The sequence below is a fragment of the Telopea speciosissima genome, chromosome 7, assembly GCF_018873765.1.
Source record: "Telopea speciosissima isolate NSW1024214 ecotype Mountain lineage chromosome 7, Tspe_v1, whole genome shotgun sequence".
NCBI lineage: Eukaryota > Viridiplantae > Streptophyta > Magnoliopsida > Proteales > Proteaceae > Telopea > Telopea speciosissima.
The window spans coordinates 21,088,170-21,368,301 of NC_057922.1; the positions used below are offsets into that span (position 1 = coordinate 21,088,170).

The window sequence follows — 280,132 nt, forward strand, 5'->3', positions numbered from 1 at the left end:
TTTGCAAAACTTTCATCTATTCAAACTTTTTTTTTAAGTATTCTTAAAGCTTTATTTAACCACATGATGAACTCTGCTTAACTGAAGTTCGACACATGATGTGGGTGGGGGTCGGGCTGGGGGTCGGGGTGGGGGGGGGGGGGGAAGGTTGTGTCATATCTACCCCCGAAATGTAAGGGTATGTTTGGTATGCATTTTCAAGATAAATTATGGGTTTAGAATGCATTCTATAATCTTATTTTTCTCAATTTTTTCGTTTTAGAATATGTTTTAAATCTAGAATCTATTCCTAGAATGCATACCAAACATAGCCTAAACTTCACCTGACCTTCCATGAGGCAAATAAATTAGGATAAACTGTAAAACAAGGCCTTATTAGGTGCCTCATGCCCCAAAACAAAACCAGCAAAAAGGAAAAAAATATAGTCTTCAATTTGGATTAGTGATACGGATCAATGGATTTCATAGATCCAGGATCCGAAAACCATTGTTATTTGCTAATGGCATGATTAAGGATGTTAAACAGTCCGGTTTCGGTTTAACGGTTTGGTTTGGTTCGATTTTGATTGTTTGAGGGTAGAAACCGTAACCAGACCATTAGCTAAACGGTTGCATATCCAAAACCGTAACCGTTTAGTAAACGGTTTCGGTTATATGGTTTCGGTTAAATGGTTATACACGGTTTTAAACGGTTTTACACGGTTTGGGTTAGCTGATTATGAATAACATCCCTAATTAACTAAATAGTTTAATAGTTTTAAAACCAAACCTCCTGCATTTTTTAATAGAAAATGGGATGTAGCCTATAGTGCCATTTCTTTTAATTAGTAAATACCTTCAATGGTCGATGGATCCCATGAAAATATTGTACCTTCAATCACTTTTTATCCATTTTTTCTTTTTCTTTTTCTTTTTTGGGTAGAAAACGGTTTACCTTCTATTTACTAATACTAATTAGTTATTAGTAATTAGTTATTAATTATGAAATTATTAGTGTTTCTTTTTTGAAAAAAGAAAATCATTTATTAAAGAAACGTGACTTAGTGAGTTAGTAGTGGTTAGTACTTCTACTTAATAGTTGCTATTGCTAAGTTTTGAATATTTTGATGTTTGATTTAAACGATTATAATTGATTGTAATTGGATTAAATGGCCTGAAACCGTTGGATTAATCGGTTAAAATTGGATCCAACCGTTTAGTTAAACGGTGGTATTTTTTAAATCATAACTAGACCATTTATTTAAACAATCTACCGATTCTAGTTTAAACGATTCGATTTGATTTTGATAAACGATTTCGATTTTGTTTTGATACGCTTAGGCACGATTCTCACATACTCTCAACAAGAGTCCATGGGAGTTGTAGGCTTCTATATGGTGGTCCGAATGGTCCAATCGCCCGAACCAACAGCCTCCTTTCAAAACACCGACTTGATCTTAATTGACTAGTTTGAATAAACAATGAGGGAGGGTCCTTCTTTCACACTCAAAAAACAAAAACAAAACAATGAGGGTAATTATGGAATTTCAAGTGGGCCCCGATTTATAAAAAATCCAAAATCGAAATTTTCGGGGGTAAAGTGAGTTTACCCGTCGTCGACGCTCATGACGCGGCGTGACCCCACCAGGGCCACCACCCTAATTTTGTAATTAACCATTAGGGAGGCCCTTAACGACAGCACAGCACAGCACAGCACAGAATCTATTACACTAGAGTAGATAGTAAAAGTACTTCTAACTTCGTAGTTTTTATTAGAGGCACTTTAAGTTTAACTACACTACCGAGTTCCCAATCCACACGAGTTAACCCGACATCGAAAAAATTACACGTGGCCCGAGGAACGCGGTTTCGTTCCACCGCCCTATTTATTGTCTTTCATCATCTAGCATAATGCTCATTACCTTCTCTTTCTCTCTCTCGCTCTCATTATCTCTTTCTTTCTCTACTGTATCATATTTGTCATCTTCTTCTTCTGCTTCTTCAAATCCTCATTTCTTTCTCTCATTGAGTTGCTCTGCTTACTTACAAATTGAACTCAACACATCTGATTTCAGTGAATTACTTGACAGTTTCAGCTTTTTTTGCTTTTCCTTTGAGGGTTTGTGTCTCTGGTTGATTAACCTTTGTAACTGGATTTGTTCATTCTGGTTTTGGGATTACTTTGGTTTTTCAGGTACTTTTAATTTTTTGTGTTTCTCGCGGATTTCAGGGTTGCTTTCCCCTGTTTTGGTTACTTCTTTGAACCACTCTTGGTGTGCTGCTTTGCTTCATTGCTTCGATCATTTGAATCGGTTCCCGCCATAATCATCATCTGATTAGCCCTTTTGTACTCTTGCGAGATCTTCGTCTTCCTCAGTTTCTGGCTTTTCTTGAAAAACATTCGAAAATGTTGTAAATCGTTTTCTCGTTCCCCATTCCATTCAAATCACGAGACAGAAGCAGAAAACCCGTGTGAAATAGAAGAGAAAAATGGCGTCTTCTGATAACCTAGCGAGTCTAGTAGAACCTTGGGTGTTCCGTCCGTCTTTCACAGACTCATGGATCTCCGATGCTTTTCTTCGCGATACTGAAACGTTAACCAAAGCCCTTCAGAAATCTCTGTCCAACGAGTCGAAAACCCTAACTTCCGATTCCAACAACAATAGCGCTTTACTCCAGCTGGTGAAGTCCGATCCATCACCAACACCGACATCGACTATATCGGGATCGGACCCTGAAACGGCACCGAAGCAGCAACGCCGGAACACGATCGGCACCACCGCCAGTGGAAAGATCTCGAAGCGCAAGTCACGTGCTTCAAAACGGTCACAGACGACTTTCATCACAGCCGATCCAGCTAACTTTCGACAGATGGTTCAACAAGTGACCGGTATTGGGTTCTGCAACCCACACCTGCCGGTCGACGCTACTGCAACTCCGGTGTTAAAACCAGAGCCCCAGCGCCTGGGGACCCGGCTCCAAAGCTGCTTGCCTACTCTCGACACGTCCGCATTCTTGTTGGAACATCACCATCATCAGCAGCAACAACAACAGATTATGGGTCCCACGTTGGCGACGGGTCATGTCTCATTTGCGCCGGTTGCGGATGGTGGCGCAGGTTTAGAGTTTGATTCCTTCCCGAGCTTCCCTACCTTGGAGTCATGGCGAGGAGTTGTGTAAGGAGGAGATTTTTTTTTATTTTTTTTTTTGTTTTTGTTTTTGTTTTTGTTTTTTATTTTGGGGGGTGTTATTTTATGGCCGGTAGTATTTTGTTCTTTCGTACTTCGTTCTGTACTGAATCATTTCCACTGGGAAGCTTTGTTCATATTTTTACTCCCAGTTAGGCTTCCCTACCCGGTTTCTTTGTGTCAGATCTTTAGTGGCATTATAGTAATATATAGTGAATTAATTGGCATTTTTGTCATTCTCTCTGTTCTTGCCTATTGTACATAGAATTGTAGTTGCAGTGGAAATGTGGGAATAGTGGTTTTTTAAGGTATGAACAGAATGGGGTGTTGTGTCTGCAACTTTGAAATCAGATCTGAAGAGTGGTCAGAACTCAGAGGTGACCAAGAACATGCTCTCTGCATTGTGAAATCATGCTAAATCATATAACGGCCCTGAAGATTTCTTTAGTACATATTCTGCTACTAAAGTCTGATAAATCTTTCTGTGTTTACTATTTTTGTCAGGAGTTGTTGCTTCGGGAGGTGGGGGGTGGGGGTACCCAGTTAAGCGATTAGACAGTGGATTGAATCCATTTTAGCTTTTGCATTTAAATTGGATTACTTTTTCTTTTCTTTTTTTTTTTTTTTTATTATTTATTTTTTATTGCGACTTTCTTTTTAGTTGTTTGATCTATTTAGGGTATACATTGGATCAAGTTGGTAGCAGAAATTAATTCTATAAATCAAAGCAAAACCCTAAACATGGATCCTGAAACTAGCTTGATAAACATAACCATGGAGGGGGTAATGGATATCTCACAAACTTTTTAAATTCGCCTTAAAGCCCAGTGGATATATGTAGGGCTGTAAACGGGTTGGATTTGGCTTGAATAATGCTATATCCGCATTTACATCCGCATTCGCATCCGATAGCTTATCGGGCAAATTTGGATAGTGCTAAATGGATACGGACATGGATATTTTATTCGTTTACATGTAAATATAGTTTTTTGGATATTTATAATCTATCCGTATCCACATCTGTATCCGTTTAGCTTTCGAACGGATTCGAATAATGCTAAACGAATACGAACAAGGAGATACGAAAACGGATTTTGGCTATTCATTTACACCCTTAGATATATGTGACCATCATGTGTGGTCCGTCGTAAATTTGGTTCTACTGCCACTTGTTAGAGATTTGGGGAGAATTCATTCTTAAAATTTAGTCCTTAAGAAAAAGATGTCCAAGTGAGTAAAATCCCAAGATAGTCCCCTTCGGGTAAATCCATTTGCTGGGTGTGAAAGATACCATTCCATGTGGATAGTAGTGTTGTGAACCCTTACCCATTTTTGTATAGCTTCAGTGTTATTTAACAATATCAAGCTTCTAGAACTTATTAAGGTTTGTGTGTTGCTTGGGGAGGACGAAAATAAGAGATATGGGAATATTAAAAAACCAAACGTTTACTAAGGTCAAGGGATTAAATTAATTGAAGAGGAATAATAGTTGAGGAATAAAGAAAGGAAAGATGTACTGTGTATTAGGTGACGGCAGGGAAGGCGGGGTTAGGTGTTTGATTCCATTAATTAAAGGATTAATTTAAACCTTTAATAAAATGGGTGTTTTCTTCTTTTTTTTTTTGTTTGGGATACAATGGCGGGACAGTAGGGAGTCTATAAAGGGAAGACCCTGGGGAGTGAATGTAGAGGTAGACCTCAAAATCTACACTGTTGGATGGGAAGAAAGTCAACTTTTACAGTCACCGTTGTAGGCATTAAAGCTGGGAAAGAGAATAGAGGCGGACTCCAAGGTGACGATAGTGAGCACCCAAGGGCAGGGCAGGACAGGAGGGGTGTAGAGTCAAATATGGGGGGCTGTTGACTGTACCTGTGGTTGTACGGCTCTCTCTGTTGACTGATCCATGCATTAGTTGCGGAGACACAATCGCCTGATGGGGGGGGGGGGGGGGGGGAGGGAGGAAGGGTACGTGTGTGGTTAGAAGAAGATAATGGCTTGGGGCTGATGCTGATGGTCGTCTACGATAGCGGCATGCATGATGCATGTGACTCCACAATTTACCCCACTACCCGAAGTTGGGGGTGTCATGGTGTAGGGGTACCAAAGTATCTCTCTACCCTACTTAAACCCCCCAAAATAATAAATTTGAGAAAAAAGGAAAATTAACGTTGTGTCCAGACCCAGACCAGGGTGCTACTGCAAATGGAGAATGAGAGGGAGCGGAGTAGCGGAGACATAATACATAAACCGTATCGGTTAAAAAAGGTTGATTCAGTTTCGAGTCAAAAGAAAATCGAAACCAAATTGAATCGTTTAAATTTGAACTTATAAACCGTTCATTCATTGGTCCAATGCTGATTTTAAAAGTTCTTTGTTTCTTAAATCACAATGTAGGCCTAGATGCCATGATTCAAGCCCAAAAGTAGGGTTGCAATAGGATCGGGTTGGGTTGAGTTTCTTAAAATCCCAACCCAGCCTTGAGTCTCTTTAGCTTGGCCCAGGCCTGGCACGATCTTGACTTAGGACCTGAAAAATCCAATCCTAATTCGCCCTCGGGATTGGTATGGGTTGACCTTGATTGGACCTAATCATGGAGTGGGGAAGGGAGAGATGCATGGACTAGCCAGAGTTGGGCTAGTTCAGGGGAGAAAATTATCAATTTTATATAAAATAATATTGTAATAAAATGTATTATCATTTATACATATCACACAACTTTAAATGTATAACTTAAAACAAGGTCAGATTGAACCGAACTGGGCTCAACCTGAAGCCTCAACCCTGGTCCAATCCGACCTTGGCTTAGGACTAGAAATTTCAACCCTAACTCACCCTCAGGGCTAGATATCTCAGTCTAGGATCAATTTGGGTTCAAAGTGAGTTTGAACCGATAGGACCAAACTTGCACCCCTACCCAAAAGCATCATATAATTTTTTTATTGAGTCTAAAAATAAGTTAATTTCATACTTTCACTTGGGTCCAGAACTATTAGTGAGAACCATTAACAAAACTGAAACTAAAATCAGCAAAAACTTCTTAATAGCTATATGTAAAATTATGGGACAAAGAACATTGTTTGAATAAATGCTCTCCTATGCCAATTGTTATCATCTCCAATTCCTGTCCATTCCAATTTCATCCAATTCCTCACATAGGAGCAGAAATGACCACCCTATTCTCTGTCCGAACACACTGCCCAAGGTGGGATAGGGTAGTCATTTCAACTCCTATATGAGGAATTGAAGGGAATTGAAGCGAACAACGAATTGAAGGTGATAAAAATTCCTCCAACCCCCAAATATAGAAGCACATGGTTTCTTTCATTGGAATCATGCGAGGATGATTACATGACTAACCAACGATCTCTTACCCATTTATTAATTAACCTCGATTTTGGATTAAGAAAACCTGATATATATCTAGATAAGTTTAAAACTAAAAAGAACATAACCTAAAATCCTCCTCAAATCCTCGATAAAGATTAAAGAAAGAAATATTTGAGCACTTGAGCAATCTTTAATCTTAATCTTATCCTTCCTCTCTAGTTGCTGCAGCGCATATATGTGGTGGCAGTCTTAGAAGGAGGACCGTTGACGGTAGCGTTGTGGGGATTTGTCAGAAGAGGATGAAAAGTCAACAGTCAGACATTGAGGCGTTTTGTCAGTGTCTAGGGACTGACGTGTACTCTGACTCACTGTTAGATCCTTTTTCACAACTTTTTATGGTGTTTTTTGTTTGTTTCCCAACGTTAACGTGGCTCCTTCATTTTGACTAAACGGTCCTCATCTTAAGTGTGACGTTTTCCTTACGCAGTCCTGACGTTGCTATAACTACAGGACGGGTCACTTGAGCGGGTTTATGTGGACCCGACTCATGTAGCAAAGTTCTAAAGAGAAGACCAACTTTTTGACTTTTTCTTCTTTTCCTTAACGCACTCGTCACGTTGCTACAGGCCAGAGGGCGTTGTCACTGGACTCACTACCCACTAGCATTACCCATCATGGATGGTATGAGGAATCGGGTTCCGATCCAAACCCGACGATTTGTATGGATTCAACAGGTGCCAATATCGATTCTGGCCTTCTGGAGTGATCCCATATCGAGTGATCAGTACAATCCAAGGGTAAAAATGTGATTTGAAAAAAAAGAAAAAGCAGGGTAAAGATTGGACCCGATTGAGGGCAATGCATATCGGGTAGAATGAAAATAGGGTCGGTGTTCCCTGTGAGGGAACGTGACCCCTACACAGGCATCTTGGAGGGTGGGATTTTCGAATGGATGTTTCTTCTAATTTCTCATATGGGGTGGAAATGATCACCCTACCCCCTGATTGAAAACATTGCCCAAGGTGGGGTTCACTCCCCCTTATTAGAGGAATTGGAGGTGCCCACGGATTGGAGGTGATAATTATTCGAGATTTCCATCTTCATAGGAGGTCAAACGATCACAATTCTCTTTTGTTCTCTTCATTTTGTTTACTTTCAATCATTTTCCTTACATTGTTTTGCAAAGATCCATGTAGGTGCCCACGAATTGGAGGTGATAATTATTCGAGATTTCCATCTTCATAGGAGGTCGAACGATCACAAACCTCTTTTTTTGTCTCTTCATTTCGTTTACTTTCAATCATTTTCCTTACATTGTTTTGCAAGGACCCATGTAGTCGACCACATTCAGTTGGGATAAGGCTGAGATTATCGTATCTTTAAGCCCACGATGGATAGATACAAAACAAACACACTTGATAATGAGTTTTGGAGTATTCTTTTTATCTTGGTTTGGGCTTGGGCTTGGGCTGGCCAGCACAAACCTGAGGTGGGTTGACACTACTAAATATTGGACTTGAAATATTCTCGATCCGTGGGGGTAGGGTCTTGGTTGGGTCAACAAATACTTGAGGTAGGGATTAGGTTAGTCAAAATTAAGCCTTGTGTTGTTGGGCCAGTGTCGGTATATACTATTCTATATTTCTTTGAATTTGGAAAACCATATTATGTTTCATTTTATATTTCTATCAAAATGATCCATTCATATTGCATTTTATGTATGAAATTTGCTTTAAATTGCAAGTAACTTTTATATTTGAATCATTTATTAAAATTTTCTTTCATGATAATAATTTTAGTTAATATTAATAAAACTTGATTTCATATTGCATATATGGTATGTAAAGCATAGTTAGAAAAAACAGGTTTTCAACTCGACTCACATTTTTCAAAACTTGATGGGTTAGGTGAGTCAAACCTGATCAGGATGAGTAATGTGTTTTGTCATCATTATTTTTTTTTTTTAATTTCTTCCTTCTGCTTTTCTAAGTGAGGACTGAGGCTATTGGAGCTCTTCTCAGTTAGAAGGAAAAAAAATAGGGGTTACTATTGAAGAAAGCAAACAAAATTTTTGAAGGTTTTGTTTAGTTGTATACCAAAAAAGGTTGTGTGTGCAATCATGCATGATGCACGACAATACACACAATCATCGGATGGAGTTGAGGGGATGCACAGTAGACCCTCATCCCCCATCCAATGGCTTTGTGCTTTATCGAGCACCAAAACCCTTCCCCTAACACAATTCTAGATAAAGTTTTCTTCCACTCAATGTGAAGAGAGAATCCCTTCATTCAAGGTGATCACCCTTGAAATAATAAATGCCATCATTAAATCTCGCCCCCTATTTTTCATGGTCGAAATATATTTTTTGTAAATCAATCACAAAATCACATTTTATGGGTTAAGAGGTTCTCTCTTCACCATGTATGAAAGGAAACCCAGTGCAATATATGTCATGCCATGTTATTTTTTTTTTTTCTTATGGCAAAGAGAATGTTACTTGGTTGCATGTTGCGTGCGCCCCCTACATTCAGACACAGGACCTTGCAAAACGATTGTTGCGCCCTCAGGGATTTTCACATTTACATGGGTGTGCGATGGTCATTTTGCATAACCTTGTGTCTAGGCGCAAGTGTCGCGCACCGCACATGACTAGGTAGCATTCTTTCTCCCTTTTTTGACTATAATTTTTTAAGGCAAGAAATAGCTACCTAGTCGCGTAGCCCATGTGGGGACCAATGAGAGCAAGCAGAGCAACATCAATATGGATGAAAATTTTTATTTCACGGGGGGTGGGTGGTAACTTTGCATGCTTTGGTGTTTGTGTCTGCACGCAAAAGCCAAGCAAATAAGCAACATTCTTTTTCTCAAATTTTTTATATTATTTTTGTTAATCTATCTATAACTTGGGGAAATTAACACTACTTGGCCGTATGGCCCACGTGGCTCCTACACCTAAACACACAAGTGCAAGAAAAATACCATGTTACTTCTATGGAAAGGTTAAATTCCATTTAACCCCAATGGCATCCTACTTCGGGTTATCACCAGTGCATAAGAAGCAGTTCAGCATTTTCACTTCAATGTCATAGACCGGTTCGGCTAATTAGATGGATATAGCCTAGTTTTCTTTTTTTGAAATTTAATGTCGATGGTGCCAGTAGAAGGAACCCAAGCATGGCGGGCATTGGTAGAGTTTGTCGCAACAGCTCTTCAATGTTTATCTGTGGCTTCTCCAAAGGTATTGGCTAGAATAACGCGCTGGTAGCTGAAGGTCTTGCAGCAAGGAAAGCAATGACCGGTAGCCCTTTTTATTAGAATTGAAGAATTTGATTATCGAAAGCGATAACCTCCTTTTGATCATGTTGCTGAGGGGTCACTCGGTGGCGGTCCCATGGAGGATATCTCTATACTAACTGATTGTCTTTCTCTTGTTCCCCTCTTTGAGAATATCCAGTTCTTGCATGTATTTAGGGAAGCTAATAGTGTTGCTGACTCTTTATCCTCTTTGGCAGTGGGTTCTCAGTATTCTGTAACTTGGCTCTCGTCTCCCCCTCTTGTTGTTTGCTAATGCTTTGGGAACAGTGTTTCCCTGTTAATAAAGGCCTTTTATCAAATAAAATAAAATAAAATTCTATGAAAAAGTGAAAATCCCACCCAATGAGATGCTTGCACTTGTACTCCCATTGACCAGTGTGCGAGACCGAGATGGCGATCTCTTGCCCTTATAATTTATAAGCCGATTCCGCCGATTTTAATCTGATTTGGATCCAGATTTCTAAACCATGTGGGTGTATAATGCTTGTGTTTCGTGGCTTCCAATCCAACGGTAACACTTTACTTTAAAAAAAAATAAAAAATCCAACGGTAACAAGCATCTTATTTGAATCTACAATATCCATTCTTATCGCCCGAAGAAGTTTCTCTCTATCTCCCTCTCTATCTGGCTGTCCCGGTCTCCCGGACCTCCTGGTGTCTCTCTCCCTCTTTTCGCATGGCGTCTCAAAACAGTAGGGGAGTTACTCTACCATGGACAAGCAAAAGCAGAGACGATGGAATCCTAGCTAGGGTTTCCAGCACTATATCTCAATCCCCAATCGTGTATCATGGAAAGCGAGTGGTCTCTGATGCAGCATTTGTGACAAAAAAGCTCCTCAAGAGCACCGGCAAAGCAGCTTGGATTGCAGGAACAACGTTTCTGATACTAGTGGTTCCTCTCATCATAGAGATGGATCGAGAGCAGCAGTTGAACGAGCTTGAAATGCAGCAAGCGAGTCTGCTCGGAACCCCCTCAATTTCTCATTCCTCTCCTCCCAAGTGATGATTATGATCCTCTCAGGTCAGGGAAGCTTGGTCCTCTATAGGGTTTCGTTGCATAATTCAGATATAATCTAGGGTTTAGTATAATTGTTTTCTGTATTGGGTTGATTAGGTTTTAGGGTTTTAGCGGTATTGTGGTGTATTCAATACAAAAAGCGGATTTTTCTAGGGTTTATCTGTTTTTCTTGTGACGGAATGGAATTTGTGATTTCTCTGGTTTATGGTTTGAAAATGTTTCAAAATATTAGAAGGTAATCCACATCTCTTTCTTCTCCATAGTTTTGGGTGACTTCGAAGATGAGGTTGCAAGTCGCACCCGGAATTGGATTAAGATCGCTATTGTTGTCTCGTTGTCATCATTCTCAAATTTAATCTTATTGAAATCATAGCGAACTCTTTTGCACTGCAGCTTCAATGTAGAAACTTTTTAAGAACTGGAAGGTCAACCCCGCTTGTAAGTTCCAATGAGCAATCTACATATATATCATATATTAATGAGTGTCCTTAAATACTAAGAGCTTCGGAAAAAGGAAATTTAGAAAGTTTCATTTCCTTAATCAAATGCCAGAGCCTCCACTGCTTCATTAGGATTAGTAGTCTAATCTATAACTGTTATTTGGGGGAGTTTATTGGATCTACTATATTAAGAGAAGTAGCGTTCTTACTTCATGTCACTCCCTTTCTACCTGCTTTATTGTAGCCAAAATATTCATGGTAGGTTATATATTAAAAAAAAAAGAGCTAAAAAAAGTTGGTTTTTTGAAGTAGAATAGAAAAGTAGTTAGGAAAAACTTGATAACTCACCGATTATTAGTAATCGGTTTCAATTAGGGAACTGGAAACCGATTAATGGTTGGTTTGATTTCGAAATCTGTCAATTACTACATGAACTGGATCGAACTGTTTAAATCGGAACCGAACCAATCAAACACCCTTACCTTTTTCGTCTCAATTCTCACACATTTCTCTATCACATTTTACTCTCTCCCTTCCTTTCATTTATTAGTAGCATGGATTCTAAACTACTTTATTAATGATTAAATAGTAAACCTATAATAATAGATAAATATATTGGCCGCTTAACCACCTCGAATTCATAGATGGAATTGTGACATTTATAAAAGCAACTCCAAATCTTGGATAATTCTGGGTGTCAGTTAGAAAACCAAGTCCATCTCTTGAGCAGGTCGAAGACACTAATCTGACAAGAGGAGGAAGAAGTGGCGAGACATCTCATCTCTTTTTGAATTCAGTTAATTCAATACGAAGAACATGAAGATGTCACACTTAGACCTAGACTCCTAGTTTCATTTATTTTTTTTCCCTCTACATTTCCTGGGCTTATCCTTTTCTAGTTTTCTTTCACTTTGTTTCCTATCCAAAAGGTACTAATGCTTTATATATCATGATACACTGGTTTAATGTTGTATTCTAAAATATTCATTACTAGTCCATTGAGTCTCATTCATGTGCACTTTAAGTAGGAAGGAACAACTGTGAACTCTGTAATATGGTTTCTTCATTTTGCGTTTCCATCATTGCCAGCAAGGGAATGGGTTGACCAGTGTCTATAAGCTACTCTGGTAATCAGTGGGTGAAACCTAGTACCAGAGTGAGGACGTCTTAGATTAATCTTGGTGTAGGAAAAATATGGAGGGAATATATGGAACTCTCTTCAGTTCCTCGTTTTCTAATTTCCCTTCTATTCTTCTTCTTATTCACATCGGCAGTAGTAGTTGCTTCATTGCCACAGGATTCATCGGCGATAATCTCAAGATTCCAACAGTATCTTCGATCTCTCTCTCTCTTTTCAGTTCCTCATTTTCTAATTTTCCTTCTATTCTTCTTCTTATTCACATCGACAGTAGTAGTTGTTTCCTTGCCAGAGGATTCATCAGCGTTACTCTCAAGATTCCAACAGTATCTTCGAATTAATCATCTCACCCTAACCCTGACTACTCTGCTGCTGCAGATTTCATCCTCTCTCAAGCCAAAACCATTGGCCCCAGAAGAGAAAAGACAGTCATTCACATACCCAACAATCCCAGATATAATCGAAGAAACGAAATCCCTTTTCAGGCTCTCCTTCCCCCTTGCTCTCACAGCTCTCCTTGTCTACTCACGCTCTATCCTTCACGTACCAGCCAACCTCCTCCTCGTCTCCCACCTCCGACTCGGCGTTGCTGCGGCTTAGGGTTCAAGTCGGTGAGTAACACCCCCCTCTTGTGAATCCGATCCGATTCTAAAACGATTGGGAGGTTGATTTCAAAGGCAAGTTACATTTACAAACTTTGTGTGATTCAAGAATTTTTTTTAGATAAATCCTTTCTATTTGCAGGTTAGGGCTGAGTTGAGAGGTTTTGGGAGGTAGAAGATGACGATGGGATTGGGATTGAATTAGCTATTCATTAAGGGCAATAGGGTAACTTCCTAAAGGGAAAAATAGATACTATGGTCAGGTTTCCTTCGTTTTCCAAATTTAGCCTTTAACTTAAAATACTAACGGACTGGGCCTAAGTGAATCCACGTTTGAAAAGTAGTGGAGGTTTAGTAATTGACAGAAACATAGGGGAGGTTCGCTGAATTGTCAGAAAGGTAAGGGGAAGTCAGAGTAATTTACTCTAAAAAGAAAGTTTCAACTTATAATTTTATAATATAGCTTGCATTTACATTAGGTACTGGGGTTTGGTTTTACCTGAAGAAATTATAGGATTATAACTAATAAAAGCAAGAAAAACATCAAATTCTGAAGCTATACCACAGAAATATTTGAAATCTAGAATCTACTTACTGGACTAAGTTTTTTTCCCTTGGAATATTCATGCTAGGTTTTAGATAGGGGGAACAGTTCCACCGATCCACCTGATTGCAATTGTTATCAGCAGAGACTTATGCACTATTGTGGGTTCTGTTCTGATGCGAGATATTGGGGATAATTCTGCCTTTAATCCATGGCATGGCCTCTCTTATCTTTCTATCCCTTTATTACCTGATGCTGCGTACCTCTGCAGGATTTGTTTTCTGCCCCTCGAAATGAATCCAAATCCACTATGTGCAACTGTGCATACAGACAGAATCACAGCCAGTGTAAGTCTCGATATGTATTGAATGTATCGGCCTGATACGTATCGCATTCAGGTTTGGAGGGAATACGGGTGATTATTGGAATATGCTAGGATTGTGTGAAGTTGAATGTGAATTATAATTACTGGAAAGAGTTCTGGTATGGTAGACAGAATATAAACTGTGGAAAGCAGTTCAATATTTATGGGTGTGATGGTAGATGAATGGGTGAAGGTGTGGGTCTATGTGAACAGCTGTAGCGGTGATTTGGTGGTGACTTAATGCAGGTTAGTGGAGAAAAGACTGGTTTAAAGGTTGCTGTAAAAAAAAACAGAAAATAGAAGAAGAACAAGAACTTGATGTAGTGGAGAAAAGGGCTGGTTTAAATGTTGAAGTAAGATGCTATATCAAAACCAGATAAGAGATCTCTGACATGATCAAAAGTATTGTATCTTCCTTGTTAGAGAAAGGTCCTCTAGACTGGTAGGTCGAGTGATTATCTCTAGAATGCACCTTTTGAGTGCCTTTTATTTGCCACATGGCTTTTATTTGGTCCTCAAATCTTGTTGACAGGTTGTCCACATTCCCTTTAGCTAGTTTTAAATTTTCATTGGGAAAATTTTCCCAAATTCTGCTTCATTGATTTGCTTTCCTTGATTTGTTGTATTCTTTTATGATAATTGAAATCTGGTTTTAATAACCAAAACTATAAACCATTGTGGGTGGAAATGGCATCTTGTTCAACCCTAGACATGTTGAGTAATCTGCTAGAAATATATTACAAATCATCTTCACTTTTGGGAATGAGAGAAGTAGTGAGGATTGAAGAACGATGACCTATCAACTAAGCAGACATGCAAATAGATCACGGTGCCGCTTCTCATATCCAGTGAGGAATGTATACTAGTTTCTGCTTCCCTAATTTGCAAGACCTTGAAATCGTGTTAAGTTACTTGTATCACCATCATTATATTTTTGGCCTTCATGTGGTTCTTTGTTCTCATTATCTTTTATAATACTCCACCTCCGGACTAATATCATCCAATATCAATTCCCAATTCATACATCATAATGCCCCAACTCTTGTTGAGCAATGTCGCTTGGCTATGGTGATGGTCATTCTTGTTAACACAGCCAACACACTCATGGAGTGATGCATATTCAGTTGGAGTTCGGAGGCATCGCATTAGAAACCTTTTTCAGTAGATGCATCCGTTTGTAGCTTAATTTTGGGGTTCGTGCATTGAGCATAAGTTAAAGGTGATATCGTGAGAAATGTAGCTTTCAAGTCAACCTTACATCAGTGAAAGAATCAGGTCGATCGGAGTTTGAGAGAGAGAGAGAGATGATCATTAAAGTGAATCTGTGCGGACAACAAACAACTCTGTATAAAAGGAGGTCAAAAAAAAATGGAAATGCATTTTATACACATTTAAAACGGAAAGAACGGCCGCTTTGCCATTTTTATCACACTTTTGAGAAACAAATGGGAATACGCATTGAAAGGGGTGTGTGGGTTTAAGTCCCACTTCGGGTGTGTGAGTGTGGTGTGAGTTGTGTATATCCACCATTCCACGGTCCTAAAAGTTGGTTAACCTTTTGGGATTGGTGTGTGGTTTGTGTGATTACACTTTCATCAAAACATAGAATGGGGTGTGTGTGTTTAGTCCCACATCTGATGTGTGAGTGTGGTTGCGTTGTGTATATACGCCATTCTACGATCCTAAAAGTTGGTTAACCTTTTGGGATTGGTGTGTGGTTTGTGTGATTACATTTTCATAAAAAAAAAAAATGGGAATACGCATTTAAAACTATAAAATACGACAATGCAGTTTTAAACATGTTTTTGCTAACTAGGGGCTGGACTCTAATGATCAATTGATAACACACTCGAAGTCATGCACTCTTCTCTAAGTCTTCCAAATCATGTTCTCCAATTCAACATAGGCACTTTTGGGGAAATGGATTCCAAACCCCAACACCATAGCAAAGCAATCAAAAACCTTTAACTGCCCGCTCATGAGTTGCTCAAAAAAAAAAAAAAAATGCACCATTGAGAATCCCTCAACTTGAATGAAGAGTGGTGATTGTGCAGAATCAAGGGATAAAAACAATCAAAATAAATGGGAGAGACCATAAGAAATATCATATTACACGAACACAAGATATATATGATGTTATTCCAAGTCTTACCAGGTGAAAATCTTCATCTACATAATAGATGTTTATTCAGTAAAATAAATAATCACAAACAAAACAAGCATTGACACAAAAGGTGGTGATAAATTTTGCGAATGCAAATAGTTGAGACATTAAAAACTCTTAGTTTGTTGAATATTTACTCTAATTGTTCCTTTGAATCTTGCGTATCCATCACAGGCGCATTCACAGATTCCCCTATTACGTCGGAGCCAGAGAGTGAAGAAAAGACAAAAGCTCCTACCAAAAACAGGATCAGAGAGATGGAGAAGATGCAGCATACACGCCTATCAAGTAAATAAAATTGAATGCATATATACTACAGAACACCATAAAAAAACACACAAAAAGGCATAGAAGAATAAAATTCAAAAATTCGAAAGTGGTGTGGGACTCCTTCAGAGCTGCTACTTTGCTTCCTCCAAACTCATTACTAATTTTATCAGCCTTTTCTTTACCGAGGAATGAAGAGAGTCTTCCTCAGTAGTCATCTCACACACCATAGTTTGTGGATGAGCAGGCTAATGGAGAGTGGGGTTTCAATGGGAAATCAGGTCTTGATAGAATTTACTATAGACTTCAAGCACAGCAAGGTTAGTTGAGTAATCACAAGATGGGAATTTCCTTTTACAAGACTTAGGCTTGGGGCCAGACTCAGGATAAGCAGGAACAGAGGATCTAGGCATGGAGGAATTGTTGGACTCAGAGCCAGACATCAAAGATTAGAATCAGGCTTGGGAAACCAAGGGTTGGCAAAGGAAGGATCAACACAAGGAGCAGCCGGGGTAGAGACAACATTAACCTAGGGGTGAAATGGGTCAACACTCCTAAACCCTACCTGATTATGATCAATAAGGTTGTGGTAGTAGTAGTAGTAGTTCTGTATGACAACAGATGAAGGGAAATAAAAGTAATAGCCAGGTAAGTTCTGATTTTGGAGTGATGGCTCAGAGCAAGAGAGGATGGGTTATTGAAACCCATACCCTGATCCTCACATCCATGCATATTACTATAAACATCTTCAGAAAAAGAAGAGTAGGTTGCCGACTGATTACGAGGAAAGGATGGAAAGCCCAGTTGAAGCAAATCACTTCTGCCATTGCCTGAACCCATGATAGCAAGATTGAAATTCAGGTCTCCTGAAACAGGGACTATCAAGTTCATGTTTCCCAAGGGAAAACTCATTGCTGATCAATGGAGGTTGAGTAGGAAATTCAGCATTTTGATCCCTCAAAAATCCCCAACGGGCTTTCACTACTTTGTGACTGATTTAAGTTTGGAACTTCTTTTGCACATTGGAGAGTAGGATTTAGTTCTTCATCCATAGAACAGGGTTGTCAAAATATGAGAATGTAGTCAATTTGTAAAAGAACTCTCATTGATGCCCAAAGGTGTTGTTAAGGAGAACCCCACTTTAGTCCGATTTGTATCTTTACGGTCACACAATAGTGTAATGGGTGATCATCTTGCATGAAAAACAAGCAAAAAAGCATTCAAATTTAACATAAGCAATAAAAGAACCTCCATTGTCTTGTAAAACAAGGACTGAGGCTGAGAGGAGTTGTTCAAGGGATACTTGCACCCTAGCAGACCAAGAAGGAAGACCTCAACATTCCCAGTCCAAAATAACCTGAAGCGGCTTTCCCTCCATTGCAGCTATAGCTTCAACAGTCCACTCAGAAAACAAGTTGCAGGAAAATGCAACAACTGGATCGATAGTAGCATTTCATTAAATTCCAAACCCTTAAGAGACACCTTTGGAGGCAGAAATTAGATGTAGAACCACCAAAGAGCTCCTCCGAGTACACGAGCTCTATCTTGAAAAGAGAAAAATTCGAAAGAAAATAAACCCCCTATGGTTGTAACAACCTAAAGAAGCCCCCAAATGGTGCTAAATGTAGCAAGGTGATCCTTTAGCTCAGAAGCCTGAGGGGGTACCCTACCTGAGAACATAGCCAAAAAGAACAGTCGGTCCCAGAAAAAGGAGACCGTTGTCATGCCCCAAACTTGACTGAGAAACCAAAGCATCAACATCAAACATTACTTTATCCTTTCTCCTACCAGGGCAAGATAAGGGGGGAACCAAAGAAGGCCCAGAACGTTTTTGAGAATAAAACAAAGAACAATTAAAAGAAAGTGTTTGAATTCTAAAAACACCAACGTCACTCTGACACTCCCTAACTTAATATATTCAATACAAAACTCTAAAAAACTATCAAACATTCTAATCTAAACAGAACACATAAGTACTAATCCTATAAGATAACTCTATCATCACTTTATAAGCTTATAAATTAGGCCCATTGCAATAAAACGGAAAAAATTTAATAATAATCATAATAACAAAAGGCCAAAATTATTACATAATTAACGACTGCCACCCCTCGTGGAACTTCTAGTCCATGCCTCCACATAGGATCAATGTCTAATACAACTGCATCAATTGGACCAAAAAAAAGGCTAAGGCAGCAGACAATACACTGTATTTATTTATTTATTTATTTTTTTGTTGATGAGAAGACACTGTACTGTGTTGAAGGTGCCTATAGAAAAACAACATTGGCGAGAGTTGGGAGGGGCAAGGGGCATGTCTACCATAATAGCTAAGATTATAGGTTCTACATGTATAGGTATTGTACATGCATTGATAACAAATTGAAAGCCTACTAATCCCCTCCCCTCAAAAAACATAAAATATGTAATAAGCCTTGAAGCAAAATCACGGTTTGATAACATCTAAGCTTGCTTTCCCATATGGCACAATAAAATTTTCAATGGGGGATCCATGAAAACCATTTTCAGAGAAGGCTCCTAAAAAGCAGCAAGAATGAATATCTCTGTTTCCAGTGCAGGTTAATTATGCATAAAAAGACAGCAGCAAGGCAGGTTTAAGATTCAGGACCGTGCTATTTTTGAGCTTTACAAGTAGCAACCTACCAACCCATGAAGCACTTTTGTAGCTGCTGAACTCCAATGTCTCTGGGTCGTAGACCATCATAGACCTATTACCTCTTGCTACACTAAAGAATGTACGAAGTATAGTCAATCATACATTGCTAGGATTATCCGATTATGCCATTATGCAAAAAGTGGAATGACCAATTAAGGCTGAGAACCTACAGTGCATATAAGGATAAAAACACTGTACTCTAAAGGCATGTACCATGACTCCCAGGATAAAAAATAACTATCAAGAAATGTCTCTAGGCAAAAGCATATTCCAAAGCACAATTAGTAAACTAAAAAAATGATACTAGAGAGATAGTATTGACAATAATATTTGTAAAGTTCAGAAAAAGAAAATGCTTGTTAGGGTTGAGGGAATCAATGTATCTTAGTCTCCTAGGGGTTATCAGCATAACAGTGTCATTTCATCCAAAATCCATTAGACTATAATGTCAAAAGATACTCTACTGTTTCCACAGATAACAATACCCACATTGATCCACTCTGAAATAAAGGGAAGAGGGGGGAAAAATGCAGGAATGACTAAAATTAATGTAGTACTGAATATCCCCCTTCCCAACCAACCACAACAACCCATTTGCAAAGGGAATAAGAGGAATCATAAATTTTATGCAGATACCCTATAATAATCAAATTAATCGATCAAATAATCCAAAACCATCGAGTTCAGATGTTCTGCATCAAGAGTGCGTAGTGATTCTACAATTATAACAAGCGCCTGCCAGTACTTATGCACTACATCCTCACACAGATGAATTGTACCAGCTAAAGAAGCACAGCCATCCATGGGTTGAAGACGAACCACAAACAAAGGACTTTTACGCATTGTATCATAAACCAAATACTCCGTGACCTTTCTATCAAGGTTGAGACCAGGTTAAAATGTTCACCAACAAATCTTCCCCATTAATGACTTGCCAGAAAGACTTTTAAGGAAGGTCAGACATTTGACACACAGGAGGCATGTTATTCCATGCACAAAACCCAAGGCCCAATCCTTGACCTTGTGAAGATGATCCAGTAGACAGCTCCTTGTAATCCCTGCAGAAATCCTCACCAAGAAGTGTTGTTATAGTATCAGTTGCAGCAGAATGGTCCTTACCCTGCTCAAACCAGTCTGAACCAAGTACAGCATCTGGCCTAGAAAAATCCAACCGAGTTGAAAGTTCTTTTGCTCCGCTTAAGTTTGGGACATGTTCAACCACATCGGGCTTCACATCAGATCCTGTGGAAACCACGCATCAAAAGCTGCATTTATAACATAAAACTAGTAAGTTTGCATCTTTGAAGGACTAGAAGGAGAAAAAGCAAGCTCACCAGGCATGGTCTCAGAGGGAAGGGTATCTTCCAATGAACTTCCACTGATAGGAGTACACTCACTGAAAACAGATGCAGCAGAACGACCCAATGGAGAAATAGGATCGCTGTATTCTTCCCATTCTGCCTCACATAGATTCAGGTTTGAGCTATCCATCATTTCACTGGGCATAACAACAGAAGAACTTGAGCTTTTCTCAGATGAATGATTCTTTGCAGTGCTTAGAGTCTGTGCTTCATGCAGTAACGCATCTAACAGGCCACTATTTCGTGGTGACAGACAATCTGATTGCACAGGCTCATTCAATGGAGGAGACTGGATAAAGGTATCAACAGACTCGAGTGAAGGTGGTGGGGCCGGAGATGTGCCCCAACTACTAAAATCACTTTCTGAATATTGGAGTGAAGGGAGCTCCAACTTCACAGCCCCAGAAATGGGCTTAGAAGCAGAGAAATTGCCATTTAAAAGGGCATGGCTACCAGGTATTACACCAAAGTGCTGAAGATTCTTGCTGCTAGGGTCAGGATCATATGGGAAAGACAACCCAAATGATCGATGGATCTTCTCGCAAGTATCATTCTGAAACTGGTCATATGTAGGCAGTGCAGGAGTGACACTGCCATTAAAACCAGGAAACAAGGTCTCTGATTCTCGGAGTCGCTTTGAACGATGGACCGTTGTGGGAATGAAGCTGTAATTATGAGCTGAACTCAGGCCTTGTGTCAGCATGTTACTAGCAGATAAATCAGGCAATGCTGATGCATAAGATAGAACACCTGGATTGGGCTTCAAATTGTCAAATACAACATCAGGAATCTCATAGTTTGATTGCAGAATATCACTATGCCGTGAATCCCCACAATTGAATTCACCAGAGTTCTGACACAGCTGACTCTCATTCAATGACTGTAAACAGACATCCGGAGGATAAAGTGGTAAACCAGCACGTTGTCGTCTCTTGATTCGAGTGTTCCAGTAGTTTTTTATCTCATTATCCGTGCGTCCAGGCAACTAACATAGAAAGAAGCCAAAATCTCAGGAAAAAAAAACAGTACAAACTATGAAGAGGGAGAATAAATAAATTAGCCAAAAGAACACGAAGCATGAAACACTCCATTCAAAATTCAACGTTCAACAATGAATTTTCAATGTTCAACATTGAGCTCACATTTCTCAATTACATAGATTCTGTAACTGTAAGTTTGCTGGTTGTTGCATAATACAGAATATGGATAAAAATGCAAGATCATATATAAGACATACTATCATGCATATAAACCTAAAAGTGATACTCTATCTTATGTGACTAGTATCAGGAAAAAGTTATCTTTGAACCCCCCCCCCCCCCCAAAAAAAAAGAAGATCATTCTCAAATTGAAACAAGGTTGATAGATGATAGGATTTTTGGTAATAAAAATATTGCAATCACAAGCAAATCTCTGCTTAAAAAACAATTGAACATAAAATAGTGTACCCAGTGCACGAGGCTCCCACCATTGCGGGGTGGCCACTAGGTTGCAATGAGCAACCTTACCGTTGTGCCGAGGTCCGCACTAGTTAAAAAAATATATAGAGTATCATATCTCCAACTGAGGACTATCTAATATATTACATGCATACATAAAACCAAGAACAAGATTGCTATAACATATCTCGCTCAGAAGCCAGCCATTGTCAAGCATCAAACATGTGACATCTAATCCCCTAGAATCTTGAAGGAAATGAAAGAAAGAAAAATGTACCAAATTTTAAGCATTGGTTGAGATCGCAGTGCATATGGTGTAACCACAATTTGCTTCCATGTATATATCATATTTTGGACGTAATAGACCAAATAGAACTTGATGCAAGAGCTTCTAAACAAGAGAGGGTGTCTTACAGTTTGCACTACAATACACAAATATCTCAGAAATTGCTACTAGACACATACATTTCAAAAATCAGAGAATGCTTTAACCTACAAACATAAAGAAGACTAGAACAGATAGACATACATGAGCAGCCATTCGAGCCCATTTGTTCCCCATCTTGCAATGGAGTTCAATGATTAGCCTTTCTTCTTCCTGAGTGAAAGCACCCTTTTTCAAGTTTGGTCTCAGGTGATTTGCCCATCTCAGACGACAGCTTTTACCACAGCGGAAGAGCCCTGAGAGCTTCTGAACAGCATTCCAGTTCCCCTCTCCATGCTTCTTGACATAATCGACCAAGATTGCATCTTCTGCCGATGTCCATGGCCCTTTCTTCAAAACAGACCCCCCACCCAAGCTTCCACCAGAACTACCTTCGTCAACCAATGGTGAATCTGCCTTGTCCTTGGACTGCATGCTATCGTCACTCTCATTATTTGTATGACCCATTACCTTCAATGTGACTCCCCACCAATCGCAGGTGACTAATCAAAACCATCCAAACAGAACTGTACCACCCTGAACAATAATGTGAGCAGCAAAAGAAAATCAATCACAGAAATAGAAGATAGATGCACATCTCAAATCTAGGGCAATCATTCCATGGAGGAAGACCTCAACAATGCCAGAAACAAAAACTAAGCAGTAGAAACCCAATTTGAAACCAGAATGTAAAAGAAACCCAAAAATTCATAGATTGATATTTCAATATCAATAGATCTAGAGTTCTGGAGACAGGACATAATTAACAAGGGAAATAAATATATAGCTAAAGCATAGATTACTTTTCGAAGATAAAGTATATAATTTTTCAGATTATAGAGGGGGGGGGGGGGGGGGACAAGGTAGCAAGGAGCAGAATTTACAAGGTACTAAAAGAAGAAACGATCAGACTGACAACGACACAGAGGAGTAAAAAACTTAATCAGGGGTCGAAAAGGAAACAGAGAATACAGCATCGAGACCAAAAAAACCTGTATTTGGAACTTATTTTAGTTGATGAAGTACCCCAAATTTTATGAAAATCACAGATTGCGAAAACCCAAAAGGAAAATAGAATAATTATTGCACTATAATCCTCAGGAAACCAGGGTTTAGCAGTTTCTCAGCGTTAGCAGAACCAACGAACAAAGACAAAGAAGCTCAATAAATTTCTCAACCGCATTAGCAGTGGAAAACGACAGACTAATACGAGAACTAAATGCAAAACTGGTTGATCACAGAAGAACAAAATTAGCAAGAAAGCAGAGAGAAATCAAAACCATCTTCTGGAAATCATCGAAGCTGCAATGTCAGAGAACCCCCAAAATCGGAAAAAAAAAATTGTAAATTAAGGAACTAAATCAGAAATTAAAAGCCCATCCCCATCTCTTTAGCTGCAATAAAATCAGCGGACTTTACCCATAAAAAGAGATTACCTGAATATAATCGAGCTGGTGAAGTCCAACCAATTCAGAATAGTGACAAGTATTTAAGATATACAGAGAATCGCATTCTAGCTCCAATTAGCAAGAATCCAGCTCACAGAAGTCGCCGAAGAAAAGCCGAGGAAACAAAATCACTAATTTAAAAAAAAAAAAAAAAACGAACGGAAAGAAAACAAATTCTCAGAATTCTATTGTACAATGTACTAATTCAATAAGCTCAGCAAGAACACAAATTACCCAAAAAGACAAACCCTAGTTTCCCTAAATCTAACTGAAAATCTCCCAATTGAAACATGGGTTCCACAATCAAAGCAAATGCAATACAAGGCCAGATCGAAGAAACTCCAAACCCTAACTCACGAATCCAAAAAAGAATCGAAATTCAATTGAAAGAAAAAAACACACAAAAAAAAAAAAAGGAACTAACAGAGAGAGAGAGAAATGGTATCGGGGTAATCGGTAAAAAGAGGTGAGATTCGATTTATTTGAGAATGCAGAAGAGAAAAAAGAGAGGGGTTTGTGAGGGAAAGGTGGGACGTCGAAACCCTAAAAAGAAAGGGTGCTTTGATTGATGAGAGAGAGTAGAAGAGATAAGAAATGGCGAGAGGAGCGCAAAAGTAGGAGAGAGAGTGGAGGAGAGAGTACCAGCTTAGACTTTATTCCTTCCTCGCTTGCTTCCTCTTTGCGACTTTGCCCCCATTGTCACACGCCCAGACTTTGTGTTTTGTGTTTTGTGTTTATGTTTGTGAGAGAGAGAGACACATAGAAGGGCAGAAAATATTGTAGATGTTATGATGATTTCTTTCCACGTAGAATGATTTTGGGAAAAATTTTCTTTTTTTAGGAGAGGGGGGGGGGGTGAGAGAGAGAGAATGAGTTGATCAAGACAAGACTTACCACTACCCTCACATCTTTCTCCCAATCAATCAAAAATGTATAAAATCCAAAAGGAGAAGGAACAAAAAATGTTGAATGCTCTCCTTAATTAGGGTTCTATAAATCTGTGATAAATATAAATATTATTAGAACAAAACAAAATGTAAGACAAAAAAAATAATATATATATATATATATAGATATAGATGGACTAATAGGGTATAAGGAGGGAAGAAAATCTAACTACCCTTAATAGAGAGTTATATTTATTAATCATGGTCAGATGCAATCATGTTAAAAACATACATTAATGATGACTGGTGTGCATTCCATGCATGCATGGTATGCATGATGGATGTTTTGATAATTCATGGCATGGATGAATAATGTGCACAATGCTAACGTGAACCGAATGATCAGCTGAGATGAATACCAGAAAGGATCAAGTTTGGAAAATTTTCAGGACTTGGACTGGACTAAGTTTGGGATTTCAAGGCCGAACTTCAGGCTGGGCTTCACCTAGCATCTAGGCTGAGGCCTCCAATCATGGTTTCTAATATCGGGATCGGTCAAGGTTGATACCGATCCGATATGATCTCGATTCAAAATCGGTCTGTATAGGTAAAAAATGATCAAAAATTGGATTTTGTTGGATCGGTTCCTGTATCGACTAGTATCAATTAGAAAATTTTCAAAGATTATACGGACTAAAAGTAAATTGGAAAATCATATTCGATACTGATTCAATCTAGGTGAATCGATCGATCCGATCCCGAGATTATGAACTATTTTAGAATTGTTATGCCTGATATTGATTGATCCTTACCCCAAAAAAAAAAAGAAAAGATATTGGTCGATCCAATCTCGAGATTCGGGCAATCTGACCAAGTTGACTGATCTAGGAGATGATCCACTATTATTGGGCAAGATCGGTCATTATTCCAGATCGGTTTAGGCCGATACCGATCCAATCTGAGATTATGAATCATGCCTCCAATTGGGTTCAGCCAGATTAGTATAAAAATTTGGGAGGTGGATCACTGCCAGGCTGCGTGGCTTTTACACCAGTGCGACTATCAATGAGAGAGCATGCATGGGCATCCAAGAGGGGGTCGGCCTTTTCATTTCATAATAGGTAGGAGGGCGGTTATTTCACCTTTTCATGTGTACGGGCACAGGTGTCACGCAACCTAACAATTTTCTTTTTTCCCTAAAAATATATGGGAAAGGGGATGGACCAATGGTCATCTAATCGAGCTCTACACGTTTAAGGATCAACACGTCTAAGCCCATTTATTTATTCTACCCCAATCATCCCATAAATTCCCTATTTTATCCCGAATATATCATTTCTTAATCTCCTTAATTAATTTAACATCCCCCATTACGTAAGCTATATATGAAGGACTATGGGCCGAGTAAAAACATAGAATTGATAATTGAATATTATTGCACTATTAAGTTGATGGACCAAAAATAAATGGAACACATAATCAAGGGCCATGTATACTTGTTGAAAGGTCATCATATGTAAGGGTATCAAAACTAAACCGAATCAAATCGATTCATTTAAACCAAAATCGGTAAACTGTTTAGTTAAATGGTCCGGTTATGGTTTTAAAAATGACACTGTTTATTTAATCGGTTTGGTTCGATTTAGGCCGATTAATCCAACGATTTCAAACCGTGTAATCCAATTAAAATCGATTATAACCAACCCGTCCAACCGTTTAAAAACTTAACAAAAAGTTTTTTTTTTTATAAACAAAAAGTCAAAACCTAGCAAGTAACAACTACTAAACAGCCATGTTTCTTCATTAATGATTTCCTTTTTTCAAAAAATATAGCTTATAACTTAGTAAGTAATAAGTTATAACTATTAACTAATAACTAGTATTAACAAATAGAGTAGAAAATGTGTTTAGAACCATCTAACCAAAACCGTGTAAAACCGTATAGAACCATTTAACCGAAATCGTTTAAAAACCATTTAACCGAAATCGTTTACCAAACGGTCACGGTTTTGATTATGAGACCGTTTAGTTAAACGGTCTAGTTACGATTTCTATCTTCAAACAGTCAAAATCAGACTGAACTGAACCGTTTAACCGAAACTGGACCGTTTAACACCCTTAATCATATGTATGTCCATTAAGATTGAGGCTCTTAGAACTCCAAATAAATATGAGATTTACTTATTTAGCCATTAACCTAGAGATGAACATTCTGTCAAGTAAGTTCTTGTTTCATTACAAAGAATTGAATCTCATTAGGAGCTATATGGATGAAACTTGGATGGTCTGACTGTAGTAATATGAGCCCGTTTAGTCCATTTATAGCATGTTTAGTATAAGCCCGATTATAAACCAGTATCTGACCGACTATTTATAAATAGGACCATGTCTAGCCTATGAGTGCTACCGTTTACTTAAACAGATCGTTCACGGTGCGAGATCTTAAAATAGGAGGGACCAATTAGGTCTAACCGAAACCGGTCCAAACTAACCAAAAGAAAATGACAAAAACAGGACCAAACTTGACCAACCCAAATCCGCCGGAGATTCATTCTGGTGTGAGATATCCTAAACCCAACCTCGGGCCAGACCATGCTTGGGCTATAGCTTGGGACCTTGGGCCGGGCCGTGTTCTAGACTTCTAGTTGCATGCCATGTGGTAAATCTGGCACTGAAAATTTAGATCCCAAAATCCTCTGCTCAAACTTAATTGAATTAGCCAAGTAGCAAAACAAAGTATAGGAAAATTTGAGGCTATTGTAAGGGTGTATGGAAACCGTCAGTTTGGACTGGTTTTGGTTCAATTTCATTAGTTTTAGTCTAAGAATGAGTGAGTCCAAAACTAATCCAATAAGAGTGCCCGCGATTTCAGTTTGGGTTTGGTTTCGTATTGGTTCGCTATCGATTAAGTATCAGTTTAGATTTGATGTATCATGTAAATATATCCATTAATATAGAATAAAATCATGCTTTTATTTTCTTTTTTTTTTATGAATTTCGGACTGGTATCAATTTCTTATCGGGTCATGATGAAGCTTCAAGGCTCGGAGATCCAATATTCCCTATCTGACCAGTTCTATATTCTGATGATCAAGATTATCCAACGCACCGTAGTGCCAATGGATCAGGTTGATTAAGGGTACTAACAGAAATTAAATAGCTTAATCCAAACACTCAAATGATTCATCAGTTTAGTGCACGAGGCTCCCACCATTGCGGGGTTTATAGAGGGTCATACTAGTGTGCGTTGCCTTACCCCCACTTTACGAAGAATCTGTTTTTATTAATGAGTCAACATGAATATCAAATAAAAATGAAGGAAAAGAACCTTCCCATCCATTACTAATACACAAGGATAAGGATAAGTTGTGAAATCTGACTTGTGACTAATCCAGTCATAGAACCTATCCATCCATTAGCCAAAGTTACCACATCATCTTGCCACATGGCTAAAACTTGGTGAACCAAGTTGGTAAGCTTATTAAGTTGATCCATCCTAACAAAGTTACAAAAAAACTAAAGGGGCAGGAATCTATACACTAATGTTGTTAATGGAATCTTACATGGTAGCAATTTATTGATTGTCAGATCTTCTCTCTGCATCTCAGTCATTCAATACATCCACTATTGCAACTTACTCTCTCTTCCGTCGTTGCGCTCATCATTGCAACCCAACCGTTGCATATCTCTCTCTCTCTCCCCCCCCCCCCCCCGCTGCTTGGCTATGTTTCTCTTTATGATCGAAGACTCAAGTGTTATGGAACAACTCTTTAGTTCTTCCACCCCCTCTCCTCGATTATCTCATGCAATTCCCTACCTAGTCCAGTTCCCTAGTGTATGTAATAAGAGGGGGTGGACCCTACCCGGGTAGAGTATTTGGATAGGGGTGGAATAGTCATCGCGTCCCCCCTTTGTTAGGGGCACTAGAGGAATTGGACCGGACAAAGAATTGCAGGGGATAAAGATCCCCCCCCTCCCCCATTCCCCGTTAAAAAAAAAAAACCTCTCCCTACAAGTCGCCAAGGGTTCTCCTCCTCCCCATTAGTTATTTTAGTATTGCCACTTCATAATTACATTACAAAGCATGACAAATACAATGCAGTTCTCACTTCATTTCTACATCTTAAGCCAACAACTTATGAAATTAAAACCACATGAATGACCCTGAAGTTAAAAACATATATCGCGAAACGTCTCAAACTCCAGTCGATATATATTGTTAGAATCAAATTCCTTTCACCATCTTGAAATTATATAAAAAAAGGTGTACCCAATGCATGAGGTTTCCGCCATTACGGGGTTTGGGGAGGGTCATAATGTAAGCAACTTTACCCCTACATCACTACATCACAGAGAGTGGATTTTTATCACCCCCAACGCATGATCCCCCATGCATGTCCAGTGCACCCCTGGGAAGATGACATGTGGACAGAGATAATTGAACAGTCCAATTTAATTGCAGCATTTCTCTCTTTTCTATTGTGCCTAGCTAGAACCATTTAGGAACCAAAAATGTCTCATTCTATTAATAATCGAGACTGAGACATAGGTTTGGTCCCGTTGACAAAACTTGAGAAGATTAGCGTCAAAACTATGTCTAGAGTCATAATCTATGTACTATGTTTAGATGTAAACCAAGATATTAAAAAAGATTAAACTCAAATTTGTGATATAATGATTGGTATTGCAACTTGAAGCATGTGAGAGGGAGATTGTATTAATGTGTGATTTGGCTTTAAACATATTATTCGGCCCCTCAAATACGGATCATGAGCTTACACAACAGAGTTTGGCAGAGGAAAAGGAAGGAAGGAGGAAGGAATACGTAAGGAGTGAGTGAGCAAAACTAGAGATTTAAAGAAGATTATGCATTGTGTGTGAATTAGTAGTTTGAAATTAACGTTAATGATTGAAGTTAACACCCACCAAATCAAACTCTTTAACATACGTTCTCACTAATTTTTCTTGAGTTGATTGTCAAAAGTCTCCTACAATGACAATGGATTAACTATTTGGTTACAGTTATAGATAAGTTTTGATTCTCTCTTGTATCATTATCATTTATTTTACGACAATTTGACATTGCCTGACACCTATCTCGAATTTGGACATGTGTACATAATATATATCCCTTCCTACGATAGGTGTATAGGAAAAAAATTTTCTGCTGGATAAATGTTATGCACTCCTCCATGTATGATTTCACATAAGGGAGATTAACAGCGTGACTGACTCCCTGGCCTGGAAAGCCACAACCCTTGCATGCATGAGAGTTTGGTATTTTTCCACTTCTTCATTGTGTGATCTTTGTAATTCAGATATCTTGCGTTGATCACACATAAATCAATAGATTTTCTTTCACAAAAATAAAATAAAATATATATATATATGGGCTAATGTTTTCTGTGCCGCAACGCAGCCTGCGCCAAGACACATGAGCCTACTATTCACGGGAGCAAGGTGATCATTTCGTACACCCCCATGTGTCTGGGTGCAGCCTAAGCCCCTGATACTGAGAACATTTGGCTGAGAAATGCTCCTCAAGCCCAAATTCGTTGACCCACCATAACTTCTAAATTTAAGACCCTTTGGTCCCACAAGAATCCTTTTTCTCCTCCTAATCCTGATAGTGGGTCCCATCACAATTTCCCCATAACTACTATGGGCTTGGGCTGGCGTGGTCTCATTTCTCTTACCTAACCAAGGCTTTCTATCTTTTCTTTTTCTTTTTTTGTTTTTTTCTGGGCTTAATTAAGGTCCACTTGGTCTCACATTCATATTACATCATCAAAACTTTCACAATCTGCATGCCAACAAAACAATGTATGTTTAATTTGCTCTTTCTATTTCTGTCTCTCCACCATTTGGATCCTAACCCTTCTTCGATCCAATTTGCCAATTTGGGTTATATATTGAGGTCACCCAAACCCCAAATCATGGCTTGCAAGGAAGCCTTGGACTTACTTTCATCTCTCTCTCTCTCTGAGATATTAAATGATAGTGTGACTGACACATACCAACAAGGATATCTTGCTGATCAAAATTTAAAATGATCAGATAATCTCAATCTTGCAATGATATATCTTCCATTAGCAAGGAGGGGAGAAACTAGGGAAAGAAATTATTTTTGGAAGGGCCAGTAGTCCTAATCCATCCCTAGATGGACTGGGTTTGGGATGACCCATCTCCAGCCCATTTAGTAACAGCGCAAGTTTTGATTGGGTGCATTTCGATCGTCGTTATCATCATCATCATCATCATCATCATCATCGTTTTTAAATGGATGGGGGTGGATTCCCTCTGACGCCCATGTGCAGTTTCGAGCAATAAACAGAAATATTATGGTAAACACGTAAATAGGGGGTATTTAAGACATTTTAAGGCATGCTACCGTAATCTGGGTGGGGAGAGGGGTGCTTGTATGCAGTTTCGGATTTCAGTTGACGTCGTGGGGATCTGATCTTTTCCCCTAAATGGATATATATTCACCTCTATATATTTTTCATAATTTTTTATTATAAAAAAATAAAAACCGTATCCAATGCACAAGACTTCCGCATTTAGTAAGGTCTGGAGAAGATCAAATGCATGCAGCCTTACCCCTATTTCCAGGACTTGAACCCGTAAAATGTAGTTGTTCATGGAAGAGCAGGGTGAGTGACTCTCTCTCTCTCTCTCTCATGAGATAGATGATGAGAAAAGGAATAAGAAAAGAGTACTACTCACTAATTACAAAGCAAAGTGTGTAGATGACACAAATAAAGCTAAGTAAACCCAATTTGTGAGACACTTATTACAAGCGAGCTTCGCGTGTGAAAACTCTCCATATATACGTTTCCTTCCTTTTATATATATCTTTCTTTTCTTCTTCCTGTCTCCCTTCTTGTGTGTAGCTATTCCCAAGTTGCAATCAAATGATGCAAGCAATACCACACTCCTTAATAAGTTGTGTCTTTGGTGTATCTAACAAGCTTAGCTATTATTTGTTGGATTGAAAGAAATGTATCGCTTTTATCAATTACGTCTACATTTGGTAATTGATTTTTTTGATTCATTGAATTCGTGGATTCAAGGAAAAAATTCTAGCAAGGGATCTCGACAAACCTAACCATGAAATCAAATAACAATAGAATGAAAGTCAATTATATTATTGGTGAAGCCTGATTTCAGTCCAGAAAGTGCAATTGGGATCTTCGGAGGGTCGTTTCGATCTCGAAACGACCTCAGATTATCAAAAAATGACGTACATCACTGCCAAAGGCGGTTTGATGTGTTGGGCTCGTCGAGATCTTCGAAATGGTATATTTTGGGATATATGTTATGTTTTGGTCCGATCCTGTCTAGTTTGACATTTTTGGGTCTAGGGGTATTTTTGTACTTTCTCGGGTTAGGATTTCTCTATATAATATTCTTATCTCTGGGAGGACTGTAAGAGAGGTTTTGTAATATTTCCAAAAGATAGTGAAATCTGTTCTATTGCTCGACCGTAAACGCAGCTTCTCATCTTGGGGGTGAACCACGTAAATCTTTGGTATTGTGTGTTGTGTGTTTTCTCTGTTTCTCGTTTTTCTTTCGCAAATCGTCATTCTAGACGTTGTTTTCTTAACAGACTACCTAGAATTCACTGATGAACAAACCTTTTTTATACCCTTGATTTAAATAATTTTAGTAATAATATAAGGTACATTCAAAAAAAGGTTTCAAGTTCTAAATATGTATATAAAAGTGTCATTCGAATAACCCCTTAATTGAATATCTTAGGCTATATAAGAAATAATTCATACAAATTTTAATTTTCCTATCTTATAACACGGGCCATCAAGATAATGTTGATGGTGCTTTATCAGAGAGAAAAGTGGTTGTTGTTGTGTTCATAAGCGATCGCCATGAAAATTTTACTCATGTAAAAATGGAAATAATTAGTATCTTATCGAAGCAATTGTTTTTTGAGCAACATTAAACATGGTTTCAGATTATAGAAGATCCCAAATCTAGGCGGAAAAAGGACTTAAAAGTGATTTTTCATCATATCATCAATTATGGTTGTCATTTGCTTTGGAGGGTTAAACATAATGTTTCATTGCATGGACAGAGTTTTCTTCAAGACATAATAAAGGAGGAACTTCTCCACCGATGGCCATCACTACACTTGAATGGGTGCCAAGAATAGTTTCTTGTTTTTTTTAACCGATGGTCATCGTTTCAGACCTCCAACGAATAGGTAGAGGAGTAATAATGACCCTAAATCTGAAAGTGAAAGTGAAATTTTTTTATTTTTTTATTTTTGGGAATTGGGAGCTTTTATATATATCTTACTATTTAGGGGGGGGGGCAAATTGAGAGGGGGGAAGGTACCAACCAGAAGACTCGAACTCGAGACCTCCTAGTGAGCATGGGCATGTGAAAGTGGATTTTGTTATAGATCTTTTGATGTTTTCACTCATACTCTACCAAAATGGAATGCTAGAAATTAAATTGTGAGATGGGGATTGCCAATGGAATTCCTACACCCCCTCCCCTTTTGTATCTTGAAAGGTATCTCTAAGGAGAGGCCTCGTTTGTTTGATGTATTTATAGATTATCAACGAGGTTTCTTTTTCTCAAAATCAAAAAACAAAAATCCTGCAATCATTGTAACATTCCCATGATATCATGCATATTTCTATACCCAAATATTCTTTTATTATTTCTTGCTTATTTTTCTATTGATTCCATTAAATTAAGAATTTCTAAAACATTATATCAATTTGGAAATATCAAAGGGCATTGTATGTATTCTACCACTGGCATTATTGTAATTTTCTGTCTTCTACGAAATATGAATTTTATTTTATTTTCCCTTCATGTTTTTTCCATCCATGTCTTCGTGATTTTATGGTTTTTATATTCTGGTCTTAGTTTTTTATACATTGCTTTAAATTTTAGAAGTATTTAGGGTTGTGGTATAATTTATTGTTAATGACATCATTGTACTTTTGAATGTCTTTTTCACCTTAATTTTTGTTTAGTTTTTCCTTGAGGATTTTCATCTTATATTCATCAATTTAGGGTTTTGGATAACATATCTTCACATCTTAGGGTTTTGTCATGGTAGAGGTATTTTAATAATACCATGTACAATATTAACCCCATAATTTTTTTTTAAGGATGAGATTCCTTGGTGTGTAGATTTTTGCTCATTATATAGTCTTGGTGGATGAATCAAAATTAGGAACAAATACTAATTAAGCTACAAGTATAGAGAGAGCTTGTGGAATCAAAATATTTTAAGTAAATAAAAAGTAGAATATATGAAGTGCAACTTAGGACAAAAATAGGGTGGTTAGAGTTTGATGATATGGAGATACCAGAAAATTGATGGTTTCAGAAATTTTTTATTAATCATAAATAAAGAAGAAATTGAAGGTGTTTTATATAGAACTAAAATGGAGTGGATGAAATGGAGGGTGTTTTTGAGTGTTGTGTGATTGATGTATTCAACTAACACAATTCAAAATTTTATAAGACAACTAGTAGGCCAAAAATGATTTATGTAGCTAGTGTTGACTAATAAAGAAATAACATATAAATTAAAGGAGAAAAGATTCCTACTTGGTGGCGCCCCCTAAATCCTCTCACACACCTTGAAATGACACCCTTGCCCCCTGTGTAGATACCCAAGCATGTTCCCCCATAGACCCCAAATGCTGGTTTAGGGACCATGCGACCAGATAGCAATCTCCCATCCTTAATTAAATTAGAAAAATTAGGATACTGATATGGATGAGTGGGAAAAATATAAAATACAAAATAAAGAATGAAATTAGAGGGTAAAATGATAATTGAATAACGTATGCATTCGGTTGATGAAAAGTGTGGCTCTAAATAGAGTTTGAATGGTGCAACATGAACCATGTAGGGACCCAATTTTGTTGAGATAAGGCATGGTTGAGTTAAGATAGGGTACTTTTGTAATTTTAGCATATGAGAATAAAATATGTGGACATGTAAGAGTTGATTTCACAACATAAATTGATGATGTAGTGTACGATTGGCATTCGATCTAGTTAGTTTTTTTTTTTTTTTTTTTTTTAAGATAATATGTATAAACTGAAACCAAATAATTTTCATAACATCAAATAGAAACAAACCAAATCAGTTATGGTTTTATTTGGTTTCTATATTTGATTTAATTCGGTTCATATTTGATCTTGGTAATTCAATTCAAATTCAATTTAAGTGAAAGAACATGCTGAAACAAATAATGTTGGGAAAGGAATTGAATTACAATCTCATGAAAATACAGTCCTACAATGTCAAATATGGTATCTTTTCAACTCTTTTTACACAACTCAACAAAGAAACCCATCGTAGATAATTTTATACATCTCAACACAGACACATGATTGTAGAATTTAGAATGCTTTAGGTTCGATTTGGTGAACCGAACCAAATGAAATTTCATTTTTCAAAACCAAAACCGAATTGAGATTTTCAGTTCAATTCGATTTAGTTTTAAACAATCAATTTCGGTCCTGGTTCTAAATTGACACCCTTAATTTAGTGTGTCTCATATATTTTGGTCATTTCAAGATATTATTTCATTTTAAAGTTTTGAATATTGTCTTTTGTTAATGTTCTCTATGGTTAAATTTTTTTTATGTACATTTTCTATGTTTTCATTAAATTAGGACTTAAGAAGTTATTCTGATTCCTACGCATATCCTTTAGGAAGTATTTAAACATGTGTTGCATGAGTAGAATTTTTATTTGTTTATCATTCTTGTTCTTAAAAGAAATAATTGTTATAAAAAATATTAAACAAAATATGAAAGAGCATGATGGTTGGATTCTTAATTCTTTCCCAAGTCCATTACCAATACTGAATCAAGTTTGCAATGACAATTAAGATTGGAATCAATTTTTTTCTTGTGGTTCTTAGACCCTAATCTACATGGTAACATGTTAGAGAACATATTAAGACTATTTCTAATATGAAAAATCATTTTTCTCAGACTACCTATAGTATTTACCATTGAATTAGGTTCCTCTCCCTTATGGGTAACCACCCCCACTCCATCTCACACCATTCATGGGTGTGATCCTCACACCCCAAGGACGGTGTGAGATAGAGTGAACCACGAGTCAAGATCATGTTCATGTATGTGAACAGCTCAAAACCGTTTAGATGGAATCCACTCTATGGGATCCACAAGGAGTGGATTCCATCTGAATGGTTGTGAGTCGTTCTCATACATTCACGTACGTGAACGAGTCCAACTCGTGAACCACACTCCATGAATAGTGTGAGATGGAGTGGAGTGGTTACCCACAGGGGAGGGGATCTATAATCTTTACCATTTGCATCTCCAAACACCTTATGTACTCTCTTCTTTTTATGGGGCCAAGCTACACCCTAATTTTGCATACACCATGATTGGCAAAAGATTACACTTAAAGCTTGTTATAAGTCTTGTCTAGTAAATGAATTTAGAATTATTGAACTTTGGTCATTAATAATTAACAAGTAATTAATAGGATATTTCAACCAATCCATGGCCCCATCAACTGTGTGCTATGCCATCAAGTGTTTGACCTTAAATTTGAAAGGTTATTATTGTTGGCTAAAATTAGAAAAATAAATAAAAGACATGATGCCAATTGCCCAAGTGATCAAGTTAGGTGAAAGTCAATGCTAGCTAAACTATTTTATTTAGTGAGAGAGAGCTGTCCTATGTTGTATTTTCTACTTAGAGAGACTAGTACCACTATCAACACGAAGAAGCTAACATAAAGTAGAGTTGCATTTTATTAAATGGGAAAATCTTGTTGTAATCAAGGTTTCTTACAATAAGATTGTAATCTTTCTATTTTTTGTTTCTTATCTTATCCTTGAAAGTCATTTAATGATGTATTTAATACAGTGGTAAAAAAGAGTTTTTAAATAGGATCTGCATTAAATAACTTTCAACTATTTGAAAATCTATTTTTACCCGTACATTAAATGAGCAAGAGATCCTTGCCGGATCGTGTGGAATCAACGAATTTTTTTATTTCAAAAGGGAACGGGCAGTAATTTCATGCTTTTTTGTGTCTGGGTGCTTGTTCCACGCACAACGTTCTTTTTCCCACATTATATATACTTTCCTACATTAATATGCATCAAAGAATTTTACAAATAAGACAAGAGGAAAAAAAAAAAAAAGGATTATAACTTGATAAGTTCACTTTTGGTGACAACAAGTTAATCCCTTATTAAATACCTATGTTTGGAAGGGTTGTTCATCTCTTGCCTAAGATTATTGAACTTGATAGATTTCTAACTCATTTCAAGTAACTTGTTTTTGTAGGATCATTTAGTTTCTAATTATGAATGACAATTAGAAAATTACAGGGTTATAAACCATAGTACTTTAAATGCAGATTCCCCCTAGTTCTTAAGTCTTCTAAATCAAGACCCAAATGGTGTCACCTCAAGACACATTTCTCTTTTTTTTTGTCTTTCTCCTTTTCAGTAAAAACATGTTAGAAATGTGGAGCAGACCCACCGGGTCAGATCCACCTGCTAGAATTTAATCAGTTTGGGTCAAATCAGGTAGCCCATGTGGTTCAACCCAAATTTTATTAATTTGTAATTATTAAATTTGAAATGATTTGAAGTTAGTTACACACAATCATGTTAATTAATGATTATAAAAATTCCTTTTTTTTTGTTTTTTAAATCAATTTAACTTCCCTTCCCCTCCCTTACTTTGCAATCAGATAGGAGCCTACTAGTAGATTTTTCAATCATTTGCACACTAAAACCTATCCCTACAAGAAATCAATTCACATAAAAAAAGGGGCAAAAGTAAAGAAATAGAGAATGCAACCACACACCACCACAAGGCCCTAGTCCCCACACCTCCACTTCCTCCTCCTCCCATCTTTGTTTTCTCTTGCTAATCCACTCCAATGACTAGAAAGGTGCCATGGCCTTCAGTGGTGAGCCATTTTTTCCCCTTTTCTTTTTAATAGAACTTAACCCCTAATTATTTTGGGGCAAACAGGCCCTTCAAGTGAAATTTCCAAGTCATTTCTTCATATAATTCCATGTTGATGCCTTTAAGTGGAAGTGATTGCCTATTTTACACTTCTTTGCTACTCTAGCTAAAAAATTTAGATAAAAGAGGAACCATGGTGTTGATCCATTATAATTCCGTAGGGATGTTTACGTAATTACCAACTTAGCCACTTAGAGAGAGAGAGAGAGGGGGGGGATCAAATTGAAAATATAAATTTATAAATAAAAGAAGTAAAATAGACATTCCCTTGAAGCTCCAAAATGGTATAATTATTAGAGATATTATCAAAAGGATTAAGTTTCCCTCCACCCATAGAGGGGTGTTTGATGATGGGTTTTCATATGTTCCAAAAATATCCTTTCGATACCCTTTTTCGGCCTCTCTGATTCTATTCACCACAAGTGGCGGGAAACACATTCCTTATTGAAATATATAAAACAGGGGAAAAGGATGGGGTCATTGCCCGCAATGCACGCCCCTTTACAATGATAACACTCTCATCAATGGACGTTTTCTTTTCTCATTAACCATGTGGGCCCTTCATATGCCTACTAAAAGACACTCCTTTTTTCTCATTGGTTTGACGTATAAAATGTCAATATATCCTCGCAGCGTGTCGATCACTTTTTCATAAAACATAAACAAAGATAGTTAAAGTAGGTGAATGACTGAATGAGTTCATTTTAAATTGCTAATGTGGAACAATATGATGATTTTTACCTCAAAAAAAAAAAAAAAAAAAAAACTATATAATGACAAGGAAGTTGAGATCTTATTTGGAAGACCACTCGATCCAAAACAAAATCTATTGGGGATTGGAAGGTTCAAAAATTTTGAAATTTTTTCATAGTCCATCCATTTGCCTAAAGAACAAAAACAAAAAAAAGCAAAAATACCCATTAAAGATTTTTGACATTGAAAAGCCTCCAATACAAGGACAAGTGAAGGTACCTTTTATTAAGGACAAACTTGGAAAAACGGTGGTCGAATTCAGATACTATTGTGGTAGCAACTTTTTTCCTTCACTCACCCATTAACATACCTTTCCCAAAGAAACCCTAGATAACATAAATCTAAAAATAAGTTAAAATTTTTTTATTGGTTGCCCTTTCTTTAGAAGGCATTAATCTCTGCAAGTTGAAAACATGGAAACTGGTAAATAAAACCCAGGCTTGCCCTAATTTTTAACTATATCTCAAATACAATGGCCGGCAAGTGGGGAATCAGTGCAGGATAATTCCATGGCAAAGATCATTATCATCAACATTAATAAAATGGAAGTACTATTTTGGACCTCTCAAATATTTAGTTAATCTACACCTGCATTATTAATCTTATTTATATCGTTCGTACAATAATTGTCAATATTTTAACTCAATAAAAAAAAATCATTTTGGGAAATGATCGCCTCTTTCACACATTTACATAAATAACTGTAGATACCTTTTTTCAACATTCGATTGATCAGTGTAAGTTGATCCAATGTAGATTGATCAATCTGCTAAACTAATAAATGGAGAATAGGGTTACAGTCGCTCGTCCTCACACCTCTCTTAGATTACATTATAGAAAAAGAATCCTCGCTACGAATTTATAAGGAACCCTCGAGGCCTACTGCCTCTTAAGGACCTTTCGAAATCAACCCACAAATCCAAACAAATGAAATACAAGATAATGATATCAAATGCAACCTTAATTTTCCACCCATGATCTTAAACATCTGGACTCACTATTTATTTGATGTATATTTATCATCTCATCTTCTCAAACTCGACATTTTGTGGTCCAGACACCCCACTCCCGAAAGATCTCAACTATAGCTTGTGTTTAGAGATAATGAACTATACAGCTATACTTTGAAAGTATTTGGAATCATATAATTAATAGACTCTTTGAAATCAAGACTGTGTTTGGCATGATTTCTTGGAATGCATTATTGACTCAGAATGCATACCCAAACACAGCATAAGACTTCTTACATTCTAAATGATTTATATGTAGTGTTGGACCCAGACATGCCCAAAACCTGATTAATCGTATTATCACACTCATCTTAATTTTAACTGTTTAATCCACGGATCCAGATCTCCTCCGGCCCAGCTGCCCGTAGCAGCTTGTGCGACGTGACAGGGCCACACGCGCAATGACCGCCTTACCCCCACTAGAGCAAGGCGTTGGGCAGGGGGCAAGACGATCATTGTGCGTGGGGCCCAGTCTGCACTGCACACGCTGCTACGGGCAGCTGGGCCATAGACGATCTGCATTGTTAATCCACCACATTGTCATCACTGAATGACGTAGGGTGGAGCAGCCGCCCTACGTCACTTAATCCCTATGCAATTAACAATTTAATTAGGTCTAATACCTATGAAATTAAATAATTAAGTAGCTTAGTAAATAATTAAAAGTCCTATAACATGCACACTTCTCGGTCAGTTGCTTCTTTCTCTTTGGTAAATTAAATATCATTAACTAACACAGACACACCTTAACTACAACCAATTAGGTGAATATATGATTAAAAAAAAAATTAGCAAACCAATGTAACATACTAAGTTTTACTTACTAAATTCAAAATTAGTTGTCTGCTCTCCCAATTGCTTCTTCTTGCCATAAAGATGCCCTAAAACAGTCTTCTCTGTCTTTACCATTTGTGTATTCAACTGGGAGATCTGGCTTCAAAAAATCTCCCCTATATGAAGAAAGTGATAAAAAGAAGTGAATAAAACTCATACTTTGTAATTCCTCTATGGATTCTTCTTCCTTTGAATTCTCCTCTGAATGTCTTGCATGGGAAAAGCTTGTTTTGGAGAGTACATCCCTTCCCTTCAATGAACATGACTCACAAGAGATGCTCCTCTTGGATGTTCTCAATAAAGCTGCTGATCAAGAAGAGTCTTTGGGTTCTGATCTCTCCACCAGATCTATCCATAAAGATACCAGTAGTAGTTCTAAGGAGAAGGAAAAACCAAAGCAAAAGGAGAAAAAGGCCTACATCGGTGTCCGAAGGCGGCCATGGGGAAAGTTTGCAGCTGAGATAAGGGATTCAACTAGAAATGGTACAAGAGTTTGGTTGGGAACTTTTGAGAATGCTGAAGATGCTGCCTTAGCTTATGATCAAGCAGCATTGTCAATGCGTGGATCACTAGCTGTTCTCAATTTCCCCGTTGAAAAGGTTGTTGATTCACTCCGAGAGATCAAGTACAGCTGCAATGAAGGGTGTTCACCAGTGATAACACTTAAAAGGAGACACTCCATGAGAAGGAAGTTCTTAAACAAGACAAGCAAAGGGAGTGAGGTGGGAATGGAAGATATAGGGGGAAATGACTTGGAAGAACCTGTTAGTTCTTGTGAGAGTTCTAGCCCTAGTTGAATAAAGATAACTTATGTGTATCATCCTCAAGCTTTCTTGTTTCATTTTATTTTTCTTCATTATTTTTCCTTCCTGGTGCCCTTCTTCTTGCTGTTCTTTTCTTTTTCCCTTAACCTAAAAGGAAACTAAATCATTCCCTTCTCTGATTTCCCCGTTGTCGCCTATACTCCCTTTCTTCTTGACGCCGTGCTTCTGCTTCCGCTTATCCCTCTCCCGGAGTAGTAGAGTTCCACTTACTCCATAGGGCCTCAGGAGAGATAGGATCTGGAGACAAGGAAGATGATGTAGAGGTAGTAGGTTGGCCAGCCTGATCCATCTCAGATGTCTTGCACTTTTTTTGCGCGTAGTGTAATGAAAATGGAAAATGATTCTCTACGCATTCAGGTACAGGAGATGAGTGAGGAGATGCCCCTGGAGCAAGGTGAGAATGGAAGATGTAACACATACTTGGAAGATATAGGGGTAAATGACTCAGGTGGAACCTGTAAGTTTTTTAATCAACTTTGCACCATCCAATTGTAATGCTCAAGAGACGTTGAAATCAGATCTAAGTGTGGACTTCGCTTTTTTTTCATTTTTTGTAGAGATGAAATTCATTAATCACTGAAAGAAAACTGCAAAAAGGCATACCCAGTGCACAAGGCTGCCGCCACTGTGGAGTCTGGGGAGGGTCATAATGTACGCAGCCTTACACCCTGCTTTAACAGAGAGGCTGTTTGTTTCCAGACTCAAACCCATGACCACTTGGTCACAATGGAGCAACCTTTACCATTTCACCAAGGGCCGCCAATCCAGGATCACCCCTACAGAGACTAGGAGTCCTCCAACCTTCTGTTAAGCTTCCTTCCTTTTACCTATCCAACACATTGATTTTATCAGGCAACCGCCTTGAAGGGCCTATTCCTCTATTTTCAGAGACTATTGGAAACTTCTTCTTTTTTTTTCTATCAAAAGGAATGGTTCTAAAATTACATGTCATTCTCAAGAAACAAATCACAGGTACAATATTGTATTCTTTCTGCCTGCAGGTAATGTTCAGTTGATGACTCTTAACCTTTCTTTCTAACAACATTCTATATGTCACAGTTCCATCCCAGTTTAGAAAAAATTGTAAATCACTCATTTCTCTCAACCTTGGTGGAAATAGCCTCTCCAGAAAATTCCCAAATGAACTTGAAATGACTAAAATTGATTCTACAGCTAGACAGCAATCAGTTTGGGGGCCCTTTTTCCAATTTCCCTGACCTCATGCTAAAATTCAACTACTTCAATGGTTCAATTCTAGAGAGGTGAGTCCCAAGTAGTATTGGCATATCACATATGAATGGCTTGGAGTCCTTGGATCTCAGTTTCAACAGTTTCATAGGAGATACAAGCCAAAATTCATTTTCATTGAACACTCTCTTACATGAATATCTTACAACAATTTGAATCAGAGGATTCCCACAGAAGGGTTGTCCAAGGAAGAAGAAGGTTTGGTGGTGGTACTGTTCATGTGGCACACTGCTCACAAGTAGTGTGGGCCCCTAAATGGACAACTTTAGTGGAGGATCTTGTTCAAAGATCTTTGTTTGCCACTATATTATGTGGAGTCTAAAATAGCAAGTTTCTATTTTGTTTAGTAGTTGTGTATTTCACCTTTGTTAGTAAGCGAAGTATGCTACTTAGTAGTTGTTATTTTGGGTCTTTCTATTTTGTGGAGAGTTCCTAGACTCTATTGTTTCTTAGTTATTTAGGACTTTTTATTTTAGGGAGTTACTAAAAATTTTCATTGTTGCTTAGTAGTAAAGGATCTCTCACTATATTAGAGAGTTCCCTATTTGGTTGTAATCATCACAACTTATAAATAAAGAAGTAAGGGCACACTAGCCTACAGATCAAGCTCTATGTAAGTGTGTGTAGCACTGTGGTGAATCAGTCACAACCCTTGTGAAGCAAGCGGCAACCCAAGGTGGTGAATCCTTGGTTTGGGACTGGTGGTGAAGCCTTTCCCACAGGCCATAGGTAGTGAAGCCTATGGTCATTTCCCCTTCTTTCCTTTTTCTTTTCTTCTTCCTTACTATTATGCAGGATTTCCAGCAACTATTCTCCCTCTACCGTGACCTCCTCTTTTGTGATTTCTAAACTTCTTTTGTGTTTTAACTACTCCTCTACGGTTGCTCTCCATAAGTTCCTATTATTTTCTATTATTTTTATATGTTGTTTCATGTCTGTGATGGGGTTATTTGACAACATCTGAGTCTGAAGTTTAGTCTGTGATTCTCTTAACCATCAACTTAGGCAAGATTTTGGATATGATGTTCCCCTCCCCTTCCACTCCATTCGACCCAAACTTGAGCATCATTGTACTCTCCTTGCTATTTTCTGGTTTTTTTTTAGTTTCTATTTTCTGTTCTTTTTAGTATCATGTCCTATCGACCTTTTGCTAGGTGTCCCCCGTAAGCGACGTGTTGCGGTGACAAGTAGGCAAGGATTCTTGTACTATAGACAAGTGCAAGTAAAGAAACTAGTCCAAAAGCGTAGGCTTAGATTAACATCTTGGAATATTGGATCCTTAACAGGTAAAAGTCTAGAGTTGATAGATGTTATGAGGAGAAGAAGGATTAATATTGCATGTATTCAAGAGACTAGATGGAAGGGTAAAAAAACTAAGGTGTTGGACAACTTTAATCTGTGATATATAGGAGATCAAAGTAATAGAAGTGGAGTGGGCATCATAGTGGACATAGATCTAAAGAATGATGTGGTGGATGTTAAAAGATTTGGAGATAAGATTATATCTATCAACCTTGTGTATGAGGAGGAGGTTATCAATATAATTAATGCTTATGCTCCCCAAGTAGGATTGGATAAAGTAGTAACTTACAATTTTGGGAACGCATGAATGGATTAATGCAAGGTTATAGTCAAGGACCAAAGATTATTATAAGGTGTGATCCGAATGGACATGTTCGGAGAGATCGTAGAGGTTGTAAAGGCATACATGGAAGCTATGGATTTGGAGAGAGGAATGAGGAGGACATCTCAATTTTAGACTTTGCGATAGCTTATGATATATCCATTGTGAACACTTCATTTGAAAAGAGAGAGGATCATTTAGTTACCCACAAAAGTGAGCATCATATTAATTAAATAGATTTCTTCCTAACAAGAAAATCTGACAGATTGTTGTGTAAGAACTGTATGGTTATACCTAAGGATAGCCTAACCACTCAATCATGTATTGGTGCTCTTGGATATGTACCTCAGTATGCAGAATTGTAAGATAAGAGTGCCTATTTATCCTAAGATAAGGTGGTGGAGCTTAAAAGGAGATTCATTTACTGATAAAGTGGTCAAACAAGGAAAGTGTGTCTTTGAGGGAGATACTAACAAGATGTGGAACTAAATGACGACTTGTATTATGAAGATCATTATAATAATCTGAACATAGAGGAAGGGAGAAAAACAATATATAAGATACCTAAACTGAGAAAAAAGAAGAGTAGAGATTTCAACCATGTTAGATGTTTTAAAAGTGATGATTGTAGAGATCAAACAACTGTTTAATACAACCAACTCGCCGGTGACAGGCCAATACTGTGGCAATGGTCTTAAAATGACTATCTTTCAACGGTCTAACAAGCAAGCGGTTGATTGATCAGTCGGTTGGATGAGCCGGTTTGGCAAAAAATTGACCGTTGGACACCTTTTTGTGCACAGCTTTTGGCCCTTCTTTCTTCTATAAATAGGGGAGATTTAGAGAAGTTTTTCCCAAATCTTTGGGCACTTATTGGAACACCCCTTGGGTGATATTTTGAAACACAAATGAGGGTCAAACTTGGAGGATCTCAAGACACCCATGAACCTATCTTGAAGAAATCATGCAAAGGAACTTGAGGAAAAGAACCAAGCCATGTGAGCTTCAATGGAAAATCCACCTTCAAGAGGTAAAATGTTTGTGCATTCATTTTGCATATCCACCTTAGCGAGGTATTTGATTTGTGCTTGAATTTGTTTATCACCCTAGTCAGCACACTAGATGCTCATATAACTCCCTAAAATAAGCATATGAGCATCTAGTGTGTACTTATCAAATAGCTCTCTAAGGTGGATATGCAAAATGAGATGCTCATATGCTTATTTTGGGAGGAAAAAAAATTTGCTTGTATGCTTATATTGATTGTGTTTGCATGCTTGAAAGGAGGACTTCGGGCATTTCTTCCGGCACACTATGACTTGGTTTGCATTTGTCATATAGTTGGAGGAAAATTGGTGTAGACACCATTGGTCCAAGACTGGGCTCGATCCTCCACGTCATAGTTCATGTTATTAGCCATTAGGATTGCCTAAGGGGGTCCACTTTGTACACATGTATCACCGTACAAAGGAGTATTCTTGGGTCTCTATGAGTCTATTTTACATGTACTTTGTATTATTTCATACTTAATCAATATTATGTTTCTTCATTCATGGTGTATGCTGATTTACTCGTTTTACTTTCCTTCTGTCTTCTAGTACAAAAACAATGCGTAGAATAGGCAATATTACACCAGGTATACAATGAAGTTCAGCATATACTGCCAACCAAGGATGCAAATCCAAACTCACCACTTTGTGTGAGGTTTCCTCGCAATATAAAGGTTTACATATGTTTATATAGGCTAAAATAATGTTTCCCTGAAGTATTGAAACTTAATATGGCTGTTTCCCCCCCCCCCCCACCCCAAATGGCCAACTAAAAGATACTGGCAAAAAATGTACTGTTTCAGCAAAAATTCGCTCATTTCGATAGATTTTGGTCATGCCGAAACGAGACCGAAATCTGAGTTTTTGAACCTTGATGCAGGGACAGTGGAGACCCTCTCTATAAGAGATGCCCACCACTATGGATGAAGAGAGAACACAAATTAGGTACTACTTCTCTCAGATGCATAAGGACCGGACTAAATCAACGGGAGAAGACAAACTGGCCATGACATATCTATGGTGTTCAATGAGATATATGAAATATGATATCCTCGTCTAAGTTATAAATAATTAAATTCAGAATTTTGAGCCACATTCCATAGTGAAATGGGGCATGAAAACCAACTTCATGGCTCAATATGCACTAAACTTGGAATGAAGAAAGCTCTCATCACACACCTACTGTAGAGAACAATACACACCCCACTGGGCCCTCTACTTCACCATATATCCTAAAAACTCCAGGTTGAAATCTATAACTTGTTGATCAACAATCAAAGGCCTTCCCTTGTTTTAATAGTGCAGATAGAAAAAAGTATTCTACAGTTTGAAATCAATATAATGATTATAATTTTACATTTCAAACCTTCTAGAAATTGAGAAATATGATGTGGAGCTTTTCCTTTTTTAATCTCAAGAAGGCAAGTCAATGGCCTTGTACAGTGAGAAGATACATGATACAAGGAAGAGGGTCAATACGCATGGGAGTAATATGATATGCAGGTTTTGAAACAGTTTGAGACCTGGCTTTGATGCCATGCAACCTCCTACCTATGCTAGAAAAAAGAAAGGGAAGAAGGAGAAGGAGAAGAAGAGAAATCATAGTTCACCATTACACAACCTAACTTTATTATTTACACAAAAGACTATCAATTACTAAAATATTCCAATAAGGGTCTCATCAGTTAATAACCGACGAACCAATAAATCATATTTCTCTCCACCACACTCCATCACTAACCTTTCAAATTATTCTTTCAAATTCCATTACCTATGACCCTAGTTTCTTAATTCCAAAATTTGAAACATTAATATATCCTGTTGGATCATGAGTGAACCCTCCATATCAGTCCTACATATCTAAGAAACAAATATAACCCTCAAAACACCCTGGTTGACAATGTGGGGCCACACGTCTTATATCACTGAGAGGACTTGATATCCATGATCAACTCCTTGTCATATTGTACTATTTCAACTTATACTAAACTTGGCATGCTTGGTTCAGTAGAGCATACAGAAATAAATATAGTTATATGAGCAATGCTGCACTTGAATTGTAACATTTCTTTGGGATCAATTGGTCAAATATGACAGCACTAAATTAAGACCTACCAGTAGATGCCATCAATGGAAAAGAAACATTATCTTTTTTAAAGGTCAAAACATTACATTCACTTAATGCTCAAACTTCCATCTACTTATAGCTATGATAAACTAAGAGATCAATGCTAGAATATTAAAAATCATTTGAAAAATTAATATTAAAATGTTTGCTATTTTGACCAACAGCAAAAATATTGCAAGATTACCCCATTCTCTATAAAATACTTACGAGAAACAGCCTACAGTAAAAGATTGAAAAAGAAAATGAGAAGCACAACAAGTAGCAAAGGGCTAAGACAATTACCTCCATAATAGAGGGAAAAATCCCAAGAGGTTAATTTTGAAAGTAGATGCTCAGGAGCATTCAAATGCATGATCCAGCACGAAGAAGATAAATCCAATTCTCATAAAATTATGCAATTATAACTCAAATCCAACTAATCTCGGTCAATAAATTTGAAATAAGATGCATTTTTGTCGGAGGAAAATGTGTTTCTGAACTGCAAGGTCAGCAACCATTCACACTCTGAAAGTAATCGATCATCATTGAAGGGGAAAAGTGAAACTACTGAAGGCAAGACCTTCATGAGGAGTAAAGGTTTGAAAAATCCAGAGACGGCAGAATTGACCAGTATCATAAGAACATACTAATTATTAATATTTCTCTGCATATAGCATCAGCCATTCCTTGAACAATGATATAATTATCTCAGTACGTAGATGCCTGTTCGGATATGTCTATGGTAAGTGAACAAGGAATATCTACGATATACCACAAAAGGATGATACTACATGAGCGGCTTTCAACCATCAATATTCCCATTTCCATGACACACTTGCCATAGATAAAAGCAAATATCCTTACCTGGACAAAGAGGAGGAAGCAGCGAACTATCCAGCCCATGCTTAAAACCAAGAATTCAAGATCCTTGTATCCAAACTCAATTATCCAACACCAAAATTTGCTTTCATTTTACCAGTGACCTGACTGATAATTAGTAATTTCCAGATAACAGAACCTCTGAAAGAGAAAAGCCTCCAGGTTCAGTTGAGAAGAAAGAGGCATATGAAAGTATGCATATTCAGTTTTCTAAGAGCAGAAAAGCCTAGAAAACAAGTAACTGTGACATCCCTGCACAGTATCAAGCAATGGAGATGTTTGACATGCATCCTCAACAGGACGATCCATCCATTTCTTCACAATATTTTCAGCAACATGAGCAATCTGATGCTGCAAAACAGCAGCACCCAATGGCCCAACCAGATTCAGCCTAGTGGCTGCAGAAATAATATCTCTCATTGTTATAAAAATGTAAGCTCTTTGAGAAGTCCCACTGTCAATACCAAGAGCTCCACATATAAGCCCAAAAACAGGAGCATGGTGGAAAGAAATGGTTCCAGTACCCAATAATGTATCTCGCATTCTTTTGAGAGAAGGAACCTCAGAAAATACAGCTGCTGCTATTCTCAGTAGAGCAGATCCTTGTGAAATAGATGCCTTTCTACTCACTTCATTTGTTAGTGTTGCATTCAAGACCTTATCAAGTTTTGAATAGGTCTCCATGTTAGGCAACATCGTTGCAGTATACACAAAAGGAAGAAGTAGGCTCCCAGTGTTCTCCAATACATGGATAACATAGGTTTCGAGATCTTTCTGCCCTGAAATAACACGAGCTTGAATAGCAGCCTCAAGACCAAAAGAATGAGCAAAGCCACCTGTTGGGAGAATGGAATCAAGCAGCTGCCATTGGCTCCACCGTAGAATATTTTCCGAAGATGCAAGGACCCCATTCCCCTTATTTAGTTCAATTTCAAACTCCATTGATGAATTGGCTACTCTGACATAAACAAAAAAAGAGCATCAGCCAATATTTTGAACAGAAATTTGAAGGCTGTGAAACAAATTGAATACTGTATCGAAATAAATTGGTAATTAAATCTATATCGTTGATAGAAGGCATACATGCAAATATGGTACACATGAGCTAGCCATTATACAAATTGACACAATTCATAGTTATCAAGGCGTCCAAGCTCCTTGGGCGCCTTGGTCCGCCTTGTTGGTGACACCTTGATTTTGGCCCCTCTCCAACACCTTGGTTGCCTTGCCGCCTTGATAACTATGGACACAAATCACTTGCATCAAAACTGAGGTTCTCACCTCAGCCGGCGCTACATGGCGGACCCACTACTCTTTGGGGCGCTGAGCAACTTCACACCTCAACCCGGCCATTCTCGAGAAGCAACAATGGTTGAGTCAATACTAGCTCCCCTACTTACTACTTAAAGACCGGAACAGGGGGGGATATACGTTACACCACGACTTTGAATCAAAAGAGAGATTTCAAGAAATGGCAGATCTATTCACTCTTTCAATAACCGAGCCGGATCTGGTGTATCATAAGGGGCACGTTGTTTGTAACCATCTGATAAATCACCCAAGCCCATTTTAAACATTACTTTGGAAAATTCCTAAATGAGCAAATGGTTCCAGAAAATAGAAAGGTTGCAAAAATTCTGATTGGGAGGTTGTGATCATCTGATAATATTTGTCTTCAACAACAAAACTCATAGGTTGGCCTCATCAAGTGATGTATATACTACTTGCGAGTCTGCGACGTCCATAACTTGCAATAATTAACATCATGAGATAAAGAATGATTCACCAAAAATGAATAAATAAAGAAGGGAAATTTATGAAACACCCCCTGAAAATGGGTCGAAACTTGGATCATCCCCTGAAATTTGAAAATACTCAGATCACCCCCTCTACACTAACGGTGTTAGTCTGCTGTTAGTTATTGGTGTAAAAAGACTATTTTACCCTTGTACTAAATCATTAGAATCAAATTTACAATACTACCCTTTCCTTCATCTTCAACCTAAAATACCCCAACCCTCTTTCTCACATAACCTGCAACACTAAAACCAAATCTAATGGGTTTTGGGTTATGGGAATAACAGAAATGAAGGTGGTTCGGTGAGCTTTGTTTGGGTTTTCGGTTAGTGGAAATGGAGAATGGGAGTAGGGAAGGGTATAGATTAAGGGGAAAAGTGAATGGAATTCTCGGCATGTCATTTCTGACCGGCCTGCAACTTCCTCAACGTCAACAATACTCTACAGATCTACAAAGTACAGATATCCCTTTCGTTTATTCCTCTGGAAAACGACACCTGGGAAGACACAATTGAAAGAAAGTCTAATAAGAGATTGTTCATCTTTTTCTTTGTCGGCTTTTATTGATCCATACCTCTCTCTTCTCTCCAATCCTTACGCCTCTTCTCCACACCTCTCTCTCTCTCTCCCTTACCTCTTCTTCCCTGTTCTAAAATAAAAGCCTCACTTGTAGTTTTAAAATTACTTTCCCATTAATTTTTTCCTTTTTGTTTTTAAATTTGTTCCAAATCTCCGATGTGCTCATGTGCCAGTTCCACCTCTCCACGTTTTCTCTTCTCTCACTTGAGTGAAAATGAGTGAAATGAGAGTGGAGATCTTCGTCGTTGGCCATGAGAGTTGAAAGGGGAGAAATTGATGAGGGGGAACTGCCGTATTGGTATGATGATGGTGCAATCCATCGTCCCACCTCCACTCCCAACCCCTGTTCTTCATCCCTTTCATCCCAATTCACCACCGGTTCCATGATTCGCAGCATAATCAATAGAGAAGTGTTGGGCGGTCCTTTTATCTCTCAATCAATCTCTAATAACAGGAAGCATCTGATCGGTTTAATTCCAGATTTAAGGCTTCATTGTATACTCTGTTTTCTGTTTTTTTTTTCAGCATAATAAACCTTCAACTAAACCCAGCCCTCTGATCTGTTTGCTGTGAAACTTTTGGAGCATAAAGCCCTACCTAGGGCCTCCACTCGACCTGCTTTTGGGGGCATTCTGATTTCTGGTTAGTGTGCTACTTGGATGAAGATCAGATTGAAATGGAGGAGAGAGGTGGAGGTCAAGGGGATAAAATAAAGGCTAAATTATCAAGCGAAACAGGAGATCAAGGGGAGAGTGGGGAAGATTCATAGGCCGGTGCCAGTGCCAGTGCCAGTGCCGGTGCCGGAGGAGAGAGAGGTGGAGTGGTCTGAGTGGAAGGTGTAGGAACGGGGTACAAACCCTAACTCCATTCGGTTTAGCCATTTGGGGAAGAAGAAGAGGGGATATTCCCTCTCCGATTCCTTATTTTAATTAAGAAAAAAAAAAGAAGTACATATTGGGTTTTTAGATCTAAGGGTAAAATAGAAATTATACTCTTCTAAGGGTAGTTTAGGGTTTTCAAAAATTTTAACCAGCTGACTTCATTAGTTGTCTGACGGTACGGTTGAATCTGAGTATTGGGCTCTATTCCAGGGGGTGATCTGAGTATTTTCAAATTTTGGGGGGTGATCCGAGTTTCGACCCATTTTCAGGGGGTGTTTCGTAAATTTCCCAATAAAGAATGATCCCACTTAAATTCCGTCAGTTCCTAGCCCTAAGGACAGAGTGACGCTCGGTAACTTGATGGCTTAAAGTCAAAGGTCAGAGTTCATGAACTGATGAACCATCACGAAATGAAGCTCTTATTATCATGCTACCAAAAATATGCTTAGCATCTGATCTTTTAAAAATGCATGATATCAAACCAGATTGCATATTACAGGGCTACAGATTTACAGGGTATCGTAAATCAGAATTGAAAGTATCAAATGCATGCATGCTGTAATAGTACACAACAAAGAATCAAATATAAATACTATAATATCAAATCAAATCAAATCCACGTGAGACTAATGTCTACAACCTTACTTTGAGTACACATCTTCATCCTAATCTCCAAAGACAGTGCTACTCCACCTTATAAGAAATGCATGAAATATTTCAAATAGGCTGTCCGCACTTGTAGAAATGACACTAGTAGTAGCCTTTCCGAAAATTGTGTGCAAGCGTGTGCACATACATGATTGAGAGGGAGAGAGGAATACATAGTTGTCAAGGCGCCGCCTTGGCATCCAGGTGGTTTTGTTGGGGTCAGCCGACTGTCGCCTTAGTACAAGGCACCTTGCACTGGTTCTATTGGTATTAAACTTGGTTGTCAATGTTTTAATATTTGTTGTTTCATTTACTTAGGATAATATTCATAAATAAGCAAATACCCCCTATTTGAATCCAATAAAAATAGTTAAAAAATAAAATTTCCAAAAGGATAAAAAGTCAACCCCTCAGTTCAAGAACAAAAATTGGATGTTCGACGGTAGGTGAAATTTTCAACTTTCAAATGCTAGAGTTTTTCTCAAATGTATAAATTCTATAAATCTTAATATGGTAAAACATTGCTAAAAACGAAAAGAGCGGTAAAATATTCATTTGTTTTGATATCTAAAATTTTTTTTTCATTCAGAGCGAACCAAATAAGGTTTGATCGGAACATAACTCCTTCAATATAAATCAGATTTAAGCAATCTTGGATTCGTTGGAAAGCTGGTTTTGTACTCTACCTAATACAAAAAGTCTCATGTAAAAATAAAATCATTTGACCAGTCAAACTTCTTGGAGAACAACAACATTTCTCTAAATCGAAAGCAATTTAATTATTTATAGATAAGATCATATTTTCTAAGAACAGTATAAACCAAATGTGAGACTAGACATACCAGGACAATGACCAAGTCCAAGAACACAAGGGCGTACCCAGTGCACGAAGCTTCCGCCACTGCGGGGTCTGGGGAGGGTCATAACGTACGCAACTTTACCCCTGCTTTCGCAAAGAGACTGTTTTCAGGCTCAAACCCATGACCACTTGGTCACAATGGAGCAACCTTAACCGTTGCACCAAGGCCCGCCCTCGACCAATTCCAAGAATAGTATAAACTAAATGTATGATTTGATTGTTTCAAACTTCCAATAGCTTGTTTTTTCAGTTCTGCTATCTTCTAGTTCTATGTTGATTTTTGATGACTTGATGTGGCTTAATATTGATTTTTGATGACTTGATGTGGCTTAATGTTGATTTTTGATGATATAAGGTATATATTGCAGCATACTAAATATGTTAGATAAGGGGGGAAATAAGAAAATAAAACTTGGGCACCTTGGTCACCTAGGTGACGCTTAGGCGGCTGCCTTGTCGCCTAAGCGCTTAGGCACCCCTCCACCACTTTGGGTCGCCTTGCTGCCTTGACAACTATGGAGGAATAAGTTCTCGAAAGATTAACCTGATATTAGTAAGTATTCTACATATCCAAGGGGCATCAAAGGAGGGGGCAACTGTCCAAAGAGAGTCCTTCCAAAGAAGAGTAGATTAGACCCAATCACCCCAAATACTGTCTTTCGTTGCCATAATTTTCCAAATCAGCTTGAGGATGCCAACAATATTTGCTTCTTTGATCCTTCTCAAGCCTCTTTGATCCTTCTCAAGCCAAGCCCCCTCCCCCCCCACCCCTTCTCATTCTTAGGGAGACTAACAATAGTCCAGCTAGTTGGATGAAGAAATCTAACTGATTCAGCCCCTTTCAAAAGAAAAGTACACATGACAGATTCCATTGCCTTGATAGTAGAATGAGGCAACCTAAATACACTGGACCAATAAATGTAAGATGATTGGAGCACTAATCTGATTAGTTCCAAATGACCCACATAAGATAGGAGCTTGATTTTCCAAAATTGTGAAGCCTTTTGCAAATAAGATCCAACATCGAAGTGCAATGGTGACCAGTCAATCTAGCAGTGATCAAAGCAGCCCCAGATAATTAACTGGGAGGCGGCCAAGAAAGAAACCAATCGAATCAAGAAGATGGGCTTTGCTTTCATTAAGGATCCCTGTCAAGAAAAGGTGGGACTTGAGGAGGTTGATGTGGAGACCCGACAAAGCTTCAAAGAGACGCAAGGAAGACATAATGGACTCAATGGAGAGAGGGTCAGATTTTGAGAAAATCATGAGATCATCTGCAAAGGCTAAGTGGGTTAACATGAGGGCCTTGCATTTGGGGATGGAGGAGATGAGGTGTTGGTCGTGTTGGATTGGATACTCCTAGAGAGGACTTTAAGGGCCAAAGAGAAAATGAAGGGGAGAATGTACAGCCTTGGCGAATACCCACAGAGGAGGCAAAATAGAAGGCCAAGCTGCCATTGACAAACACAAAGAAGCAAGGGGAGAGATACCGGAATGAATCTAGTCGGCGAAAACAGGGGGGAAGGACATCTTGAGCAAGACTTTGGAAATGAAGTCCCACTTGAGGGAGTCAAAGGTTTTGTGGATGTCAATCTTCATAAGGCAGCAAGAGAATGGGATTTCATGTCGAAACCTCTGACAATCTCATTACAAAGGAGGATGTTATCGCAATACTTTTACCAACAATGAAAGCAAATTGGTTGGCACTAACCAAAAGAGTTAACAACCAGCTAAAGACGGTTGGCAAGGACTTTGGCAATGAACTTGTACAGGAGGTTGCACAGAGATATGGGCCTAAAGTCAGACATCAAAGAAGCTCCTTCTTTCTTGGGAATGAGACAAAGAAAGGCATGATTGACCCCTTTAATCTGACTAGGGTTAAAGAAGAACCTTTTAATGGGCTTAATGAGATCAACCCTTATGATGTCCCAGCAAGAAACCCATACTAAAGCCATCACGGCTGGGGGCTCTGTTAACCTTGTGGGAGAGGACCATAGCCATCTCATCATCAGTTGGAATGGCTTGGAGAGAACCAATAAAGTGGTTAGGGATGAGATCCAAGTCTGGAGAGGTGTGGGGCTGGAAAATCTCGATGGAGTAGGCAACAACTTCAAACTTAATGGCTTCAACACTGTGGAGAGGAGAGCCATCTCTAGTAATAAACATGGAGGTGGAATTGGCATTGGACCTAGCCTTCATTGACTGTGGAAGTATGCAGCATTAGAGTCCCAAGCTCCAACCATTTGATTCTGGATTTTTGTCATAGGAAGCTCTCTTCTTGGGTAATCAAAGAGATGAGATATTGAGAAGTCACTTTTTCTTCTTTAGCTTAGTGATTGTTGTGAATATCCATTTGGAGCCTAGACTAGATGGCAGCCAACTTATCTCTACAAATAGTGACACGAGTGGTAATGTTCCCAAAGGTAGAAGAATTCAAACTTTTGAGGGCACATTTGACATTGCGAAGCTTAGTGGCAAAGGTAATAAGGGGGGGAAGAGAAGGAGTTAATAGGATTCTCTCAGGCAGCTTTAACAATGGGAAGGAAGACCTAGTGATGAGAACACATATCAAAGTATTTGAAGGGTTTGGGACCAAAGGGAATGTAAGGCTGGACAAGAAGGGAAATGGGACTGTGGTCGGAAATGTCAGGGTGGTCAAAGGAGGCATGGGAAGTTGGTAAAGAGGCAAACCAAGCTTCATTAACTAAAACTCCATTGAGTTTGCAAGCAATTCTATCAAAAACAATCCTTTGTTGTGTCAAGTAAGGTTAACACCGGACCATCTGAGATCATTCATGCCAATATCATCCAATCCAAATCACCCAATTGAAATCTCTGATCCAGACCCCTCATCGGACTCAAATGATTCTTCTATAGCGGAAAAGTTTTAACAAACTGACTATAGTCTACCAATGAGAATCTTCATATTGATGGACCCTGCAAAGACAATATATCTCAGACGAAGTCATTAAAGCCCAAAGAGATTTTCGTCTCTACAATGTTTTCAATTTCAAGCCAACAAACAGAGAACACAAAAAGACCATCAGGGTTTCAGAACAAGCTTCAACGACATCCCTAGCACAAAGTGAATCACTGGAAAGTGATCCCAGTCAAGGAAGAACAAGCAAGAACAAGACAATATTAATTGGGAAAATGGTAGAACAAAAGATATACATGGCATTTAATCCAAATAATAATCATAAACAAAATTGACATACACAATAGTACAAAATGTCATCAACAAAATTGTAGTTTACAAAACCCCAAACCACAACCGCAGCCGTTAAGAAATCATCCGTTCCCAATTTTGCTAGCCATAGAGTTTCAAACTCTAGGGATTTTAGACAGTATAAGAAATTAGAGGAAAGTAAGAAGTCGGATACATGTTAGGGACTGTGAACAGTAACCAAGAAGCTTAAATTCGAAGGTAAAGAAGAAAAGAAGAGTATCTGATATTCACAACTGAATAAGTATGATAACGGACAAATAACATATAATTTAATTTAAATTCTGATTGCAGTTACGACAAATGAAAATAAAAATAGATCAGTAAAGAAGAAGAAGGAAGCAGAAGATGTATTATAAGAGGGAGAATATGGATTAAGAAGGAGAAACGGACCTGTAAAACCTGTTATTTCTGACCTGAAAATGGCTGGAACAGTGGTCTGCTATGTAGTTTAGAGGAGAAAGAATGATGAATCAGCCCATGGCAGTAGGTAAGAATCAATATTACGTAGTTAAGAGGTCATGAGTTCAACTTCAATTATGAATCCATGGGGAAAACCATTATTTTCCCAAGTTCCTAATCATGCGCAATAAACAGGTCTTCTTCCTTCTTCCTACCAAACACAGATCGAAATAGCATTTAATTATGGTTGTGTTCCAATGGAATGGCCGATATGGAAAGTTTCTCATTCAGAGTTCACAGTTCAGACTAATGGATTTTTATTTTTATTTTTTGGAAAAAGTTATCTGGCCCTGGCCCCTCACAGGATTCGGTGCATGCTTAGGGATGTGTGCGGCACAGTTCAACGGCAGGATGCTCTGCGGGCGTATTGGACTCCCTGGAGAGGAGCTCAATCAATCCCTCTTTACCAAAAAAATAATTCAGCCCCTCACATGTATTATTTGATTATTTATTTTTTTTAAGAAATAGAAACAATATTTAACACCGTGGCTGATTCTTGCTAAGAAAGCCTTGTCTTTGTTGCGTGCGTGAGACAATTTGGCTACCTTCCACTCCGTGGCTGAACACACTTTAATAAATAAGCTTACTTCCCCCCCCCCCCCGCCCACCCCCGAGAAAAAAAAGCATCCTTCTTTACGGGACGTGATTGAACAATTGATTCCATTAGTGAAATGGATATGCCTTTTCACCCAAATATCGAAGAGATATTATGATGGATTGTTGTGCAAGTCACAACTATATCTATGACCAACAGCAATCAGACCAGAAGTTTGCAAAATTCAGAAGAGATGATCTCATTGTGGATGATTTTGATTCGAAACAAGAGGACCAATCACATGCAATGCATCCAAAGGCCGGACACCTCCAGTTCCAAAAAAATACTAGTTTTTTTTTCTTTTTTAGCTAAAGACTAGTTAACATCATAGAGGGAGTGAGATGAACATTATTAAGAATGGCATTGTAACCTAGCTAGCAAGATGTTATGGGTTTGATATTTGTCGATTTATTTGAACATTTTTTCTAATTGTATCAATTATATTTTATTTTCTTGGACTTAATGATCAACCATTGACTTTTTGGCTTGAACGGATATTATATCTTTAACCATCTGGTCTGATTACTTGCATGCTTAGTTTAAAGTCCTGTTTATTAAGCATGATAACTTGTAAAATATGACTAAACTAACCATGATAATGAAAATATGGGTTTGAACTGTGTGAAATAATGACTAAACTATCATTTTCGCAATCAACCATTGATGAACGAATATTTATCTTTACCCATCTTCGATTACTTGTGCTTAGTTTAGTACTGTTAAAGTCATGATAAAAATATCCTATTCTGTGTTAAATCAAAACATTTTCTGTTTTCATTCCCCTCAAAAAAGTGTCCCAATGCACAAAGCTCCCACTACTGAAAGAGGCAAATGTACACAGGCTTAACCCCTACTTTGCATAGAGACGTATTCCAATCATATCCATTACTTCAATCATGTCGATTGTCATTTCATTTCCATCATTCTCACATTCATGACCGCGTAAATTAATAATTTGGCAACATAACTTTTTAATGTAAATAAGCTAACTATTTGATAGACTACTAGAGAGGCCCTAATAACCTATCAAATTTTGTGACATATCTCAATAATATCTTCCACCATCTTATAACAAATTCTGATAACCTACCTCAGCTATATGGTCTCCATGAATATATTTTATCATTCGATTTTTCAATAGTTCTCATTAAGTTTTTCCACTCATTAGATTTTTCAAACTCATTTTAAGCATTACATAATGAGATTTCAAATTGGTTTGCAAGTTTCTCCATAGACAGAATATGATGTGGAGTATTGTGGAAATGTCCACCAAATTTGCAACCCATCCATGTCACTAAGCAGCAATCATGGGCATGGTGGAATAGGCAACGTTTCTAATTATGGAGAAGGTAAAGAAATTTCTGATGGAATGAATATCCACTTATCCTTCTTTTCTACCTCTTGACATTCTTACAAGTATTTTCAAAAACATCACACAAACAATTGAATCTATTGATGGCAAGAAATAAATCAAGTGATGACACTAAAGCCCAAAAGAAGAGTTGAGGGGTTTTTGAAGGCGGTAGAAGAGAGTACAATGCCCCCAGCATCCCTGGCTTTTACCAACTGAAAGCATGCAGGTTCCACTTAATCCTTCCCAAAGTCTGCATTGTAGTGAGAACTTGATTCGAGCTTCTTTGCTTCATTCAGCTTCCTCACAGCCTGACAATGGCAAAGAGGTTAATCAGTAAACAATCAGAAAATGCATTCAAGGATAATAAATACATGCAATTAAACTTCTTCTTTTTTTTTTGGGGGGGGGGGGGAGGGGTTGTTTGGAAAAAATCTGAAGCAACTCGTAGGGAGAATAAAAGAAGTAATTTAATACAAGGGACGGTGGCAGAGAGACGGTTAAATTCAGACAAAGCACAAAGTCATTAAAGCAGCACAAGTAGAGACCATTGGAGCTTAGAGCTGAATGGGCCAAACCTTTAAAAGGAAAATCAGAAATAAAGGAAGAACCAAGCATTTTGGGCCAATTAGGGGGCAAGTGGCTGGAAAGGAGCAGGGCAGAGATTCATGGAAGCAACAAATTAAGAGTCATACCCAACTGTCACATTGCATGAATAAGGTAGGAAAAATGTGGCCAACTGATTAGAGGTTTTGCTATGCGTGCTTTAGCATTTTCAAATTTTCAAAGAGACATTCATCTTTCCAGAACCATCCCAGACCCAGAGTACCTCGAACTATGCATATTTTAACTAATTAGAAGACAGGCAGGGAGGGAGGGAGGGAGGGAGGAAATAAGAAATCCCCGATGGTAATACTGCAATTTGAACTAGCATAAGGTAAACAGGAAGGCATGCAATATGGCCAACTACATGGAAGTCTTCAATGTATGCTTTAATAATTCACCATTTCCAAAAACAAATTATCGTCACCCTTTTAGAACTATCCAAACGAAAAGGAGTGTACACCCCTAGTGGTCATAGTGCATGGTGGTCAGCTAGCTTAAGCTTAGAAATATATATATAACCAAGTAGAAGTCTTTCACGTATGGTCATTCCAAAGACAGAGTCTTCATCCTTTTAGAACTATCCCAATAAATAGAAGTATGAAACCTTGCATATCCGCACACAATCAAATGGATCGACCTCCCTATCTTAGATGTTAAACAACAAAGAGCTTCCTTGATAAGCCGTGGCGCAAGCACACCATACCAACCAAAAAAACTTCACAATCATGGTGTCAAGTATTGATATGTATCGGCTGTATCAGTACATATCAAGATTTGCCTTGCCGATATGATATACAGTTAATACATAAAAAAAATCATGTATAAAACTCATATGGCCAAATATAGTACCGAAATGGGGCCGGTGTTGTATTGATACCGACTGATACAGTAATCATGCGGACCGATACACTTGACACAACCAAAACTCAAAAATCCTAGTTTTTGAAAGAAGCCTTCTTCTAACTCTGGTTTTTTTTTTTTTTTTTTTTTTTGTGGGGGGTGGGGGGAGGGGAAACCTAAGTGGGTCACATTCACATCTACACTCCAAAACAACCTAGGAGAAATTATTTAAAAAAGCAAAAAATATTTGCATTAAAACTCATCAAAATAGATATCAAACATCAAAGCTCTGGGTTGAATCACTTTTTCTTTTTTTGCTCGACTCTTGCTTTTTCTTGCTTGTTTTTTCCCAGTATCACATCTAAACTGGAAAACTAACCTAGATTTGGATTATCTTGAATGATTTGTGATCTATAATGTGTAATAATTATGTTTGTTACTAAATACAATAGTTACATACTACTTCAGGTTTGTTAAATATTTTGCTAGTAGTGTAGTACTATGGTTAATGTGTATATTAGTTATACTTAGAATTATATTCATACCCACATATTGCTTGCTTAGTTTGGACCTTTAGGGGTTACTTAAAGCTAGAACCTTAATAGAATTTTCTTTTCCAAATCTTCTTTCTTCTTTGTTTCTTATTACTTATTAGTGGGTTTGATATTGCACTTGCCAATAAAGATTTGAATCACATGGCTACCGTTAAGACAGAAATAACCTGACATTGATTGGATATCATTGTTTACTTCTTATTTATGGTGCACAATAATTAAAAACACCTGTTTTGCAAGTATCATAACATATCCATGCATATCTTTAGCGTATCTAGTCTCTTAACATCTCTCCAATTCGCTTCCGAGGCATCTCTTAAAACCAGCTTTCTAATACATTGCCCGATACTAGTACTTTATGGATAGAACCAAGTAAAGAAGCCCAGAAGTACTACAGAACCTGGATGGTTACTTGGTTAGGTCTGCTCATCTATGTTAAGATGTCTATCAGGTAATGAAAAATAAAACCATTGGGAAAGTAGCAAGGTGTCACATAGCCAAGTGTCCAATTTTCCAAGAATGTGCTCTACTGCTCTAAGTCCCATCAAAGTGCAAGTAACTTTTAAAGAGAGAACATACCTTCATAAAATCTTCATGGATAACGTAATCGCGTTCAGCACGAATTGCAGACATCCCTGCTTCGGTGCAGACATTCCGAAGATCTGCCCCATTGAAACCCTGCACAGTTGATGCAGAGGCATTAACTTTAAAAGAAAGAAAATGTGATGTATGCAGAATCATGCCCATGGACTTCACAGAAGTTGGAAGAGCATGACTTACCTCTGCAAGCTTTACTACAGCCTCATAGTCGATCTCACCATGTTTCGCAATTCCAGCAGCATGGATTTTTAAAATTTCCATTCTTGATTGTTCATTAGGTAATGGAATCTCAATTTTCCTGTCTAGACGTCCTGGGCGGAGAAGTGCAGGATCCAGGACATCAGGTCTGTTTGTTGCCATAATCATTTTAACCTGTCACCATTTATGCGATGGTGAAATTTTGCAATTGCTTTGGTACTCTTAAATATATATAAAGAAGTAATAGAAACAAGTTCATAAAATATCTGTAAGAAACTTTCAGCAAAACGTGCACATAATTATTCACCTAATGATACAGTCCTATAAAAGGCATTCTAATTTCTAATTATTATCAGAGCACCACACAGCCGTAGAACACATTTGTTGTTTGAAAGGTAGATAAAAAGAGTGACACACGATAAATTAGAGGCAGTTTACTAAAAACAAAAGGCAACTCAAGCAATAGTATAAAGAGAGTTTACCGAAGACAAAAGGAAACTCGAGTAATCGTACAAGGCGAATGTCTACAAGGAGATTTTGAAGACCTACATGCAATTCTGCATTGATTGGTGAATACGGAAGATGGTTTTGCTTGATATGTATTAAGACGGCTCTAATGTCTAAATAATATGTGCATCCAATTGTTAAACTAATACAAGCCCGGTCCAAAATTTGTCTTATTTTGCTAATACTTGGTTATGGGATTTTGTCTTAAAAGTGTTTTTATTGGTAATGGGGTCAATTATAAGGCCCAATTTTTAGGTTCATAGGGGGTATATGAGATTAGTGTAATAGCGTCTTAAGTGTTTGAGTTAGATTAGGATACTTATTAGCTAGATAGAGTTCTGTTTTGAGTCTCATTAATGTAAGTCTAATCAATTAGTGTTTAATTCCATTAAGTTGCTTAGTGGTTGGATCTAATAAAGCAGGGAGAACTAAGCTAAGAAATAAAGCATTGAAAGACGTTCACCGAGTCCTTCTATCATCACAGTTGACCCAGCCAAAACTAAAGCCATACTTGAAATGAAACCACCAACTAACCTCCGGGAACTCAAACAGCTACAAGGGTTTTTTATCCTACATCAGAAGATTCATCTCAAACCTATCAGGAAGTTCTATCAGAATTTGTTTGAAGTTACTCAAACACTACTTTTGAGTTTTTTATCTAAGGATGTAACGCCTCCCACCATAAAAATTTTAGTTTACACAATAGAATAGAGTTTTACTTGTGAAAGTGTGTAAACTGTGAGCTCTTCTCTTCTCCTCTTCTTTATTCTTTCTGTCCCCATCGCAGGCTGCTGAAATCAACCAGCAAGCCTTTTCAACCCTCGTTTATCAAGAAAATATTTCAGATCTGGGCCTATGAGGCAACCGATCTAATCTTTGATTCCTAATTAGGATCTAGGTTGTCAAGTGGCACCACGAACCTATAACAGAATGGTGTCTGGTTGTGGAGGTGTTATTTACTCTCAATCAGGTTCTGGAAATTTGGACAATCCTCATTTTTTCCTCAGTGACGGGTTGTTACAGGGTGGCTGCTGATCAGTGGAACTGCAAACATACTGCAACTGTCTCTAATACTAAAGTCCCATGTCAACATGGTAACGAGACACTAAGTATACCTTCCCAAGCTGATCAAACCCATCAAGCTGATTGAGAAGCTCCATCAGTGTCCTTTGTATCTCACGATCTGCACTTGTACCTTCACTAAATCGACGGCCACCAATGGCATCAATTTCATCCATAAAGATGATGCAAGGCTATACAAAAATAAACAAAAAACAAAAGGGGGTGAACATGTAGGACAATTCGTAGTAAACACCATATGAAAGGAGGTCCAAATAATTTCCATAACATAGATTGACAACAAACCACAGGACTTGAACTCTTACTTGGTGATCACGTGCATAGCCAAACATCTCCCTTATCAATCTTGCACTCTCGCCTATGTATTTATCAATTATAGCACTTGACACAACCTATGAGCAGACAGATCGGATTGTTCAATAATTTCAAATTTTCAATATTTATGAGCAGATCAAGTTGTTCATTCAATATTTAGATGAGCTCTCTAATAAATAAATAAATAACCCCACCTTAAGGAAATTGGCATCTATATTACTGGCAATGGCTCTGGCTAACAGTGTCTTGCCTGTTCCAGGAGGTCCATAGAGAAGAACACCCTGAAACCAGTGAATTTCACAAGGAATAACAATTGAATCTTTATAGCTACAAATTAAAAAAAGGGAAATGAAAAATTTGCAACAGATGATGCCACAGAAAATTCAACAGGGAGAGAGATGCTATAAAAATTATCATCAATGCCGAAATTACCTTGGGGGGTTTGATCCCTACTCTAAGGAAGAGTTCAGGATTCATAAGAGGGAGCTCAATAGACTCCCTGAGTTCCCGGATCTGATCAGACAATCCACCCACAGCAGAGTAACTAATATTACCAGGATCTTCATGAAGCATGTTATAAACAACTGGATCAACCTGCAACAAACATTAGCATCAGCGAATCAGAGAGCCCCAGAAACCATTTTCCCCTCATCCCTTTAAACAACAGTTAAAACCAAGGATACATCAGAGCAGGTCAAATGCAATATCTGCTTTGCCCCATCCATAATGGCTAGGATTTGATATGACACCAGTCAGAATAGAGTTAGCCTGGTGAGCCAAAATCCATACTGTAAAATCAGTGGATGGAGTAAAACCCTAATAACCTAGACACTTCATCTACTCATGGAATACCTATGTCCATGCAACACACCAAGGGTACTGGCATGATATTTGTGATATTTGTGTTCAACAAATACCTAGATGTCTGACACATGGCCATGTCTGTGAAGAAGAAGATTAACCAACCCTTCCCCCTTTTTTTAACACATAAACTACTTTTATATGACACAGTAACTCTTTGTACATTTTGGACAAGTCCCCATGCCCATACCCATTTTTGGACATATATCATGTATTCTACATGTTGGTGGTCAGGTGGCTCTAACTCTCTAAGACATACCTGTAGCTGATCTCCACAAACTCTTTGAGACATACCAGTACCTCATCCCCACACCAGAACCTGTGGACACAGGTTCACTGATAATTAATAGGGTAAGGCTTGCATAGGTAAAAGCCACCCCAAACCCACCCTCATTGCCATCACTACATAGAACAGATTAATTGACAAGTTAACACCCTCAGCATCAACCATCACTTCTCAATTTCTAATGATGTTCAAATGTCATATCATCACTTACTTCACGAGGAAGGGCCCGCATGATTGTGAGTGTTGTCATATCAAGAACTACTCTGGTCCCAGCAGTCAGCTTCTCCTTATCTACTTTACTGCGACACCCGACAACATATCTTGGACCACTACTTGCTTTAACTATCACTGGACAAGAAAGGAACACAATCAATGTGTTAAAATGTAACCAGCTCCTCAAAATTTCAGCGAACATTATAAGGGCTCAGCCTAGGTGTGCAGGGAGCTTAAGAGTGTTATACAAAACACCAATCTAAGCAAAGCCACGATAACGTAGTCACCAAGGGCTCTAGCCATGCAATTTGGTCACTTGGAGAAACACCAATATGTAGCAAACATATATTTTGTACCAACTATGATGCCCTTTCTGATAGATCTTGATGCTGATACATACATTTACATACAACGAGCCTTAGAATTGTTTTGCCAAAGAAATGGTTTTGAATACTACTGGTTTATGGCTACAATAACAGTCCATGTGATTTGCACATTATATTAAGTAACAACCATGACTTCCAAGCTATGCACCTTAAACAAATAAGAGAAACTGGAACTCTAAGGGCAAGGATTATATAAAATTGATGTTTTCATCACTACCTAGATGGAAGGAGAGGCAAGTGGAAGCTTTGTTTTTATCTATTGAACAAGGCTTCTGTTATTCTTCCAAATAGTTAAAGAAATTCTTTCTGTCAATACTGCCAAGTGGTCATTTTGCAACTGTTTGAGATCTTTCTGCATCCACAACAACATGCCACAGCAACTATGGGGGGTCCATGTGTGAGAGGAGGCCACACACCACACCAATCAAATTTCCTTTGAAAAACAAATAGAGGTTCTGAAGTGAGGGGTCAAAGTGATAGAAACACAAAAATGCCATTACATTCCATTACAATGAAATGGCGTTCTTGTAATTCATTAAAGTTCAAACTCACTTCTATACCACCTCCCATGCTTGTTTTCGACTGAAATTTCACCACTGACACAGGTAGGGGCATGGGGTACTCTATCACGTGGACTCACTCAAAAACCATGGAAATTTTCCATGTGGTAAGAACAGCATCACTGCATGACAAAATCACACATCAATATATAGGCAAAAGGTCCTTCGCACGGTCTAATCGGAAAGTCTTTGCATGACAGTCTACCTGGTTGTGCCACATGGAAACCGGCTGTGGACTTTACCATTGGATGATAGGGTACAGTTGGGAATTGGGACTAGCCACCTGTCAAATATCAGAGCCAAATTGAATCATATACTATCCCCTTATGTGTAGGCCTTTTTAGTAATTTCAGCCATCCATTTGTATCCAACCATCCTTCCAAGGTTTTAAGTTTTGGTGGATTTTCAAAGCTTTATTTTGCCTTGTGGCCAACTTGACTATGCTAAAACTTGATACCTGTGCACAGAATTTGAGCTCTGTATATGCGTGTGTGCTGTGTGATAAGGGGCTCTATTTTTATCCTTATCTTTCGTTTTCCCTTCAATTTTCTTTCATGCTCAAGCCTCAAGTTCTAAGATCAAGAGTTAAAAAGTGTTACAAAAATGCCATGTAATGTAGATCGAAGGAGGTGGAAGTCCGGAAGAGAAGAAGGACCAGCAGCATTGTTCAGCAGCCAGCCCTTAAACCCCATCGATACAACCAGTTCTTAGCCACATAACCCCAGCCTTCAGCCCAGTTTTAGCCATGAAGACCAGCATTAAAAGGCCCATCAAGTCCAGTTTTTAAAAGCCTGCTTATATTTTATGTTTGGCCCATTTAATGGACCAGTTCTTGGCCCATTAAGAGCTTTATTAAGTTGAGACTTGCATAGGAAGTTAGTGTTTTATTTTCCCTTCATAATAGTTTATATTTTAGCAGTTTCTATCCTTGTATTGTTGATTTATTATTTAATAAAGAGAAGGGGCTGAAGAAGGCTACGATTTAAGTTTTGGAAAAAGACAAAAAACTTTTGCTTTGTTGTTGTGCGATTCAGCCATGATGAGAGACCAAGGTCAGTGAAAGACTGACCAAGGCCATAGGTGGGGAGGCCTTGGTCATATCCCCCCCCCCCCTTTTCTTCTTCCATCAGTTTATCTTTCTATTTATGTATTCTCTGCAACTAGGTGATATTGAGCTGCATCAAAGCTTCTGAGATGATGTTTGCTTGCTGTTACATTAACCATGAATGCATATTATACCCTGTGGCACCTCTTCCTGTCATGGTATTTTATGCAGTAATTTCCATGGGGGTTCCCCTAACATCCAACCAGTAGAGTACTTCCAGGTTTTTGTACCTTAATCTCCTGGTCATAAACCACCTTCGGTTCTAATTTTGAGGTCATCCAATGGTGGTTTTCCCTGTGGTATATAGTTACTAAATCTCAAAGTTACTTCCAAACTTTGAGTTTCTTGTTTATCTCATGATCTAGCCAGTAATTTTGGCTGAGATTTTGAAGTGTTCATCCCACCAGGTGTGCTACCCTCAACTGGGAGTTTTCCCCATCAGAGGTGTCTAGTTACTAATGTTGGAACCACTTTGTTTTCTGGTTAATTTCGTATTCCCTGTCCTGCTGATAGACCAGAAACCTGCAATGTTTGTGGTTCCTGTGATTGGGTTCCATCCTTGGGTTGTGTTATCAGCCTGAGTGTTTTAAGTCCCATTAGACCTTAACATTGGACCACTGTTTGGATATCTTTCTATTTTCTGTTGCTGGAACTGGTATTAAAGCCTACGTCAGTGTCTGTGATCCTATTGTGTGTTAGATTTCTAATGGCCTGGCTCTACACTACCATGATATCAATGATCAATCTTCAAGTTCTGCCTAGAGATGAATCTTCTAGCTCAAGCACCGAGAGTTATTTGTGCTTACATCAGTTTGTTATTATGTGTGTCCTGTTCCACATTTTTTCCGTCCATAGGGCGTACCAGTGCATGAGGCTCCCGCCACTGCGGGGTCTGGGGAGGGTCATAATTTATGCAACCTTACCCCTGTTCCATATATTTTCCATCCAGATCAAACTATTATGAACTAACAGGGAGTCTGCCCTTGGCAGTTCACCAGGTAACCGCCAGAGTTGCATACGCATTTTAGAAAACATTGGCAGCAGCATCTCAAGTAACAGAGGAGATGCAAAAACCCATGACATAGAACTGCACAAGAGATATTAATTGCCGTTTCTAAGTATTCTTTTTTTACCAGTTGGTTCTTTAAAAAACTAAAGAAAAAGAAAGTGAAACGGACTAACAGGTAAAATTGACACCTGCACCACTGAATCTGCAATAATTCTAAATTTTCAAATGAGCCTGACATAGGCTTCAGAAAAACTTGCTCAAAGAAAATTAAGAACTTAAAAGAAAGCGGAAAACAAAATGCAGATTTGAGTTTCAAAATTACTCAATTCCCTCCAGGTACTAACAACAATAAGTACTTACAGCGCTCATTGTCAAGAGGCCTCAGAACTTCCCCTATTATCTGTCCGACACTTTGAAGAGACTTCAGATCATCTTCAGTTTTAGCAAACTCCTTCTTTGCATTTCGTAGATTCTCCCTCACTGCATATTTTCAGTTTCAATACATCTTACATTTCTGAGAATGTATATAAGAAAGCAAAGAGATGGTGCATAAAGTACACATCTACCATTTAATCCATTTAAATGTTTATAGCATCATAAAACATTTATTGGGAAATTACAGCAGGAGAAGGAGAAAAAGAATACGAATATTGACAGCACAGCATTCATGAAACAATTTATAGTATTTATTTTCTAGGTCTAGGTGCCAAATGCCTCTAGCATCAAGGAGTGTCTTGTTGCCAAAGTGACACCTTGACAATTATTATTGTAGGTAGATTAAGGCAACATTCAGACAATGTTCATGTAAGTCATATAAGGGAAAAAATAGGTTAATGCTAGCGTTTTTTTTTCCCCCTTCCTTTGGTGATCTTAACGAAAACAATCTTCACTATGAAAGAACATTAATGCAAACAAATGTTGCTCATAGCCCATAAGAACTCAGTTGGCTATCTCAAATTCTATCAGTTTTCCCCAATTATCATTTTTCCAATCCAATCTTGCAAGACTGAATATAAATACATTGCAATTTCAAGATAACTGAGCATTTTGTTTCCCCTTTATATGCCCCTATTATTCTAAAGCTAGAGGTGGTTTTCCTCCTATCATCACACCTCATGCAGAAAATCCTTTTCCTTTACAACATTAAAATTACTTCAGGATGCTTAAATTTTCCCTTTTATTCAACTTAAAATCCCTGTAGTTCAACAGAGAAACTGAGAAACATATCAAAACATACTTAACCTAACGAAATAAAATATAACAAATTTAATTAAAAAAAAAACATATGAGAAAAACAAAACTTAAGTGCCCATGGTACTCTGAGTCTCCAAACATCAATATTGAAACAAGCTAATAAACAAAAACAAAAACAAAAATATTGCAGGGGGGGTGGGGGAGGGGGCTTGGGTGGCCGCAAAACTCGACTACATTAATATGAACCACTGGATATAGTCATAGTTGAGATCATTACTTGACACCAGAAAAGGAGGGTACAATTACTGACTCTATCTTCGATTCGACTAGTCAAGTTAAATTAAAGATCATTTACTCCAATGTCAAAAATAAAACGGTTACACCATTAAACAAAATGATAAGGAATTCTACTGCGTACACATTATGAAACCCAATTCTCAAACAGTGCTGAAAGACATGAATAGCATATGGAAAGTCAAAATCAATACGGCATGGAAAAAATAGGGAGGAAAAAAAGATGAAGTCTTTCTGTTTCAAGCTTGCACAGACGTCCTCTAACTCTGGAATCAAGCTCCTTGTGCTGTAAAAGCTTTTTAAGGTGTTCAGCAATTGCAGCCTTGCGACGAGCGTCTTCTGCTTCCATCTTTTGAAGTTAAAGAATGCGACTATCTGGACAAATTCACACAAAAAAAAAAATAATAAATAACACATTAAAATAAACTGCAAGACCAATGTAGGGAGGCTATGCAACAATAAGGTCAGACTCTAAATTCATTTTCAGAAAAGGAAAAAAGAAATGGTGGTATGCATATACAACAACAACAACAACAAACTCAGCCTTATCCCAACTTAATGGGGTCGGCTACATGGATTCAAACAGAACAAATGGTGGTATGCATATATAACTTCTGTATTTATGTCATTCTTACTTCTGCCATCTAAAATCCCAGGACTTAAATTAATACATTAAACCATACAAAATATCCATTACTAACTGAAATTGTTAATATTTTAGCTAAAGCCACTAATTCCTTTGGTTCAATTTGTGAGATGAAAATGTCTTAACAAAAATCTCAAAATTCATTCAGTATCTATTATTACTAATAGTAATATTTATTAGTATTAACTTCTATAACAGAAAAAGTTCCACTTGCTAAAATAGATATGCCCTAATTTTCTTCTCACCAATTCTATATCAAGTTGTGTCTGATATTCTACTTCCATTACCAGATTACCTCTCCTTGATCTTAAATCCCTTGCTAGCTTAGCCACTCCCTGCTATTATTGAAATTCTCTTAAAAAAAGAAAGCAAAGCCAGAACAGAATCTGCACTAGCAGCACACATATGAGGGTCATCCGGTGAGTAAACGAAACAAAGTCTAAACTCCTGATGAGAAAATTGCTATTGCTTCCACAAACCCCCAAGTCACAAAATTAGACCAGTTGATCCATAATCCCTTTGAAACACCAATGTAGCCCAAATCCTCTGAGCTGAGGGTTGGTGTCAAAGAGGGAAAACCATAGAAGAATGTGCAGATGCAAGCCCGGTCCTAAAATTGTTCTTATTTTTATACTTCTTGGTTATGGATTTTGTTACAAGTATTTTATTTGTAATGGGCCCAATTATAAGACCCAAATTTTAGGTCCATAGGGGGTACAGGAATTTGGTTAGTCTTTTAATTTAGTATTCTAGCGTGGTGAGCCCTCTTAGTCATGGGGTTGAAGTAGTTCTAGTCTAGTAGTTTATTTAATAGTTTATTCTTGTTAGGTTGTTTATTTAAATAATTAGTTTCAGACAGGTTTAAGAGTTTTAAGTCAAGTAGAATCCTTATTTTCTGGTTTCATAAAAGAGATGTAACCCCCCATCAACTGTTCAGTTTGAATAAAACATTTTCTTTTTTCGAAAAAGTGTGTGAAGAGTTCTCTCTCTCCTCCCTCCCCTTACTTTTGCTCCTGGTTTCTCTCTATTTCTTCTTCCCATTGGTTACTTCTCTCCTTCTCCAATTTTTCCTCTCTTCTATCATCGCATGCCACTGGTTTGTCAAGTTTACAGCACTTACAGCTTCTGGTAAATGGGTCTTTCTTCTTTTCTGATTTCTACTACTATCCTCTTCTGTTCTCAGATCTCTTCTTCTATATCTTATACACTTTTTCTATCTCTTTTTCTTCTCAACTGTTACGCTCGATTACTGTTCACAGGTACCGTTCACAGGTACTGCTCACAGCCATGAAAAAGGAGCTTTCCCTTACACTTTCACTCTTTCTTATCTATTCCTTGAAATCCTAATTCATCCTACCTTTTTCCCAATACCATTCTATTGTAGTTCAGCCCTAGATTTTGATACACTAGGCTGTCCTACTCCTACAACAATGCATCTCCATCATGTCACAAAGCCCACCAAAGCAACCCAAGAAGTAAGAGAAAAGACCGTCATTAACCCACATATGGAGGCCAATAGCATTAGAAATGAACCCTAACTACTCAATATAGAGAATGGTAGGATGATAGGCCTTCATTTTAAGAAAGGAGGATTAGCGATATCTAGAGCTGATCACATTCTCATTCAATTTGGATCACTCAACACCTTCCAAAGATCTGATTCAACTGTCTGCTATTCCCGACGATGTTATGGATGTCCTTTTTTGCTGTTATCATTGTCCTGGTTTGGATTGTTTGAGGAAGCTGAGTTCAACAAGGAAAAGGCTGAGATGGTCCCAACCGCAAGCAACGAGGAACCTAGTGAACAAAACTTAATCATCAAAGCCCGTAGTTTCTTCAAATGAATGGAATTTAGAGACGAAAATCCATTATTTGTTTTGTAAAAGTAGTATGAGAGTGAAAAGTTTTGTTCTAGTTGGTGGTTTCCACAAAGAAAGTGTTCAAACTCTTAGGTTCATATCCTCATCAGTTGACCAACCTGAGAAGAACAAAAAAGAAATCGAGATTGGGTGGACGTGCTATACCACTAGAATATCCACAATGAGAATAAAATGCACTAGTTGTAGACTACATATAAATTAAAAACAAAAATTTAAATGACGAAGCCAATAAAGAAAATTACAAAAAAAAATAATAATAATAATAATAATCAAAACATCAAATTACACTCTCTTTTTTTTACTTAACAGTTTGCAATAGATCGGAAGAGAAGGGTTGAGCTATTGAAGAAATGAAACAAATTATAGGAATTCTGACATGACTAAGTCATGTATTCTCTGTTTACTTGGGGAATACGAAAAATCTTTGTACAAAAGGTTCCACCAAAGCTGTCTAGATCAAGTTCTTAGTTCTCTACTTAAGTCTTCCATCTCCGTGACTCCGGTCTAGATAGCTCTCGTAGATGCTCTCTCATGTTTTCCTCTAAAAAGAGATAATGGGATTGAAGGAAATCTTTGCTTATGCGCTTTGCATCCGTGAATTTTCAGAACAAGAGAACCTAAGATTGTTTCCCATGGGTAATCATGTTTTTCACATCAAATCTATAAACTCATGGCTCCTGTCAAACTCAATATAACCCTTTTCAGCTTTGACTTTGGTATTAAAAACCCAGTTCTTGAATATAGATTTCCTTGTATACTGAAAACAAGAGCGAGAGAGAGAGAAAGGACGATTACCAGTCGAGAATCTAGGAAACTCGTCAGACGATGAGGTAGCCCCGTTGAAACTAATCGTTGGTAGTTGGTACAAGGGACGATACCGGATGAAAGAAGTTAGGGCTTGAGGCACTGTGATTGAGTGATGGATTCCGCCACTGCTACTTGCGTTTTCTTTTCTTTTTCTTTGTTTTCCTTTTCCCTTGTAAAAAGCTATAAAATGCTTCCGTGTTTGTGGAGGCAAGTTATAAATTTTTTTTTTTTTTTTTTTGGGGGGGTAGACGGGGCAAGCTTTTTTTTTCTTTTTCTTTCTTTTTCTTTCTTTTTTTTTTTTAAAGAACAAGAAGTATCTGAACGACTAAATCTATGGATATAAATGAATAGCTGAAATTCGTTTTCATATCTGTGTCTGTATCCGTTTAGCACTATTTAAATCTGTCCGAAAGCTAAACAGATGCGGATAGACTATAGCTATTCGAAAAGCTATATTTACATGTAAACGGATAAAATATCTGATCCGTATCCGTTTAGCACTATCCGATTCCATTCGAAAGCTAATCGGATGTGGATGCGAATATAGCACTATCTGAGCCGAATCCGATATGTTTACATCCCTAACTAAATCCCCCAGGGGGCTTGTGTATGACCCCGCAACACCACGAACTGTGAGCTACTGGGCCCCCCATGTTCACCAGGGAGTTTCCTCTCAAGCGGGTAGCCCCAAGGAGGGAGGCGGAGAAGAAGAAGCAAGTTATAAAATGCTTCCGTGTAATCAACTCTCCCTACCGTTTTGATTTTTTTTTTTGGTAATTACCGTCTTGATTCTTGCATCCATGGTTTTAATGCATAGTATTGGAACCGGTATAGGTAAACTCGGAAACCAATATGATATCGGCACGGATCAACCATCTTGGAAAATAGGCATGAGAAATTTTCCTTTTTCTATTATATATCAAGAATGTGGTTAAAAAGCTCTCTACTATTAACGTTTTAATAGTAGAGAGAACACAACCAACATGGGTTCTAACCCATCCTGGGCTTGGATGAGCATTATGTAAGGACGCAAAGTTCTCGAGGCAGGTCTTCTATGGCACATTGGTAATGGAGAGAGGGCGAACGTATGGTCCGATAGATGGTCCCATCCCTACCCGACTTTAAGCTTCAACACGCCCTATTAACAATTGCCAACTTGTCACGGTTGCTGATCTCATTGATGAAGAAAACAAAAGTTGGAAATGTGACCTACTTGATTTGCACTTCCATCCGGCAAATAAGGATGCAATCCTACAAATCAACTTGGGCTTTTTTTTCTTCAGATGATCATCAACTATGGGGAGCATCGAGAACAAGTATTTTCTCTGTCAAAAGCGTTTATCACATTTTATGTAATCAATGGGTGGAGAAAGAACACAACCAATCATCATCTACCAGTTTGCCTCGATGGAGGGAAGTTCCTACCATAGTATGGAAATCAATTTGAAACAGCACCACACTACCAAAGATAAAGCACTTTCTATGGAAGGCATACGGTGATGGCATTGCTTCCGCTTCAGCATTGCACCACAGGAAGATTCCAGTTAATAAGCAATGTCTGAAATGTGGTGAAGGGGAGGAGACAAATGAGCATATTCTGAAAGAATAAATTCATGCGGAACATTCATGGAGATCAATGAGCATACAAAATAAATCCAGAGGTGTTCTTGGTGTACATGGATCCCTGGTTGTGGAAGCCGAACTCTTGACGAGCCCTATCGCACAAGGACTGTGTTGGTCTGGTATGCCCTCTTCCACTCAACTTTAGGTTTTCTCATTAGTGGTCACTTAATGGGTCAGTGACAACTATTTATAGTGGTGAGGGCAGGGACCAACCCTGCATAGAAACTAGGGTTTCCTTCCCATTAAGGAAACAACACTTTAGGTCCACACATAGTAACTGGACTCATACCATTAAGGCAGCTCTCATCAACACAATTAAACTGGTTTTATTAAAAGCAAAAGTGGGACTATGCCATCCCACCTTATGAAAATCTTACAATCTCCCACTTGGGCTGCCTATGTCACAAGTTTTGATTTTGAAAATATTTTAAAATGACTCTCCGATTTAGATAAACTGATTGTGGCCACAAAAAAAATAGTGTTGACTGGAGTACCCCTTAAATCTGATGCCTTGGTCCGAATGAAACTACAAATACCCAACAGTGCAGATCGTCACATCTAAAGAAACATGGGACCTAACACATCAAAGTGCTTATGGCCTCACCGACTTGGGCTGTACAATATGAGAGTGTGGTATGAAAAATATATGATACAATGATCAACATGCCAATTTTCAAATTGCTCCAGGCTTGGAAATCGAATGAGCCACATGAGACAAAAGCTGAAGGTCTCATTTACCATAAGCATCGCCCAAACACAAACACTTCACATAATGAAGTTCGTTGAGACTGGGTCCAAATGTCTCAACATACTAGTACACGTCCTCAAAACAGAATGAGGCTCTTCCAGTGAACAAAATGTGCGTGTATTTACTAGAGTTCTCAAAAAACCATAGGAGACAAATACACCGCATAGCCTCAAATAACTGAAGGAGCCAAATAATCAAGTATGCACAATAGAATCTGCATGCATTTACTTAACAACTGGATGTGCATGTATTGACTGAAACCTCGTATACCGAATGAGGTAAATACACCACATATGATCTCAATTAATTTTCTATGAGGCAATTAATCAAGTGTATACACATAAACAAATGTCCATAACAAAGATGCATGTATATTCTCGAGAATAAAATATCACAAAGGACAAGAATCTGAAATCAGTTGCAACTGTATACACAAGCAAAACTCTCACTAATAAAATGCATCAAAAGAACTAACAAGTTCCATATTACTGACACATTCCAAAAAAAAAACTTTTGGAGTCAAGTCCTTAGTGAGAAGATCAACAATCATACTATATGTAATAATGTACCCTACTGAGTTTTGTAACTCACATACTTTCTCTCTCTAACAAGGAAGCATAAGTATCAAATTCCCTGAGTTACATGATTCCTCAGCCATAAGGTCTAAACAGTGACATCATATAAGTCACAAAACCCTGCTTGCATAGAGAAAAACAGTCGGTGTCCGTAAAACACCCTCTTAACATATAGCACCATCTGTCATCCCAAACAGATATCCACATATGGTCTTTTAGGTCATCTTTGCAGTTACCTAATGTGCTACTCCAAGATAATAAAATAAGCAATATCAATCCATATGTATTCTTGAGTTTACATTAAACTACCAACATTAGATGCACAAAGAGTATTATTCATCTGAGTTCACTGAGTGTTGGTAAATTTGTTTTCTTTCATAAGAAGTCTTTTGAGACAAACAAAACATACACATAATTCTATTACGATGAATCTTAATGCTTAAACATAAGAGGCTTCACTAAGATTTTCTTATCAAAATGGTTATTACTGTTCTCTCTCAAGTAGAAGGGTAACATTATTACTTACAACAAAGAATATCATCATTATAAAATACAAAAAAAGATTATCTAACTCACACTGATCCTCAGATAAATGTTGTCAAGCTAAGACAAGAATAACTTAATAATATACCATACAAGAAAACCTATAAAATATCTTATTTCTATTTAACTCGACTTGTATGACATGATTTATAATATCTATTCACATAACACACTCACACTATTATAAGAACTGGGTGTAAGCAACACAAAACCCATGTAAGTGTTCTTTAAAGCTCATCATAAACAATGAATCTTCTGTTTATAGGTATTAATGAGTCTCTGTTCCTTAGCACTCTCAGTCAAAGTAATACTTTTCTTGATGGTCATGTCCATAATGTATATCATGACTATCAGACATAATTGATTTGACTCCTCTCACTATTCATAAAGACATTTATCTTCAATGGAACTGTTAGCCAAAGGCTGAGGAGGTTTGTCAACTTTAAAATGGTAAAATCCATTATCACTATAGCCATAGAAAACATTAAAGAATTCGTTATATTCCCTAAATTGGAACCATTCAAGATTTTGATGAAAGATAATTGAGAAGTTAAAACTGGTAAACATGATCATACAAAATTTTACCAAAACATACAATATGCAATAACTGAAGGCATATCAATATCCCAATAATATGAGTGAAACTGATTAATTAGGGCATATTAATCAGATTTATCCCAATTTTATTTTCAGTAACTGTAGAAAAACATAAACTAGAAAAATATCCGGCATCATTGGGGTTACACTTGTGGTGGCAAGATCGCCCAACACGCAGTGAAATCTATCACATGTAAGGCAAGACGCTTGCAACAACACCACTCTAGGGATTCCGTCACCTGTGGTAGCAATACAAGAACCTCCAAAGTAGCGAAGCCCAAAATATCACCCTCACACCATCAAGCGAAACTGACCAAATGATGACTCACTTGTGGTGGCAAGAGCACATCATTCGCCATATGATTTTCTTGACTGCAATCCATCCGAATAGTCAATGATGATCTCACAATCTAAGTAACTAGCCCATTGAGCGGAAGCGTAATCATTTAAATCATGAATCCCATAGATTTGGATTGCAACTGAATGCCCATTTTATTTCAATAATTTTCATTAATATTATTTTTATCATAAAATACACATAGTCAATATATTTACAGAAATGTCACTTAATTAACATTTTCATGACATTCAAAATGATCACAGGATGCCAACATCATGAATAGGCTACATACAATTCCATGTGACGAAAATCGAATGTCACAGACTGTATAACACCGATGAGTAAGTCAAAATACATTAAATTGGCTAAAAAATTCATGAAAAGCCAATGTAATGCATATAAATCAATGTGTGATGCATCCATCACTCATAGTAGGATAGAATTCTATCTTCCCATGGTGACACCATAAGAAGGCTTCATATAAGGTCTAAAACTTGTTCACTTTTGAATTAATCAACCTTGTTTGAATCTCTGTCTTAAACCAAAAGATCAAAATCAGTCAAAATCAAAAGACCATACTGACAACGAGTCTACTAGCCCAAAAATAAATCGACAGGCCAGATTATTGAGTTGACCCAACCAAACGGAATACAATGATAAAAAATAAAAAAAACGAATGCACAATAGTAGGTTTAACAAGTCAATAGATTCATAATTATGACATCGTAGAGGTTCCAAAATAATGAGTGTCAGTACAGAAAATAATTCACAAATGTTTACTGATAAGTAATTTTCAAGATCAGAAATGATATATAGAACCAATCAACAGAAGCGATTTCTTGAAATGAAGCTAAACATAATGATCATAAGATCATATATGAAATTCATAAATTATTTCAATAGATCAAACTTAAATCGTATGATTTTTTATTTACTCCCATAAATAGTTTATGGTCAATCCATTTAAAAGACTTTTTAAGTAGGTTTCATTAAAATCATGATGGAAGTATTTAATCCGTAACTTTATAAGCCCAAGCTTATTACTTTAATGATCCAAAACATCAATTATATGTGAGCATCATCATGTCTATCTTGTACGCAAGTTTCAACAAAAATAAAACTTTAATGCCTTCATATATTTATAAGATAACTTTATGGGATATGAAACGATAGAACATGTGACAACAATATGCCCTGAATGGCAAACTTGTAAATACTAGACATTAAAGATTGTATTTTCCTAAATGTCACAAATAACCAAAAGCGTACATCACTGATTATAATACCTCATGATAATACAAAATGTCATGAATTTCTTATGTATTATAATACACATGTGATTTTACTTATCGCCTTGTGATTTACTTAGATGTTACAACCTTAATGGCACTGAATCCACACATAGAATAGTCAAAAAATGTAATGTTGCAAAAAAATGTACATGTATGTGACATAGCATGAAGGAAAACAATGCATAAATGATTAACCAATTAAAACAACTAATATGCACCAAAGTTTTACTTTATGTATCCACACAACACCTTAAAAAGTTAAGGGATACAGAATGCAACCAAACAGACCCTTATATGGGAGTTTAATCTAATGTCTCTCAAATTGAGAGTATACTTTAACACGTTCCTGATACTGTATGGAACATTAAATTACCCTTGACTTAAATTTTATACTCCCACCGGTTCAAGGTATTCTTTAAATTCAAGATCAGAACGGTCCAAATATGGCTTTTAAAAAAAAAAATCTTAAAATAATTTAGAAAATCACTTTTACCAAAACTGTTTTCAAAATGGAATTGTTCCCTGAAATAGAAGTGCATAATGGTATTCTAAACCAAAAATATTTCTCTAAAACGTTTCCATGAATTATCTCAACAAAAAATTACTTCTGTAAATAGAATGAACCAAATCATTTTCTACAAATAATCCATAGTCTGAATTGTACCAAAACAGACAAACTTAGCCAAAAATTGAACAAAATTCATAATTACATTGTCTCACTGGTTGAACCATATAACTGACTCGGAATACATAATTCCATCATCCCACCGGTTCAACCAGTCAATATGACAATGTTCTGAACATGGCAAAAATAGCAATAAACCCTTGATAATACAAACTTGTATCCATGTTACACATTTTCAATTTAATGGACTTTCAAATAATAAGCCTAAAAAAAAAAACTGAATGGGCTCATTTTATTTATACTGGAAGTTCTCTTTAAGCATGTAACAAATACAATATAAACAAAATTCCAAGTGTTACCATACATACTAGTTCTCTATCGTGCCAATTTGAAACATAACGCGCTACAAATCAAACACATAAACGTGTTTCTATTGGAATACCACAATGTACAAGCATTGCCTCATGGTGACAATAACAATGAGTCAAGAGATATACATCACATATGTCCTATTATTACAATGTATATCATTAATGATTCGTACTGTATTATGGAACATAAGAGTATGAAACAATTAATATCTATATAATGTGTTCCATCATGCCATTACTAGATCCAACAAGTAAATAATTTTCTATCATAATGGCTTCACAAAATCACATTGTATGAAAATTGAAAACATATAAAAAATTTCTAAGTTTTAGAAGTTATATGTTCTCTATTGTGACATTTCAGAATAGCACAGAATATAAACAAAAACAAAAGGGTAAACCAGATTTTGTTTTTTGTTTTTTGTTTTTTTTTTTTGTTTCTGTTTCCAAATTTATTTTTTTCTGTTTCTGTTTCACCTGTTTTCTGTTTCTATTTTACCTGTTTTTTCTGTTTCTGTTCCACTTGTTTTTCCTTTTTTATTTTTTTATTTTTTATGATTCAGTTGTAATGAACTAGAACCGAACCAAATGAATTGAAATCAAGTCGGATAAATGGAAATGAATCGGGTAAACCATGAACCAGGCCAAAAGCAGGCCGAACCAATCCTGGTCAACGATCAACCCTTTGACTGGTCAACACCCAACCGGGTAGGGTCAACGGGTCAAAATCTGGGTCACCCATTCGGGTTACCGGGTCGACCCGACCCAGGTGCACGTTAGCGAACCCTTCCGACGCACGATAGCAAAACCCATTACCTTCCTTTTTATTTTCCTCTTTTTGCTTTTTGACCTTTGACTTTTGAATTTTATTTTTTTTAAATAGTTTAAATGGGGTGGGGAATCAGATAGGGAATATTCTCTATCTTCTTCCCCAAAATCGCAACCAGAGAACGTAAAAAACCTTTAGGGTTTTTTTTTAAAAAAAAGCACTCACCACCGCCATTAACAGCGGCTAAACCAGGGAGTCGGCTGCCAAGATGTCATCGACGAACAAGCCCTCCACCCCGACGACCATAACCTAGGCATTAATGCCTGAAAAAAACCAATGGCGACGGAGATTTTGCGAAGGAAAAATAGGGTTTTTAATAACAAAAATTTCAATTTACCGCGTGTTGCAGCGGCCAAACCTTGGGTGAACGGCATTAAAATTCCCAACGAAGGGACTCCTTTCACCAGCGACCAAAACCCCAACAACAGTGTCCGGTAAAACCACCAACAGCCACCCAAAAAAAAAACTGCCTCTACAAAAAACCCCCTCTGCAGGTAGGGTATTCCGGCAAGGCAAACCTACTCTACCTCCTCTTTTTTTTTTTTCTTCTTCTTCTTTCGGCTGGATCCAAAAACAAAAGAAACACAGCCGATTGCTAAAACAATGACAGGAGCGGGCAAAGCTGCGGCCATGGCCGATGCAATTTTTTTTTTTTTAATTCATCGGCTCGATCGATTCATTCATAATACTAAATCAATTAAAATTACAGCGCTATTGATCAACCACGATCAAGCTCTGATACCATTGAAAGAATAAATTCATGCAGAACATTCATGGAGATCAATGAGCATACAACATAAATCCAGAGGTATTCTTGGTGTACCTGGATCCATGGTTGTGGAAGCCGAACTCTTGACGATCCCTATCGCACACGAACTGTGTTGGTCTGGTCTGCCCTCTTCCACACAATTTTAGGTTTTCTCATTAGTGGTCACTTAATGGGTCAGTGACAACTATTTATAGTGGTGAGGGCAGGGACCAACCTTGCATAGAAACTAGGGTTTCCTTCCCATTAAGGAAACAACACTTTAGGTCCACACATAGTAACTGGACTCATACCATTAAGGCAGCTCTCATCAACACAATTAAACCGATTTTATTAAAAGCAAAAGTGGGACTATGCCAGCCCACCTTATGGAAATCTTACATATTCTTCTCCATTGTTCATTCGCTCGTGTTGTGTGGTTCAGCTGCAACCTCCCTCAACGCACTCCTGCCAATTTGCATCTCTCCCAATGAATTGTAGGATGGTCGTCATTTCTATCCTTGGGCAAGGCAAGGGGAAGAGACGCTATATCCTTATGTTCTTTTGTATGTTGGCATTTATGGTGTACTCGAAATGAGTTATTATTCGCAGAGAAGAGAAGTTTGCCTATGGAAGTTATAGCGGTAGCACATTGCTCTCATGTTGAGTATTTTTCTGCAACTACAATTCCTAAACATCCCCAGAAAGATCCTGTTGTCTCTCCTACTTCTTCGATTTGGACTCCTCCGAGGCCGGGCTCATTTAAACTCAACTGTGATGCCTCATTGGACTCCAGGAAGAGACGTAGTGGTGTGGGATTTGTTATTCGCAACCATTTGGGTGCCACTCACTTTGCGGTGTCTAACCCGCTCGAGTTCACGAATATCATTATAGGGGAGGCCATGGCTATAAGAGAAGGACTGCTTGAAGCAATATCTGAAGGCACCTATTCCATTGTAGTGGAAAGCGACAACCAGGAAGTTATCAACTGCTTATGTGAAGCCTCGAAGGAAGTGCCGCTGATTATTCGAGCAATAATCACTGATATTAAACACTTGGTCTCCTATCTTGACGATGTTTCTTTTCGTTTTATTTTAAGGGATGCCAACATTGTTGCAAATTCCCTTGCTAGGAGGGCCCTATCCTAACGGATATAATAGTTTGGCTCAACTCTGATCCCTGTGTCTCTATTGATTATATTTCAGAGACTAGGAGTGTAATCCGTTCCTTTCAATAGATTTGCTTCTACCAAAAAAAATAAAAATTTTAAAAACAAGAACATCATGTTATATCCTTAGTCCATAACTTAGGGTCTTTTTTATATCATTTATTCATTTTGTTTATGATATATTTAAAAAAAAATCATTAATAAAAAGGTTTTTATAAAAAAATGAATATTGTTTATAACTATTAGACATATAAGATAATAGAATGAGAAATCGTTTGAGAAAGTAATTATGTGTAAACAATTTTTAGTGGAGGTGAAGAAATTCCACTATCACTCATAATCTTTTCCAAATCTGAAACACATAGAGTAGGACTCTTGTCCCACACCCTTTGCAACCAACTCCACCCCACTCGTGAAACCCTTCTGCTTGATCTTCAAATCCCTCTCATTCCTGCAACTCCAATCCACGATCGGCGGCAACTCCCACAACTCCATTGACCGACTTCATTGGATAGGATTTATCTTAGTTTAGTTTTGTGAAATAATGACCAGATAGATAGTTTGTTTCCTTGATTCAAGTAGAATCCACTTTCCTAAACTTTCATGGATCGATGAATTTAAGTCCCTGTAATTACTATTCTGTCTATCCTTTGGAGCACGGATCATGTGCTTATACAAGTACCGTCCAATGCCCTCCAGGGCTAGTCACAAGGAGTCCACTTCTCATGTGGGTCCCACAGTGGATTCCATATGGCTGACCCTAGAGGGCATTGGACAATGGTTGTACAAGGACACGTTCCGGCCTCTATCCTTTGATCCAAAGAATAAAGAGGTTGTAAGGGATTCAACTAGGCGACGGGTAAAGAGGGCCTTAAAGCGTGAAGTTGCAGATAAAGCAGTTGTTGAAAAACATCAGCAACACTTAATAAGGTTTAGACGCAAGTGATGCAAACATTCTCACTAATGTTTAAATAATAGTTCATTGTACAAGATTTCCCTTACATTAGTTTTGTGAAATAATGACCAAATAGATAGTTTGTTTCCTTGATTCAAGTAGAATCCACTTTTCTAAACTTTGATGGATCAATAAATTTAAGTCTCTGTAGTTATTGTTCTATGTATAATCCTTTGATCCAAAGAATAAAGAGGTTCCAAGGGATTCAACTAGGCGACGGGTAAAGAGGGCCTTAAAGCGTGAAACTACAGATAAAGCAGTTGCTGAAAAACATCAGCAACACTTCATAAGGTTTGAACGCAAGTGATGCAAGCATTCTCACCAATGTTTAAACAATAGTCCGTTGTACAAAATTTCCCTTACATTAGTTTTGTGAAATAATAACCAAATAGATAGTTTGTTTACTTGATTCAAGTAGAATCCACTTTGATGGATCAATGAATTTAAGTCCCTGTAGTTACTGTTCTATTTATAATCCTTTGATCCAAATAATAAAGAGGTTGCAAGGGATTCAATTGGGCGACGGACAAAGAGAGCTTAAAGCATGAAATTGCAGATAAAGCAGCTGCTGAAAAATATCAGTAACACTTAATAAGGTTGGGACGCAAGTGATGCAAGCAATCTCACTAATGTTTAAGTCTCTATAGTTTGATGGATCGATGAATTGAAGTCTTTGTAGTTACTGTTATGTCTATTCTTTAATCCAAAGAATAAGGGCGACAGGCAAAGAGGGCTTTAAAGCGTGAAGCTGCATATAAAGCAGCTGTTGAAAAACGTCAGCAACATAATAAGGTTGGGATGCAACTGATGCAAGTAATCTCACTAATGTTTAATCAATAATTCGTTGTACAAGATTTCTTTTAGACTAGCTTTGTGAAATAAAGACCATGTAGATAGTTTATTTCCCTGATTCAAGTAGAATTCACTTTCCTAAACTTTGATGGATCGATGACTTTAAGTCCCTATAGTCACTATTCTGTCAATCCTTTAGATCCAAAGAATGAAGAGGTTGCAAGGGATTCAACTGAGCGACGGGCAAAGAGGGACTTAAAGCATGAAGCTCCAGATAAAACAGCTGTTGAAAAACATCAGCAACACTTAATAAGATTAGGACGCAAGTGATGCAAGCAGTCTCACTAATGTTTAAACAATAGTTCGTTGTACAAAATTTCCCTTAGATTAGCTTTGTGAAATAATGATCAGATAGACAGTTTTTTTCCTTGATTCAAGTAGAATTCATAATACTAAATTTTGATGGATCGATGAATTTAAGAATTCCAAGGGATGACTTGGTTGAAATTCCAATAGCAAATTATATAGTGGGATAATTTCATGGAAATTGGGTAATCAAGCTTATGATTTAGGATTTACCATGGAAGCATGACTTGTGGCTTTAGAAAATGCCATATTATGAATTGAGAAGGGTACGACTATAATTAACATCTCTTCTCACATGATGAGCCAATGAGCCCACAAAGACACTCTCATACAAAGCACCCATAAAATTTGGGAAAAAGATCTTGTCAAGTTGCGCCCAAGCATAGGACTGCACAAAATGACCGCCATGCCCCAGTGAAATGAAAAAATTCCACCCCATTGATGCCCATGCGTGCTCTCATGTGTAGGATTACACATCGTGGCAGCGATCTTCCACCCATAAATTTTTGGAAAAAAAAAGCTAACCAGTCATGTGGTTTTTGCGCCTAGACACCGGGCCATGCAAAATTACCGTACAACCCCCACTGAACTAAAACAATCTCATTCAATCCAAAGATTCTTTTTTTTTTGGACAAACGACAAAAATTTATTTATGAAAGTACTTGGGAGAAACTCCAGGCAGAGACCAAAGATGGATTTACAATGAAGGGGGGGGGGCTTGAAGGGATCATTATCACCTACAATTCTGACACCCTCCAATTCCCTACAATCCCTCACATGGGAGTGAAATGACCACTTATCCATTGCCTTGGGAAGTGTGTACAGGCAGTGGGTAAGTGGTCATTTCAGCTCCCATGTGAGGGATTGTAGGAGAATTGGAGGGTGTTAGAATTGTAGGAGATAAAAACCTTGGAGAGTTTGAGGTTAGAGGCACCTCGAGCTAAGAAGTTTGCTAAAGACTTTTGTATGCGTTCTTATTGGTCCCGCGCTAGTACTTGTGAAAAAGAACACTAACCAATCGTGTGTTTAGCATTGTTCCTGTGCCTAGACACAATCCAATGCCTTTGTGTACGAAAAGACTATTCAGTCTCTAGTGAAATCGAGCCAAATGAATGCTTTTATGCCCACTTTCATTGGCTAACGCAATAGTGCAGGGACTACAAGACCGGCTAGGGTTTGATTGTTTTGGGTTCCGGTCCACAATTGACATTATTGCCACAATGGCACCTACGTAGACGAGCCTGACTTCTTCCTCTCTTAGAGCAAATCGGTCAAACAACAAATTAACCGAATTGCTATAAACTACAGTTAAGTTGGGTCTTGGCGGAGCGAGAATCTCCGCCAAATTAGAGGAGGAGAAATATTGGAACCGAGAAGCTCTTCTGACTCTTCTCGTTTTACCTTTTTGGGTCCCGAAAATAGCGGCTTGAGAGGACGAAGCCAGGAAAATTTTTTTTTTCCTCATTTCTTTTTGTTTTTTTAATTTCCCCCTTTTTCTCTCTCTGGTAAACTCGAACGGAAGGATTGGAGCTTTCCGATTTTCAGTTTAGAATCGATCTTATCAGTAAATATATTCGGATCTGAATAGGGTTTCTAGGTTATAAGGAGAGTAAAGGAGTGGATTGATTGTGAGCTTAGGAGGTTTATCCTTTCGGGGTTTTGTTTTTGGTTGTTCTATGGCCGAAATCTGAAGCCATGAGGAAGAAGCTTGATACCCGTTTCCCTGCTGTAAGTTATCATTATGTTTCTCTATTTTTTTTGTTTGGTTCATCTCCATTTAATTTTATTTTTCCTGTTTATTTGTGGGTGTATGCTTTTTTTGTGTGTGGCTATTATGGGGTGATTCTGTTGATTTCTGTGTGGATTTGGGTTCTGGGTTTTGTTCTGTTTAGGTTTTTTATTTTTTGTTGATTTCGTTTGATAATTTGGAGTAGGGTTTGCGTTTTTTTTTTTGTCGGGGTAAAAGGAAAGGTTGGTTGCTTCATTGTAACTCCTTGTAGTTTAATTCCTGATGTTGATTTGGGTATTTGCAGTTGGGTCCTAACTTGTTGAATGGTTCAATAATTGATTTTTCTCTGTCTGGCTAGATTTTTTAGGGTTTTCAGTGGTCTGGTTAGCTGCTGAGAAATTTGGGTACTTTGGGTTGAAATCCAATTTTGTTGGCTTACTTTTAGGGATGGACATCTGTATTTGATATTCCTGCACTATTATTACTGTCACTGTGAAAGTTCTAAAGTAGTTATTTTTGAGAATAGTGAAGGGAGACATGGTATTTAATTTAAATCTATAATTTTCTTAGTAACTAGTTAATAGTTTTCAAGGATTTTCTTCTTCATCAATATTTGCTTAGGTGGACACGTTGTAGAGTGGGAGTTGTTGCTTTGTTTTGACAGGATAATTGAAGTCCTGTCCTTTTTTTATGTTTGTGTTTTAGTTCTATATATGAGGCTTGATTTTGTATGACGTGATGTTTCTTAATGTTTTCTGTTGGTCTGTACTTTGCTGGACCCAAAATGGCTTAATAAAGGAGATTTAAGTGGTATCAAACATTGATATTTTCAACAGTACTAGATACTTCTAAATGTGTTAAGAAAAGTATTATCACATGGAAAAGATGTGTTTCTGTTCTTAAAATTGGTTATTTCAGTGTCTGATTTTTTTTTGTTGCTGATGGTAATGGTTCTGGTGTATCTTTTGAATGCTTCGTTGATGCCACAGTATTTTTTCGCTTAGAATTCCATTTCTCTGTATTTATGTGGTTCATCTTTTCATTGGTTTTACGCTGTCATTTTTGTATTGCGGTTATCAATTGTCATCTTTATTTTGCATCTGTAAAATATTGATGCTATTGTTGAGTCAGTCTGTTTTTTTTTTTTTGAGCTTTTCCACAAGTGCCCAGTATTGGTAATTGGAAAAATATGTTTTTGTTTTGTGCTTGGTCAAAATCAGAGTTACCCGATACGTGGATATACCTGCATTGTATGTACAGTGCATTGGTAACTGAGAAAGTACATACGCTTTTATTAAGAAATGTACATTCACATTTTGTTGTTGCTGATAGGGATGGGGGGGGGGGAAAGAGTTAATTTGCAATATCTCATTAGTTTCACAAGCACATGGTGGCCTTTCTGTAATGGTCCAGAAGGTTATCTAATACCCTATGAACAACAAGAAGAGATTTTCACCTTTGCTTTTTTGTTCTTTTTCAAGTTGCAAATTGGCTGGCAAAAACTGTTTTAGATTGTGTGAGGTTCATGGCACTGTCCAACACCCAGCATAGCATGTTATTCAATTAGTAATTTAGTTTCATGAAGGAAGCAATATCAAGCTACTGGGAGGATCTTTGTATGGAAGTCCAATATTCTCTTTCTTTACAAATGGTTTGGCCAAATCGTAATACTTCTAGTGACATGATGAAAGGTTTATCTAAGAGAACCTTAAGGGATTCTGGTGTCTTCACTTCCTAAAGTCTTATAATCACTCCCCCACAAGCATGTCTAGCGTTTCCTCATGAGCTCCCTCAACTTGAGCTTTAAAAATGTTGGAGATGAATCCTCCTCATATCTAATTATATTGATAACTGCAGATATTACATTTCTTCACATATCAATCACTTGTTTGGTCCTGTACCTAGTTTGTGTGACCAGGCGGCCAGAGGTTGATTAGGCAAAAGCCGCAAAACTAGCATAGGTTAGCTATGAATAGGTGGTTTCTTAACTTCTAGCAGTGTGCATAGGCTATAAGCAGTTGGCAGCATGGGCATTAAGGAACTAGGCTTGGTTTCGGCTAACATCTTGGGCTCGGCTGATAACGGTTTTTTAAGAAAAATGCTGTTGAATGTAGTACTGGATGCCATCCATGTAGTTGTAGTGCAACTATAGCTAATTCTGTTAAATTCTGCATCTAAAACAAATCTTGGTTGGAACTTGAAGTTTCGACCGAGATTTCTTGGTTTCGCAGGAGGATCTTGTCTAGGGAGTTTAATACATACCAGGTTTTGACAATATTTCGGAAATTTTGACCAAAAAATACCAAGTTTCGACCAATTTTAACCAATTTCAACCAACCCAGTGTCGGTAGTTTTGACCAGTTTTGAACAGCCTATTACATGTTGAATTTTACCCAAAAAATACCAGGTTTTTACCAAATTTTGGTTTCTAGCTGGTCGAAACCTGGGTCGGTACCGAAATCTTTATCCTTGATTGTAATGAAATACATATTATTTGTAGCCCATTGCCCTGGAGCCAATTTATAGATCTGGACTATCATGTCTTTATGTATGGTGGCATGCCTTATCAAACCAGCTACAATAATGTCATTGTATAGGCCCATGGTCTATCTTAGAATTCATCATTGTCCATAACTGCAACGCACAGTTACATGCTTAATTTGTCTCTGCCAAAATAGGTGTTTTTCGTTCAAGTTTTCCAAATTTGATATTCACATAGATTGTCCATTGTCTTTCAAAAGAAGAAAATTTGATCCTCAATTTCTTCAGTATTGGAAGATATCCAGCGTTTTCTTGAAAGAAGAATTCTGGTGGCTTATGAAACAGATTTAGTCTTAAAGCTGGTCTATCTTAGCATTCATCATTGTCCATAACTACAATGCATAATTACATGCTTAATTTGTCTCTGCCAAAATTGGAGTTTTTCTTTCAAGTTTTTCAAACTTGGTATTCATATAGATTGTCCATTGTCTCTCAAAAGAAGAAAATTTGATCCTCAATTTCTTCAGTATGGGGAGATATCCAGCGTTTTCTCGAAAAAAGAATTCTGGTGCCTTATGAAACAGATTTAGTCTTAAAGTTGGTCTATCTTAGCATTCATCATTGTCCATAACTGCAATGCATAGTTACATGCTTACTTTGTCTCTGCCAAAACTGGGGTTTTTCTTTCAAGTTTTTTCAAACTTGGTATTCATATGGATTGTCCATTGTCTCTCAAAAGAAGAAAAGTTGATCCTCAATTTCTTCAGTATGGGGAGATATCCAATGTTTTCTCGAAAGAAGAATTCTGGTGCCTTATGAAACAGATTTAGTCTTAAAGCTGGTCTATCTTAGCATTCATCATTGTCCATAACTGCAATGCATAGTTACATGCTTACTTTTTCTCTGCCAAAATTGGAGTTTTTCTTTCAAGTTTTTTCAAACTTGGTATTCATATAGATTGTCCATTGTCTCTCAAAAGAAGAAAATTTGATCCTCTATTTCTTTAGTATGGGGAGATATCCAGCGTTTTCTCGAAAGAAGAATTCTGGTGCCTTATGAAACATATTTAATCTTAAAGCTGTTTGGCATCTTGTTCTTGCAGAATGAATTTAATAGTAGATCTTTATCGAATCTCTCTTTTCGCTCTTACTTGGTGATCTCATCTGTTGGGGGAATTCTCATGTAGTGTGCTTCTGTGTTGGACATTGTTTGCTTGATACCTTCAATAGTGCCATCTGTATGTCCTCAATCTGTCTTCGTGGCCCATTGTTGAATGCATTAAATGTTCTGTTTCTATTTTTTTTTGTGGGCCAAGTATTATCATTTATGTGTAAAATCTTATCTATAATTGAAATTTTCGTATTCTTTGTTTCTCTATTGCTCTGTCTGGTTGGATATAAAATGTTGTGAAAGTTAAAAAGAAAACCTGTAAAAAAAAAGGAAAGAAACTGGTAGATTTTGTTTTTTCAAAAAGGAAAAAAATTTATAAAAGTTCATGAGCATAAGATTTCCTTTTTAATATTTTTCCATGAAAATCTTAGGCTCTGTTTGATAACTGTTTTCCTGTTTTAAAAACGGGAAAAGGTTTTTGTCACAAAAGATAATGCCTCTGTTTTGAAAAAACTGTTCGGAAATTTTTGTTTCTGTAAACAAGGGATTCTATTTTTAGAACATAAAAAAATAGGTTGCGCTAAAGCTTTAAGTGATGCAATTGTGCACATGGAAAAATAGAAATATAGTTATACCATCGTACTTTATTATTTAAAATAATCCAACTTCAGATCTCCCTCTGTCGCCAATTCTTTCATGCGAAACCCCTTTCTTTCCACCTGCATCTCCCCTACTCTCTCTCTCTCTCTCATATATATATATATATATCTTAGGATTTGGGCCAGCCTGGGCCTGTGTTAAGCCCGGATGGTCAAGGTTGTGCTTTGAGAATAAAGCCTTAGGTTGCACCATCATAGAGTCTTGAACTGAGGTTGAATAATCCTTATGTTTGGCTGAGCTGAATTTTCAAAGAATTAATGGACAATTTAAATGGTTATCAAATATTTTGATTAACAACAAACAGAAAAACAAAAACAACCGGAAACAGTTTTCTGTTTTTTCAGTGGAAACAGGAAAAAAAGTTATTGAACAGCCGCTTGGTAATCTTGTCGAAAATTTTAGTTACTTCAATTCCTAGCAATCTTGATGAAAAATTTAGTTACTTTATATCAAGTATTCTAGTTGTTTACACACTTACTAGTTCAATTTTTGTTTTAGTTTTAACTTCAAATTTCACACCATCTTACAACATATAAATCACCTTGCATTGTGTTTATTCTACATTCTCTTCTCAACCTACATGAAGTTTGACTCAGAATTTTCCCTTTTTGTGTGCTGTAGCAGCATTACTTCTGTTGTGGTTGAAGGATTCATATTTTGATTAACCTACCATATAGCTTTCTCATCACTTTTTTCTTTAACCGTCTTCCTTCGCTTCTTACTTTCTGAATCCTCCCAACCATTGGTGTACTTCACTAAGTTGAGGACATGTAAAGACATAGAATGTTAAATGTTTCTAGATAGTTTTATTAGTTTTATACTTTATATTGCATGCTTTACCATGAATAGAGACTATTCATTTCTTATGTTGTATGTCTTAGTAGTAGCTACTGTGTAAATCAATTTGGCATGGATATCAGTTTGGGATGGCTTGTATGTTCAATTTGCTTCATGAGTTAAATGAAGGGCTATCTTTGAACTCCTTTGCAGCTTAATATTGTAAACTAAGTACTGAACGAGGAAATATGAGCTTCTTGCTTTCTAATTTGAATTCTAACTATTAGGGAACCATCTGAAATGGAACTAAACCTCCATGTAGTATGTTTCTAATGACAGTTGGGTAGTTTGAAAATGTTGACTATGTTTGATCTGCCTAGTTGTCCTAGGAAATGTGGCAGGCTCTGCTGGGTGGTTGCCTCCTATTTTTCTCAGGCAATGGTGTTGTTCAACTCTTGTTCCACTTTTTTCTTTGTCATTACCTTCCACTCTCCTCCTCTTTCTCTGTTTTCATACTAGATTGTTTTTGTGTGATGCAATAAGGGGGGTCAGAAATTATTAATCATTTCTGTTCTGTGCAGTTCATTTTGAGATTTTTAGCACTCCACTGATGAAATGATGTAGAATATTCTAAAATTTAGCCATGTTATCTAATAAGTGTGTTATTTTTGTTAGTCTCGGATTAAAAAGATAATGCAAGCAGATGAAGATGTGGGAAAGATTGCAATGGCTGTGCCCCTTTTAGTTTGTGAGTATCATATACTACGCACTCAGAATCCTCTCTCTATAGAATATGTTGGAAGTCCTTCCTTTTGGAGATATTTGTTCAAATTTATCATATTTTTGTTGCATAGATTCTATTCCCTCCCTCCTTTTTTTTATTTTATTAGAATGTCTTTTTCCTTCTTTTCTGTACCTGAGACTTGCACTCAGGTTCAAGCCCAATTTATGTGATGCAACATGTCCTGCATCCAAGCCATAAGGTCATATGTTTGTGCTCACTTTGTCCACCCTAAAGAATAAAATAATTTAAATAACTTCAAGTGATGTACTGTTGATTTATTAAGTCTAATCCTCTCCTTGGATATGTTGCAGCTAAAGCATTGGAACTCTTTCTGCAAGATCTCTGTGATCGGACATATGACATTACACTTCAAAGGGGAGCAAAGACCATGAGTGCTTTGCATTTGTAAGTAAAGCTTCTTAATGTTTTTTTATTATTGTACTTTGTTGAGGCAAAAGACTGAACCTCTTGGCTTTGTATATATACCCTTATCCTGTGGAAAATAGAAGATTTTGTCTGAAGTTCTCAGTGTTCAGTAATTCTCACTTTTTCGAGTAATATGTTCTATTACCTTTTTTAACAAAATAGGCAAAAACTTTGAAGAGACAATTCTTCAATTTTTATTTTGATGCCTGTCTTTATTGTAACCCATAGGGCAAAATGTTTCTTGCATGCTTGGACTAGGAATGCTTTCTTGCCCTGCCACTTTTTAGTCACGTGGACAGATAATTTGGCAGGCTAACCAATGGGGTTTCCGGAAGCGTATGGTTATTAGGTTTCAGAAATCCAGAATTATCCAGAGCTTCAATGAAATTAAAGGTCCAGATTTAATAGAAATTTAATAACTAACAAGCAGCAAAACAGAGGATCCTAAAATTTTGGTGTAATATTACTTTAATAGGCATGAATAACTCCTCAAAATCTGACTGAAATCTGATGGTCAGATCTGGATTTATAGGATTATCCTATTGACAGTTGGATTCTTGAATTAGGGTTCCAGCACAACAGTGAAATCATAACTTAAAAGGTCCAATCCAGTAGTCATTCAAAGATCATAATAACAATCAGATCAGTATTAAGAAGAGAATATCAACCTGAAACATTAAACAGAATTTGATCTTCAAAATAAGACGGAGCTAAAATCCAACCTGAAGTAGGATTCTAGACTTCTAGTACAATTCTAGAAAACAGTAGCAGGATCATATTTTGATTATTGGAATGGAACAATGGTCTGATCTGGTTGTCAATTCTGAAAACAGATTTTAAATCCCATATTCTATTGATCAGAAAATCAGATATTCTATTTTCTGTAGGATTCTCAGAAACAGCACAAGAGATTGGAACTTAAGATCAAAACAGTAAAAGGAATGCAGGCAGAAACTTGATATAAAAGATAATTAATGGGTCTCAGATTTTAACAAACAGAATCAAGGAATAAAGCAAACATATGAAGATCAGAAACTGCTGTACTAACCTGAACGAATAGGGAGGAAGAAGAACAGAAGAAGGATATGGACCAACATTCTCACCTGGACTTGAATTGAAATCCATCAAATTGCCTTAGTATTTCACCAAGCGTTCTCAGTTCTCACTGAATCTAACAGGAAGGTATTCTGAATCTCTCACAGAACAATGAAAGCAAAAGGACAACTTTTATTCATCAAATTCGTGCGCCTTAATGCCTGGTTACATATTTTTTATATATATACACACACATACTAGAAATTAAACTACCTATGTAATTGACCAATAAAAGATTTAAAACTACTCCAAAACTGATTCAAAAACACCCTACAGAGATCCTACAGCGATCCATTAACTGCATAACCAACAAGTCGCAGAAGTGGGTCACTCAATTGACCATCAGGCGCTATGTACTTAGAATGTAATATGGACTCAAATATCTAATAATTCTAGCACTCGACTTAATAAAGAAAACCTCAACCCAAATTAGACTCGACTATATCTAATAATTCTAGCACTCGACTTAATAAAGAAAACCTCAATCCAAATTAGACTCAACTTGTAGAATCCTAATCCAACCTGAACTAGGACAAATAAACATAGTCAAAATACGAAAGAACCTAAAAACAAAACTCTACTTAAATAGAACTCCATAGTAGACTAGGAATAGGATTCCCAGTGAGACTAGTAACCACAAGCTATTCTTCTCCTGATATTGCTACTGGTGTCTTGATACTGCATCACTATCTGATAGAGCTACCTGTAAGATGTGGTGGCCTATCTTAACCATATTGCTTACCATTTAAAGTTAATCACATAGCTTCCCATGAAATGGTATGTCCTCCCATGAATCCCCTATGTAATGACATATGGGGGTTTCAGATAGCTCTGAAATCTTAAATATATATAAATGATGATGCGGACAAGTTATCCATAAAATTTGGGCCTCCCACCCCAAACTGCCATGTGGCCAAATCAAAGAGCTTGCAGGAACTCTTTCTCTAATTTATCCTGCATATTTTTTTCTTATTTATTTATTTGTTCCTTCCTCCCTCGCACATAATTTTATTGTTTTGGATTTTTTTTTAAATTTAATAACAGGGCTTCTGAAAGTTGATTTTCTTGTAGAGAAAGGGTGTTACTTTTGCTTTGTTGTGGATGAAATTGGATGCTATGGTGAATGGTTTTCCTTTGAAATTAGAGAATTACATTTTTTCCCTAATGCAGGCCTGCCCAAAAATTGGTGGTCCTATTTTGATATCTATTGAGTACAGGCTTTTAATTCTTTTGGTTTTATTTGTAATGGGCTGGATTATAAAATCCCGATAACTGAGGGTCTAGAGGGGTGTATGAAGTTCATATTTAATTAGTGATGATATCCATTAGGTAGTAGTTGGCTTTAGTTTAGTCGTTAAAGATTCATCTTTTGGTTAGTTGTGTGGGGCCCAAGTTATCTAGAAGATATAGGCTTCAACAAGTTTAATCACTTGAGTATCGGAGTCCTTGGTACTTTGGTAGTTAAGTTAGTCTAGCATCCTAAGAGTTTTAGATTTAGAAGACTTTCTTTTATTTTTCTATAAATATGTACCAATCCTCCCAACAATGAAATAGAATAAATTAAAGTTGTTCGATTTGACAATTGCCTTGGTGGCCATTTTTCTCTCTTTTTCGGTCTCTCCCCATCGGCTGTAACACTTCCCTCTTTTCTCTCCATTGACCACCCATTCTTCTCCATCCATTTCTATCTCCTTTCCTACTGTCACCCCATACTTTCTTCCCATTGCAGGCTGCTGATGTCAGAAAACCACCATGCCTTTTCACCCCTTGATTTGGATGAAAACCTCCTTGAACTTAGGTGTGTTCTTGGCCAATCAATTCCTTGATTTCTTGTTTGAGATCTAAGTTGGCTGGCTGCATCAACTCAATATCATAGCCATATCTGACCATGTATATTGATTTTTTCATTACTCTCGTTTGCTTGCCCAATAGAAAAACTACTGTTTATAAAAGGGTGAAGTGAGAATTTTGTCTTACGTCAGTGGTGGAGATGTTGTCTAAGACAAGTGAAATCGTCATTGAATCTGAAAGTGATATCTTCATTGATTTTTTAATCTCTCAATACTTTGATATTGCTTGTTTTGAGATGTTTCATTCGTTCAAACTCATCATTATAGTTGATCGATACTAGTTGGAAGTGCAAAATGGTGTGGTTGACCACAGACCACATTTGAAATTTGTGTACCATTAAAGCCTTTTCATATACAATAAACGTAAGTTTTTCAAGGTTTGGTTGAGGAAGAACCCATAAGAAACAGTCTTTACAGAAGAGCTGGCTGTCCAGAACGAAATGCCCAAGCTTTACCGAGGAAGAAAATCAAGAAAGATGTAGAGGATGGTGCTAGTTCCATTGAAGCTTCAGTGCCTATTGTAGAAGGCCAACCCCTTCAAGCCAAAAGCAGGCTTGTGGTTCAAGTAACGACCGACACTACTGAAGTGAAAGCCATCATTTCACATCGTGAGTTCATTATCATTCACAAGTTTCTAGACAAAGATGCAACATTGAAACTTCATATTCTGGATTTTGTTCGATTTGAAGATAAGGACCTGCATACACCCATCCAAGTGTGCCTGTTCCTTCTTTTCTACAAAACTTGAGGATGAGTTTTTTGAACTCGTGTGGAATAATGTAGTTCTGGTCCAAAAATTGGTCGTATTTTGATATATATTTGGAATGGACTTGTAGTTCTTTCAGTTTTATTTGTAATGGACTGAATTATAAGGCCCAAAAATGGGGTCTAAGGGGTGTACAGAATTCATTTTTAAATAATAATGGGGTCCATTAGGTAGTGTAATTGGCTCTATTTAGTCATCAAAGAGTCATCGTTTGGGTAGTTGAGTGGGGTCCAAGTTATTTGGAAGTTATCTAGAAGATTTAAGCTTCAACTGTTCTAATTAGTTTAATATTTTAGAGTCCTTGTTAGTTTAGTTAGCCTAGTTGTCTAAGATTCTTAGATTTAGAAGACCTTTTTGTTCCACTTTTTTGTATTTTGGTTGTTTTTTTTTGTTATTGGGGGGGGGGGGGGGGAAGGAGTTGTAGGAAGGCTTCTTAGGGAATTTACTTTTATGTGACATGGAACTCTCCCTTTTCGTATTGCTTTGGATTTGGAAGTTGGATTCTCTAATGAACTTTATGCCACTTTTTAATTTTAAAAATTGAGTTCTAACTAACTTGGTTTTCCACCCTTTTTTCAGAAAACAGTGTGTGCAAAGCTTTACTGTATTTGATTTCCTAAGGGAAATTGTCGGCAAGGTTCCAGATTTGGGTGGATCTGAAGCTGGTGGTGAGGATAGATCTGTTCCCAAGAGAAGGTTAGTGAATTTTGGTTCTTGTTACAGTTCTCAGGGTAGAGGTTAAGGTAAGAGCCTTGATTAAAATTTTTCACATTCCTTTTTTTGTCCCCCTCCTTCCAGGAAAGCTGTGGATGATGATAATGACAGTGATGTAGAGTCAAAGAGGAGCAGGATAGTAAGCTTTTGTATCCATAATTTCAACTTAAGTGCCGTTTAGTAAAAAGTTGCTTCATATTAAAGATCTTAAAAAGATGGAATGTCTATTGCAGCATGAAATGGGTCATAGCAGCAGTGGCAGAGGGAGAGGACGGGGTCGTGGAAGAGGCCGTGGTCGAGGCAGGGTGGCAGTAGAGAGGGAGAGCGCTCATTTGGATAAGTGTGAAGATGATCCTGATATTTCTCCGCAACACAATGACAAGCAGAATGTTAACCTTGAACTACCAGAAAATGGGACTGAGGTTAAGGAATCAAAGGATACTGTCATGATTGGTTGTAGTGCCGATTCAGTGGTACGAAACTTTGATCTTAATGTAGACTTGGCTGAGAATGGGGACACGGCAGCTATGACAGCTGCAGCCCCTGCCTCATCAAGAGAGCCTCCTGAGGAGGTGAAGCATGAGGAATATCCAGGCTGGTCCTTATCAGAAATGGACAAGATGGCCATTGACCCTCTTCAGTTGGCTCAACTCAACAGAAGGTTAGATGAGGATGAAGAAGATTATGATGAAGAAGAATGACTAGTGGTGAATCCTCTTCCTGTGGATATGCCATCTCAGAGGTTAGCAGTAACCCAGTCTGATATATAGAAAAATGGTAATATACTCTTTTTAAGATAGATTGTTAGGAGCTTAGCGAAACAAAGAAGACACATTTGCATCATCCATCCTCTGGGGATGAAATGTGCCCACTGTAGAAAAGGCCAAAAGTTGTTTTCGGCCTCTAGGATTTGTATTATATGTTGCTATATCATCCACTAACGAGAACAGTTTTCAGACATTGATTTCCTTGAGTTTTTAGAATCCACAGATTGTGTGCTATGATCATCAATGGACTTCTCGGGAAAATATTATCATGCCCCTCAAGAATTACGAGTTCATTGTTAAAGGTGAACTTTTTTTTTCCATACCATTTTGTTCGTATTTAGATATATGCTATTGCTTGGTGAAATGATCATGCTTGAGACAGCATTTGGTGGGAGCTGTGATGCATTAATTTGCCTCATTAGTCATTTCCTCCCTTTGATTAGTGGATTGTGTTTTTGCTATGTTTTTTTTTTTTTTTTTTTTGCATTCATTAACACTCCTACAGATATTTCTTGGAAGTTAAATTATTACAGATGGAAAAGAATATTTTTGGGCCAAAGGGGGATGGGAATGGGTTCCAAATTGATGTGCAACAAAGGGGGATTTCATGGATGGCATTAGTATTGTTTGATCCCATGTTATTATATGCCACTCCTGTTGAGGCTACCACATTATCATGGAATTGTAATATGTTATCGTTTGATCTGTATTTTGGGTCTGGTTCTATTCTGCATTGTGCCAATGGGTCTTGGGTTATATTTTGCCAAAAAAAAAGGGTCTTGGGTTAGTCAATTGTCACATGTGTTTTGGGTCAAAGGCATAATGTAGAGTTTTTTGCTTATGACATATGTGATGCATTGCATGTATATGCTCTCAGTGCATTGCTGAGTTGCGTCGCCCATCTCCAGCAATGCACATGTCAAGGACAAGGATAGTCAACATCTGCACCAGGATTTCGCTTCGCACTTTCTTAACTGTGATTCTCTGAAGCCTTCGTGGATGCTGAATATGTATATATCGATAGTAAATGTAAGGGCTACTTGTCTTCAGGATTCTACCAATTATCTCAATTGGAATGCAATCACCTAGTGATTCACCATTATATATAGCTCATGCATGGTCTGTCTGGCCAAAGAGGAGTGTTTTTGGGTCAAGAGGCACACAGAACAATCATATGATGAAAACGCCAAAAAAGGTTTGTAATTTCTTCTAAGAAGGAATCCAAGGCTACTTTTACTGCCTTTTTACCTTTAGTAGCTATGTGATCATGTTCCTCACATTCTGATTCAGTCACTAAGTTGGTCTACTACCATCAGGCTCAATCCAGTTGGAATGTTTGTTCTTCAGCATTGCCAGTTGGGTGTATTGCTAAGTTTCCAAAATGCAGAGCAAAAGTGAGAGCAGTGTGGAAGCTATGTTAAAATTAAATATAAATATAATCTAGCAGCTTTAGTGAACGTGCATATGCATGACAGCATGAGGTTTAAAGCTTCAATTAATTTAAAATTGAAGAGTTTTTTAGGTTTAGAATTGTTCAAATCTGAAACTCTTTTAACAGGAATGGTGCATTCAAACAATTGAATTTAAGGACTCAAAAGTGTTTTCACTTTGAGATGTACACCACCCGTTACTAGAAGGAATACAGTTTGGGTTTGGGACATTTAGCTCAAGTGTACCAGGAAAAAGTTGTATGGGCCCGTCTGTGTATCTGAATTAGGACTCTCCATTGTTATAGCCTCTACTACTTGTAACAACCATTCCTGCTCTGTTACTGTTATGCTTAGAAACAATTGGTGGGTAATATTACAATTGCCAATTCATATGTTTCGTAAAACTGCAATAAAATGAAAATGCAAATGAGATTTCTCGGTCTCATTCAAATTGGGCACACACGATTATCCAGATGTTATCTATATCCTTGAAAGGTACTAAAGAAAGAAGGCCGTACCCAGTGCACAAGGCTCCCGTGTTTAGTAGGGTTTGGGGAAGGTCAAATGTATATAGTCTTACCCTTGTTTTTAGAGAGGTTGTTTCCAGGACTTGAATTCGTGACTAAGCGTTTAGCAAATGAGCATTTGACCAATGCGTCAAGCACGACTTTCTGGAATGCTTGGAATGACTCATCAAACCAATATAGCGATGATTCATACAAGCTAAGTCTTCTAATCTGATAAGAAATGGGGAATGAAGGCTAAGACATAGGGAATGAAGGGTGGGAAAGAAACAATTTGAAGAGGGTCCTCGGCATAGGGGAGTGCACCAATGAGATAAGGTATGACGTAATAGTTCATCATGCTACCATACCCTCCCTGACTACTCAAAGAACCTTTCCCACTTAAAAAACGGAAAATGCAGTGGCTACTCAAAGAACCTTTTCCCATTTGAAAAAGGGAAAATGCTCTTGGGGGATGCATGCCACGCCCAAACATAGTGGGGGCAAAATGACCATCTTGCCCCCCCATGAAAGACGAAAATCCTTCTCCTAAAATGCCAATGCACGTGGTTCCTGCGCTCCCCCATGCAGAATTGCTCCCCCTTAAAAAATTACATGTATCTTTCCTCTATGCCTCCTCTATGCCACATGAGCATAGACCCTCAACTAAGGTTGTCAAATTAAACCAAAAGTCGTTTACATTGAAACCTTGAAACCATTTATTATATGATTCAGTTTTGGTTTTAAAATTAAGATAACTAGCTTAAATCGATGGTAAAACATTTAAACAAAAGAAAAATATTAGTACTATGCAATGACAATAATTAACCATTAGTTGTAACAATAAATAATTAGTAAATATGCAATGGTACAAATAAATAATTATTTAAAGAAAAATTGTATATATAAATTTAATTAATGCATCGATTTCAATAAAAAATTAGGAGCGATATTCTCTGCTGGGCCTCGACACATGAGGTGGGATGAGCGTGTCATTTTTGTCATTCATGGGCGGGCTGGTCATTTTGCCCACCCCCATGTGTCTAGGCGCCCTCCTATGACCCCAATGCAGAGAACATTTTCCCAAAAAATTAAAAGACATGTAATGGAAGTAGGCGTTTGAATTAAAAAAAACCCTTACAAATCCGTTTACATGTGTAACCGTTTATTAAATAGTTTCGTTTGAGTTTTACCTAAAAAAACTTGCATTGGATTGAACCGAACTATTTACACCAACACTGAACTATTTAACATCCTTACCGCATCAACCTTCTAGCAATGTTGGCAGTCGTAATGAATGACAATTTCATTATTAAAAAAAGGATAAATTACACATCACTCCTGGTTTTCAAACGAAAGTCAAATCACCCCGTATTTTTGACCCCAATAATGACAAATTAGTCCCTACTGTTAGTTTTATGCTATTATGTGATGATATCAGCCAGTTAGATAAATTTAAATCCCTAAACTACCCTTGATCAATGTTGAAGATGAAGGAAGGGTAGTATTGTACATTTAATTTAATGTTTTAGTACAAGGGTAAAATAGTCCATTCACACCAATAACTAACAGTAGATTAACACTGTTATTGTAGAGGGGGTGATTTGAGTTTTTTCAAAAACCAAGGGGTGATCTGAGTTTCGTTTGAAAACCAGGAGATGATGTGTAATTTTCCCTAAAAAATATACATATTTTAGATTTAAAAAAAAGACCAAAAACAAGTCGTTGAACCAATCGTTTTCTATCTTTCCTTCCAGCTTCTAACTTGACAATAGTGTTTTGTAAATAATATTAAAATATTCTCTTTTACGTAGTTATGTCATCAAAATGAATTTTTGATAAATATACAAAATAATCATAGGTTTTTCTCATCGACCAATCGTTGACCTTCAAAATGGAATCCTTTTCTATGAGAGTCTAATTGACACATAGTTAGTGTCATTGGAGTCTCCATGCCCTAAATAGGTAGTTTTGACCTTTTTCTCCCAATTCTCGGTTGATTCCGTCGGCCATTTTGGACTCTCGAAACAAAATCTTTTTCCGTGGGAATCCAATTGCCACCCAATCAGTGTCAATGCCACAAGAAGATGTTTGAATTTGCTCGTTACTAAAGGGAGCAGAAGTGGACGCGTGACAGGTTCAAAGCAAAGAGGCTTCGCCACAGGAACGAAGGAGAATTTTCGAAGCCTTTGTGGACTACCTTTTCAAATCGAGAAAAAGGCGGGCAAAGAGATGGCGATGGAGGTGTTGGTCCCCTCGATCACCCTTCCCTTGAACCTGTACTGGTCGAGAGAGATGAACCCGCACAACATTTTTGAACCTTAGAACCGAAACCTAAACAACTCAGTGGAGAGCTCCGTGACCGGTTCAAGGGAAGGTCCATCAATCAATGATTGATAGGCCATTTAGGCCAAAAAGAGTAAGGGAAATTGAGACTGTTAAATAGTCTTGTATTCCATTCTTATCTTATTTTATGTATTTTCTATCTTCAGAAGATTGGAAAGTTCGCATAGTCTAACTACTAGAAATCTTGTTTATAAGATCGATAATCGGAATCGATGCCATTTCCCCCCCCTCCCCCCCTTAAGCTAATTTATTCTTATTTATGAATGTATTGAGCAATATAATAGTGAAGTGAAGATTGTGAATACCGGCACCGCTTCGAGTAGGCGATGATATTGCTTGTATTCATGTTCTTGATGAAGTAATGGCAGATGAATTAGTAGAATTTCAAGAGGGTACAATTTGTGGTTAAGATTCTCAATTTTATACTCCCTGCAACTGGATAAAAAAAAACCTCTTTTTCCAGTCATCAACAGTTCCACGTGTGAGTTTGATGATTCTTTTTCAGAAGAAGACCTCACTTCCACATCGACCTTGAACCCAACTCGTCGAATTCACACTCTACCAGATTTGAATCTCTTTTTTTTCCTGGTATGCTGCTCCGCGAGCAAGAAGACAAGTAGGTTGTGGTGATGCCAAAATTTGCACTTCTTTGTATCCATTTAGTGATCAGTCAGTTCACTAGCTTATTTGATCCACTCGATGTTTATTTTCCATTTGCTTCCAATAGTTTTGAAGTGAATCGGGTAGTGCCCATGAAGGAATGATTATGATCTCACTTGCTTTTATTTGCTTTCCTTGCGTTATTGTCTCATTTCGTTTGTATGATTTATGGCTTTTATCTCCACCCACAACCTACTTTAGTGTTTCAAATTTTTAGCCGGAATCAATACTTGAAAATCAAGCCAAGTGTCGTCAAGCTCGCCAAGGTCCGAGCTGGCTAGGTCCCCTTGCTTGATGCCCCAACGTTCCTCTCGGTATTCAAGAGCATATAAATTTTTGGACTGAGAAGCCTTAATCTATGACGACCCTCGTACGCCCGCACAAAATCATGCACTTCGTTTGCCAAGAATAAATATTCAAGACCACCAAATCATCTTTTTGTCCTATACTATTTTTGACTTGATCCTTATTGAGGGCATGCAAGCAGCCTGATTAAGTTCTGTTCAAGTTCGGTCCACTTATATAAGATTTCTTTATTTTCATTTATTCAGTTAATTTACATGCTTTTTGGCTTTAGCATGATGATTAATATGTATCATGTTTAGCATTCTTTTTGTGCTTTATCATATGCTTTTACAATTTTACTACTTCTCTACCTAGCTACCTAGAGTTGGGTTAGTTTAAATTCAATTTTATCCCAACTTAATGGAATCGACTACATGGATTCAGACAAAACAAAATAGAAAAACAAAGTTGCACTGAAAAAAAAAAGAATGAAGAAAAGATGGGAGAATTGGGATGGGCAAAGAGATGAGAAATGACAAAAGGAAAAACACAAATGGACGATGAGAAATAAATAAAAAGATGAAAAATATATAATAAGAGGAAAGAGGTACAACCCAACACATTAGGATAATATCAGCTAAATGGGGCCTGCGATATGGATCATTGCCCTCCAGTAGGTTCTGTCTGAGGTCGTACTTAAGACTAGACCTAGACTATACATGTCCTTCTTCACCACTTATCCTATAGTCATTTTAGGTTTACCCTTAGCTCTTTTAGCTCCTTCAATTGGAATCATATCACTCCTCCTTACTGGGGCGTCCCTAGGAGAAATTTATTTTCATTGCTTTTACTATATATGCTAGTATACATAACTTAAGCTTAGGAATGTTTTAAATAGAAGGAGACTAGCCTTTGATCGGACTGATTGGGTGCCTAATAACTTTCCAATCCGTAATCATGAACATACGTAGAGATTTGAATTGTCTGAAGCCTTATCCATTGAAGTTTATTCTCTCCCCAAAAAGGGAGAATAGTTTTGGGTTTTACACCCTTATCTAAGTGATGCGTTCTAAGAAAACATTTCCCTTTTTTTTTCTAGACCGTGGTCTAGGTAGGATATTCATGATCATATTTTCCTTTACACCTACAAGTATCAAGTTGGTATTTAAGATCAAGTGCATTACAAGTGGAGTACTACCATCTCATCATTGAATTCTTTATTGTTTAATAGTATCTTTTCGTTTTACTAGTTTCTCAAATCACACGTTGGCTATACGTTCCAAAGAGAACCTTATGTACGTTCCCTTGGAACTCCTCTCTGCCGCCTACTCAAGAACCTCTCCCTTAAAAATACAAAAAGGGATTTAATTCTCTGTCTGCCGCCTACTCAATAACCCTCTCCCTTAAAAATACAAAAAGGGATTTAATTCTCTGTCAGACTGTATAATGTACGTTAACATAAGGGTGTCAAAATGAAATCAAAACTGACCGTTTACGATCAAACCACATCACACCGTTGAAAAATGATTCGATTTTGATTTCATAGGTTTTCTTCCTGGTTTGGTTTTGATTTGCACCGCAAAATCGTCGGTTCTAAACTGAATAGAAACTAAAGAAACAGAATAAAAACCAATAACTCTCACTCGAACACTAGCCCATGTATCAATTAAGTTAAATATTAAATTGATGATTATTTAATAAACAATAATTGTTGCATGATGTTTGTTTTTTTGAGATAGAATTACTCCATCATATTTGAAACATAAAATCAATAAAATATCTTTGGATTAACTATAGAATATATATGTTCAAGTATAGATTAAAATGATGATTCATGTTAAAAGAAATTAATAAAACCCTAAATGTTAAAGGAAGAAAAAATATATATTTTTTTCAATCAAGTGAGAGTTGAGAAGAAAAAAATGGAAAAACTAAGAACAAAAGAAAGAAAGGAAATGACGGGTAAAGATATGATTTTTTTTATCTTTTAATATCAAATAAACATGGGAAATAAGATGAGGGAGGGATATTGAAAGAGAATGGAGAAATACAAAAATATATAGAGTTTGAAAAACTAAAGTTGTCTTTTATTACAATTTTTCCAAAATCGACTCTATTAACCGCAAATAAATCGATTGTAAATTGTATATAAAACGATTTTGATTGATTATTGTCTGATTCGATTTAGATTTTATCTTATCAAAATATAAATTACATCAAATAACGATTGACATGAGCATAATTGACAGTCGTTCAGATGGAATCCACTCCATGTGAGAGAGAGGAGAGAGATGGTAAACTCGGAGACCTCTCCTTTTCCTATTATGATTTCAGAAAAGAACCAGTGAGAGTTTCCCACGCAAAATGGGGAAGGAATCTCTTATAATCTTACATCCATCTAGAAAAACTGCGAAAGGGGCGAAAGCACTCCACAGTTTCCGTGTGGGAACTGAGAACTTTCTTCTCGAGAGAAATTAAAAATAAGAATAAAAGGTTTTGTGAAAATGACCGTGCATGATATATAATAGGCGTATCAAACCATTGGATGAGGATAATAGTCTCAACGAAGGGACTAAAATCAACCGTTAATTAAGAATCGTAGATGGGGCCCTACCCTCCTCCGTTCACGAGGATAACTCCGTTAGTTAGACACCAAACCTTAACCGCTATTTAATCGGTGAACTGACCACCGCTCACGGGTCAAATCTTTACCCACAGCCAACGACTCCTCTCCAAAAGAAATTCCGTTCTTCCCTTCTTGGCGTGTTGTGAAAAAGCAAGCCAGGTCATGCCGCACACGTTTCCATCTCTAATTGGGTTTCTCTATTGGCGGTCTTCAATTACTCTTCCTTTCTCTTATCTATAAATACGACCTTCTCTTATTGTGTTTTCTCATTCTATTCACAAAAAATTTCTTCTCTCCTTTGTTATTCAAGCTCTTCAAATCCTCCAAGGTGTGATGTCTTTTCTCTTCTATTTTTTTGTGTTTTTTTCAAGTTATGACGACGTTTGAAGTTGTAGATCTTCGATTTCTGAGCATTTGATTGTTTTGTTTGATCTGATGTTCTCTCTGTTGATGTCTACTAATAGATCTAATTTCTGATGTCGTCTGTATTTTAATCTTTTGGTGGGATTTTTTTGTTAACTCGAAGGCGGTTATAGATCTTTAAGCTTTTCTCTTGTTTTGATACTTTAGGTTTAATGGTTACGTGTTTTCCACCTCGTTTAAAGTTCAGATCTCCTATTTTATTTGCTAATTTATTTCCGTAATTGTTTTTAGAGTTTTCCTCCTGTTTTGGCTACCGATCTTGTTACTGTTTCGTAGATAGGGGTTTTAGGTTGTGGTTCTTTGGATCTGCTTCTTCTAAGTTCCGATTCATGTGAGCTCCTTCTGTAAATTTTTGTGGGGAACATATGCTGATGTTTTTCTCTTCGATTATGTGAAAGAAAAAAATCTCGTTTTATAATTTTTTTTACGGATAATGTATTTGATTTTACATTTTTGATTGTGGAAACAATTTTCATGATTTTGTTCTTGCTGTGTTTAGCCCTGTATTATGCTTGTTTTGATTCTTTGTATATGCGGTTTGGATTTCTCGCGTGGTAATAGTTTTTTGATGGACTTTCATCCACGGTGTTCATCTCTTTGAAACTTTCTTGGTTTGGTTCTTCGCTTTGCAGATGCAGATCTTTGTGAAGACCCTCACCGGAAAGACTATCACCCTTGAGGTGGAAAGCTCAGACACCATCGACAACGTTAAGGCTAAGATCCAAGACAAGGAAGGAATCCCCCCGGACCAGCAACGTCTGATCTTCGCTGGGAAGCAACTCGAGGACGGCAGAACCCTAGCTGACTACAACATCCAGAAGGAATCCACCCTTCACCTTGTTCTCCGTCTCAGGGGAGGCATGCAGATCTTCGTCAAAACCTTGACGGGCAAAACCATCACCCTTGAGGTTGAGAGTTCAGACACCATTGACAACGTCAAGGCCAAGATCCAGGACAAGGAAGGTATTCCCCCAGACCAGCAGAGGCTGATTTTCGCCGGAAAGCAGCTCGAGGACGGCCGAACCCTCGCCGACTACAACATCCAGAAGGAATCCACCCTTCACCTTGTGCTCCGTCTCAGGGGAGGCATGCAGATCTTCGTTAAAACCTTGACGGGCAAAACCATTACTCTTGAGGTTGAGAGTTCAGACACCATTGACAACGTCAAGGCCAAGATCCAGGACAAGGAGGGTATCCCCCCAGACCAGCAGAGGCTCATCTTCGCCGGAAAGCAGCTCGAGGACGGCCGAACCCTCGCAGACTACAACATCCAGAAGGAATCCACCCTTCACTTGGTTCTTCGATTGAGGGGAGGCATGCAGATCTTTGTCAAGACTCTCACTGGTAAAACCATTACCCTTGAAGTCGAAAGCTCAGACACCATTGACAACGTCAAGGCCAAGATTCAAGATAAGGAGGGTATTCCCCCAGACCAGCAGAGACTCATCTTCGCTGGTAAGCAGCTCGAGGATGGCCGCACTTTAGCTGATTACAACATCCAGAAGGAATCAACCCTTCACTTGGTGCTGCGTCTTAGGGGTGGTATGCAGATCTTCGTGAAGACCTTGACAGGGAAAACCATCACCTTGGAGGTGGAGAGCTCCGACACGATTGACAACGTGAAGGCTAAGATTCAAGACAAGGAGGGCATTCCTCCTGACCAGCAGAGGTTGATCTTCGCTGGTAAACAGCTTGAAGATGGGAGGACTCTGGCGGATTACAATATCCAGAAGGAGTCGACCCTACACCTTGTGCTGCGTCTGAGGGGTGGTATGCAGATTTTTGTGAAGACCTTGACTGGGAAAACGATTACCCTTGAAGTGGAGAGCTCCGACACTATTGATAATGTGAAGGCGAAGATCCAGGATAAGGAGGGTATCCCTCCTGACCAGCAGAGACTCATCTTCGCTGGTAAGCAGCTTGAGGATGGCCGCACACTTGCTGATTATAACATCCAGAAGGAGTCTACTCTCCACCTTGTGCTTCGTCTCCGTGGTGGGTTCTGAATTCAATTCGTACGAGGTGTTTGATGGATGGTGATGGATGTTTGCTATTTGAATAAAGAAGTCGTCTTCTGATGTTTTCTTCATAAGTACATCTGGTTTCCTCAAGGTTTTTTTAAGTATGTTTGCTTGTTCTAATATTGGTGTTATTGTCTGAACTCTAAAGAGTCTACTACATATGGGTTTTTTTTAAATTTTTGTGTATGTCTTATCTGGTCTTATATAATATGAATGATATGATATATATATATATATATATATATATAATTAAGGGGTTGTATAATTGATGTTTTTTTTCTTTTTCTGCAACTATATTAAGCTTTTGCCTTCTTTATAGAACAAGAAGGCTTCAAAATGAAGTCCTAAATCCTAATTTGATTAAGAAGCTGATGTAGCCTAGGTGAAATAACTTCCACTTAGGACTAGGTTCTGTCCAAGGGCTGGCCGAATGGGCAGATTAGGGTTATTAAGGCAAAATTGAGGGTTAGGACTAAGTAATGACAATGGGGTTTATAGGGTTTTAAAAGGCAGGTTTAAGAGGCTCTAGTGATATAAAGATATTAGGGTTTGAAGGAGTTTTGAAATTCTGCAAGTTTGGGCAGAATCGGGTCACAAACTTTAGGGTTTAATGGGGTGAAGAGATGAAGGGGTTAGAGTGGGAATTATAGTGATGTAGGGAAGGTGGGTTGAGACTAGGGTTTGAAGGTGATGGCTAGATCTGGAATTATAAGGGCGTCCTAGTTGTGAAGTAGGAGTTGTAGGTTTAATGGGGTTGAGGGTTGAATGGATAAGTTGTAGGAGTTGTAGGTTTAATGGGGTTGAGGGTTGAGGGTTGAGGGTTGAATGGATAAGTTATAGGGTTAATGTGCAGGAGCAGCAACAGAGATTGAAGAAGACCTCCTGACATTCACAGTGCAAGGAGTCACAGGAGAACCCACCTTTCACCACCTTGAGTCCATAAGGATGCAAGCTCGCAGAGGAGCAGAGGTAGCAGCTCGATGGCAGCAATCTCAGATCTGAAAATCAATGTTTTTTAATGCAATAAGAAGTGGGGGGGCCTGCCCACGATCTGTCTATTTATAATAAGGGTGGGGGGCAAAGGCCTTACAATAAAACAAATTAGAAGCAATCCTAGTCAGATTAGGAGTGGGAAATCCTAATTTGAATCCTAATTACCAACATAACACATCATAGACTTATACTCTAACTAGGAGTAGGAGTATAAGTTTAAACAAATAAAATAAATAAACACCTATCCCTCTAAAATCGTGGAGGGAGACCTTAAGAATAAAATGAATAAAAGATTGTTTTAACCTTCCTAATTAAAACAAAAAAGGAACTAAAAGGCTCCAACGAAAATCAGCTTAATCAAGGCTGCTCTTCTTCTTTTGAGTATTTGGATCTGCATCAGCTCTCCTCGGCTTAGAAAACATTCGTCTTCGATGAATGGGTGAAGGCCATGTAGCGATCATATAACTCCGGATCGAGCCTGCTGAAATCATCAGTATGTATCGACGTGCTGTCCTCACGTGGGTGACCTTTCCACTTGACAAGGAAAGAGTCGTAACCGGCACCTTGACGAGTTGTCCTGTGCATATCATCTAGAACTTCTTCAATCACATCTTCCGGAGGTGGTTTCAGTTGGGGCAGTCGCAACATGTGCTCTGAATCGCCATCATCTGAATGATGCCCCGTGTACAAGTATAAATCAGCCACATTGAAAACATTGCTTATGCCCAGATCATCAGGCAACTCTAGAACATAAGCATTAGGTCCAATACGTTTCAGCACCTTGTATGGACCCATCTTCTTCGGATGGAGCTTACTGTTGACACCCGGTTGGTGTCTCTCTGGATTCACTCGTACCATGACCATGTCGCCTGGCTTGAACTCAACGAACTAGCGATGCTTGTCGGCAGTGGATTTGTAGTGATCATAACTGAGTGCAATCTTGCGTCGAACATTTGCATGCACTTCGGTGATATGGCGGAGGAACTCATCGGCTTCAACACTTACCCAAACTTGAGGGGGTAAGGGAATGAGATCAATCGGGCGGCGGGGTTGTATCCCAAGAAGAATCTCGAAGGGAGTACAACCGGTGGTCCTATTCACGGAACTGTTGTATGCAAACTCAACAATGTCAAGGATAGAGGGCCATGTCTTCTCATAATCGCGGACCAAACATTGCAGCAAATTACCAAGGCTTCTGTTGACTACCTCTGTCAATCCGTCGGTCCATCAGTCTGGGGATGGAGTGCAGTAGAGAACAAGAGCTTGGTGTTTGTCTTCAGCTATAGAGTCTTCCAGAAATAACTCATAAACTTCACATCACGATCGGATACAATGGTACTGGGTAACCCATGAATGCGAACAATCTCCTTGAAGAATAGCTTAGCAATGTGGGAAGCATCAAGGTTTCTTCGACAAGGAATGAAATGTGCCATCTTGGTGAATCTGTCAACAACCACCATGATGGAGTCAAATCGCTCTCTGGTAGGGGGTAGACCAAGTACGAAATCCATACTGAGATCAACCCATGGCTGGTGAGGAATTGGTAATGGTGAATAGAGACCTGTGTTTTGCTTGGTACCTTTAGCTAGCTGGCAAACTCGGCACTGCTTGATAACATGCTCTACATCCTTGGCCAAGTGAGGCCAGTAGTACCGATCAGTCACCTATAAGATGGTTTTATCCTTCCCGAAGTGTCCCCCTAAACCTCCTCCATGTAACTCCCTGATAATGTGGTGTCATAAGGACGAGTTGGGAATGCATAGACGAGTTCCTAAGAACAAATAACCATCATGTAATAAATATATAGGACTTGGAAGTCCTTGTCACTAGCATACTCGTCTCTGATCTGCTCGATGCTTAGTGCATGGGCTGAGAAGGTGTTCAAGGTCAGGACTTTTCTACTCAGGGCATCGGCCACTGTATTTTCCTTTCCTGACTTGTATTTGAGGGCAAAGTTGAAACCTTGCAAGTATGCAACCCATTTAGCATGTCGGGTGCTAATGGACTTCTGGGAATGGAGGTGCTTGAATGCCTCATGATCAGTGTACAGGACGAATTCTTTGCCAATTAGGTAGTGTCTCCAATGTCGCAAAACCTGAACAACAGCATAAAGCTCTATATCATAAGTGGAGTACCGAGTCTTGGCATCATTGAGTTTCTCGTTGTAGAATGCAATAGGATGTCCGTTTTGCATAAGAACTCCGCCTAAACCAATATGGGAAGCATCTGTAGGAACTTCGAATATATGGTCAAAGTTGGGTAGGCGTAGTACTGGAGCTTCGGTCATCTTCTTTTTGATCAGTTGGAAGGCTTTGTGAGCAGCTGCTGTCCATTCGAACTTACCCTTGTTCTGCTTGGTGCATTCAGTGATGGGTGCTATGATGGCACTGAAATTGCGAATGAATCACCTGTAGAAGGAGGCCAAACCATGGAAACTCCGTGCTTCAGTGAATGTCATCGGAACAAGCCATTCTACAACACTTCGAACCTTTTCCGGATCAACTTCAACACCTTTGGATGAGATTATAAAACCAAGGAAAATAACCTTGGGCAGCATGAAGGAACACTTCTGTAAATTGATAAACAGCTTCTCTTGCCGGAGTACTCTGAGAACTTGTTTCAGGTGGTCGATGTGCTCATCTGGGTCTTTGCTATACACCAAAATATCATCAAAATAAACAAGAAGAAATTTACCGATGAAGGGACGAAGTACCTGGGTCATGACTCTCATGAAGGTGCTAGGTGCATTTGTCAGGCCAAAGGGCATGACCTTCCACTCGTACAATCTATCTTTGGTCTTGAAGGCTGTCTTCCATTCATCTCCAGGCCGGATACGGATTTGATGGTATCCACTGCGAAGATCAATTTTGGAGAAGATCTTAGAGCCGGACAGCATGTCTAACATGTCATCAAGTCTAGGGATTGGGAACCTATACTTTATGGTGATCTTGTTGATAGCGCGGCTGTTCACACACATGCGCCACAAACCATCTTTCTTTGGTGTCAACAAGGCTAGAACACCACAAGGGCTTATGATTTCTTCAATAAATCCCTTCTTGAGAAGCTCTCCAACTTGCTTATTCAACTCTTCATGCTCAGAGGGGCTCATCCTGTAGGCGGGCAGATTTGGTAATATAGCACCAGGTACCAGATCGATGGCATATTGAATATCTTTGAGTGGTGGCAACTCATTGGGCAGTTCTTCGGGTACTACATCTGAAAAATCCTGCAATAGATCCTTGATGGGCTGTGCAAAGTTCTGTTCGGTTGGGGCAGCACCTTCTTGAGTCACCAAGGCAAGAACAAGACCTGTATCATGGCTGGTTTGTTAAAATTCCCTTTGTGGAACAACGAGCAATCTATTTTCAGATTCTGTCCCCTTTTGAGTGGTACGCATGACACGACGTTTTCTTATTTCTGCCAGCAAATTAAGGGGGTATCACTTGATCTCCTCTCCCTTATGTTGAAATACACACATATTTTTTCTTCCTAAGAGGGCAACATCATTGTCATGAAGCCATGGTCTCCCTAGTAGAACATCAGTCATTCTAATTGGAATGATATCACACCAAATTTTCTCTAAATATTTTTGGGCTTGTAAGGGAACATAGCATCGCTTGTTCACATCAAGCTTATGCCCATTCAATAAGGAAACTTTGTAGGGCATCGGGTGCTTCTCAAATTTAAGATTCGCCTTCTTCACAAGATCTTCAGACACAACATTAACACAGCTACCACTATCAACAATTATCTGAGCAGTGCGCTCACCTGCTCGCAAGCGGGTATAGAAGATGCAACTACGTCGCCAATCTTCACCTTTAGCTTCAGCACTCAATATACGTGCTACTACGTGTACGCCTCGGGTATCTTCAAATTCCTCGGGTATCTTCAAATTCATCAGGGCTTTCTTCTTCCTTTTCAGCTACATGAATCTGCCGCTGTCGTTGTGGGCAGTCCTTAGCATAGTGTCCCTTTTCATTGCAGCGATAACAAGTGTTGGGCTCACTGGTAGTCATTGGGGCTTTACCCTTGTCCACACGTGAAGAGCTGCCAGTGTAAGGGGTTGTCCGTGTCGAACCAGCAGTGGTGTTATTACCTCTATTGTAACCATTAGTTGGTTTGGATGCTGGAAAAGATTTTCTGGTGTCGACAGCAGTGGAACCAAGCCTTCTAGTAGTGTTCAATAGGTCTTCTACCTTCAATGCCTTCTCAAAGCAATCCTTGACGTCCAGAACATCCACAATGCCAATAGCTCTGAGGATGTCAGATCTCAATCCCAATCGGAATCGGGACAACATTTGAGTAGCACTTTCTATTGTGTCGGTGCGAGATGAGAGAGAATCAAACTTCTGCATGTACTCGGATACAGTCATGTTTCCTTGACGAAGGGAGTTGAATTGGTCTTGCATCTGAGCTGTATAGTGTCTTGGTAAATACTTCTCTTTCAAATCATACTTCATATCCTCCCAGTTGGTAGGTGCTTTACCTTCACGTTCCATATCCCTCTCTGTCTTGCGCCGCCAGTCTCGAGCAGCACCAATTAATTTAGTGTGTGCCAATCTCATCTTTCGATCTTCAGGCAAATCATACTAGTCAAAGTAGTCATCTAGGGCAGCAAGCCAGTTATAGAATTTCTGTGGATCACCAGTCCCATCATACTCTTTCAGTTCTAGCTTGACCTTCTGTGTATCAAATCTTCTGTTCTGGGCTTCATCTCCAATGAAGTAGGATCTCAAATACTCCTCAAAATTAGGTCTTTGAGGTACTTTAGTAGTTCTGTCCCTATCTTCTTTGTAGTCATCCTTGTCATATCTTCTTCGATCCCTATAGCCTCGGTCATGTCTAGACTGATCTCTGTGGTCCCTGTGACGTCTAGGATGATCTCTGTGATTTTCATCCCTTCCCAGAGTTCCATGAACTTCAGAATGTACTTGTAATCGATCTTCCTCTGCGTATAGAGGGTTGTTTACAATAGGCACAACTTGCCTTTGCTCAACAATCTGTAACTGATCATTGATCTTATGGAGCATATCTAGAATTCCAGCCATTGGATCAGGTGGGGGTGGCCTGTTGGATCAACAACAGGGTTGCTTTGTCCTTCCATAGCTCTGATACCAATTTGATGTAGCCTAGGTGAAATAACTTCCACTTAGGACCAGGTTCTGTCCAAGGGCTGGCCGAATGGGCAGATTAGGGTTATTAGGGCAAAATTGAGGGTTAGGGCTAAGTAATGACTATGGGGTTTATAGGGTTTTAAAAGGCAGGTTTAAGAGGCTCTAGTGGTATAAAGATATTAGGGTTTGAAGGAGTTTTGAAATTCTGCAAGTTTGGGTAGAATCAGGTCACAGACTTTAGGGTTTAATGGGGTGAAGAGATGAAGGGGTTAGAGTGGGAATTATAGGCTAGGGCTGAGGTCGAGTGTGGGGAATGATGTAGGGAAGGTGGGCTGAGACTAGGGTTTGAAGGTGATGGCTAGATCTGGAATTATAAGGGAGTCCTAGTTGAAGTAGGAGTTGCAGGTTTAATGGGGTTGAGGGTTGAATGGATAAGTTGCAGGGTTAATGTGCAGGAGCAGCAACAGCAACAGCTTGAAGATTGAAGAAGACCTCCTGACCTTCACAGTGCAAGGAGTCGCAAGAGAACCCACGTTTCACCACCTTGAGTCCACAAGGATGCAAGCTCACAGAGGAGCAGAGGCAACAGCTCAATGGCAGCAATCTCAGATCTGAAAATCAGTGTTTTTTAATGCAATAAGAAGTGGGGGAGCTTGCCCACGATCTGTCTATTTATAATAAAAGGGGGGGGGGGGGTGGCCAAAAGCCTTAACCTAAAACAAATTAGAAGCAATCCTAATCAGATTAGGGGTGGGAATTCCTAATCTGAATCCTAATTACCAACATAACACATCATAGACTTATACTCTAACTAGGAGTATAAGTTTAAACAAATAAAATAAATAAACACCTATCCCTCTAAAATCGTGGAGAGAGAACTTAAGAATAAAATGAATAAAAGACTGTTTTAACCTTCCTAATTAAAACAAAAAAGGAACTAAAAGGCTCCAATGAAAATCAGCCTAATCAAGGCTGCTCTTCTTCTTCTTTCGAGTACTTGGATCTGCATCAGAAGCCGATTGGCAACCACGTGAAAGATGAATCCTCTATTTGTTTTTGGGAGTTTTTGAGCACTTGGACATATGGGTTATCAATTGGTAAGCAGATTTGATGAAGGGGGGCAGATTGATAATCTAATGGAAGATAAAACCAAGTATTTGGACAAATGGGTCATTAACTGATAGATTCTTTGAGCCCTCTTTGCATTACAAACCCATCCATTGTATAATAATTTGGAAACAAATTTTATGTATTTCCAAAATTCAAATGGGAATTAAGACAACCCCAACCACATTAACATATTCAAGACCCCCCAAAAAACAGCTCATCAAATAGAAAGAAAACTCACGAAGAAAAAGAATAAATACAGACAGGTTTTGAAACCCAATCCGATTTCGTGAAATCTCTATTTTCATGAAATCTTAAACAAAAAAATTTATTAGTCCAAAGCATATATATTAACCTCAGGGTTTTCGGCCAACAGTTTCGTTAGGGTTTTCAGTCGGAGAAGAAAACAAAACAAATCCACCATCGGAGAAGATACAAGGTGGTTATTGAAAACCTCGGATACAAAGGCAAGATTCGTATAATTGTCAAAAAGGTAAGGGGAGTTCAGTGTAATTTTTATAACAAGATGTATGTAGAATTTATTTTAAAAATAAATCAGGAAATGATCATTGTTCATATCCTGAACATCAAAGCTTGCAACTGAGTAGAGATTCAAGGACACAATTGATGAAGGAAGTATTCACTTCTCATGCCATTGATATCTTGACTTTAGCTTATTAAAACTTTTAAGGAGATAAAAAGATGGAAAAGACTCAAAACCTTTGCCACTTCAGTGTCGTATTGGTTGGATGTGGAGCATGGGTTGTCATCATTATCATTTCATTAACACTTCAAGTTTGATTACTTCTAGATTAATTTTTAATCATGTGAAAAGTTTAACACCTTGCTTGGGTAGTACCTTGATGTTGATTTCCAATCAGTAAAAGAGAGGGAGTGCAAGTTGTCTTTCCCATTTAGAGAAATAGAAAGAATTTCCCCAATGAAAAATACATATTCTTTTGGGAAAACTAGGAATGTATGTCATATACAAGAAATATATATAAGCAATTAAGATGTTGATCCCGTAAAAACACTAGTTAGATGTCTTGAAGGAGAAGAGAAGAAAGGCTTGGGAGGAATTGGCAACGATTCAAGGTTTCTTTCTAGCATACCCACCACTTTGCTGATTGATGGTCGATTTAATGGATCCATTTGTATACACCATAAACCAACTAAAATCATCTTTTTGACTCTTTCTTCTTCCTCTTCTGTCATAACCATGTCTAATTGTAAATGCTCACTTTGTCCAATATGCTCATAGGTCCAATCCGGAAAATAAATTTCACTACTGTGATCAACTCCATTATCAAAGATCTTTCGTCCTCCAACCATTTCTAGTACCATCATTCCATAGCTATAAACGTCTGATTTGTGTGAAACTCCTCCAAAGTTTCGAGAGAACACTTCAGGTGCAATATATCCTATGATCCCTCTAGTATCTGCCATTGATATGATACTATCTTTTGTAGGACATAGTTTAGCAAGACCAAAATCAGATATCTTTGGACAAAAATCTTCGTCTAAAAGAATATTATGAGGTTTTATGTCCAAGTGTAGAATGCGAGTATTACAACCAACATGTAAATATTCTAATCCCTTGGCAATGCCAACTGCAATTTGATGTAGTTTAGCCCAACAGAGGTGATGATCAGGGCATGCTTTCACTGATTTCTTGTTATAGATGAACTTCTCAAGAGATCCGTTGGACATGAACTCATAAATAAGTGCTCTTTTGGAGTCATTAAAACAGAAACCCAGGAAAGTGACAATATGAACATGAGAAGTACTACTAATGCTTGCAACTTCATTTATAAACTCTGCTCCATTACCTTTAGAGGCATTTAAGACTTTCACTGCAACCAAACGACCATCGGGTAGCTTCCCTTTGAATACACCACCGTAGCCACCTTGGCCCAATTTTTCTTTAAAGGAATTCGTCATTTTCTTGATGTCTGAATAACTATATCTTTTGGGTGCCTGTGATCCATAATTCCTTAGAAATGCTTCAACATTCTGATTGTTTCTTGTTCTTTTCTTCCAAAATGATATCAACCTATTTGATGATAAGTTCGTTCTCAAGTAATATGCAAGAATTGCCATTAATATAGTTGCAACGATAGAGAGTGATCCTGTAAGTCCAAAAAGAAGAAAAAGAAAAGAAGAGAGAGAGAGAGAGAGAGAGAGAGAGAGAGAGAGAGAGAGAGAGAGAGAATCAAAGTCATAAACAGTAGGAATGATGATAATATATACATCACAATAGTTTATTAGGGCATCCTATAAGTTTTCAATCTATGTTGAAAAATATCATGGAAAATAAGTTTTATCATATAGTGTATCCAAGTATACTTTATTGTTTGGAATAATCCATTTTTCTTTTGTAAATACAAATAACAAATTCAACTGTTAAATTCAAAAATAGAAAATATAGAACAAGTATTACCTATTGCAACCTTCATTCCCAACTTTAGATTGTTCACTGCTTCAAAATCATGAGAAGCAATAGCTTGTTAATTCAAATAGTAAATATTGTAGCAATTTAACTCTGAATGCAATCTTCTCTCCAACAATTTCAATCTCATTAGTGGTCAAAAAACAAAAGAAAAAAAAGTTAAAAAAAAAAATTGAGAACAGCCTATTCAATAAATTTTAGGAAAAAATTCTTGTAACATTAGTACATGTGCGAATGTTATGTCATCCCATGATTTGAAAAAACTACAACCGCACCCTCTGGAAGTAACGGTGTTAACTTAAAACTTAAAAATAAAGGGACCATTTTAACCCTCTTAATTATACCTTTACATGTAACCTATCCCATAAGTTTAAGATCAAAGACCTGCTTGAATGGGCCAGATTGCACTCAGATCACAGTTTCAAAAATTTGGAATTAGAGCGGTTAATCGACTGATTTGGATTAGAATCGGTTGTGCAGCCGTGACCGATTCAATTCCCGATTCTGTTTTTTAAAACCTCGAATCAGATTGTCTATGTTCAGGGTTCAATACCTTGTTCTTTATCATCTTTTGTCTAGTTGTAATATATTTTATTTTCTCATTAAAAATAAAATTTAAAAAAAAAAAAAAAACCTTTTCTGTATCTGAGAAAGAGAAAGGAGGGTCACACATGGAATTTTGAAACATGCGACAATAATCAGAAATTTGATTCTGGACCATGAGACTGCTTGTTTGATGATAATGATGATAATCGATCAGAGAACTTTATGGAAAATAGATCGAAGAGGAACAATTCTTGAGACTGCTTGTTTGATGATAATGATGATAATCGATCAGAGAACTTTATAGAAAATAGATCGAAGAGGAACAATTCTTTGAGAGAAGAAATTAAGAGAAAAGAAAACAGAGATTTTGAACTTACAAGTACCGCATCTGACTAAGTGTGGGCGATCGGGGCATAGACAGACGAAGTTGTAAGTGGTCCAATTAAACCCACAGTGCCCACCGCTTCCTTTGCATTTGCTGCAGTCAGTAGCACTCCATATCAAATCAAACCCCTCCTTCAACAGCTCTGTCGTGTAATATGATGATTTCCCCCCCATTCACATCAGCGACTCCGGTACTGTTCCTGTCAACTGGTGCGACTACCGTTGGATTACAGTACCCCAAAGCCTTCGCTTTATCCAACAAGGGATCGTCTTCGAGTAACGCCATAGAAGAGACGGAACTACAATTGATCCCGTGAACTGAATATTCAGAAGGGAGGGATTGGTTGCAATTGAGGAAGAGGAAGAGATCTGCGTGGTTTGGACCACAACGGAAGCGTGTGCTATCCAGGGTGAGGTTTTGAATTTGAGATGAACACCCGCCTTCTGTTTGAATCTTGGCATCAATGAGTCGAAGTGTTTGGTTTTGGTAGGAGATATCACGGATGACATAGTCAGAAGTAGATAAATTGATGGTGGGCTGCCGTTTCTTGCAGGTCAGCTGAAAGCCCGGGATGCCACAGATGAATTCTTGTTTACCATCAATCCAAAAAGGGTAACTAATGTTGGGTCCTTCACCGCAACTGACACTTCTACTACAAGCTTCAAATCTCCAGTCTGCGCATAGAGCTGTTTCCAGTACTGATAATAGTAATAGGAAAACCAAGAAGATCCAAGGCAAGGATGCATGTTCCCATTTTAGATTTTAGAGAGAGAGAGACCAAGAAATCAAGAGTGTATAGTATAGGGGGAATGTTCATGAGGAGTGGTTTTGTATGATGACTGACTCACAGGGATTGGGTAGTGAGTCTTTTTATCTTCTCCAGGGTGAGTCCGGATCCTCTACTTCTGCCTGCCCAGTACTACCGTTTGCCTCACACACAGCAAGGCAGTCTTTTCATCACCCTGTTGTGTCTGGGGTGTACACGGCAGTACGTGTAGGGCAAAAATAGAGGATCTCGATTATCTCAAGGTGTTGGATGGACGGTTGGATTCTTAAGTGTGGTGTACTGGGCAATGTACCACACTTGAGAAGATAAAAATCCAACTCACAACCTCTCTTTCACCAAGAAAAAAAGGGGCAATTATTATCACTACCCTACACTTAACTTATATTTACTAAAATTACCTTACCTTAAACTTCTTTTCTGAAACTACCCTGCTTTGAAACTTTTACATCTCTTTCTACCCTCATGTTTTTAAATACCCAGATTGCCCTTCCTTTTCACCTAGTAACTTGCTAATCTATTTAACCTACCTTTCTTCTTCTATTTTTTACTATTTTTGTCATTAAAATAGTAAAAAATGAGAGCTCCCACCCACTTCTTCTCTTTCCTATTTTTTACTCCATTCAATTTTTTTTCTTCAAAATTTTTTATTCAACATTTCATCCTCATCGTTCTTCTTCGAACAGATCGACTTGATCCTCACTGTGATCTAGTTCTTCTCCTTCGTCTCCGTTATAGGTGTGTTTCCTTCTCTGAAACCAATCCATCTTTCATGGATTCTCAACTGAAATTGCCAAGAGGGCAGAGAAAATCCGATGATTAATCTTGTGCCGTTCTATCCCATGGCTGCGATGTTGAGGAGAGATGAAGATGGTTGTGTAGAGATCAATTGTAATGGAGAGGGAGGGTTGCCTTCTGCTTATGCGAATATGAAGAGTGACGACTAGAGAATCACGTTGTAGGTTAATAAAAAATAAAAAATACGAAAAGGCAAGTTGAATAAAAAGAGGAAGGGAGAGAAGAAGTGGGGTGCTTTGAAGAGACTCGATCTGTTCCATGGTTTTAGTTCACGGTATCGAAACGGGTATCAGTAACCTGCAAAACCGATAGGATACCGATATGATATCGGCCTGGATCGGTTGTATTAGACAAAAATACTCTTGAGTCTCCTTAAAAAATGAGTTTTTCGACCACTTTACGCCTTGTCTGTACCATGCTACCGATATGGTATTGACACAGTATCGATGACTAGCAAAATCAATACCTAGAACCATGATCTGTTTGAAGAAGAATGATGAGAATGAAATGTTGAATAAAAAAATTGAAGAAAAAAAAAACGAATGGTGTAAAAAACGGGAGAGAGAAGCGGGTGGATGCTTTCATTTTTTACTATTTTACTGACAAAAAATAGTAAAAAACAGGAGAAGAATGGTAGGTTAAATAGATTAGCGGAGGTTACTAGGTGAAAAGGAAGGGCAATCTGGGTATTTAAAAACATGAGGATAGAAGAAGATGTAAAAGTTTAAAGAGGGTAGTTTCAAAAAAAAAGTTAAAAGGTAAGGTAATTTTAGTACATATAGGTTAAGTGTAGGATAGTGATAGTAATTACCCCATAAAAAAAAGCTAGATCTAGATTGTCTTCAATGAGACACGTGTCTAATGAACATCCAACGGTTGGACCTGATCCTCCCCCGTAGTCTTAAAATTTGTTTTTTTTTTGGTCTATCCTACTCAAGGGCCCAAAAGCCAACTACAAGCTAAGGGGAAGACTAAGACAAGCCCACAATCTACAACTAAGGGGGGAGGCGGGGAGGGGGAGAAAGGTGCCTTTTTTTTTTGGCACCATATGCAATCCAGGAGAGTCAAACCCTTGACCTCTTGGGGGGCATGCACCAACTTGCAATTCCTCCAGCCAACCGAGCTAGCAGTTGTTTGCCGCAGTCTTAAATTGACTCACTGGTGAGTGGTGACTGGTGATGATAGGAACCCGCTGCAAGTGAGACTTACATGGCTCCTAATGGACCCCAATAGACTTACTATTCTATCTCGGATTGGCTTCGTTCTACCAGATCGAGAAGGTTACGTCTTTTGACACTTTGACTTTCAACTATCCAGGCTCAAACGTCTGATCCGAGGCATTATTTCCTCTGATCTTCTCAGAAATTGACCTCTTGGGGGGCATGCACCAACTTGCAATTCCTCCAGCCAACCGAGCTAGCGGTTGTTTGTCGCAGTCTTAAATTGACTCACTGGTGAGTGGTGAGTGGTGACTGGTGATGATAGGAACCCGCTGCAAGTGAGACTTACATGGCTCCTAATGGACCCCAATAGACTTACTATTCTATCTCGGATTGGCTTCGTTCTACCAGATCGAGAAGGTTACGTCTTTTGACACTTTGACTTTCAACTATCCAGGCTCAAACGTCTAATCCGAGGCATTATTTCCTCTGATCTTCTCAGAAATTGACCTCTTGGGGGGCATGCACCAACTTGCAATTCCTCCAACCAACCGAGCTAGCGGTTATTTGTCGCAGTCTTAAATTGACTCAATGTTGAGTGGGGACTGGTGATGATAGGAACCCGCTGCAAGTGAGACTTACATGGCTCCTAATGGACCCCAATAGACTTACTATTCTATCTCGGATTGGCTTCGTTCTACCAGATCGAGAAGGTTACGTCTTTTGACACTTTGACTTTCAACTATCCAGGCTCAAACGTCTGATCCGAGGCATTATTTCCTCTGATCTTCTCAGAAATTGACCTCTTGGGGGGCATGCACCAACTTGCAATTCCTCCAGCCAACCGAGCTAGCGGTTGTTTGTCGCAGTCTTAAATTGACTCACTGGTGAGTGGTGACTGGTGATGATAGGAACCCGCTGCAAGTGAGACTTACATGGCTCCTAATGGACCCCAATAGACTTACTATTCTATCTCGGATTGGCTTCGTTCTACCAGATCGAGAAGGTTACGTCTTTTGACACTTTGACTTTCAACTATCCAGGCTCAAACGTCTAATCCGAGGCATTATTTCCTCCGATCTTCTCGAGAAATTGACCTCTTGGGGGCATGCACCAACTTGCAATTCCTCCAACCAACCAAGCTAGCGGTTATTTGTCGCATCTTAAATTGACTCAATGTTGAGTGGGGATCTGGTGATGATAGGAACCCTGCAAGTGAGACTTACATGGCTCCTAATGGACCCCAATAGACTTACTATTCTATCTCGGATTGGCTTCGTTCTACCGGATCGAGAAGGTTACGTCTTTTGACACTTTGACTTTCAACTATCCAGGCTCAAACGCCCGATCCGAGGCATTATTTCCTCCGATCTTCTCGAAATTGACCTCTTGGGGGCATGCACCAACTTGCAATTCCTCCAGCCAACCGAGCTAGCGGTTGTTTGTCGCAGATCTTAAATTGACTCTGGTGAGTGGTGATGTGATGATAGGAACCCGCTGCAAGTGAGACTTACATGGCTCCTAATGGACCCCAATAGACTTACTATTCTATCTCGGATTGGCTTCGTTCTACCGGATCGAGAAGGTTACGTCTTTTGACACTTTGACTTTCAACTATCCAGGCTCAAACGTCTAATCCGAGGCATTATTTCCTCTGATCTTCTCAGAAATTGACCTCTTGGGGGGCATGCACCAACTTGCAATTCCTCCAACCAACCGAGCTAGCGGTTATTTGTCGCAGTCTTAAATTGACTCAATGTTGAGTGGGGACTGGTGATGATAGGAACCCGCTGCAAGTGAGACTTACATGGCTCCTAATGGACCCCAATAGACTTACTATTCTATCTCGGATTGGCTTCGTTCTACCAGATCGAGAAGGTTACGTCTTTTGACACTTTGACTTTCAACTATCCAGGCTCAAACGTCTGATCCGAGGCATTATTTCCTCTGATCTTCTCAGAAATTGACCTCTTGGGGGGGCATGCACCAACTTGCAATTCCTCCAGCCAACCGAGCTAGCGGTTGTTTGTCGCAGTCTTAAATTGACTCACTGGTGAGTGGTGACTGGTGATGATAGGAACCCGCTGCAAGTGAGACTTACATGGCTCCTAATGGACCCCAATAGACTTACTATTCTATCTCGGATTGGCTTCGTTCTACCAGATCGAGAAGGTTACGTCTTTTGACACTTTGACTTTCAACTATCCAGGCTCAAACGTCTAATCCGAGGCATTATTTCCTCTGATCTTCTCAGAAATTGACCTCTTGGGGGGCATGCACCAACTTGCAATTCCTCCAACCAACCAAGCTAGCGGTTATTTGTCGCAGTCTTAAATTGACTCAATGTTGAGTGGGGACTGGTGATGATAGGAACCCGCTGCAAGTGAGACTTACATGGCTCCTAATGGACCCCAATAGACTTACTATTCTATCTCGGATTGGCTTCGTTCTACCGGATCGAGAAGGTTACGTCTTTTGACACTTTGACTTTCAACTATCCAGGCTCAAACGTCTGATCCGAGGCATTATTCAGAAATTGAGGCAGCAAGAGCAACCAGACATGAGACATTGGCGGCCATGGTTTATTTTCAATCAATAAATTAAGTACACCCCAAAAGTCAGATACCTTCCCTCCAAGTCCTCTTGGGTCTTATACCTACCTCCCTCGATGTAGGAAAATATAGTAGGAATTAATTTAAAATAAGAGAAAATGTATTATGCATTGGGGCGCAGGATGTCCCCAAAGACATTGGGGGTGGGCGAAATGACTGCCCTATCCTGCCCCGCTCTTATGCCACCCCATCTCATGTGTCTGGACGCATCTTGTGTCCCAATATGTTGCAGTGCACAAAGCATCGCCCCTTAAAATAAATTAGTAATGGTCGTTAAAACAAACGCCACAAAATACGAATAGAAATGAAAATAGAGCAAATAAAGATGACACACGAATTTAACGTGGTTCACACACCAATGTACATGTGTTATGTCTACGGGCGAAGCTGAAGATGATTCACCCAAGAACACCTAAAACGCCACAATAACTTTAGCTCAAAAATTCTAGTTCCAAATCTCACTTTTACTTCTTGTTACAATAATATGGGTAAAACATACAAAGAGAAAATTTCCCTACCCACGCCCCGACATAGTTGGGGGGTGGGGGAAATGTGGGAATGATCGCCAACCCCCCATGAATTACAAAAATTCAACCCCCAATGTGTCACAGCGCACGTTTTCATTGGCTGCCACACACATGTGGTTCCTGCGCTCCCATGAAGAGAACGGTCCCCCAACATATGAACACTCCCTTCAAGAGCCAATATATATATATATATCCCCCGGGGGTTTGGTGTTAGCGCTTGGACTTAGAACATCTCAATCCAATATCGATATTACCAATACAGATGGATTTATTATTTTATTAACCATTTTACACAAGTCTATATTGTACCATCGATCCAATATCAATATTACCAATACAGATAGGCAAGCCAATACCTATCCTAAAACCCTGATACACTGTGTTCCATCACTACTCAATATGATATTCTCACCTCACACAGTGAAGAAGAAGTAATAATATTTGCATCGTCTTTAACTAAAATCTGATTCGGTTTTCAAGATTTAGGAAAGTGGGAATTCTTTAACTTTAAAGACAATAGTTTCTTTTATGGGTTGGACAGTTGTATTGTCAATATTTACAAAAAAAAAAAAAAAACGTTTGAAGTGTTTTCGTAAGGATGTTTAAGAGTTTTAGAAAAAGTGTTAGTTTAAAAATCAAGATTTAGGAAAGTGGGAATTCTTTAACTTTAAAGAGAGTAGTTTCCTTTATGGGTTGGATAGTTGTATTGTCAATATTTACTTTAAAAAAAAAACGTTTTAAGTGTTTTCTAAGGATGTTTATTTATTTTTTTGGTAAATAGAGGATTTATTGAGATAAACTGTGTGAACAAGCAGTGGCATCAGGCCTTAACGAGTCCTGAAGCCACGAGGTGGATAGTGGCCACTCTGTCAAACACACACATGACAGGGCCTTCCAGGCCAAGGTGTCTGCAACATGGTTGACAATCCTTGGAACATAAAGAAAGGAAACCAACATGAAAGATCTAGCTAAAATGAGAATATCTTCCAAGATCATTGTGACCTCCAGGTGTGGAATCCTCGCAGGCTTTGATAACAAGTTGATAATCTCCAGACATTCCGACTCAACTTGAAGGTCTGTGATGCCTGCTTGTAGAGTAGTGGAGAGAGCCAACCTGATGGCAAGGCCTTCCCCTTGGCGTATCGAGAAGAAAGGTTGGGGGAGTGAGATGGCCTTATTCGCTCTGCCTAGCGAGTCTCTGAAGATCACTCCCAATCCACCCTTGCTATTATCGTGTGGTGCTGCTGCATCACAGTTCGCCGTCCAATATCTTGCAGGGGGTGGCTTCCACACCGTCACTGGTGGTTGTGCTACAGTTGGTTCCCGGTTGGTTGGCTCAACCATCTGTACTGCTGCAAATTCTCTGTAAGCTTTCTCCGCAACTTGAATAACTTCATGCACAGTCCATTGCTTCTTTTGAAAAACCCCATCGTTTCTAGCTCTCCAGAGGTACCAGTAGATGAAGGAGGCTTGGGAGAGTGACTGTCTTGCCGTCTTCTTATCTTGTCTGTGAAGGATGTCCCAACTACTTAACCAATCCGCAACTCTTGACTCCCTATCTACTGGCGGCAAGTAAGAGAGTGAGCTGCCAAACCATACTGCCCTAGCAAACGGGCAGTCAAAGAGGAGATGATCCACCGATTCACTTGCAGCTCCACATCTCACGCAAGAGGGGTCAGTTTGAATTTGTCTTGAAGAGAGTCCTTCCCCAGTCGCCACTGCTTGGTTACATGCTCGCCAGATGAAGGTTGTAATTTTTGGGAGAGTTCTAATAGCCCAAACTTGATTCCAAACTCCTTCTGGAATAAGATCCCACTCATGAACATGTGAACTTGATGAAGCTGTTGCCTCTCTCTCTTCTCTCAATTTTGAAAGTAAGCAATATGCAGATTTTACACTGAATCGGCCATCTTTTGATGCCCCCCAAACACGTGAATCTGGAGAGGGGAAGAGGCTGAGTGGGATTTTGATGATAGCTTGTATATCTGCATGTTGGAAGTGTTGTCGTAGCACATCCATTTTCCAAGTTCTTGAAATTGGGTTGATGAGATCTGCTACCCATGTTAGTGAGCACCTATTCGGCCTTGGATGCTGGGTTTTCCCATTTGGTGTGGATGGAATCCACTTATCACTCCAAATATCCACCTGAGTACCGTCCCCAATGCGCCAAATTAAACCTTCAAGAAGAGTGTTCCTGCCTTCCAGCAGGCTATGCCACCCCCAGGACGGTTTATTGCCCAATCTGGCATTAAGAAAATCTCCATTGGGAAAGTAGATTGACTTGATGAATCTTGCCCAATGTGTTTCAGGGGAAGACCAAATCCTCCACGTAGCTTTTGCCAATAGAGCTTGATTTTGAATTCTGGAATCTTTAGAACCCAAACCACCACGGCATTTGGGCCGGCAGAGCCTGGACCAGGAGATCCAATGCAATTTTCTTCCTTTTTCTGAATCCCCCCAAAAGAAAACTGCAGCTGCTTTCCTAATGTTCTCATGGTGTGAGATGGGGAGTTTGAAATGTGTTCCTGCATAATTTGACATAGGAGAGATGGCAGATTTGAGGAGAACCTCCTTGCCAGCATGTGAGAGAAATTTACTTTTCCACCCCTTCAATTTGCTTAAAGTTTTGTCCTGCACTTCTTAGAATAAGAGCTTCTTAGAAGAGCCAAATTCCGTTGGGAGGCCTAAATATTTTGATGGGCCCTCGCCGTATGATACTTTTAGCACCCTTGAGAACCGTCTCTTAAAGTTTTTATGCGTATTAGGGCTGAATGTAAGTGTAGACTTGTGGAGATTGATTGCTTGCCCTGATGCCTTTCAGTAAAGATCTAAGCAAGATTTAAGAGAGGTAATCTGCTGCAATTTACCTGAGAAAAGAGAAGGCAGTCATCAGCGAATAGAAGGTGTGTCACAGGCTGACCTCTATGTCTTACCTTGATCCCCTTGAACTCCCCTTGCTCCTCCGCTTTTTGAATCACTGCAGATAAGGCTTGTGAACATAGAATGAAAATAGCTGGAGAAATTGGGTCACCTTGCCTGATTCCCCTTGTTGGTTGAATCGAGCCTTTTACTGCCCCATTGACCAGAAGATTGTACGAAACTGTACGTATACAAGCCATTACCCTAACCACCCAAAAATCATTGAAACCCATTCTCCTAAGCATAGCCTCAATAAAATCCCACTCCAATCTGTCGTAGGCTTTGCGCATATCCAACTTTAAGGCAAGAAACATACTCTTTCCCTTCTTTTGCTTTTTTATGTAGTGGAACATCTCATGTGCTACAAGTATATTGTCTGAAATAAGCCGAGAAGGGATAAATGCCAATTGTGTTGGAGATATGAGTTGATGGAGAGCACCGTGTAGTCTATCCGCCATTAGTTTTGTAATGACTTTGAAGACAACAGTACACAGACTAATTGGGCGGAATTGATCAGTCGTTTCTGGTACCTTGACCTTTGGAATTAAACATACTAGGGTCTGGTTCAGCTCGGCAGGTATTATACCAGTGCTAAAAAATTCTGTTGAGAACTTTAATTTAAGGATCTTATTCTGGCTACGCCTCTGCAGAGTGGTAAGGTGGAAGAAGGCTGTATTTTGATCCCCGCTTTGAAGCCATTCTATTCTGGATTTTTGGCGCCAATGTTCCTCTTCTTTCTGCAATTCCTCCTCTAGTAGCCGTTGAACTTCTGTTTCCTTCTCTTGTGAGAAAAGAGAGGAAGGCAAGCCTTGAATATGAGCCAATTCAGCCTTAAGATTATTAATATTGAGATAGATATTCCCAAAGGTCTCCCGATTCCACTTTTGAAAAATCCTGCGACAATTCTGAATCTTCCTTAGATGCTTTTGAACTGCCGAACCTGCAGGAGAAATCGACCAGCCTCTATTGGCCACATTTTTGCAGTCTGCATGTTTCAACCACATTGCCTCAAACCTAAATCATTTGTTTAGAACTATTTTGGGGCTGTGTTCTTGTTCCCAAAATAGTTCTGGAACACTTTTCTTGTTCCAGCTTGTTTTTCTTGTTCTGGAATGCTGGTTTTTATTCGGATTCTGTTCTGGAATATCTTTTTTTCTTTTATCAGATTCTGTCCTGGGATGGCCCGTTTTGTTCATATTTTCAAAATCTATATTTTGGGGTATCCTATTTGAATAATTTTGATGATTATGGAACCCGTTTTGAACGATTATGCAACTTTGAAGATATTTGGACTATTTTGGGTTGACCACTACCACTTTTGACGATGATTGTATATGTCACAACACATTATGGACCTTTTAATGTGTTTATTTTCACTTATATTGCTGCAAATCAAGTTGAAGAATTATGAGGGGATAAAATGATGATCCACCAAAGTGGCCTAGTGAATTCTTTTATGGTTTTGTCAAAACAGTGGAATAGATAACATTAATCCAAAGGCAGTGTTGTCAAAGATTGACGATGTGATATGCATATAGATTAGAAAGGATAGTAGTCTAAGAGTTCCAGATGCCCAAAGGTGCTGGGATTTCAAAAAATTACTGATCTTTTCATAAAAATGTAGTATGTCCATCTAAAGATAATATAATCAAAGTATTTGGGATGCGTGGCGTTGGGGTTTTCTTATCACCCAAAGGTGGAGCAAAAATTCCTGAAAGTCATCGACATCTCGCGGTATTTGCAGTGCGATAAAATTATTATTTGAGGTGCATAACCTAGGAGTTTTCTTATCACCCAAGGGTAGAGGGAAATTTTCAAAAATTGTGTTATCTCGCGATATTTGCAGTACGATAAAGACATGTGCATTTGACCCGAAAGGACAAGAATGCAATGTGATGATGATCATTATTTGTGTTTATTAGTAGTTTGTATGGGTTGTTTGCACTTGCTAGCTGATTTAATATGATTTAAAACCAATAAAAGACTCACCGTCAAAGAGCCAAAGACAATCCACGCCCACCTCCTTGACATCAATGTTGAATCCGTACCTGCATATGGTGGAGGATCTTTATCGCCCCTAGTACTGGGGGTGCTGTTGTGCGCATCGGCGGCCATGTGCGCACGGTGGGACCCGTTGTGCACACATGGCCGCTGCTGCGCCGCATGATGCGCACAGCAACACCCCCAGTACTAAAGGCAATAATTTTCCGATAGTTGAGCTGGAGTAAAAAAGAAGATTAAGGCAATAAGTAAGAAAGCTGGTAGAAAAAACTCAATAAAACTGGGTGAAGCCGAAGCTAAAAACCCTCTTTTATCGACTGGCCACAAATCCATAATTACAGCCAAGTCCTATCAAACACCACCGACACAGCCAAGTCCTAAGTTGTATTGTTTTTCTCACCACCATAGTTGTTAAAGAACATATGGCGCACATGGGAAAAAGAGTTGGGTGGAGTTAAATTCTAGAGATCCAACTATCGTCTTCAAACTCTTTGAGTATCATATCATCCAACATTAATTATGAGTACGAATGATTTTTCTTTTCTTTTTAAGTGAAGGAAAAATGAAGAATTAATAAAAAGATTTAAATCATGATTGAAATGATTTGACGATTTTATGGATCTATTTAACACTAAACGTACAAGAAAAAAATCTCCTATATGGTTCTAGGGGGAATATCCGAATGAACCATTTATCAAATCGTTGCAATGGATGTTCAAACTTGAAGAGGCACAAGAGATTATCAGAAATTCGATTTTTATGATTTGAATCAAACTTATTTTAAATGTACAACTTATTCTATATTTACTCTGTTTGATGGGTATAGTTTGCTCTACCTATCAGTTTGATAGGGTCGAGTTGATTTCCTCCATTTTTTTGTCTTCTTATTTGGGTCTTAAATTGCTTGGAAAGAGAGGAAAAGATTAGGGGAAGATCAGGATTAGGGCTGAGACGGGTGTTATTACATATGGGACTAAGTCTTTTAAACACGGGTTGTCAATAAGAAATTCTCTTTCTTATAAATTGGTTGGATGACATTGCAAAACTCATGGATTGTTGGCCATCCAGCCACAGTCTCACGTGTAATCCAAGAGTGGTACCTTTTTCAACTATTCAATTAGGAGGGTTTTCCACTCCATCAGTGTGGGAGGAATCTCCTATACCACAAAAATCATGATTAAGAAAATGGTTTTATTAACAAGCTGGTTTACATGGTGAGGGAGGAGAGAGAAAGAGAGTATCAATGTGACTCCTAATGGTCAGGATGTGAGAAGGCACACCAATGTAGTCTAGGTCTCGAGAGAGAGTCGATGCATAAAAAATTTCTCATTTTTTTCTCTCCTTAAAAATGAATAAATCAATGTCTCTTAGGGACAGAGTATATATATGATGTTGGTTCATAGAACCCTTGCCCTAAGACATACTGCCTACATACCCCCCACCAACTAAGAGCGCATTAAATGGTTCCTCAAATAGGTGGTGGGGAGAACAGGGAGATAATGAGGTAGGGGAGGGGTAGAGAGAGATTGTGAGAGGGTTGTACACCGTGGCAACATGAACAATCTTTTCCCTAATCATTATTAAGGAGAAAGAACATTATTTGGGTGCGTGCAGTGAGCTGCCCCTGCAACCAGACATAGGATAAGCAAAATGACCATCGTGCCCCCAACAAATTTTGCCTTTCCCATAGGTGCGACGATCATTTTGTCGGTCCTGTGTCTGGGCGCAGGAGCAACGCAGCGCACTGCATGCACCCAGACCTAGGTAATGTTGTCTATCCCTAATTATTATTAGGAAAAATGTTTTGAGAGGATGAAATGACTAACCGCCCCCTATCCCCATGAAAGGTGGAAATTTTGCTCCCGAGATGTGTGCATGTGGTCCCTGCGCTCCCCCACAAAGAATGTTCTCCCTTATTATTATTATTATTATGATTAATCAAAACTTGTTAAAAGTCCACATAAAGGTTTGTTATTTCAATAGGTTGGGAGAGGTAGAAAGGAAAGATAAAACCAGGATGTTCTCGTTCTATAATAGAAATATACATCATGACTTGACGTTTGAATAAGAATCTTCCCTTCCCCCAAAAAATCTTCCAACCTAGGCAAAGAATCACTACAAATCACATTATATAGTTCAATATAGCAATCTAATCTTCAATTACACCAGAGATTCGTTTGAGGTTGGGGGTCTACAATGAAACCCGTTGCGTATGCAACCCCTCTTCTATAGTTATAACTTCCCAAACAAAGGAAAGCTCTGATAATAGAATCATGGGGAAACTGACAGTTGTGTTTCCATTTGCTTCGCATGAAAATTACCATCCACAGGGGCAGCGTGATAGAAAAGTAATCCTTCACTTGAAGAGGTTGTTAAGATTTCATGGGACACAACCTTTAGTTTTCCTACTCCTTTCCATGTGATATCTGGCTCATTTTCGACACCTTGTAAAAATTTGAAGCAGAAATACGTTTGGCAAATAATTTTTTATAAAAGATATTCGGATTCTAGGTATACTTTAAGGAGATTTATGATCACTATGTGGAAGACATTCTTATTTTGTTACACTATCCTTTTAAGATCTTACTGAACAGTTTAATCTTTTGCTCTTACTTGCCTAAAATGGAGGGCAGATAACACAGAATAAAGTCAATACCTGGATAGCTTGGTGAGTAGGAAATGAGTTTCAGATTACCCAATATATAAATATTTCAATACCAACTCCTAGAATCCTAGTTCGATGGCTGATCTGGAAGTAAAATTTCATTTCTACACTGTAGCTAGGGGATCTTAACTGCATAGATAATAAATAATCATTGATTCTCAAATGTAGAACCAAATTTTGGCCAACCATCTTCCAATCTTAGAACTCACTGATTTGAAAAAATAGGCCTAAATGGAAAGAGAACCTTTCAAGAACCAAACTGATCAAGCACAGGTTATATTGTGGATCTTAACTTCAAGAATCAAACAGATCAAGTAAAGGAATGTTTGCAAGCATGGTTCAAGGAATTGGTATTTGATCAGCAGAACCACCCATATCGGATCAGTATTGGACGAGACCAATCCTGATTCTTGGCCGATTCGTTACCAATATCCACTGATACGACTAAAAGGTTATAAAAACCGACAATTCCGTCAGATTACTAAAACCTGCCACATTGCAAGAAATGAAAGCAGACCAAGGAAGAATTAAATGGTCTGCCAAACCAGAGAACCCTTACCTTTACCTATATATATATATATATAACGTCTATGAATTTCTGTTTTAACAACACATGGATATTTCAACATAGTAGAGAAGGCACACGATCAACACAAGTATTTATAGCTCTCGAAGATTATTTCAACACAAGATTCTGAAAGGTTTTCAAGAGTCGGAAATTAGACAAACAGTATTTAATGAGTCCACACTGCTTTTAGCATTAATTCAGGAGGAATCTTGTTCCATGCTATTCAAATGGAAGCTACCCTCAACAGTCTTATGTACTTCAACATTGTACTTCTCTTCCTTGCTCCCCCTCTTCACCTTGAGAAGCAAATTGAGTTTGGCGACTTCATCAATCACCTGCACAGAACCCACATGGCATAACTTCAATATCCATCATCAATTAGAACTACATAAACAGCCTGTTTATAGCCCTATATATTGTTATTTCTATATTGATGCTAAGAAAACGAGCACTCTATCTATGCAAATGATTAGAAAAGAGGTGTCACATGATATAGATAAATAAAACAACAGAGCAGAAGATGAACCTCAGCCTTTGCAACGAGAACCTCGAGCAGTTCATAAGGGGCCAGAGAGTTGGACCTCTGCTGGATGGTCTTCACAGCATGATTTGCTGCATCTTGGACTATTGGATCATGTGCAGGAACTGCTCGCATTCCTGGCTCGTGGCCTGATTGACACGACCGGCTAATAATAATTACTAGGATAGTCCCTCAAACATGGTGAAATATGGCCAAATCTTATGTACGTTATATATATATATGCATGGGCATTAAAACTGTTTATCAAGGGCTTTAGACTCGCAAAAGTACTATACTGCCACATTTATAAATCTGAGTCCAATCAAACAAAGTCGCTAGAAGCATATGGATGCCCTCTTCATCTTTCAGAAGTATGTTTTGTATGCATGAAAAATGATAGAAGTTCATATTTAAAGGCATATATGTGAACTGATATGTCCGTATCTTTTTTCCTTCCATTAGACAGAAGTACTAGCAACATCATATTCATACTACATGCACTTATAAATAGCAGGAATCAATTCCCGTCATAAGAGTGAAGGAAATCATGCAAAACCAGCATCTCAATAACTTCATAAGCTTACCACATTCCTATGCAGTGCACATTCAGTCAACCAATCTGTAATTCTGTAATCAGCTTATGTAAAAAGAACACAACATTATTATGACCATTTGTTGTTTGGCCCTAGCTACAGTATAGACTCAACCGTGCCATGGGGGTTTTCCAATGACCCATTACTCTTCTAATGATCTCATACAGGATTTACATTAACCAGACTCAACCGTGCCATGGGGGTTTTCCAAGGAACAGTACACCAGATGCTCTAGCATCGACCAGAGTATGAAATATCATGTGTAATCCAATAGACAGTGTCTCTAAACTCCATAAAACAGATGACTTCTTTTGCTTCTAAATGAGGTACAAAGAAAGCATTAACATCCAGAGGTATTTGACTGAATTTAGCAAAATCTACTAACACCAAAATCTTCTTCAAAAGAGAAAGGAAGATTTATGAAATAGAGAAAAGCAATAAGGAACATCATAACATAGGGTAGAACTGAGGGCTCAATGTAGAACAAGTTATCTACAACAAATCATCGATGCTATCTTCTACATTAATACAGCCTTGAGAGACTCAAACTTAATCAGCAACAGAGCTATTCCCCTGAAATACCGATTGATGTGCCTACCTAAACCAAAACACTTAAATTGCTCACATATAACAGAAGTCAGGTCTCACAATCGAATCAAACAGCAAATAGTGCATTTCTGTTTCACAACAATTGGAAGGTCACCGGCATGTTGATGCTATGTTCTGGTCCAGAAGACCAGCCATCAAGTTCCATCCACAAGAACTATGATCCGACATCATTTAGGATCATTGTCACCGTCTTATTGTATCAGATAGTGAATCAAAAACATTCTTTAACTACTATAACTCCTTTGGCATGAGATGCATTGTTACAAATAGTTAATAAACAGGACCTTAAATTATTGTCGTCTATAACGTATCACTACCAAATTCTTGAGACTGTTTAACATAAACTGACAGAATTAGCGTTTCAATTTATAGAATAGAGTCACCTTGCTTAGCACCAAGATCGGATGAAGTTAACGAAGCCGAAGCACTAGCGGGCTTGAAGTCCTGCAACTCCTTGAAGTTCATCCATGGTTTTACCCAGACTTTGGCTTCATAGATCACTTTCTTACCAGCCTCAACCACCTCCAGAGTGAGATAGTGGAGAGTACCAGCAACCACCTGTTCCTTCGCCTTCACCACCCCAGAAAACTCAAGAATCTTATTCTGCGCAGAAGATCAAAAATCAAGGATGAATTCAACTTTTAACCCTAGACAAATACCTCAAAAACAAAAAAAAAAAAATACCAAGTCCAAAACCAAAACAGGAGGAATAAATAAAAATTGGGGTATTTAAGAAGAACCAAAAATGAGTAAATGGGGAGATCCGAGTTCAAAGGAATTAACAAAGAGGGTAATTTATTTATAAGAAATTTAACCGGAAAATGTTATGAATCCAAGACAAGAGAAGAATCAAACGAAAACAGGAACGGGCTGAATTAGGGCTAAAAAGATGAGGATTTTCTACATGAGTAAACAAACCCAGAAATCAAGAACAAAATTAACAACAATCCAGAAAATCCAAATGATCAAAGAATGAGAGAGCATGAAAAGATTTTTGAGGGAAAATGAAAATACTTCTTTCTTGTTGTGTTCATCAACAGCGAAACGGCCGAGTTCATCGATCTCCAAACTGTTCTGAAACCCCTCAACTTCACGAACCCCACCCAAGGTCGTCATTTTGATCAGATTATCGTCACTGCAAGACCCTAATTCACAAAACGCAAAGAAGAAAACCACAATAGATAGCAGAAGAAGAACGGACGAAGAACGATAATTGAAGCGATTGAGTTTCATTTGTAGCGCTTTTATTGCTTATCTTTCTTTCTCTCTCTCTTACTTACTCCGAATTTGCAGCTCTGCTTTCTTACGGGTTTCGATTGGATTTCTTAACCTTTTTTTTCTTCTCTCTCCCTACGTCGTTGATTTTTTCTCAGAGGAAGATAAGTTAAAGGATTCGCCATATATGTGTGACACGTGTTGAAATCTTGAGAGTTGTGGATAATGTCTTAGCTTCGTGATTAAGTATCCGTTTGACCCACCGGCATTGGGAGAAGTTAGGACGAAGGAAGGAATGGTGTCAAGTGGACAATTGGAGATGGACTGTGGTGATGACACATGGTCATAACCTTCTTGCCATGTGGTGGAGGAATTGGAGTTTCCCTTAAATCAAGGTGGTCGGTAACTTTGATCACTAAAGCCCTACTTAGAACTGGTTTGGTTTAGATCTACTTGGCCAGAGTTAAGCCCTACCTCTTATAAAAGCCTACTTGGAAGTCCTAAGAATTTAGGGCCACATGCCCTGCTGCCCTGGGTCCGGTATTTTATCGTAGAAGAAAAATTCCAAGGGCCAATCTTTAGTTAAAGGACTTGAGCTTTGAAAAAAGGGTTTTTTTCATGTACCCCTGAGGTTTGACGTAATTATGAAAAAAATTCTTTAATTTTGAAAAATTCTGCATACCCCCTGAGGTTCTTAACAATTAACAGATACATCTATTATGTTAGTCTAGGTCTAACAATGTTAAAATCAAAGGGTGAACTGACAAAAATACCCTTATAAGAAAAATAATAAAAAACCTGCAACTCATCTTCCCTAAACGATTTGGGATGATGAGTTGCAAGTATAAACACCATTGGGTTCTTGAGGTTTTGAGCCTGGATTTCAACAATTTTGCAAGAAAAAAAACCCAATTTTGTAATAAAAGCCTGATCTGATCCGGCGCTGCTCTCAAAATCCGGTATTAAGCAACTTCTGGCGCAGGGGGAAGATTGAGGCGTGCTTCACTACAAAACCAACACCTCCTTTGGCTTCATCGCTCTTTCTTTTGTTTTGGACTTCTCATTCATTCATTCATTCCTTCCTGCCTTCCTTCCTTAGAACCTAGCCTTATAGCCTTAGGTTTCATTCTTAATTCTCAATTTCCCGATTTCCTGGTATCTTGATTTCTTGATTCTTCAATTTTGAAAACCCTAACTATCGATTATTTTTGTTGATCATTGATTCTCGACCTTCTAATTAGCTAGCCTTTCACAACTTAATTCAACCGTTCCATCTCTGATTCACTGATTTTTCCCGTCTTAATGGCCACTCTTTAATTCCTGGCGTCCGTTGTTAGATTTTTTATCACCAAAACCACTTTGTACCTAATCTTTCTTAGGTTACTCAAGTTTGCAGATATGGCGATTAGAATGACTGTCACCTACTCCGGTTATCTGGCTCAAAGCCTTACTTCATCCGCCAGAGTTAGGGTAGGAAATTGTTGGCTATTCCATGAGTGCTGTGGAAGGTCACGTTTCTTATTCCCCAGTTAGAAGTCAGAAGTAGATTTCGCCTCTGCTGCGAGGAATTACTAGGCCGATTTCATTAGACCTAAGTCGAGATGCTGGTCTAAGTCGTCGGTGTCGAAGTATAATACGCTTGCCGGTGATCTTCCAAAATTGAAGAATGGAAGAGCCTCTTTTTTCTTGCAAAATTGTTGGAATCCAGGCCCAAAACCTCAAGAACCCAATGGTGTTCATACCTGCAACTCATCTTCCCCAGTTTTTTTTTTTCTTGTAAGGGCAATTTTGTCAGTTCACCCCTTGATTTTAACACTGTTAGACCTAGACTAACGAAATGGGAGTATTTGTTAACTGTTAAGAACCTCAGGGGGGGCACGTAGAATTTTTCAAAACTAAAGGATTTTTCCATAATTACATCAAACCTCAGGGGGGTAAATGAAAAAAATCCTTAAAAAAAAGAGTGAGAATTATTGGACTAGAGGGTGGATCTTGGTGCGACCGTAAGGTTGTTCCATGTGACCAAGTAGTCACGGTTTTTCTTTTGGTGCCAAGTGGGGTCACCACTATGGTGGCCCAGAGAGGGAGTGGGCGCCTAGTGGGCTCAAGGGGTCAGGGTAGCTAGATAGTGGTGCATGGCAAGTAGGGGTGAAACAGGGCCGAGTTGGGCCACATTTTTTAAAACTCTAGCCCAACCCTGAGTCCTCTTAGCTCAATCCATCCCTATGTCGGGTTGAGATATCTCAACCCAGGCCCAACCCAGCCCGACCCTGGTTGACCCTGATTAGGCCGGGGTGGGTCGGGTTGGCTCTGATTGACCTTGATTTTTGCTAGGACTTGGTTGGCCTTGACTTGCCTTGCTTTTTTGCCATTTACGTCATCTTATATGCATTAAAAAAATGACACACATGTGATTGGGTATTAGTTTGTTTTTTACTCAAGTGACTATTAGACTTATATTTGAGTAAAAAACATAGTCCAATCTTCAAATTGTAAATATTTTCATTCAACCCGAACCTGCCCTCAGGGTTGAAAAATCCAGCCCAGGCCCTGTTCGGACTGACAGGGCCAAATTTACACCCCTAATGGCAAGCACCGGTGCACTTGTGAGGACACACACCAATGAAGTGTGACAAAATTGTACATAAAAAGGCATCAAGGTCATTTTCTTTAAGAAAGATAGACAAAAGTACTAACATATCTTGTCCTTTGTCCCAACGGTTTAGAGAACCTATTCCCTCCCCCCCCCCCCCAAAAAAAAAAATAATAATAAAAAAGTAGTTTTTGGTTGACATGATGTATTTAAAATGGTTAAAAATTCAAATAATAGGAGAAAGAACGCTACCTAGTCGCATGTGGCACATGACTCCTGTGCCTAGACACAGAGCCATGCAACATGACCATCACACCCCCATGGAAAGGCGAAAATCCCCCAAGGCGTGGCGATCATTTTGTACAACCCTATGTCTAGGCGCAAGAGTCACGCACCTCAAGTGACCAGGTAGCGTTCTCTTTCCCATAATATATTAGGAAAAAGAATGTTGTCCAATAGTGCCTCTATACCCTCTCACATGGGGTAGTGAAAATGATCACCCCGGCCCTCCCCTTCAATGCCCTTGCGCATGCTCCTATTGGCCCCCACAGTGGCATAGGGGCAACACAACCTGGCAACAAACCCTTTCCCAATATTAAATTATTTTTTAAGAATCAACATTAAATTTTTGGAAGTGGATTCCCCATAATGCTAGTGTTGAGAGAAATCTACATGTCACACTAATAGTGATGCGTGCAAAGAAAGATATCATCTATATTTTTTTTGGTAAATATGAATCTATTGATTAACTCATGAGAAACTCGTGGTAGGTGAGATACAGGCATCTCTCAATGTGAGATCATCCACATGAGACCCACATGATTAGAGTAAGAGGGAAAATCATATCATACTATCATACTATTATATAAAAGCACGTTGTGGCAAATCTTTCAGTTACCTATTCTACCCTTTATTCTTATCTAAAATTTCATTCTTCAATTCTTAATCTTTATGTCATGCTTTCTTATAATTTCATAATCATAGGTACCCTTAGTATTAATTATTATTGTTTTTAATAGTGGCAAATCTTTCATTTACCTATTATACCCTTCAGTCTTGTCTAAAATTTCATTCTTCAAATCTTAATCTTTATGTCATTCTTTTTTATAAATTCTTAATCTTAGATACCCATAGTATTAATTACTGTTTGTAATTAAAATTAATTATATTTATTATTATTTAAAGCAAATCTCTCCAATTCTCTCTACAAAATTAGATTTACCAAAAGTAATTCAGTTAACAATTATGGAGAGAAAATCTCTCCAATTCTCTCTCCTAAAATTAAGGCAATAAAAAAAAACCCTTTGATTAAATAAGGTAGATATTCATTTTCTCTCTATCTCTTTTGCTTGCTGTTTTTTTTTCTTTTAAAAAATACTTCTTTATTCTCAACGATATCTCCCCTCTCTCTCTCTATTTGAATACACAAAATCTCAAAATGTTTCTTGCTGTTTTTTTTTTTTTAATATCTTTTTTTATTCTCAATGATCTCGCTCTCTCTCTCTCTTCAATTCCTTAGCAAATACCGACATCGATTCCTGACCGATCCCGTATCAGTGGGCTAGTACTGACAAGGGTAAAAATGTAAAAAAAAAATCTAATTTTTGAACAAAAAAAAAGGGTAAACCTAACTGATAGATCGATTTAGGACCAATACCGATTCCTAGTCGATCTTGTATCGGTGGGTCAATATAGACAAAGGTAAAAATATATTTAAAAAAAAAACTAATTTTTTAGAAGAAAATAGGGTAACCTAACCGATGTAGTCCAATAAATACGATTCCCAATCGGTATCGGTGGAGATGGAGATCGATACCAACTCCTGGTCGATCCCGTATCGGTGGATCGATACGGACAATGAAAAAAATGTATATATATATTTTTTAAAGAAAACAGGGGTAAACCTAACCAATCCCGACCAACACGGATCGGTCTGCATCGGTTAGATTACCCTACTTTCTTTCCAAAAAAATTATTATTTTTTTAATATTTTTACCCTTGTCCGTACTAATCCATCAATATGGGATTGGCCAGGAATCGGTATCGGTCTCAGTAGATACCGATCCGTGCCAGTCGGGATCGGTTAGGTTTATCCCAGTTTTCTTTTTTTTTTTTAAATTACATTTTTACCCTTGTTCGTACCGATCTACCGATACAGGATCGGCCAGGAATCGATACCGATCTCCATCTCCACCGATACCGGTCTGGAACGATATGTATCGGATTGCATTGGTTAGGTTACCCTATTTTCCTTAAAAAAAAATATTTTTTTAAATATATTTATACCCTTATTTGTACTAACCCACCGATACGAAATCGGTTAGGAATTGGTATTGGTCTCAGTCGATATCGATCCAAATCGATTTGTCGGTTAGGTATACATTTTTTTGTTCAAAAATTAGATTTTTTTTGTATATTTTTATTAGATCGATTTAGATTGGTATCGACTGAGATCAATACCGATTCCTGGTCGATCTTGTATCGATGAGTCAGTATAGACAAAGGTAAAAAATATATTTAAAAAAAAACTAAATTTTTGGAAGAAAATAGGGTAACCTAACTGATGCAGTCCAATAAATATGGTCTTCGATCGGTATCGATGGAGATGGAGATCGATACCGATTCCTGGCCGATCCCGTATCGGTGGATCGATACGGACAATGAAAAAAATGTAGAAAAAAAACCTAATTTTTTTAAAAAGAAAACAGGAGTAAACCAAACTGATCCCGACCAACACAGATCGGTCTGCATCGGTTAAATTACCCTATTTTCTTCCCAAAAAATTATTATTTTTAAAATATTTTTACCCTTGTCCATACTAATCCATCGATATGTGATCGACCAGCAATCGGTATCGATCTCAGTAGATATCAATCCATGCCGGTCGGGATCGGTTAGGTTTACCACTGTTTTCTTTTTCAAAAAAATTACATTTTTACCCTTGTCCGTACCGATCCACCGATACAGGATCGGCTAGGAATCGATATCGATCTCTATCTCCACCGATACCGGTCCGGAACGATTTGTTTCACTAAATTAATATATTATAACTTAGATTAGTAAAATATAAAATATAACAACTGTTTTCAATTTTGCTTTAAGGATTCTAACATATATTAATTTGCAGAATAAGTTTAATTATATGAAATGAATAATCTCAAAAGTTGAAACTGAAGAACCATGGTATAACGCGTGCACAAATATAACAAAAAGGTACACCTCAAAAGAGCAAAAGTAACATGCGAAAAATGTGCAAATGATGATACAGAGTATATACAAAAAAAAGATTCTAATTTACCAATAAATCAAGACAACAAATATTTATTTTAATAGTATTTTAAATTAACAATTATTTCACATTCACAGGTATTTGGTAAAATTCAAGATCTTAGATGACACAGAAACAATAATTGTGACAATATTTAATGATATTGAAACAATTATTGGATTATCAGCAGTTGAATATGCAAAATCAACAGAAAACGTAAACAAATTATATTAATTTTTTAAAATAAATTTACTGAAGTAAATAAATAAATTACTACACTTAAATATATATTTAATGTTTATTTTCTATTTTGTAGCACAAAAAGTTTTTAAAGTCTTGCGTATCCCAAATATACTGTTTCTATTTGAAAATTGATAACAGGAACAATTCAAGTAGAACATCCAAAAGAATCGTTACAGATACACTCAAGAAAAGAAATGCGAAAAAGAAGGAAGTCATTGAATTAGAAGACAATGAAGATAAAAAAAAAAAAAGAAGATAAAAACTGAGAATGAATAGATTTGAAAAACTAAAAGGCATAGCTACAAAGAATGTATTTAGAAGTTATTTAAGGATTGATGATACTGAACAATATAAATATTAACGATAGTAGCGTTTTAAATTTATTAATCTTAAATTTTACTTCAATTTCTTTTTTAAGGGAATGATTTTAACTTCAAAATAAAGCTAACAATAGAATCACAATAACAAAAGATCAAGAGTTTTATTATTTTTCTATTTCATTTTAAGCATTTTTCTTTGAAAACAACATCTAGAATTTAAATATGAATATTAATTAACTAAACTATAATAAAACGTGACATTATACAAATTACTACAAAATAAAACAGGATACAACAACCACTACATCAACAACACAATTATATTTTCATTTAAAAATCAACGGTAGTGTAAAGAAAAGTATATCATGATTCTGTAGGAAAATTATCACGTCAAGTACTTGACGCGGTCAAGTGTGCATCGTGCGGCTGGACACCGCCCATGTGTGTACGATTTTGTAAGTTAGACTCACTAATATATCTACTTAGAATCCACGTATGGTCACACGTGCATTTGCACGTGCACCTTTACTAGTAATAAAAGAAACAACTCTGCAAAAGCAGTGAAAAGACTGCATACATTATGACCCTCCCCAGACCCCACAATAGCGGGAGCTTTGTGCACTAGGTACGCCTTTTTTTAAAAATAATAAAAAAATCTTAGGTGAAAGAAATAATATCCTGACATTATGGGAAACTTTTTCCCATAAGAAAAAAAAATCATTTTTTAACTCCAAAAAACTTTTTTTTGGTTATTTTTTTGTTTTTAGAAAAATAAATTATGTCTTGATCCAATTCTCAAAAGCAGACCTAATATCTTCCATGAGAGTGATGTGTTACTTCTAACCATTAGTTATTTATCGAAATGTAGAGTCTCCATGTGTTAAAATTTAAGGCATAAATTCAATATTCCTAATACTCCCACAGATGTTCATGCACCAATTTGGTAGTCTGCAATTTATTTTTTAGACAACTTGACATATTCAAATTTGATTGAAACTTGACCTGGGTGCACGATAAAGACTGCTGAACTGCAAGCATGCCCATATATCCCCACGCCTCCACTAACTTTTTTAATTTATAAAATAAACCATGTAGTTACAATCAAACACGGTTCGAACTGATCCATAATTGGGTGAGGCCTAGCACCAAGCCGTTTACTAATCGATGTCGGGCTTTAACCGATCATAGACCACTAACATTTGACACCCCTTCCTTTAATTATGAGAAAGGGTTCTCTAAGCAAGCGACATAAGATGCACCAATGTTCTCGATATTTATCTTTCTCCTCCTGACAATCTCTCTCCTCTCCATCCTTGTATACGAACCATCACGCCCCTCTCCTACGTATCCTATTCTGCTTGCAAAAACAGCTCTCTTGAAACACACATGCCATGTTTCATAAGCAAATCATAACTTCAATTCCAACCACAATATCAGATTGATCTTATTTATGAATGATCAAAAAGCTAACTCAGGATCTACCTTTCCCAAGTTTTGAGCTTCCACGAATTTCAAATGAAGGACAAATCAAAAAATTTGTGAAATTATTGGCACAACACAAAACTTGCATTCTTCAAAATTTCTCGTTTTCCATGTATCTTGTGTTTTTCTTCACAGAGGCCTCTCCTTTGCAACAAACCATCCTTCACCTTCGACAACACCCTCTCAAGTCTCAATTCATGATGATGCCAACATCTCCATAGCTTCCCTGGTCATCTAGCTAGCAAACCATATGCCATATCATTATCATATTTTTTTCAACCAAGCTCAACCATATTAACCCATACAATTTCGAGTTGTCATTTCCATTTAGAATTATATATTCTATTAAATTATTAGGAAAGAGTTCTTTGGAGAACGTGGCCCCTACATGCACGTGAGGACCAATGGAAGCGTGTGCTAAAGCATCAGACGAGCAGTCATTTCTACCTTTCATGGGAAAGAGTACGCCCCTCTATGTCTAGGTGTGGGCTTTACACTCCCCCACAGAAAACATTTTTTTCTTCTAAATTATTAATAAAAATCAGTATGGCTTTTGTGGTTTCTTGAGGTTTCGCTTTTAAGGGTTTTTAGAATCAAAACAGGAGGGAGGCTGAGAAAACATATGAGGAATTGAGAGAGAGAGAGAGAGAGTTTCAGGTGAAGATTCGAGGTAGAACATACATAATGTAGCAGCGACTGAAGAATGGGGTTGAGGGCTGAGGCTCTGAGTCTTTTGACTTTTTATTCATTTGTTTGGTTTTCATTGCTAATTAATATACATTTTATTGTTATATAATAATAGGGTAAGAGATCTCTACTTGATCGCATACTCTCTACACAAACGTCTACGCCAATGGATGAGCATGTCTGGGTATCTACTGCCAAAGGCATCATCTCATGGTGCCTAGTGAGAGGGCGTAGCTGTGTAGGAAACACCACCAAGTAAAGATATTTTTTCCATAATAATATAACATAAGGAAAAGGAACACTAACCAGTTTTGCAGCTCTGCGTGCCTGCGTGTATTTGTACCAGCTGCATGCTAAATGATTGACACCCCTAGTCCTGTTCAACTTTTTAGGAGGCGCATTGGTTATTTAGCGCACTGCTATGCTTGGAGTAGGTACACACCGCGTTGCAACACTGGTTAGTGCTCTTTCTCTTTATAATAAATGAAAGAGTAAATTACTCCCCCCTCCCCTCGATTATGCTCTAATGACAAACCCCTCCCCTGGGTATTGAATATAACTCTCCCTTCCCCTGCATTAACAAGATTCTATCAATCGTACCCATTCCGTTAAAAATGGTTGTTAAGTGATGGGAAAAGACTATATTACCCTTTTATAGTTTGTCTGAAAATATTCTAACTTCTCTCTCCTTACTCTATTGTCTCCAACCTTTAGACAAGAGCGAGTGAAGATGAGGAGTTGAAACAGCCCCTGTTCCTTCTTCTTGAATATCCCATGCCCTTCCTCCTTCCTCCTCCAAATCTTAAATATCATAAACCCACCAACCCCAATAAAGATCACAACCGAAGCAACCAACAGAGCTAGACGTCACCTTCCCCAAAACCTGCAAACCCAAAATGAAATACTTCCAAAATTAAATAAAAGAAGAAGAGATAAAGTGAACAAATTCTGATGGAATCAGCTACCTCTTAGAGAACTTGTGTTGTGAGGCTATTTCCATGTTCTTTGATGGATTCAAAGAAGAACAATCCCACTCAACTTCAAGCATTTGCGCACCATAAGCTACTTCAAACGAATCAAACCCCATTGTTGAAATCGTCCACAATAGCTGAAAACCCAAGAAGGTTTTCATCAGATAGAGGCAAAGTGTCCAGAATGTAAAGGAAAAACTCTTATAACGGAAGCAGAGACATTAACCAAAAAATGAAACCACATTCATAAACACAGAGTACTGACCCAGTTTGGCTGTTGAAAACATGAAGAAGAGCACCCAAACCTGGCAGTCCACTAGACAGATGGGTTTTGAGACAATCTCAATTAGACTCAAAATCCCATCTGTCCAATTGCACAGCAGCAACTCAGATCCCAGCGGAGATGAAGGAACCAGAGGGAGAAATGACAAAAAAAATTACAATTTTTTGAGATTCAAAAGGAGGGAATCATGGCTTTAACCTCTATCAACAGAGGAATCCCAAGTCAAAACATGCAAGAGGTTATTGAATCCAAATTCCTCTTCACCGAATTGGGTTTGAAACCCTAAGAAGGGAAGAAATTACAAAAAAAATAGGAGGAATGAGCAGTGATTGTGGTTCTGAGAAGGGTTCATAACCCATTCATCTCTTCCTCCAACATTGATTGTAGTTTTGAGAAGGGTACAATGAGGATATGGGAGAAATCTTGAATCGCAAATCCCAAATCCTCTGAGTTTTTGGATCTCTTATGTTCTCACTGTTTCGTTTTCTTTCTTCTTCAAACGAAGTAGAAACCTGTTGTCTGAAAACCCTTTTTGTTTTTTGGGCAAAGTCTGAAAACCTTTCTTGCTTTTGAAAATCAGAGAAACCGATCTCAAACCCCTTTGTATCCATCTCTCTTTCTTTCTCTCCCTCCCTCTCTCTGTGTTTTTTGGAAGAAAACTGAACGAAGAAGACAATGGAAGAAGAATCAAGAAATGGGGAAGATGATGGTGTTGTGAGCCTGTCCTCTCGCTCAGGGGTATTATTGTAATATCACAAATACAAGGGCAGTTTGGGGTTTAAATGAATATATTTAAGGTGATGTCATCACTTAACAGCCATTTTTAACGGAATAGGTATGATTGATAGAATCTTGTTAATGCAGGGGAGGGGAGAGTTATTACTCAATACCCAGGGGAGGGGTTTGACATTAGAGCATAATCATGTGGAGGGGGGAGTAATTTACTCTAAATGAAAATTGTTAGGTATTTTGTTTGTGTGGGATCAAATTTTAATTCGAAATGACTATTGCGCCCTAGAAAATTCGGCCTTTCCATTGGATGAGGCGGTCATTTTACATACCCTGTGTCTTGGGCGCAGGGGCATGGCACAGCACGCGCCCAGTAGCGATCTTTCTCCCAAAAAAATATGTTTTAAATTAATCCATTAACCCATTTACGGTAGTTATTCCTCTTCAAAACAGGAAGGCAGAGAAGCGGTGTCCGGTGGCTGCAGCGGGATCCTCCTACAAAGCGGTGTCGGTGGCGGGGGGGCGGTGGCGGTTGCGGCGGGACTGGGAGCGTTGGTTGCAGCGGGACTGGTAAGTATTTATTCTTATTTTCTTTGGATCCTTATGTTCCAACTATGGATCCAAAGAGTATAAACTTGACAATTATTAAAAAATAAAGGATGTAAACTTTACAGAAGCAATTGGAGGGAAGTAACCCCTGACTTGTATGAGACCGAACTAGAGATCCAAGTCGGGGGACTTAAAATTCATTTTTGTTGAAGACCTGAGTTAGGTTAATGACCAATTTCGAAGACTAGAGACTCAGAAAGTTTACAGCATCAAAGACAAGATTCCTGCATTGTTTGAGATTGCAGACTGGAGATCCTTATGTTGGAAGAAAAAATATCCAGTAAAAATGTTGTGTTACCTAAGTTATGTTATTCAACTTAGAAGACCAGAGAATCAGAAACTGGTTTAGAACTAGAAGGTCTTAGAGATAAAGGTGAATTGAAAACTGGTTTTAGAAGCAGAAGGTCCTAGACCAAAAGAAAAAGGTTGTCTTTTTCAGCTTGGGGTCCTTGTACAATTTTGGGGTTGATTGCTTCACATTCATGCTAATTCTATTATTGTATTGATTGCTTTGCACTTGCAACATAGTTGGGTTTCTGTTAAACCTGTTTTCTAGGGTTGATCTATTGTTGTTCTGCTTTATACTCGAATTCCTGGTTGAATTTCAATTGGACAAGGTTTATATCAGGCGTTCTGAAAAGTGGAGGTTCATCATCTCTTTCAGACCGTGCAAATCAATTGAGGGAAAGAAATTGAGTGCAAACTTGGTTAAATCCTTTGTGCAAACGTTCTTATAGGTTATGACTATCATCAAGGGAGCTAGTTTTTTCATACATCTTTGATTTGGCTCAAATTTGCTTGTTTTTTAGATTTTCTAAATTTCTTTGATTAATTTCCACAATTCCAACTTGTTAACCGATATACTTCCGTCATTGGCATCCTCCAATTTCTGCCTGTTTGCTTAAAATGGAGGTGGGTTTTCTACACAGTTGGTCTAGCAAGCCTTTCATACACAGGTAGCTTATCTGCCATGTAGCAGTATTTCTTGATGCCCACTTGGTGTTGACAACTTGACATGTTACCTGCATCATCATCTAACATGCAATAGTTTTCAGATTAATCTAACTTCTCCATATGTTAATATAGTGCTTCAAAATTTTTTTAAAATAAAGTAATTTCTTTTTGAATTGTTTGATGAATGGGGACTGTTGAAAACACAAGGGAATAAAAGCCATAACATAACATCATATGATTCAGATGGGCCACCAAATGATACCATATGTTCAGGGATTTCTATGGCATGAGGTGATTGCTTCTATCTACGGTGTGTTGAGCAAAGATGGGATTGGGATATAAATGATGCAGAAACCAACTATTAGGGCACCATGGAAAAACCTTAGAAGGGTGTTGTCATTGATGACCCCTTACCTTCTCTCAAAAATGTTGCCATTGATGAGTCCTTGGATGAGATTTGATGCAGACAATGGGGAAAGTGTGAGGTCTTGGGAAGATCTATGGTAGTGGGAGACTAGCAGTCCCCCTTCGAAAGATGTCTTTCTTAGGATGTGCCCCATGTCAGATATGTTGGATAGAGTGGTAAGTTAGTTTGCGGTTTTTGAGTTTGGGGTGAGTGAGAATTTAGGTTTTAGAAGGGGGTTTAGACTTTAGAGAAGGTGAAATTCAAAGTGCTCAAAACCTTTTAGATTGTATGGAGGATGTGTTATTGTGTCTGGACCAACAAGACTAGAGGGTTTGGACTCTGAACTTGAATGGAGAATTCACTTCAATTTCTAAATCTTTTTCCATTGTTGTACATAACTTGTTTTTCTTTGAGGACTCGGTTAATGTTTGGGTAAGCTTTTGGGAGCGACTTCTAGCTCCTGGGCATTATGAGTTCAAAAGCACACATCCAATGAAATTATTTCACTTGGAATCTTTACTCTAGAAGCCTAAGAAGTTCGTGTATTATACATGTATTAAATGCGTATCCGAACATTTAAATCAAAAAAACGTATTATAACATATATTTCCGTATTTTTACTAAAAAACACGTTTTTTATGTACTAGAGTATTAATCGCGTATAAAACTATAAATACGAATTAAATGGATTTAATACTTTTTAAACCTAATAAAAAAACCAAAACTAAAGTCTAAAGCAAGAAAAAACGCAAAAGTGAAAAAATGCATTCTCTTCGTTTCCCATTCTCTTCGAACCCTAGCAGTTGTTGCCCCCAATCTCCAATCATCTTCTCCATCTCCGTTTAACAGCCACTGGAGAATCCTCCTACAAGGCTCAAATCCTCAACGGTGATGGCGACGGCTTCTCTTCTCAATCTTCAAGGCCGACGGCTGTGTTCTTCCTCTTCTTCTCCGTCTCCGTTCGGTTGCAGCGGCGTTTGCAGGTCTCAAATCTCAACCTTTATGTTATGATTGTTATCTTAATTATCAGATTTGGTAAAACTAATCTTGAGCATGAAGATCCATGCACTGGGAATCATGGTTTTGATTTATAAGCTGACTACCCAGAAGACATGTTCTGGTAATCTACAAAGATTTAGGTTTTCTGTTCTTATCTTGTTTCATCATTTGGTTTTTACTCTCTCTTTCTCTCCGTTTAGTCAGATTTTGGTGGGTTCTGTCCTGATTAATTGACAATTTTGAATTACTACCAGACGGAGAAGAGAGAAAATATTTATTTTTTTTCCCCTGTTTCCCTTCCTTTCTTGGGCATTGCGCTCTATTTATCTGTATTACTTCTGATAACCAATCTGGGTTTTGTGTTGCATTTATTGATTGTTGATATGAAGGAACGAATATTCTGAATTGATCTGAGCTTCTGCCCCTCTTTCTGAAATGGGTGGTTTCAGGGTTTGATCATTCAAGAACAGAGAGTAACTTTGCCTGCTTCCATAGAGTCAATTATTCTTTTAATTAGTCAATTATAGCCTAATAGAATTTAGTCTGGAAAATAGAAAAGCTCTGTTTCTGACATTAACACAGCTAAGCAATTCTTTGATTTGTTTTTGCTCTGTTCCAAACCCCAGCCATCCTTTCCCCTTTATTTTTCTCTTGATGGCCATATTCTATAACATTATTTCGTCTCTATTTCTCCTCTTCTTCTGCTGAAATCCTTTTTTCTCCACCTGGTTCAATGGAAAAATATGAAACGAATTGTAAAATATTTTAAAAAGAAAGGAACAATAGCATAACAGAAAATAGCATATCACTACCCAACTAAAAGAAATAAATGTATTTCTTCTTTACTTGCCCAAATGATAAAAATAAATGTATTTCTTTTGGGCCCTCAAAAATAAATTCATTGTGTATATGCTATTATTTTGTTTATTAGGTGGTGAATATCTATTACATAGTGAATATATGCCCCTATTTTTGCTTATAGAATGGCCGTATTAAACACGTATCGTATTATTTCCGTATGCATTTTATTATGCCAGATTTTTGAAAATTATTATTGCCATCTAATCCGTTTAATTGCCGTACGTATCCGTTCCAGTTCAATTGCCGTTCCCGAACTTACTAACTAAGGCTACGCCTCTCTGACAACTAGGCTGATTGCGCTTCAGGCTGTAAAAATTCCAAACTTGTAAATCTCAATAGTTGGCTTCTGGGTTTTCAGAAATAGAAGCCCTAGAAGCTTACCCAAACTTGCACCTAGAAGATCCTTGTGGCCCTTTTCCTGATAAGGTATTCCATGCAATTTTGAAAAGCAAGGCTTTGGGTTGGAATTGTGCATAGAAAGTTATTGTAGCCTACGTTACTCTGTGTGTTTGATTTTCATTCTTTTTAGGCATTGGCCTTCATTAATAAATGACCTCATCCAAGGGAATTTTTTCTTTATCATACCAGTAGCCATGTGTACTTGAGCTTTGAAAATACTTGGTGTTAGTGATCTCAATCTCTCATGTTTTATGTGTCCAATAGTATTTTTATTTTTCAACTTTGACTGAAAATAACATCATGACAATTTACTTAATTTTGTATTTAGGCAAGGAATGCTGTAAGTATTGCAATGGAACTGGCAGACAGGGCAGTGGGGCTTCTATTATCATTAACCAGTTTATCAATATTCACTTATTATACATTTTGGGTTGTCATCCTGGTTAGTTTCCTTTCACTTTTGATTTCCTTTGATTCCACATTTATATTACTCACCTTTGAATTTCATAAACTTTTTTCTGAGTTATATTTCCATTCTTTTGCAGCCATTTGTGGACACAGATCACTTTATCCACAAGTACTTCCTCCCTCAGGAGTTTGCTATACTGATACCCGTTTTTGCTGGTGTGACACTTTTGTGTTTCTTATGTGTCTTTATTGGGCTTGTGATGCTGAAGTCCAAAAAGAAGGCGGCTTGAAGTATGTGTTCTAATTCTAGGACTGAAATTGTACTTTGTTTTTCTTTCTACTGGTTCAGCTCATTTTTGAGAGCTAACTGAACATAGCAATTTTTAAATGAGAAAATTCGTGAGATTCTCTTTTTGTTATTCAGTTTAATTTGGTGATTTTTTTGTTTTTAATTTTTTGTCATTATGTGTAAAGCAGTCTCATTATGGCTACCTACTATTTGTGTTCTTTGAGCTATTTCATTCTGAGTGTGATTTAGACTAAGCTCTTAATGCTTGAGAGCACACCGCTTTTGTGCTTTACAAATTGTTATGAAATGGCTATGACTTCAATGAGGTCAATGTTTACATCGGTCTTTTTCTCTTTGCACGTTGATTTTTCGAGTTTGCACTTTGCATATGAAGAGGGACAACTGCCAAAATGCTTTGTTTTTTATTGTAATGTAACCTTACATGTAACTTTCTGCATCCCCCCTTCCCCCATTTACCTCATTTTGTTGATCTGTTTATATGCTGTTGATAGGAATTGATTGGTATGTAAAGCTTTAATAGTACATTTGCAGATCTAGGATTTCAGTGTGCAAATATGATGCTGATATGTAGTTTACATTGCCAATTTGAATAGAAAATGAAGTCTAAATTTGCTTTATTTGAATTTGAAGCTTAAATGAGTGTTCTGACTTGAGTTGCAGTCATTGTAGTTGTTGCTACTGAAATTCAACGTGAAATTAATTTCTATAATGACGTCTGTTCATTGTTTCATAATTTGTGAACCCTCTGTCTCAGTTTCTATTAATCTGTAATTTTTTTTAATTTCTATGCATACATCATTCACTCAATTAGATTATCAAGTTGAGTCTCTTGTCTTTTTGTGATATATGCCTTTTAACTAGCAGGAGCTCAACTGCTAAAGCACCCTTGCACCATGTCCACACAAGTGCTGAAGTTTTGGCAACAAAGGCAATTTCCAAAGATTGTGCCAAAAAGGATCTTCAGAATATACATAGCTTCTAGGAGGCTGGTTATGAGATTTTGACATCGCGAAATAATAAACAGTTTTGACAGAGAAAATTCCATCTTTAGAGAGATCCAAGAGCCAAGATGGCATGAAGTGCTAAGAGATGCAAAAAATTGCTTAGGCATCCATACAAGAAAAGCTAGCAGGTAGGAGCACATTCCATCGGTGAGATTCATGATTAATTAAAGGAGCGATGTTCTCTGCCCGGGAGTTAACGGGGGCACAGGCTGTGCCCAGACATATGTGGCAGGACAGGGTGGTCATTTTGCCCACCCCCATGTGTCTGGCGCATCCTGCACCCCCTGTGCAGAGAATATTTTCCCTTAATTAAATAAGAAACTTTAGATACACTCATCCCCACTCAAGGAGTTGATACCCTACCGGTTGGAAGAGTCAATCCAAGCATCTGCATAAATTTCAATTCTCACTCTCTCTCTCCCACCCTCTTATGAACGCCGTTAAGAATGGGGTCTTTACCCTTAAGAATGGTATGCCAATCTCGGGAGCAAATCTTTTTAGTAGGGGGGCTTCAAAAAAAATTTGAATTGAGAAGGCATTTCCCTTTAAAGACTTTAACCCACAATGCATCCGGGTTACCTAAACTCCTCCAACATTGCACAACCAAGAGAGAGATTAAAACGTTTAAAATCTCAAAATCCCAAGCCTCCACCCCAAAAATAAGCTACCCTTCCACCCCAAAAGTTTATTATGAACTCGCTCTACAATACTGGAAAATAGTATTCTTTTTGTCCTACCAAAATACCATAATTAACCACCTAAGACTTCACCAAAATTGCTACAAACCTAATCCTTAACAAAACTCACCATAGATGCAAATGGTGAATCCAATCAAAATTTGATCCCCACAAGAACCCATTCTAATTGGGAAATCAACCTTCACACATTCTCATATGAGGTCCCACCTTATTGAATCACATTCTTTGGGTTGGACACATTAACATTATTTTTCAGGCAAGAGGTCTGCCTTTTAATCGTTCAATTGGAATCTATTTGACAACCTATCTTACTTTGCATTGTCTCGATTCTCATTTGACACCAATCTTATATGGGGAAACAAGTACTACTCTAATCTCTTTCTTGGACAAACAAACCCATCCAATGAGGAAGCTTAATTTAAAAAAATAATAATAATAATAATCATCTAAAGCATTATCACTTTGACAAATTTATTTAATTCTTTGCTCTTCCTCTCATGCTCTAAACATGTTAGAGTCGAAAAAATTTTCTCCCCCTTAACCTTCATCTTGGGATTCATGATTTATTTATAATAATTGTTGAATGGTTACAAGAGGTTACATGAGGCAAACAGTTATGCCAGCTGAAAATAATTAAACAAACAGGGACTCACACTAGGTGATATCCTTAACATCCCCCCGCAAAGTTAAGATTCCGGAACGAAGATTGAGTTTGGAGCGCAGCTGTGCAAATCGGGCAGAGGACAGACCTTTTGTCAAAATATCCGCCAACTGATCAGTCGTAGATACGTAACGAACCCGTAGAGCCCCTTTGCTACCAAATCACAGACATAATGAAAATCAATCTCAATGTGTTTCGTGCGAGCATGGAATACTGGGTTGGCGGTGAAGAAAGTAGCCCCCACATTGTTGCACCAGAGAACCGGCGCAGAGGACAAAGAGACTTGGAGTTCACCAAGCAAAGATTGAATCCAAGTGAGTTCAGTAGTGGCAAGGGCCAAAGCCCGATATTCACTCTCCGTGCCAGACCGAGCCACGGTAGTTTGTTTCTGAGACTACCAAGATATAAGATTGGGCCCAAGATAAACTAAGTAACCCCCAGTGGACTTCCTGTCATCAAGACCACTGGCCCAATCAGCATCTGTATAGGCCGTAAGTGCCAAAGAAGGGGAGCGAAAGAGCTACAGCCCATGAAGAATAGTCCCTTTAAAATAGCGTAAAACCCGTTTAGCAGCCAACCAATGGTCCTCAGTTGGGGTGGCTAGAAATTGACATAGCTTATTCACCGGGAAGGAAATGTCCGGCCTGGTCAATGTTGCATATTGTAGGGCACCTACGATGCTACGATATTCTGTAGGATCCGATAGGAGAGTCCCAGAGCCCCTGGAAAGCAAACTAGAGGACACCATTGGAGAAGAGATGGGCTTGGCACCAAGCATATTGGCCCGTTGAAGTCTTGAAGAAGACCAAAAATATATTTTTGCTGGGAAAGCAATAGCCCATCAGCATTGGGAATCAGTTCGATACCCAAGCAATAACGGGTTGTGCCAAGATCCTTGATGGCAAACTCCGATGCCAAATCGGTTAAGAGACTTTGAATGTCAGCACTCGACAGCCCAGTTACTATTATATCGTCGACATAGATGAGAATATAGATTGGGCCCATAGCAGAATGTTGAATAAACAATGAGGTATCAGTTTTGGACCCAATAAAGCCCATCCGTAACAGATACGAACTCAATCGCTGAAACCAGGCCCATGGGGCCTGTTTAATACCATATAAGGAGCGTCGTAGCTTACACACATAGTCAGGAAAGCGTGAATCCTTGTAGCCAGGGGGTTGGTCCATATAAATGTCCTTCGTCGAATGCCCGTGAAGAAATGCATTGGTGACATCAAGCTGACGCACAGGCCAATTGTAGGAGACAACCAAAGCCAAAACAATGCGGATGGTCGTGGTTTTTACCACCGAACTAAACGTCTCCTAGTAATCTAGACCATGCTCTTGGGTGTAATCCTTAGCCACTAATCGGGCTTTATAACGCTCGAGAGTACCATCAGACTTATATTTTATCCGAAAGATCCATTTGCAACCAATGATGCAACGATGGGGTGGGGCCGGTGCAAGAGTCCATGTACCATTAGAGATTAAGGCATTAAACTCGGTGTCCATCGCCTGTCTCCACTCGACAGACTTAAAGGCCGGAGTATAGCTGGTCGACTCCGAAATGGTCAAAACAGAGGATAACAAAGCCAAGGGTAGCGGGTGCCTAGTGGCAAAAAAACTCTGTGGAACCTTAGGAATCCGAGTTCCATCTTGAGAGCGAGTGATCATAGAGTGCGTTCGACTAGAAACCATAGGTAAAACAGTAGAACCCGAGGCAGGGTGCAGTGGGCCTGGAGAAGCCAATAAAGAAGGCAAAGGGGCATGTGAAGGCCTAGATGGTGAAGGGACCTATGGAGAAGAATCAGTTGGAGATTGGGCCTGATGTGAGGAATCAAAAGTGGAGTGGGCTTGTAGGGAAGAGGTTGGAGAACGGACTTGATGTAATGAATCAGAGGCTGGAGATTGGGCCTGTGAAGAACTATTCATAGAATGAGCCTGTGAGGTTGACCGTGGACTGGCCTATGATGGATTAACAAGGTGAAGAGAAACAGAAGGAGAAGATCCAGAAGGGAGAGAAGGGAGAGAAGGACCCGAAGGAGCAATAGGAGATTGAACAATGTGGGGAGGAAACGCAGGCCAAGAAGGTAGAGATGGGGCAACAGATGGAGAGCATGAATAGGATGGGAACTCGCACTCATCAAATACAACATGACGCGAAATGATTTTCTTGTTTGTGCGAAGATGAAGACACTTATAACCTTTTTTATTGGGACTGTAACCAAGAAACAAACACTTAGCAGATCTATACTCCATCTTGTGGCGGTTATAAGGCCAAAGCAAAGGATAACAAGTACAGCCAAAAGCCTTAAGAAAGGTATAGTCGGGATGATAGCCAAACACCCTATATAATGGCGAACAAAATCCAAGAACCACAGTAGGGAGGCGATTAATGAGGTACATGGCAGTACTAAAAACATGGCCCCAAAATTGAAAGGGTAATCCATAATGTGCTAAAAGAGATAAACCCATGTCAACTATATGTCTATGATTCCTCTCCACTGTGCCATTCTATTCAGATGTGTGTGGACAAGACAGACGATGTGCAATACCACACTTGGTTAAAAACTGGGAGAAACTACGATATTCTCCACCCAGTCTGATTGAAATGATTTAATGGAACAACTAAATTGATTCTCAACCAAGGCCTTAAAAGTTTGAAAAGCAGAGAGTGCATTAGATTTAGTTGCTAGCAGATACAACCATGAAAAATGAGTAAAGTCATCCACAAACACCACATAATATCTATGGCCTTCCATAGACAACACAGGGGCTGGTCCCCATAGATCAGAATGAACCAACTGTAAAGGGCCAGTAGTGGTTCAAGCAGAAAGTGTAAATGGAAGTTTGTGGGCTTTACCAAGTTGGCACAAGCTGCAAACAGAGGACTGCCGAGAAGCTACAGAAGGTAGTTTGTGATCTGAAAGAACCCGAGGCACAATTTTACTGAAGGCATGCCCAAGCCGAATGTGCCAAAGAGCTTCAGAGGACCAAACAATAGAGTAACCGGCTGGAGATGAACTATTAGCAAAGCAACGAGAAGTAGGCGTAGACGGCACAGATAGATCCAGCTGATACAGGCCATCTCTAAGAGGTCCGGCCAACAGGGTACTCCCCGAGCAGCGATCCTTGATGCAAAAATAATTTGGGCTAAATTCAAAATAGCAACAATTACCCTGAATAGACTATTGCACAGAAAGGAGATTGTGCTTCATGGAAGGAACATGTAGAATATTTTTAAGATGTAAAGTCGTAGCACCAGAAGAAAAAATAGAGTGGCCAAGATGTTTGATAGGCAGACCTGTGCCATTACCGATATGAACAGTGTCACTGCCAGTATAATCAGAAGAAGACTGAACTGCGCTCATGTCTGGAGTGATGTGGTGGGTGGCCCTTGTGTTTGGAAACTATGACTGATTGTTAGCCGGAAAACCAGTAAAGTAGGCCTGCGGAGGATCAGTGGTGAAACGTTAATAACAAAACTTGGCAGAATGGCCAATCCGATTGCAAATCTGACAGATAGAAGGAGCACGACCAGAATAAGTGGAATTATCGTGAGCTCCCTTATCGAATCGACCACCACCACCACCATGATAGCCGCGACCATGATCACGAGAACCACCACCGCGATAGCCACGACCATATTGACCAGAAGAAGAATCACCATGCCTCGACGCTGGAGATCGATCTTTGGCCACAATAGGTGTTTGAGCAGAGATATCAGCGCCAGCGGAAGTGGTAGCAACATGAGCAGAGGAATTCGTCAAATCTTGAAGAATAGAAATACTCTGAATTTCTTCACTAAGAAGCAAGCCATGAAGATCCTTCATCTTCACCAGCGATTCACGAGTCATCATAGAAGTGACAAAAGAAGCGAAATCAGAACCGATACCACCAAGAGTGAATAACACCAGATCCTCATAAAAAACTGGCTTGGAAACAAGTGCAAGCTCATCGGCAATGCGTTTGATCCGCAAGAGATACTCAGCCATGGAGTCAGATCCCTTCTTAATATTGTGTAAATTCATGCGCAACTGCATTACTCGAGCCTGCGAGTGAGAGGCATAAGTCGATGCAAGAGTAGTATCTAGCTTAATAAAGATGACAGTATCCAGCTTAATAAAAGTTGATCTTACTTTTGCCAAGAAACAAAGGCTGGATTAAGAACTAGAGAGGAAGATGTGGAAGAAACCACAAACTCTGACGGACAAGGGAGGGTACATCAATAAACCCAAGCAACCCTGAACAGGGAAGGAGAGGCAGAAATTGAGAGCCCCAAACAACATAATTGGATGGGAGAGCTTAATCGACAAAAAATGGTGGATATTTGAGAAAGAAAGTGACGTTACAGTGGGAGGAGAGACAAGATTGGAGGTTGAAGACGAAGACGCCATGAATGAAAAATCAAGAACTCAAGAAAAAGCAGAGGAAAAAGCGTGAAAGAAAAAAGAAGGTCAGAGGACCGACTTGCTCTGAGATACCATGTTAGAGTTGAAAAGATCTTCTCCCCTTAACCTTCGTCTTGGGATTCATGATTTATTTATAATAAACTATTGAACGGTTGCAAGAGGTTACAGGAGGCAATAGCCCATGTGCACCCATGTGCTTACATAAGAACAGTTATGCCAGCTGGCAATAATTAAACAAACAGGGACTCACACTAGGTGATATCCTTAACAAAACACACACATTGTTGGACTCTTTTTGAAGAAGAGCTCAAAATTATTACAAGAAGCTAGAGAGTCAAGGCCTAATATAATAGAGATTTAGATTTCAAAAACCAAAATTTTACCAGATTACATATCCGCAGCCACACGTTTGTACAGTTGTGTTGGCAACCTTGGCATAGGGACAGCTTGTAAGGGGGCCCTCATGTAGGTGACTATACCCGGGTTCTCCGACATATCGATATCATCTGGCTTAACCCCATCGAGAGGAGCCCAATAGAAATGGTGCAACAAGTGACCCAACATAGATGTCACTAGGTTGATGCCCAATTGTGCCGCGGGACATACCCGTCGACCTGCCCCAAATGGTAGTAGCCGGAAATCATGACCCTTCATGTCGACATCCTCCTCAAGGAATCGCTCTGGCCAGAATTGCGATGGTTCCTTCCATACGGCCGGGTCTCGAGCAACAACCCAAACATTAACATGAATGTTGGTTCCCTTAGGAATATCATAGCCACCAAGCTTGACATTGGCATTGGCTTTATGGGGAAGCATTAGTGGAGTTGGAGGATGCAATCTTAGAGCCTCCTTAGCCACACATTGGAGGTAAGGGAGGCTGGAGAAGTCGGCCTCCGTCAACACCCTTTTGATTCCGATAACCCAATCAAGTTCCTCTTGGGCCTTCTCTTGGACCCTTGGGTTCTTTATCAGCTCTGCCATAGCCCATTCAACTGAGATTGCAGTTGTGTCCATTCCTGCAGTTATCATATCCTACATACATACATTGCAAGAAGATACCAAAAAAAAATTAAGGGTAACTTTGACATAGTTGGACTAGATTTTTAGGCCCAGAACACAAACAAACATTTTACTTGCCCAAGCCCATATCAAGGCTTGACTGGTTCTACATACCCAAAGAAGACCAATGATGGTGTCTTCACTGAGATCATATTTGTGTTGAAGAGTGAGGAGTGCATCAACAAAATGTTCCCTCGCGTGGCCACTCTTATTATGGGCAGCCGTGTGCTCTTCCATGATAGCTCTAGTAAGTCGATCTCTTCGAGCCGCATGCTTAGCAAATGCTTCTTCTTCTAGTGGGAAAAGAAATCGGAGCCATGGGATGTGTTCTGCCATGGCAAGTGATGCTCCATTCTTCACTCCGTTAGCTACTATTCCCTTGAACTCTAAACCTTGCTCATCCATTATACCTTCTCTATTCACAAAACGCTTTCCAAAAGCAAGCCTTGTTATGTTGTTAAATGCTACTGCTCCCAAGTACTTCTTCACAACCAAACCCTTCCCAATCTTATCTGCATTGCCAAAATTTATATTATGAAAATGAATGAATGAAAGAAACCAGAAGAAGAAGAAGAAGAGAGATATAATTAAATACCAGGAGAGGTGCAGTCTTTGAAGATGGATTCAACCATGGCAGTAACTTCATCTTCTCTAATGGGTCTAAGAGCTTCAAGTCTCTTAGGAGTAAAAAGCTCAAGAGTACAAACCTTCCTGACTTTAACATAGTGGGGTCCATAATCAGCCCAAATAAGATCTTGTCCATCTCTGCTAAACTTAGCTGCAGATCTACTCCTGTGTCGATCTGCTAATTGTTGATCTTTCTCCTTCAGAACTTCTTTAGCCAATTCTGTATTGGATACTATCACATTTAAGGTCGAACCAAACCAAACCGATATGATTGGTCCATAAATCTCTGCCCAATCGGCGAAACATCGGAATCTCACCGGTTTTATGTCGTAAAGGTTTCCGACGATTGGCCATGGTCTTGGCCCTGGTGGAACCTTAAATCTTAAACGTTGATAGAGCTTGTAAGAGAGGAAGAAGAAAATAATGGCTATAGGGATAAGAGGAGAGATCTGGGTTAAAGCCATGGGTGGAGGGGATTGAAGGTAGGAAGGTTTTGATCGATGGAAGTGGATAGAGAGAGACAGAAAGAGATATGGTGGATATAATAAGATGACGATGGGAGTTAGTGAGGTGTGAGCTTAGTTAGTAAGTTCGGGAACGGCAATTGAACGGGAACGGATACGTACGGCAATTAAACGGACTAGACGGTAATAATACTTTTTAAAAATTCGGCTTCATAAAACGCATACGGTAATAATACGATACGCGTTTAATACGTGTATAATACGGCATAGACGGCAATAATACTTTTAAAAAAACGGGCATATATTCATTATATAACATGCATTCACCACCTAATAAACAAAATAATATCATGATTTTATAAACTAAAATAAACACAATAATATAATATCTTATATTACATCTCTAAGATTAGCACTTAAAATATCAAAATATCAATAAAGTAGTCTCTAAACGATAAAATATCAATATAATAGTCTATTACATCTCATCAAACATAAAAAAAAGTAAGACATAATGTATTCTGGAACCATGAAAACCCCATAAAATAGTCTCTAATAGGAACAAGTCCCATAAAATAGTCTCTAACAATAACAAATCCTTCATGTCATAAAGAAGGAAACCATCAATCATTGATATCTAATGGTTCTTGTGTCTCAGAAGTTGAACCATGTGTGAAAGGAGTCTGTGAGAGATTGCGCAGCTGACTTAGAGTGCCACCATATGTTGGAGTTTGAATACTATCACTGTCTCGTGCATATTCTCCAATCCCAAGTTCTCTATGAAGCCAATCTGCATCATCTTCCATTCTTTCATACGAAATAGAGAAAGGGATACTAACCACAGTGGAAGAAGTTCTTCCGAAGAACAACAAGTGGAAGAAGAAATAAACAAGGAGAAACGCCGCCGCTGCGCTGCGCCCTGCGCCGCCGCGCCGCTCGCCTCTGCCGCTGCCGCTGCCGCCGCCGCCGCCGCTCCGCCGCCGCCGCTGCCGCGTGCCGCTATGCGCTTGCCGTCGAAGCTTTGACAATAGCGGTGTTGAACGGAGATGGAGGGGCTGCCTGCTCTTGAGTCTTGCCTTCTAGGGTTGGACTTTGGAGTGAAAACGCAAATCACAAAAGAAGGGAAAGTGAAATCGTGAAAAAATTCTAATCTTTGGGGGTTTTTTTTTTTTTTTTTTTTTTTTTTTTTAAAACATTAGAGTAAAACTTAAAAAGTATAAAACATATAATACCCGAATTATATGAGTATAATACGCGATCGGTTAAAAAACGCGTTTTTTTATAAAAATACGGGAAAGTGCGGGGACGGGAGTATTATTCGTTCAAAAATTCGGGTACGCGTATAATACGCGTATTATACGCGTACTTACTAACTAAGGGTGTGAGAGGCTTGGAATTAGTGACACATTTTAAAGATGTCCGGATCCTCTACTTCCAAAGCCTGTATTACCATGATCTCTCACTGCATCACATGTTCTAACAACCATTCAACGGCTGAGATTAAAAAAATTCAATTTTTTTTTGAAACCCTAATGACATCCTGTTTGAATCACCTTAGACACAAAAACAAATCAACCTATCGATCCAAACTCATGCAAACCAAACCCATCGACACTCAAACCAAACCTTTCTATCTATGACGTGTAGGATAGTTTGGCATATTTTCAATCCGTGAATTTTAGATGAGTGTAATATCTGACATCCATGAGGGACTCACGCCCATCAAAATAAATTGGTTTTCGAACAAACAAAAAATAAAATTCGAGTCTCACTCTATTAACATGGTTTTTTTTTTTTTTTTTTTTGGGTTCTAACACACAACATTGTGATGTTAAAGGTTTATATATTGTCATATGAAAATTGTAATTGACTACTAATAGTATTAATCTTTGAAATTAACTCTAGAAATTAGAAAAAGGAAATTTTAATGAACTTCAACAAAGTGACAATTTAGTTAAGGGTGATTATAATTGGGGAGACTTGATTGCAATTTATCATTTAACCCTTGGTTCAAAAGCACACATCCAATGAAATTATTTCGCATGGAAAAAAAGATTTCTTTACATTACATTACAAACCTTGGATATTTAGTCTAAAAGGAGACGCCAACCAAACCTTTCTACCAAATCGTTTAGGTTTCTAAAAATCCCCAAATCTGAGAGGAGAAAGATAACTACATCTCTGTTGTAGCCCAAAACAGTAAAGGATTGAAAGGTCTTCAAGGAGGACTTTGGATCCTTTCTGCTCCTAATATTCAAGTTTCAGTGTTGTATAAGCATAACTCCTTCATTTCTCTAAACATTTCTGAAACTACTGGGTTAATATGGACAGCAATTTGTGTGTATGCTCCTCCACATGTTTTTGAAAGAAGGATTTTTTGGACTGAGTTACAAACCTACCTTTCAACCATCCCCCCTAATTTTGTTCTTATAGGAGACTTTAATGAACTACTCTCCCAACATGATAAACTGGTAGGACAACCTTTCAAACACCCCCCCCCCCATCTTTCACCCCAACACTCAACTCAATCATCAATGAGTTCTCCCTGGAAATCATTCAACTGTCTGGTTCCCTTTTCACCTGGACCAACAAACAATAACCCCCAAGGCTCACTTCATTACCAAATTCAAAATGCAAAATTCAAAATTTTGAAATTTCAAATCAAGGCGATATCATTGCTACGTTGACATTACTGTCACTAACGAATCATGACCGTTGATCTCCAATCCACCCCACGCTACGGCATCAAAGCCGAGCATTACCTACCAGGCACTCAATCGTTCGGCATATTTCCCTTGGTAATGCCACATCATCGAAGCCAAGCATTACCTGTAAGGCCCTCAACCGTTTGGCATATTTCCCTCGGTAATGCCATGTCATCGAAGCCGAGCATTACCTGTTAGGCACTCAAACGCTTGCCACATTTCGCTCAGTAATGCCACGACATCGAAGCTGAGCATTACCTACCGGGCACTCAAACGCTCGGTACATTTCGCTCGGTAATGCCACGGCACCGAAGCCGAGCATTACCTGCCGAGCACTTAAATGTTCGACACATTTTGCTTGGTAATACCATGGCATCGAAGCCGAGCATTACCTGTCGGGCACTTAAACGTTCGACACATTTCGCTCGGTAATACCATGGCATTGAAGCCGAGCATTACCTACAGGGCATTCAAACGCTTGGCACATTTCGCTCGGTAATGCCACGACATCGAAGCCGAGCATTACCTGTCGGGCATTCAAATGCTCGGCATATTTTCCTCGGTAATGCCACGGCATCGAAGCCGAGCATTACCTGTCGGATAATCAAACGCTCGACATATTTCCCTCAATAATGCCACGGCTTCGAAGCCGAGCATTACCTGCCGGGCACCCAAATGCTCGGGAGACTTTGCTTGGTAATGCTACGGCCTCAAAGCCGAGCATTACCTACCGCGCACCCAAACGCTCGACTGTCTACCCCATTTACAATATATATATATATATATATATATATATTTTAAATCCCTTCATCTTTACTTAAATAATTTATTCTCCCTTCTGTCATCTCTTATATCTTTTTACTCCATACTCCCTTACCCTTATTTAATAAGTCTAGGGAGTGGGGGGCATCTGAAACATACGAAAATACACTTATACAGGTGTCAACATATCTGTAAGGCTCTTCTGACAATACACGAACATGTGTGCCACTCTTCATTAATGCATCCATGATATTACATCATCCAATCCCTTCTCAAGACAACTCAGAATGACCGACCTTATACAAGTCGGCTATGACAGCTAACTATCCACCCAGCCGGATACAAACCGACCCGAACTATATAAGGAATAGTGTATGACAAAGGTAGGTATTCACATTTATTACTTTTTACCGTTCCTCACTCATATTGATAGTTGCCCAGTTCTAACTTAATCATCGGAGTTACCTCGGATTAACCCCAAGCCAATCCGAATATTCTCCTTTTGTCTTGCAGGTCATCCACCTCAGCTCGGACAGAAAACAACGGCAATAATACGCATAGATATGAATTGTCTCTCCCTTTCCCAACCTCAACGGACGCCCTTAAGAATGAGGTCTCTACCCTTAAAAGAATGCTATGCCAATCCTAGGAGCAAAACTTTTAGGAAGGGGTATTCAAGAAAATTTTAAATTGGGAAAGTATTTAGGCCTATAAACGAATCGGATTCGGCTCGTATACGTCTACGAATCGGGTGTGATCGAATCCAGATATTCCCTGGCTGAATACGGATACCTCTAAACAGATTTGGATGAATTCGGATGCGGATCGAATTCAGATTTTTGACCATCCGTTTACATCTCTGTCTTGTGTAACCTGGACCTTCCTCCCCCTAGTGGATACAATTCACTCCCAATCCATATCTCTTAGATCATGATTCTCTTTTCCTCATATTCTAGAACCTGTTGAATCTTCAAAAACCCTCAAGATCATTATTTACTTAATTTTTTATTATTAAGTATTCAGATTTTTATCGGAGTATTCGGATTTTTTTCCGAATATCTCTAAACGAATATGGATGTCCCTATATTGATACGGATGCGAATTGAATTCAAATTTTCGATTATCCATTTGGAGCCCTAAAAGTATTTTCCCTTAAAGACAACCCACAATGCATTTGGGTTACCCAAAATCCTCCAACATTAGCCAAGAGAGATAATTAAACACTTAAAATCTTAAAATCCTAAGCCTCCACCCCTCTCATTAATGCATAAATGTTCCCATTTTAGCCCATGAAACTCCTTTATTAGAGTTGTCTTTCCACTAAAACTTACTAAAATCATTACAAATGGAAATATGAAAAAATTATATGAAATAAATCTCATTTGTTAAAATCAAGTACTTTATCCACAAATACTTCCTCCCCAACTGGGGAGACCAAGCTACCCTTCCACCCCAAGAGTTTATTATGAATTCGTTCCACATTAATGGAAATAGTTTTTTTTTTTTGGTCCTACCAAAATTGATGGGAATCCCAAATATTTGCCATGATTAACAGATTATCCACTTAAGGCAAACCAAAATTGCTACAAATCTAACCCTTAACACAACTCACCATAGATGCAATTGGTGAATCGAATCAAAATTTGATCTCCCAAAAAAATCCATTCTAATTGGGAAATCCACTTTAACACATCCTCATATGAGGTCCCACCTTATTGAATCACATTCTTTGGGTTGGACACAACAACAATATCCTCAGGTATGAGGGGATCTTGTTAATCGCTCAATTGGAATCTGTTTGAGAACCTAACCTATCTTACTTTGCATTGTCTCGATTCTCATTTGACATCAATCGTATATGGGGAAAGAATAGTTGATTCTGCATTTCAGGTCGATTCTGCATTCTTGAATGATAAAAATAGTTGTTTTTATTGTTCAAGAATGTGAAATCAACCTAGAATGCATACCAAACACAGCCTTAATCTCTTTCTTGGACATACAACACTCATCCAATGAGGAAGCTCAATTAAAAAAAGGGAAATTATCAGTGCCACCCCCTGATGTTTGCCTATATTTTAATGCACACCCACTAACTATCATAATATCAACCATTATCCATTTTTTAACTGTGTTAATCTCTGAAATTCTTTTGACCAAAATACCCTTTACATTAAAACATAAAAAACCTAGATTGATCCAATGACTGAGAGAGAAATATTACTCAATCAGATTGTTCCAACGACCAAAATTCTCCCAATTTTTAAATTAAAATTGATTAAAAAAATGCAACATCCACAAGTTACCTAGGGCGCATGTTAGTGGACATCACCATAAACACAAACATTGCAGCAAAGCTCATCAAACCATTTCCCACAAAGAAAACTGAAGGGTTTGTTTAAGATCGATATCGAAAAATTAGAATAAGAGAAGGAAAAAATCTGTGTCTGGGAAGGGGTGCAATACTGCAATGGATGATTGCTGAGATGGGCTATGGAACCTGGGGAGATTCTAACCGTTATCCGAAATCTGATCCTTCTCTCTCTCTCTCACAGCCCTCTTCGACCATACAGAGCAGACCTTCCACATCCAACCCCATACCTCATCAATGCCGTTGGCGTGCTCAACCTCAAATCACCCACCACCGTAGCCAATGCCGCCATGGCCCATTGAAGACTTCGGAACCTGCAAAAGAACAAAAGGGAAAATATCTCTGCCAGTAGAATAGATAGTATGTTTGAAATTCTTTATGGATTCTTAGATTTTGGTAGTTTGAGACTTCAACTTTCAACCATTACTTTCTTATAATTTAATGAATAATTGCAATGAATATGAATAATTTTAAATTTGATTTTTGGGCGGTGGGGGAAATTTAACTTTTCTCCCGTTTCATCATTAATTGGAGGAAATAGAAATGAGACAATGATCATGGGTGACGTACAACCTATCTATCACCTTTGTTATTGCAAGAGGAGGAGGAAGAAGAGACGGATGGTGTTGCAGAAAGAAGAAGTAGAAACAGAAGGGTTTCGGTTCCTTTACTAACCTGAAACACAGAACATCGTTGGAAAAGAAAAACAGAAAACCCATTTCGGTGGTGAAACAAGCAATAAGCAAAGAAGGGCAGATTTGGTCACCGGAGTATGTCTCTTTTCAGAAGATGGTAGGTTGTAGTGGATGTTCTCCATGGTGTCATGGGTGACGTACGACCTATCTATCACCTCTGTTATTGCAAGAGGAGGAGGAAGGAGAGACGGATGGTGTTGCAGAAAGAAGAAGAAGTAGAAGCAGAAGGGTTTCGGTTCCTTTACTAACTTGAAACACAGAACATTGTTGAAAAAGAAAAACAGAAAACCCATTTCAGTGGTGAAACAAGCAATAAGCAAAGAAGGGCAGATTTGGTCACCGGAGTAGGTCTCTTTTCAGAAGATGGTAGGTTGTAGTGGATGTTCTCCATGGTTGTCGGCTGAGTGTGAGGAAGAAGAAGGGTTTGTGGGTGTTCTAATTGAAAGGGTAGATTAGGTATTTCACCATTAACAAGGGTAGAATTATCTTTTAAATTGCTGACATCACCACTTAACAACTCTTAACTAACGGCAGGGGGCCTGTGTGGAGTTAGTTTGGTAAAGCAGGGGGTGGCACTAATATTATAGTAATTAGTGGGTGTACTTTAAAATATAGGCAAACGTCATGGGGTGGCGTTGATAATTTCCCTTAAAAAAAATCATCTAAAAGCATTATCACTTTGACAAATTTATTTAGTTCTTTGCTCTTCTCCCCATGCTCTAAACACATACATTGTTGGACTCTTTTTGAAGAAGAGCTCAAAATTCCTACGAGAAGAGTCAAGGCCTAATAGAGTTTTAGATTTCAAAAACCAAAATTTTACAAGATTACATATCCGCAGCCACACGTTTGTACAGTTGTGTTGGCAACCTTGGCATAGGGACAGCTTGTAAGGGGGTCCTCATGTAGGTGACCAAACCCGGGTTCTCCGACATGTCAACATCATCTGGCTTAACCCCGTCAGGAGGAGCCCAATAGAAATGGTGCAACAAGTGACCCAACATAGATGTCACTAGGTTGATACCCAATTGTGCACCGGGACATACCCGTCGACCTGCCCCAAATGGTAGTAGCCGAAAATCATGACCCTTCATGTCGATATCCTCTTCAAGGAATCGCTCCGGCCGGAACTGCGATGGTTCCTTCCATACGGCCGGGTCTCTAGCAACAGCCCAAACATTAACATGAATGTTTGTTCCCTTAGGGATATCATAGCCACCAAGCTTCACATTGGCATTGGCTTTGTGGGGAAGCATTAGTGGAGTTGGAGGATGCATTCTTAGAGCCTCCTTAGCCACACATTGGAGGTAAGGGAGGCTAGAGAAGTCGGCCTCCGTCAACACCGTCTCGATCCCGATAACCCGATCAAGCTCCTCTTGGGCCTTCTCTTGGACTCTTGGGTTCTTTATCAGCTCTGCCATAGCCCATTCAACTGAGATTGCAGTGGTGTCCATTCCTGCAGTTATCATATCCTACAGACATAGCAAGAAGATACAAAAAATTTTAAGGGTAACTTTGACATAGTTGGACTGGATTTTTAGGCCCAGAACAAGAACAAGGCCAAGGCCTAGCCCAAACAAACATTTTACTTGCCCAAGCCCATATCAAGGCTTGACTGGTATTTTGGGCCAACTTAACTAGATTAGCTGAAAGCCTGAAACTGAACTTTCTCACTGAGCTATTAAAATGGAAAGGTGGTTGGTTCTACATAACATACCCAAAGAAGACCGATGATGGTGTCTTCACTGAGATCATATTTGTCTTGAAGAGTGAGGAGTGCATCAACAAAATGTTGCTTCTCGTCGCCGCTCTTATTACGGGCAGCCGTGTGCTCTTCCATGATAGCTCTAGTAAGTCGATCTCTTCGAGCTCCATGCTTAGCAAATGCTCCTTCTTCTAGTGGGAAAAGAAATCGGAGCCATGGGATGTGTTCTGCCATGGCAAGTGATGCTCCAAGCTTCAATCCATTGGCTACTACTGCCTTGAACTCTAAACCTTGCTCATCCATAATACCTTCTGAATTCACAAAACGCTTTCCAAAAGCAAGCCTTGTTATGTTGTTAAATGCTACTGCACTTAAGTACTTCTTCACAAGCAAACTCTTCCCAATGTTATCTGCATTGTCAAATCTTATATTACATACATTTACAAATCCAACATTTACTATATTATATGGCAGATCATTTGGGGTCCAAATTTTATGAATACGTCTTATACGTCTCTACTCACATGTCAAGTATTTTAATGTGCCCTGAAATCATTGGTTGGAGGCATGTCTAACATCGGGATTTGGGACAATGGTTACCACTATTTTTTTTTTTTTTTTAGTAACGTGGAACCCCCTAACCTGTTCGATTTTACAGTTCAGACCAGGGGTAAACCCTGGTTACACGGACTCACCCCCATAGACTCATGTAACAGGAGATAGCGGAGGCTCGTTCTGAGGACCTTATGACATTGCACTACATCCTTTACCACCCGAGCTAGACTTCAGAGGGTTTACCACTCATATTTTACCAAAAAGACCAAAAAAATAAAAATTGTTACTACTCATTTGATCTTAGATTGTGGGGTTACTACATGATAATCATTATAATATTATGGAAAAATATTTTTTTGTCTAAAAGCATGGCCAATGCCAGTGCTCGCATGTGTCTATCTCTCTCCTCTCCTTATTAAATAACATCTCTACCCCCATTGGAGGAGGAGAGAGCTACACCCACCCAGGGAGCATTGGCATAGGCCACGCTTCCGGATAGAAAACTCTTCCTTTAATATTATATATGGGGATAAGAAACATTTAGTTGGTTTTTCAAGAGTAAAGGGTAGTCCATAAATTGAAAAGAAGAAAACACAGTAAATATATAATTTTATTGTCTTTTGACCCATAAATATATAATTTGGGAAAAAGGTTCCTAGAAGGATAGTGTAAGAAGGAACCTACACGCTACAACCAATGAAGGGTTAAAAAATAATACCATCCATATGGGACCCCCATGGTCAGAATAGAAAAGAAAAATGTTAATATGAATCTCACTGTTTATTATGTAAGGATATAAAGGAATTTTTACAAGGATATGTAGCAATATTTCTCCCATATAATTTACCATATTTTAAAATGCCAAAAACACAGAATACCGTATAAAACGGATCGAGGCTGATACGATTCCGATTCTTAAAATCACGGGAATTTAATTATACTTTTTTTCTATAGTTTAAAATTGAAAGCTTTGATTTATGCGATTTTAACGTGAAGACATGGGTGGGTGGCTTACTCATTACTTATGAACCGGCATGAAATCCATGTGATTCACTTTACCAGTAAGAAGTATTAATCTATTCCACACAGGTTTCGAACCGAAATGTAAAAAATCGGATCAAAACCGAAATAACCCGATAAAAAACATATAGCAACCTAAAATTCATATAAAAAGCATATTTTTCCCCTTATTAATATATTTACATGACAAACTGAAACCAAACCAATAATAAACTGCTAAGAAACTGATACGGTGTACCCATATTGGATCATGATTTGGACTTGCTCGTGGTCCAAACCGACCCATTGACAGCCCCTATAATCCCATCCATGTATTCTTAATTTACATGGGAGGATGGAAATTCCAACTTCCTTTGGTCACAGTGTAATTAAGACTGATCGCACACCTTGTGTGGCTCCCACGCCTAGATAGAGAAGTCGTTTTGTCCACTACAAATGACCGCCTTACCCCCAAGAAAGAGGCAGAAAGCCCATCAGGGCATGATGGTCATTTTTTAAGTCACAGGGTGCTTTTTGTAATTAGGTATGAAACCCACGCTAGCGGATCACCGGTTAACGTTCCTTCTCCCTTTTATTTTTATAAATACCATATGAAGAATAGTCAAAAACGGAAGAAAACAGATTCTGAGTCCGTTAACATATCCAAGAGATTTCAAATCTAGCTACCAAAATTGAATGGTTCAAGATATGGAATATATTATTCTACCAAAAAAAAAGATATGGAATATATTCCTTACTTAAAATTAAAAAACACCCAAAAAAAAAACATGAAATTATGAATGAATGAAACCAGAAGAAGAAGAAGAGAGATAATTAAATACCAGGAGAGGTGCAGTCTTTGAAGATGGATTCAACCATGGCAGTAACTTCATCTTCTCTAATGGGTCTAAGAGCTTCAAGTCTCTTAGGAGTAAAAAGCTCAAGAGTACAAACCTTCCTGACTTTAACATAGTGGGGTCCATAATCAGCCCAAATAAGATCTTGTCCATCTCTGCTAAACTTAGCTGCAGATCTACTCCTGTGTCGATCTGCTAATTGTTGATCTTTCTCCTTCAAAACTTCTTTAGCCAATTCTGTATTCGATACTATCACATTTAAAGTCGAACCAAACCAAACCGATATGATTGGTCCATAAACCTCTGCCCAATCGGCGAAACACCGGAATCGCACCGGTTTTATGTCGTAAAGGTTTCCGACGATCGGCCATGGTCTTGGCCCTGGTGGAGCCTTAAATCTTAAACGTTGATAGAGCTTGTAAGAGAGGAAGAAGAAAATAATGGCTATAGGGATAAGAGGAGATATCTGGGTTAAAGCCATGGGTGGAGGGTATTGAAGGTAGGAAGGTTTTGATCGAAAGAAGTGGAGAAATGGTGGATATAAGAAGAAGAAGAATAGGGTAGGAGTTGGTGAGAGGCTTGGAATTACTGATTTATTTTGGGTGCCTTTTATTTACGTCTCAACAAAACTTAAAACGGTTTTATATAATCTGTATTTCGGGTTGGGGGGTTTTTGGTTCTTCTACGGTTGGTGAAGGGTCAATAGTAACTCTTATTGACACTTGTTTGAAAGATGAGACTTTTAATTATGATCGAGGAATCTCATACGTTGGAGGTCCTGGTGGGCCCATGGTTTTAAAAGCCGATATCGATTTGGATCCGTATATTGTAAAACCATGGAAAGTCTCACATCGTCTATGGATGTATCATGGAATGCGCATATATGTTATGATTTCCTTATTTGATATGACACATTTTAAAGCAGTGAGGCCATCTAGTTAAAATGAACAATATCGTATCATCGATGGAACAGGGATCAATGAGTGCAAATATCGATCATTCGATTTGGATCGATCAATACAGTAAATGCGAATCAAACACCTAAAACCATGGATGGGTCATATTTGTTTCAAAGCCCACTGATTTTTCCTCACTATGTGCATGTTTGGTTTAATAATGAGTGAGCTATGGCCAACCCAAAATAATGTATCTCAAATTGGGGTCCATCTGATTTCCTGACAACGAGGGTTTTGTCTATGACGTATAGGATAGTTTGGCCTATTTTCGATCGGTGGATTTTAGATGAATGTAATCTGTCATCCATGAGGGGCTCACGTCCATCAGAAAAAATTCGTTTCTACCCTCACATTCCTCAATTGATAGTCTAAACAAGGAAGTCTAATAAGTATTTGACCTAGTGGGTATTTTTGTCTTTTCCATTTTTTTGGTATAACTTTTCCCCTTTTCTTGATGTAGTGATGGGAAGATGCTGAGGTGGGGATAAGAATATGAATTCTACCAAACCAAAAAAAGGATATGGAGAAAATGGAGAGATGGGCCCACATGGGGTTGGTGAGGTTGGTGAGATAAAGATAGGTGTCCCTTCCAACCACTTTGACGATGAAAAGAAGCAATAAATAAAAACGAAAAAAGAAAGACCTAACTCTTACCACTCCACGAGAACTTATGATTTATTCTCATTATTTCTTGTGGGGGTGACGACAAGCTTACCAACCAATACCCAACTTGGCCCGGTTGGCAATTATCCAGGTCTGGTACGGATTGAGCTCTCTAACCCACCCAAACCTTCTTAAATAAATAAATAGATTCTTCTTGTTATTTCTTGGATAATTCGGTAAAGAGAGTGTCTGAATAACACCTCTATAAGTGTTTTTGAAACTTGATACTTTCTTTTAATTGTTCTTTATCTTATTCTCCTTGTCTTACCTTATGGATGTCAGTAGGAAAATATCTCAATTTAATAAAATGTGTGAAAATTAATGGAATAGATAGACATAATGAAAGAGAGATAGATACTTATTTTAAAAAGGTATACTTTTAACTTACAATACACCCTCAATTTAAGGTTCTCCTCCTTTGGAACCTTTTCAATGATGGCCTTCACACTAATAGTAAACTACTAAACTCAGGGTCTTCCTCCCCCCATCAATGATGTATGTAATTTTTGTGGTCTTGAAAGAGAAACCTAATGGAATCTTATTTTTGCTTGTCCTTTTTCAAAACGAATTTGGGCAGTAGATCTTTTGGAATGAGGATGGGGTACCTCCAAGGTTCACCCAAATTTAAAATTGTTTTTTTCATCCTCCTCACATATCTAGAATTGATCTTTCTTTTTTTGCAATCTTCTCAATTACTTGTTATTTCATATGGCACTTCAAAATTCCACTCCAACCTTGTTTGTTTAACTTGGGGTGTGAGAAATTACAAAAGATCAGGCAACACCATTAAATGTTGTCTGTTGACATGACACTTGAAATCCCACCCCTATGCTATCTCTATTTCCTAACCCACTACACTGTGGAACTCACTCCCACAACATTCTCATCCCATTCTCCTCGTCAAACAAACAGGGCCTTAGTAACATATATTTTGAAGAAACAGGATAGATTATATATTCCTATAGCACATAAATTAGTGGTAGAGGCTCAATGTAGTAGGAAACAATCTCTTTTAGACTGATTATGTACCTAATTTTCTTTTCTATTAGTGCTTGTCTTCTTTCTCATAAATTAGAAAAAGGCATACTTCAATTGGTTCATACTTTCGGTTTCGAGTATCTATCAGATCAGGTGGCACAAGTTCAACCAATACAGACCAGTGCAAGTTAATGAAAACATGCATGGATATACATGGGAACACATACCCAGAGGGTATTTGATTGAATTAGGATCCGAAATGTCACACATGCAACTGAACAATAAACTCTCTATCCAACAATTAGAATTACCACATCATCTCTCTAATGTCGAACGAATTGGAAAGAATCAATTGTTATTTAAAAAAATTGAGAATAAATCCGGGTATCTTAAAAACACTTGTTCAGTGGGATTGCATACGTTCACGTAAAATTGTCTTAAAATGAAGGGGGAATTTGGTAATTTTCAAACTTTTTTTTTTTAACATCACTATTGATCGTAGACCACCGTTCCACGTTAGTGATCTACTACCAACATTTTCTTGTTGCTGGTCTAAGACCACCCCTGATTTACAACCAAACGAGAGCTATGAGCTAATAGAAAACCTTTCAGTAATATTAATACTATCACATTGATCGTAAATGCATGAATATGATGTACCAAAAAATCTGTAGTTCCTAATGGAATAGGTAACAAAGCGACTTTGCCGCCTATTGCTACTAAAACTGTTGGATTATTCTAACACTTGGGTGTAAAATAAGACCTATAAGGCTCGAAATAGGGCAATTTGGTAATTTCAAATCACATACTACTTAGCTTTCTCATACATTGAAAGCTACAAATTAAAGCACTTAAATGCACCAAGTCAACCATTGGAAAAATATTGCAGGAGAAATCAAAATAAATGACAAGAAATGAATAAATCACATGCTTGACTTGTACCTTACATTCATCCTTCTCAATCATGTAGTCCTCATACATAAATTTTGGGGTTGAGATAATGTCCTAAAAGTAAGCAAGTATTAATCCTTAAATGTTATGTTAGAACCTAAAATTAGGTAATGTGAATGTATTAATAATACACATCACTTGCCTATAAAAATTTCTTAATCACCTGCATTAGTTGGATAATGGAGTTATGAAGCCTAGTGAACCTCAACAACTCTCAAATGTCTCTCCTAGTTAATCTCACACAAATTAAATATGGCGTAAATCAAACTGATTCAGATCGACAAATTTAAAAGCTACCATTGGATCGATAGCATGCTCTTTGGATTGTCATGTGTCAATTCTAGTCACTTGTGCACACCAATATGCATTGCACTTTACTTTTTGCCAATACAAGCAGCAATTCAGCTAAGGTTTGTCCTGGACAGTTGCTGAGTCACACAAACACACACATAAAAAAAGAGGCTTATGATATCATTAAGCCATTTTGGTCAATCAGCTCAGGGTTTGTCCTGGACAGTCGTTCCGCGCGTAAACAAAATTCAACCTAGGAAATAGAATTGGAACATAATTTCTACTATTGAAGCAACAGAAAGTATTTTGTTAATGTAAAATACTTGTGTTTTCATTATTTATATGAAATCACAAAATTACATAAACTCCCAAAGGAGAAAAAAACATACAAAATACAACACAAACAACATACCTTCCAAAAAGAAAGAAGGGGGAAAAAACCCATAAAGACAGCTCCTCTGTAATAACAGCTCCCAAATGTGTCAAAAGTATTGCAATTCTAATAGTAAACCACACAGGAGCCAATAAAAACAGGAAGGAAAAACACAATTATTAAACACAGAGATAAGAGATCCTCACTCTTTGGGCACTAAAACGAAAGAGAAGGAAATACCTCTCCGATCCATATCCTGGCACTATAACCAGTAAAAAACCAAAATCCAAGTAATAACTCTGTATCCATACAAGTCCTTGGTCTTCACTTTTCAGTCATTCCTTCTTACAAAGATAATCTTAGGACTTGGAAGAGGCTGAAGAACACAGTTTTTCATCGTTGGCTTTGGATCATTCTCTGAACCTGGATGAAGTTTTATCTGCAATTCGGATGTGGATACAACAATTAGAGAAGAATTTTTTGTTACAGTAGTAGGTGAACTAGCTACACATGCAGTATCAAATTTCTACAATAAGCATAGTTTTCTTCCCATCATTCAATATAACTTGCCATCATAAATTATTTAATCATCACAAATAAAAAGGAAGTTAACAAAGTACTATCAGCATCTCTGTAAGCGGGAAGAAAAGTCATGCTGATTCAAAAAAGAAACTGCAAAGAAGGTATGATTTCTTCCAGGACCCACATAACACTCCTAGAGAGTCAAAAGTTTGTATGGGTTACCAGTTTTCTACTAAATCTGGGCATAGGGGTGTTATTCATTTCCTGGGCTTAATAATAGGAATAGATTTGAATCTAATAAGCTAATATTATCTTGGGTTTATTCTGCTTTTCCACATTTTATTAATTTTTATAATCTGTATTATTTATTTGTTAAATTTTTTAAGCCTCTATCGATTATCGGGCTATTACTACTCACTTTTTAGACCAATTGTGAGGATCAAAATACTTCAATTTTCATGATTTGGGTGTCATTTGAAATGGTTATTTTCTTTCCCAACAATACCAATAACAGAATAACAAGTTGATTAGAGAAATTCTACGATGATATTTTGTTTTAAGTCTTTATTAGTAGGAGTATATATGTAATCAATGTACTTCAACTCACAATGATGAATGGAATGTTTTCCCATTTCTTTGGAGAATGCTTCTCCATTTGTGTGATTGCTCATGAAACCTATGTGATTGTACTTCGATTTTTTTCTGTTCCCTATGCCCAATTTTTAGTCAATTGTTTTAGACAGTTACTGTTGTTGACAGGCCTTCATCACACCAAAAAATAATAATAATAACAAATTGCAGGCCTTCTTCTTTATAGATCCCTACTCCTATTCAACTGTTTTCACAAGTTGCACTTATAACAGGCTTTTTTCTCTCAACTCCATACTCTAATCATTGTTTCTGCAAGTTACTGTTACTAACAGGCACGCCTAAGGCATTGCCTTGTGGCATGAACATGAGGTGCATCCGTTGCACCTCTGCACTACTCCACTAAGACGTATTTGTGTGCCTCTATAGTTCTATCTCTTTGTTTGACCATTGAATCCCTAGGAGTTTGCTCTGGTTGGTAAATAGAGACTACTCTGGGAATTGCACATTAGCCATATGTTATAGAACCTAAACTTTATTCTCTGACCCATTGTTTGTATCCTGTTTCTGACTGCTAGTAATTTGGTATAATAATGCAAAGTTATGATCATATCATGTTTAAGTGTATCATATGTCCATACGTTATATACACCTCAAAGAAATTGCATCTAGTCCACGTCCCACCTTGCACCTCAGTTGCTAGGTGGCTAATGAGCCTAATGTGCAACAATCTCAATAGCACTTGTCAAGAATAAAATCCTCAAGAGAAGTAGAACAGCAAGGGTGTTCGTGTCTTGTTTGTCATATAACAAGTTCAAAATTAAATCATCAAGAGAAGTAGAACTGCAAGGGGTGTTCGTGTCCTGTTTGTCTTATAATAAGGGCTTCTGTGTAACATAATTGATGCATGACATTAATGTTCAAATCACAGCTATAAAACTGAGTGGTGCCTATAATTACTTACTATGGGAACAAGCTGTGAAAGTTTACATTAATGCAAAGGGAAACTGAAGTAATTAAGTTCATTACCCCCACCTATAGATACTGAACATTATGATGATTAGATGTGTGAAAATGATACACTAGTAGTTTGGTCATGGAACAGTGTGGAATCCTCTATTGCTGCTAATGTTACATTTTATATTACAGAGAAAGAAGTTTGGGATGATATTAAGAAAAGCTTTTTTCATGACAAAAACATGTCATGAGTATATGATTTGTATGAGAAGATTTTTAGTTTTATAGGTGACAAGTCTGTGGGTGATTACTACAGTGCACTCGAAGGCTTGTGGGAGGAACTGAATGTTTATCATATCACTACTGATTTGGAACTGCTAAACATTCAACGGGATGAATTTCAAATGGATTAAGTTTTTAACTGGTTTAAAATTTGACTTGCAGCCTATAAAAAGTCAAATTCTTGCTGGAGAAAAGGTTCTTATATGAATGAAGGTATTTTATCGCATTCAGCGTATTGTGTCTCCCTCCCTCACAAAATATGAATCACACATTTTTTTAAAGGAAAGTACTGCTTTGGTGGCTGGAAGTAGTGGTCAAGGCCATGGTTCTGGATTTCTTGGAAGGGGTTGTGGTTCAGGGGGGAGATCGAGGACGTGGTACTGGTGGTGGTCATGGGGGCCAGCAATCGAATCAAATTTTGTCAGTGTATCCACTGTGATACAAATAATCATACAGTTGTCAAGAATTGGTTTAGTACAGTAAGCCTCAATAGGCGATGCAATGGGCCAATACATCCATGGATGATGGTAATTCTGAAATGGAGACGTCTACCGATACTAATCCTGTTTCTGCATCTGGTTCAAGTAAATCAGTTACCATGTCTCATGATTATTATCACAAGCTGTTGAAACGAGTCCAGCAACTTGAGACTCGATCTTTCACATCCTCATCCACTACTATTATAGCCCATACATGTAAAGCTGGATCCTAGCCTCTTCGTCTCTTTTTGCTTGGGTTATTGATTCAGGTGCATCTTCTCATATGATTGGTAAGCCAGATATGTTCACTTTTTTTCAGAAGTCTTGTCATCCATCTAAAATCATTCTTGTTGATGGCTCTCCTACTCAAGTTTATGTCATGGTGTAGTCTCTCCCAATTCTTCTCTATCTTTTTTTCCTATACTTCATGTACCACAATTACCATTGAATCTTCTCTCTATTAGTCAATAAACCAAATAACTAAACTGTTTTGTTATCTTTTAACCCTCTCATTGTGTTTTTCAGGATCTCCAGGGAAGGAGGATAATTGGAGTGTGCAATGAAAATGGTTTATACTATATTGATGGGGCTTCCATTTCTATAGTTGCATACTTGCATCTATTGCTTCCAATAGTTCTTCCCCTCTTCAATGGTATTTTCGGTTGGATCACTTGTCTCTCTCCAAGCTTCAGCAAATGGTTCCCAGTTGCAAGTTTGTTTCACATACTGAATGTGAAACTTATGAACTAGGCACATATCATCGTTCTTCTTTTCCTCGTGGTTTTTCTAGGAGTCTGTCCATATTATCTTCAGTTCATTCAGATATTTGGGGTTCTTGTAGAGTTCAATATTGGTATGATTGTTATTATTTTATTACTTTTGTGGATGATCATTCTCGCTTGACTTTGTTGTATTTGTGATTTTTTTTCAGTCTTTAAACAATCATATAATGAAATAACAACTCAATTTGGTATATGTTTAAAAGTCTTTCATTCTGATAATGCTTTTGAATATACTCGAAATCACATTTCTTTACTTTGTTCCGAGCATGGTATTATTCATCAAACAAGTTCATATTCCCCTCAACAGAATGGGATTGCAAAAAGGAAAATTCGTCATTCATTAGAAATTGCTAGATCATTATTATTTCACATGAATGTTCCTAAGACATTTTGGGGGTATGCTATTCTTACTATGTGTTACCTGAGGTAGATCGAAGCACAAAGAAGAAAAGAACCAAAATAGAATTCAAGAGACTCTTTCTTATTTTGGGTGGAAAATGGCTATGGATGTCGAGATGGATGCTCTTCTTAGTCGTCAGACATGAGATCTTATTGATTTGCCTCCAGGTAAGGAACTTGTGAAGTGTTGTTAGGTGCACACCATTAAGCGTCTTAAAGCTAAGCCTAGTTGCCAAAGGCTACATTTCAGACATAGTGTTAATTATTTTGAGACATTTTCTCCTGTAGTCATTCTTAACTCTGTGCATGCTCTTATTTCTTTGGCCATCAACCTTGACTAGCCCTTATATTAGTTTGACATTAAAATGTCTTTTTCTATGCTGAAATTGTGATTTAAATGAGGAAGTTTATATTGAGAAACCCTCCTGGGTATGTTGCTGAGGAGAGTGCACAGAAAGTGTGTAAACTTCACAAGGTTGTTTATGGTCTTAAGCAATCCCCCAAAGCCTGGTTTGACAAGTTCAGCAAGGTTGTTGTTGGTAATGATTTTACACAGTGCTACTCTGACCATTCAATTTTTGTTCGTCACCATGGTTCCAAGGTGATTGTGTTAATTGTTTATGTTGATGACATTATCATCTTTGGTAAAGATCTAGCAGGCATTGAACAGATCAAGGATTATTCGAAGCAGCAGTTTTAAACAAAAGATTTGGGAGCTCTTAGGTACTTTCTAGGTATTGAAGTTGTTTGAAGCAGGAAGGGTATTCGTCTATCTCAAAGAAAATATGTGCTAGACCTTCTTGCTGAGACCACTATGTTAAGCTCTAAGCTTTTTGATACCCCCATCCCCATGGATCCTCATCTGAAACTCGGGTCCAGTGGTAAGTAAGGATTTTGTGGACAAACACCAATACAGAAGGTTGGTTGGTAAACTCATTTACCTTACTATCACTCAACTTGACATATCTTTTATAGTTGTGTTATTAATCAATTCATGGAAAGTCCTAAGAAAATTCACTGGAACCAGTGTGTCGTATCTTGAGATATCTCAAAGGTGCTCCAAAAAAAGTCTTATTTATAAACGTTATAATTACATGGATATTGTTGGTTATTTTAATGCTGACTGGGCTGGAGATAATGTGATAGGTCTCCAACTGCTTATTATACCTTTATTGGTGGTAATCTGGACACTTGGAGGAGTAAGAAACAAACTACAATCGCTATGTCTAGTGCAGAAGCTGAGTATAGACTATAGAGCCATAACACATACTGCAACATGGCTGAAATCTCTTGTTCAGGAGCTTGGATTTCCAGTCAACAAACCTATTGATATGTCCTGTGACAATCAAGTTGCAGCATGAGACCCCTAACTTTCGCTCGAGAGTGGCTCTGGCTGGTCATGACTTACCCTGGCTGCTCTATCTGCGACACTATTGGAAAGCTTGTGTTTGGTGCAGCTCTTTACCACATTTGGATGGAGAGGAACCTTAGGAGATGGACCTCCAACTCTCGTTCCTTTGACTTGATTAGGAAAGCCATCTTTTTGGATGTCTCCATTAAGCTTAGTTTTTTGCCTCATAAGACTTTTTTGGATTCCCCAAGGAACAGGCATATTGTTGTATCCTGGGGTTTAGATAGTGCTCTTTTACGACCCCATACCCCCCTAGTTGGGTCTGGGGTCTGTTTCTTCCCCCTCTCTCTCTCTCTCTCTCTCTCTCTCTCTCTCTCTCCTTTGTATATTCCCCCCCCCCTCTTTCCCTCCTGCCCCCTCAGGCTTTGGTAATAGATTATTTATTCACCCAAAAAAAGGTTGCTATTTATATTGCTAGTAATCCTATTTTCCACGAGTAGACCAAGCATGTAGAGGTTGATTGTCATTTTGTTCCAGATGTTGTGATGCAGAAACAGATTTCCACTCTTGTTAATTCTGCTAATCAACTTGGTGATATGGTTACTAAAGCTTTGTTTTGGAATACCTTTCCTCAAGGTTGTTCCAAACTGAGCACGGGTGATATTTATGCTATAGCTTGAGGGGAGTGTTAAAAACTAAATCCTCAAGAGAAGTAGAATTGCAAGGAGTGTTTGTGTCATGTTTGTCTTATTACAAGGGCTTATGTGTAAATACACATAAACAGGAAACCAGAACAAAGATGGCCAGCATGAGTCCTTGTATTTGGGTTATCATTGGCTGTCCTATGTCACATGATTTATCTATAAATCAACATGACAGACACCAGCAAAAGAGAAAGGATGCTACATAAAAATTTGGCTGTCAACAATCTATTAACAACTTAACAATTCTGTACTTACATAAAACTTATCATATTGTCTTCAAATATTAATCTATTACTTGTATAGCAGTCATACACTATCCATATCACCCAATTTCAGCTTCAAAATTCACAAACTGGGATTCAGTGTCAAGCCCATATCACATTCATTGTTGTCAAGGCGTCATCTAGGTGTCCAGGTGCCTTCAGGGTGTCAAGGCGATGCCTCGCCTTACTGGATGTAGGTAAGGTGACCGCCTTCGCCACCTGGGCATCACCTTGGACGCCTTGGTCCATCTAGGTGGCAGGGCGGGCGCTTTTGTTTTTGTTGTATCATATAAATTGTTTTCCTAACCTTTTTATTTTGGCAGTGTACAAGATTATAACGCCTGCGATACTGTTGTATCTGGCTATACCGTTATAGTTTATTGCTAATTATCTACTTGAATCAATTTTGATCCAATCTAACATATCAAATATAATTGAACTGAATTATTGAAATATCTTCTTTGTTCAATTTATATTTAACTTCTGGTTTTTACTCCTAGTTTGTTGTGAACAATCGGTCAATTTTACAATAGAAGGTAATTTCTATGTAACTGCTGGTTTCTTCAATTGGCTGTTAATATACTTATGAGTTATGATGTTTATGATGTGTCTATACTAGATATAAGGGATAAGGGGGAAAACCACTAGCACACCTTGTCAACTATGATCACATTATATTGGCCATTAGACAATATGTCTACGTGTATGCATGGTCTCCAGATGCATGTTTGCCACAGAGAGACTATGGGATGCAATTGTGGTGAAAATACAACAGTTTTGTAGCTCACCATAGACAATAAGGCAATTCAGGTAATGAACAGAATAAGAACAAACAAGTGTGTAGGACAAACCTCATACTGTTTAAGCAAAGATGCGAATAATGTCGTAATTCCTAGTATTGCAATTTTCTGTCCAACACAGGCTCGTGTCCCAGAACCAAAAGGAAGAAATGCTGCATTTGCATTTGGGTCATTTAATACAAATGGCACATCTGCTGCATTAAGTTTCTCTCCAACACCTGGGAATAGAAAATACCAAGAATGTTTATGCAGGGATCATTGATGTAGTCACTATGCGAGAATAACAGAAAAAACAAGTAGAACTACTATCTAAAGAATTGAATCAAACAAAATAGTAACCAAAAACTCAGACTCTAGAGAATTGTAGGGTAGAAAAGCAAATCGGTGGCTAATATATTAAAATGAAGAATGTCATATACAGTTTTCTACAACTTTACATAGTCCACGGTAAGGCCTAAAACCCTACTAATCAACTTGAACAAAAACTCCTATGAATTAGTGGCAAAACAATAATTTCAAAAATGAATAAAACTGGGCCTAAAATTAAAATACAATTAAGATTAAAACATATCTTATGGAAGACATATCAGACCATGATTTGGCTTAGCATACACCCCAGACTCTCTCCCCGTCTATGAACTGAGTTCTAATGGCCACTACTGTCTAAAATTATCCAAACTAGCTGATTTAGGCCAATCAATTTGATCTATTCAGTCTTGTATTTCATCTTTGTTCTCAGCTGCCTCCTATGCTTTATTATATTTAAAAAAAGAGTACATATCTGATTTTGATCAATATGTTACCCTTTAAAAATGTGTTTCTACTCAAATTTAATAGGATACTTTTCTACCCTCAAATAAAATCAATGCTAGGTTCTCAAATTAACAACCTACAAATTCTTCAATTCAAAAACACTCAATCTAGGTCATTATAGTAATAATGATAACAACTGCACAAATAGAAAAAGATGCGAGGAATTCCCTTTTATTTTTGGGTGAACAAAAATTCATTACCAAATACCCCGCAAAGAGGAGAAGAAGAAATACAAGAGAAGAGAGAAGAAAAAAAAAAAAAGACGAAGCCACGCCCAACCATCAAGAGAGAGAGACGGAGGGCTGCAGCAAGGACAAGGACAAACCCCAAGAGACGATAATAAGCATGTTCCTTGGGGAGTCAGAAACATTAAGATGGGAGAACATATGGAGCTTAGAGCCAACATCAAAGTAGATGGCTTTCCAAATCTTGTCAAAGGAACAAGAGTTGAAGGTCCATCTGTGAAGATTGTGCTCCATCAAAATATGAGATAAAGTAGCACCAAAGGCGAGCTTGCCGATAACATAACAGAAACATTTCCCGGCAAAATTCATATCCACCCAAATCCACTCCCTTGCAAGGGGCCGAAAATTCTCCTGTTACATGGCCAACAATAGCTCAAAACCCTCTGCCAAACAGTGGAGGCGAAAGGGCAAGAGAATAGGTGGTCGACATCTTCCACACCATTCCAACATAAGGCACAAGAAGGGGAGACAAGCAACAGACGAAGATAAAAGATGTGTCGGAAGACAATTAGAAAAGGCTCTCCATACAGTGAAACTATGGCGGGGGATGTGACCTTTAAACCACACAATCTTACAGCAAGGAGCAATAGGGCCACGAACTCTCAAAGTAGTCCCAAGATGAGAAGGAGCTAAAGAGGCCAAAAGAATAAGGGATCCAAACAACTGTATCACCCGAAGATCTCGACCCCAAGGGGAGGGGGGGCAAGGCATTCTAGATAGCCAATAATGCAAGGGGGGAGGGAGAGGGATAGCCCAGTTACCATGGAAATGATAGTTACCATCAAGGTTTGCTTGCAGACACCCGAGGAGTAGATGGCTCTACCACCCACAACTGAAAAAAGAACTCCCATAGGATGCCAATTATTATATAGCCAGAGAGACATAAAGACCCCATCAACAATCTTAGAAGAGATAGCCCCAAGAGCAATAGGCCTGAACTGCAGAATCTTATGCCAGACCCAGGAAGAATCAGAGGAAGGGGAAACTATCCAAAGTGAGTCATTTTGAAGACAAAACAAGCTTGTTGACTCATATTGTCCTTAGACAGAATTTTCCATATAAATTTGAGAATGCCTGCAGTATTAGCCTCTTTGATCCTTCATAAACCAAAACCTCTCTCTTCCATAGGGAGACAAGAAGCAACCAAGCTAATAGGATGGAGAAAACTGAATGTTTCAGCTCCTTTCCAAAGAAATGCACACATTAGAGATTCCATTGCCTTGATAGTATAGATTGCGGCAACCCGAAGACACCACTCCAATATATGTAGGAGGATTGGAGAATTGGTCGGATCAACTCAAGCCGCCCTGCATATGACAGGAGTTTACCTTCCCACAATTGAAACCTTTTACAGATAGGATCAAGCATTAGAGTGCAGTGATGAGCAGTTAACCTAGCTGGAATCAAAGAAGCCCCATATATTTGACTGGAAGGCAGCCAAGAGAGAAACCCGTCATCTAAAGGAAGGTAGCCTTATCAGCATCAGAAACCCCAGCTAAGAATAAGTGGGATTTTTTAAGATTGATGCAAAGACCAGACAAACCCTCAAAATGGTGCGAGGACATGATGGGGCTTCCTTATTCCCCATTATAGGGAGTAAACAAAAATTAGTAAAAAACACAACTGAGACAACTATTTTCCAACCATATTGAACAATGAAAAGGCAATTTTTCAGTGATCATAAAGGTACTTTAAATAAAAGTTCCAACAAGAAGCCAGGTGAGTGAAGAGTATTTAAGTAATATGGACAAGAAGTATCTTCAGTGATCATTTGATAATCATTAATAGACAGGTAAGGAAATAGGTAGTTTAGTAAACAGAAATTAGTAAAAAACACAACTGAGACAACTATTTGCCAACCATATTGAACAATGAAAAGGCAATTTTTCAGTGATCATAAAGGTACTTTAAATAAAAGTTCCTACAACAAGCCAGGTGAGTGAAGAGTATATAAGTAATATGGACAAGAAGTATCTTCAGTGATCATTTGGTAATCATTAATAGACAGGTAAGGAAATAGGTTTACATGTGCCCTTTAAGCAATCAACCACAGAATAACTGAATAAGCAATAGTTTCAAGCATGTATAAGCAGGTGACAGTTGAAGAGTATTTAAGTAATATGGACAGGAAGGATAACCATGAAAACCTGAAGTTGAACAAAATTCAAGTGTATTAACACATTAAAAGCTACATTTATGACGAGTAGAACAGACAACATTGGTGATAAAACAAGGGTCGACCTGCAAATGGAGAAAGAGGAGAAAGAGGCACTGAATCAGATCCCTGTTCAGCCTTTGATAAGAACCGATATGGATTGAACTGGTTTGCATCACTCCCCCAATGGGATCCATCCATCTGCACCAACTGTACGGGGACCACCATAATTGCTCCAGCTGGTACAGTAATGCCTTCTTGAAGATTCAAGTCTTCAGAATAGCAATCAGAGAATCAATAACCATACAAGGCACAAAAATAAGGTAAAATTACATACTGACCCATCCACTGCCGATTTCCCCCATCCCGAGCCAAAAGAAAAAGAAATTCACAGTTATCACAAAAATAAATATTAAACAAACTATGGCAATAACCAACTAGAGTTATTAGATTAGACAAAAAACATTGATAAAATGTTCAAGATAATACTATTTGGAAGAAAAAAAATGAGAGGGGTCTTGTTCAGATCTAGACACAGCATGTACATCACTAAATCCTATCTTTAAAAATTTAAGTGTCACTAGGAAGTTCATTTTATCCTTCCCTAGGATGAATTGGAATAAGCCATCAGCACCGCTCATTTGTAAAATTACTGGCAGTTGGCTTTTATAGACTGACTCCCTTTATACTGTAGTTTGAAACCACACATTAACATGAGCAAAGAAAGGAAGAGTTGTTATCTAATTAGTTAACTTATTTGAATATTTGGAGATGTGACATTTTAAAGAACATTGAATTTTGTTGAAAAAATTATGCAGCCAGTAGGAAGAGGAAGGGGAAATCCCAAATTTCAACCCCTGTCTTAGCCTCTTTCCAGCAGCTAGCAATCTTCTAGAAGAGTTCCGGTAAAGGCAACCTAGATTTCCTATTTTTGGATTTGTAGTTGTCTCTATTTCTATTATAAGGTTCTACAAGTTCGATCGCAGATCTATTAGAATAAATTCTAAGTTTCTAACTTTCGCTTCATTAGTCAGTTTTGGAAAGTTTTATGGTTGGGACTCAAGCAACTGGGCTGATCACTGCTCTATAAATAGAGATCAAATGCCTGTTGTAATGCATAGTTTCATCAATAAAAATACTGATTAGCTGCGAATCTCTGTGGATTCACAGTGCGGATTTGAGTGGATACTCTTCAAGTCTGAGGGTATATTCCCCTGGTTATTCAGGGGGATTTTGGTCTCCACAATTGCTGCTGGTTAAAACACTGCTACTCAATCTTAGTTCCTGAGAATCAGTCACTCAGAACCCCATCAATCAGTCACACCCTGTGGATACCCTGTTTTTGTACCACTTTCCGGCAAATTGCAACGGGCCATATCTTCAGACATTCAACTCTGTTTTCCCTCTAACCTCACCCTTCATCCTTGTTCACCTGTTCCTCATAAACCCAGCCATTAAACCCTAGCTCCAACCCTAACTTCAAATCCATCTTTTGCCCTTCCCTAGTTAGGGCCGTAAGCCATAACAGATTTTTTTTCTAATTTTAAATTTATTTATTATATAGAGTAATTTATATTATAAAAATTATAGAAATTAGAATATATGCTTGAAACTGAGTGGGGGGAGGGCAGAAGAATAGCCCAGTCACCATGAAACTGAGCTATCCCTCTGCCCTCCCCCTTTGCAATAGTTTCAAGCACGTATCAGCAGGTGACAGTTAAAGAGTATTTAAGTAATATGGACAGCATGGATCCAAACAAAACAAAGTAGGGAAATCTGAGTTCTAACAAAAAAATGGAAACAGGAGAAATCACAGATTTATAGCAATCACATATTTATAGCAACAGCAGATCAACCCTAAGGAACGGATAAGAATATAAGATAAGTAATCAAAATTAAGGATAAGGATGCAATCCAAATCATAATGAGGCTCCTTCGATTTTATTCAGAAATGTAGAAAAAATATAATTGATCGTTTGAGCATTCCAAAGAGGGCAGGCCTCGACGCAACAGTAAGGTTGCTCCATTGTGACCTAATGGTCGTGGGTTCAAGTCAGAAACAGCCTCTCAGCGAAGTGGGGGTAAGGCTGCGTACACTATGACACCTCCCCAGACCCTGCAGTGGTGGGAGCCTCTTGCACTGGGTACGCCCTTTGATCTTTCAAATATTCCAAACAGCTCAGAAAAATGGGACGAAGAAAGGCTTGGATATTTTATATAGTATATATCTATCTATATTGAATTGAAGATAGATCAATAATAGAATTATTTCTGATTGGACCAATAATATCCCTCCGATAGAGATGAAAGAAGATAGGCGAGAAATTAAATAGGAAGAGACACCTTTTCGATATAGAGGAATTCAGCGATTGTAGCATAAATGAAAAAACAAAGAGGGGGATCGCATCACAATAAGTTCCTACCCATCTAAGACTGCCACTCAGCTGAATTTCAACCCAATCCACGCCCCAGATAAAAAGATATTTTTCTCCCAACCGAGCCCTATTTCTGTCAATTCAATTTCCTTGTTTCTGTCTTATCTCATTCTACAAGTTCATTTCCATTGGTCAACTTCAGTTCCAGATTTCATACCCAAACCTAAACCCTAACTGCCCATTTTAGCTCTATAGCTGACTAAAAGAACATAACAGAAAGTAGACCAGAGCCTCAGAAGGGAAACACCGACAATTAACGGCCACCAATAACAAAGTAACAAAATTATGCAAGTAACTCTAGAGCATAGTTGTCAAGGCGTCAGTGTCCAGGCGCCTTGGGCGCATTGGTCGCCTTGATTTTTTACCCTCTCTAACGCCTTGGGTCGCCTAGACACCTCGACAACTATGCTCTAGAGATATACTAGGTAACCTTGCATAGTACAATTTTTGCCAATTCTATCTCCAATGTAGTTGGCTAACCTCGCATCCACCTTAATATGATGATTATGATCTTTCTTTTTTTTCCCTCTTCAAGGTGGGGAGGGGGCAGATATGAATTGGTGAATTTACTAAGGAGAAAGAATTTGCAACACCACCAAAGGATCACCACAAGAAAATCAAATGAGCATGACGGATAAGATATCGGACTTTAAGGTGGGACATAGTAATAGTTGTAAAGGCAACCCCTAGGTATCCAGGCGCCTTGGTTGCCTCGGACATTTTGGTGACCTTGTTGATTTTGCCTTGCTTCCAGGCCTCCGCCAGTGCCTTGGAAGTTGGATCGCCTAGACACCATGAAAACTATGGGACATACCACCAGTCCACCACAACATGCACTGAGTTACATTACAAAAAAGAAATCTTAACTCGCAAACATTTAAGAGGACTAGATCCACCAGTAGATGGGACCCATCAAACAAATCAACTAGACAAAAAGCAATACAGATAGATATTTCAAACAAATATTTTCTGCATTCACTTCAATAGTGAAACAAATTCTCAAAGTCGTGAAAAACTTAAAACCAAATATAAAAAATTTTATATCTATAATAAATACTAAAGCTTTAATGAAGAAAATTTTCCAAAGGTCCAAGAGCAGACCCAAACTTTCAAAAACCTCATTAAGGGTTGTGCTTTAAATGGATGTGTGGTAAAGGGGGCTACATGCCCTCCACCCTTAAGTTTTTCAATTTTTATGTCTATGGGGCCCTGGTAACCTTACATTTCATATATTTTAGCATAAAAAAATAAAAGAATTATAATTTAAGCATCATAAAAAAAAAAATTAGAGGGAGTTAAGTGTCACAAGGGTTCTATGAGTATTCTCTTGCATCACAATTTGCCACATTATAAACATGGATGGGTCCATATTATTGAAGACCCCACACCAATCCCATTGGTTGAGAATTAGCTTAAAACTCGTAGAGGAAATGCCTTGAACGTTAGTTCAAATTACTAAATTTCAAAAATGCAACTAGATTCCATTACACTTGAATAATATTTTATAATTTCACAAAAATTTAAACCCATTTTTTAACCACTTCCTGTGCTTCTTTTAGAAACTTGACTAGTGAAATTGGTACACAGTCACTCCTGACTTCCCTATCATATGTATCCACCTTTGTCCATCCGCCAAGTGACAATGGAGCATCACATTGTAATGAAGACAAAGTCCAGAATTCTTTTTATTTATTTTTTTCTCATATAATTTTAGCATATGAAAGGATAATATTCGATAAGATTGATCTTGTTAGATTTAGTATAATAGTAGCTTAATTTGAGGCATATAGAGGTTTGATATGCTAAATTAAACGATTAGAGATAGAGAGGGTACCTTTTGGATTGATCAAATGGAAAATTTCATTGCCCATCTCAATCATATGACCAACCATATATTAGGCTTTTATTCTTGTATTTTCATTGCTTTCCAAGGCACCAAAATTTCGATGTTAAATTTCACAATTTATGTTTGGAATGGAGCTATGTACACAAAGGTTGGTATATTTGTTTCTCATGTTTAGGTTCTACTTGAGCAGCCAAGTGATAGATGAATACCACATATCATTGCCCAGAAGCCTGAGTCCGATTGCTCAGCAACATTCTTCCTGTCACTTCCATTTCTAGTTGTGATTGCCCAGAAACTTGTTTGTGATTGGTTAATTCTTCTTCTTCTTCATTTATTTTCTACTATTGCTAGAAGCACCTTTCTCCTACATACACCTATTCCGTCTGCCAACCAGATTTTATTCCCACACCCCAACCTGCAAACAGTTCAAAGTTCAAACCCTTACTGTTTTCTCCACAACCCCGCCATGAACATCAAATTTTTGCCTCTAAACGCCAAGCCACAGTCTTTTTCCTACACTAACTATCCTAGACCGTGGTTTCTCACTTTTAGACCTGAAACTATCTGCATTAACATTCATCACATATTACGTAATCAGATAAAATAAAAGGGATATAAAAAAATATTAGTTAATTTCATTACACAATTTCCTAATAAATCTACAGTTTCTTATTAAATTATTCAATCCACAAATTATTGCTTGGTTTTAAGATCCAATCTTTGTGGGTAATGGGCCAAAGGGAATATTGGTAAATAGGTAACTGGGAATTCAATCATACCCTTTTCTTTTTCTTCTTTTTTTTTTTTTTTTTTTTTGGGTGGGGGGCGGGGGAGGGGAGAGGGGGTTAAGAACCAGCATACCAGTCATGGTACAAACAGAATGTGGAAGTAGCACCAAATATATGGGATGCCAAGTCCTTAAATTTTCATTTAAAAGGGAATTCCCATGGACAACAGCATAATAATAGAGGAAAAAAGAGAGTAAGAAACTGCAACTCAATGACATAAAAATTGCAATCCATCATACTGAAAAGTAATGCTTTATTAATAGATAAGCAATTTAGTACCATGCTTCAGAGAACACCGTTGAAGCAAAGGCCCTGGTAGAAGACGAGCAGATTCATAGACAGTTGCCAACAAAAATTGCATCTTATAAATATCCTCTAGCTCCAACTTAGACGATCTTTTCCACACCTTAACAATCTCCGAGTAAATCTGTGGCAATAAGCTCAAAGTAAACACACAAACAACCATATATATGATTAAGGTGCTCTTAAACTTGTCCATTCTTTCAGATCTGCGCATCATGAATGAGACAAATCCTATTGTACAAGAGGGGACAGCAAAAGCAACTTTAGGACAAATCATGACACTCATTAAATCAAACAAATCTTCAATGATAGAAAAGGTAAGAACCTGACGTACAATAAGGGGAGTGCTTTTACCAAAACAATTTTGCAGATATGCTTAGTCACAAAAAGAAACCTAACACACGAGAGAATCCTAGATCTGACTACTTTACCATGGCTATTTTGATCGAGCAAACATGACTCATTGATTGGAAACAAGAAATAGGGATTGCTCAAAACAGAAGTTCCAAAAGAAGAAAAAGAATAATGTACAGTTAATCCTGACAGTAGAAGAGAGAAACTACTAAAGGGGGATTACAGAGGTCTATGAGAACAACTAAGGAAAAAGAAGAAAGAAGCTGGTCAAGAAAAGAGGGATAAGGACAGATGGCTCCACCTAGGCTTTAGGATTTTAACAAAAGTTGACCAACATTAAAACAATTTTATTTATAATTCAATCAAGAACAATTCTCAATAATAAGAACCCCTTTGATGTAAAAATCCTAAAACCCCTTCCATTAATAACATATATCCAACAATAGATTGATCCTAGATTTCTTAGTTTCTGGAGTTTAGTACATTAGCTTTATAAAACACCAGGGTATTGTCTACAAAATTGCAGATGTGACACTGACAAATTAGGATTCGGATCATGAAACCCCTTCTCAGTTCTCAGTCCCCCCCCCCACCAAAAAAGATAAAAAATAAAAAAAGAAACAGAGAAAAAATCCATCCCAAGATCTTCAGCACTCAAGAAAAGTTCAACTAGTGGTTCCACACTTAGACACAGACATTGAATAGGGGAGGAGACAAAGATCTCTGTAGTATAAACCCTCCTACCAGGACAAATAGTCGGTCAGAAACCCATATATCATAATTGAAAAGAGTCAGTAAAACAGCAGATCTTCATCCATTACCTCCAGCAGACAATGAAATGCATTCTTGACACTACAAAGTCCAGAAACATCTAACAAACATGGTCATAAGCCTTGAGCCATATGAACTTTGAAGAACACCCAAATATTTGCCACCCTCAGAGAACATTGTGAACACATTAACAGCTAAAGTCCAAAGAGAACTTATCAAACAGGTAAGAACCTTGAGTCCCATTGCTACTATCAGCATATAAGCAGTCAAGCAAATAATAGCTCATGGATAATGCCAACAGAACTGATGCATGGCTGCATGTTTCAGTGATTCCTTTCAGAAATTACATGGCCCCCGTTGATGATTTCTCTGAAAATGTAACTTTATGAATGCAAAAAAAGCCTCTTCTTAATCACAATGCCTCATAATCCTAGGCTTGCTAGATCCAGAAATCATTGGATTAGTTCCTCAGTGAAGTCATATCAATATCCAAACCCAGCCATTGTCCTCAGTGAAGTCGTATCAATATCCAAACCCAGCCATTGCCATAGCAATAACCAAGTTGACCGACCAAATGTACTAGGGGCCACATCAATAATCCAATTTAGTACGCCAAGTGATCCCGTTAGACTTAATTTGCATGCTCCAAAATACTCCTTTACACTTTCCAATTTTTACTCTACATGCTTGACCTAAGGTTTCGAAGACCGGTATCGGATCGCCTGGATTGCTGAATCTGGATTGGTATCATTCCAAAAAGATCCGATCTCGGATGGGAATGTAATGAAGGTGAATCCTGAACCAGAAAAAAAAAACCAGGAAGAGACTAGTACAGAGGATCGCAGAAACAAAGAATATAAACCAGAAATAGGAGAAAATTATAACTCAGGACTGAGATATCAGAACAAGCTAGAAATCGGGTCAAGAAATCAATTCTAGTAACAAAACCATCCTCCAAAACTTGGTGGAATTCTGATAACAGATCAAGGTGTTACGGAGAAGTCCTAGTGCTCCAAGGGAAACTAACATAAATTGGAGAAAAATTATAACTCAGGACTGAGATATCAGAACAAGCTAGAAATCTGGTCAAGAAGTCTACTCTAGTAACAAAACTGTCCTCCAAAAGTTGGTGGAATTCTGATAACAGATCAAGGAGTTATGGAGAAGTCCTAGTGCTACTAGGGAAACTATTAGCAAAACTAGAACACCAATATCATTATTGAGAAGCAATAGCAGAACCTCAGAGAATAAAAAATCAAAAACTCATTAAAGCTGATTCAAACAGAATTCAGAATTTCACTTGTGAACAGAAGAAATAACCAAGCAGAATTTGGAGTCTGAAGTGCAGAGTAAAAGAGAGGAGAGAAGAAACAAGAGAATAAGGAAGAAAGAAATGAAGAATAAGAAGAGTATGATGAACAGAAATAGAGAGATATCACCTGGTTGTAGAAAGAACACAAGGATATCAGTTGAGCAGATCTGGAACACTCCAGTCCCGTACGAACAGTAGCACAGCAGCACTTCAAAATTTCAACATTATATTACTCAAAACATGACCAACTGATGGGGGGTTGTTTACATATATATAACCTTTTAATTTTCATAAAGACAGACTCATAAAAGGATTTCTAGTTCTCTTATACTGAATTGACTTAATAGACTCAAAACAGCACTCTATCTAGCTAATAAGTATCCTAATCTAACTAAAACACCTAACTTTAATGACTTATCTCGTGTACTAAATACACCCCACTTAATGGGCTTTAAATTAAGTCCCAATACAATAAATAACCTATAAACAAGTGTCTCAAGGCCTATAGAACTTATACATAGCCCAAAATCTGGACTCTTAAGCCCAATCAGGCACTCCTGATTCCATTATTATTTTGACATCTTGTCTGCATCATCTGATCCAGTGGTCTTGGACGACCGATCTGGATTGGTATCGCCCAAAAACAATCCAAACTATGATGCCAATCTTTAAAGCTTTGGCTTGACCCAACAACCTCACACCAAGACATACCCAAGCAACTCTTTTCTATTCCTCATGTATTCCGATTTCTGTAGAGAATGCAAAACCTCTACCAATGACCGAGAGTAACTAAGAAATTGGACAGATACTGCTTATGCTCGCCAACACTCCCAAGTGCCTCAAGTTCCAAAAGAATCTACTGATCGGCAGAAGTCCTCCAAATCATAGTGTGAAAACTCGTTTCGGTAGGCCATTTCAGTCTGACCGAAATGAGCGAAATACCAAAATTTTGCCAAAACAGTGTATTTTTTGGCAAACTATTTCGGTTGGCCATTTTGGTGGGCAAACAGCCATATTAAGCTCCGATACTTCAGAAAAAACTTGTTTTAGCCTATATAAACATATGTAAGCCTTCATATTGCAAGAAAAGTCACACAAAGCAGTGTTCTGGATTTGCACCCTAAATTGGCAAGAAACGTCGAACCCTATTGTATACCATATGTAATAGTGCCAATTCTACACATTGTAAAGTAAGGACCGCGCCAGCACACCTGGAAAACGCGCTTAACAGGGGAAGGTATAGGATCACTTATTAGCACAGAGTGTTATCCTCGCTGAGCGATGTGGGACTTTAGGCTCGTTACACACGAGACAGTACCATCACACCCCCAACGGCGCGGCTCGATACCAAGTAAGGACCGCGCGGCCACACGGAAGGCAGCAACGGGGAAGGTATAGGATCACTTATTAGCACGAGTGCTATCCTCATTGGCGATGTGGGACTTTAGGCTCTCGTTACGCACGAAACAGTACCCGGGGGTGTGATGGTACTGTCTCGTGCGTAACGAGAGCCTAAAGTCCCACATCGCTCAGCGAGGATAGCACTCTGTGCTAATAAGTGATCCTATACCTTCCCCTGTTAAGCGCGTTTTCCAGGTGTGCTGGTGCGGTCCTTACTATTCGAGGAGGGAGCGACCAATATGTGGCTGGAGCTAGAATTGTCCTTTGGATATAGTAACACTGAGAAAGTCAATAGTGTCGACTGCAACTTCCATCTTTATAGGTGAGAGCATTATACCATGGGCTATGGTGATGTCCAAGAACTGCTGTAGTAGAAGAGCATGATCTTCCTCTGTATCGGAGAAGAGGAGTATGTCGTCTATATAGATCAAAGCATGTTCTTGTATGGGAGCATAGACCTGTAGCATAGCTTGTTGAAAAAGGGAAGGAGCCACTTTGAGACCAAAGGGGAGAACTGTCCACTGGAAGTGTCCACCGGGAATGCAGAATCCGGTTTTGGACCTGTCGTCTGGATGAATTCCTAGCTGCCAAAATCCTGCTTTGAGATCAAACTTGCTGAATATCTTCGCCTTGGAAAGTTGGAGTAGAAGGGCAGGCCTAGTAGGTAATGGGAATTTGTCATCAGCCAAAAATGCATTGAGGGGCTAATAGTTGATTACAAGTCTGAGTTTTCCACGCTTCTGTTCAGCTCTTTTGTTCACATAGAAGGCTTCACAAGCCCAAGGGGAAGATGTCTTCTCTATGAGGCCTTGAGCTTCCAAGAGGGCAACTTCTTGGCGTGCACTGGTAAGGTGTTCAGGCTTCATGCCAGAGTGGCTGGCTTTAGTGGGATTTGCATCCTCATTCTTCTTGAAAGGGAGACGGATGAAGAACTTCGGGTTCTGCCAGAGGTGATGATCACACTTGGTGAGAAAGTCTGCATGATTTTCAGCACTGCAACGGAGGAGCAATTGGTCTTTAATATCTGCAATAGGAGTGATTAGTAGCAAATTAGGAACAGTTGTCCAAGGGATGAATTGCTTTTTGTAGCTGAGGCCATGTATACTCCATCTGAGGTGGGGTAACTGGCAAAGGATGTCAAAACCAATAAGGGCATCACGACCGGGAAGAGAGGATCCTAGAACTGTATGACACAAGGTAAGAGAGGGGAATAATTGGAAACGGACAGGGTTCTTGGAGATGTGGTTGATCGAGAAGGTTTGACCATCGGCGGCAGTGAAGAATTGCTTGTGAGCTTTCCAACAGTCAGAAGGAAGGACATGGGGAGCTAATATGGTTGTGGAGCAACCTGTGTCAAAGTAGCCAATGATTCTGATAGGGCGGTCCCATGTGGTAGGAGAGATGGAGAGATGAGCTTGAGGAAGTGGGGTCTTGGTGATAGCAAAAGCTGGTGACTTAGGAGGGTTAGGAGAGGACAAAGGAGAGGCCATCGGGTAGATGGGGTCAAATCCATCGGACTCAGATTCGGGTGAAGAGGTATCCAAGTCTTCTTCGTCCCAATTTTCAAGGACAAACAGTAAGTCCGGGGAGAAATCATCATCAACAGAGTAAAGGGATTCAACATCTGCATCTGGATCATCAGTGATGGAAAAGGGGGCGAGCATATGCATCAATTTAGCTTGCTTGGCCTTGTCAAGGTAATTGCGAGCAAAATGGCCGATTTTTCCACACGCATAGCATTTAGTAGAGGTCTTCTGCCGAAATTTCTTTCGTTTGAAGAACTTATAGGGCTGCTGCTGAGACCTATGTGGATGCTTACGGTTGAACCGATGAAATCTGTGATTACCATTTTTCTTGTGATTCTTCTCTGGACGGGAACTGATCTTGGAGAAGTGGGATTTCTTCTTAGAGGGACAAGAACAGTCTTTGTCTTTGCACTTGATCTTAAGATGGGATGTGTCACAAGCATCTGTGAGCTTATGAGTGGTCTTTTCCCATTGCTTGAAGAATAATTGCTGATCACATAACTTCTGCAGAGCACCAAGGATCTCTTGGTAGAGACGACCGATAGGAGCTTGATCAATTCGGAGGCCAAAATGTTGCAAGGATTTTACGGCCTCTTTTCCCAAAAGTTCTGGGAAAGAATTGAGGAACACTTGTTTCATATTTGGGTCATCCAATCCACCAAGGATGTAAAATCGGTCTAACATCCGTGTATAGTGCTTAGCAAGATCAGCCTTCTGAAAGGAGCAACACTTCATCTGGAAGTACTCCTCTCGGGCCTTGATTCTGTTGTTCTCAATGGGTCCAATCATCTCATTGTACAATTGTGCGATGAAGACATCAATCGGAATCTGAGTCCACTGGAGTTGCCGATAACCACCAAGGGCCATGAACCATTCTCTGAGGGTTCCATGGGTACGGGCCAAAAACTTAGTAATGACAGTGCCGTCAGTGGCTCCAGCAACTAACATTTCTGCAGTAAGCCAGGCATGAAACTCCGAAATCCGCTCAGGCCATTTATGAAATGGGAGGCCATCAAAAGTGAATAGCTGTTTAGGGTCCTGGTTGGTAAAAGGACTGGGATTAGATGCCTGAGGGGGAATATGAGGAGGTGCAGGGGCTGCTCTGGGTTGTCGCTGCTGCTGTGGGGCAGTATCAACCTCACTGTCGCTGCTATGGACAATAGGTTCAGTTGGAGCCTGGGAGGCATCTGGCGCCGGGGGATGGGTTTGGTATGCAGGTAAAGGACTCTGGGGACTGTAAGAGTCGGAGTCCGAGAAGGAGGTAACAGAGGCAACTTTGGACATGGACAAAACAGGTATCAAGGTTCGAGAACTCGGGTCTCGGTGCCAACTCGGACCCTTGAAAAACCGAGTCGAGTCGAGATCTCGCCGAGTTGTTGCACTTTTTTTTTTCTCGACTCGAAGCCTCATCTCGGTGGGTTTTAGACCTAGTTTGGGTCTGAAACTTGGTATTCAGCCTATTTTAGGCCATTTAAACACAATGGCACTATCAGATTTTGCAAAAACTAAGTCCAAATAAGAGTTTCAGTTAGTAGGAAAGCAGGACAGACACTTACTTATGCTAGAAACCAGGACAAACACAGGACAAACACACTTATTTATGGCTGATATTGCATTTACTTAAGATATTATTCATAAATAAGCAAATACCCCCCTATTTGAATCCAATAAAAATAGTTAAAAAATCAAATTCCAAAAGAAAAAAAAGTCAACCCTCCAGTTCAAGAACAAAAACTGGATTTTCAGCGGTAGGTGCAATTTTCAAACTTTCTAACGAATGGATTTTGACAAGATTGCATGCACACGAATTAAGTTTGACCGGAACATAACTCTTTCAATATAAATCGATTTTAGCAATCTTGGACTTGTTGGAAAGCTTTGTTTTGAAAGCTTTCCAACAAGTCCAAGATTGCTAAAATCTGATTTATATTGAAAGAGTTATGCATCGGTCAAACTTAATTCGGTGTACGCGATGTCAAAATCGCTCTGAATGGAAATAATTTTTTGGACATCAAAACAAATGAATATTTTACCGCACTTTTGGTTTTTAGCAATGTTTTACCATAATAAGATTTATGGAATTTTTAGATTTGAGAAAAACCCCAGCATTAGAAAGTTGAAAATTGCACCTACCACTGAAAATCTAGTTTTTGTTCTTGAACTGGGGGGTTGACTTTTTTTCCTTTTGGAATTTGATTTTTTAACTATTTTTATTGGATTCAAATGGGGGGTATTTTCTTATTTATGAATAATATCTTAAGTAAATGAAATACAAAAGCATTTACTTAAATGATATTACGCATAAATAAGTGTATGTCTTGGTTCCGGGCATAGATAGGTGTCTATATACCAAGAATTTCCAGCAAGATCTCGAGATCTGGCACTCATGTAAAGGACCTAGATGGGCATTTTCCTATGTCAAACCGAGAAACTCGGAGATCTCGGTGAGATCTCGCCGAGATCTCCCCGAGAAAATGCACTTTTAGAATGCGTATGTGATCTCGACTCGAGATTTTGAAAAACCGAGAAACTCGGCGAGATCTCGGCGAGTTCTCGAACCTTGACAGGTATAGATCTAGGTTGAGTCAGGGTCAGCTGAGTGAGGAAAGTACTAAGAGTATTAGTATTTTCCGGGAAAGGGATAATGGGACACGCTGAATCAGGGGTATCAGCGTTTGATCTGGGAGGAACCCAGGGAACAAAACTAGAGGATCTCGTCTGCTGGTCAGGTAAAGGTTGGAAAGTAGGTTGAACCATGGGTTTTTGCAGGGAAATAGGAGTAGGTTGAAAAACAGGTTGTGAAGAGACAGGGTAAGATGTATGGGATTGCTTCGGTTTTGAAGATTTGGCTTTGAGGGTAGCTAGATGTCTCTGTTGGTCCTGTAACTCCTTGAACATAGCCGTTGGGAAGCTATGTGGGGCTGACTGCTCATGGTACATAGGGGTTGAGAAGGAGTCAGGGAAGAAAGTAGGGCTTGACGGAAAAGGTTGAGTCTGAGCCATTCTGAGCTGTTCTTCTAACAGTTTCTTTTCCTTTTCTCGGCTAGAGATTAGAAAGGAGGCATATGAGGAATCTTTCACCGTCATAGCTATAGTCATTAGCTCTTGATGGAGGGATTCAATCCGTGTTTTGAGGTAACGGATGTCAGATTCAATCTGCCGGAGAGCAAGTATATGGTGCTCTTGATAGGAAAGAAGCTTGTTCGAGATCATCGGTTGGACTATAGCGTTTTGCTTGCCGATTCGATTCAGCTGAAGAGTTGGTAGCCATTTGTCCTATGTTGTCGAGGACATTAGGAGGAGTGACTTTCCACTTGTGGCGGCGTCGATCAGCATCTTCATAGTCAGCAATGGGAGGGAAATTCCTGCCGATCCCTTCCGAACTAGAAGCCATAAAACAAGGAATGGGCTGCTGGATCTGTGTCTGCCACAACATCAACGGGGGAGCCGTTGGAGGGGAAGGCGGAGCCGGAGATAAATCTGGTTTGCAGTAAGGCGTGACCGGTGGAGGAGATGGAGCTGGTGGCGGAGAACAGCAACCTAAAGAACAAGGTTTGCTATTGCCATAATCCACAGTAAACTGATATCTGCCACGGTCTTCTCCAAGGGGTCCGACGTTTGGACAGCCGGCCTGCTAGCGGAGCCATAGAGGATCTGGCTGACGCTTTTTCTTCTTTGGCGTCGGAGGTGGAGGAGGTTGAGGATCTTCTTCAAGATCGTCGACGTCGTCCAACCATGCAGGGGATGCCGAAGGAATCATGGTACACATATCAGCTGGCTTTGGATATGTGACAAGTGTGCGGCCATCTTCAAGAGACTTATAGACAGGGTTTGTAGCCGTCAGAGGCGGAGTAGCAGCTGGGATGTTATGAGTAGACTCGTAAGCCGTGATCCATGACTCAGGAATGAGTTTGAGCAGGGCTGCTCTGTCGATCTGTCGAGGGACATGAGATGTTTTAAGGGTCACGGGAGTAGTAGTGGGAGGTTGTAAACTCATGATAGAAGGAGAGAGGTCTTCCGTCCTTCAGAGATGCACCGGACCTTTTATCTGTCATGAGATGGAAACAGTAAACATAGTGGATGATGAACAATGTCTTTCCCTGACCAGATCGGAGGTAACCCGAGTGTGCCGGGATTTAGAGCGGTCTCTGCCTGCAGACCCACACCTTACTCAAGGGACGTTACCAATCTGGCCGGAGAAGAAGACAACAGTACACCACACACACCTATTTCTGATGCAGAAGATCCGTCGAAGACGGCAACTGCAGAGCATACTTAGGCTGCAAAATATAAAACATCATCATCTCAGACAAGAGGCCAGGGAACAGAGCTCCGTCGAACAGAAGGCAAAAAGGTTTTACTCACAAGGCTCTGATACCATATTCAGAGTTTTCTATTAATTGCGGAACTTGATTTACAAACTGAGCAGACGGGCTGCTTAAATAGAAAAACAGAACAAATACAAACAAACTAAACCAAGGGGAGAACCAAGGTTACTGTTACAAACTATGGTTACTTTTAGAAAAGTAACTCAACTAAGACAAACCTAACCATAGTAACTTAACCTAACCATAGTAACTTTTTGACAAACTATGGTGACTTAACCAAACTATAGTTACTTTTTGACATTGACTGTTAACCATAGTTACTTTTTGACATTGGTTACAATAGGACAAATAATACTGAAAAGATGATAATGACTACATTACAATGACATGCACTAATCTGTGTCGAAGTCGGTGTCACTGGTGTAAGGGATGAACATGTCCAATGCGTGGTCCACTTTGAACTCCAGGTGTTCGCTCATGATTCGCTGGATGACTGGGTGCTGTAGCTCGTTGTTGACGTCCCAAGCTGTACGGGTGCTGCGGAGAAGGCATGCCGAAAGTGTTGCAGGGTCAACATGGTTGTAGGAGCACATGGTTGTCATGAAAGTGTACCATCGTTCCTGGTGAGCTTCTGAATCATCACGATGAACAAAGAGATCTTCGGTACTGGTGCCATGGAGGGAGAAGGTCGGATCATAGGCAATGAGATTATGATCCAAGATGGGGGGTGAGACTAGGTGATGATGGATGAAATCAGGTGGTCAATGGAAAATATAGGTGACGAAGGGGTCGTCATCAAGAGCAAAGAGGGACTGAAGCCATTGAGGTATGAGAGCAAAAAGTCGGAGAAAACGGGCTAGACACTGAGGTCTTTGGAGACGAAAGTAAACAGTGCCAATAGGATTAGAGAAGATGGTGGAGACTGTACTGAGATAGTGATAGAGAGTATGACGGTTGAAGGTGAGAGCAACTGTGTGATCAGTACGAAGGTGCCAGAAGAAAACGACACATTCTTTATCAAAGAGGGCCGGGTTGATGGTGAAAGGAGTAAGGAAAGGGAAATCTGGGTGACAGACTACCCAATCATACTGAAGGCCATTATGATGGACCATGGAGATAAGAACGGACTGATAGGTAGAGATACTATTGGTCCTGAGGGTACGAAGGGAAATATTACCGAAGAGGGATCCTGGGAGAGCCGGTAAGAGGTCAAGGAGTGGATCAGGTTGTGGTGGAGCTGAAGAAGATGAGGAGGAAGCTCCAGGAGTAAGGGGCATGCAAAGGGCAGGGATGGAAGAAGATAATGGTAAATTCTTCGTGGTCCTAGAGAGGAAATCTGCGAGGACATTATCTTTGCCTTTGATGTGACGAACCTGAAAGACCATTGTGAGAACCACTTTGTGCCCATCGTAGTAGGCGAGATTCGAGGCTGCTTGAATCGTAACATCTTTGGGAAAGTTGTCATATCCATCTCGATCTGGATTGTGTGGCGATAAGAAAGAAGCTGAAATTTCTCAATTCCACGACGGACTGCAAGAATCTCTTTGAATGTGGAATGGTAGTGTTGTTCGGATGATTTGAACATGCCACTACGGTATCCGCATATACGTCGTATCTTGTCTGGGGATTCTTCAAGTAGAACCGCACCCCATTGGGTATCACTGGCATCGGATTGTAGAATACGAAGTCCTATAGATGGGATCTGTAGAGTTGGCAAGGATTGGGCCAGGGCTTTCAGATCTTTGACCGCCTGGGTATGAACAGAGGACCAGGGAGGTGCATCCTTTCTGAGGAGTCGGTGAAGATGATTTGTGAATCGGACCTGGTGTGGTAAGAACTTGGTCATGTAATTAATAATGCCGAGGAATTGCTGCAACTCTTGCCGAGTGAAGGTGCCATCTGAGAATTCGAGGGAGCGACTAATATGTGGCTGGAGCTAGAATGTGATGGTACTGTCTCGTGCATAACGAGAGCCTAAAGTCCCACATCGCTCAGCGAGGATAGCACTCTGTGCTAATAAGTGATCCTATACCTTCCCCTGTTAAGCGCGTTTTCCAGGTGTGCTGGCGCGGTCCTTACTTGGTATCAGAGCCAGCGCTCGTTGGGGGGTGTGATGGTACTGTCTCGTGCGTAACAAGAGCCTAAAGTCCCACATCGCTCAGTGAGGATAGCACTCTGTGCTAATAAGTGATCCTATACCTTCCCCTATTAAGCGCGTTTTCCAGGTGTGCTGGCGCGGTCCTTACTGGTGTGATGGTACTGTCTCGTGCGTAACGAGAGCCTAAAGTCCCACATCGCTCAGCGAGGATAGCACTCTGTGCTAATAAGTGATCCTATACCTTCCCCTGTTAAGCGCGTTTTCCAGGTGTGCTGGCGCGGTCCTTCTACTTGAAGAATCCCCAGACAAGATACAACGTATATGCGGATACCGTAGTGGCATGTTCAAATCATCCGAACAACACTACCATTCCACATTCAAAGAGATTCTTGCAGTCCGTCGTGGAATTGAGAAATTTCAGTTCTTTCTTATTGGCCACACATTCCAGATCGAGATGGATATGACAGCTTTCCCAAAGATGTTACAGTTCAAGCAGAAGCAGCTCCCTGAATCTCAGCTACTACGATGGGCACAGTGGTTCTCACAATGGTCTTTCAAGGTTCGTCACATCAAAGGCAAAGATAATGTCCTCGCAGATTTCCTCTCTAGGACCACGAAGAATTTACCATTATCTTCTTCCATCCCTACCCCTTGCATGCCCCTTACTCCTGGAGCTTCCTCCTCATCTTCTTCAGCTCCACCACAACCTGATCCACTCCTTGACCTCTTACCGGCTCTCCCAGCATCCCTCTTCAATAATATTTTCCTTCGTACCCTCAGGACCAATAGTATCTCTACCTATCAGTCCGTTCTTATCTCCATGGTCCATCATAATGACCTTCAATATGATTGGGTAGTCTGTCACCCAGATTTCCCTTTCCTTACTCCTTTCACCATCGACCACCTGATTTCATCCATCATCACCTGGTCTCACCCCTCATCTTGGATCATAATCTCATTACCTATGATCCGACCTTCTCCCTCCATGGCACCAGTACCGAAGATCTCTTTGTTCATCGTGATGATTCAAAAGCTCACCAGGAACGATGGTACACCTTCATGACAACCATGTGCTCCTACAACCATGTTGACCCTGCAACACTTCCGGCATGCCTTCTCCGCAGCACCCGTACTGCTTGGGACGTCAACAACGAGCTATAGCACCCAGTCATCCAGCGAATCATGAGCGAACACCTGGAGTTCGAAGTGGACCACGCACTGGACATGTTCATCCCTTACACCAGTGACACCGACTTCGACACAGATTAGTGCATGTCATTGTAATGTAGTCATTATCATCTTTTCAGTATTATTTGTCCTATTGTAACCAATGTCAAAAAGTAACTATGGTTAACAGTCAATGTCAAAAAGTAACTATAGTTTGGTTAAGTCACCATAGTTTGTCAAAAAGTTACTATGGTTAGGTTAGGTTACTATGGTTAGGTTTGTCTTAGTTGAGTTACTTTTCTAAAAGTAACCATAGTTTGTAACAATAACCTTGGTTCTCCCCTTGGTTTAGTTTGTTTGTATTTGTTTTGTTTTTCTATTTAAGCAGCCCGTCTGCTCAGTTTGTAAATCAAGTTCCGCAATTAATAGAAAACTCTAAATATGGTATCAGCGCTCGTTGGGGGGTGTGATGGTACTGTCTCGTGCATAACAAGAGCCTAAAGTCCCACATCGCTCAGCGAGGATAGCACTCTGTGCTAATAAGTGATCCTATACCTTCCCCTGTTAAGCGCGTTTTCCAAGTGTGCTGGCGCGGTCCTTACTGAGAAGACAGAATAGGCAAATAAAACAAGTAAATTATGCAGCATGAATGAGGAAAGATAATATTGAATAATTATTTATGAAATAGTACAAACTACAAAGTACAACTAACAGACACCCAAGTCCCAAGTCTCCTAACAACAAAATATTGGGAAAATTACACTGCCACCCCTTGAGGTTTGTACTAAATACAGAGCAACCCCTATGTTTCTAAATTATACAGTCACCCCCCCTAAGTTCCCACTCCGTTAGTTAGGTGTTATGGTGTTGGTTAAGTTTACCTTTAAATGACTAATATACCCCTTGCTGGGTGTGGGCTTACCATTTGTCCTTAACTTCACATCCCCTTTCCCAATCAGAAAGAGGGTTTAGGGTTAGGAAGAGAATCGTTGTAGAAGAAGAGATTCTTCATGGCTCCTTTGTTTTTTCTCTTTATTTTTCTAGGGTTTTTGCATTTCTTCTGACTGAGATTACCGGTGGAAGTTTCAATTTCACCGTCTGTGGTAGAAAATGGGAGAAATCAACTTTTGGGCTATCGATGTGGTTGATCAAGTGGTTCCCAGTACGCCTCGTCGATCGATTCTTGCTACTTGTCCCTCACCTTTTGCTCGGCCATACTTCACGATTCGACACCAATGTTGGACGTAGGCACTCTCTCAAAGATCAAATCCGGCGAAATCAAGGTTTGCAGATCCATAAAGCGATTAATATGTCACGTAGTGGAGTTCGTTGATGGGGAGATTGAAGATTTCGACGCCATTATCGACTGGAAAGGGGAGTGTGGCATATACACAGTGGGGTTCACAAAACATGGATTAATGGGTGCTTCAATGGATGCCAGAAGGATAGCCCAAGACATCGAGCGATGTTGGAAAGCTGAGTCCAAGCATTTAATTGCCTTTGCATCTCCTCCTCCACGACCACCATCACCACAATCATCATGATTACTCCTTTTCTTTCTCTTCTTCTATTTTTTTTTTTTTTTTTTTTCCATTTTCTTACATCTAGCCCTTCCAAGTTTTTAAAAGATAGAAAGGAAAGAAAGTTGGTGGCACCACAGAAGTTGTTTCTCCGTTTCAGGAAAAGAGAGCAAATTGGTTCATATAAATCTCAGGTTCTCTGATTGGATCCTTCCTATGATTCCCAATCAACAATTCTCTCATCGACTCCAGGCTACCAGAGGGGTGGGGTGGGGGCAGAGAGAAGCCTTTGGAAATAGATATTTGAGAGTACTGGAAGAAGCTGATTAATTTAAGGGTTGGGTTTGCTGGAACCATCCGAGATTCCAGCTTGCTAGCAAGCTAAATCCGACCTTTTAATAATCAATCCTCAGCAACCAGCAGAAGTTCGATCGTCGTACGGTGCAAGCTGACAATATCACTCTGCACTTTGCAGTGCTCCGTCGGTTCCTTTCATCTTTGCCCAAGACATTGCTACCGCTTTGGAGCTTGAAATTCCTCTGCAACGATTCTCTTCCTTTGAACCCTCAACCCTCTTTCTGATTAGAGTAACAGGAGAAGGGGGGGTGTGAAGTTAGGGAAAAATGGTAAGCTCACACATTGAAAGGGGTATATTAGCCATTTGAGGGTAAACTTAACTAACACCGTAACACTTAACTAACAAAGTGGGAACTCAGGGGGTGTGACTGTATAATTTAAAAACACAGGGGGTTGCACTGTATTTAATACAAACCTCAAGGGGTGGCAGTGTAATTTTCCCTAAAATATTGTCTGCTAATACGAACTGTGACGTGCTGGAACGAGTCCACTCATGATCCGATGGAGCCAAAGTGCATTTTCCTCCAACTGCATGACAAATGCATGCCACATCATAGTGAACGAGAATAAACGTGTGTAGTCCTCCACAGCTACCCTGTAAATAGCCTCATCTACATATTGGGGGTAACCTATCCTAAGGTATAGGTCACCATAATATGAAGAACCAGCCACTGAGCCACTGTGACTTGATGGTGTTGGCAGCATGTATGACTGGTGGGATGGGTGGGAGAAGAAGCTGTCCACAAAGGACAATCCAGTATGTCCCTGTCAGTGGGCATCATATTCAAACTATCATGGCTCCTCTTCTTCTTCCCTTCTTTTCTCCTTAAATCTCTTGTGCTGTCTCACATCCCTTCTCCATCACATTGTCAGAACAAAAAAATATTGAAGCATCAATATGGAAATAGTTTGATACATGAAGCCAAGCCAAGATCTGACATATATAAACCATATATTATATATAGATAATATCTAAGCTTATCTTTTTCTGGAATTGGAATCAAAGTCAAAGAAAGGTATTGAAAAATAGGTGACTCTTATGTTGTGACCCAAAATAAACCTTACCTTTCTTTGTGGAGGAATGGAATAGCAATTTCTTCCAATGGAGCATTCACGAACAAGAGGATTCAATTGGAAATATTGGCATTCTTGTGTAGTCCAAACAATAAAATTTTTAAATGATCCCCTACTGCATCTCTATCAAATTTTTATTTATATGATCAGAATAGCGGAAAGAGATTGAAGAAGAGAAGAAGGGAAGAAGAAGATGAGCCACAATAGATTGAATATATCTATCGTGGTCCTGTCAAACTATATTTATATACTTTCTGTTATCCCAAAACAGAATCAGAATAGGTTTCCTATTTAGATTATAAATCTAGTTACCTAAGAGGCTAAGATAACAAACCTAATCTAACTACTTAACATAGAAAACACACAGAAGGAAACAAAGTATACCACGATAGGGACACTCCCTCTATCATGGTTGGTTACCCAGACAAGATGTACCCCTACGGTACAATCTTTAACAAAAAGCATTAATGAAACAAAATCAATAATAGATGCACAACCATGTCATAGTAAAATAAAAACTTTCAGACAGATAATGCACCTTTTCCTGTATTTCTGGATGCATCACAAGCCTGGTCAAAATGTCACCAATCAAGCCTGCAGTTGTCAAGCATCCATGGAACATCACACCCATAATATTCCCACATGGTTCTTCTCTTGCATCATGATGGCCATTGAACTCATCTAAGAGCAAGTCATCTTCCATATCAAAACCAGCACAAAAAACTCCACATGCAGTGTCCCTCCCGACAGTTGTAGTTTCACTGTGGGTATTCTCATCCATTTGACTGAACAACTTACAATTTTGTCTGCACTGTCGAATAAAATCTTGTGTTAAGCATTTCAACCTTTTGCACAAAACCTGGTATCTCCAAAATCCTCTTTTCCAGAGTGGGGTAACTTTATATGATGCCCAGAGGGAAGCATCTTTAGCAATCATCATAAGAAGCTCTTCATAAACAGTAGCATTAGACCAACTCAAGAATCCATCTCCAAGGAGTGTGGCTCCAAGGATGGAAAAAGCCATATGTTGGGAAACAGATCTACAGTCATGAACTCCTTTGGACATTAAAGAATGAATTCTTTCCATGACATAATCCACAACCTTGGAGGGAATTGCATTTGCTCTCTCAATCAGTCTCCCATTCAACTGTATTGCCAACGACTCCCTTCTCTTTCTTACCTGAAAATGGGAAGGGGAGTCATGACTTTAGAACTAGGATGGGGCTAAAAGATTAAACAAATTCTATTGGTGTTATACTTTTACGGTGAGATGTTCAAGCTTCCAAATGTCACAGCAATGTAGAGCTCCAAGGACATGTTTCCACATGATAGTATCCAATTTGGTCAGATCTTATGATCAGAGTATCAGTATCATAAAGAGTGACATCATAAATGCAGATCTAAAAATAATGCAAAAAGATTATATAACACAGTTGCAACATGTATTTTGAGGTATATTGACTTTAGGTAAAAAAAAATAGTTACATATCACAGCCTATAGGAGGGAAAACAAATCTAGCATTTGAACTACAGACCGTTGTTGAACTTACGCAACAAAACAACTAGCAGAGAGAATAAAATAAATCAAATTCCAATCCGCAAACAAAGAGTTCTTACTATTATATTATTATTATCTTTGCTCCTTTTTGCTACTAAAAGGAAAAGAGATCCAAAAAATGCACCTTTTCTTTATACACCAAATATCTTCCTTGGTCTCTATCTCAATAGAGAGTTCAGAACATTCTCTGTCACTTGACAACAGTCTTGTGAGTAGTGAATGATCCAACTAATTCAGGTTTCAATTACATTCAGTTACTGGTAGATTATATCAACAGTTAACTACCAGATGCATAATATGCCATGCCAGTATACAGATACTATTTTTTAGGATCTGCCACTAGCGTGGGAGCAATTTTAGGAAGTTATATATTCAAATTCAATGCCAACATGAAGATCTTCTGGTCGGTCCCATTCTTAACAAGTTTTTGTGAAGTGCAGTTGATGGTTTTCTATCTTTTATGAAACTAAATCATTAGCCAGCACCTAACTTGCATGGAGGAAGTTTCCTGATTAGCTTCTAATCTTTTATTTCCTATTATAGTATGTTACAGCACTATAAATAAAGTGTAAGGCCATAGAGCAGATAGGATGAAGAAATAAAGTTTGAGATGTCAGTTTGGTAGTGAAGCTAGATGGGTTGCAGAGATCACTGTGGGAAGCAATGTTGCCAGGTGAGATGCCTTGCTACTACAATCAGTGGGATCAAGGCTTAGGTGGGATGCCCAAGTCATATCCGCTTTATTTTCTGCTTTCATATGTTCACCAAAAAAAAAAAAAGAACGAAAGGAAGGAAGGGGAAAAAAAAACATTTTGTTATTGATTTTGTTCATCCCTATATCATCGATCCTATAACAATTGATCTCCCACTAGTTCTTTCATTGGCTTGAGATCGAGTTTGCATTAAGAGAAGTTGGGAAGAACACACCTGAGAACAAAGAATCAGATCTGAATAGACAGAGAATGAAGAAGAAGAGGAGGAGATCAATTGACTAGCAGTCATACAACAGCAGCAACTTAAAAAAATTCAGTTATGTTCTATTCAATGGGGTTACATGCATATAAATAGCTTTGCAAAAGACAAACTATACCTCAAAATAGGATTCCTACTCACTCTTAAACTAACTCAAAGACCGACTAACACAAAAACTCCTAATCACAATCTAAAACTAAAACGAAGTTTAAACTCCAATATTTATCAACAGCCACTAAAGACCCCCATCGTAATTAGTTTCTGTTTACAAAAATACCTTAACCATCCCTACCAAAACTGAAGGCCAAATTTAGGCCTGGTTCTCCTTGGTCTGGGCTCCCAAACAGGCTCTTGTTTGTCCAGCCAGGGCAGTGAATCTCCATTAAATAGTCAGTTCACGGGAGATACTTCTACCTACTTGCTACAGTTATAGAATGATAACAGTTCTCTCTTGTTTGAGTATACTTTACATTTTCATTATATGGATTAAACTGGTCTGCTAGATTGTAACCTACTTAACAATGTTAATATCAATTTTAAAGTTTCAAACTGCATGTATTTTTCAAAAATAGTATGGACCAGTCAACATTCAAAAAGTAAGAAAGAAAACACAAATTTTTAAAGATATGTACAGATACATTTTATACATTTAAAAAATATGGATTTAAAAATTGCAATACTCGTTCTATCATAAACATTGTTTATTTTTTAATATGTACATCTAAGCATATATTTAACATATTGGAAATATGATTTTATGTGAAATTGTTTAACTCTAGATCTAGTATTGGAATATAAATTATAACAGCACCTACCATGAGTAACAATCTAGAAAAATTACAAGAAAAAATTACTACAGCTCTGTGCTGCTTAATCTGTTTACAAGATCTATCAAAGATGAGAAAAGACTGATTGTAGAAGTTTCCCCACAAGAAACCACTTCATACATATGCCAAGTGAAAGAGAACAGGGACGTACAAGTAGTCAAAGTGAAACAATGAAAGTAAGAAAAGCAAGAAGACACCTTCTCAAATGAAGGAACAAAGAGGCTCGAATAGCCAAAAGCCAGACGGAATACCCTTCCTGTTAATGGCAATCTATCTTCAGCCTTCACCAGCATTTCCTTGATAATCGATAGATCTTTTATGGACACGAGAAGTTGGGTAGGACCCAACCACAGCTTGACAATTGATCCATATTGCTCATGTGACTTTGACAGAAATTCTGAAAGTCAAAAAATGAAACGAATAAATAAATAATGAATTAAGTGATTTATTCAGTTCTTAAATCCGACCAATTCTTCCTCGATAGCCCATCTCACTCAACAAATTCCAAATGATCTCCAAGAATACAGGCAACTTTAAAGAAATTATAACCAAAACAAAAGGAAAAGTGGGTATTTCTAAAGAACCCAGATCCTCTCCAGCACCCCAGCCCCTCCAGCATGCATCCAGCTGCTGGAGGCATCCGGGCACGCACCCTGAGTTCCTCCAGTCATTGGATACACGCTGGAGAGGATGTCTTTCCATCTCTAAAACTGCCCTTAAAGAGTCTCTCCCCCCCCCCTCCCCCCTCCCCAATCCCAAAAAAGGAAAAAAAAAAATTAATCCAATCTATCAACGCCTAAAGTGTATAGTATTTACTAGAAGCATGATTAAGAAAACGATGACCAAAAACAGATTACACTAGTTTCAACAGGTATGTACAGTTACGTGGGGGAATATGATCCCCGGAAGTTTAATGAGAAGATACGACACAACATTCTATCTAAATAGCATTTCAAATACAAAGAACAGAACAAGAGAATAGCTCTTCTCAAACACTAATCCGAACTCAATCTGCGAAAAATTCAATAAAAAATATATAATACAAAAAATAACCAAATTTCCACAACCCATAAGGGAACCCAGCAGAAGAAATTAAAATTCAGCAGCAAAAACCCTTCTACCAACCAAAACTCTCGCTTTTCCAACTCACCTGTAAGTGTTTCTCCCGATTTGCCTCCAGAGATCAGCTTGACGTGACCATAAAATGATGAACAAGGGGGACCAGGGATCTTCCTCCCTTTCGCCCATAACCTCAATAACCTGGCAACTTTTCTGAGAAGAAGACCAGTGATCAAGATGAGAGATACCCATAACAAAACATTGATTTCTCTAATAGCATAGTCTCTGAAAAAGTGAAAATCCTCTTCAGCCCTGCAAATCCTGGATCCTGGTTGATCTTTGTGCAACAAAAAACCAAGAAGAGTGTGGGGAGCTTCACAGGGTTCCATTTTTGTCACCATCCAACAAGCATAACAAGATCTCCAAGTGCAATTGTTCACACATCATAAATGGAAACCCTAGTTGTCTTCTTGAAGTACCAGTTTAGGAATATAGAAGATGATGTTAACCTGTTAACTCACTCTCTCTCTCTCTCTCTCTCTCACAGTGGGGTTGAGAACAGCTCAATTTTCGTTAATGAATGGGAAGTGTGTGATTCACTTTACACTGAAAACGACAGTTTTGAAATTTGAGGTTCAGATTATCTTCATGGCGGTGCAGGCGATACCAGGTGGAAGAAACGTACCAATCTGGTAATGTTAAATTTACATATTTTTTTTTTTTTAAAAAAAAAAACTTTGATGCTGTATGCATGTATTTGATTGGTTAGAATAATTATTTTTTATTTTTTTTGTGGTTTCCACGAAGACGAAGAGGCCATATCGACGGCAGAAAATTAGATACGCCCGTGAGTATGGGGATTTGGAGCTTCTAATCAACCAATCAGAACGAAACGAACCACGTGGTCAATTGCTTTTATTGTTTTATAATTGAAATTTTTCTTCAACGTATAATAATTGAAGCATCCTCCCACTAATAATATTCTATTTTTTTATAGGAGTGGGATTACCAAGTCCACGGAAGATAGCCAGCTAAGTTCTCCGAAACCGATATCAGATTTGATATATATCGGCTAATATCAGTTGTATTGGACGGTTCTGCCTGGTCATTTACCATGTTACTGTATGCCCGTATTGTATCAAGTATCAATAATCCGGTATTGACCAGGTATCGGTGTCGGTATCATCCCAATACCAATACGGGCCAATTCAATATCAATTCCTAAAACCTTGTCTGGAACTCTTCTCTCGATTGGACCGGTTTTGATTATTCAGTTCAATTTTGATGTAGTTTACATTTTGACAACATGAAGTCATGAACCAGATAGGAATCAACCAAAATCATAATCATTTTGCATTCAGTCCATTTATACCGGTTTTTATTTGGTTTGAGTTATCCAGTTTTTATGTAGTTTGTAGTGCCAATTTTGGGAAACGATAATGAAGATAACCTCAATTTTTTCAAACCCTATACATTCTCACGTTTAGTAGTTCTCTTCCGGTCTCCTCAACTCGTCTTGTGTTCCCATGCCTATGTGATATATATATATATATTTCCAATCAGATTACATCAAGGATCAACATTAAACCCTATTTGTTTGCTTTTATCATAAATGATTTCACTAAAAGCATTCAAATTTTTTATTACTTGGCGTATTTTTTTGGCTAAGATATTTTTTTGTGGATGAGACAAAAGTAAAGATTAATGTCAAATTTGAATTATGGAGATCAACTTTGGAATTAAAAATATATATATATTAAAATAAGTAGAATGAAGACGAGTATATGTTGTGTAACTTTAATTACACTAGGATGTATAATAAACTAGGTGGAAACATTGATAAAGGGGAGATTTCAAAACATTATTATTTTTAGGTATTTGGGCTCAATCATAAATAAAAAAAGGTGACATATGATGATATTAACATATACTTAAAATATGATGGATGAAGTGGAGAGATGCTCTCGAAGCGGTGTGATCGACGTAATGTTTTAAAACTTGATTTAAAATTTTATAGGATAATCATACATTTGGCTATGATATATGATGTGAAATGTTGGGCAATTAAAAAGCATCATGTAGATAAACTCACTGTAGCGGATATGCGGATATTGAAATGGATTGTGGTAAAACTAGGAAAAATAAAGTAAGAAAATATTATATTAGTGCTGATTTGGGAATAGCTCTAATACATGAAAATCTATGAGGAAGTCATTTGAGGTGGCGTGATCATTATCAACAGAGGCTTTTAGATGCTCCAGTATGGATATATGATTTGATTTAGATTGAAGGAACTAAAAGAGTCAGAGGCAAACCTGAAATGACCTAGGAGAAGTGTTGAAAAAAGACATGCATGGCTTAGGCTTGTATTAAATATGACCTTGAATATAGCTGACTAGATGGTAAGGATCCATGTAGCTGACCCCATTTAGTAGGGATGAGACTGAGTTATTGTTGTTATTTTACCCCCACTACACAAGTGCCTCCTAGAAAAGAAAGGCAAATGTTTTCACAGGCACACCAACTAATGGTGTCTCTGGTTTGGTGACCTTATTATGTCACATGAAGAGTCAAATAGAAAATCCAACCATTGGTTGCCTAGGAGATAGTTTGTATAAACCACATGTCAAATTTTTACCTTTAAATCAATCATGTATCCCCTATGCATGCTATATGCATTGGCATGCATTCTCATTTATATTTTGCACACCTTTGGTACTTCATGTTCACTATTTGATCTCTTTCTTTTTTTTTCTTTCCTTTTGTTATTTTTTTATTTCTTTGTTAAAAGGAAATCTATTCAAACTCAAGTGAAGAACACATATCCGCCATTCCACGGTCCTAAAAGTCGGTTAACCTTATGAGATTGGTGTGTGGTTTGTGTGATTACACTTTCATCAAAAAAATGAAAGGGTGTGTGGGTTTAGTCCTACATCGGGTGTGTGAGTATGGTGTGTGTTGTGTATATCCGCCATTCCACCGTCCTAAAAGTCGGTTAACCTTTTGGGATTGGTGTGTGGTTTGTGTGATTACACTTTCATAAATAAAAAAAAGTGAAGAACACATAGCTAAAGGGGTACAGGCTTCCTTCAGCCATGGAGTGAAGTTCGACCATAGTGTCATACACTGCATGGATAAGGCCTTACGGGCTAGAGTATCTGCCACAACATTGGTTTCTCTAGGAATATAGACAAACTTACAAGATAAAAGAAATGATGTGAGATGCTTGATATCCGTTATCACCATAGATAGATTAAGAGGCATAGGTCTATTGGGACTAAGGAGAAAGGAGATAACGTCTTTGCTATCAAACTCCAAAATAAGGTGACCAGCTGCGAACGCTATACCTTCCAGAAGACCATCTCGGATAGTCAGCGCTTCACATACCTTGACATAAAGAAAAGACATCGTTGAAGATTTGGCCAACCTCGGGTTACCTTCTCAATCTCTTAAAATGAAACCCAAACCACATTTGCCACTCTTTGGATCCTTTGACGCATCACAGTTAATATTTATGTCTTTGAGGAATAACCCATCTCTTGTAGATATATATATATCAGGTTTCTCAGTGAGAGGTCCCCTTGGTCACTTAGAAAGCACTCCGATACTCAGAAACTCATAATGAGCCAGTGTAGCTGTTTCAATAACTTTAGTAGGTGACCAGGTCCTTCTCCCAAATGCCATATCATTTCTTGCCCTTTATAGGTACCAGACAATGAAGCTCGCATAACATTCTAGATCCTTCCCATGCCTCTTACTGGCCAAATAAATGCTTTTCCACTGTGAGATCCAATCTGAGAACGTGAAAGAAGCAGAATGTGTTGGCTTCAACAAAAGGGGGACCAAACCACACAACCAGAGTGAATGGGCAATGAATTAAAACATGGTCAATCGATTCAACCTCCGCACCACATCTTAAACACTGAGGATCAAGCCTGAATTGACACATTCACTTCCTTAGTTCATGGACTGTCCAAGTTTGGCAAATTAGTAGAAGCCTTTGGGATGATTAGAAAAAATGGAAGAAATGGGAGTCCCTCCTGATGCTGTGATGTACACCGTTATGATAGATGGACTATCCCGCCATGGAATGACTTCTGAAACTATCAAGGTGTTAAAATTGATGCTTGAAAAAGGATTAGAAGCTGGTATTCTGACTTTTACATCTTTGATTGGTGGCCTATGTTGTTCAATGGCCTTTGCATGATTGGAGAGTCTTGGAAGGACTTTTTATTCTTTAGGAAAATGAAAATGAAAGGCTTGTGCAAACCAGATGTTTTGATTTTCAACACAATCCTAAGCAACCTTTGCCCAGAATAAAAGGTAAAAGAGGCCATGAAGTTATTTTGTGTGATGATTAAGAGACAAATAAGCCCAACCGTTTTTACATATGACATTTTTGTTAAGATGTTTTATAATTTGGGCAATTAGAATGAAGCTACAAGAGTGTTGAGCGTTGGAATGGTAAGTTTGAAGACATTCAACACGTTAATAGATGGTCTCTGCAAGTCAGGAAAGATAGTTGAAGCACACACATTGTTTAGACGGAAGAAATAGAGAAGCCACCCGAACTTCCAGTCGGTGGAACCAAAAACATATCCATCATCTGTAATTTCATTTGTATGCGTTTCAATTGGTTATTCCTACTCTTTGTTTCTATTAGGAACACAATATTCGGCTTCTCACATTTTGAGAGGTTCATAAGGGCCCTAACTGTCACTGGGCCTCCCAATTCCCCTACAGTTCCAACTTACGATCCTCATTTCTACTTGTGGAATTGCTCCTCCGTAGTCTTTGGGTTGATCGTTAAAAAATGATCAACGTTCATTGTCAATGCTCGCAGGCTGACGAAATTCCTCAATGCTCTTCTATTTATACGAACGTGCCTTTGCCTATAGTGATGTGCTTGCTAATCATTGCTTTGAAGGTTTCGTCATTGCAATGGATCGAAAGGGGTTAGGTTGTGCCACTAAAACCCCTTTCATATTTTCAAATGCCATTTCTAGACCATTAGTTTGCGCATCCTGGCCACCCATCATAGTCGTTGTGTGTGTGTCTCTGAACCTCAAGGACGGTGTTGGGATCGGTAGTAACAAATAGGGTTTGTGGAATAGCTAAGGGGGTCCACTCTAAAGTGGCATATGGGATGGGGTATTGAGGAACCAAGTATGGGGTGGTGGGTAGCAGTTGTATTGGGTCTTAGGAGGGCTGGCTTGGCTATATTTTTTAATTAGGTTTGCTGAATGGGCGGGCTATGGGCCATGGCAAGGTGTGGTTGGGTCAAAGGAGTATTATGTGGAATAAAGGGTAGAACCATTAAGAGAAACATTAGAAAGGTGGGGGGAGTAAAGTGTACAGAAGGTTAGAGAGGTCAGTTTGGGGGGGTATGTAAAGGTTGCGTGACCAAGTTACGTGGTTCAATTTGCTGGAATAGAATGGATGCAAGGTGAGTGGAGGAATCAATCGTCAATGATTGGGATTCAAGGTTTCTAAGGCTTTCCTCCAATGCTTCACAGATGGGGATTTGGGTTGGGTTAATTTGATAGATAGAAGGACGGTTATATCCTAACAAAGTAGACAAGTGGGTGGCAGGGTACCCAGGGGGATGGTGGGACATGGAGAGAGACTGATGGAGGTGTGACAAAGCACATGACAGAAGAATTATCGACAAGTCAGTACTTAGTGGTTGGTCGGTTATCTTCTCCTTCTCCGGCTGGGGTTGAGCTACGCTGGTGAGTAACCAATGCCTCCAGGTTTCCCCCTGAGGCTTGTCTCCGTCTGAACAAATCTGATTCCTCAAAGAGAAAAGTAGTTGCATGTTCAATCAATTTAGGAGGAGAAGCTCTTAATTCTGCATTGAAATTACCGAGATTGGCTAATGTAACAGTATTACTAGTCGAGAGTTGCGTCTATCTAGCCTCAAAGAAACTTTCACATTTGGACTCTTCATGACCAATCCTTCCGCATATGTAACAGAAGAGAGGAAGTCTCTCAAACTCCAGCATAATCTCAACCTTAGCTCCAGATCGGCGTCTTACAGAGAGAGATAAGTGTAGGGCTTTACTTTGATCGATACAGACCCAACACCTGTAGAATTGAACTTTCTGGCCGAACTGCTTACCTTTAATTAACATTGCCTTAGACGGAATTCCCGGCTTCAAGGCCATCTGGAACACATGTCTGGGAGATAAAATATCAGATGGTAGATGGTGGAGTTGTACCCATAACTTTGAATGGCTGAAAGCCCATTTTTCTTCGTCCCTCCATTGTTCCAGTACTATCAAAATCCCTGAGATAGTCCAGGGCCCCTCATCTAAGACATTTTGTAGACCAATTGGATGCTATAAGCGAAAGAGGAAAAGATTGTCTATGAATGGGGATATATATCTCCATCAGGAAGAGGAGATTCCAGACTAGGGGAAGAGCCTCAGAGACCGTAGCCTCATAGACCGCTTGCTCACTATTTGACCTCTTATGACTTTTAATACTTTGATTTGCTATATGAGGAACTTAATTTAGCAAACTTGTAATATGATAAGAGCACTTTGGTCTTTTTAATTTTTTTTTTGTAGTCGGGGACTTTGGTCTCTACTAGTCCATGAAATTTTAGCCCAATTTGATCCATCATCTGGTACAATACCAAGGCTTTGTTATATTATTCGTGGCCCTTCGACTTTACAAAAAATTGGATAAATTACATATCACCCCTTGGTTTCAAACGAAACTCAGATCACCCCCTGGTTTTGACCCCAATATGACAAATTAGTCCCTATCGTTAATTTTATGCTGTTAAGTGATGGTGTCACTCAGTTAAATAAATTTAAATCCCTAAACTACCCTTGACCAATGTTGAAGATGAAGGAAGGGTAGTATTGTAAATTTAATTCTAATGTTTTAGTACGTGGGTAAAATAGTCATTTTACACCAATAACTAACAGTAGACTAACATCGTTACTGTAGAGGGGGTGATTTGAGTTTCGTTTGAAAATCAGGGGGTGACGTGTAAATTTTTTTTAAAAAAAGACCCACTTTAAATACTCTTCAGTCTTCATTCTTTACGGACCAGAGCGGTGCATCAGACATCTTCTGGTGTGGCACCAAAGCTAGGGGTGTCAATGGGCCGGTTCGGGCTTTTCGGTTTCGGTGTGACTTTTATAGAAACCGAAACCAAACCATTAAGAAATGTTCGGTTTCGGTGCGGTTTGATTTTGTGTCGGTTTTCGGTTTATGATAACGGGTTGATATCGGTTTGGATTCGGTTTGGTACCGGTTTTATATAACTAGTAAAGCCCGATTAGTGCTAATTTTTCTTCTCTTTCTCTTTTAAGTACATAAAATATTTCAAATACAATGTATCTTTGTATCCTATGTCCCAAGGCCTATGGATACAATTGGTTGGGTAATCACTAACAAAAGATATGAGATAAAGTGAGAAACTATCACAACACATTTAGGGGGCAATGGGGCATTAGGCATTTATTGATTTACTTATTTATCGGGTTAGGTCGGTTTGATTTGGGTTCGGGCTACCAGTGCACTGTCGGGCTAGCCCAAACCAAATCAAACCGTTTGCCTCTTTGGATCCACAAACCGAACCCGAACCATTAAGAGTTCGGTCCAGTGTGGTCCGGGCTTGTTTGGACTGGTTTCATCGATTCGGGTTGGGTATTGACACCCCTAACCAAAGCTCACCATATGGATGAGCTCCCATTTGAACAGCGCGGATCTAACTGGAAATCCGGATTTCAAAATTAAGAAATCCTCCTGTTCATCGCACGTGCACCATGCTTAGCTGAGCTTCATCAATCCACACCGTCCAAATGGAAGCTCGTCTACGTGTCGAGCTCTGATGCTATGTCAGAAGATGTCCGGCACACCCCTGTGACGTAGATGAGTTCGATTCCTATACTTTTCATTTCTGCAGGCGTGACTGACGCTAGCGTGCCACGTTTACCATATGTATGCTTGCGGTACAAAAATCAATTTTGAAATCGAAAGAAACGGTTTTTCAAATTCATGTGTGCTTCGCTCTCTACGATGGTCTCTCGTGAGCTCGCATCTTACAACCCTTCTAGTAGAATAATATATACACCGAAAAGCACATACATTCTAATCCAACGGTGTACTGAAACATCTGCACATACAGCCTGTTGTTCCTTATCATAAATTTTGCAAATCAAAATCGTCGGTTTCCGCGCCAAAACCCAACCCAAGATTTAATATTACCCTCTCCGTAACGTACATTGATTGGGTCACCCGTGCCGTTACATATGCATCTCAACCAATAGAAACAGATGGCACAGCATAAGGCATCTGGATATTTATGTCAATACGTAAAGATGCATTTCTGCTTATTAAAACGATTGGTGACTCACCCGTAGGTGACACAAGTTTCTCGTCGGACTTCTTTCTCTTGGCTTCGCTTTTGTGGAAGAATTTTCAACTTTTAGTCCAGTCTCATAGTCTGCAAATCCCAAAACGGAATGAGAAGAAAAGAATAGAATTTTTTTCTAGGGTTTCGTGTTTGTTGTTTTGCATTTAGTTTAGCTTCTTTGGATGTCTGTTCTTCCACAGAGGACGATGATCCCTTCTGTATCAGAGACCACATGCGGCACTCTTCTCCAAGAATTACAGGTTTTTCAAGAACTTCTCCTACTTCTTCTATTCTTACTGTCTCAGTAATGGCGACGATTTCATGGATTCTTTTTGGTTTTCTGTTCATGTGTGATCCGTTTCATGGATTCTGTTCGTTTGTATGGTTTTTGTTTGTTTTTTATTTCTTCATGATGTTCAGAGTGTCTTGTAGACTTTTTTTATTTAAAAAAAATCGTTTATTGTATGATTTTTCGTCTTTAAATTTCATTTTACGGATTTTTCTCCTCTTCCTAAGATTTAATCGTTCATTTGGTTACCAGAGGATTTGGGATGAAATTGGAGAGAGTGACAGCGAGAGGGACAAGATGCTTCTGCAGCTTGAACAAGATTGTCTTGATGTTTACAGAAGGAGGGTTGAGCAGACTAGCAAGTATAAGGCTTATCTACATCAAGAATTGGCCGAGGCGGAGGCTGAGGCTGCGAGCCTCATCTCTGCACTTGGAGAACGAGCTTCCTTCTCTCTAGTCAGTGTTTTTTTGGGTCTTGAATCCTGATTTTATTATTACCTGAGATTAAGTTATTTTTGTGATGGTTTATTGAGATTTTTAACTCTCTGTGTAGTCTGAGAATGCAAAGGGTACTCTTAAAGAGCAGATAAGTGCCATAAATCCTGTCTTGGAGGATTTGAGACGGAAGAAAGGGGAAAGGGTGAAGGAGTTTATCGAGGTTCAGTCGCAGATTGTTCAAGTTTGTGCAGAAATGACTGGTACTGTCCAGCTTGAGAATTGGGCAAATTCCCAAGTGGATGAGCGGGACTTGACTGTTAATAAATTGGGAAACTTGAAGTCTCACCTTCAGGAACTCCAGACAGAGAAGGTTTCCTCGTTAATTTTGATTTGGAACTCAATTGTTTTCTTACAAAAATAAGGGAGATTGAACTAATATTAAAGATGCTACTTTTACCATTTTTGTTTTCAGAGTCTAAGGTTACAGAAGGTTAGTGGTCATGTTAACTCTATCCATGAGATGACAGCCGTAATGACAATTGATTTTCTTAAAATAATAAATGAGGTTCATCCAAGCTTGGTTGATTCTTCAAATAGTCTATCAAAGAATATAAGCAACGACACCCTTTCTAGATTGGCTGGAGTAGTTCATTCGCTACAAGAAGAGAAAAAGAAAAGGCTGCAAAAGGTAATCACATTTTTGGTTTTTGCTTGCTTGCTTTCAGTTTTTTTTTAACCTACCTATGCTGCCCAACATTTAATCGTGTTGATGAAAGTTTAACTTAGTCTGAACACTTCCTACTTTGCACTTCCACTTGATCTACTTGGTTATAACATCTGAGTATCTCATGAGGAAAAAATCTGCAATAAATAGACCCCAGTAGCAGCTCCAAATAATCCTTCATTCTCATGCATTTGATATTGAAGAACAAGCTCTTAACAGTGAAAACCCCTCTTTTGTAAGTCAGCACTTCAGCATCTGATTTAGTACGGGGTAATATTTGGATTTTGTACTTTGTAGGTTCTCAAACCAGTTCCAAAGAAAGTCAAAATAGGCCATAACATAAAAGAAAGTCTTGCACGATCTTTTCAAAATCCCACTTCTTTAATTTTAGAGTATATTATAATTATTAACTTTCCAGAAGAGTGACTCTATGTCTCACTGTTTTTTTTTTTTTGGGGGGGGGGGGTTTAGTTCCTGTTGTTTGATTTCAGTAAATGTAATTTATGGTTAACATATTTGAGATTTAAAAAAACACATTAAGTTAAAATGATATATATTATATATTATATATATTTATATTTATATTTATTTTAAGTAGTCTTCTTGTAATTTTTGAAGACATAAGTTTCATAGTATTGTATTTCCCTTTCCTGTCATCTTCATTGTGTCATGCACTTGTTCTCTATAGTGCTGATTGGGACATATATCCAGACTAGAAGGTAATAGATCATATAATTAGGCTTTTCTCCATGGTGCTCAGATTCAATTGTGTAACCAAATGCTCTTCTATAATCATTGGCCAAAATACCAGCTATTATTTCCTGATCAGTATTCTGTATCTAAATAGCATTCCTGGTCCCCGCTCACTGCTACTGGTCCCCGCTCACTGCTACCTATGACTTCTTATTTATATAAATATTGATTACTTGTAGATCTGACGCATAAAATAAGGGTTGTCATGTGGTTCCTTAATGCAGGAAAAAGGTATGTCAATGCATATACCTAAATTCTATGGGGTTGTTGCTGTCCTGGGCACCAACAAAGGATAGATTGGCCTGGGACTAACAGTCAACCGAGTCTGGAATCTCAGTTACAGCCTGAAGGAGGAGGGATCTCAACTCCAACGGATTGTAGAATACTGAAAAGACTTTCCGAAACAACTCAAAAGCCATTAACTCTTTGGACATAATGGACTGTAACTTTACTATAATGGGCTTGCTGCTTTTCGGGCCTGATAGCAGCCATACTAGAAGTTAGTGGGAAAGTTAATGTATCTCTCATTGACTCGTCTAAAATTGGAGGGCGGGCCTTAAAGCAACGGTAAGGTTGCTCCATTGTGACCAAGTGGTCACGGGTTTGAGTATGGAAACAGCCTCTTTGCGAAAGCAGGGGCAAGGTTGCGTACATTATGACCCTCCCCAGACCCTGCAGTGGCGGGAGCCTCGTGCACTAGGTACGCCCTTTTTTTTTACTCTTCTAAAATTGCATATGCAGTTGGGATGGTTAGTCTATTCATGCATGCTCCTAGGACAAGTCATATGGAGGCTGCATATCGTAAATCCAGACCAGGAAAGTGACTGTTATACACCAAACATAATTACTGGAAGATTGAAGGCTTCACTGATGCTGATTGGGTTGGTTCTATTACTGATAGGAGGTCTACATTAGGATACAATACCTTTGTCTGTGGAAACTTGGTCACTTGGAGAAGCAAGAAACAATTTGTTGTCGCAAGATCAAGTACAGAAGCAGAATTTAGAGCCATGGCTTATGGTGTCTGTGAGCTTCTATGGTTGAAGAAGTTAAGAGTTGGGATTTGAAATTAATTGTTCCATGAGATTATATTGTGACAATAAGGCTGCCATCAGTATTGTTCACAACCCCCTTCAACATGATTGCACAAAGCACATTGAAGTTGATCGACACTTTATAAAGGAGAAGATTGACTCCAAATGTATTTGTGGACCCTTAGTGAGGACAAGGGTTCAGTCAGCTGACAGTTGGGAATGCTTGATAGTCCACCCGATCTCTCTCTCTCTCTCTCTTCTTCTTGCTTTGTTAAGGCTACAAACTAACTAAACCGACGTTTTAAGTTGGATTTGATGATGCTCAATCTTCTCTCTGTTTATGCATATCTTAAACTAGCAAGGCATTCATTACTTTTAATATCTTTGCAATTATGATCTTCTAGTAATTATCTTGTATCCCTTAATCGGTTTCTCCCGCACACGTGCACACACACACACACACATATTTGAGTTAGAACTTTTTGATACATGTTTATACTCGATGTAGTTATGATATTAGCTTCATTGGAGTTACCTTGTGTATGCTTCCTAATTTCAATTGGTTTACATATTTTCCTTTCTGAAGAACTACCTCAGGTGCAATTTAAGGCGCATATATGTACATGGTTATTTCTTATGTCTATGGGTAAACTGAGATGCGAAAAGCTGCTGAATTTTGGATTCTTCTGTGTACTTCTGTGAAGAAATATGTCATAAATTTGGCAGTATTCATGTCATTTGTTTTTAATGTAGCTTCAAGATTTGGGGAGCACACTCATGGAATTGTGGAATCTCATGGACACTCCTGTTGATGAGCAAAAAAGATTTGATCATGTTACCTCTTTGATTTCTGCCTGTGTCAATGATGTCCCAAGGCAAGGAAGTCTTGCCCTTGATCTCATTGAGGAGGTGAATTTTCTTAGTCCTTCCTTGAAATTTATTAGAAATTTGTTTCTGTAATATGTAATATTGATGCCCTTTATTATTGTTGTTCTGTTTTTTATTGTCAGACGGAGGTTGAAGTTGAGAGATTGAATGTTCTGAAAACTAGCAAGATGAAGGAACTGATCTTGAAGAAGCAGAATGAGCTTGAAGAAACCTGCAGGGGGGTTCATTTGGATGTAGATAGTGATTCAGCTCGGCAGATTCTCATGAGCCTTATTGATTCTGGTTGGAAATAATCACAATACATTAATTAGTCTTAATTTTTAATCTTGTTAAAATTTGGAATTTTTCTTTATCATAACCATTTTTTAAACTAACTTATATAATTCATGATTCTGTTTTTGGTTCCTATTCATTTCTTCACAAGAGGATAAGTGGAGCTTCTTTTAGTTTTATTGTCCTTCAATTACTCTCTTTCTGTTCTGTTCTAGTTTTGCAACTTATTATGAATCTAGGAGTCTACATTTGCGATTTTTTATTCAACTTGTTCATTTTCTTTTGGCTAATATCATTTACTAGGTTAGAAATTAAATATTCTTTTGTGAAAAATTTAAAGTAAAATGTTTCTACTGGGGATACTTATCTTCATGGATTTTGAATACAATAGTTTTGCATGCCTGTGTTGGACTCTATATACTTGATGTTTCAGAAAGGGGAAAGATCAAGAGCAGAAGTTTGGGAAATGTGGTAGCAGCACAAACGTGTTGCCAACCTTGACAGGTCCCACTTAATATGTGCCATGTGGCATTCCATCTTGCTCTTAAATTTATTGCAGAAATAGGCACCACCATCTCCTATATATCTGTAAAATTTCAACCTAATTCAAGTATTATACATGGAGAAAATACAGATCAAAATATAAAAAAAAATCCAAAAATATGAACCCAAATTATGAATATATTAAAATACATGGGAATAATAGCATATATAAAAAGGTTTGGCTGGGTTTTTTTTCGGTGCCGGTTGCCGACTTGGCACCCCAACCTTCCTCCTTTATCCCATTTAGTTGGGATAAGGCTTTGGGAATAATTGCATACAAGTTGATCATTTGATGACTGAATTTCGCCACAAAATTTTACATGTGTATAATTGTATAATCTATGAGAGACCCTACATATCCATATGGCTGGAAATTGCGGCATCATTAGTCATGTGGCTAAAATCAATTTGATGTGTTAAGCTTTGGAAATGTGTTTGTGCTGCCACATTTTTGTCCTGAAGTTTTCATCTAAAATGGTCTCTAGGGGTTATTTTAGTCAACTACTTACGATATTCTATTGAGTATAATTAGTATGGAAAATAGTAAGCCTTTTTCTTTTATCAATGGTTTTCACAGGGAATGTTGATCTATCTGATTTGCTAACAAGTATGGATAGTCGAATTGCAAAAGCTAAAGAGCAAGCTCTAACTAGAAAGGATATTTTGGACAAGGTCGAGAAATGGACATTTACTTGCGAGGAGGAAAGCTGGCTTGATGACTATGAAAGGGTAACTGAAATCATAGATGTTTTCTTACTTATTCTTACTTATGTAATTCTCTTCATCAATCATGGTAATTCTAGTAAATTGTGAGCTCATAGCCTCCAACAAGATTTAGTGAATTCATGCTATAGAAGATTTGAGGATCTCTGCATATTATCTACTATTTGCAGCCATATAGTTTATTTTTGCTTTATTAATTTAATCTTTATTTTCATTTTAATTAAATAAGGTTTTTATATATCTGTGTGTATGTTTGTGCTCTATTAAGAAATAATAGATTCTTCCATATATGCTTCAAACTTCTGTATTATTTAAGCCAATGTTAACTGCTACAGCATCTCTTGCCTTATTTTTGTTGAAACCCCATGCTGTATTGTCTAAAATTTCATATAGGCATTGTGTTTTAAGGTAATTTTTATCTAAATCCTGTTGGTAATGTAAGGCTAGGTATGGAACATCCCTAACCTAAGATAGGATCCCAAAATAACTTCCAATAGGTACTGATTTCAGAACTATTAATAGTACATATGACCCGACTCAATAAGCAAATAATACAGTTATAATAGACCTCTATACTTTCCCACAATGCTTGACACACAAAGTGAACTAACCCAATAGTAGAACCACAAGGCAGCAGCCTTTATTCCCAACCGCAGACTCAAAACAGAACTTATTGTTAACAGCCTTAGGAATTGAATGCTTGAATGACCTAAATCTATCATCCAGCCCCTTATTTATAATAATCTTAAATTACAATCGAAGTATGAATTCCCCCCTAGTCCTATTCCTATTAGGAATTCCCACTACAATTAGGAATCCCAAATAGAGATTGGATAGAAGGGAAAAAACAGAAAAGAAGTAAAAAGCAAAACATAAAATAACTAAAACAATGAGGACTAAATTACCCCTATCGGGTAAAGTAGCCCATCTCAACACTCCCCCTCAAGTTGGAGCAAAGATGTCGATCATGCCCAACTTGACTAGATTGGGATGAAACAATTTCCCAGATAATCCCTTGGTGAAGATATCAACAAGTTGATCAGCAGATGTCACAAAGGGAATACAAATCAGCCCATCTTCTAACATTTCTTTGATGAAATGCCTATCCACCTCAACATGCTTGGTACGATCATGCTGTACTGGGTTGTGTGATATGTTGATCGCAGCCTTATTGTCGCAGTACAACATCATAGGAAGACGAATAGGAACACCAAGATCTTATAGCAAACCTTTAAGCCAGAGTAACTCACAAATACCTTGTGCCATAGCTCGAAACTCAGCTTTGCATTAGAACGAGCAACTACATTTTGCTTCTTGATATGCCATGTGACAAGATTTCCACCTACAAAGGAGCAATACCCAGAAATAGACTTGCGATCCGCAGAACCAGCCCAATCAGCATTAGTGTATGCTTCTATCCGTAGGTGACCATGTGAAGACAGAAGAATTCCTTTTCCAGGAGCTGACTTCAAATAGTGCAAGATACGTAGTACAACCTCCATATGAGAAGAGTAGGGATCATGCATAAACTGGCTCACAGTACTCACGGCGACAGCAATGTCAGGACGAGTGTGTGAGAGATAAATCAGCTTCCTTACCATCTTTGGTACCGGCCTTTATTAACAAGCTCACCCTCTTTTTCCTTGAGTCGAATAGTAGGATCCATAGGAGTATCTGAAGGACGGCAGCCTAACAATCCGGTTTCAGCCAATAAGTCTAGGACATACTTCCTTTGGGAGAGAAAAATGCCTTTAGCAGATCTGGCCACTTCAATCCCAAGAAAGTATCGTAGTTTCCCTAGATCTTTAATCGCAAATTCTTGTCCAAAGAAGGTCTTCAACCGTCTGATCTCATCACCATCATTGCCAATAACCACTATGTCATCAACGTAGACTATAAGAACAGTGAGTTTTTCACCAGCCCTCTTTATAAAGAGTGTGTGATCAGCATTACTCTGCTTATAGCCCACAGAAATTATGGCCTTGTGGAACCGGCCAAACCATGCTCGCGGTGACTGCTTCAGGCCATATAGTGCACGCTTCAGCCTACACACTTTTCCTTGGTTTCTGTTGCGAGAGAACCCTGGTGGAATGTCCATATACACCTCCTCATCTAGTGCTCCATTTAGGAAGGCATTTTTTACATCTAGCTGCTGCAAATCCCATCCAAGGTTGACTGCACAAGATAATAACACATGAACAGTATTTAACTTTGCAACAGGTGCAAAAGTTTCCTGGTAATCAATGCCGTATGTCTGAGTGAACCCCTTGACCACGAGTTGTGCCTTATACCTATCCACAGTGCCATCCACCTTTTGTTTCACCACAAACACCCATTTACATCCAACGGTTTTCTTCCCAGGTGGAAGAACCACAGTCTCCCATGTGTTATTTTTCTTCAAGACTTCCATTTCTTCCATCATAGCTGCCTTCCACTTTCCATCTAATAGAGCTTCCTGCCAATTGTTAGGAATACAACCAGAAGAAAGAGAGGAAACAAACGCACGAAAGGATGGGGAGAGAGAGTCATAAGAAATAACATGAGATATAGGATGCTGAGTGCAAGTCCTAACACCTTTGCGAAGAGTAATAGGTAATTCAGGAGAAGGAACATTACCAGATAGAGAGGCAGGTTATGGATCCGGGTTTGGCAATTGGATGGGTATTGGAGCAACAGTTGATTGAACGTGCTTATGTTTCCTTGCATAAATCTTCACAGTACTGTAATCAATCCTCCGCTGAAATTCACTAATAGTCCTCTGGATAGGAGTCTGGACCGGGGTAGATTGCTCCCCCTGAATAGAGATAGTCTCCCCTTGTATAGGAACCTCTCCCCCTGACTCAGGGGGAGTACTAGGGGCAGGCCGAACTGGTTCAGACTCGTGGTAAGCAGACTGAAGTGGAGGTGGAGAGTCAATAGTCAGCACATCTTCACTAACACTCTCCCCCTGAAGAGGTGGGGACACATAATATGGAACACTTTCATGAAAGACAACATCCATGCTGACAAAAGTCCGGCGGGATGGAGGGTAATAACATTTGTACCCCTTCTGTGTAGCAGAGTAACCCAAGAAAATGCAACGGAGACTACGGGGTTCAAGTTTATCAGGGGACCTTGTATCACTGGCATAACAAACGCAGCTAAATACCTTAGGTGGGCCTATAAAGGAAGAAGAGCCAAGTAATAGCTCAATAGGGGCTTTAGAATTAAGAACCCGACTGGGCAGCCTATTAATTAAATAGGCTGCAGTAAGGACAGCATCCCCCCCAATAAAGGGGAGGGACATTGCGAGCAAACAGAAGAGCTCTAGCCACCTCCAAGAGGTGGCGGTTTTTTCTCTCAGCCACACCATTTTGGGCTGGAGTGTCGACACAGCTGGTCTGATGGAGGATTCCATGGGCAACAAGGTATTTTTGGAACTGACCTTCCATATATTCTATCCCATTGTCACTCCTCAAAATTTGAAGAGTGGCATTAAATTGGGTCTTAACCAACTGATGAAAGTGCTGAAAACATGAAAAAACTTCATTTTTTGTGTGCATAATGTAGACCCAAGTGAACCTAGAATAGCAGTCAATAAAAGTGACATACCACCGATGTCCAGAAAGGGAAGCTTTCCTACTAGGACCCCACACATCAATATGAACAATATGAAATAAGGAAGAGGATCTATTATTAGAAATAGGATAATTTGAACGTGTCTGTTTAGCCAAGACACAAGGCTCACAAAAAAAATCTTCCTTAGTACAGTCTTTAACTAATGCTAGAAATAAAGTTGATAAAGTACCTAAAGGGGGATGGCCTAGCCTAGAGTGCCATTTGTGTAATTTAGAAGAGAAAGATGCAGAAGGTAAAGCCTGGGTAGGTGTAGGATCTCCATCAAGCAGGCACAATCCGCCATGCATTTTACCCGATCCAATCGTCTTCCCCGAGTCTAGTTCCTGAAAAACATAGTGAGTGGGAAAAAAAGTCTCTTTACAATTCAGGGATTTGGTGATACTGCTAATGGAAAGAAGGTTAGTTGTAAATTTTGGAATATGCAACATAGATGACAGTGTAAGGGAAGGAGAACAACCAATGGATCCTTTCCCTGAGATGGAGGAGAGGGACCCATAAGCAATTTTGACTTTATCCTTACCAGAAGCGGGAGAATATGTATTAAAAAGGCTGGAAGAACCTGTCATGTGATTAGTAGCACCGGAGTCTATGATCCATGGAGTGGAAACTACTGATGCACAATGACCAGCAAAGGAAATACTTGTACGGGCAAAGAAGGAACCTGAATTGGCAGCAGACATAGTAGAGGCAGCGGATGTGTTCAACATACGACGTAGAGCCTGGAGTTCTTCCTGGGAGAAACCGATGTCAGTAGTGGGAGTTAGAGCTACACTTTCAGTGTGATTGGCTTTGTTTTTAGACTTAGCATGACCACGTTTGGCCTCAAAATCAGCAGGCTTCCCATGTAATTTTCAACACTGAGCCTTAGTGTGATATGGTTTGTGACAATGCTCACACTTCACAGGCTCTTTGGTAGTAGTAGTAGCAGCAACACTGTCAGAAGAAGTAACAGGAGTGGGGCCAGCAGTCTGTAAGGCTGATCTCTCAACTTTGGGAGTAATCATCATGGTAGCCCTTCGTGTCTCTTCACTGTGAACATAAGAAAAAGTCTCCTCTAAAGTGGGGAAAGGAACCCGACTAAGGACTTGCACCCGAATAGGGTCATAATCATCATTGAGGCCAGCCAGGAAATCATAGACCCGAAACTGATCAGCATAAGAATGATAGGCAGTAATGTCAGTAGTGGTAGTAGGTTGAAACCGAGCATAATGATCCAATTGCTGCCATAAACACTTGAGGGCAGCATAGTATTTAGTGACAGACATCTCCTTCTGAGTAGTATTTTGGAGTGTCTTCCTGATTTCATAAACCTGAGCACTACTTCTTGATCGACCATAAGTTTCCTTGACAGCAGTCCATATCTGAGTAGCAGTGTCAAGGAGGAGATATTGACCGGAAAGATCAGTGGTCATAGAATTCAAAACAAATGACATCACCATAACATCATTGGCAGCCCATTTAGTACGGGCAGCACCATCTTCAGTAGGCTGTTTGGTGGTGCCAGTAAGATGGTTAGTGAGTCCCTTACCAGCCACGGTCAAGGATAATGATGTGGCCCAAATAAAATAATTCGTACCATCAAGTTTAATGGCAGCAGCATAGGGAAGAAAGTCATTCCTAGTACGACCATCTCCTCTAGAAGTAGCAGTAGTCATCTCTGAGTCACCCATAATTCAGCCAGGGCAGAAAAAAATCAGATCTTAAAAAAAAACTGAATCGAGTGTGAAGGATGGGTTTTGAGATTGCAGAATTTTCAACCGTCAGAATGGGCTGAAACTTAGGTCGAGTTTCCCTCTAATAGTAGGGAAGATATCCTCCAAAAATTAGCTCCTTCTGATGAGCCAATAAAAAGCCCTAAATTTGTCAAAATTTAGGAAAAAACCTGATTGCAGAGAAATCGCAGGGTTGAATCAGAATTGGTTTTGATCTAGAGCTGTAGTCTTCAAACAGGGAAGGGTGTAGACCATTAAGATTAGGAACCAATCTCCACAAAAGCATAAATCAAACTTCAGTTGAAGGGATAGCTCGATCTCCAAGGATGGAGGAAACCTGCCGGCAGATTTAGGTCACACCAACTGTTCTTCGATCTTCAATGAGGTGACATTGAGGGCAGCAGCTAAATCTGCATTAGATCACCTCATAGTTGCTGCCCTGATGGAGAGAAAGAAGCCGAGAGTGGTGGAGAAGAAAAAACAGAAACCGAGAGGGGGAAGAAACAGAAAACCAGAAAAAACTGAGAAAGGCTGCTCTTAGATCAGAGTTGGCTCTGATACCATGTTAACAGCCTTAGGAATTGAATGCTTGAATGACCTAAATCGATCATCCAGCCCCTTATTTGTAATAATCTCAAATTACAATCAAAGTATGAATTCCCCTCTAGTCCTATTCCTATTAGGAATTCCCACTACAATTAGGAATCCCAAATAGAGATCGGATAGAAGGGAAAAAACAGAAAAGAAGTAAAAAGTAAAACATAAAATAACTAAAACAATAAGGACTAAATTACCCCTATCGGGTAAAGTAGCCCATCTCAACACTTATAATTCAGAACTGAACTTGTTACTAAATAGCACAGCAAACAATCAAGGAATAGGGGGATTGTTACCATCGAATGGAAGAATATTGGTGTGATCAAGACCTCCAAAAATCAGCTTCAGTTGATGGCTGAATCTGTACCTTCAAAACTTTCCTAATTAGCACACAATAGGAGAACTCTGGTAGCAGCCACAGCAGGTTGACAAACAACCCCAAACTCAGGTCTAGTGGAGGGATTGATGGTGTGGATTGGTGTTCCAAAAAATCAGCCCAAACTGAAGGCTAGGGTCTAAGATATGGTAGGGTTATGAAATTGGAAACTAAGTTTTCAAATTAGAAACTTAGTGGGGATAATCAAATCTAGCCAGCAGGAAGGCACCAAAGTAAGGTCGAGTGAGCCTCCTTGAAGTGATAACCCCAGAATCAGCAGCAGTTGGCCCTCGGTTGCAGAGATATAGCAGCAGCAAAGGATTGAGAAGATCTTCCAAATTTGGAAAATCTCAGGCTTGTATGGTTCCAATAGGCTCGAATGATTTCAGCTATGCCCAGAAAATAAATCCTGAACAAAGTAGAAAGATGTATCGATTAGGAGGGGAAAATGAAGAAGGGGGATAGAATGGGTTGAGCTTCTCACACTTCCCTGGGCCTCTCATCCTCCGATAATTCTCGCACCTCACAGCCAAAATTTGCAACAAACTTGTTTCTCTAATCTCAAAATCGTGGCCTTCTGTCCAGCCTCTTCTCTTTATTTATATTGATGCATGGATTACAAAAATAGAAAGTATCTAGAAAGTCTCCTACAATGAAATAATTGAGACTTGATTCCTAAGTAATTAGCAGCTGTAGTATCTCCAGTATCTTCCATCCATCTACTCAAGTAACAAGAATATCTTTTCCACAGCTATGTCATATAGTTCAAAACTGATGATCTGCTATGAAGAATTGAGATGAATTGACCAACTACTCTCATACAGGAATGAGAGAAATTATTGAAGAGATATAAGAGAAGAGTGAGGAGGCACCACAGCTACAACCAATGGCTAGAGAAGAACGATAGCTACAGAAGTTGGGAGATCTAAAGAAAAGGAAAAAAAATTCAGAATTTAACTGGCCCACTATTCTACCTCATCTTCATCGCACAAAATAAACCCCAAATCAATCTAACCAAACTAATAAAAGTAACGTTATTGTAGACTGAGGCATCATCCTCCACCCAATTGAATTTCATGGCTCATGCAGTATGTTCTACATGAGTTGAAAGGCTATGAACATTAGTTGGACATAGGGAACTCCTTACTGCTTGTCATAATTTTATTTCTTTTCTTCTCTTAAATGGATATATTTTAAACCATTAGTAGAACTCCGTCTTTCTGCTTCCTTCACTTGTATATCGACACTAATTTTCTCCAATAAAAGTATGTAGAAGCATTCTTTTTTGGAAGTTTAAAGCCATTGCTTCATTATTTTGAAAGTTTTTAGGCCATCTTTTGAAATAGTCATGAATTGATGTATTGGATTTCATACACAATTGAACAATCGCTTTGTTTTGATTTTGTAGGATCAAAATCGGTATAGTGCTGGCAGAGGAGCACATAAAAATTTGAAACGGGCAGAGAAAGCACGGATATTGGTTGGCAAAATACCATGTGAGACTGTTTCTGTGCTATTAACATTTGTCCAAGTTGCTACAATTTTTTTTCAATCATTTTAGCTCTCAAAACCAATCATATGCAGCTCTCGTTGAGAATTTGACAACCAAAGTTAAAGCATGGGAAGAGGAGAAAGGAATCCCATTCATGTATGACAAGGTGTGGACCAAGTTAGTATTTGGTAGTAATTAATTTGTAAAATCTATGTTTGTAACCTTAGAAATCTGGCTTTCATTTCAAATTTTAGGTTCCATTGCTACAGAACTTAGAGGAATATAGAGTACTGCGCCAGGAGAGAGAAGAGGATAAACGTAGATATCGGGTATGTTTTCATTGTCTTTGATAGTCTCTCCTCTCCCTTTATGACTATCATGTTCATCTATGTGATCTACAATTCTACCCCATTCTATTACCTTTGGTAAAGCTGGTTTATGCTATCCCATTTTAATTATTCATTATCAGCAGATGTGGTTGTGTGTGTGTGTGTGTTCTCCTACACACACATGTGGTGGTGCCACCACCTTTTCTAATGTAGTGGTGGCACTATTTCTTCTGCAAATGAAACACCCGCATGCCTCTCTTCCTCTCCCTTTAAGTTCCTTTTTTAAAGACAAACTTGTTACTTTTACCTGCTATATGAAAACTCTTTTTACAGATTCTGCACATGCGTGTGTGTGTTTGTGTCTGAGAATTATATGCTCCAAAGCTCTTGCTCTGGTCACTGCTGAGATTACTTATGTTGCTTGCATTTTTTGTGACCCTAGCCGTTCCTTTTTTCTAAAAATATCGTAGGTTTTTTTGACAGCCAAAAGTCTATGCAAAAGATTCTAGAGGAAGTGCATAAATACTGGCTTATGACCAATCGTTATGATCACCGATTGGATTTATTTGGTATTGGGTCCAAATTCTGCTTATGTTCATTTAATTGATGTAGTTATTTTATTGATGGTTTTTGATGTAATCCAGTCGGATGCATTGATTGCTCATAATATATATAGTAATGCTCATGTCCTCTTAGGTAGGCAGTACTTAGGATTCACTTCAGATCACGGAATCCAAAGTGGGTGTTCTATAAACTATGTGATTGAGTGCGTAGTTTCTCGAGGATGAACTCATAATTGTACTTGTAGCCATTGTTACTGATACAGTTTGAAAGTAAAATAATTTCAAAGACATGGACAAAATAGAAAGCCATGATGCATTTCAGTTCTAATTATTCTTTCACAGGAACAGAAGCGGCTACAGGAGCAGCTCGCTGCAGAACAGGAGGCACTCTTTGGGTCAAAACCAAGTCCAATGAGGCCGCCTACATTGAGAAAGCCATTGGGTCAGAACACCAACTCGAATACAATGGTTGGAACTCCAACAGGTCGCCGAATGGCAACTTCTTCAGGGCATCATGTGATCTCAGCCGGCAAGGAACGAAAAGACAATGGCAAGATTGGTGCTGCAATTCCTGTGAACTATGTTGCTCTTTCCAAGGATGATTCAGTATCACGCAATGCTTCAGCTGTTGTGTCTCCTTGAATTTTCTGCTGTTCACAATTGTTTTAATTGTAGTTTTATGCACATATATGGAGGCAATATAGTGTTTTTTTTTTGGGATGAATTGGAGGCAATATAGTTGATAATATTGAACTTCTTTGCTCCTCTTCCTCTAATGGGTAATGGTTTTGTACCCTTGAATGCTCTTGAGTATGGTACATTAATTCAGATTACAAGTCATGTGATGCACACGGTTTTAAGAATCAGGAATCGGTTCGGTCGGCCGTAACTGATCCATCCAATTCCCACTGATCTACTCTTTTTCCAGCCGATTCGGATCGGACTCGGAACTAACTGATTTGATTCCCTATTCTGTTTATGAACTCATTATCATGTTTTGAAGTTTTAGGTTCTTTTAGCTCCTTCTGAATGTTCTGATCAAGAAGTATTTTAAACACATTGTCATCACTAATCACAATACATGATAATGAATTCATAAACAAATTTGTAGCCAAAAAAAAAAAATAAAATCATAAACAAATAACATAAATTAAGCCTTAAACATAGGACAGAAATTGGACCCTTAAACAAAACCAAAATTTGGCCTTTAAACATAAAGCCAGAATTTGGGCCTTCTGGCTAAAACTATTCATGGGCTGCAATGTATAAAACACATTTTATTTAAATACCAAAACCCAAGCTCGGGCCCAATAAAATATTAAACAATTGGGCTTAAGGAGAAACCAAATGGATCTTGTTAAATAATGAAACCCAAGTCCACATCAATTAATAAACCCTAAATCCAGGTCCAATAGAAAAAAAAAACTAACATAATTTCATTTTAAACAATGTCCAATGACTAAAACCCTCTATCTTTTTCAAACCGATGCTGCCCCCTTTTTTTCTTCTTTTTATTATTCTTCAAACCTATTGATTTTTTTTTTGCTAACGAGGAAACCCTTGAACCTGCCTGGGTTTACGGCTCAGGCCCAAGGGAAAACCTTGGTTACACGAAGCCTCCCCCCACCCCGTGCAATGCTTCATTCATGGGGCCTCGAACCTGATTTAAAAGTCAGATCTATTGATCATTAATGGATTTAACATCATGAATGAGGAGGTTTATGCGGCAGCAGGCCTTGGCTATTCAGCGTGGCCTTGCTGCCCAGTTAATGGCAGCCATACCTTCCTCCCCCGACGGATATGATTTGCTCATAATCCATGTCTCTCAGTTGTTCTTAGCTATTTTACTCATCTCTAGAACCTGTCGAACCTTCAAGAACTTTATATCATTAGATATTTAAGTTTTTATTATTAGTTGATATCTACTAGGATGGATTTTGTTTCAAATTAATCGAATTTGGATCCGGATATTCTTTGACGAATGCGGATGGCCCTATGGATACTGATGCGAATCGAATTCATATGTTTGACTGTACAAACTATGAAACTTCAAGGTGCCTCTCTCTTCCTCTCCTGTAGTGTATCTCAACAATGGAGTTATCAAGATCATACAAACATGAGATAGAAAAAGAGGACATAGAATCCAATATTTATTACCATTGAATGCAATCCTCAAATTAGGGAGATTAATAAATTTAAGACTCCATTTCCCCTATTAACCTAACTATTATGTAATGGGTATTACTTAGTTATAATCCAAGTTAGGAAATAAAATGAAATCAAATATTGGAATAACTGGTGAGTCAAATATATATATATATTTTTTGATAGGTAGGGGGCGGATGTAGGATGTGAACCAGGAGGCTTGAACTCAAGACCTCCTGGTAGCAATGGGCCTTTACGCACCACTAGCTACCAAGTGCGCCCACTAGTGAGTCAAATATGGTCATGTGGGCCCATACATAATGGGATAAAATCCCTACAACCTCATCTCTTGGAGTATCTTTCAATTATTTGTTGACATTTCAAAACAACTATTAAAGTCAGAATTGATAACAACAAATCTTCTTGGAATAATTTTTTTCTCAAACAATCCAAAATGTCATATACTTATTAGGGCAAGCGTGGCCCCTACGCACACGGGCCAATGGGAGCGTGTACGACAGCATCAACATGACGGTCATTACTACCTTTCATTGGGGGATATGGTGATCATTTCACCTCATGTGTCTTACCGCAGGGGGTACACTCCCTAGAGAGACCATTTCTCTTCAAAATTGAGAAATTTAAAGGACATTTTTGTCCATTCTTGTTAACCACATGAGTGGTTAATTATATCTAGTTGTAGTTCCATATGTAATGCCAAAACTACAATGAATCTTACAATATAATTGGTATATACCCGAAAGATTCGAACAATAATAACATGGAAAGCACAATGCACTAACCAAAGCATGATTGCGGGATCACATTTAGTTAGGTTTCATCCTTATAGGCTTATTAGCTTGTTTTGATTTTTGTGGTTGTAAGGTAAGGGCACTATCTATGAGATATCCTACCCTTAATAACCTTACCTTAGAAACATGTCTAGCATTGTCTCATGCTCATGTGTGTGAGTGTGACTGACCCAATTCAAAAGATGTCTTCCACTACTCATCTATGAATTTCTTCTATCAAGTCCTTTTGCAAAGGTTTTTTGTTTTCTTGTGGGTGCTCCACTACCTACATTTGCCTTTTCATCAAATGCTAGCTAATGCATTCCATTGAAAGAGAGATTGTTTTTTTTTTTAATCTCATTTATCAGTCAAGATTCAAAGCTAGCTAGCTATTTTACTTAGTTGTTTGCTAGCTTTGCCAAAAGAAATAGCTACTCTTATCTTTTCTATCTGCTACCATCCAAGTATGAAAGCTATATCATCTTAGAACTTTTGTTACATTATATAGCTAAAGTTCCCCAAAAAGAATTGAATGGGTTACATTTTCCAAGAGCTTTTTAGCTTCATCTTTTGATAAAAAGCTTATAGTTAAGAGTACATTTGTGTTGGTTCCTATCCTCAACACAAGATTCTCAGCAATCATACAATTTTCTTGCGTATTACACTTCTTCAATTCCAACCCTTTATTCCTCGATTGATAATGGTTGTTTTGGGTTAGGATGAATGACCCCTTTTTGACTTGACTGGCTACAGCAACCTGATTAAGAACATTTGATCCATGGCCATCCACGTGTGAAGCAGAAGTAATAATTTTATAATATCATACGTGAGTAACTCGATGCGGAGACTTATATATACTTAAGAATCTACTCTTGAACGACTAACTTTTAAGGATGAGTTCTACCCAAATCCCCACTGCAAGAAATATACCAATCATTCAATGCCTAATGGAATATTATTTATCCTGATCATATGGTTCAGGTTGGGTCCATCTAATAAGTCCTTTTTGGCTTTAGACCAACTTTGGTCTTCCCCACTCAAGTGATGTCTCATGAGTTTATCAAAAACAAAAAAGTGATGTCTCATGAACCCAACCCTTGATGGCCACCTGTATCTCTTTCAGTTTGGTTTGTCCTGTATCAACTTGATTAAGAATGAATCAGTCATGGTTATGTGGAAAATTGTCAATCCAAGAATCAAATCTGACCTGATTAGACCAACTACTAACACTAATTAATAGGAAAGCAACCTTCAATGAAATTTATCAATAGAAACTGATCAATTAAGTGGTTTTTGTTATCTTGCAGACCAAAAGTACCTTTAAATGACTGTCAGAATCTGTGAGGCCTTTTTAACTTTATTAATTTAGGGAGAAGGAAAAGTTACTTTTCTACTCTGATCTAAGTTGATTCCCCCACTGCAAGCTTTTTTGTCATTTAATTTATGTAGGATTTTTAATTGTTTGACCCATTCAAACACTTCTACTTTTCTTGATAGTTAAACATAGTACAATTACTGTGAAGTAGACTCTTTTGGCCAGATCTAGGTTTACCTTGGAAATTTTTGTTAAGAACAGATCAAATCCAACTCATTTCTTCCATTTGGTTTGGGCCAACAAATATCAACAAGATCAGGTTGAGTATTTTGTTTTCAGTTGAATAGAAAATATATTAAAGCAAAAGAGCAAGAGGGATGTCCCAACTTGTGCCAAATGTCTATTTCCTAAAAGTGTCAGGGAAACTTATTGATGATACATAAAGAAATTGAGGGAAACCTATGTTTCAAAGTGTTAGGCTTGATTTCAAAAGAAAATGATTTATTTTATTTTAGGGATACAGCTCGAGGGTGAGAAAAATGGGTTAAGTGTTTGTAGAAGAAGCTCGAGCATGCGCCAATACTCATTGTCTCCCTCACTTATATGTTTTATGGGATAATGTTCTCTGTCCGAGAGCATTGTATGCTAGTGTTTCTCTGTGTCTTTCTCTCCTCCCCCTATGAAATGACATATCTACCCCTTGTTGAGTACACTATGCTCCCGGGTAGAGAACTCAATCCCATATTTTATTGATGAAATTAATAATAGTTGAAATACATAATAGAAGGTACAATAACAAATGTCCCCAAATACAATATAGCATTATGAAATATTGTGCATTAGTGTTAAAGTTGACATTGTGACTAATAAATAAAATGAAAGGTATGCTATGAAACATATCATAGTGTATTAAAATGTGTATATACACAAATGCAAGCTGGTTTGCATCAACTAGTAGAGGCTATGGAGACTAGTATTTTTTTTTTTTTGGAAATTGGAAAAAGAATGCTAACCGGTCGTGTGGTTCTTGTCCTAGACATAAGAATTTGAGAAATTACCGCTCAACCCCCAGTAAACTTAAAAATCCCATTCACTTAAATGTTCCTGTGCACGATCTTGTTAGCCCCGCGCTGGTGCAGACACTACACAACCAGTTAGCATTCTCTTGTTTTTTTCTTTTTGAATAGAAGCTATGCAGGGCCAGTATTTATCCACGTGCATATATAGGAACAAAATTTCAAGTGGCATTGGGTAGCATGGAGGGGATATTAAAGTTAGGAAAAGAAGATATACTTCCAAGTTGATTCCACCTAGAGGGGTTAAGGGAAAAGGGTATAGTGGAGAAGTCTTTTCTAGTTCCCCCACTTCATTATTGGCAAAGCAAATTTGTCCACTGGCAGGTTCAACTTGGATATATATGGATCAAACAGTAAAAAATTTTTAGTGACAAAACGTTTTCTTAAAAAAGTTCAGACTGTGACTCCACACAGCTCTTGATGATGAGTTTGGATTTAATTTGGATCCATCTGCCCAAGGATTTCTCTTCTAATTAATTAAAAGATATTGACACCTTTTTTATGATAGTTAATCTGATGCAAAAAAAAAGGAAACACAACTCTTTATTAAAATCCACATCTTTGATCAGGTTTTCAAAAATTTGGTAAATATAATTTTGGCTTTTTGGTTTGGTATTATTGAGATTAACTAATTTTAGTTATATATACTTAGTAGTCTTAATCACAAATGAAGCTCAAATAAAGGTATGGCCAAAGTGAACCGGGTTCCAATGATTAGTGTTAGAGTTTAAGTTTCTAAAGCATCAAAAGCTTAAGCCCTAGTGGGCATTAATTACTGGTTAGCTATTGGATCTCAACCCCTAGGCTCTTGGTGTTTTGGCCCATGAAGGGAATATGGGCTTTGGCATGACCTACTTCATTAAGAGTCCATCAGAAATTTAAGGGAGAATCTATATTGGTACTTAGTGTAACTTTGGGATCATGGATGACTTCATATATTAAGTGAGCCTCGATCTCCACCTAATAGCTTAAGCTCTTATGTTTGATCACTTACACTAGTGGATTAGTCTGTTTGTCGATGATGATAGAGATCAATACTTTGTTATCAAATTCGACAATTAGATGGTTTATACTATCTTCAATATAGCTTGAAGTATACCCATACGAATCACCATTGCCTCGCCTATCAAAATGCTTAAGAAATCGATGGTTTGGAGGTTGCATGGAGCGGTCTACCATTACAATCATGGAAAATGATCCCAAGTCCTCCTTTAGTTCTATGAGATACTACGGATGCATCACAATTAATGTTTTATAAAACCTCTTGCGAGAGGCTCCCATGGATTCGCTGAGCCTGTTGAATAACATCAACTGGGCCCGCAATATATACCATGCTATGAAGCTGCAAAGTGAAGTATGCCCAAGGGATGCCTTCCCTCTAAATAGAGAACAGATTTGGCTGTTAGAGACATCTTTTGAAATGTACTCTTGCTCTCTCTTCCTTTAATGAAGTGTTTCCTTTGAAAGTCTTCTTTTTCTTCTATTGAGCACTACACTTTGTGTCTCAACGTGGCCCAATAGTTGAGTACAACAGTTACTGGTAAGGTCTTCTTGGGCTATTGTATCTTGGAGGTTGATTTGTAAAAACCCGATTGGTACCAAAATTAGGGATTGAGCAACTACGATCTTAAGAAGAGTGACAAGTGGCATGCCTCAGCCCTCACATCAATCTAACATTGTTGGACTATTGTGAGAGCAATGTACAAGTGTGTTGGTCGATTTTCTTTTTTCTTACACAATCAATTTGCCCTTTACACATCAATTTATGCTGTTTCAGCTTTAAAATTCAACAAAAAGGATCTTTAAGAGCTCAATACTATTTATGCACATCAAACACATGTAAAAAGAGAAGGAATCAAATTGTACATCTGATGATGGAATGTAAATAATTGTCATTGAAATGCAAAAAAGGCACAAGAAAAATGCAAATAGAGAGGCTTTAAGCTAAGTTTGGTGGTTTTGATACTGACACCTCAAAAGGATAATCACCTTCTCACCCATATATATAGTTGGGTTTTCAATCATTTATTTCATAAGGGAGTAAATGTAAGCAATAGTGGATGATGTGCAATGATGAACTTCAGAGCAAAAAGAGGTTTTGGGTTACATCTCAAATGGATCAAATTGAGTTAATTTGGTGGTTTTTTAGACTTTTTTTTCCTTAAAGTATTGAAATCTCAAAAAAGGATCATCACCTTTACACATCTTTTGTCTTTCAATCTTTTATTCCTCCTCTTGTTCTTATGTGTTATCAATGAAGAACTGCAAATGCAATGTATAAGAGTTCTGTTAGTTAGTGTGCTTGGTCATACCCATGATTTCTATGAACCATTGGGTAGTTGAAATTTTATTTGGGGTTTTAATTAGGGGTGGTTAATGCTAATCCAACACACTTAGCATCCAGAACAAATCCCCCATTAACACTTTTGTTGTCCTCCATACATAGATAGATAGGACTTGATCTCATTCTAATTTATTTTAAGGTAAAGAAAAGAAAGAAGAAAAGATGAAATAAAATGGATATTGTGTTTATATATGATGACACTTGAACTGCACAACTGATGATCATGAAACTTCAAATAAGAATAATGTTAGATATGGTTTGGTGGGTGAAAAGTCCTTTTTATAGGTGACATCACAGGTACTTCTTTTTTGTCTTGGTGAACCAAATCATACTTTAAATTGTGGATAATAGATTACTAACTTCTTCTCTTCTCTACCAATTTGGAGTTTTTTCCACCACAAAAAAAGGACAAGAGAGAGAGAGAGAGAGAGAGAGAGAGAGAGAGTATTTTCTCCAAATCCTGTTATTTTAAGAAAAGGGATCTGATTAGTAATAAGGAATATTCTACTTAACTTAGTAGTATAGATTAGTCAAATATAATGGAGGAAGAATACCAATCTAATCAAGTACTAATAAGTCTTAATTAAAATGGACATTAGAATCATTATAAATAGAAAATTGGTGTAGTGGGATGACACTAGCTAACATTTGTTGAATGTGTCCCGGACAAATTAAAGGCTCTAGAATAGGTTTTTTTTTGGGAAAAAAACAAAGAGAGAAATAATCTTAAAGAAAAGATATGTGGAGAATCGATGTTGCATAGTCATATCCAATGTTGAATTGGCTTCCTTAGTGAATTCCATGCAGATTAACCTTCTTCTAATTAGTGAGTGGCATGTATATAGGCTGTAGTCATTATCCAAATTGTTGTGCTATTTGGGGGTTTCAAATATGCCATCATTTACTTATTTCTTTCTTGAGTGTGACCACCACTATCTATCTATTTCTGTTTCCCACTTGTCCCTCTTGATCATCCATATTAATGTTTTTTTCTTTTCTTTCTATTCTTTGAATCAATCTTTTTTTTTTTTTTTTTTTGGGTAAACATTCTTTGAATCAATCTGAAATAGGATCATATACAACAAGGTTATTTCTTTCTTTTTTTTCTTTTTATGGAATAATAAACCCTAAATAAGCCCTATATATCCATTGCACAAAAATAAAAATTTTATGACCCAATGGGAAAATTTTAACTTCTCTTGATGTTGGCCAAAATGTTCAATTAACAAATAAATCTTCATTAATTAATTGAACATTTTGGTTAATATCAAAAGAGGTTTAACTCCAATTGGGTCATAGAAATTATATTTGTGTGCTAGGGTTTATAATTCCCCCCCCCCCCAAAAAAAAATAAAAAAACAAAAAAATTTTCATCATTTGAAAAGATAAGGGTACTTGAAATATGTATTTAGTCTTTTTTGGGGGGGTTGAAGGATGTATCTAGTTTTGAAAGATAATCAAAAGGAGGCATATCCACAACTTAAGTTAAGTACTTAAATGTATTAAGTGGTGGACCATGGATTATAATAGCTTAATTTAGATCCAAATGACAATGCCATGGTGTTAAAATGTGTAATTTTATCAAATTTAGTGTATGAAAAGGGTTTCAAACATTTTTCATATGATAATAAAGGATTAAAATAATTAGACTTCATGTATGATGGGTAGGCATCTTGTATTAAATAGTGATTATACCAATAGAAATGGAGAATAATCAGTAGAGGAACAATAATGTTACTGTCATGTACTCATGATCCCCTACATATAGTGTAACTGGTCTCTTTCATACCATTAGTGCATGATCTTGTCACCCATTTTGTCCCTCCACATCATTTATTTAACTGGTTTCCTAGATGACAAAAGAAAAGAAAAAAGTCATAATCCAATAATTTTAAGAAAATTTTTCCACATTTGGAATTTTCTTTAAACCATTTCTCTAATTGTTCTTTTTTATGGTATAAAAGATTTTTCTGTTGGAGAAACACCCCATAATTTCATTGAGGAAAGAAGTAAAATAAATAGTGCAAAGGCAAGGGATGTGTTACATGCGGGTTATTGTCGTTAGTTGTTAAAAGTGGGAGTTGTAGGTTGAAATTGTAAGAATGGAAAAGTGGATATTTAGGATAATCCGTGTATTTATTGATGAATGAAGAACTAGAAAGAGAACGAAAAAAATCTTAATTTAATTCTTGAGTTTATCTTGAGAGAGGATTGATGGCCTTCCAATTGTGCCAGGACACCTGACTTCGTCCGTAAATCCAAATTTCTATTTTCTCTCCACCAAGATCTGGGCATGTAATAAGATGCTGACTTTCTATCATTATCATTAAGTTGCTAAAGGTTGTCATAAGTGTCTGATGTTCTTAATTATGTACTGTGGATCAAGCAATGCTATATAGCTAAAGAATTTTCTTAGGCCTAACCTATGGAATTAAATAATATAAACCACTATTTTAAGGGAAAATTTCTTAGATCTACTAGATTAAAAAAAGAATTACAAAATAAGTATATTTTAAATTTGTTTTACATCTATAAAGCTATATTTTAAAAAGATTTACTCAATCCCCAAATCAGTTAGTTATCGCCCCGCCCAAACTATAAACTTCCTAATATACCCTTTGACTCAATTTTTTTCCTTAAAAAAAAACACTACAGATAATGCTTTAACTGTTTGCATTACCAAAAAAAAAAAAAAAAAAACAGTGTAACCGTTTGAACTTCAAAAAAAAAAAAAAAAAAACAAAAACCACCGTTTGCGCAACTTATTGAATTCCCTTTTCTATAGAGAAACTTGTAAGATTAACCGAAACTTGTAAGATTAACCGAAGTCGGTTAGGTGCTTCCCTTTATCTCTATCTCGTTATCCCTCTTTCACTCGTTAATCATCATCACTTAATTATCTCTATCTCGTTATCCCTCTTCCACTCGTTAATCATCTTCACTAGTCCTAGTGAGTATTGGCTCTCTCTCACTTTCTTTGTCCCTGTTGTATATATATATATTTTTTTCTGCACTTAGCGAGCACTACTTTTGCTAGTTTCTGCAAGTTTCCCGCCAAATAGAAATAAGAGAGAACTCAATGAGTTGTGCAAAGTGCAAACAGTTACACTATTTTTTTTTTTTTGGGGGGGGGGGGGAGTAATGCAAACGGTTAAAGCATTATCTTTAGTGTTTTTTTAAGGAAAAAAAATTAAGTCAAAGGGTATATTAAGAGGTTTATAGTTTGGGCGGGACGGTAACTAACTGATTTGGGGATTGGGTAAATCTTTTCAAAATATAAATTAATGGATGTAAAACAAATTAAAAATATACTTATTTTGTAATTCTTTTTTTAATCTAGTAGATGTAGGAAATTTTCCCCTATTTTAACTGGTAAAAGCTTTGAGATGTGCAAATAGCAAACTATTATTTCTTCTTTTAATTCTTGATTACGTACTCAATAACATTAATTAAGGTGTAAACATGTTATAGGTTTAAATAATTCTAGGTAGCTAGCTAATATATATATAGTGGGTGAGTGAGTCACTAAACCAGTTATTAATTATTTATTCTTTTTAATGTAATTATCTTAACTATTCTTCTAATCTCCAATATATCTATCTATCAAAGAAGATTCGAAACTTGGAGATGGCCGGGAATCAAGAAGAGAATTAATTAATCAATCAATTGTGCAATGGATAGGAATATGAATACGTAAGATTGGAAAAGTAATTAATATTGGGGGATCCAAAGGTGGTATTCTCCCTAACAACTTAACAGAACAACTTGGGCGGGCAACTTTAAAAGTGGTGTTGGAAATGAAACTATTAATTTCCCATTTTTCCTTTTTTGCTACTAGCTAATTTGATCTGATAAAGATATATATATATATGTTAGATTCTAAAAAGCAAATCTTTTGATGCGGATTGTAAGGGATTTTAACTTTGGTATCTAATTCAGTTTGCATTAGTTTCTATCAGTTATGAGTGGCCAAAGTTCCTATAATATTCCCAACTCATTACTTCTATTATCTGATTTGTCTCTCAGTGTCTCAGTGTGTATCTGAGAGAGAGAGAGAGAGAGATGCATGGTTCTCTGTATCAACAATTAGGGTTATGCTTTATAAGCCAGTACTCATCGATCATCAGCTAGAGTGCCATTTGTGCAGGAACCAGGCCTAAAAATAGATTCTAGCTTAAATGGGATTCTGACTTGTTGGAGAATGGAATTCCTTGATTAAGATTAGTCTCCAAGAGAGGATTACAAAACTAGCCGAGATAATTACAAAATAGAAAGATATATATGAGTGATAATATCACATGCCACTAATAGCAGATACAAGCTAGTCTATAAGGAATGGGAAACTAATCAGGGATACCCAATAAAGAGTTTCCATTATGAGGACATCTCGATCTTATATTGGACAATACACCTCTTCAAGATGAAGGGCCAGGTGGTCGGACCTTCAACTTGTCGCGCATAAATTGGAACCATACTGTAGGAAGAGCCTTGGTCAATGCATCGGTTAGTTGATCTATAGTATAGTAATAAATTGGACTGTGATCGAATTGACGATTCATGACCCGCTCGCAAACAAAATGAAAGTCAATCTTAATGTGCTTTGTGCGGGCGTGGAACACAAGATTGACCGATAAGTATGTGGCCTCAATGTTGTCACACCATAGAACAGGGAGACCATGTAAGGGATATCCCAACTCACAAAATAGTGCTTCAAGCCAAGTCTGGGATTGAACCATTCATGCTTCATTTTCCAAATAAAAACGGATCACCTTATTTCCCTTCACCCATGGTAAAAAGAAAAATCTTTTAAGCCACAACAGGAAGAGTAGTTTCTACCACGTACAATGGGGGGAGGGGGTTTTGAAAAAAATTTCCTTCAAATACCCCCTTAGGTTTTAGTATTTTTCAAATTACCCCTTTTAATCAGAGTGGCCCACCTTCATTGTGCCATGTGGACAGATGATGTAGCTATACAGATCATTGGATAAAGAGGGTATGGTTTAGATAAGCCGTGTGTCAAATTTCATAACCTAATTCAATTAAATACCTCTATATTGGCATGCATACCATGCCTGTCCATGCATGTTTACAGGACTCTAACCACTCCTATGTAGTCTTCCTTGACTACATATTGGATAGCTACTTGTTAAATGTACCTTATATTCCTCATTTTGCCATTTGGGTTATACATTGCAATGGGAAATGGTTGATGCAAGGAAAAGCCTCTGATAGTACGTAAATGGTTGATTGAATCCTACAGTTTAATTTTACATATCCTTAGAAGATTTAGGCAGTATTTGGTATGTATTCTTGGAATGCATTCTAGGAGGATTTCGCATTCTCGGACAATAAAAACAACTATTTTTATCATCAAAGATTGCATACCAAACACAACATTAATTTTGTTCCCCACCTTGTAACAGTAGCTTTCCTAATGCCACCATCCATCCATTTGCAAAAATTCTCTAGTTGTACAAAAATCATTCTCCAATATGTACAGTGAACTCTAATGAAAATCTGATAGTGGAGTTAAACTTTTTGGGTGTTTTCCATTGGAAAACTCATAATAAAACTTCTGATCCACAACCAAACATTAAGATAAGGGTATCAGCTTCATTTTATGCCCTATTACCATGCATTATCAGATTAGTGTTTGGATGAGATCTCTATAGTTTGACAATAATTTTTAATTATTCTTTATCTTATTCGTCAAAGTTCTTTAAGATGAGGGTATAAAAGAGTTTTAAAAAATAATTCAAAGATGTCATTCTTATGAATACACATAGGAAATGATGTTATCACCCTTATTAAAAAAAAAAAAAAAAGCCAAAAAATAATGGTACTACTTATTTAACACCTTGAGGGATGACAATAAGAATATATTCTTGCATGATCACAAATTTTGCTGAAATTTGTTATGGTGACAGTTAGAATTACAGGTAAGACTATTAGATAATTTTTTTTTGTTTTTTAGTTTTTTGAAGGGAGGAAGGAAGAAAAAGGCTGACAGTATCAGATGCAAAATGATGAGTACTACTACAACTAAGATTCAGACAACAAATGTCAACCACTAGCTCTCCCTCCCTCTTAGTGGGATCTGCATCAGATGTCAGCATTCAATTATATATGCCATGAGTTTTAAGGAAAGGTCTTAAAGAATCCATTCAGTTGAGAGGTTACTATATACATGAAAGAACCTCCAAGGGACCATTCTAGCTTTAACAACAAGCACTGATTAATTTCATATCTTTTTCACCCCTTTGGGTCCACCAGCACAAGGTCCCATGGTTTGTTTCATGGGTTTAGGTTTTCTTCTTTTAATATTTAAAAAAAAATAAAAAATAAAAAAATCAGATAAGAGATTCTCTTAATTGCACCAAAAAAAAATCAGAAAGTAGATTCTGATATTCTCTTAATTAATTCCTAGTCCAATTTCCAAAATATTACATGGAAGTGAAGTAAAACATAACCCAGAACAAGAAGTGTAAATTTCTTAATAGGAAAGAAAATAAAAGGTTAAAAAAAAAGGGGAGGGGGGTGATGCAAGGGGGGAGAAGACAAAAAAAGTCTTTCCTTCTCTTCACCACCTATCAGCTTCTCTCTTTCTCTATCTCTCTGTGTAAGTAGGTTTATAAGCTTCTCTCATCTCTGGCTGAAATATTTAGGGCTTTGGAGCTTGGTTAGCTCTGATCATAGTTGGTTCTGAGGTGGAGATGTTGACATTTCCCTTAAGCTTAGCTGCAGCTTTCTGCATCTCAATATCATTCTGATCATCAATGTCTTCAATCATAGTTAAGGTCCCACCATTCTCATCAACAACACCTTTAATGGGTTCTGGTATTGCCTCTGCAGCATCCTTCTCCTTATATTCTTTGTACTTCCCCCACAGAACTGAGTAGAGACCAGCAACAATCAAGATAGCACCAAGAACACTGCAACCCCACAAGTGAAAACCCTAGTTAGTATTGCCTTAGTGGTGAAAATAAATGTTAAAAGATTTTACTTTTTCTTCTTTTCTACTTGACCCCATTATCTCTCTCTCTCTTTTGCTTTGCTTACTTGGTGATGTTCTGATAGTGATATTTCATGATAGATTCAGTTGTGAATAAGAACAATATAAAGTGGAAACTTGTTTTTATTCTTTCTTCAAATTAAGAAAAAAAAAATAATAAAAATTTAAGTGAGAAGAGAGAGAGAGAGAGAGAGAGAGAGAGAGAGAGAGGAAGTACCCTCCCAAGTAGATCTTTTCAGCAAGAATGAAAGAACCCATGATGGCCACAATGATCATCATCAGAGGGCTGAAAGCAGTCACAAAGACAGGTCCTCTCTTTTGCATCACTAGTCCTTGTACATAGTAAGCAATGCTTGAAGAAACAATTCCCTATTCATGATAAAAAAAAAAACAAAACAATATTATTAGATAAGGTATCTAGAAAGAGAGAGAGAGAGAGAGAGAGAGAGAGAGAGAGAGAGAGAGAGAGAGAAGAGAGAGAAAGAGACTTACAGCATAGGCAGCAGCAAGGAGGTTCATGTCCCAGCCAATGGACCAAACAGAGGTTGAGTGTTCCATTACAAAGGTAACTGCAATAGATTGAAGGGTACCCAAAAAGACAACCATAGCTGTGAGAGAAAGCTGAGCTGAGTATGCCCTCATTGTAATTGCCTACAAAAAATGAGACCCAAAAAAATCACAATTAATAAATAAGCAAAGTGGAAGTACTATAAAGATATTAAAAAAAAAAAGAAAAAGAGGAAAAGAAAGATAAAAAAGCAGGTAATGGGTTTGTTTTTATCCTCTTTTTTCTTTTTGGGTTTCTTTCAGTGATCAGTAATTCAGTACCTGAAGAATGAATAGAGAAGCCCAAGCAAAGGTAGCAATGATAAGGAAAATAGAGCCCTTAACCCAATCCTTGTCAGAGTTTCCAGTTGTATCTGGTGCATTTGATTTGTGAGCACTATGTGTCCAAACCATCTCCAAAATAGGTCCTTTGTACAAGGTCATCAACATTGCTCCCATTACTGTTACTACAGTTCCCACCAACTTAGCTTGGCACCTCACTTTCTTCAAATCTAATTTCTCCATCCTTTTAATTAATTACAACATATAATTAGCCAAAACATTCCAAAATTAAAACACTAATTAACAATAATACTTAAAAAAAAAAAGAATAAAAAAGATGAAATTAATTAACATATACCTGAAGAGAACTGCCATAACAAATGTCATAGCAGGTAACATGTTACTCATTGCACAAGAGAAGGTAGGGGATGTGTATTTCAACCCAGCATAGTAGAAGTTTTGATCAATCACCGGTCTGAGCGCGAAAACCCAATAATTAATTCATCATATAATCAGCTAATTAATTACTAAATGTTACATTAATTGAAGATTAATACTTACCCAAGAAGACCCAGAACAAAAAGTTGAATGAAAATTTTGAATGTCATCTTTGGACGAATTTTCCTCTCAAGAATGATAGCAAATGGAGCTATGACAGCAGTTGCAAAGGCATGTCGATAGACAACAAGAACATAATGACTCATACCTCTATTGAGGGAAACTTTAGTGATGATATTCATTCCAGCATAACCAAATTGAAGAGAAATCATAGCTATGTAAGGCTTGCATCTATCTATGAAGTTGCTAAAGCATCCTTGGATTTCTGCCATTTTTTTTTTTTTTTTTTTTTTTCCTTCTCTGTTTTGGTAAAAGATTGAAAAAAACAGACAAAAACAGAGGAGAGACCAAAGGAGGTAGCTAGGAGATGATGAAGCACTAGTAATTGAAAGCAAAGGTAAAGGTAGTAGAGAGGAGAGAATGAATGAAAGAGCTAATTAAGAGAGAGATGAGGAAGAACACTTGAAATGATTTGGTAGCTCTTGTGTTTCTCCTAAGGAAAAAGATGCTATCCCCACATATTTATAGGAAGAGCTTGGTGGGAGTGGAGTGTTACCCCAACCCCACTTTTCCCCCTATCCAAATAAATTTATTAATTACATCAGACCAAGGGGGAGAGTGCCTTTTTTTTTTTTGAGCGTGTGAAAGTTCTTAATCACACTCGTGCACAAGGGTCTTTTGAATATTCAGAGATTTACCAATTTATCCATATTAAGGGCTTGTATGCTTGGCTAGCTAGTTCATATAATATAAGAGAAAGAGAGAGAGAGAGAGAGAGAGAGAGAGAGAGGGAGAGTGTGTGGGTTACACGTGGCATCAATAAGAAGGGATTTAAGTGGTAGTGTGGGATCCACGAGTTTGTCATAGTGGTGAGCGATTTGAGAGGGTAACTAAAGAGATTTAAGTTAGGTGCGCTTGCTGATGCCATAGATCGAGCCTTTGTGTTAGTGTTTTATACGTATGGAACCATCGATCCTTTCTGACTCTGCTGACGCCGACTCCTCGTTCTCTCTATGTGGCGAGGCGACATACCACAAGTAGATCGACGTTCATTGAAGTGCCACGTATTCAGTCTCACAGATGGTATGATATTGTTCGCTTTAATAATGTATCTCATAGCTTTAAAACGCGTCATATTAAGTAAGAAGGTCACAACATTTATATGCATTCCATGGTAAATTCCGTTGTTCTACTGTGTTGATCACTATAGTACTTCATTGGAAGATTAATGTGATGGATCATAATTAATAAATGGTTAACTGTTTATTGTTTTAATTTGCATGTAGTTAGTTTGTTACCTTCTGCATCATCAGGGGCCCTTATGGCACCATAAGTCCACAAGTATAACTTTAAACTATAATTAGAAAGTTCTAACTAATTGACGTAATTAACGGATTAATTTATAGAAACTGATTGGGAGTGGCAACTAGTTGATTAGATCAGAAGTACTCATTCAATATTGGAAACAAATATAATTAATTTCAAGGAATACTTGAATCCAGATAAGGCATGCAGGAAGACGATTGGAGGCTTGGAGCAAATCCTTTTTTTTTTTTGGGGTGGGGGGGGGGGGGGGGGTGTAAATGGAACAAATTAATCCATTGATGTTGTTGTGGTTTTCTTATCCAGATTTATGTAAAAAAACTTCTATAGGTAATAATTGTGATTTGTGGCCTGTGGGAGTACATTCATCACTTAAATAAGTTGGATACTAATTTTGTTCTAATTTTATTTAGAGAATTTTTACCAAAAAAAAAATTATTTAGAGGATAGAGTGACAAACAATAATTAAGGATATATGTGAGAGGGTTGGGCATGCCGTCCGTTCCAAGTAAACGGGTGGCCTTGCTCAATGGGAGGGGATTAGGATGGAAGAGAGGGGTACGGTGTTCCTTTCCCATGGAGAGGTAGAGGCCACATTCAGACACATGGGGGGGCAAAATGACCGCCCCACCTCCCATAAAAGGTGGAAATTCTGCCCCCGAGATGCTAGCACACGCTCTCATTGGCTTCCACATGTGTGTGGTATGAACATATGTTTCTGATCATACACATAAGTATATGATTTAATATTTTTGTGTAAATGTTTATGAGAATAAAGTTGAATGGCCAAGCGAACAAGCTAAATCTAAATATATGCAATATTTGGAGGCTTACTTAATTGAGTTTGAATCATATATAGTTAATGTATATATTTATAAATTTAATACAGAAAAAGAACGTTGTGGTTCTTCCACCGAAACACAGGATCATGTGAATTTACCTTTCAACCCTCAGTGAAATTAAAATCTCATTTCAACGGTGCAACAGTAAAGTTGTTCGATTGTGATCAAGTGGCCACGGGTTCGAGACTGAAAACAACTTTTCTACAAAAGCAGGGGTAAGGCTAAATACATTATGACCCTCCTAGACCCCAAAGTGGCAGGAGCTTCGTGCACTCAACACGCCTAATTCCAACGTATCCACTGCAATTTACATATATATGATGAAGAGATTTCAATGATTCCACTGATGATTGATGTTCACTGATCATCAGTATCGTCATGATCAGGTCATGACTTTCTCAAAAACTTGACTTTCTATCTTAGTTAATTTTCAGTTAAATTTATTGAAGATATTAAAGAACTTTAGGAAAAAAGATATCTACTTGGTGGTGTTTCCTACGCCCTCTCACAGAGCACCGTGAGATGATGCCTCTACCCCTAGGCTTAGACGCTTGTGTATAGACCATGCAACCAAGTAGAGAACTCTTGCCCTAAAACCAAAAAATATATAAAAAGCAAAGAACAAAGCTTTCAAAAATTCCACATATCATTTGATGGCAACTCATAGATACTATATTCGGATCCGTTTAGGCCTTGATCCTTTTTACACCGGCAGCTTTCCAATACATATTTCACTTTTTTGTTTTTTTTTTGGCTTTATTAGTCAGTTAGATATGCTTGTGTCATAACAAATTGGACTAATATGCTTTGTGGATATCATTAACATCTTTTCCTACCTCATCTCTCTATTTATACTTCTCAAAGAAATGCTTCTTTTTCTGAAACAATATAATTGGGTTCTCTAGTTATGAATTCCTCTCATGGCCTAAAAGCTAAATAAACTTATAAAATAATCCCCACCATCTTGAAGAAAAATCTTTTGCTAAACTTCACTCTTAAGATTTAAGATTTCTCAAGTCATATATTTGTTAATGGAGATCACAGATTTGAGTCCTTAATTATGTATTTAATTTGCATTCAATAGATTCTATATATCTACTAGGAACCAAAAGAGAAAAAGGCTTAAACTGATTTCACATTATCATTATCATAATAATCTAAAGTAAATGTGTTAGTTTAATTAAATACACATAGGAACCCTAGCAATACTACTCACATATATTATAATATTAGGAAATGATTAACCTTTAATTGGAAATTATTAACAGTTACCAACTTCAATAAAATAATGAACCATAAAAAAGGATCGTACTCAGTGCATAAGACTCCTGTCACTGCAGGATCTGGGAAAAGTCATAATGTACGCAGCCTTACCCCAACTTTCACAAAGTAATTATTTTCAATAATGAACCATAATTACCGTAATTACTTATTTTATTTTTTTAATTGATATAATCAAATTTATTTTAGAAAGAAAAGAGAAAACTATATACAAAGCAAGGGGAATTGCTAGAGATCAAAGAGCATCACCCAAAGCCAACAAACAGGACCCAAAACCCAACACAAAATACAACTTCTCCACTAGGCCACCAACAAGGCATGAAGAGCTAGCCCTCACAATATAAACAATAAAGAGGGAAAAAAAAAAAAGAAGGTGTCTGCCACCCACCCAAGGCTAATTCGCCATGATCCAGGAGGGATACATACCCCAAGAACGGGACAAGAATAAGTTTCTAAGGGACATAGGGCCCTTTGGAGGAGAAGTCGAATGGAAGACTCTCACATCTAAACGAAAGTCCTTCGTGCAAAGACCGCTTACCCCCACTCGGGCAAGGTGCTCGGGCAATGGTAAAGTGGTCTTTACACGAACCCTGTGTCTGTGCAACACAGTACAGATAGGACGGGCAGCTGCACCGTAGAGAATCCAAATCCGCCATAGTATAGTACGTAGTGCTTGGATCCAACCAATGAACATAATTGCAGCTCGAAACAATTAATCACTTTACCAGTAACAACACCATGCATATGCAAACAACCATTTCGAGGAATCAAATCCAAATGATAAGATCTAGATGGGACATAACCCTAAATTTTTAACTGATTTGAATTTCCACTATAATATATATATATATTTTTTTTTTTGGTAAATTTTTTTCACTATAATCTGTCTTACAAATTCTTTCATATATGGAAGGTAACACATGAATATTGTGGTTGTCCTAAAGCATGAATGTGATTTGACTGAATAGAGCATCTGGTGTCTGAACTTTTTAGGTCATGGCAGCATGGCATATGTAGGAGGTGCCCTAACCTAGGGGTTGTATGATTTTGGGAGTATTTTGTATTTATTCTGGTAATTAGATAGATTTTGCTTTAATAGAAAAGGACTCACTAAAAATCTTATTCTCAAAGTAGTCCTCCACCATTTATGTGACATATTATTTTGACTATGTAGGTTTCAATCTTTTTGATTAATTGAAATTTTTGTGAAAGATTCCTATGAAAGGTTTCATTAACACTTAATCCATGCCAAGTAGACCTTGTCCCTATTTTTTCTCCTGTATCAGGAATCACTATAGAGGTGTTGGTTATTGTCATCATCAAATTCTTCCCTTAATTTCCTCAGATCTCTTAGGTTCTGAGATAAGGTTTCAATCGATAACTCCACTTGTTGGGTTTTTCTTCCCATCCCCAACCCCTAAAAGAAAATAAAAGAGAATACATTTCCCATGACATCAGAGTATTATTTCCATTCTCATTGGATTTTTCCCCCTTATTGAATCTGGCCAAGTGGATCAGGTGGGTGATTCCATTATCGACACCACCGTCGGTGTTGCGTGTAGATTTTTGATTCTATTATTTGCGTTATCATTAGTGTGGCATGTAGATTTCTCCCCACACTAATATCGTGGAGAACCCTCTCTCTAAAAAAAAAATCATTATTGTCTTTCCTCTCTTCCATATAGTCTTCATTCTCTTTTTTCTACTTGAAAAATATCATAACGTATATGGCTCCATTTGCATGATAAGGTCAATTGAGTAATATATATATTTGTCCCCATTTACCTACTTTGACCATGTAGGATTGTGTGAATGATTCCATTATCCGCACCACCATTGGTATAGTGTGTAGAGTTTTCAATTATATTATTTGCATTGTCATTAGAATGGCATGTAGATTTCTCCCCACACTAACATCGTGGAAAACCCTCTCTCTAAAAATAAATATAAAAAAAGTTCTCATCTTTCGTCTCTTCTATATAGTCTTCATTTTATTTTCTACTTGGAAATATCATAACGTATATGATGGCTCCATTTGCATGCTAAGGTCAATTGAGTATATATATATATATATATATATATATATTTTTTTTCTCCTTATAAAGTTTAGTGTCTTATTCAAAAAAGAAAAAATTAAGGGCATTTGTAAAGGATAAAGTTGCTAATATAGATTAAACAACCCTCTTCCAACAAGCACCTTCCTAGCTAGAGTGTTCTATTTTGTTACAAAGTAGAAAAAATGGGGACCCCATCTCTGATAAAAATTGAAATCTAGGGCAACCATCATCAAAATACACTGTGAAGGGCCTTTTTGCTAATAATCCATTTTGTGGGGCCTTCCATGCTTTTTTCTTTCTTGCCCAAAAGTTGTAATACTTACTCAATTAAGTCGGCAACCCAAAAAAAATAAAAATAAAAATAAAAATTTAAGTAAGTGGGTAAATAGGGATCAAATAAAGGACTTGAGACATGAGGAGGCACCATTGCATGTTCTAAGCCACAAGGGACATGTGGTGGAAGGGGCTCCACATTCTGAAAACATTTTAACTTTTTCAAAATCCGCTGACGATGGATTTTTAGTGAAATAACAAAAATACCCTTGACTACGATGTTCCATATATAATTGGGAAAGAGGTCAAGTGGAGCACCAACAAACAAAATGGGAGTCTAATCACCTCCAATCATATCTAGACCACGTCAGATTTTGCCACATAGGACCCCCGGCAAATCTCCCACAAAGTATAAGGAACAAAGGAAAGGCCTTTTCATTTAAATTTTATGGGGAAATCATGATGGGAGGGGATGGAAGTTATGTCAGTACAATTACAGAAACAAAGGAAAGAGGCCACCAACATGGTGAGTTGGTTACAATTAAGAAAAACTAAAGATGTAATGGGTACCCTACAACGTGAAATGATGTGGGAGTACTATAGAAGAGTTTGTGGTGGTAGGTATTATAATGGGGTCCTAATTAATTAAATGGTGGGCATACGTGCTGGAACTTGTGAGGCAGCTCCAAGACTGAGGAAAGAAAGAAGGGGTGATGTTTTGCTCTCTCGTCGATCTTCTCTTTTGATGAACTTTTTTTTTTTTCCTTTTTATTTTGTTTTTTCAATCACTAGGGTTTATGAGATTCATGTTGGGATTTTAGCACTTGATGAATGTAGCAAAGGAAGGTGGTGATGATGGGTGGATTGTGTTGCTGTTGAGATCTTCTTTTCGTAACAGAGGGTGAGTGCCCTGGAATAGGTTCTGGGGGGGGGGGGGGGACGGTCTGATGCTTATTAAATCTCAGAGCAAAACAATAGTTATCGGGGCCGAAGAAGGAAAACTTGGTTTTAGAGCTTTAGACTCCCAACCCATTGGAACGATCTTTAGAGTCTTACCTTGCTTCCCTCCTCTCTTCCTATTTATATGACGTTGTCTCAAATGTCTTCCCCCTCCGTAAGGTTGCATATTTCTCAAGTTACGTGGAAGATCTGAGTGGGAACCATTAATCGAATTTATCAGTGTTGTCTGTGATTGTATTCTTGGCAGGCCACGTGTAAAGTTTCTTACACATGATTCTGACGTGAGGCTATAATTGAGGGTCCAACCCAACTATAGATTCTTATGTCTAGAACCACTCTATTGTTTGACCCTGTTACACGTGTCCTTATGCCATTAGAGATTAGATTCTATATATATCAGATTGTTTTTAAATAAGAGAACTTAGCTCCTCATTTATCTGTTTTTTCATCAGTGGCCCCAATCAATTTTTTTGATTCTTCCTCCTTTCTCATCATCTAGGTCCCATTTACGGACTTGGAGATCATCACTCTATAAAAGCTCTATGAACTATGGAATCTCTCTTTCTCTCTCTCTCTCTCTGATAACCAGAAAGATTCCCATAACCCTAACAGGGCATGAGATTCCAAGTGCCTAAGAGAAGACACAGAATCCAACCTTATAGGATTGATGAAATAAAGATCCGTGCCTTCCCATTCAAAAGGAAAAAGTCTGCAAAAACAATACGTCAAACAAGTGGACCAAAACAAATTAACTTTGGAGTATAATCTATCGAGTCAGAAACTATATTGAAAACTTTATTGTCCTTAGCGACCATGGCACCTGAGATAAGTAAGCACTTCGTAATAACCGAGTCGACCAACCAGCCTGGTCCAATTGAGCCCAATACAGACCGAATCGAGGTCTTCTCGGTTCAATTTTGGTTTACGGATTAGATGATGAGCATCATTCGGTTTCGGCTCAGTTCAGACTAAATTGATGGGCCACCGATAGGATCGAACCCGAACTGAACACTAAAAACCATACCTAATCCCTACCGAAAACCAATTTGTACCTGGTTTTCAAACCCAATTGAAACCAATAGCACAATCCAAACCGAACCCGAGTTCAAATCGAGTCAAAACTAAAAAGTCCTTATTGATTCGGTTTCAATTTCCCTGAAACTCACACCGAAACCAAACCGCCTGATTGACACCGCTACTCTCTCTCTCTTCTGCCTGGTAAATAGCCTATGGGTTCAAGTTCAATACATACACACAATAGTAAAAGCAAATGCTTTTTCTTTTGGAGGCCCATATGCACTCGTGCACCCAAAGCTTTTTCTTTACATATTTCTGTGACACAAAAAACAAGGAAAAAGAAAAAGAAATTAGGCTCCATCTATTTGAATGTTGCTTAATGACCTTAGTGCAACTGTAAGGTTGCTTCATTGCCACTTAGTGATTGTAAGATCAAGTTGAGAAACAACCTTTTCGTGAAGCTAGAATAAGACTGCCTACATTATGACCTTCCTTAGACCCTGTAGTGGCAGGAGCCTCATGCGTTGGGTAAATCATTTTTTATACTTGCATGGAATTGTTCAAATAGTGTTTATTTTAGATTATTTCACTATTAATTTGCAACCATCATTATTACGCATAAAATATCGCAATTAATTTGGGACATCTTTTTAAGTAATCTTGATTAGTTAATTCTTTAATTAGGGCAACCTTTACAATTCCATAAAACCAAGACCCAAACTAGTCTAAATTATATATAATTAATATCACATTCTGCTATACACAGGTTTGTTTTGTTCTAAACATCCAAAAAATAAAAGTTCCTCCTTTTCCACCCACATATATATATATATATATATATATATGACATACTTGATCTCCACCTAATCCAACTTCTTGGGATCTCTTAAATAATTAAGTTAATTATAAATTGCATTAAGGTGTCGGCCCTGAGGAACAAAGGAGGACAGCCCTTATACATTAAGGTATCACTAATTTAGCTTTATAATCCCTACGTAATGCCATTAAAACACCCTCTATCACTTCCCATTTCAATTCTTTGATAAAAGGCTCCATAATTGAACCAAGAGTGAGTCATGATCTCATTCAAAAGTTAGTTCTCTGGTCAAAAAAGATTCAATTGTTTTCTAAAACCCCCATAACGTATATGAATCTCTTTATGTTCAATCACTTAGCCATCCAAAGGCTTTGCTTTACAGGCTTTTTTTTTTTTTTTTTGGTGTGATTGTTAGCTAATCAACTGCAAAGAATTAATCACCTTATGTCAATTGAATGTAAAGAGAATAAACTTTGCTTTCCTTGGAAAGCTTAGTTTGCGATAGGGAGAGACCTCACTTCTTTTAAAACTTTGAATATGAAGTTCTTCGTTGAATATCAATGATCATCGAACACGTAAGTTGCATTATTGCAATCATTAAGTTGCGGGCTCAAAACATAAAAACAGCTTCTCCACGAAACATGGGTAAGATTACATACATTTGCCCCTCCCGGACCCTGTAGTAGCGGGAGCCTTGAAACTCTTTTTAATGGCATGAAGTGTTATTAAAATCCAAGAAAGACTACATTTTAGAGGTTTGACCAGTATCTTAAATGGTTAGAGATGCATTGAGAGGTCACTTCTTTCTTTGAACTAAAAAGTTAATAATGTTGCTTTGTATAGTAGTAGTGTTTCAGTGCCTAAACCATTAGAAGACAAAAGCTACCATGTATGGACAACATAACTTGGTCTCTTTGGTCAATAGGCAATGGACTACTTACATATTGAAATAAATTAATATAGATTGTTCATAAATGATAATATATAGAAAATAGGAGACATGGTTCTTTTACAATACAGACACTAAAGTACGTATCGTATAGTATTAACTGTGAAAGCAAATGGACGACTATTGATTATAAATTGTTGGGGGTATGATGTCTTATATTTTATCGTTTACATTAATGGACTCATTCTGAAGGGCCGTTAAGAGATCTTAAGGGCCAAAAACCCTGAGACCTTGAGGCCTAGGGATGGGAATGCTATGGTGCTCCAGGACCATTGGATACGGCTTTTGTGATGGGCAGGTACAAAATCATATTCAAAGAAGAAGACAACTGGCCGGGTTCCCTATGTTTTATTGTAATACCAATTCTATCCAAACAGATTCCACTTTTGTACTCTTTTGTTTTTTCCCCCCACTTTTACTTACTTTTTGACCAACTAGAAACCTTAGAAATGGACACTAGCTCAATCTGATAGAACACTTGTACCCTAATGCGATTGCGAAGAAACATATAAATTGTATGAATAAATCTTTATGAGGAAATAGACCTCCAAAGATTGTTACAAGGAAATCGTTTTTCCCAACAATAAATTTAATTTTTTTGATGGGGGGGGGGGGGGTTTCTTTTAGTTAGCTCATGAGGTTGCTTCTTTTGTGTTGGGCAACTGGATCATTTTATTAGCTGTGTCGTCATTGTTGGCAATAGTGTAATGTTTAATCTGATTTGATAGTGTTTGACAGTGTTTCAGGCCTATGGTTGATGTGTCTAATCATACCAGACATAACTAGGGTATGTCTGGTATGATTCTAGTTATGTCTGGTATGATTCAGTGTACGTGCGTGACATGTGTATAGTCATCAGTGATGTGACAGACATGTTTGAGATGTGGCTTACATGTGTGTTGTATGTTGGCGGGATGTTGGCGACATGTTGGAGATGTACATGTGGTAACATGACGTAGATGCATAATATGTATGTATGTATGTATATATGATGAGATTCATTAATGATATAGGATGGTGGATGAATGTGAGATGACTATATGGCATGCATATATGCAAAAGATCATTATGATGGATGGAGAAGCTCGTGACGTGGTAGCAGAAGTTGAGGTGGCAGCCACATAGGCCAGTGACATGTACCAGCAAGCCTATGGCCGCACAAGGCCATGCCACTAGGCCACACATGGCCAGGGCCAAGAGGCCAAGCATGCATGGCTCAAGAGCAACTTTGGCAAAAAATAAAGGGGGTGGGAGGGATCTTTTTCCTCTCAGGCTCCCTGCTCGATACAGTTTGTCCGATTCCTCTAATAGGGGTGGAAATGATCACTTTACCCCTTGTTCGGGTGAAGTCCACCCCCCTCTTATTAGAGGCATTAGGGACGAACAGAGAACCTGAAAGGATTTTCCGGGGGGAGGTGTTCGAAGTAATGCCAAAATTAGATTTTCAAATAATAATAATCGAAACTCTCTGGAAGCGTCGAGTTTGTCAGGGAGTTTCAGATGATAACTTTTTTAATCGGGAGGTCTTAAAAGCTCACTCAAATTGGTGGAGGGGCTCTGTGTGAATACGCAAAGATATGAGAGATGTCAGATAGACGTCTCCGAAATCGTCCACGTGACGGGATTCATTGAAGCGTGCGGGGCGACGAGATCGAAGACGGAAATTATTCCGTCGCGCAATTTTTGGATGGTGCGGTGTAGGATGCAATGGTGCCTGGTCAAAAGTCACACAGATTCTTTCTCGGTCATTGTCATTAGCCATGCAGGAATCCTATCTTATGTGGCGCCGTATTGAGTGAAGGCGCCCGCTAATCTTGGAGTTTGTGTGTAGTGGCAGTGCACAGTTAACGGCCTGCCAGATTTCAATTCGTTGGCCAATAGGTGTCGTTTTAGCGCCGACGGATTCAAGCAGATCCAACGGCTCAAAAATGAGCCATTCGATCTTGTTATAGTTGGAAGTTGTCACGTAGCCCCTTGTGCGGTTCCCCATGTCACAGAAAAGGGTAAATGGACAAAATTGACCCTAGAACTCTGGAAGGCCATATCTTGACCATTTTAACTTCAATTTTAGAGATTCAAATTGCAAAATTTTCAAAAACAAAAAAAATATATATATAAAAATGAGAGGAATTCATTGAGATTGAATGTAGAAGCTGAAAGGTGCTTAAAAGTCAATTTTTTGGTGATCTTTGATGCTTAATACACTTTGGGATTCTAGACTATGATGAATTGCAATGGTTACATTTTTTGGACTTCCAAGAGCTTAGTGGAGTTGGTGGAGAGTGCATTGGGCTGCTTTCCTCAAGTGCCTAGTCAACTTAGGTGATTTCTTTTCATTTCCCTTTCTAGATCCTAGGTTGTGTTGTTTGTTGATGTAAATGCCCATTGGATCAATGTGGGGATTGTGAATTCAAATTTTGATTTTGTTGTTGCATTGTATTGGACCTTGGAGTGGGTGCTCACATGGTGTTTGATTATTAGTCTAGTGGGTGCTAGACACCTATAGTTGCAGCTGTGGGTAGTAAGGAAGAAGTCCTAGGAGCAGTTGAAATTTATTGAGTAATATATGAAGCCCAGGGTTGGGCATTATCTCGTGAATGTAGACACACTTGTTGAATCATGTATATTGTGTTTTGTGGTGTGTGGTTAAGCATACAAGTGATCTCTGATTTGCAAGATGGGCATGCAACTTCTAGATCTGGCCTCTATTGGTTGAAGACGGGGAATGCATGCAATCTTTAACCGATAAAATTGGATAGCTCCAGGTGGTTTGATAGGTATTTTTGAGATACATTTCAATCAAAGTTAGTACAATGTGTGCAATGAGTTTGAGATTGCAGGCAATGGGAAGAATTTTTGGGTACACAGATTCAGGCCCCCTTCTTAGTCTCTACCTAGGAATAGCATTTTGCTTTCATTTCTAGCGAGGATTTTGTTTAGATGGATGTAGAGAAAATGATTTGGCATTTGGAGGCAAGAGATTGTTGTCTGGTCGAATAGCGCTTGCACCAACACGGGGGCTAATGAGAGCACACACAGGTGCATCAACATAGATGCAATTTTTTATTTTAAGAGGGGGGGGGCAGGATGGTACTTTTACGCACTTCTGTGTCTGAGTGCAGGAGCCACACGACTAGATACCATTCTTTCTCCCAAATTTTAATTCATGGTCCATCTCAATCATATGACTCAACATCAATGGGTTTTCCCTCTTATTTTTTTTCAATCGTTCATGTTGTGTAGTCTCACATTTTCAAACAATTCTTCAAGCATTATAATGACAAAAGGAAAAGTTAGATTAATATAGGACTTAACCCATTACTATGTGATGACATAGGTAGCTAGACTAGCAACTATGGTGCAATTAAAGTGCCATTATTTTTATTTACTAAATATTGTTTTTCATATCAATTCAGGCGGTGTTTGGCTATATCTTTCATATGAAAATGCTTTATCAGAAGAAGCCATGTATGGAGTGGATCCAAATTGATTAGCTATCTTTTTCTAATGAAAAGAGAAACTGAAAGTTCAATTTATACTAAACTGAAAAATCTTAAGATTAATGTTCATCCTCCACTTATAAATTATAACCAATTTCCAACCCATTCGTGCATCTGAAGAGATGCGGCTTTTAGATTTGTTTCCTAACTCAACTTTTATTAAAAATCAATCTTTTGGCTTTGTTCACTTTCCCCAGATTGTATCTCCATTGTTTTTAACCTAGTTTTTAAAATTGTTTTTGTTCAATGTTTTGATTAGAAGAACTTCATAATGATTAAATTCAATGGTCAGTGAAAATATTGTCATATTTCTCCCACTTGGAAGAAAATTTCAAAATATTTAACTTTTATTTTCAATTTCACCCATTGAACCAAACCACTTAAATCATCAACTATATTTTAAAGCATTATATCACCATGTGACAAAATGTACTGGGGTTGAAACTTCGTGGATGGTAATGTTGAGTAATCCATAAACATTGAATTCAAATTTAAGTTGTCACGTGGTAGATATTTAAAATCGTATATAAAATACTTACTCTTTTGTCGTTTTTTATTTTTATCTTTTTAGACAAATATCTATCCAACTCATTAAGCAATAGTAAAGTCAAGTTAGGTGCTTGGCCTTCCTTTCAGCTTTGTATCTATTTTCTCAAAGTGTGTAAGAGCTAAAACTTAATATTATCTGATTCAATTTACAAGTTGGATTAGGAACATTCCCTCTTTATGTGTCACCGATATATATATATATACATCGATCTCCTTCGTCATTCGCATTCTATACTTGCTTCAAAGATTTTACTTCCTTTATAAAAGGATTGTGATTATGATTTAATTAACATCAAAGTGGAACTCAGAGTCACATTGTTTCAATTTCTCCCCTAAAAAAGAACAGTCCTTCTGCTAAGCAACTAAGTCCCATATAATAATTAATGATTGTGATTACTGATTAGCCAATAAAAATAGCTCATGAACACATATAATTGGACTATTTTATTCTATGAATGGATGACATTATTTCATAACAGAACAAGTAGAATTGTTTGGGTTAAAAGCCGAAGAATGAGTGGTTAACATATAATTGGAGCTTTAAGGATAACTGCTGAAACCTAATTATTTCAAGGCCACCACAAATAATCCCTACCTGTTCTTCCTCTTCTATTGGATAATCGAAACTTATCCTTAAAAATACCGAATTTGGGTGTTCTTAATGATTCCAGGTTATGTGATTGCAAAGAAAACCTTGGTAATCAGAAATTTGACCATGGTTTGTTGATGAAAACTGAAAACCAAATATAAAATCAGATTAAGATCATATTAATTTGGGCAAATTACGAAAAGTTTGATAAGCATCCAATTAAACACAATGAATTTTTAATGATTCCAAGTGCGTTTATTACTCATTTCTCATGCAATGTCTTGAGGAATGACTCAAAAGTAGGACCATTAGAACCGAGTTGAGGAACTCCAATTGTTTGCACTGAAGAATCCAAAACACAGTGAACAACCATATAAACGTTTTTAGTGTGAAAACAAAAGAGATGAGTTCAAAACTCAGTATAACACGGTTGGATCATTGGAATTGGACAGTTCTTATGGCTAAGTAAGATACTCATTGAACCCAAAAAGTTACAATCCAAACACTATTCAAACCACCTGGCTCAGAACATACGAAGATAGTAGGCTCTGTTTGGTTACAAGAGAAGTGAGGGGGAATGTTTTGTCCTTTTGAGTTATCTGGTCGAAAGGGAAGTAAAGTGAAATTAAGTTAGTAGAGCTGACTGATCTGGTTGAATGTAAAATTGATGTAAATTTTTTTAAAAAAAAAAAATTTATAATCCAACCTACTTGACTAAGTTTTAACCAACCAATCCCATCCTCATTTGCTCTAAATCACTTAATAAACTGTATAAAAAAAAGGGCGTACACAGTGCACGAGGCACCCACCACTGAGATGTCTGGAGTGGGTCATAATGTATGCAGCCTTAACCCCTGCTTCACGGAGAGGCTGTTTCCCAACTCGAATCAAGGTATGGCCGGAAACTCTGGCAATCTGATTCTAGCAAGCTGCAACTCTGGTAACCTATAACTCTAGCAGTGAACTCTGATGTTTGACATTTCTTCTTCTAGCGGTTACTCCAGCAACCATGTTTACTTTGGAGTTCATGCTGACACATTTTAGGTCATGATTTTACAAATTTAAGGTTGAGTTCCTCCTGGAGTATGTTGGAATTTTATGGTTTCATAGTGTCAAGGTTGATATATGAGAAGTAGTGAGAAAGTCGTTTGAGATGACATAGACATGTGCAACGGATGAGTTTAGATGCTCCAATTCGGAGGAGTGATTTTATTCAGATTGAAGGAATTAAAAGAGTTAAGGATAGACCTAAAATGACTCTAGGAGAAGTGGTGAGGAAATACATAATTAGCTTAGGAATTGTTACAAGTATGACTTTGAATAGAGCTGATTGGAGGGGAAGGATCCATGTAACCAACCCATTTAGTTGAGATAAAACGGAGTTGAGTTTAGTTGAGCTATAGTGTCTAAGGTCAAATGTTTCATGAAGAATACCATGGAATTCAGGAAATGCAAACATTCTTAGGGCAATCAGGCCGGATGCAGTAGTTTACTATGATGCCAATTCCATTCTCCAAAATAACCAGGTTGATTGCATGGTTGGAGAAATAAACAGCTGAAATTCACTAATTTATAGGTTGTGTAACACCAATAAAAAAGTTCTATAGTTGCATAGTTAATCTATGCAGCTGTGAAGATCCCTATAAACAGTCTCCAGTTAAAGGTTCAATGCTCAAAACAATAGGATTGTCCAGATTTGCATAGATAATGAAGTCTCAACCATCTTGCTAATAGAGGGTTCAAGCTTGCCACTCTACTTGAGCTGAGGCTAATAATGTTTGATGTCATAGTTTAATCAATATTAGGCTGAGTCCCTCAGGAACAAGTTTCTGTCCATATCAACTTCCCTGAAACAACTTAACCAACAACCCCACCCCCCTTTCTCCCTTTTTTCACAGCTCAAAATCATGAGGTGAGACAGAAAAACAAAATCCACATTAGCTGAATCAACAGCTAGATGCGCTGAAACATCCAGGTAGATGACCCAATGCAATTGTGTAGTAAAGATTCATGTATGAGCAAAGAATGAAGCCCAAGCCACAGTTTAGAATCCATTTCCTAGGAGATTATGTATGCATACAATCTACTTCCCAGGCAAATATCCAACCGCAAACAAAATTGAGGAAAAAAATTAAGATTCTTTTGAGGGTGGAAAAAATACATCAGGTTCTTCTTAGATTCTGAGGCTGATTAATGTTAGAAGTCTGGGGGGTTGTTCAAGGTCAATCCAGATTTAGTTTAAAAAGCCTGTGGGAGTAGTTCAAGGTCAAACTAGATTTAGTTTGAAATGCCTCAAACAAGTTGAACCCTAAAAACTCTCTTTTACTTCTGCAAATATGGTTTATATTTTTTATAGGCAAACAGATATTTTATTCAGCAAAAGGGAGGAAAGTGATATATATATACATATATATATATATGGGTCCTCCTATATGTCACAATGAAGAGTGAAGTAGTTCATTTCACTATATTTTTATTTACCCTCTTGAATCAATTTAGTGAGCTGAGATGAAAGGGTTGAAATTGTAAATTCACCCTTAAAAATCTTGTAGGAGAGCTCTCCTCCTTTCACTTTAGGCAACAACAGCAGCATAACGGCCAGACTCTGGCTCCCTCTCCCCCTCCCTCCACTGCAAGCCAGAAACTCCCGTAGCACCCCCTCCCTCACTATCTCATCTCTAACCCCACTCTGCTCCCTCCCACACCCCTTTCTTAGGGACTCCACTCCCCCCTTCCCCCATTGCAATTCCTGCAGTGCCATTTCCCTACTTATTTCATCATCAAAGCTTCAAAAACCAACACCAATGATGCCATTTTTCCAAGAGAGGATGGATCCGCCAACAGAGCACACACACAATGATGTCGGGCTTGACCCTGGAAAGCGTGAGCGAGGGGGTTTGTATGGCAGAGGCAGCGAGGGTGAGTAGATGCAGGGTACGACCAGTAGTGAGAGGTGGGAGCAGGGAGGTGGTTATCGGGTTTGGGATGGAGGAGAGAGAAGATCAAGGGGTTGACAGAGGGCAAAGGTTGGGGCGGTGGCTACGAGAGGATGAGCTCCAGGAAGAGCAGTTGGGAAGATGAGGGATACTCCATGCTGAATCCGCGCCCAGTGGGAAACAGGGGAGAGGTAAAAAAATTGATTAATATAAATGAAAAGGCGACCGCCCTCCACCAAAGTCCTTTACGATTTACCCAAGTTCCTAGGTAGCGTAGACAAAGCAAGGGAGGGGGTTGCTGTGGGGAGTGGAGGAGACAGCAATTGCAGGGGTGGTGGCATGAGGTTGTGGTTGTGGTGGAGAGGTGCGAGGAGGAGCAGATGGGGGGGTGCTGTGGGATTCGCAATATACGAGAGAGAGAGAGAGAGAGAGAGAGAGAGAGAGGAGGAGCTACAAGGGTGACTGGAGAGGGAAAGTGGGAGAGGAGAAGGAGATGCAGAGACAGGACGGGGGGATGGTGGGTGCAGCTGTGCAGGTGCAGGTGCGTGGAGAGAGAATCAAGTTGGTGTTGGAGAGAAAGGGGAAGAGATTTGATACAGTAATATTTTAAAGATGATTTTATAGGGATTATCCCTCCACTCTAAATTCAACAGAAGTATTAGTAAGGGTAAAAGAGTCATAGAAAAGGGAACTATTTCACTGTACATAGTGAAGTGAAAGATTACCCATATACATCAAGAGGGGTCGGGGGGAAGTTAGTTAACTTGATGCTCATTTGGAAATAGGTTGGTTAACTAACAATTTGAATTTAAACGAAGTGGGTTGAACCAGCAAAAACTTCTGAAATTGGAAGATTCAAGACAAGATTTAAATTCCTAGACTTAGCTAGTATTTAGGACCATGAAAAAAATTAGCTACTAATCGTAAAAAATTGTTGTAGTGCTGCAGTTTCCTAATAATTCACTTCTGCAATTTTTTTTATATTTACTTAGTCAAACAGAAATTTTATTCAGAAAAAGAGGAAGAAAGGTATATATATATACCTCTCCCTTCCAGATGAAAAAACAGAGCCAGAAAGCCCAAGTAGACCAGAATGCCTCTCCCTTCCAGATGGCCAGGCAGCAAGCAAGAGGCAACACCCAATCAACAAGCCTCCTCCAAGCCCTTCCACCTAAATAAACCCTTCACAGAGGGACAACACCACCCTCATAATATAAAAGATCAATGTAAAAGCAAAGGTTTTACAAGGATCGCAGGTTAATGTGTAAGAGGGTACAATATGAACTCAACAAATGGTTTCAACTTGGCCATATCCAACAAAAACTCAGTAACCAATTGATCCTGATTCCTGAGAGAGTTGAAAAGAAGTTTATCATTTGACTGATCCAACAAATTTGAATCCAGATAAGATCAAGGATTGGTCATACTGCAACTGTTAACTGCACACAATATGAGAATTAGGTATCCTTGGCCTTCTCCCCCTCGTCCTTTTCCTGGTCTTCTCCAAGATCTTCAGTCGGATGATATTTGGTCAAGTGACCAATCCTTCCCCTTATGCTTCATATTGAGTTTGAAGTCATTCCAAGTGACTGGCAACTTTTCTAAGAGAGAGCTAGCCACCAAATTATCTGGTAGGACCACGCCTCCCTTTGCCAACTTGGCAACCAAGACTTGAAACTTGTCAAATTGAGTAGAAATATTCATATTGAGTTTGAAGTCATTCCAAGTGACTGGCAACTTTTCCAAGAGAGAGCTAGCCACCAAATTATCCGGTAGGACCATGCCTTCCTTTGCCAACTTGGCAACCAAGACTTGAAACTTGTCAATTTGAGTAGAAATATTCATATCATCTTTCATAATAAATTCAAGAAAATTAGCCGCTACAGACTTCTTACTACCGGCATCTTCTAAAGCATATTTCTTCTCCAATACATTCTATATAGTTGTGGAATTCCGTGAATACTGGCTTGATCAAAGTGATCACAGCCCAGCTTTATTATAATACTGAAATCATATGAAGAGAATACATCTAAGCAATGTGGGACTAAAACCCATATTACAATACTCCCCCTCAAGTTGGTGCATACATATCAAACATACCCAATTTGCTAATTATAGGAAAAAATAACTTAGGACTGATTCCCTTGGTGAGGATATCAACCAACTGATCACTAGACTGAATAAATGGGATACAGATTATCCCTTGTTCCAACTTTTCTTTGATAAAATGCTGGTCAATCTCAACATGTTTGGTATGATCATGTTGAACCGGATTGTGTGCAATGCTGATTGCGGACTTGCTATCACAGTAGAGTCGCATAGGAAGATCAGTAACCATCCGCAAATCTTGAAGCAGCCCCTTGAGCCAAAGAAGTTCACAAATACCCTAGGCTATAGCTCGGAACTCAGCTTCAACACTAGATCGAGCTACAACAGCTTGTTTTTTGCTTCACCAAGTAGTTAGGTTTCCTCCAACAAATGTGCAATACCCGGATGTGGAATTCCTATCATCAGGACTGCCAGCCCAATCTGCATCAGTGTATGCTTCTATCCGGAGGTGGCTATGAGGAGAGAACAAGATTCCTTTTCCAGGAGATGACTTGAGGTAACGGAGAATTCTATAGGCTGCTTCCAAGTGAGAAGAGTGAGGATCATGCATGTATTGACTGACAAGACTTACAGCAAATGTGATATCTGGCCGAGTATGTGAGAGGTAGATCAATCGGCCAACTAACCTCTGATAACTGCCCTTGTCCACCGAGTCATCGTCCTTACTCTTCAAATGTGTGTTGGGCTCAAGGGGGGTATCTGCTGGTTTACACCCAAGCATCCCTGTCTCTTGTAACAAATCTAAGGTATATTTCCTTTGAGAGAGAGACATGCCTTTAGCTGAATAGGCAACCTCAATCCCTAAGAAATACCTTAATCTACCCAATTCCTTGACTTCAAACTCGGTGTTCAAATAAGCCTTTAACTTCTGTATTTCTTATGCATCACTGCCTGTGACCACTATATCATCAACATAAACAATCAGCATCGTCACTTGCTGTCCTACCTTCTTCACAAACAACGTATGATCAGCATTGCTCTGCTTGTACCCATAAGCAATCATAGCCTTATGGAACCGGCCAAACCAAACCCTAGGTGACTGTTTTAGACCATATAGAGCCTTCTTCAGTTTACATACCTTTCCCTGAGTTTTTGAAGAACTAAAACCAGGAGGTATCTCCATGTAGACATCTTCTTCTAGATCTCCATGCAAGAAGGCATTCTTTACATCAAGTTGCTGGAGTTCCCATCCTCGATTCGCAGCACAAGAGATAATAACCCGTACAGTATTCATCTTTGCTACAGGAGCAAAGGTCTCTTTGTAGTCAATACCTTGGGTTTGAGTAAACCCTTTGGCAACAAGCCTCGCCTTGTATCTCTCCACTGAGCCATCAGCCTTGTGCTTCACTAACAAGACCCATTTGCAACCAACAGGTCTTTTTCCAGGTGGAGGACTCACCAAATCCCAGGTCTGATTTTTTTCAAGGGCATGCATCTCTTCATTCATCACATCCTTCCATTTCTGTTCGGCTAGAGCCTCCTGCTAGTTGTTAGGGACGGAAACAGAGGATAAAGAAGCTATGAAGGTATGGAAAGCAGGAGTTAGTGAGTTCTATGACACAAAGTTGGAAATAGGGTGCAATGTACAACTTCTCTTTGATTTCCGAACTGCAATGGGTAAATCAAGACTGTGATCAATAGGGGGCTTACCAGAAATCTGACTAGGAGCAAGACTTGGAGTAGGAGCAGATGCCGATTGAGTAGGATCAGTGGTGGTGGTCTCTTTGTATGGAGGGCCATCCAGAGGAAAATCAATTCCCCGAGTGTACACAATTTTTCCTTGTTGTAGCTGTCCCACTTCCTGTTCTTGACTAGTAACCCCTTCTTCGAATTCAATAGAGGTATCCTCTATAGTAGGTATTTCAATGTCTAGCGGAGCAATCAGCGGGACCTCTTCACCGCTTATAATATCCCCCTGCAGAGGTTCCGACTGTTTAAAGTAAGCTTCAGACTCCCGGAATGCTACATCCATAGTGACAAACACTTTCCTGGTAGGAGGATGATAGCATTTATACCCTTTCTGGGTAGCAGAATAACCAAGAAATATGCATCGCAGTCCCTTAGGATCAAATTTGCAATGTACATGATGATTCCTGGCAAACACGACACAACCAAAGACTTTGGGAGACACAACAAAGGTTGATTTCCCACAGAGCACATCCAAGGGGCAGCGACCATCCAAAACAAGGGAGGGAAGTCGATTGATAAGATATGTGGCTGTAAGAACAGCATCACCCCAAAAGCGAGGAGGAACAGCCATAGTGAACATAAGAGAACGAGCAACCTCCAGAAGATGGCGATTCTTGCGTTCAGCCACCCCATTTTGAGCGGGAGTGTCAACGCAAGAGGTTTGGTGAATGATCCCATGGCTGTCCAAATAAGACCGAAAGGCACCGTCCATGTACTCCTTTCCATTATCGGACCTGAGAATCTTGACCTTGGCATCGAACTGTGTCTCGACCATCTTATGAAATAAAGTGAAACAGGTAAAGACATCACTCTTACTATGCATCAAATATACCCAAGTCGTCCGACTGAAACAATCAATGAAAGTCACAAACCACCGAAATCCAAAGCTAGACACACAACGGGCAGGGTCCCATACATCAGAATGTATCAATCCAAAAGGATGCAAGCTTCTATTGTCAGAAATGGGAAAAATGTTGCGAGTTTGCGTTGCCAAAGTGCAAGCATCACAAGAAAAATTATGTTTATTACATCTCTTCACCAAACTAGGAAACAAAGTGGACAAAACACTAAATGGTGGATGGCCCAAACGACGATGCCAGTTATTCAATTCAAAGAGTGCAGAATCAAAATCAGAAGATGCAGGCTGAGATGTCAAAGCTGCCCGGGAAGTGTCAAGCACGTACAGACCACCAACCACCTTACCACATGCAATCGTACTATCCGTTTCCAAGTCCTGAAATAAACAATGGACTGGAAAAAAAATTACTTTGCAGTTTAAATCCTTAGTTATGCTACTAATGGAAAGCAAATTAGTAGTAAACTTCGGAACATGTAACACAGAGGAAAGGGTAAGAGATGAAGAACACTGTACGGATCCCTTTCCCGAGATAGGAGAAAGAGACCCATCAGCAACTCGAACCTTATTATGACCAGATAAAGGAAAATAAGTGGAATAACAGGAGGAAGAACCGGTCATATGGTCAGTTGCCCCTGAGTCAATTACCCAAGAATCGGGCATACCGAGGTGCAATTCCCACCAAATGAAATACCTGTGGAAGAAGGCGTAGTGGGATTAGTAGGCAGAGATAGAGCCGAGGCAGCCATGGAATGAGATACAGATGTCGAAGAAGATGAGTCCAAACGAGTCACCATATCACGCAAATTTTGCAAATCCTCTATAACCTGTGACAGAGAATGATCAGGCTGATCCTCAGTAGTTGCCTGATCAGCACGGGAATTAATGGACCGATTGGAACCACCCCTACCACGGCCGCGAGTGTCTGTAGGGCGACCATGAAGTTCCAATAGCGGTCCTTCGTATGCCATTCCTTCCCACAGTAATCGCATTTAATAGGAGGTCGATCACTAGATGACCGATCAGTGCTAGTAGAACGGGAAGAGCCCCCCTACGAGCAGACTGTGACCTAGAAATAAGAGCTGATCTCTCCTGAGTAACTGGGTGAACCATGGCTGTTCGTCGACTGTCTTCAGCCGAAAGGATCGCATAGGCCTGTTCAAGAGTGGGGAGAGGTTCTCGATTCAAAATATTTGACCGGATATGATCAAACTCAATATTCAGCCCTGCCAAGAAATCAAAGACGCGTAAACCATCTTCCCACTTACGATAGGCCGTGGCATCAACATCAGTGGTGGCAGTGAAGGTGCCCAGAAAATCCAATTGTTGCCACATCGTACACATGGTATTGTAATACTGAGAAAGTGTCAACTCCATCTGTTTGGTAGAATGAATTTTTTACGGAGTTCATAGCATTGGGCAACATTCCCAACTTGAGAATAAGTATCTTGGGTTGTCTTCCATATTTTCGCAGCCGAGTCAAGAAGAAGGTACCGCCCAGCAATATCTTGGTCCATGGAATTAACCAAATATGACATGACCAAGAAATTAAAATTCATCTAGCGATCCTGTGCAAAACCAGCCGCTGTAGGCCTGACCGTGGCGCCCGTGATGTAGCCAGACAAGCCACGCGAACCAATCGCAAATAAACAGGAGTGAGACCACATAAGATAATTGCTTCCATTTAACTTGATGGTGTTCACAGGAAACGGAATAAAATCACGTTGCGACGAACCATCAAATCCAGAAGAAGCAGAGGTGATCTCCGAAGCGTCAGGCATGGTGGCTGGGAAAAATCGTAGAACTCAAGAAACAAGGCCTCCAAAAATAATTAAATCATACGGAGGGAAAAAAAAAAAAGGACCCTTGGCGGGAGTCAACTCACCACCAAGGGTGGAAAAAAAATAACGGCAAGGTGAGGGAGACCCTCTCGCTAAAAAGAAAGGAAGGCGAGAGGGGGGGGGCTGGCGGTGGAGGCGGAAGAAGGGGGGTGGCCTGGGGAAGGTTGGCGGTGGTGGCGGAAGGGGTGGGAAGGCCTGGCGGGAAAAAGGAGGGGCCGGCGGAGGTGACAGAGGGCTGGCGGTGGTGGCTGGCCTTAGGGCAGAAACACGAAGGAGAGGAGAGAGAGAAAAAAGAAAAAAAGGAAAAAAAAATTAATTCCCATATCCCCGGAATATTGTTGGCTCTGATGCCATGTGGAATTCCATGAATACTGGCTTGATCAAAGTGATCATAGCCCAGCTTTATTTATAATACTGAAATCATATGAAGAGAATACATCTAAGCAATGTGGGACTAAAACTCATATTACAACAATAGTATATGTGTATTCAAAAGGAGCATATACATTGTACAATTCGTTTAACAACGAATTCAAAATCTGATTCTTGCACTAGTCGTCCGGTTGCAACCAAATCTCTCTTTTAGCCTTGAAAATGGGATCATCACTCTCTCCTGGTAGAGATCAATCAAGACAAATGAGACCACAATATTGACTTAAAAGCAAATTTAATCATTTGCTTCCACCTCTTAAAATTTGAACCATTGAATGGCTCTATCTTGTCAAAATCCGAGACTATTCGCGGATTTTGCATGGCCGGAACAACCATCGCACTTGGAGAACTTTGAGAAGCCATAGATCAATAATCTCAACACTTTGATCTTAAGAATTGTTGGAAATAAATTGAGAATATAGAACTTATCTCTACTTCTTTACCCTTGAACATAGTTATCAAGGCGGGAAGGCAACCATGGCGTTTTAGAGGGTAAAAAAACAAGGCGACACCGCCATGGTGGCAAGGCACCCGCCATGGCGCCCAAGGCGACCAAGGAGTCTGGACGCCATGGCGCCGCCTTGATAACTATGCCCTTGAATGAAACAACCATGTACATTAAGAGAGCTTGAAACATGAACACTGATGGGGCTGAGTCGTACCACCGGTCACTCAATCGATGTCACATTAGGTGAGGCCATCAAAAGACCAATACTCGCTTTTACACACGCTGAGTTGGATGTATGACTCACATCTGTGGGTAGAGTTCACCTTCCTTAGATCATTGTCACACTCTATGGTGCAATATGGGTTCTTACTAGGGGTGCAAGTTTGGTCGTGCCGGCCTGAACCCGCCTTGAGCCCAAACAGGGCCTGGGCTGAGATACCTTAGCCATAATGGTGGGTCAGGGCTGGAAATGTTAAGCCCTGAGTCAGGGTCGGGCCGTGCCAAGTTTGAGGCCTTGTGGTGAGCCCGGCCCAACCCGACCCTGTGTTAAGTTATACTATAATATATATTATAAACTTTAAATGTCACACATCTCTTGTAGTATAATATATTATTTATAAAAATAATAAGGATATAATATATTTTATTACAATCTTAATTTACTTAAAACTAATATTTCCTCCCCGGCCCAACCCAGCCCATGCATCTCCCTTCCCCTTCCCCATGATTAGGGCCAATCAGGGTCAGCCCAGCCCGATACTGAGGGGGGGTCAAGGTTGGACTTCTCAGGCCCCGAGTCAGGGTCAGGCTGGGCCTGGGGCCATCTAAGGAGACTCAGGGTTGGGCTGGAGTTTTAAAAAGCCCGGCCCAACCCAACCTTGTTGCAGCCCTAGTTCTTACAAATCGACCTCCAAGATAAAACAGCCCCTTAGGCCTTTCAGTAGTTGTTGCACACACTTATTGGGCCACGTCCAAAAATACTCAAGTTGTACTCAATCAACCAAAAGAATGAAACAAAGAGAACTCTCATAACAGTAAGCAATAAGCCGAAATCAGAGAGAGAAAGAAAAGAGTATGAGAGAGGTAATAGATCACTTAGAATGAATATCTCAAGTGTCCATGACGTCAGATGCCCCTAGTACACACCTATTTAAAGGAGCCCAAAAGATGTGTCCCTTATAAAGAGAAGACACAAAAAACTAGACGTTACCAGAATCCAAAGATTATTGGACAGCGCGCAATGAAATATCATCGATGCCAACAATGCGTCAGACGGCACTCATCCGACACCGGGAAAACGTTGTTCAATGTAGAACAGAATGTAGTGCATGTCAATAAGGTTCCTAACAAACCCCGACTTCAAACACATTTTGGCTGATGTTCAACACACAATAGCCGTCATCAAGAAAAAAAGAATCCAACGTTGGAAAATCCTCATTCGAAGTCAGTAAAAGGAAAATCGAAGTAAAGTCAAAACCAGAGCAAAAAAGAAACCATACACATACCAAGGCCTCGCCTCACCATGTCATGCCTCGAGCCGGCTCGGTGCACACACATGTGAAAATAAACCCCAAACCCCCCGGAGACAAGAAACCATAGGGAGTCTTTCTTCCAAAGAACCCTACCCTTGTAGTTCCTGCAATACTATATGAACCACACTCTACTTTCTTCCATAAGCAATGTGGGACTAAACAATTTCCACTACTTTGCTTTCTAAAGAGCAACATCAGGGAAGTCAATGGTTCAAACCTTGTTGGATACAAAACCAAGGAAAACCAAAAGAAGTATTTTGAAACTTCATTTTTCCTTTGTAAATTCATTTAATACAACAATTCGAGCAAGAAGAACATTGTTTGGGATCACCCACTGATTGGATACGTAAGACTGAACTTTGGCTCCTCTTTGGGCAACCCAAGTCCATCCGGTGTTGGAGGGATGGTCAAATCTTCCACAGGGGAAGTACTGAAAACATATTTCAGGCCTATTGGAGAAGTAAATTCCATTAGAGCTGAAATGCTATCTCTTAAGTTGGGGCTGTAGGTAGTGATAAGAGAGGGCTTTAATGACATCATAGTTGATGGTGATTCAGCAACCATTATAGTTTTGGGCAAAGTGTTAACTGGAAGGTGTTAGAAGTATATACTGTAAGGGTAGAATAGTTAATAGAATGGGAATAAGCACATATGTGCATGTTATGTTATAAGGGGGTATTTGTTTCTCTTTTATTTCAATGGAGAATAAGCACAGATGGTCCCAATAAAAGTATGGAAGAGCTTAGGAATCCGTAGTTTATCTTGGCTAACCAAACTGTTTAATAAGATTATGAACTCAAAGAAAATGCCAGATGAATAGAGGAGAAGCATAGTGGTCCCGATTTACAAAATAAAGGTGATATTCAAAGCTGCAATAACTATGGAAGCATAAAACTAATGAATCATACTATGAAGTTATGGGAGAGGGTTATTGAAAACCACCAAAGAAAAGAAACTACTATTTCGGAGAACAAATTTTGATTTATGCCAGGAAGATCCACGATGGAAACTATTTTCTTACTCAGGAGGTTCATGGAAAGATTTAGAGAGGGCAAGGAGGATCTTTGTATAGTTTTTATTGACATAGAAAAAGCATATGAGTCCCTAGAGAGTTAATCTGGCATATACTAGACAAGAGAAGGGTTTCAAGTAAATACGCGGACATAATTAAAGATATGTATAATGGTGTGGTGACTAGCATAAGGACTGTGGGGGGTCAACGTAGTGAATTCCCAATTACAATTGGGTTACATCAAGGATCAGCCTTGAGCCTTTAATAGTTTGCGCTAATCATGGATGATTTAACCAAAGACATTCAAGATGAGGTTCCTTAGTGTACATTTTTACTGATGATATTGTTTTGGTGGACGAGACAAAAGCAGGGATTAACGCCAAGTTGGAATCAGATGGTTTGAAGATAAGTAGAACAAAGACAGAGTATATGGTGTCTAACTTTAGTTACACTAGGACGGTTAATGAGGTGTGAAAATTAATGAGAGGGAGATTCCACAAAGTGAGTATTTTAGGTATCAAGGCTCAATAATAAATAAAAGAAGGTGACAAGAGGGATGATGTTGCTCATAGAATTAAAAAAGAATTGTTGAAGTGGAGAGATGCATCCAGAGTATTGTGTGATCGGCGTATTCCTTTAAAGCTTAAAGGAAATTTTTATCGGACTATCATATGATCGGCTATGATGTAAGGTACGGAATGTTAGGAATTAAGAAGCGTCAAATAGCTAAACTAAGTGCAGCAGAGATGAGGATGTTGAGATGGATGCGTGGCAAAAATAGGAAGGATAAAACAAGGAATGACCATATTAGAGCTGATTTGGGAGTAGCTCCAATACATGATAAGCTACAAGAAAGTCGTTTGAGGTGGCATGGCCATGTGCAATAGGGGCCTTGTGATGCTCCAGTACAAAGGAGTGATTTGAATGAGATTGAAGGAGCTAAAAGAGCCAAGGGCAGCCCTAAAATAACCATAGGAGAAGTGGTGAGGAAAGACATGCTTAGCTTAAGACTTGTATCTCGTATGACTTCGAATAGAGTTGATTGGAGAGCAAAGATCCATGTAGCTGACTGCTGACCCCATTTAGTTTGGATAAGGTTATGTTATTGTTGTTGTTGTTGTTGTTGTATTCCAATGCCTAGTGAATATAGGGAAGAAGTAATCGCACAACCTCTCTCAACTTTCTACTTGTTCTCCATAGCTGTAGCACCATTCTACGGGTGCGAACTTGGTAAAGAGCAGAGAAAAATTTTGAGAGTCGAGCTCAGAAACTCATCCTAGCCTGCTCTCTTACTTTGGAACCCTACAGTGATAGAGGGTTCCAGGGAAGAGACCATCATGTGAAGACTTCAAGAGATCAGGATGTGAGGATTCAAATCAAGCCTCAAAGAGCAGGAGTGTTAGTGAGTGCTGAGATCAAATCTTGCAGAACACCATTACCGCCAGTCCAAGGAACCAGTCACTCTTTCTCTCTCATCTGAACTCAGTTGGAGATCATACCAGCTTCATTTGAGTCACCCAAGGATTCATTGTCAAATGCTTTTGCCCTCAGTGGTGATATCTACTCTTTCCTCTCTGCAACTCAAATTTCTGTGAACTGTTCAAACTGGTAGTTAGCCAGCTATTTTGTTGATTTCAACACCTTATCCTGGTCAATGTGTGATGCTGAAACATGACATGAGAAGCATGAGAGCTGTAGTGGTTTTTTTATTTATACCTAGATATGCTTACTTGGGTGGAAAGTCCCCATGTTTGTGGTCTGTTTTGGTAGCTGAAATTAAGCATTGTGTTGTTGGAAGAAGATTGAGTAGAGAGAGAGGACTCCCCACCTGGTTAGGGTGTCCAACCAGCTTCCCGTGAGTGTTTATGAACCATGTCTAAGATTAGTGGACCAACGGATTCCTCAACAGGTGGACCAAGTGCTATTACTCACAGCCCCGTCATTATGGAGAACACCAATACTCAGAAATCCATTGTCAAGTTGGATAACACAAACTATCTGGACTGTTCTCACTCCATTAAGCTCTCCCTACAAAGCCATGGGAAGTTGGGTTACATCAGCGGTGCCATCCGAGATCCAATTCCCAGTGATTCAGCATACCAAAAACGGGAGACAGAGAACTCAACGATTATAACCTGGTTGATCTTCTCTATGAAACCTGAAATTGGTAGGAGATTTATGCGAAAGGATACCATCAAAGATATTTGGGACAGCATGGTTGAAACATTTGACCATGTTGGCAATTCCGCTAAGGTTTATCAACTCCTATAAAAAATTCACAATGAATCAGGGGGATATGTCTATTTCTGAGAACTACAATTCTATTATTGGCCTGCGGGAAGAGTATGACCACTACAAAGATCTCCATCTGTCCAATCCTGAAGATGAGGCCAAGGTTTATAACACTTTACAGGAGCATGTCTTGATCCTCCTTGGAGGGCTAAACTCATAATATGAACCAACCAGGTACAAATTTTAGATAAATCTCCCTCCCATCCCAGGATGAAGTGTATGGTTATTTGCGAAGTGAAGACACGAGATGAGTGGCTATGGAACCAACACCATCTCTTGAGAGATCTGCCTCAAGAGTTGGAGTGGTGGAGGATGAGGCCAAGGTCTAAGCCGTGTGGTTGACAGGGCCAGACTCAAGTGTGAATATTTTGGTAAATCCCAGCACACTAAAAAGACTTGTTGGGATTTACATGGGCATCCCCCTATAGCGACATGTGATGGTTTCTAAGATGGTAGAGGGGAGCCAGGGCTCACACTGTGATGGCTGCCACTAAGTACATGGGGCCCACTTCTGGACCTCAGGGGGACAGCTAGATATTGCAGCCTTCCGACAGATTATGACACAGTTGGGCAGCTCTTCTTCCACAGCTACGCCTTCCCTCCCTCAATCAAGCACTTCGGCCTCTACTCTTCTTCATGCCTCCATCTACTCTTGGGTCATTGACTCCAGTTCTACCGATCACATGACCGGTATGTCTCATGTCCCAAATTTTGCTACCAATCTTCTCTTACTGAGTCAGTTCATGCATCCGCCTAAAAGTGGGCATTTGGAAGTTGTGTATCGTATTCTCAAGTACTTTAAGTCCAGTCCAAGAAAAGGATTGTTGTTCTCTAGACATGACCATATGAAAATTGAGGGGTACACGGATGCCGATTGGGCAAGCTCAGTTACAAATAGAAGGTCTACAACTGGAGAAATAAGAAGCAATATGTGGCGGCTAGATGCATCCACCCTTCAAGGGGGGAGGCATCGGGCTGCAAAATAGAGACGAGGAGGCCCCAAGAGACAACAATGAGCCTATTCCTTGGGGAGTCTCTTACATTAAGATGGGGGAGACTAAAGATCTTAGAACTAAGATCAAAGTAGATGGAATTCTAAATCTTATCAAATGATCGGGAGTTGGTGGTTCATCTGCGAAGATTACTGTTGGAATATGTAATCTAGAATACCGTGGGGGTATTCTGGTCCTTTTGGGGTTAGTTTATTTATTATGTTAATAGGTACAGTCGGCTATGTGGGTTTTAGTCCCACATCGCCTATTACAGTCCCTTGTAATTTTCCCCTCTAGTATAAATAGAGGGGCTTACCTATCAATGATGAAAATAACATTCTAAGCTATTATTTTCTCTCCTCCTCTCTTTCTAACCCATGATTCTGCCAACATGGTATCAGAGATAGTCTGATCTAGGTTAAAAAAAGAAAGAAAAAAAAAACCCTACTCCATCTCTTCAATCGACTTCTCCCTTCTTCTCCCTTTCTCGGCTTCTCCTCCTTCTGTTTTTCTTCTTCTCAACCTTGTAAAGGGGCAACACTAATGAGGTAAACACAGCCTATCAATGATTTAGTAGTTGCCCCCCTCCCTTTCTACCTTTTTTATTAAAAAAATTCTGTTCGAAATCTGCTGGAGCCATACCTGCGATATTGGAGCTTTCCATAATGTTTTAGAGATCTGATTTCTACCCGATGAAGACTGATCCTCCATTGTTGGAGCCTCCTGTGCACCCTTTTCCAGCACCCTTCTACCCTATTCCATTGTCTTCCTTCCCTTTTTTACTCTCTCTCCATCTTTTATTAACTTTTCCAACCCCTATACCCAAATCGATCTCAAC

The 280,132-nt window shown here is 38.5% G+C and overlaps 16 protein-coding genes across 29 annotated transcripts; 7 read left to right on the top strand and 9 right to left on the bottom strand.

Moving 5' to 3' along the window:
* Positions 1-2,365: 2,365 nt before the first annotated feature.
* On the top strand, positions 2,366-3,414 carry LOC122669825 (calmodulin-binding protein 25-like). Its single transcript, XM_043866685.1, has one exon. The coding sequence runs from the start codon at positions 2,470-2,472 to the stop codon at positions 3,157-3,159; it is 690 nt and encodes a 229-aa protein (XP_043722620.1). The 5' UTR covers positions 2,366-2,469; the 3' UTR covers positions 3,160-3,414.
* A 7,055-nt stretch (positions 3,415-10,469) lies between these two features.
* Positions 10,470-11,055, top strand: LOC122669826 (mitochondrial import receptor subunit TOM9-2-like). The gene has a single exon (XM_043866686.1). The coding sequence runs from the start codon at positions 10,490-10,492 to the stop codon at positions 10,814-10,816; it is 327 nt and encodes a 108-aa protein (XP_043722621.1). The 5' UTR covers positions 10,470-10,489; the 3' UTR covers positions 10,817-11,055.
* An 8,594-nt stretch (positions 11,056-19,649) lies between these two features.
* Positions 19,650-24,426, bottom strand: LOC122669354 (transcription factor GAMYB-like). Of its 2 annotated transcripts, none has more exons than XM_043866103.1 (4): positions 24,342-24,426; positions 22,357-22,778; positions 20,362-21,373; positions 19,650-20,269 (listed from the first exon to the last, which is right to left on the bottom strand). In XM_043866103.1, exons 2-4 carry the CDS (start codon positions 22,717-22,719, stop codon positions 19,974-19,976), a joined length of 1,671 nt encoding a protein of 556 aa, XP_043722038.1. In that variant the 5' UTR covers positions 22,720-22,778; positions 24,342-24,426; the 3' UTR covers positions 19,650-19,973. The 2 variants fall into 2 exon arrangements, with proteins under 2 accessions (XP_043722038.1, XP_043722037.1); XM_043866102.1 differs by lacking the exon at positions 24,342-24,426 and adding an exon at positions 23,688-23,831.
* Positions 24,427-40,378: 15,952 nt separating this feature from the next.
* LOC122668347 (ethylene-response factor C3-like) lies at positions 40,379-41,002 on the top strand. The gene has a single exon (XM_043864931.1). It carries the CDS (start codon positions 40,379-40,381, stop codon positions 41,000-41,002), a length of 624 nt encoding a protein of 207 aa, XP_043720866.1.
* A 6,369-nt stretch (positions 41,003-47,371) lies between these two features.
* Positions 47,372-56,394, bottom strand: LOC122670011 (urease accessory protein F). Of its 4 annotated transcripts, none has more exons than XM_043866940.1 (2): positions 56,343-56,394; positions 47,372-48,894 (listed from the first exon to the last, which is right to left on the bottom strand). In XM_043866940.1, the coding sequence occupies exon 2, from the start codon at positions 48,876-48,878 to the stop codon at positions 48,147-48,149; it is 732 nt and encodes a 243-aa protein (XP_043722875.1). In that variant the 5' UTR covers positions 48,879-48,894; positions 56,343-56,394; the 3' UTR covers positions 47,372-48,146. The 4 variants fall into 4 exon arrangements, with proteins under 4 accessions (XP_043722875.1, XP_043722879.1, XP_043722878.1 ...); XM_043866944.1 differs by having other exon boundaries at positions 47,372-48,889; positions 56,343-56,376; XM_043866943.1 differs by having other exon boundaries at positions 47,372-48,889; positions 56,320-56,353.
* Positions 56,395-58,490: 2,096 nt separating this feature from the next.
* Positions 58,491-72,401, bottom strand: LOC122669248 (26S proteasome regulatory subunit S10B homolog B). 3 transcript variants are annotated; one of them, XM_043865969.1, is made up of 12 exons: positions 72,361-72,401; positions 72,264-72,322; positions 69,198-69,313; positions 67,815-67,934; positions 64,393-64,529; positions 63,467-63,628; positions 63,229-63,315; positions 63,025-63,111; positions 62,755-62,892; positions 61,115-61,306; positions 60,914-61,012; positions 58,491-58,645 (listed from the first exon to the last, which is right to left on the bottom strand). In XM_043865969.1, exons 3-12 carry the CDS (start codon positions 69,289-69,291, stop codon positions 58,571-58,573), a joined length of 1,191 nt encoding a protein of 396 aa, XP_043721904.1. In that variant the 5' UTR covers positions 69,292-69,313; positions 72,264-72,322; positions 72,361-72,401; the 3' UTR covers positions 58,491-58,570. The 3 variants fall into 3 exon arrangements, with proteins under 3 accessions (XP_043721904.1, XP_043721905.1, XP_043721906.1); XM_043865970.1 differs by lacking the exon at positions 72,361-72,401 and having other exon boundaries at positions 69,198-69,317; positions 72,264-72,309; XM_043865971.1 differs by lacking the exons at positions 67,815-67,934; positions 69,198-69,313; positions 72,264-72,322; positions 72,361-72,401 and adding an exon at positions 65,333-65,414.
* Positions 72,402-85,219: 12,818 nt separating this feature from the next.
* Positions 85,220-97,319, top strand: LOC122668972 (dr1-associated corepressor-like). 2 transcript variants are annotated; one of them, XM_043865576.1, is made up of 7 exons: positions 85,220-85,572; positions 90,991-91,036; positions 91,277-91,349; positions 91,697-91,790; positions 96,102-96,218; positions 96,321-96,375; positions 96,470-97,319. In XM_043865576.1, exons 3-7 carry the CDS (start codon positions 91,295-91,297, stop codon positions 96,935-96,937), a joined length of 789 nt encoding a protein of 262 aa, XP_043721511.1. In that variant the 5' UTR covers positions 85,220-85,572; positions 90,991-91,036; positions 91,277-91,294; the 3' UTR covers positions 96,938-97,319. The 2 variants fall into 2 exon arrangements, with proteins under 2 accessions (XP_043721511.1, XP_043721510.1); XM_043865575.1 differs by lacking the exon at positions 90,991-91,036 and having other exon boundaries at positions 85,221-85,572.
* A 7,821-nt stretch (positions 97,320-105,140) lies between these two features.
* LOC122666794 (polyubiquitin) lies at positions 105,141-107,359 on the top strand. The gene is made up of 2 exons (XM_043862865.1): positions 105,141-105,181; positions 105,909-107,359. The coding sequence occupies exon 2, from the start codon at positions 105,909-105,911 to the stop codon at positions 107,280-107,282; it is 1,374 nt and encodes a 457-aa protein (XP_043718800.1). The 5' UTR covers positions 105,141-105,181; the 3' UTR covers positions 107,283-107,359.
* Positions 107,360-115,447: 8,088 nt separating this feature from the next.
* Positions 115,448-116,982, bottom strand: LOC122669318 (PR5-like receptor kinase). Its single transcript, XM_043866067.1, has 2 exons — positions 116,952-116,982; positions 115,448-116,640 (listed from the first exon to the last, which is right to left on the bottom strand). The coding sequence occupies exons 1-2, from the start codon at positions 116,965-116,967 to the stop codon at positions 115,520-115,522; spliced, it is 1,137 nt and encodes a 378-aa protein (XP_043722002.1). The 5' UTR covers positions 116,968-116,982; the 3' UTR covers positions 115,448-115,519.
* Positions 116,983-131,952: 14,970 nt separating this feature from the next.
* On the bottom strand, positions 131,953-134,916 carry LOC122666846 (cysteine proteinase inhibitor A). Of its 2 annotated transcripts, XM_043862936.1 has the most exons (4): positions 134,662-134,916; positions 134,031-134,250; positions 132,452-132,594; positions 131,953-132,260 (listed from the first exon to the last, which is right to left on the bottom strand). In XM_043862936.1, exons 1-4 carry the CDS (start codon positions 134,878-134,880, stop codon positions 132,123-132,125), a joined length of 720 nt encoding a protein of 239 aa, XP_043718871.1. In that variant the 5' UTR covers positions 134,881-134,916; the 3' UTR covers positions 131,953-132,122. The 2 variants fall into 2 exon arrangements, with proteins under 2 accessions (XP_043718871.1, XP_043718873.1); XM_043862938.1 differs by lacking the exon at positions 132,452-132,594 and having other exon boundaries at positions 132,142-132,260; positions 134,662-134,911.
* Positions 134,917-149,945: 15,029 nt separating this feature from the next.
* Positions 149,946-150,624, top strand: LOC122666847 (dolichol-phosphate mannose synthase subunit 2). 2 transcript variants are annotated; one of them, XM_043862940.1, is made up of 3 exons: positions 149,946-150,108; positions 150,212-150,371; positions 150,479-150,624. In XM_043862940.1, the coding sequence occupies exons 1-2, from the start codon at positions 150,019-150,021 to the stop codon at positions 150,362-150,364; spliced, it is 243 nt and encodes an 80-aa protein (XP_043718875.1). In that variant the 5' UTR covers positions 149,946-150,018; the 3' UTR covers positions 150,365-150,371; positions 150,479-150,624. The 2 variants fall into 2 exon arrangements, with proteins under 2 accessions (XP_043718875.1, XP_043718874.1); XM_043862939.1 differs by having other exon boundaries at positions 150,212-150,490.
* A 6,902-nt stretch (positions 150,625-157,526) lies between these two features.
* LOC122666848 (cytochrome P450 98A2-like) lies at positions 157,527-159,340 on the bottom strand. The gene is made up of 3 exons (XM_043862941.1): positions 158,814-159,340; positions 158,333-158,730; positions 157,527-158,191 (listed from the first exon to the last, which is right to left on the bottom strand). The coding sequence occupies exons 1-3, from the start codon at positions 159,307-159,309 to the stop codon at positions 157,547-157,549; spliced, it is 1,539 nt and encodes a 512-aa protein (XP_043718876.1). The 5' UTR covers positions 159,310-159,340; the 3' UTR covers positions 157,527-157,546.
* Positions 159,341-166,556: 7,216 nt separating this feature from the next.
* On the bottom strand, positions 166,557-170,453 carry LOC122669889 (cytochrome P450 98A2). The gene is made up of 3 exons (XM_043866775.1): positions 169,941-170,453; positions 167,557-167,954; positions 166,557-167,311 (listed from the first exon to the last, which is right to left on the bottom strand). The coding sequence occupies exons 1-3, from the start codon at positions 170,434-170,436 to the stop codon at positions 166,667-166,669; spliced, it is 1,539 nt and encodes a 512-aa protein (XP_043722710.1). The 5' UTR covers positions 170,437-170,453; the 3' UTR covers positions 166,557-166,666.
* A 3,645-nt stretch (positions 170,454-174,098) lies between these two features.
* Positions 174,099-220,391, bottom strand: LOC122669887 (probable cytochrome P450 313a2). 3 transcript variants are annotated; one of them, XM_043866771.1, is made up of 8 exons: positions 220,387-220,391; positions 210,295-210,623; positions 209,342-209,541; positions 206,326-206,967; positions 189,856-190,003; positions 184,594-184,779; positions 181,346-181,512; positions 174,099-174,606 (listed from the first exon to the last, which is right to left on the bottom strand). In XM_043866771.1, the coding sequence occupies exons 2-8, from the start codon at positions 210,602-210,604 to the stop codon at positions 174,499-174,501; spliced, it is 1,761 nt and encodes a 586-aa protein (XP_043722706.1). In that variant the 5' UTR covers positions 210,605-210,623; positions 220,387-220,391; the 3' UTR covers positions 174,099-174,498. The 3 variants fall into 3 exon arrangements, with proteins under 3 accessions (XP_043722706.1, XP_043722707.1, XP_043722705.1); XM_043866772.1 differs by lacking the exon at positions 220,387-220,391 and having other exon boundaries at positions 209,396-209,541; positions 210,295-210,700; XM_043866770.1 differs by lacking the exon at positions 220,387-220,391 and having other exon boundaries at positions 210,295-210,700.
* LOC122669888 (65-kDa microtubule-associated protein 5) lies at positions 218,664-233,774 on the top strand. Of its 3 annotated transcripts, none has more exons than XM_043866774.1 (12): positions 218,664-218,837; positions 219,119-219,322; positions 219,420-219,674; positions 219,777-219,992; positions 222,569-222,724; positions 222,826-222,985; positions 224,097-224,248; positions 231,954-232,041; positions 232,130-232,203; positions 232,292-232,366; positions 233,278-233,613; positions 233,656-233,774. In XM_043866774.1, the coding sequence occupies exons 1-11, from the start codon at positions 218,760-218,762 to the stop codon at positions 233,569-233,571; spliced, it is 1,752 nt and encodes a 583-aa protein (XP_043722709.1). In that variant the 5' UTR covers positions 218,664-218,759; the 3' UTR covers positions 233,572-233,613; positions 233,656-233,774. The 3 variants fall into 3 exon arrangements, 2 of the variants coding, with proteins under 2 accessions (XP_043722709.1, XP_043722708.1); XR_006334095.1 differs by having other exon boundaries at positions 218,665-218,837; positions 233,272-233,634; positions 233,669-233,774; XM_043866773.1 differs by having other exon boundaries at positions 218,665-218,837; positions 233,272-233,613.
* A 13,436-nt stretch (positions 233,775-247,210) lies between these two features.
* On the bottom strand, positions 247,211-249,276 carry LOC122666695 (WAT1-related protein At5g07050-like). Its single transcript, XM_043862741.1, has 6 exons — positions 249,002-249,276; positions 248,799-248,915; positions 248,441-248,684; positions 248,105-248,263; positions 247,830-247,981; positions 247,211-247,532 (listed from the first exon to the last, which is right to left on the bottom strand). Exons 1-6 carry the CDS (start codon positions 249,268-249,270, stop codon positions 247,262-247,264), a joined length of 1,212 nt encoding a protein of 403 aa, XP_043718676.1. The 5' UTR covers positions 249,271-249,276; the 3' UTR covers positions 247,211-247,261.
* Positions 249,277-280,132: the final 30,856 nt, after the last annotated feature.

Coding starts and splice junctions, on each gene's coding strand:
- LOC122669825 (XM_043866685.1), top strand. CDS start 2,470: ATGGCGTCTTCTGATAACCTAGCGAGTCTAGTAGAACCTTGGGTGTTC.
- LOC122669826 (XM_043866686.1), top strand. CDS start 10,490: ATGGCGTCTCAAAACAGTAGGGGAGTTACTCTACCATGGACAAGCAAA.
- LOC122669354 (XM_043866103.1), bottom strand. CDS start 22,719: ATGGGTCATACAAATAATGAGAGTGACGATAGCATGCAGTCCAAGGAC. Junction 21,374..22,356: donor GGGCTCGAATGGCTGCTCAT/GTATGTCTATCT, acceptor TTTCTATGTTAG/TTGCCTGGACGCACGGATAA. Junction 20,270..20,361: donor TCCCTCTGAGACCATGCCTG/GTGAGCTTGCTT, acceptor TGGTTTCCACAG/GATCTGATGTGAAGCCCGAT.
- LOC122668347 (XM_043864931.1), top strand. CDS start 40,379: ATGGATTCTTCTTCCTTTGAATTCTCCTCTGAATGTCTTGCATGGGAA.
- LOC122670011 (XM_043866940.1), bottom strand. CDS start 48,878: ATGGAGTTTGAAATTGAACTAAATAAGGGGAATGGGGTCCTTGCATCT.
- LOC122669248 (XM_043865969.1), bottom strand. CDS start 69,291: ATGGAAGCAGAAGACGCTCGTCGCAAGGCTGCAATTGCTGAACACCTT. Junction 63,629..64,392: donor TGCGGGCCCTTCCTCGTGAA/GTAAGTGATGAT, acceptor TGTTTGTTGCAG/GTTGATCCAGTTGTTTATAA. Junction 61,307..62,754: donor GGTTTGATCAGCTTGGGAAG/GTATACTTAGTG, acceptor AAATGGTGACAG/GTTAAAATGATTATGGCAAC.
- LOC122668972 (XM_043865575.1), top strand. CDS start 85,540: ATGAGGAAGAAGCTTGATACCCGTTTCCCTGCT. Junction 91,350..91,696: donor GGCTGTGCCCCTTTTAGTTT/GTGAGTATCATA, acceptor GATATGTTGCAG/CTAAAGCATTGGAACTCTTT. Junction 96,219..96,320: donor AGATCTGTTCCCAAGAGAAG/GTTAGTGAATTT, acceptor CCCTCCTTCCAG/GAAAGCTGTGGATGATGATA.
- LOC122666794 (XM_043862865.1), top strand. CDS start 105,909: ATGCAGATCTTTGTGAAGACCCTCACCGGAAAGACTATCACCCTTGAG.
- LOC122666846 (XM_043862936.1), bottom strand. CDS start 134,880: ATGAAACTCAATCGCTTCAATTATCGTTCTTCGTCCGTTCTTCTTCTG. Junction 132,595..134,030: donor CGATCTTGGTGCTAAGCAAG/GTGACTCTATTC, acceptor CGTGTCAATCAG/GCCACGAGCCAGGAATGCGA. Junction 132,261..132,451: donor TTCTCGTTGCAAAGGCTGAG/GTTCATCTTCTG, acceptor GGTTCTGTGCAG/GTGATTGATGAAGTCGCCAA.
- LOC122666847 (XM_043862940.1), top strand. CDS start 150,019: ATGGAACTGGCAGACAGGGCAGTGGGGCTTCTATTATCATTAACCAGT. Junction 150,109..150,211: donor CATTTTGGGTTGTCATCCTG/GTTAGTTTCCTT, acceptor ATTCTTTTGCAG/CCATTTGTGGACACAGATCA.
- LOC122666848 (XM_043862941.1), bottom strand. CDS start 159,309: ATGGCTTTAACCCAGATCTCTCCTCTTATCCCTATAGCCATTATTTTC. Junction 158,731..158,813: donor CAAAGACTGCACCTCTCCTG/GTATTTAATTAT, acceptor TTGGCAATGCAG/ATAAGATTGGGAAGGGTTTG. Junction 158,192..158,332: donor CCATCATTGGTCTTCTTTGG/GTATGTAGAACC, acceptor GTATGTATGTAG/GATATGATAACTGCAGGAAT.
- LOC122669889 (XM_043866775.1), bottom strand. CDS start 170,436: ATGGCTTTAACCCAGATATCTCCTCTTATCCCTATAGCCATTATTTTC. Junction 167,955..169,940: donor CAAAGACTGCACCTCTCCTG/GTATTTAATTAT, acceptor TTGACAATGCAG/ATAACATTGGGAAGAGTTTG. Junction 167,312..167,556: donor CCATCATCGGTCTTCTTTGG/GTATGTTATGTA, acceptor CTATGTCTGTAG/GATATGATAACTGCAGGAAT.
- LOC122669887 (XM_043866771.1), bottom strand. CDS start 210,604: ATGGTGACAAAAATGGAACCCTGTGAAGCTCCCCACACTCTTCTTGGT. Junction 206,968..209,341: donor TTGTTCCTTCATTTGAGAAG/GTGTCTTCTTGC, acceptor TCCCATTTTCAG/GTAAGAAAGAGAAGGGAGTC. Junction 181,513..184,593: donor TCCTCTTTCTCCATTTGCAG/GTCGACCCTTGT, acceptor TTCTATTCCCAG/GTGTTGGAGAGAAACTTAAT.
- LOC122669888 (XM_043866773.1), top strand. CDS start 218,760: ATGTCTGTTCTTCCACAGAGGACGATGATCCCTTCTGTATCAGAGACC. Junction 219,993..222,568: donor AAAAGAAAAGGCTGCAAAAG/GTAATCACATTT, acceptor TTTTTAATGTAG/CTTCAAGATTTGGGGAGCAC. Junction 222,725..222,825: donor CCCTTGATCTCATTGAGGAG/GTGAATTTTCTT, acceptor TTTTATTGTCAG/ACGGAGGTTGAAGTTGAGAG.
- LOC122666695 (XM_043862741.1), bottom strand. CDS start 249,270: ATGGCAGAAATCCAAGGATGCTTTAGCAACTTCATAGATAGATGCAAG. Junction 248,264..248,440: donor CTTCTCTATTCATTCTTCAG/GTACTGAATTAC, acceptor CATTTTTTGTAG/GCAATTACAATGAGGGCATA. Junction 247,982..248,104: donor TCCTTGCTGCTGCCTATGCT/GTAAGTCTCTTT, acceptor TATCATGAATAG/GGAATTGTTTCTTCAAGCAT.